Consider the following 288,358-nt stretch of genomic DNA (forward strand, 5'->3'; position numbering starts at 1 on the left):
GCAGAACATCAAGCTCCTTGACGTCATCACAAATAACTGGTTTATTTTTATTTAACTTTCCGTATGCAACATTACCAGTAGCACGGAATCTATTGAGATGTCTCAAAAACGTCCTTTTTGGATGTCTTCTATCAGGATACTTTTGAGCGTAAACTTAAGAAGGTAAGATACAATTTTGCAAACACTCCCCAGTGCAAAGTACCATGTCTACTCTTTCATAGATAACGTGATTATTCATTTTTAGGAACAATTAAATTTGAATATCATACACGGATGTTTATATTTTTGATAATTACCAGACCGTACTGTCATAAAATGACGATGTCATACAATGAGATACATCTTTTGTTTTAAACTCGATTTACAGATTAAGAATTTAAATAATTGTAAATTACGCAAAAACTATTAGACCTAGGTATAGGACATCCATATACCATTCGAAAGAGGTGACCCCGTTTAGTATAACGGTGTATTAATATACATAGTGTTCCATTTAAAATAAGCATCATATGACACATTAAATAATCCAATAATGAAACTGTAAATGTTGAACACCCTGTAAATAATTGTGTAATAATTAATCATGGAATACATTCGACCAATATCCAACTATTTAGATGTAAAAGTATTTTTTTCATAATTTCTTAAATAACTTGAGAATAAGCCTTCTTTTAAAACTTTACATTCTAAGAAAAGTCACCATAACTCAGAACACTCTGTACATAGGTATAGGGAAGTCTTATGAAACTATACCTTATTTTTTGCGGACAATAAAAAAATGCAATAAAATACAGGGTGTTCCATAAGAAAAAATATAACTTTGATACGCTGCCATTTATTGGGACACCCTGTATATTTCAAAATAATTTTAAAATGTAGATTTTATCAACTTACAAACTACTAATTTAAAATTTTTTTCAAATCTTTTACCATTTCGCTGTAATCTTCCGTCCCGTTAGAGGTGACTCACCCTGTATATAGACCAAACGTAGCATCTTCCTGTTTCAGCTCTATAGCTTTTTTGCTTAATACCCTTTTGTTGCGACTTATTATGGCAACATCATTCGCATAGGCTCATATTTAGATGTTGTATTAATACAGCTGTTCATATCCAATTTTCTAACAACAGCTTCTAAAGTTAGATGAAAAAGTGTTTTTGAAAAGGCATCACCTTGCCTAACTCCATTGTCAATATCAAATGCCTCTGTCATATCTCCATCTCTTCTCGTCATAGTTTTGGAACCCTCCAAAGTCATTCTTATAAATTTAACTAACTTATTGGGTATCCCTAACATAGATAGTTGTTTTAACAGCTTTTGTCTATCTACTCCATCAAACACCTGTTTGAAATCGATATATGTATAAGTTGTAAATTGGTATGTTATATTCAACACATTTTTCATGTACATAATATGTATATACCTTTTAACATAATATGTATTTGATCTATAGTTGACCTCTTTGGTCTGAAACTACATTGGTTTTCACCAATCATTTCTTCCGAAAACAATTCCAGGCGGCTATGTATAGTTTCTGATATCTTGTAGACGACATTTAAAACTGTTATGCCCCTATAATTTTCGCAGAGTCTTTTGTCTCTCCCTTTGTACATAGGAAGTAAGAATATTCTATAGGAAGAACCTCCTTTAGAATAATATAAAAAAATGATGGTTCTATGTATCTACCATAGAAACTGAGATTATGCAATTTTTTTCAGCTCGCTTCAATTTAAAATTGCATCCTAAAAAACAGTGCTTGGACAGTTTTCCTCTTCATTTTTCCATGGCAGTATTTTACTCCTCTGTTTATTCATTTACATATAAACTGGATCATAAAATTGAGATCTTCATTTATAATCTGCCTAATTTTTAGCTGTATGTTAATAAACAATGGGAATATGATTTTAAGAAGAAGAAATGTTATCTTGGTTCCTATTGGCCATAGAAGATTCTTAAAAAATATTGTTTTTTCACCAGCTTTTCAGGGAGCCTACTTACAAGCTCATGACGAAAATATGTTGTTATAAATGTTTATAATCTAAAAAGTCATCTGCAAGTCATCAGCAATTTAAAAAAGTTTTATTAAGATCTTAAAATTGAAGCCTCAAGGAATCCATATCAATCGGTGAAATATCTCTAAAGTCACTGTTTGAATGTTACATCATCATCCTTGGTTCTACAACCCATGGTGGGTCTTGGCCTGTTCCAGAATCAGCTTCCATTCCTTCCTATCCCTCGCCTTGTTTTTCCAATTTCGCACTCCTAACACTTGCACCGGTCATCTTCCACCTGGTCCTTAAATCGTGTTCTGGGTTTGCCTCTTTTCCCTCACTCAATCCAGTCTCTGGCTATAAATGTGTTTCGATGGCTCCGCCTCATTCATTCTCTCTAAGTGGCCTAGCCACCGCAGCCTGTTTATTTTGATAGATCTACCAATACTAAGCTCACCATAAAGGTATTAAAGTTCAAAATTATAGCGTCTACGCCAGAGGTCGGCAACGTTTTTAATGTAAAGAGTGAAATACTAAATTAAAAACTCATGGCGGGCGCCAACTATTTTATGACCTAACAAATATATAAATATAAACGTATAAAAAATATACGTTTTGAATTTCTTGTCTAAATTAACAATAGTTTAAGGGCGCATTAAAATTTATTGACGGTCCCAGTGGCGCCCGCGGGCGCCGAGTTGCCGACCTCTGGTCTACGCCATAATCTGTTTTCCTCCACGTCTTTATAGATATGAGTTACGTTCAAAACAGCCTAACCAGTCTTCATCACTTTTTGTTATCGTCCACGTTTCTGACAATAAGTGAGGACGGTCTTGATTAGAGTTCTGTATTTCAATATTTTTGTTCTTTTTCATATCAATATTTTTGTTCTTTTTCATATCAATATTTTTGTTCTGACTATGTTTGATGTTAAAAGTTTCGTTAATCCATGGTATGCTCTATTTGCTAGATATATACCCCTCATAAATATTATTTATATCCTTCAAGATTTTTTCAACTTTTTTTCTTTACTGGACTATGATGTGAGAATACCATGGAGAAACCAACAGATTAGGTAGAACATAACAGTATCACATTGGTATGGATTCCTGGTCATCAATGAATACATGACAACAAAAAAGCTGATGAAGGTGTAAGAAGAGGATAGGCTACAAAATATGGTCCAGAGCTGGTTGTAGCCATTCCACTTTCTGCCACTGAAATAAAGAATGGATCTGAATACAACATAACTTACACTGGGAAAATACACCCAGTCAAGCACACAACAAATTGTATATTAAACAGACATGTGATAATAGGTCTGAAGTACTGCACAATACAAGCAGGAATCAGAATCATAACAGGTTTTCTTATTGGGCACATGCCAGTTAAGCGATACCTGCACACAACAAGGCTGTTTCAGGGAGAGTTACGATGTAGCCTCTCCATATCTCGTCACCACTGTCAGTCATGACTGTGAGACACCAGTTCTCTGAAAACTTTTTTTGGAGACTTTCAAGTGACTTCAAAAACATGGTACCAGGATTACAGAATTCCAGAATGGGTATCATGAATGAACTGAAGATGTGCAATAAAACAATTGTCTGCAGTACACCTGGCTTATAACAGGCAGCTTCGGGAACAAAAATTTTCTGATATCTTTCAATATTCTCAGTATGCTCACTTGTTCCATTGATATTGACGCTACTTTTTGTTTTAGAATCTATACTGATTGTATATTTTACCATCATCAGACTGCGATTTCCGCATGCTATTCAGTTGGGCTGACAATCCCTGGTAATTTGGCTAAAATATATGGTGGATATAACTCATTTTGCTATATTTACTTACAAAACAAAACTTTGATTGTATCATATTTTTTAACATCTCCATTTCTTGCCAATAGTTAAATGAACTGTTTAAAAAAACAGCATAGCATTGCTACTAATTTCAAATTTTTCCAATAGTTTTACATTTAATTTAAGAGATAATAATATGCATTTCATTAAGAAGTAATCTAAAGAAAGAAATTTACACTTGTATTAGAATTGACATTTTTGAAGGTATAGGTACTTCTTTAGGCACGAGGGTGAATTTTTATTTTACTGGGCGCATGCGCACACCGACAGTCGCTACATCTTTTTATGTAGCGCAAATAAGGTGTACGTGAAAAGAATATATTACTGTTTTTAGTAAATATATTTATTATAATTTTTGTGTCTTTGGATTTGTCTTCCTCGGGAATAAGATATTTTATAATAATACTAAGTATATTTCTGTACCTCGCAAGGATACAACACTATGTCCATTTTCGTAACTTTACAGGAGAGCAGTTTTAAACTTTTTTTCAACAAAAAGTGTTATTGCTGCAGCTATTTATTGAGATATTGAAACAATATTTTAATAGAACATTCTATCTATTATAGTTTACATAATACATTTGTTATAATAAAAAAAAATTTTCCTGTGTTTTTTAAACCTTTTGTGGACATGGTGTTGTATTCCTCTAACAAAGTTATTGTACTGTGTCTTAGTATGGGGTATTCAATAACAACTACAATACTATTTGATTTACAAAATTTATTTAACCAAACAATTCACCATAATACATCTATGTATTTAACGAAAATGGTATTTTAGGTACAAACCACTCAGTCGTCCTCAAGTGAGTCTCCTTCTGGATAGTCACTATTGGTACTATCACTAGTGTGCTTTAAGTTTTTATAAAAATCATGGCAAAACGTAGGTACATATGGCAGTAATGCCAATAAATATGCAGATCATTGTACTTTTGTTGTGATATAGGTATTGGAGTTTGTGATACCAGTTGCAAATCTTTTGGCAATGTAAGGTGTCGCCTTGGAAACCTAACAAAATCAATTTCCTGGTTTTCATCATTAAAATTACTTTTCAAAAATAGAGTTCCCATGCTGTTTTGTTTTACTTGCAGTTGAACAGTTTGACAGAAGAACTTGTTGTTTATTGATGTCTCTCTTTCTATTAATAAAAGGAGGATTTTGAGATATTTTGATATGGTACAAAGACCTAAAATTTTTAAAATCTTCTAATTCCATATTATGTACGGTATATTTCATTGATGTTTGTCTGACTAACTGCTGCCAATCCCAGGGTGTTTAAATAGACATGTTGTTAAGTTTTTTTCTCTTTCGCTCTATCAGCGCATGGACAGTGTCCGCCTCCATGTGGGTGTGACCCTTTAGTAGAAACTTCTGGGTGATCATTTTTACTTGTGGATACTTATTGAGTACCCAAAAGAAACACATAATAAGGCTAACATTTTTATTCTGGCCGTAACAATTGTCTGACCATAGTATGATTTCTTCTATTTCACTGCCAGGAATGACGGTATCTGCCTTGCTTTTCAAATCATACCTTAATTTAGATTCATCCAGATGTCTATAATGTTCTTCTTCAACAGATTTTTTTTCATCTGGCGTCAAATTATTTTTTAGTTTTGCTTGAAAAAATTCACATGCGTCTATTTCTGGTGGTTTGAAAGTCAACTTAAATTTTTTGTTGAACACATCATAGTAGAACCATTGTTTAGCTCTTAACATAGGGTTGAAATCATTGTTATTGCAATGCTCTATATACAGTTCATACATTTTCTCTACATTCAGGTGCGTACCCAAATACGTACCGTAAATAACTTTAAACACACCGTAAATGGCAAAAGTACTACCTGTTAGATCACTAATAATCTACTACTTGTCATCATAAAGAAATGCAACCGTGTGCAACACTATGTGTGGCGGTAATTCACATGCGTAGAGGGATAAAACATTAAGTCCACATGGTGTTCTATCCCTCTAAGTAAAAATGGACTTGATCTTGTTTTAAAGGTCGCTATCTCCGTTAGCAAATGGTTTAGACCATAGTGCTCTATTACTCTAAATAAAGTGATAAAAGTTGATTATTAATATGTGAAAATGTCAAAACTGAAAAAAATGGACTTAGTGTTGTATCCTTCCGAGGTACAGATTTAAAGTATTTTTGTACTTCATTTGGTCTATTTGTTAGTAGGTATGAGAAATCTTGTAACCTGTCAAAGCAAAGGGAGTATAGCTCAGTGGTAGTACGTTCAACTGGAGATTGAGAGGTCCCCGGTTCAAATCCGTGTGTTTTCTAATTTTTTTTTTATTTTGTTTTAATAAATTTTTTTAGAAAGTAGTCAAGTAAAAATTAGTTTAATCTTTAAATAAAATACAAATAACCTGTTGAAGGTATATTTATTTCGTTGAAGTCATATAATAGAAGTATAACTTCTTAACGTGTGTACAAAGTACACACACACATTCTTTTTTATTTATTTACTGACACATGTATCTTTACATTTAAAAACTTAAGTGATTGCATGATTCTTTTTGGAACTAGTAAAACTTTACAACCGTTTAAAGAACCACCTACATATCTCACAATCACTAGAATACAGCGACTTAGATTGTCAGGGTTGCCAGATTGGGGTATTTTCCCACAATTTTGGCGTAATTTAGAAAACGTGTGGGGGAATTTTTATAAGCAGAAATGGTTGGGGGATTTTTTGGGTGGATAATTATGGAGGATTTTAAGAGGTCATGGTAAATTAAATTTGCATGAATGTATATTCTATGTTATTCTTTATTAAAATGCTGCAAACATTTAAATTTGGGCGATTTGAGCTTCAATTTGGCGGAATTTCAGTTTCTAAGTGATTTATAAAATCACATCTGGCAACTGTGTAGATTGTCTTGTCATGCAGCGGGAATGGATGATAACAGGCTGACCAGAAGAGCTGTAGATAGTAAATGCAGAGGACCAAAAGGAAGGCCACATATAAGACGGGAGAGTGATGGCAGCAGATGCGTACCGTTATAACTTTGCCGTTTAACGAACATTAAAATTTAGTGGTTGGAGGGCAGGACTTCACATATTTGAGGCAGAAATTGCAGACCTCAAGGCGCAATTTGGTCTGCAGGGCCATTGGAAGAAGAGTTTTTAGAGTTGAATTAATTATTGTCATGCATGTGTTAGCGGCCAAACCCGATTTCAGGACAAACTAGTTTGGCCTAGGCCAAACTAGTTTGTCCTAAGCGCGTTAGGTTAAACTAGTATGGCCTAGGCCAAACTAGTTTGTTCTATCGCGCGTAGGCCAAACTAGTTTATCCTGATATAAATACTTACACTTCAGGCCAAACTAGTTTATCCTGATATAATGAAGACTCACACTTCAGGATAAACTAGTACGGTCTTAGTACTAGTACGGTAGTAAGGACTTTTACATGTGGGGAATTCCCAAATCACTTCCCAACAGGGATGGCAAAAAAAATTGTACATCGATATATTGTATCATATTGATACATGCTATAAATCAATATATTCTTGTATAATTAAATAATATAAAAAATAATAAATAAAAGGATGAGGTTTTCTCCAAAAATTTAAAGAAAAGTTGAAGAAAGACTTCCGTGTAAAAGGTATATTTATTAAAACCCCAATAAAGGGCTACATTAAAAGACAGAACGTTTTCGCTCTAAAGAGAGCATCATCAATGTTCTAAACAAGCTCTACATGCTAAGCCACCAAAAATACATAGGTTAAAACCCTTAAAACGCCGACCAAAAGTCTTACATTGGCTTGTATTATGTTAAACCCTGGCGATGGGTGAAAATGAAAAAATAATGGGTTATAATGCTGTGAGGTATATCTTTTTCATTTTCACCCATCGCCAGGGTTTAACTAATACACGTATTATGTATACAGTATTTACCCTAAATACTTCTACAACTCTTAATAGTGTCTTCTAAACTTACGTTTAAATCAGCAACCAATCTGTAATCAGTTATTTACTTTCGACTAGATTAAATTGGTTTAGACTAGGTAAACTAGTTTATCCTGATATAAAAACATACACTTCAGGATAAACTAGTTTGGCCTGAAGTGTGCGTCTTTATATCAGGATAAACTAGTTTGGCCTGAAGTGTGTATTTATATCAGGATAAACTAGTTTGTCCTAGGCCAAACTAGTTTATCCTAACGCGCTTAGGACAAACTAGAAATCGGGTTTGGCTGGTAACATATATACATTTTGCCGTATTTCCAATAGTATCAGTAATGTAAATACATATCAGATACACAAGCAACTAATGAATGGTTAAATAAGTATTTTTATTAATTAAGAGTGTAAATTATTTATTATTTATTTTTACAGAAATCTGAATTTATTTTAAGAAATAAAGCGGAAACTTATGGAACCAAAGTAAACTCCCTGATTGATGTCTGGAAATCTTTCTGTACTATAACAGAGAAACCTTATGATATCCAACAGGTACTGGAAATTCTAGATTGGGCTAAACTACATACACTAGAAATAGTCCTCACTCCAGTTTGGAAATCACACGAAGGTAATGAATATTTATAATGTTTTTATTATTTATAATTAATAAATAATAGAAACTTGCGTTCATTGAAATCGGCCCTTAAAAATTTGGTCATTTTTTATGTTTAAAATTTCCTAAACCTCTTGTCCGATTTAAGTAATTTTTTTAATATGTTATAGCCTTATTCTAACAATATCGCTGTAATAATATTGTTGCTAAGCAATTAAATTTTCATTGTATACCGGGTGTATGAATCAAACTGTGTTTTTTCTCAAAGTTCGCATTGTAGCATTTATAAAATACTGAAATTAAAACCCAACTATCGTTGGGTTTATGTAATATTGTAGCATTTATAAATATTGTAGCATTTATAAAATACTGAAATTAAAACCCAACTATAGCCTCAGGTTTTCTTAACAGTCTGTTTTTTATTAATTCGCTTATGTTGGATAATAAAAAGTCAGGTACTTTAACAACTACAGTCGGAAAAATGAAAGAATACCCATGAACGATCACATCAATCACATATATTGTCCAAGTAAAAAATACTGTAGAATAGCTTTAAGCCGGTGAAATATGATATTCTTCAAATATAGATGTTAGGTCAAACGTTTAAGAAGCGGCCCTTTGTGAAAGCATCTGTGTTTTTACGGCCAGACCTCCCGCATATCTATTCACAAGTTTCGTGCAAAACATTAGTTTTAGTTCGGTAGCCTAGCAGTGTATTAGTACTGGAGTGTACGTGTGTTAAGTGATACGAGTGTTTTGTTTGCTGTAATTATTTTAAATATTGGTTTAGTATTTCGTTTGGAGAGTGTCAAGTGTTGATTATTGTAATTTAATTAATGTGAATAGTGATGTGGCGCCCGTGGGATAATGTAAATATCGCGTACGATAACGCTGATATTGTAGAAATTGCCAGTGCTAGTGTGAATGTAATTACTAAAAAAAAAGAGATCGTAAAGAAGATTCGAATGCATTTAAATGCAGAAACACAGCAAGTATGTTTGAATGTATACAAAAATCTACGTACGAAATTCGGCTTCGATGAAACACTATTGGCACAAGCCAACTCTGATTTAACAGAAATTCCACTTTCTACTGTATATAAAATAGTTAAAAATGAACCCTATCATCGCAAGAAACGATGTGACTACAAATTTTCAAGACCTTTAAATCCTTCACTTGTAAAACTATTGAAAACCACAATATACGACTGCTACAAAAGCAATGAAATACCTACAATAGAAATAATAAGAAAGAAATTGGAAACAACCGGTCGAAATATGAACTGCTGTGAGAAAACTCTTCAAAATTGGATAAAAAAAATGGGCTTTAAGTTCAAAAAAATAAATAAACGTCAAGCAATTAAGGAAAGCCAAAGAATAGTCAACAGACGTAATATGTACCTAGAAGAAATTACTAAATATAGGCAAGAAAATAGGAGAATTTATTATTTAGATGAAACTTGGTATGATACCCACGATACAGTAAAGAAAGGATGGACAGATGGTTCAAGCATGTGCATACCAGAAATGCCTGCAAATAAAGGCTCGCGACTAATTATTGTACATTGCGGAGGAAGTGAGGGATGGGTTCCGAATGCTTTAAAATTATGTGGGAAGAAAATGGAAGATTGTAACGTTGACTACCACAAGAATATGGAAGCTGACATTTTTGAAGATTGGTTTGAAAACTCGCTGATCCCAAACTAGGAGAAAAACAGCGTAATAGTGCTTGACAACGCTTCCTATCATTCCCGACAACTCACTAAAATACCAAATACATCTTCAAAGAAAGCTGACCTGCAAAATTTTTTAATGGAAAATGATTTGTATTTCGAAGATTTTTACACAAAAAAAAACAACTTATTGAAGTTCTACACACGAAGCAATTTAGAAAATTATACGCTCTAGAGAGTATTGCCAAAAAGCATGGACACACTATATTGAGACTTCCCCCCTACTTTTGTGTTTTCAATCCTATTGAGTTAATTTGGGGACAAATTAAACCAAGTATAAGGCGTTCAAATAAATTTCCTAAATTTGACAAAAAGGTAATTGAGATAATTAAAAAAGAAGTAGCCAATATTACCAAAGTAGACTGGCAGAAAAGAATCGCCAAAGTGATCAAAGTGGAAGAATATTACAAGAAGATTGGGCACTTCCACATTAATGGTGGAAATAAATTTATTATTGAATTGGGCGATGATAATGACGAAGAAAATACGGAAGAAGGAGAAAATGAGTTAAGTGTATCAGTATTTTAATTGTTGTGTTGTGCAATTCATTTTCCAAGCATAAGTGTACTAATGAAAAGAAATGTTATTAAAAAATTGATAAAATTTACAATATAAACACATACAATATTATGTCCTGCTTTAACGGTATTTACCTAAGTATAAATAAATATTTTTAACTACATATTTAATTACCAGAAAACACCAGCTGCCGGCCTAATATTAAAGAAGAACAACCCAAAGAAAGCTACAAATCTTACCTATTACACTACATAGATTGCTTGAACTATAATTCAGATTATTAATAATCTATCTCTGTCGTTTTTTATTTATGAAAAAAAAAACAGCAAATACAAAATATGTGATTGATGTGATCGTTCATGGGTATTCTTTCATTTTTCCGACTGTAGCATGTTCTTCATCAGTACAGAGTGTTTCTAAATAATTGCGACCAACTTTTAATAATTCTGCATGAAAAAATAATGACAGTTTGTTTTATAATCGTATGTCCGCAAATGCTTCGGGGATGTTGAATTTTTTCTTACAAACTGACGATTTATTTATTGCTTTAAAACCGGTTGAGATATGCAAATATCTTTTAAGACGTAGTTATTGCACGTTTTTTGAAATTCAATTAAGAATTTAATATCCACCATTGGCCTGCACCAATTATTTGGTATGAATATTGGGTACTTAATAGATTATGAGAAATCTGAACAAAAACTATTGTAAATGAATAAAATGAATTAAATGTAATCCTTAGTGTCACTGAGGTTCTGCATATTAGTGCGACCGTTTTCATAATCAAGTGTCTAGTCTGTTGAAATCGTTTTAGTAAACTTTCAAAAGTAGTTTATCTTCTTGGTTGTCATCTATCAGGGAATTGTTGATAATAAATTCTTATTGCTAGTAGCACATTTTTGTTATACTCTAATAGCACAAAAACCACATTAATCAGTTCCTTATTAGAAAAATTCATATTAATAATGGTAACAAAGCAACTGGAACTATAAAAATAGTATAATGCCAATTGTTTAAGCAATTTTAGTGTCATAGCCAACTAAGTAGAATATTGTATGTTTTTATTAATATTTTACGCACCAGCAAGCTTAACTACGTAGGCATTTTGATATCTCAACCAATATGGTTAAATAAAGGATTAGTCTAGATTAATGTCTATTTTTCTTTCGAAAAATTATTTTTTATTGAATATTTTCACGGTCACCTAATAATATTTCACGTAATTTTTGTTGCAATTAATGTTTGGCTTAAAGAATCACGAATAACTCACAAATTAAAGCACTTAGGTATAGGGAATGCTTAATAAATAAAAAATTACGATAAAATATTTCATTACAATACTAAAATGCAGGCTGTTCCATTTAAAAATACTTAGATAATTCTTATTCCGAGTTTCGACCAACCTTGTATACTAAAATTAAACATTTCGCATTAATAATAATGTTTAACAATAGTAGACTAAATTAAAATTTGTTTGAGCATAAATGGAAATTTTGATGTTAAATCACTACAATTCTACAGGGTGTAAATATTGGTACGAAATTAACAAAAAAACGTAATTATCTTTTAAACTACCTCGTATAATATTAAAAAACCCTATATTTTAAGAAAGAAAAACATCGAGGAGAATCTAAAAATGTAAAAATATACAGGGCGTTCCATTTAAAAAAATATAAGTTTGTGTCACCCTGTCAATACGGGTGGCCCTGTATATTTTTGGAAATTATTTTTAAATTATGGCCTTATTATGTCCCAACTTTTATGTCAATAATTTTTTTTCGTATCTCTTATGACAAACGAATAATTGGACTTTGTCACACTAATGCCCCACCCTGTATGTAGAGAAATTGAAAATTCTCTACAGGTCGGAGTGCAGAATCCTTGGTGACTATCTATTGCCTGGGCTTTTTACAAATTTATAAAGCATACAGGCCCATAAATAGCGGACGATGGGAGAATCTACAATATACATTATCACCTGCCCGCTTATCTAGATAAAATTCCAACAGAATTCTGCATCCATAGTACTTAAATATGAGTAAAATAAAATAAGGAAAGACAGTTTTAGATTGAATTCGATTCGGGGGGCCACCACCATCGGCTGACCTAGGTTTCTTCTTTTATTAGTTGTTAGAAGCGAACTCTTTTTCATTGTTTAGACATTGAAAAACTGCTTGATTCAATCACTCTTGCAGTATCTTCATGCAAAATTATAGCTAATATTTAAATTACTTTTTCTTTTTAGATGTTTACAAAGAACAGTTATTGTCTTATATTGACCAATCTGAAAAAAATCTATGTAGAAAGAGCGAAGTTCTCGGACAAAGATGTAGACAATTGCTAGATGTAGCCAAAGATCCTTGGGACGATCCTGTGTTAAACAGACTGATGAAGGAAGACATCACAATCGGACCAGCCGGTAATTTATATAATTTATATTTCAACATTATCCTCGACACCTAATGGTAAAAGAGGCAACCGATTATGTATGTATGTATATTTCAACAAAGTACTCAACTCCAAGAAGGTACCACAATAATTTTATTAAAATGTTAAATATTAAAAATATTGGTTGCGTTTCGGCCCAATACGAGTCATCATCAGCAAAATACAGGAAAACTCAAAGAACTGGGTCTAGGACATTTCGCCGTCGCCGTTTCGCCGTCGCCATTTCGCCGTCGCCATTTCGCTGTCGCCGTTTCGCCGTCGCCGTTTCGCCGTCGCCGTTTCGCCGTCGCCGTTTCGCCGTCGAGCCATTTCGCCGTCGCCATTTCGTTGTTAGCATTCGTACTTATAATTTCGGGATGATCATTACTTGTATATAAGTTTTGAATGGTTTCCGAACGATTATATACTATCACTTTTGCATAATGAAGTTTTTTATTTTTAATACAGTAAAAACAATTTGAAATCCCTTTTCTCAATATCAAGATTAGTCCGAAACTTCAATGCCGATGGAGATATTTTAGAATATCTTAGAGGACTTGCCCATAATTATGAAATGTAACTTTTTAAATATTTTTAATACTGTAAATATTTTATTTTTCAGACGAAAACAATGTATAGTTGAATACGAAAATATAACTTGGGTTTACGTGGTTTTACTAGCAACATCAGCATTTTATTTACACTGACATTTAGTATAAAAAAAGTTAGTATGTTGTTATCACGTTCTTGTAAACTTAACCAATGCCGGGATGGCGACGAAGAAACGGCCGACGGCGAACTGGCTCGACGGCGAAACGTCCCAGTCCGCAAAGAACTTACCTACAATACATAATTAAATTAGACATAAAAAACCAACATGTTGGGACAACGCCCACCTTAGTCAAGAAACTTACCCACAGGAAGAAGGAAGAATCGATTAGGCTCGATTGCATGTATGTACACAAACATTTTAAAAATTACTTTTTGTAATATATATATATATATATATATATATATATATATATATATATATATATATATATATATATATGGATTCCGACTTTAGGAAGCCAAAAACGCTATATCGCACCGGTCATACGAAGCCCGACACCTCCTTACGAAGCCCGGATTCGGGCTTCGTAATTCTTTAATGTTATTTCCCCAAAAAACGTACTTTACACCATCTCTCGATATTTTAACCAAGCTCAGAACATGTAAATACGCTTGGGCTTCATATATATTCGGACAAATTTTAGAAATGTACCATAGGTAGCTCTGAAATCATGATTAACAATACGAAGCCCGGGCTTCTTATGCCTGGAATTATTATCAAAACATACACTCGTAGTTCATGGTATCTACCACCAGTTTGCGCTGCGAAAAAAAGTATATACTCTGTAGAAGTTCAGCAGCGTTAGGAAGCCCACATTGAGCTACCGATTATAAGAAGCCCTGAAGTTTGGCAACGTTTTTGCGTATGCCTCAAAGTATTATAAGGTTGTAAACATTTTTAATATTACCTGGCAATGCACATTTTTCGTATTTTTGGGTCGTTCATCGTCATTTATCTTGTGTACTAAGACTCCCGAGAACAGATTATGGTAATTCTTAGCATTACCTGTACACAGTAAGATACCGACAGAAAAAAGATTTAAAAATTGAATCGCAAAAGAATTATTTATTTTAATTGATACAATTAATACAAATTAATAGTTTGTATTACTAATTTACTACTTTAGTTTGTAATAAGCCACAAAATTTGCCACCAAATAGGAAATTAATATGACAAATTAAATTATTGTTTTTTTTTAAAGGTTAATGCCTCGACAACTAATGGCCATTGGCATGGTAGGTATGGTAATTTTTAACAGTTAGGTACCTAGTGTAATGTGTAGTGTGTGTGTTGAGTAAGTGTCTTGTTACTTTGCAAAGTTGACGTCATTGTCTTTGCAAAGAGACGCTAACTGTATCTGAACGTCTGCGGTCCCTCCGGTGAGTACCGATCCCACAAGGGCAGAAACTATTTTCGTTTATTAATTTATAATAAATGAAACATTTCTGACCCTGGTGAGATTCGAACTCACAACCATTAGGATTTTTCGATCCAAAGGTAGGCGCTCTTACCACTCAGCCAAGGACGGGGTTAAAGTTATTATTATTAAATATTACTTTATAAAATTAAAAATAGTCATTCTTACGAATTATGCGTATTATTCTGATTCTGATACGATGAACATTTGTTTGTTGGGTCTGAGCCACACAATTGAGGGTTAGGCCACTGTTTCATTCGTATTTTTAGTATTTGTCAAGGCAACAATACATTATGTAGTGCCATCTTGCCAAATATAGAGCTAGATTGTGTAGACCACTGTTGAACCATATATCCAATTTTTCTGCTTTTATTGATGTATTAATCTAAAAATGCTCAATTTGTGGACTGTGCCACTGTTGCTCTGAGCGCCTCATTTAATACAAATACAAAATATTTAATACAAATGCATATAGATTTTCCCTTCGGAAAAAATCAAACAATATAGATCTTTTTTAATTTCATTAAGGGGATGGGTACGTAGTTTCTGCTGAAATGCTACTCAAATGGAATTCATTTTTTTTTTCGAATTCTGAGAAAACTAATAAGTATTTTTGAAAATTTTAAACTCAGAATAAGAGATTACGTTATTAGCGAGGGCCGAAAGTCCCTGAGAACTTCTATAATGTTTATTTTAATAAGTTACAGGGCTAAAAAAACTAAAAAAAAAATTAGTGTGACTTTTAATTTCAAAATATCTCATTCAAAATAAACTTTTTTTTATTGTAAGAGACTTTCGGCCCTCGGTAATAATTTAGTCTTTCATTTTGCGTTTAAATTTTTCAAAAATATTTATTGTTTTTTTTTCAGGATTTGAAAAAAAAAATGAACACAATGTCCGTGGTAATATTTTCCAAATCTTTGTCAGTAGTAAATAGAATATTGCCAGCATATTGTCAGTCAGACAGTGACAATTTTAAATATTTGACCTGGCATCGGGAATATTTTCAGTTGTTGATTAAATAATATTGATAGTGTGAGTGTGTTTGATAAATAATTGATTTAAGACGTGAACTGTTGTTACAGATGTTCAAAATTGTAAGCGTTTCATAGTAACAATATATTATTAAAAAATCACTTTATCACTTTTCCTCTTTTCTCGATTGATTATTAGCTTTTGTTGTACAGTAGATAAATTATTACTGAATACATAGGTAGTGAAAAAATTATCAGTAGTAATTGCACAAGAGCTCTGAAATTATCGAATTTTTCCCGAGTGACACTTTGACAGTATTAATTTCACGACTCGAAGGGGAGTGAAATTACGTCAAGTGGCACGAGGGAAACAATTCGATAATAATTTCAGAGATGGAGCTGCAATTTGCTGCGATTATTTCATGAATAAAACTGTTTAAAACCAAAATTTTATTGTAATTTATTTATGTAAGTACAAATTAGTACAATTAAACACACAGTTGTTATAAATATTTGACGATTGAAAGTCATCACTTTTATAAGTTTTAAAACAGTAATTTTCATTAATGTCACTGAATGTATTTTTTCCTAGCAATGAAGGGCATCTGAAGTAATATACTTGACGATGGGATATTATTAAAAATGATCAATTTAATTTGTATTTCTGTAGCTTTCTATTGGTCGGAAATATGAAATAATCATATTAATTAACTGAATTAACAATTAAGGTAATTAATTATACTAGTAAAAGTTATCCAAGAACATTCAAAAGCCATCTTTACAGTTAATGATGAAATTGTCAAGTAAAGTTTACATATCCATACCAGTGACAATTTTACTACAAGTAATTTGCCGTGTAAAGACAGAAAGAGTGGGGATAGCCTTAAAATATTTGCGAATTATGTACCGATGGCCATAAGAAATGTTTAATAAACAACATATTAAAAAGTTCTACTCTAGAAGTGGGCACTTAATTTTTTATTAAACAAATGAACTGCGAAATTAGATGTTTCTTTAAATAACCCCGAAAATATAAATTTTAGAAAAAAAACTGACTTTTGACTATTGAAAAATTCAGACTATTGAAAAAAACCTTATAATATAAGATTAAAATTTTTATAAAATTAAATCTGTAGCTTCTATAATTTTTTATTTATAACGCTAAAGTCACCCTTCTCACAAACATTGGCGCACTGTAAACTAGCGAAGTGCACGGCTGAGTTATTTCAGTGTATTTATCTAATTAATGGATCAAATAAAAGTTTACAAATTGGACAAGAAAGAAGGAAATTAAGAGAAGGAACAAGAAAGGATAGATTAATTGGAAAGAAGAACAATTAAGCTATCTTATGGTTATAATAAAAAGAAATAAAATGTATGGGCATAAGTACGGTGTGGGTTGAATTTTGTTTAAACATTATTTAAAATTGTGTAACTAATAAAATTTTTCTTATAAAGCTCTCAAATTTGCACAACTTACCTTTCAAACATCTTACTAAACAATGTTTCATTCAAAAAAATGCCAAAAATTTAATTCAAATGATATGACGCAAAAAATGCAATTTTTGAAAACGTTTACGTAAGTTTTAAGTAAAAACGTAGTTTACAGAATTACCAGCATTTTAAAACGGTATTACTCAAGTTTGAAAATTTTTTTACAATTTTATAGGTGATTTTTTAAAGCATTTGATGTATTTTTTAAAATGTACTCAATAATTTTATTTTAGAAATGAAATAAACTATTCCTTTTTGACAAAAATTAAGAAAGATAACAAAAATGTAATACAAAAACCGAAAATTACCAACTAAAAAATTGTTTATAAAAAGTGATCAAAAATGTTTTCTCTAAAATTTAATAATAAGCTTGAACAATAATACATTTGTAATATTTATACATTACCAGACGTCTTTCATTTGATAAAAAATAAAATAAGATTAAAATGGGAACGACAGTGGGAAAATACTGTAGAAAACTCACAAAATACCTACTTTAAAATACATCCTACCCTACCATCCCCACCTCTATATATTTTCAACTACCCTACTTCAAAATTCTTTTCGGCAAGTGTTTTTCGACTTAAAACAAATCATGGGCGATTTCCATCGCACCTTGCTAAGCTGGGCATTATACAGTCCTCGGCCTGTAGTTGTGATCAGAACTCTTACGGAGATCTAAATCATATATTTTTCGGTTGCAAAAAACATTTTAAAAAATCCAATGATTTAATTCGTACACTTATTGAAATGAAATATTTTCTTCCATTAAATCTCACACACATTTTGTTAGCTGCCAATAAAAACACCTTGAACTTTTAGTAAATTTTATTAAAGAAAATAAAATACAAATTTTAAACGGCATAACCCACATCTCTGTAGTTATACTATAAGAAAATTCCTTTTACAACTTTCTGTGGCAAATGGACTTGATTCCTTGCCATTATCTTTCCACACACACAATAATACATTTTCAACAAAAAAATATTTTTAGCTCTTAAACATTATGTCTGCGTAACTTCGAACCTATTAATAACTTTTTTATTACCAGTTTTACGAAAAAAGTTATTCTTTATAAAATACTCTGCATCGTATATGATCTCAGATGCAACCATCAAATATAAAATTTTAGTAATTTTACATACGAGGTTTTACATACGATTTTACATTTTGACATACGAGGTATGTAAAAAAAATATGAATTTCACTCAAGAGTAAAGTACCTTTAGATTTCACAATATCGAAAATTGCTATTAAAAAAAGTTGTTTGGAATTACAAAATATGTTTCACTGTTCAATTACATTCTTCTAAATGAGATATTGTGAACTATAAAGGTATGGTATGTTTAACAGTAAATGGTCGAGTTCAATTAGTTACCACTATAAACATCCTGGAATAACCGATAATAGTATAAAAGGTCCGGTTTCAGGTAAAATTTAAATATGTTTTCTGGTAAAATTTCTTTGCTTTATTATGGGATTACCCATACCGTCTTCTTCTTCTTCTTCTTCAAGTGCCGTCTCCTAATCGGAGGTTGGATATCATCATCACTATCTTTACTATATCCACCGCTGCTCTAAAGAGTTCTATAGAACTTCATCTAAACCAGTCCCTTAAATTCTTACCGTCTAGTAAGTGTTAATTGTCAAAAGACCAACTCTGTCTACCTCGGTTGCTTATCGCTCCGGGTGGGTCTTAACAATGGGCCAGGTCAGATAAATTTAATAATATTTACGACCGCACTAATTGAACTCTACCATTTACTGTTGAACAAACCATACTGAACTGTTAAGCAAAAGTCATATTTTTTACATACCTCGTATAAAATTGAAAAAGTTTGATATCCGTAATTTGAGAAAACATTGAATTTTTTTTTTCAATTAGAATGATGTAATTATAATAAAACATAGTTTTTAATTCCCAACAACTTTTTATAATACCCATATGTTGATATTCTGGAATATAAAGGTACTTTACTCTTTAACAAAATTCGAATTTTTGACATACCTCCTATAAAATTGATAAAACTTGATATCTGATGATTGGGTTTTAGATTTTAGACTATGCAGAGCAATTTATGAAGAATAAACTTTTTTTCGTAAAATTTGTAATAAAAATGTTTTAAATACGGTTCCTTGCTACGCAGACATAGTGTAGAAGAGCTTCTTTATAAGCATTTTCAAATTGTAATGCCACATTCGGATTCAGCATAATCAAAAACAAAATAGAAACAAAATTCAACGATATTTTTAAAATTATTTTAAATTATATAATTTAACATGATTGTTTGGAATTAAGAACTATATTCTGATATGCAATTTCATCCTTCTAATACAAAAAAAAATTTGAAAATTTTTCTAATCAATATTATTTTTAGTTGTTTATTTCAATTATGATACATATAGCTATTTGTATAACAAGGGAGGAAAGTGCTACTTTTCCTCCCGAGAATGAAGTTTACTGCCCGACGCGTAGCGGAGGGCAGTAATCATTCAAGGGAGGAAAAGGCACTTTACTCCCATGTTATACATATGGTTTTTCCACCTTCCTCAAATAACAAGTCATTTTTTCATTTTTACTTAATTTATTTATGTAACTAACCAACAGAATTTATTCGAACTAAAACTAATAAGTACGTACAATATAACTGTCAATTGTCAAATATAAGTCAAAATAAAAATGTAAACATTGTTAAATCAAAATAACAATTTACAGTTTTTTACCATTCTGTGAAATACAGAGTGTTTTATAAATAAACGTTAAAATGTATACAAACTTACGTAATAGAAAATAGATATTGTACGTCAATAGGGCGTCAATAAGTTATATTTTTATGAATGAAATACCATGATGTCACTTTTACTTTTCCTCCCTAGGGAGGAAAAGTCCAACTTTGCTCCCTACAATCAGGTCCGGAAAAGTATACTTTCGGTAGAGGTAGGTGGAAAACTCTTTTATTATTCATTTTACGACAAACAGTTATTCTTTATAAAATGTTCTACAGGGTCTAAAACCTAAAATACAACCGTCTTATATCAAATTTTGTCAATTTTATACGAGGTATATAAAAAAAATATGAATTTGCTTCAAGAGTACTTAAATAATATACCCTTATTTTTCACAATATTGAAAATTGTGCTTATGTAAAGTTGTTTAGAACTAAAAACCATAATTAACCAGCCAGTGGTGGCTATATGAGATTTTCTCTCACGGTTTCAGAAAATTGCACAGAATTTTTTTTCTGGGAAATTATACGATCTGTAGTTCCTTCTAGTCTCCTAACTATCCTCCCTCGACAATCTAATAGAATCGTCCGCTTAGATAGTGACTCAGTTGACCTAATATCACCCAATTGTTGAGTCAGCGCGCTTCAAGTGAGACATTCTCTCATCAAGCGACCACCCGCGTTACGAACTGTACATAAAAATTAATTTTATTTTGGCACTTAAAACCTGAAATAATGTAAAAAAAAATTGTAATTGTCATCAATCAATTTTTGCAGAGCATTTTTGTTATGCTGTGCTGTAAATAATCAAGATACGGAGATTGATTAATATTGGTTTAATTCCGATTATTTCTTTTTATTTTATTATATTATTATCTATATTATGTTATATTCTTTTTTTCTTATTATTAATTAATAAAAAAAGTTTAAAAGCTGTTTTAAAAACTTATATTTGTGTGCTGTGCCGTAAATTATCAAGATACGGAGATTGATTAATATTGGTTTAATTCCGATTATTTCTTTTTATTTTATTATATTATTATCTATATTATGTTATATTCTTTTTTTCTTATTATTAATTAATAAAAAAAGTTTAAAAGCTGTTTTAAAAACTTTATTTTGTAAAAAAGGTAAAATTTGGATATGTGAGAGAAAATCTCACGCGCGACCACTCGCGTAACAATCTACCTAGCGACCAATGCCGGGTCGCTAGGTTGGGAATCTATCTTTGGTTGGGAAATAAGCCACAATTAAATTGAAAAAATAATTTTATTCGCGTTTCGACGCCCAAATCGGATGTCGTTGTCAAAATATAAAATATTACTAATATTTACTAGGTAATATTTTGTATTTTGAAAAGGACATCCGATTTGGGCGTCGAAACGTTAATAAAATTATTTTTTCAATTTAATTGTGGCTTATTTCCCAATCAAAATAATTATAAAAATGCCACAAGAAAATAGCTTCAGAACAACACTAAAAACCATCTTCCAATATTCCATCCTTCTCATTGAAATATTCTGAACTATAAAGGTACTTTATTCTTGATCGAAATTAATCTTTTTTGACATACCTCGTATAAAATTAATCAAAATTGATATAAGATGGTTGTATTTAAGATCTTTGGCCATGCAGAACTTTTTACAAAGGATATCTTTTTTTCGTATGATTAATAATAAAAGAGTTATCATAATTGAAATAACTGAAAATAATGTTGTATATCCATAATTAAAAAAAATTCAACTTTTTTTTAATTAGAAAGATGAAATGGCATATTAGAATATAGTTCTTAATTCCAAACAACTTTTCATTATAACAATTTTCAATATTTTGAATAATAAAGCTACTTTACTCTTGAGTAAAATTCATATTTTTTGACATAATATCTCGTATATGGCTTAAAAAAATGAACTGATGGTTCTATTTTTAATTTAGGCCATGCAAAACTTTTCACGTTGACGAACAGAACGTCTATAGTCGTCTAATTTCCATTGATGTAATGTGACACTACGTCTATATACGCTGAATTTTTCCCTATTCTACTTTGCAAAATACATATAGTGTCACAACACTTGCTTATACATTTGACGCAGTGTCCGTCAACGTGTTAATTGGACACACTGTACAAAACAATTATTGTTATTCTTTAAACAAATAATAAACAATTAGCGGCAAAATCTGTGAGTAGAACTTTTTACTTTAACATGTATATAAACTAACAAAAAAAGTTTTAGAAAAAGATAATCTTGTTTGAATTGCTCCGAAACAATGCATCTTTTCGTTCTATCTTGACTCTTCTAAAATGCTTCGTATAGATTGCTGAATAGAATTGGGCTTCTTATAACAGGCAATATGACGACTTATATACACATATAAGGATCTCGTAGAACAGTCGTATTATTCAAACGTAAATTAAAACATGGCAACATCGTCGGGCTTCGTATAATGCGTAATCCATATACACTGTGAACGAGTTTATACGAGTGGGCTTCGTAAGACTGTAGGAATAAGACAGTGCTACAATCGACTTACCCCGTAAACCGCGGGCTTCCATTCATCTGCAGGTTGTAGCGGGCTTCCTATCATTTGTGAGCCATATATATATATATATATATATATATATATATATATATATATATATATATATATATATATATATATATATATATATATATATATAGTCCCTGGCCATATTATTATGACCACCTATGAATTTTTACAAAAATCAACTATTCCACTAGGTACGTTTTGTTTAAAATATGATTTCTAAATTTAATTTTGTTATGCAATGTTAATGTTATGCATTAACTATTAACATTTATTAATAAACACCAACAAAATGTATTATATTTAATAATAAACACCAATAAAATATTTAAAAATATCACATATTTTTTCAATATTTTGCTGAGCCCCCTCTAACTTTGATTACCGCTAGTACCCGTCTTGGCATACTTTGAATGCAATTAAATTTTTTTTGCTTCAATTTGTCATTGTGGTTTCAACGATATATTAGTCCTTTAACCTTCCGATGACAAACCTTTTTTTGTTACAAGGATGACCAAGGGGGGAAAAATGACCACAGGTCAAAAATGTCAAAAATGACAATTAACAAAAAAATAAAGTTTTTTTTTCTAATTTTTTTTTGCATGGACTTTATGTCATTCAGCCAGTCACAACATGAGTATTAGTGTCATGTGTAGTGTGTATGTTGAGTAAGTGTCTTGTTACTGTGCAAAGTCGACGTCATTAGCGTAAAACTACTTGTAATTACACATAATAGACGCTATTTTACTGAACATCAACTTCAGAATATATTTTTTTATTCGTAAAACATAGGGAATTTTTTTTATTTCAAAATATGAGGATATCTAGAATGATATTAAAGTTAAATAAAAAAATAATGAGTTAAAAATTGAAAATACTTTTGAATTTATTAAAGAAAAACATACGCTGGGGTCACAATTTCCCCCGCTTGGTCATCCGAAGGTTAATCAAAACAATTTCGTTAGTTACCTTTTCATCGGAAATTTCTCGTTATAAATCTGATTAAGGTCAGAAGTTGAACAAAATATTAAAAAAATATAAATATGTAATATTTTCAAATATTTTATTGCTGTTTATTATTAAATATATTATAGTTAATGAATAACATTAACATTGCATTTAAAAAATTTACAAAATTAAGTTTAAAAATCATATTTTAAACAAAACGTACTTAGTGGAATAGTTGATTTTTGTAAAAATTTATAGGTGGTCATAATAATATGGCCAGGGACTGCAAATTCGGGTTCAAAACGTCTTCCGACGTTGTCCGATGCCTTGTTACCAATATCTTGTATCATTGCAGCTTTCATCTTCTAATCGTCTTACTCCTTGTATCCACGTCGTTCTTGGCCTTCCTCTTGTAGGTATCTATTTCATAACTTTCTTTGGCAGTCTCTCCTCCCCCATTATGTGAACATGTCCGTGCCACGTTAATTGTTTCTTCTCAATGTATTCTACGACCGTTTCCTGTAAATTAATTCTTCGTTTTATTTCCTTACTTCTAACCCGGTCCAATCTCGATGTTCTACTTGCTCTTCTTAGGGCGTCCATCTCAGTAGCTTTTATTTTTCTTTTTTGGTGTTCCTTTATTCTCCCATGTTTCGGATCTGTATACCAATGTGCTCTTAATCATGGTGTTGTATATTCTCATCTTTCTTTATTTCCCTATCTCGGTACTCCACAAAACTCCGTTCAATGTTTTAATTATCGTTCTTGCTTTATTTCTTCTGTTCTTAATATCTGCATCGTACACACCTTCCTTGTTGAAATTAATTCCCAAATACTTATATTTATCACAGCTAGTTATTTCCTGATTATTATCCAATATCATATCAGTTGGGTCCTCACCTCATATTGTGTTTTTTCTACATTCATCTGCAGTCCCCATTTTTCGTATTCTTCAATTTGCGAGTCATATATTCCAAATCTTTATCGTTTGCACATATTATCTGATCGTCTGCAAACTGAAGGGTGTACAGGCAGGTTCGTCGATTTGGATCCCCATTCCACTGCATTTTCTTTTATTGTAAGGGCTTTGGCGACAAATCTTAAACAGACTCGGTGATGTAAACACTCGATAATCCTCCACACCAAACACAATGTAAATCGTTACAAAAAGTGATTTTTAAAATGTTTGTTATGTACAATTTGTTAATTGAGCCTAATCGATTCTTCCTTCTTCCTGTGGGTAAGTTTCTTGACTAAAGTGGGCGTTGTCCCAACCTGTCGGTTTTTTCATGTCTAATTTGATTATGTATTGTAGGTCAGTTCTTTGGTTTTTCTTATATTTTGCTGATGATAGCTCGTGTTGGACCTAAACGCGTTCAATATATTTCATATTTAACATTTTAATAAAATTATTGTGGTACCTTCTTGGAGTTAAGTACTTTGTTACCTCTAGACCACATTTGAGAACAATGGATACTTCCTTTCGTGGTATTTATATTTCTATAATAAATATGATGTCACAATTCATCGTCATAAATTATACATTTTCTTATGATAAAGATAAGACGGTGTGGTATCATATGTATCTATAAGAAAAATAATGAATGGAAAGGGCTTTGTCACAAAGTTTTATCATTCTGTATATTGTCGGCCTAATCTGTAAACTGCGTAACTCCATTTATCCAATTGAGACACAAAAATCTATCTCTAAATATGACCAATGCGAATACTACGTATCTCCCATTTTTAAAGATTGATGGTAAAATGGAAATATTTTATAGCTACACATATCACCAACATTGGTATATTGTTTAATAAGTATTTAATATTAGAAATGAAATGAATGTCGTAGTTTGTTAATGTCAATGTTTAAATCAAAACGAAACCGTAGATTTTCCATTTTATTTAATATTACTTACCACCAACTTTTTGTTGAAAATATCACTTTCTAAACAGTGATAGGTCAGTCATGTGGTATGACAAAATAGGGAGTTACATATTTTTCATATTAAATTTGGCGGCAAGGGAGATGCAGTGTATACGAAGAGGTCGCTATTTACTCATCTGGTAAAATATGCACGTGGGTGGGTCCTTTTTTAAACGATAAGTAGGGACATTTTGAAACAGATGGCAGTAATAACTCATTTTTTAGAGAATAATGGAGTTACGTAGTTTACAGATTAGGACGACGATATGTTATATGTCGATGGCTAAGAGGACAAATATTGTATGTCCATTTTTGTTTAAAATGAGATAGTCCCTGGTCAATGCCAGTCAAAATGGAATCTTTATTGTGCTCAAATAGTGTATGTCCTCTTAGAACGGTTTGCTAGTTACTAAAGTAACATTATTGACATGTCCATTAACAACATCATAAACGTAGAGCACAAATATGTATATCCAATAATACAATACTTTTGCGTTCACAAAATTCAAACCAAACGACTCTTTTATTGTATGTCCAAAGATACAATATTTGTCCACATTATGAATTTCGGCCCTCGGTAATAATGTAATCTTTCATTCTACGTTTAATTTTTTCAAAAATAAAAAAAGGTTGGTCCGAAATTTTGCCCTTACGCCCTTAATAAAAAATTCATTTGTGCTACTAATACTATTTTAAACCTGATTTTATGATATTAATTTTCACAACTGCAGTATGGAAATAATCGGTGCCGCCCAAAATCCCGACAGCCAAAATCCCGACGGCCAAAACACCGACACGCCAGAATCCCGACAGGCCAGAATCCCGACATGCAACAATCCTCGCATAAGTAAAAATTCCGACCACTACATTTTTAGTAACAAAAATTAAAAAACAGATGGCCATAAACAAAAAACAAGAACTAAATGTAATTATATGTTAAAAAGAAACTTATCAAACCTGTCGGGATTCTGGCCTGTCGGGATTTTGGCCTGCCGGTATTCTGGCGTGTTGGGATTTTGGCCGTCGGGATTGTGGCTGTCGGGATTTTGGCTGTCGGGATTTTGGGGTAGACCCGGAAATAATATATTGTATGTCCATGTCCATGTTTTACTTATTGTATGTCCATGTCCATGTTTTACTTATTGTATGTCCATACAGGGGGTTGCTTTTAGCTTGTTAAATGTGATTAACATTTAACCCTAACAGAAATAGAACTGAATAAGATATAAAAGAAAGGTGTAGCGCGAACTTAACTGTAATGTAGTTACTTTTAAAGTATGTACGGTTTGTCACGGATAACGCAAACTTTTAATTGATTTTACAGAAAACATCAATTTTGTACATACAATATTTGTCCTTTTAGCCATCGATGTATGAAATTTTAGTTTTTAATTGCTAATATATTTTTTTAGAAATTGCGTTTTTCTGCAAAGAGAGTGCATATTTAATATCTGTGCGCATAAGTAAATTGTGCGAAAGTAATTGCAACGATTTTGCACTTAGGTTAGTAACATACTTTATGGAATGTCATAAAAAAGAAAGATCTGAAAATTTTACTCTTAATGCTACGGAAAATCAGATATGGTTTTTGTTTGATCTTCAGTTGGCCTTATTGCATCAAGAAAACGAGAACAATAGGGTTGTAACAATGGTAAGTACAATAAACAGTAATTTGTCATCTATCATCATTAGTACTCCAGGGAAATAAGCAAGAAATAGACCATATTCAGGACACTCAAATATCCAGGTAGCTGACTACTTTTTAGTTATTGTAGACCTATAGTAATAAAACCTACCTGTTTTCTGCCTAGAGTGCACGTCCGTTTTTTAATTATTAACAATTTAGTGCAAAAAACGTGATTTCTTCGATTTTTTGCACCCCATTCAAAAGCTAAATAGTTGACATAAAATTACAAAATGTAATTTTGTAGAACATTGAAAAACCTTCAAAATGCCGACTTTTAAAAGTTAAAAAGTTAATTTGTTGCTTCACAAACTGCAAAATAAGTGAAAATCGTTATTTGTTAATAACTTTTACTAAAACTTACTTAGACCTTTAGGGTTTCACCCAAAGTTGGGTATTGGGGTACTTAACAAACCCTCAAAATTTGAGACCGATCCATTATTTTTTGAGACCGATCCGTTTATCAAACGTTGTGCAAAAGACTTTCTAAATATCCCATCCATAAAAGTATTGTACTGTTCATTTGTAAGACCTCACCTAGATTACTGTTCATGTGTTTGGTCTCCACACTATAACACCCATATTCTAGCTATTGAGAGAGTTCAGCACAAGTTCTTAAGATTTGTTGCATTTAAACAAAACCAAAGGCTTGATGAAATTAACTATTCTAATATAGAAAATGTGAAATAAATGGCGACTCGATTCTAGTTTTCTGTTGACCTAGATATCAAAATATCAAAAGGCACCGCTGGGAAAATATTCCAAAAATGCGGTTCAGAGAAACTATATGAAACGAGTCTTTGTACTCTCATACAGAGTATGGCATTAGTAAAAATACAAAAATAGACGGTTTAGTTTTGATTTAAATCTGTCTCCTGCCATCCCCCGATAGCGCTATTTCTAGGTGTACCTTTTGTCAAGGAGGCTATGCAAGAAGACAAATTTAAATCAAAACTTCCGTAGTTCTCGGTATACAATAAAACTATTTATACCGGAGTAAGGTTAGAAAGCCCTCTAACGGGGAATATGTGAAATAAATGGCGACTCGATTCTAGTTTTCTGTTGACCTAGATATCAAAATATCAAAAGGCACCGCTGGGAAAATATTCCAAAAATGCGGTTCAGAGAAACTATATGAAACGAGTCTTTGTACTCTCATACAGAGTATGGCATTAGTAAAAATACAAAAATAGACGGAATGGGACGTTTCGATGCCGCCGGTTCATCGCCGGCCGTTTCGATGCCGCCGGTTCATCGCCAGTCCATTTCATCGCCGTCATATCTCGCATTTCCTAGAATTCCTAATTAATACCAAAAATAACTAATAATTGTAACTGTCGAAAATTCGGAAATATATCAGATAGCCACTAATTGACTGGCGATGAATCGGCCGACATCGGCATCGAACTGGCGGCATCGAAACGGCGGCGATGAAACGTCCTAGACCCAAAATAGACGGTTTAGTTTTGATTTAAATCTGTCTCCTGCCATCCCCCGATAGCGCTATTTCTAGGTCTACCTTTTGTCAAGGAGGCTATGCAAGAAGACAAATTTAAATCAAAACTTCCGTAGTTCTCGGTATACAATAAAACTATTTATACCGGAGTAAGGTTAGAAAGCCCTCTAACGGGGAATATGTGAAATAAATGGCGACTCGATTCTAGTTTTCTGTTGACCTAGATATCAAAATATCAAAAGGCACCGCTGGGAAAATATTCCAAAAATGCGGTTCAGAGAAACTATATGAAACGAGTCTTTGTACTCTCATACAGAGTATGGCATTAGTAAAAATACAAAAATAGACGGTTTAGTTTTGATTTAAATCTGTCTCCTGCCATCCCCCGATAGCGCTATTTCTAGGTCTACCTTTTGTCAAGGAGGCTATGCAAGAAGACAAATTTAAATCAAAACTTCCGTAGTTCTCGGTATACAATAAAACTATTTATACCGGAGTAAGGTTAGAAAGCCCTCTAACGGGGAATATGTGAAATAAATGGCGACTCGATTCTAGTTTTCTGTTGACCTAGATATCAAAATATCAAAAGGCACCGGGGGGAAAATATTCCAAAAATGCGGTTCAGAGAAACTATATGAAACGAGTCTTTGTACTCTCATACAGAGTATGGCATTAGTAAAAATACAAAAATAGACGGTTTAGTTTTGATTTAAATCTGTCTCCTGCCATCCCCCGATAGCGCTATTTCTAGGTCTACCTTTTGTCAAGGAGGCTATGCAAGAAGACAAATTTAAATCAAAACTTCCGTAGTTCTCGGTATACAATAAAACTATTTATACCGGAGTAAGGTTAGAAAGCCCTCTAACGGGGAATATGTGAAATAAATGGCGACTCGATTCTAGTTTTCTGTTGACCTAGATATCAAAATATCAAAAGGCACCGCTGGGAAAATATTCCAAAAATGCGGTTCAGAGAAACTATATGAAACGAGTCTTTGTACTCTCATACAGAGTATGGCATTAGTAAAAATACAAAAATAGACGGTTTAGTTTTGATTTAAATCTGTCTCCTGCCATCCCCCGATAGCGCTATTTCTAGGTCTACCTTTTGTCAAGGAGGCTATGCAAGAAGACAAATTTAAATCAAAACTTCCGTAGTTCTCGGTATACCCCTGCCATCCCCCGATAGCGCTATTTCTAGGTCTACCTTTTGTCAAGGAGGCTATGCAAGAAGACAAATTTAAATCAAAACTTCCGTAGTTCTCGGTATACAATAAAACTATTTATACCGGAGTAAGGTTAGAAAGCCCTCTAACGGGGAAAATGTGAAATAAATGGCGACTCGATTCTAGTTTTCTGTTGACCTAGATATCAAAATATCAAAAGACACCGCTGGGAAAATATTCCAAAAATGCGGTTCAGAGAAACTATATGAAACGAGTCTTTGTACTCTCATACAGAGTATGGCATTAGTAAAAATACAAAAATAGACGGTTTAGTTTTGATTTAAATCTGTCTCCTGCCATCCCCCGATAGCGCTATTTCTAGGTCTACCTTTTGTCAAGGAGGCTATGCAAGAAGACAAATTTAAATCAAAACTTCCGTAGTTCTCGGTATACAATAAAACTATTTATACCGGAGTAAGGTTAGAAAGCCCTCTAACGGGGAATATGTGAAATAAATGGCGAGCCTCCTTGACAAAAGGTAGACCTAGAAATAGCGCTATCGGGGGATGGCAGGAGACAGATTTAAATCAAAACTAAACCGTCTATTTTTGTATTTTTACTAATGCCATACTCTGTATGAGAGTACAAAGACTCGTTTCATATAGTTTCTCTGAACCGCATTTTTGGAATATTTTCCCAGCGGTGCCTTTTGATATTTTGATATCTAGGTCAACAGAAAACTAGAATCGAGTCGCCATTTATTTCACATATTCCCCGTTAGAGGGCTTTCTAACCTTACTCCGGTATAAATAGTTTTATTGTATACCGAGAACTACGGAAGTTTTGATTTAAATTTGTCTTCTTGCATAGCCTCCTTGACAAAAGGTAGACCTAGAAATAGCGCTATCGGGGGATCGCAGGAGACAGATTTAAATCAAAACTAAACCGTCTATTTTTGTATTTTTACTAATGCCATACTCTGTATGAGAGTACAAAGACTCGTTTCATATAGTTTCTCTGAACCGCATTTTTGGAATATTTTCCCAGCGGTGCCTTTTGATATTTTGATATCTAGGTCAACAGAAAACTAGAATCGAGTCGCCATTTATTTCACATATTCCCCGTTAGAGGGCTTTCTAACCTTACTCCGGTATAAATAGTTTTATTGTATACCGAGAACTACGGAAGTTTTGATTTAAATTTGTCTCCTGCCATCCCCCGATAGCGCTATTTCTAGGTCTACCTTTTGTCAAGGAGGCTATGCAAGAAGACAAATTTAAATCAAAACTTCCGTAGTTCTCGGTATACAATAAAACTATTTATACCGGAGTAAGGTTAGAAAGTCCTCTAACGGGGAATATGTGAAATAAATGGCGACTCGATTCTAGTTTTCTCTTGACCTAGATATCAAAATATCAAAAGGCACCGCTGGGAAAATATTCCAAAAATGCGGTTCAGAGAAACTATATGAAACGAGTCTTTGTACTCTCATACAGAGTATGGCATTAGTAAAAATACAAAAATAGACGGTTTAGTTTTGATTTAAATCTGTCTCCTGCCATCCCCCGATAGCGCTATTTCTAGGTCTACCTTTTGTCAAGGAGGCTCGCCATTTATTTCACATATTCCCCGTTAGAGGGCTTTCTAACCTTACTCCGGTATAAATAGTTTTATTGTATACCGAGAACTACGGAAGTTTTGATTTAAATTTGTCTTCTTGCATAGCCTCCTTGACAAAAGGTAGACCTAGAAATAGCGCTATCGGGGGATGGCAGGAGACAGATTTAAATCAAAACTAAACCGTCTATTTTTGTATTTTTACTAATGCCATACTCTGTATGAGAGTACAAAGACTCGTTTCATATAGTTTCTCTGAACCGCATTTTTGGAATATTTTCCTAGCGGTGCCTTTTGATATTTTGATATCTAGGTCAACAGAAAACTAGAATCGAGTCGCCATTTATTTCACATTTTCCCCGTTAGAGGGCTTTCTAACCTTACTCCGGTATAAATAGTTTTATTGTATACCGAGAACTACGGAAGTTTTGATTTAAATTTGTCTTCTTGCATAGCCTCCTTGACAAAAGGTAGACCTAGAAATAGCGCTATCGGGGGATGGCAGGAGACAGATTTAAATCAAAACTAAACCGTCTATTTTTGTATTTTTACTAATGCCATACTCTGTATGAGAGTACAAAGACTCGTTTCATATAGTTTCTCTGAACCGCATTTTTGGAATATTTTCCCAGCGGTGCCTTTTGATATTTTGATATCTAGGTCAACAGAAAACTAGAATCGAGTCGCCATTTATTTCACATATTCCCCGTTAGAGGGCTTTCTAACCTTACTCCGGTATAAATAGTTTTATTGTATACCGAGAACTACGGAAGTTTTGATTTAAATTTGTCTTCTTGCATAGCCTCCTTGACAAAAGGTAGACCTAGAAATAGCGCTATCGGGGGATGGCAGGAGACAGATTTAAATCAAAACTGAACCGTCTATTTTTGTATTTTTTTAATATAGAAAAGCCTCTCAACATAACCTCTCTCCAAATCCGACGCATGCATAAAGATCTCACAATGTTTTATAATATACTACATCCAATAATTTTGGTCCTCAACTATTGGAGAAAATTAGCCTCCATGTTCCCAGTAGACAAACGAAACTAAATCAACCTTTTTACATTAGACCCCATCGCACTAACTACGGACACAACTCCTTCATGTCCAGAACACCTAGATTTGCTAACCAATATTCGGAAGGTTTAGATTGTTATAGTTTTCCAAATGAATTTAAAGCTCAGCTTAAAAATTGTGTGTGATAACTTGATGTCCTTGTATTTTGTACATTTTTTGTTAATGTTTGTTATTTATTTAATGTTCCTAGTCTGTATGATCAAAATTTTTAAATTTACTTTAGGTTAGGTTATAAATTTCCTGTGATTAATGTTTATACTGTATTTTAATTGGGTGATTGCCCGCTGATAAATAAAAATTAACTAATTTAAAAGTTATTTTATTTGCTTATCCCAGAGACCTTTATTTTGCAATAACATAAGACAGAAAATAATGAAGACAAGGCAATTCTGCGTATGTTAAACGAAAGTAAAGATGCGATACTATCAAAATGTATTAAAGAGATAAAAAAATTATCTAGTATAGTCAAAAATTTTAATGCCAAATTTTTGAAATTTTTTAGTTTATAAACATTTAGAATAACTTTAAAAATATTGTCCGTAGAAAAAATCGTTTTACAGTAGAACCCCGATTATCCGGGTGCGGATTATCCGTGCTATGATTTTCTATTACTAAAGTTGCGTTTTTGAGGTTTTATCAAAATAGCGTCATGGTAAATCACTTGACGGAAACTCTATATGACGAAAGACGAGACTCATAATGAAAGATTTATTTTTTTCTGTTATTTTTTATGGTAGGTACATATGTATGTGTATACGTACATATACCTCGTCCAATTTACTTACCGTTGCACGTCATCCGCGCCATAGCCTGTGACACGATACCAACACGAAATATCTAGGCGGTAGGTGTATTCCCCTTTAGAATAATTTTGATTCTAAAAAAGAACACACCCACCGCCTAAATATTTCGTGTTGGTATCGTGTCACAGGCTATGGCGTGGATGACGTGCAACGGTAAGTAAATTGGACGAGGTATATGTATTATACTATTAAATTATACATAAGAAATACATGTTCGGATTATCCGTGCTTTTCAATTATCCGTGCCACCCTTTGGTCCCGAGGAGCACGGATAATTGGGGTTCTACTGTATATAGGGTGAGGCAGATAACTGGCCTATTAGAAATATCTCGAGAACTAAAAGCAACAGAATCATGAAAATTGGAATAAAGGGGTTTTGAGGGATGATCTAATAAATGAAAATATTTTCATCTCTTTGCAACTTCCGGTTATACCGGAAGTAGCTTATAACTTGGTTTTTTTAAATGTGACACCCTGTATATTTTTACATTTTTGGATTCTCCTCAGTATCTGTTTTCTTAAAATATGAGATTTTGTAATATTATATAGGGTATTTTAAAAGATATTTACGTTTTTTTATTAATTTCGTAGCAATATTCACACCCTGTAGAATTGTAATAGTTTGACATTAAAAACTCTGCTTACGTTCAAGTGATTTTTAATATATTCTATTATTGTTAAGAATCATTAGTATAGCTAATTTTTAAATTTTAGTATACAGGGTTGGTCGAAACTCGGAATGAATATTTTCTGAGTTTTCTTAAATAAAACACCCTGTATTTTAGTATTGTAATGAAATGATATTTCATAGTACTTTTTTATTTTATAAGTATTCCCTATACCTAACTGCTTTAATTTGTGAGTTATTGGTGATTCAAGCTTAAATTTAATTGCAACAAAAAATACGTAAAATTTTATTAGGCTGGCCATGAAAATATTCAATCACAAATAATTTTTCAGAAATAAATACATATTAATCCAGACTGATCCTTAAAATTACCATTAATGGTTTAGCTATCAAAATACCTACGTAGTTAAGATTGTTGGTGCGATTAACAATTAAGCACAAATTAAAGCAGTTAGGTATAGGGAATGCTTATGAAATAAAAAAATACCATAAAATATCATTTCATTACAATACTAAAATACAGGGTGTTCCATTTAAAAAAACTCAGAAAATACTCATTCCGAGTTTCGACCAACCCTGTATACTAAAATTAAAAATTTAGCTATGCTAATGATTCTTAACAATAGTAGACTATATTAAAAATCATTTGAACGTAAGTAGAGTTTTAGTTGTCAAAACTACAATTCTACAGGGTGTGAATATTGCTACGAAATTAATAAAAAAACGTAATTATCTTTTAAAATACCATGTATAACATTACAAATCCTCATATTTTAAGAAAGAAGACATCGAAGAGAATCCAAAAATGTAAAAATATACAGGGTGTCCCATTAAAAAACGAAGTTATAAGCAACTTCCGGTATAACCGGAAGTTGCAAAGAGATGAAAATATTTTCATTTAATAGATCATCCTTCAAAACCCCTGTATTCCAATTTTCATGATTCTGTTGCCTTTAGTTCTCGAGATATTTCTAATAGGCCAGTTATCTGCCTCACTCTGTATATTCGACAAGCAGGTAGTTTACACGAATTTTTAAAAATATAGTTCAAATGGTGAATAGACGTGGTAAGTGAAGGGGGAGTTGGAAGCCGACAAATGCACGAGTTCAAAAACTAAAAATGAAACTTAAAACTACTATCATTTTCTATATCTCGGTATCTAGTCAATGGATTTTGATTTTTCTTTTTTAATTTTCATATAATTTTTGTGTACCGGGTGTCCCAATAACAATGGCGCTCGGCCATATCTCAGGAACCGTTTATAGTACAGCTTTGGGAAAAAAAATTTATGACAAAATTTGCCTCGAGAAAAGCCTGGAAATTATTTTCATAATTGTAAGTCCACCGCTAGAGGGCGTAATTAAATATCAAAAATTAAAAAATCGAAATTTTACAAAATTTGCCTAATGAAAGGACACTGGAAATCCGATTATCGTATTCTTCATAAAATTCTGCGCATATTTTATTTCACAAGTATAAGTCTACCTGTGCAAATAAGAGGTGGGGGTGAGTGGGAATATTGTTATGAAAAAATCGCTGTAAGTCCGGTTCTGCTTAATCGATTTTTGCAAGCTTGGTCTTGTTGAAAACAGCTCTTTTTCGTCAATGTAATAGTTATAATTTGGAAACAGCCTATTACGTAATATGCCGGTTAGGAGGCGCTATTCATTTTCTTTTTAGAAATCTAGTTTTCTTTGGAAAATATTAAATACAAGTATGTATGTTTTTTTTCCTGTATTACAAAATTAGACCAAATTAGCAACAGAATACCGAAAACCTCATGTCTATACCTTTTTTCTATCTCGAGATATCTTAAGAAACGTGTAAATTTTAAACATAACTGTTGCTGTCATATAAGTGGAAATATATAGAAGCAAGTAGTGTGCTTTGGAAAAAAACAAAGAAACATTTTCCAGATGTCACCGTATACCGGGTGGTGAATCGGAAAACGGGCCATAGGAAACTCAATGTAGAATTTTAAACTGTTGAATTCCTGCTTCCCTAATTATGTTACATCAAAAGTCATGAGAAGTTATTTGTAGAGGATTGAAATCTGTATTAAAAACAGAAGTTACAATTGTTGTACGATTTAAACACATTCCAAAATTTTGAAAAATATAATGTAATTACCGCAGTAGGTATGTGTGGGCATGTTAGGCCACACGTTACTATTTAACTGACAGTGAGCACACTATTGACTAAAGAAAATATCTTTATTATTAATACTTTCTCCTTAACTGAGGGTATCTGATCAACTTTATTGTGTTTTAAAGAATAAATGATAAAATAAATAAAGAAATTGACAGTTCAAATTGTTAATATAATAAATTCATTGTCACCGAATGCAATCTTATACACATTATTGCAGTGTGTGTGGCGTAACTTTGGCGTATTTCTCTGAAAATTGTATTATATTTTTACAAAATTTTGAATAATTATTGTTTGTAGAACAATATTAACAGTCGTTTTCAATACAGATTTCAATCCTCTACAAATAGTTTCTAATGTCTTTTGATGTAAAATAATTAGGGAAGCAGGAATTCAACAGTTTACAATTTTACATTGAGTTTCCTATGGCCCGTGTTCCAATTCACCACCCGGTATAATAAATCAAAACAAAATATGAAAAATTCTACTACTGGGGTGACGTCTTTGGGGATATTTAATTACATATATTCTAGCCGCAACAGTTACATTTCTTATGCATTCAAAGAATGTGGCTATCATGTCAAATGCTTCTTAGTTTGTACGAATCATCTTGAATTTCACTCTGTATAAATTTTATATAAATTTTAATAGAAACAAACCGCAACAAACCATCAATGAACAAATTTTTATGTTTTACTGATTTGACACATGATGACTTTTTGAAGTTAATACTTCTAATAGTTCTATTTTTTCCATAGCACACTACCTACTTGTTTCCACTTTGACTTCCTTAACTTAGTTTACCGGTGACAATAACAGTTATGTATTTATCTTAGTTGGGAATAGGATAATTGATATTAAAATATAATGAAATAAAAATTAAAGATTTGTGTAGAAAATCTGACGTTTTTATATTTTCTACGATTCATCGAGAGAAAAGCAAATGCGCGGAGGCAACAATTCATAAAAATTTACATATTAACGCTATTTTTTTGGTATTTAAGTATTAAAATTAGTGTACTATTTAAACAAAAATAAAATTAAACTGTTTAAAATATTATTTATTTCGTTAAAATCATAATAGTAGAAGTATAACTTCTTACTCGCGTACAAAGTACACACACTCTTTTTTTGTTATATTTTATAGTGTTATTTGTCTTATTGTTGTTTTGATTCATTATATACGGTGACATTTGGACAATGTTCCTTTGTTTTTTTTTCATAGCACACTACGTGCTTCTATATATTTCCACTTATATGACAGCAACAGTTATTTTTAAAATTTACACGTATCTTAAGATATCTCGAGATAGAAAAAAGGTATCGACATGCGGTTTTCGGTATTCTGTTGCTAATTTAGTCTAATTTTTTAATACAGGGAAAAACATTACATACTTGTATTTAATATTTTCCAAAGAAATCTAGATTTCTAAAAAACAATAAATAGCGCCTTCTAGCCGGCATATTACGTAATAGGCTGTTTCCAAATTATAACTACTACATTGACGAAAAAGAGCTGTTTTCAACAAGACCAAGTTTATAAAAATTGATTAAGCAGAACTGGACTTACAGCGATTTTTTCATAACAAGGTTCCCACTCCCCCCCACCTCTTATTTGCACAGGTAGACTTAAACTTGTGAAATAAAATATGCACAGAATTGTATGAAGAATACGATGATTGGATTTCCAGTGCCCATTCATTAGGCAAATTTTGTAAAATTTCGATTTTTTAATTTTTGATATTCAATTACGCCCTCTAGCGGTGGACTTACAATTACGAAATTAATTTCTAGGATTTTCTCGTGGCAACTTTTGTTATAAAATTTTTTCCCAAAGCTGTAGTATAAACGGTTCCTGAGATGGCCGAGAGCCATTCTTATTGGGACACCCGGTACATTACAAATAATATGCAATTCGTCTAGACATTTATTAATTAATAAACAGTCTAATTTGTTTAAAGAATTTTTGAAAAAATATTTTTTCCCAAAAATCCATGTTTTAATTCATACTGTCATTACTAATCATTGAAAAAGTTAAGGTATACTTTAGTAAATAAATAATCTTCAATAAATAATTATCTAATAAAAATAATTTATTTATTAAAATGTCCCCTAACTTTTTCTATGATCATTAATGATACTATGATTTAAAAAATAGATTTTTGGAAAAAAATTATTTTTTCAATTGTTTAAACAAATAAGACTGTTTATTAATAAAAACAAATTGCATATTTGTAATGTACGTAGAAATTCCATACAAATTAAAAAAAGAAAGATAAAACTCCATTGATCCGAAGATACAGAAAGTTGTATTAGTTAGAAATTTCTTTTTCGGTATTTTTATTTTAACTCGATTTTTATCCACTATACTGGATTTGTAGGTTCCCCTTAGTAACATTCTTTAAAATGGCATCAATGAGATTCCTTAATATTTTAAACAAATTACCTGCGAATTAAAAAAAATCACATGGTTAACTTTGTCCCAAGTGAACTCAGGCTAAATTTTTTTATTTGAAAATTCGTATTAAAATACTAGCTTATCGAATGTATAAAAATATTTTTTCTACATACAATATTTTTAAAGTTATTCTAAATGTTTATAAACTATAAAATTTCAAAAACTTGGCCTTAGGATTTGTGACTATATTAGTTAATTTTTTTATCTTTTTTAATACATTTTGATACTACCACTCTTCTACTTTTATTTGGCATACAGCCCTATATTCATTATTTTCTGTCTTATGTTATTGCAAAATAAAGGTCTCTGAATAACTTTTAAATTAATTAACTGATCAAACAAACCTGAACAAACTTAGGGTGAAACCCTAAAATTCTAAATTAAATTTAATAAAAGTTATTAACAAATATCGATTTTCATTTATTTTGCAATTTGCAAAGTAACAAATTTACATTTAACATTTAAAAATCGGTATTTTGAAGCTTTTTTCAATGTTCTAAAAAATCTAATTTTTTTTTCATTTTTTTTTTCAAAAATCAACTGTTTAGCATTTTAATGGGGTGCAAAAAATCGAAAAAAGCGCTTGTTTTACACTAATTTGTTAATAATTAAAAAAACGAACGCGAACTCTAGGCAGGAAACAGGTAGGTTTTCTTCCTATAGGTCTACAATAACTAAAAAAGTAGTCAGCTACCTGGATCTTTGAGTGTCCCGAGAAAATCCTTATTTCTCTGGACTCTGGACTATACTGCCAAATTTAATAACACACCTTACAATGGTTATATTTGTTTTATTTTTCATTACTTAATATTTTTAGATAAAAGAATTGAGTTTTGAAAGCGGTCTGAGGCTAGTGAACAGATTTACGAAAAAACGAGTAAAAATCTCAAAGGTTTGGAGATACAGTAAGACTATTGCTCATGTGGCTTGTCAAGTGTTACTTACACGAGCTCTAACAGAATGTAATGAGAACGAAACAGAAGAATTAAAAAACTATATCAAATACTTTCTGGAACAGTTAATTATCAGTTCAACGGCTGACGAACTGGAAACAAATTTTGGTAAAAATATAGCCAAATTGGCGATCCTGGTTGTAAAGGCACCCTTACTCTATTGCTTGTCTGAATTCCTTCAAGGCGTAAGTAAAAGTTTTATATTATTATCTATAGAAGAAACCACAGTTAGAATCTGCTTGTGTCAGGTCGTGGTTCTTCCGCGTATGTCATTATTGGTTTGATGACTCTTTTGTAAATTCTGCCTTTCATTTCTTTTCCGATATTTGTATTTTTCCTTTGTTCAGGCAACCTGCGACTCTGTTTGCTCTATTCACTTGATCTTCCATTTCTGTTTCGAGTTTTCCCTAGCTAGATAGTGTGATGCCAAGATATTTAAACTCTATCAATTATTGTTCTATTAACTGACCCTCCAGCTCTTAATCTACATCTTACTAGCTTTGCTGTTATAACCATGCATGTTTGTTCTTTTTTGGGGAAATTAACATGTTAAATTTTCTAGCGGTTATATTAAATTGATGCAGCATACATTGTATATCATCTTATATGATATGTATATGTTACCGGCCAAACCCGATTTCAGGACAAACTAGTTATATCCTGATATAAATACATACACTTCAGGCCAAACTAGTTTGGCCTAGACCAAACTAGGATTTAATAAAGACTCACACTTCAGGATAAACTAGTATGGCCTAGTCTAAACCAATTTAGCCGAGTCGAAAGTAATTTAGCGAACATGTAAGGACTTTTACATGCGGGGAACTCCCAAATCACGCCCGAACAGGGATGGCAAAAAAAAATTATACATCGATATATTGTATCATATTATGATACATGGAATGAAGATATTGATACATGCTATAAATCAATATACATATTCTTATATAATTAAATAATATAAAAAATAATAAATAAAAGGCTGAGGTTTTCTCCAAAAATTAAAAAAATATATAATATATACACTTACGAATAAAATCGAGTAAGAATTAATATTGTTTTCATCAATTTTGAAAAAATGTGAAAATGTTGAATTATCCACGTCCGTCCGTCCATCCGCCTGTCTGTCTGTCCGTGAACTCAACTCGTCCGTCATTATACCAGGTAGAATGACAAATGAGGTGTCGAATGAAAGCTTATAATCCAAGGATGGTACTAAAGGTGTGAGAAATTTTACCTAGGCTGTCTGTCCGTCCGACCGCGAATATAACTCAATATTATTGTTTGTTTGTTACGAATAATTATAATTTTAATAAAAATGATTATTTTTCCAAGAACAAAGTATTTTATTCAATTTATTATTTATATTAAGCCGTACTAGTTCGCTGAATTACTTTCTTCTTCTTAGCGTTTTCCCATTATGAGTTTACCGTTTTCGTCTTCTTTTCTCCCAGTCGCCATCTCTGAGGTCTCTATCTATCATAGCATTTTCTATGTGAGTTTTCGATCTCACAGCAGGTCTTCCTCTCCGTCTTCCTCCCCACGGGTCCCAGTCCAGTAATATTTTCGGCCATCTGTGCTCCGGCATTCTTTGTACATGCCCGTACCATTTCAGGGCTCTACTTTTACTACCACAACTTTTTTGTAATTGAGCATTCTACTTTTATTCTGTTTCATATTTCCTCTGTTCTTATTCTATCCTACCTGGTAATTTGTAGACACCTTCTCATAGACTCCAATTCAACTGTTCGTATTCTATTTCGTATTATTGTTGTCACTGGCCATTCTTCTGCTCTTGTAGGGTAATATTCAGCACTATGACCTGAAAAATCCTTTTTTGTTTTCTTTAGTTAGAGTTTCTTCCATATCACTACATGGAGTGCTCTCGTGGCTTGTTTTCCCCGTACTATTTTCATTTCTATATCTTTCATACAAGTGCCATCTCGGTTTATCATTTACCCTAAATACTTAAAAGTCATACAACTCTTAATAGTTTCTTCTAAACTTACGTTTAAATCAGCAACCAATCTAATCAATTATGTACTTTCGACTAGATTAAATTGGTTTAGACTAGGCTAAACTAATTTATCCTGATATAAAAAATACACTTCAGGATAAACTAGTTTGGCCTGAAGTATGTGTCTTTATATCAGGATAAACTAGACTAGTTTGTCCTGAAGTGTGTGTATTTATAGCAGGATAAACTAGTTTGTCCTGAAATCGAGTTTGGCCGGTAACATATATATATATCCCACCATGTTTCACTCTTCCATTCATTGACATTTTTCATATGTTAGGTCGTCCGACCGACATAGCTCCACAGTATATGGAGGAGCGAAAGAAATCTATGTAAATCGATTTAATTTATCATATTTCACCTTTCTACAACTTTTTAGAGGGACGACTTATTATGGTTTTTTTAACATTTTGTATAATTTAGTTAGAGACATGACCGAGAGCCGCGGCGGCGCCACCGCTCTACGTATATTGACTGCAGTATACGAAATGTTCGTATTTCCGATGGTAGGTCTTCCGCTGAATAATTGTTTATATATTTACATAGCATAGGTATTCCGCAAATCGGGCAACACTGCATGTAATTAAATCTATTTTAGGAATATTCGACTGTTGGTCTCTCGCGTTTATCGCCTAATAATCTTGAAGTAGTTTACTTATGACCATAGTAGTTTCATAAATAAATGCGTGTATAATTTTTCAGTGTTTTTTATTTTTTATTTTTTTGTTCCTGTTTTTTTTGTTTTGTTATTCTTTTTTCCCATTGTTTATACTATGTTTATTTGTGTGTTCATTCTAGTTTTTCAGTGGTTTTGGTAGTAATTTTTTATATATGTTTTATTTTTTTAAATCTTACATTTTATTTAGATGTGTGATTTACAATTCTATAATATAGACTTTATAACTTTAAAATCTACGTGATGTTCTATTTCATCGTTATGCCTACGTCTTCAAGTGGTAATTACTTCTTACAGTAGTTTTGAAATTTTGAATAATTTTGAAAATGTATACCTACCTAAGTAAGCTTGATCGTAGAGCTGAATCGTAAGATTCGTAAAATATGTATAGCCCAGTCGGGATAGCATTTGACCTTGCATTACGAGCTGCCCCAAATTGTATTTTTCTAATCTTAGAGGGGTGAATATTAGTGTAAATTTAAAATCTCGACTGAATTCCGCCGTTGCTTTAGCCGCCATCTTGATTTTAAACGAGATCCGTTTTTGCCCAATATCTTGCCCTATTACCAAAAAGTTAAGCATTTTAAACAAATTGGAGAGTAAGAAACTCATAAATCATAATATAAAATACTTCAATATGGCGTTGACTAAATATATCCATCCTTATTTGTTGCTTAGAAAATTGCAAAGTAAGTCATAAATTTTGAGTTTTTATAAATGTTCATAATTTAAGTCAAACCTTATTACATGGAATGCTGAGATTTCCGGTGCTTAAGTTATACCCTAAATTTCAAAGCAATCGGTAAAATGGTTTAAAAGTTATTTAATTTGTTTATCCCAAATTAATTTTTTTGCCACAATATAAGTCAGAAAATGATAAAGTTACAATAATACTACGGACACTTTATGAAAGAAGAAGATTTATACTATTAATTTTATTAAAAAAAAAATAAAAAAGATACTTTTAAATAAGTATTGCAAAATTATTTTGTAATAACATTTCGAGTTTTTGCTTATAAACAATTTTTTCATATTTAGAAAAATTGAATTGTTTTACAAATTTAGAAAGAGAAAAAATTGTTGTTCTGAAGCTATTTTCTTGTGGCATTTTTATAATCAACTATTTCCAATGGGAAATAAGCCACAATTTTACCAAAAAAAAAATGATTTTATTAACGAAAATACAAAATAATACTAGATTAAACAAAAATGTTGTTGCTAAGCAAAAAAATTCTTCTAATAATTTATTAATCTGACTCATTTATATCGGCAATTCAGACATGTATTATACATTTTAAAGTATAAGACTTTAAAATGATAATGAAAATATTGATGAGTTGCGTTCCTGGGACGACTTTACTAAAATATAGTTTATTCGATTACATGAAATCAACGAAAAAATTGTCCTAGGACAATTAGGGACGAAGTTGCCCCCCCCCCTTCCATTTTTTAATTCACAGCAGCTTTGTTTATCGCATTTAAGAAACAAAATTAGCCGCATTTGAAAAAACATACTTCACAATTTTAATGTACCAAATATAAAAAAAGATTTCCTTTTAAGAAAATCGTCCACAAAGCTTCAAAATTTGGCCCTTAAAATCGGCCGGTCTTGAAATTTGGAAGAGTGATGAGAAGGGGAAAGGAGCTGTTAACTGTATCTCTGGTTTTCGTTTATGGATTTCTACGTTTCTTTTTTAATTTGTATGTACTTTTGGCGTACATTAAGAATATGCATTATTTATTAAATTTGATGGTGTAACTAACAATTAATTTGTTTAAACATTTTTTTTCAATTTTTTAAATAATATTTGATGTACCTTTTATTGTAAAACGTACATATAATTTATGATTAATATATACTAATCCTATTCAATTATGCCTAAAACTAAAATTGGTTTATAATATTGAATTGATAATAAAAAATCTCAAATAAATTAGGTTTTAATTCTTGATGAACATGCTACTAGATAAATGAAAAATGAAATGTAACAAAATTAGAGGTCAAATTAGAGAGAGGACAAAAAGAACAAAGTTATTTGCAGAACATTTTTCAACGTATTGTTTTTTTCTATTGTTTAAATTTTTGTAAATTTAACTATTCTAAATGGGGAAATAAGCCACAATTTAACTAAACAAATGATTTTATTAACGTTTCGACGTCCAAATCAGATGTCGTTGTCAAAATACAAAATATTAATAAATTAAACAAAAATGTTTTGTAAATTTATTAGAGAATAATATTGTATAAGAAAATATAATGTGTTATATAATTATTTTTATTAAATATTATTCACATAATTCACAAAAATCACTTAATTACGACTTGATCTATATTTATTTTATTACTCGTTAAAACCTATTTTGTATGTATGTGTGTGTGTACCATTATTATTGTAGTATTTCAAAATGCAGAAAATAAATTCAAAAAAACATAACTTTTAAAGATTTTGAAATAAATAGTGTTTCCAAATTTTCTAGAATATTGTAACTGTATCTTACAACATTGAAAGTTGTAATTTTAAGACTGTACAAAACAACAAAATTAAGGCATTTCATACATTTTGGTATGACAACAAGACTATTAAAAGAAAATAAATCAACAACAAATGAGGTTTATTTAGGATTACTAGTATTTTTATGAAAAACATATCGATTATCAGTTATTTATTATAAGTGATTGTAAATTCAAGTGTATATGATCCACTCCCATGATTGCCAACAAAGTCATCCTAAAAATACCGTAAAAGAAAATTGTTTACACAATTTACATAGTTAATTAAAGAATCACTTTATTAACAAAAAACGTATTCGTAACGACGCAAAAGAGTACATACAGATTAAAAACGAGACATCAAACTATATAATAGAGAAAGGTAGAGGTTTTGGTTATTGAAGTCAATAACATATTTATATCTCTGTACTAACAGGCACTGGTGCAACCAGTATTTCAAGAGCAGGTAGTTTATTTTAATAAAAAAATCTGGTATAAAGAAGATTCGTTGATCGGATCGGTACTAACTGTCCTTAGCTGAATTTCCAACCCCAATTATTTACGTTTATCTTTTGTTTGGTGGTTCTGTAACTTCAGTTTTTCATTCATCTAATAGCATGTTTTTAGCAAAAAATTAAAACTTAGTTCATTTGAGATTTTTTGATTTTCATAGACCAACACTCTTTTTAGAAACAATTAAATGGGATAATTTGCTTTTTTCATACAATCTATTAAAAACAAATTATTTACTAAGTTTAATCAAGAACTATGTATTATTATATTATTCATAAATATTTATATTTTGTGATTAAAATTACTTCAAATATTATTAAATAAGATTGAAAAAATTGTTTTAAGAAATTTGATGGTGTATAAAACAATTAATTTATTTAAATAATGCATATTCGTAATTTACGCAAAAAGTACATACAAATTAAAAAAGAATCGTCGAAATCCATAAACGAGAACAAGAGATACAGCTGACAGCTCCTTCCCCGTTCTCATCGATCTCCCAAGTTTCAAGGCCGAGCGATTTTAAGGGCCACATTTTGAAGCTTTGTCGATGATTTCCTTGAAAGGAAACCTTTTTTATATTATTGGTACATTTAAAACTTTGAAGTATGTACTTTACAAATGACTAATTTTATTACTTAATTGTTATAAACAAAGCAACTATGAATTAACAAAAAATGAAAAAATTATTTTTCTACGGGTAATGGTTAAAAAGTTATTCTAATTTGTATAATATAAGCAAAAAATCGACATGTTCTTGCAAAATAATTTTGAAATATGTAAAATTATTTTTGGAGTTTTTTTTATTTACTAGTATAAATATTTTTCTTTGATAGACTATCCGAAGTATTACTGTAACTTCATCATTTTCTGACTTATATTGTTGCAAAAAAGCTTAATTAGGGATAAAAAAATTAAATAACTTTTAAACTATTTAACCAATTGCTTTGAAATTCAGAGTAGAATTTAAGGACCAGAAGTCTCAGTACTCCTTGTAATAAGAAGGTTCTAACTTAATTTTTAAATAAGTTATGAAAATTTATAAAAAATCAAAATTTATGACTTATTTTGCAATTTTCTAAGCAACACATAAGGATGGATATATTCAGCGAACGTCATGTTAAAGTTTTTTTATAAGGTTTATGAGTTTCCTACTCTCAAATTCGTTGAAAATGCTTCACTTTTTGGTAATAGTGAAAAGCGAAAATTTACTATAGATAGTTATGTATATCATCAAAATCCGCCGCAGAAAATATTTAGGTTATTATTATAGATATCCATACTATTCAAAATATTTTTTTTTCGGCCTGTAGGGGGTCATGTCACCAGCAGGATATTTTTTCCTTATTTCTCTGAACTATATAGCTATAACAAACATTATACAAAATTACTGAATTTAACGTTTAATTACAGAGTTGATTCAAAATAAGTAAAAAATGAAGGGTTTATTTTATTTGTAATTTGTACTTAAGAATGTCTAAAAAAATAATACTAAATAAACGTGGGAGTGTTTGTTTCTTTCAGAACAAAATTTCAACATGTTCCATATATTAACTTAATCTGTTCGGTGTAACTTTGCTATTATAAGGAAGAGTGGTGACCAAAAAGAAAAGCAAAACCAAAATTAATTTATTTATTCCACCTAAAAAAATAACGGAATCTACCAATACAATAAGGCAATAACAAGCACACAGTAACTATTTACTTGTTTTCATGTACTTATTTTGGACAAAGCCTAATTTTTAGTCAGTTCTTATTGTGAAAAACTACTGGATATTTCGAAAAAAGTTCTATACACTCTTGTTTTTTTGGTGCTTTTTTTCTTTAATTTGAGCTTTAAAATAATAACATACGACTACTTTTTGGTCTTCTGTCTAAGGAGTGAGCACTCTTCTCTTTTTTTCGGATTTTATGTTACTTTCATTAATCAGATTCCTCTTTGTTAGTTTCGTGGTCCGAGAATTCTTGAAATTCTTCCTGTTCCAAAAGTTCATCTATATTATCATCTAATGTTTTTAATTTAATGTTTTCAATCTAAACTTTTCTTAAAAACGTTCAACAACTATTGCGTTTCTTTAAAAACCAACACTAATCTACATCTGTATTATTTTGTCTCGCCGTAGCAAAATTTAAAAAGAACCGTTATATCATGAAATCACGTGTTGTAGACTGATTTCACAGCACTGAATGTGACCGAACATACAGACACTGACAAATAAATAATAATAACACAAATAAAGAGTAACCTATGACAAATACATACCTGCCGCAATAATAAACAGATCTTAGGAGTTATGAATAAAAACCTGATTTTGTTATAGAATCTGTCATTTCATTTAAATGTTAAAAACCACAAAACAAAGCAAAGGTATAGCCTTAAAAATAAAACAAGAAACTCATCATATGAACCTTATGAACAAACAGTAGATTTCGTGACTTCACGGTTCCTTTAAAATTTTGCCACGGCGGCGAGACAAATGTCTAAATCTGGCAACACAGGTTGGTTAACCTATTATATGCATTTTGTAACAAAAATATACTCAGGAAGACCGAAACCTGTTAGAAATGGATAATGTAATTATACACGAGGAAGTTTCAAACATTGCAAATGACAAAAAAAAATGATTTAAATTTTTTCACACTGCATATCATAGAGATCTTTTAAACAATATACTCAAATCAAAAAGTTGATATACTCACTCCTTCTGGGAGACGACTTATAGCTGGTTTCCGAAAGGAGGACTTAAACATACCGGGGTGTATATATATATATATATATATATATATATATATATATATATATATATATATATATATATATATATATATAATATACTAAAGTTTTGAATATTGGGGAAATCTGCAAACCAAAACTCAATGCGTATCAATTGTACGGCCTAACGTTTTCGTGAATGATTATTCACTTCTTCAGGGCTGAAATAAAGAAAATGTTAATTAGCCATATATATTCCATGCAAAATGTTAGTTTTCATTACCAATACGTAGAATTGTAGAATTACGTTGTTAAGTAATAAAAAAGACGATATGTATAAAAACATATCTCTTTTTGTTTGAAGTAAAAAAGAAAACACAACACTTCACCTTGGAAAACTATGGCTATATGGTTACAATCAATGAATTATTTACTCAAGGAATCAATTACACTAGCATATAACTACATTTTATGTTGGAAGTAACTTTACATGTAGATGAGAACAATGAATGTTTAAATATGTCCTTCTTTTTTTGAACTTTCCCGTTCGGTGTTAACTATATTGAGCGCATGCTCATGAATAGACATGTAGGTTCATTTGACCTACGCATAGAAGTACCAAACACCTAATCGGTACGGACAAAAGGTATTATTAAACAAATATATTAAGGTTTATTTATCTAAATATTACAAGAGGATGTACCGCAACATAAGTGTCATGTTACATAATTACATATTCTATTTATTTAAAGGTTTTTTTAAAATTTTTTAAATTATTGTTGATTATTGGCAAACAAAAATTATTTTTTATTCTAAGAACTATTAATATTGACAATTACGTATTATCAGTCAAGTTGGAGTCATGCAAATTCGATCTATGGCTGGTATCTGATCTGAGTAAAAGATGATAAATATCACTCAGATTTTTGAAGTCACCTTTAACATTAATAGAGGAATCATTAAGGAAGATATAGGACATTTCAATAAATTCCCTTTTAAATTTATTGTTCTCTTGATGAAGAACGATGGTCTTTTCAAAGTCCATGGAATGACCTGTGGTATGGACGTGTTTAGCCAATGCACAACGGTCGGGCTGAAGACGTGAATCACTTTTGTGTAAAGTGATCCTAAATTTAAGAAGTTGAGAAGTTTGACCAATGTACGATTTGTTACAAGAAGAACAGGGAACTTTGTAGACAATATTACTAAGCTTACCTATTTCTGTTTTATCCTTAACTTTTGAAAAAAGGTTGTTAATTGTTAAAGCTGATCTGAAAGCCACATTGATTTTAAAATGATTATCATTGTTGTTATTGTTACTTTCTAAATTATTAAATATCCTAGTCAACCCCGGAGTAATATCTTTGATATAAGGTATTGAAAAATATCTATTTAAAGTTGGAGTATTAGAGACCCTGTCATTGCCTAAGCCATCAAGGTCAACATTGTTAGTCGCGGGGGAAGGTGTTAAGTCTTCATTATGGACTGTGTTAAACAAGATCTTATTTATTAGTGTGGTTGGATAAGAATATATTTAATAATTTAGAAAGTAACAATAACAACAATGATAATCATTTTAAAATCAATGTGGCTTTCAGATCAGCTTTAACAATTAACAACCTTTTTTCAAAAGTTAAGGATAAAACAGAAATAGGTAAGCTTAGTAATATTGTCTACAAAGTTCCCTGTTCTTCTTGTAACAAATCGTACATTGGTCAAACTTCTCAACTTCTTAAATTTAGGATCACTTTACACAAAAGTGATTCACGTCTTCAGCCCGACCGTTGTGCATTGGCTAAACACGTCCATACCACAGGTCATTCCATGGACTCTGAAAACACCATCGTTCTTCATCAAGAGAACAATAAATTTAAAAGGGAATTTATTGAAATGTCCTATATCTTCCTTAATGATTCCTCTATTAATGTTAAAGGTGACTTCAAAAATCTGAGTGATATTTATCATCTTTTACTCAGATCAGATACCAGCCATAGATCGAATTTGCATGACTCCAACTTGACTGATAATACGTAATTGTCAATATTAATAGTTCTTAGAATAAAAAATAATTTTTGTTTGCCAATAATCAACAATAATTTAAAAAATTTTTAAAAAAACCTTTAAATAAATAGAATATGTAATTATGTAACATGACACTTATGTTGCGGTACATCCTCTTGTAATATTTAGATAAATAAACCTTAATATATTTGTTTAATAATACCTTTTGTCCGTACCGATTAGGTGTTTGGTACTTCTATGCGTAGGTCAAATGAACCTACATGTCTATTCATGAGCATGCGCTCAATATAGTTAACACCGAACGGGAAAGTTCAAAAAAAGAAGGACATATTTAAACATTCATTGTTCTCATCTACATGTAAAGTTACTTCCAACATAAAATGTAGTTATATGCTAGTGTAATTGGTTCCTTGAGTAAATAATTCATTGATTGTAACCATATAGCCATAGTTTTCCAAGGTGAAGTGTTGTGTTTTCTTTTTTACTTCAAACAAAAAGAGATATGTTTTTATACATATCGTCTTTTTTATTACTTAACAACGTAACTCTACAATTCTACGTATTGGTAATGAAAACTAACATTTTGCATGGAATATATATGGCTAATTAACATTTTCTTTATTTCAGCCCTGAAGAAGTGAATAATCATTCACGAAAACGTTAGGCCGTACAATTGATACGCATTGAGTTTTTGGTTTGCAGATTTCCCCAATATTCAAAACTTTACTATATATATATATATATATATATATATATATATATATATATATATATATATATATATATATATATATATATATATTGTCGGTTAATAACGTCCTGCGGCGTTGTCCGATGCCTAAGAGCCAGTTCCCTCGGTTGTTCCAGTCCTCGTCGGATAATCCTCTTTCGCTCATACTACCAATCCAAGATTTTTTCGGTCTTCCTCTTTTTCGTTTTTCTCTTGGTACCCATCTCATTGTCTTTTTAGGGAGTCTTTCCTCGCTCATCCTTTGAACGTGCCCGTACCAGGTTAATTGTTTTTCATCTATACAGTTAGTAATTGTTTTTATCGCCAACCGTCACTAAAGTCATTCATTACATAAATAACTATTGTTACACCCATGCTCTCTCTTATTATTTCATTTCGGATCCTCTTCAACTTTGATCATCTTTGAGCGTCCATCTCTGTAGCCTCTAGTTTTCTCCTTTACCGTACATCAATGTGCTTTTTATCAACGTATTATAAATTGTTACTTTTCGTAGTTTTCCTATGTCTTTACTCCTCAATATTCCATTTAATGATTTTATTATTCTTCTGGCTTTATTTATTCTGTTTGTAATGTCATCATTTGTTACTTCTTTGTTGAACAGTACTCCTACTAAGTAATTATAACTTCCGCATGTTTTTATTGTTTCATTATTCTTCATAATCAAATCGGTTGCTTCTTCACCAATACATAAATATTGTGTTTTGTACATATTCAAGTGTAGACCCTATTTTTCATACTCCTCCTTTAATTTGCGCGCCATATATTCCAAGTGTTCCTTATCATTTGCACAAATTACTTTGTCGTCTGCGAACTGAAGGGTATATAAGCAAGTATCTTCATCAATTTGTATACCCATTCCGTTGCATTTCCTTTTCCATTCCATCGGTGATTTTGCTACATATATTTTAAATAGTGTTGGGGAAATGCAACAACCCTGGCGTAAACCTTTGTTCACCTCGAATGGTTCTGACAGCTTCTTTCCCATCTTTATGGCAGATGTCATATTCTTGTAAGTATTTTGAACAGCTGTTATAAGTGTGTGATTGATATTGGTGTTTTGAAATACTTCCCATAGTTTACTTATCGGGACATTATCGTAGGCCTTTTGTAAATCTACAAACATTAGATGTATTGGTTGATTTCTTTCTATTTTCTTTTCAATTATTTGTTTTAAACAAAACACATTATCTGTACAGGATCGGCCAGCTAGGAAACCGCACTGTTCTTCCTCTTCATAGTATTGTTTCTTCAAGCACATTTAAGTAGAGCTCACCAGTTCTATAATTAATAAAGGTCCAATAATAATATTCCCAAGAATACCAGTACAAATATTTACTCTCCCTTGATGGATTTTCAACGTTCCAGTAGAGAACATTGTGCTGCCTTTTTGATGTTTTTTGAAAACTTTCAAAACATTTTAAATTAAGAAAAAAAATGTTCCACTTTATGAACACTGGGATCCTCTTTCATAGTGGTATTTTTAAATTTTGACCATAGCTCTGACTCTTTCATAGTGGTATTTTTAAATTTTGACCATAGCTCTGAAGATAGGTTTCTAAGCTGAGAGCGTTTAGCAAAAATTAAATGCTTTAGTACTTTGCTTTTCAATTCATTCATACTATTTGGACCTTCAAATTCACTCACATAATAGAACAAAATATATACCTGTGATATGGCTGAAAGACTTCGGTCGATGGCCTTTTGGTACATTGTATCAATAAAGTATGTCTCTCTCTCTATATACCTGTGGTCATTAGTGGTCTCTATTAATATTTCGTTAATTTTGTGGTAGATTCTTCATTATCGTAAATGTAAGCTATTTAATGCTAAAATAGCATTAAAAATACAGCTTCCTACAAATTTTTAACCTTTACCATTATTAAAGGTTAAAAAACAGTGTATTAACTTCATGTATGTAATTTTTTCATATCTTTTAATTCCTATACTAAAATGTCAAATAATAATATTGGTAGCTTTTTCTCATAAAATTAAGTATCTATCGCACCCTCAGTAATATAATATAGAAGCACAATTCAAAAAAGTCGATTTTTGGGAAATCGCGTTTAATGATTTTGGTTTCCTACATTGCAGCAATTTTTTCAAATATGTTTATTATTTAAGATATAAATGTGCAATTTGGAATATTTTTTATTTGATAAGTGTACAATAAAATGGCAATAACAAAAAGTAATAATACATTTAAATTCCATTAATTACAAGTAATGGAAAAAATACTTTAAAGTTAGTCCCATATAGTACAAAAAACATAACAGAAATAAGGAACTGATAAAGTTTGATCCCTTACATTATTAATATACCTTCACTGTTTACGCAATATAGCGATGTATTATGAATAAGGCCCAATTATTTATTACATTTTGCATGATATAACGGCTCAACTAAAAATTGTTCTATATAATACAAAATTTATTAAAACACAATCTCCCCAGTAATTTCGTCATAGAAAGACACGTTACTGATTGTTACCTTGCAGTAGTAAAAGCAAGAGGTGGGAAGGTGGGATTGAGACTGAGAGAGAGGCACAAATATAGTTACCGAACCATTAATGTCCTTTTTCTCTCTGTCAGTGCTAACCGGTAGAGAATTTCATTTTATGTCCTTATTATTTAAAATCACAGTTAATAAAAATTTTGAGTTGAGCCCTTATATTACTGAAGGTGCGCTATGTATAGCGTTAACAGGCCTTTTAGGCCCATGGCTGGATGGATAATTTCCATCGTTTTCTGTTCTTAGCTGTCAGCTTCCAATCTCTAGTTCCCAAGTCACTGAGTCTTCCATTACTGCATCTCTCCATTTCCTTCTTTTTCTTCCTCTTTTTTTCCCTCAGGTGCTCTCCAACCAATATTCTTGACTTGCCTGCCCTCCTTCATTCATTCTAGATGACCGAGATATTTTAGTCTGCGTTTTCTGACTATTTTTGATATGGCTGGGCTAGCATACAGTTGATACACTTCTTCGTTCGTTAATCTTTTCCATTTTCTTTATCTACTTTTGTGCCAAATATTCTGTTAAGTATCTTTCTTTCTTCCTCTCCTCCTATTTGGGGTTCAAGACCAGTATGATTTTCTTCAGTAGTCACTCCGTCATTTAGCACCTTCTCGAAATATTCTTTCCATCTTGCACATATTTGGTCTTTGTCCACCACCAGGTTTTCTTATTTATCTTTTACTCTCATGGTTCTTCTCTGGTACCCATTTATTTTACATTGTAAATTTTTGTAAACCTTTGTAGAAATTTATATCATTTTTCTTGTAGTTGTCTTACACACAATACGTTTTACTTTATCGTCCATGTACTTTCTTTTCTGTGCCTTTAGAAAATTAAGTACTTTTTATAAAATACTCAACCATGTTGACTGAAATGATAATAATATTTTGTTACAGTTTCAGGTTAAATTGAAAGAAGTGCCTGCGAAAAAATTGAATCCTTGTATAATACAAATGTATATAAGAGCACTGACGACCGACATGAACGAATTAGAAAAATACAAAACAGAAAAAAATGAGGAAATGACTTCAGCAGCAAGTTCTCGTCTAGCCAAAGGTTACTGTAAATTAGGTACTTTCCTTACAGTATATACCCAAGTGGAGCGAGAATGTGTTCTCACTGCCTTCAGTTTGGAACCAACAAAGGAACGTTTGACCCATATTGAAGAGCTAGCGAGAAAAAGCGGATACACAGTGTATAACATAGAACATGATTGGAAATGTAGGTTACATCCTCCAATTTTACCATGTGATGAACTTCTCTATAAATGTTCAAAATGTGGTGAGTGGGCGTGCGCTAAGCAAGAACTAACAGAACCTACAGTACGATTAAATATAAGTTTAGATGAAGCTTTACAAAACTCGATCTTGGGAATATCCGAAGATTTAATCGTGGATTTGGTTGTATGTTTATCTCACCCTAGGTATCAGCTAATGAGCTGGAAACTTCCGTGGCAGGAGCTACACCGCCTTTGTATCATGTACTTGCACGATCCAGAAGCAACAAAGAATTTTGTCACAGAACTGAAATATCTCGACATTGATTATTCCTTGTTTCGAAAAGATATTAAACGTGAACCTGGTTTATTAGAACAAGAAATAGAGGATCGATGTGAGCAGTATTTAGAACAAAATATTTACCGTGAAAGTGACACTGAAAGTGATGGTGAAGCATCAACATCACAAGTTTCTCATCCATTAAGTGTCGGTAGCAGTGGCCCCGAAAATAATTATTTTAAAAACTATGCCAAATCTGATCCTGTCACCCTTCAACAACTTAGAAACTTTAGAGTTAACTGTAAAAAAACACGAGATAAAGAGCCATTGAAAAAAACTGACAAAGATGAACCAGCTGTTTTGCCGGAAGTAGAAGGATCAGTTGAAAAAAGTTATCAGCCAAAAAACGCGATGACCACGTTGTTCAAACTTGGTGGGCAAACGGAGGTCAGGGAATTCCAAGTAAATCAATCTACGGAAACCAATTCGATCAAAACACTCGAATCGGTTCCGAATTACAATGTACCCCAGCTGACGGTAGAAATAGACAATACATTGAATCTAAAACAGTCCACTCATTTACAAATAGAGAGCAAACAAGACAATTTGCCGAGCAAACGAGCAAACGATTTCGAGAGGATACTGCGTGTACATATTCAGCAAGAAAATATTTTTCAAATCCAAGAGCAATCTATGAAGAAACACATAGTAAACAATTCGATCAAAACATTCCAATCGGTTCCGAATCATCCAGCCCAAGTGAAAACAGATTTAGACAATATGAATCTAAAACAGTCTACTCATTCACAAACAGTGAGCAACGCGCAGAGGAAACCTCCACATCAGATGCCACTTGTGGACAAAGAACTGTGTATAAAGATTCAGCAACAAAATTTTTCACAAGAGCAAAGTTCACAGTTAAACAGAAAGAGAAACGAGAAATGTGGTACTCCGATTGTCTTGAAAAAAAAGGAAACAAAAACTTCAGGACATATTCCCACTCCAGAGAAACAATGCGAGGTAGCGGAAAAAAATCAGTCAATAATGGAAAGCTCACAGTCAAAACGAAAGAAAAGCGAGATATCATCAATACATTCCCGTGTTTCTCCAAAGATAGCGACAATACCGGTAGCGAAACGACGAACAGCGGTCAACAATCCAATTCAGAAAATAAATTCTTCGATGACAGTGCAGAAAGAACAATTAACTTGTACGAATCAGGAGCCTTCAACACCACTCCAGAATGTGGATCCCCAGAGGGAAGACTCAGCGAATATACAACAAGAACGATCCCCCATCTCGAATACAAACCCTTCCCAGAATCACTATTCACAGGCCATGGACACACTCCCACAAATGCCAACAACAACAGTTCAATCTTCGGATATCAACGATTCTTATCAACGGGGACGGAGAAAGCAGTGTCTACAGAACAACTGTACGGACCAATTATGGTGTTCAGAACAAACGAAGAACAAAAACCCGACGAACGTTTTATTGCCCAAAAACTCATGGAACTCGCCGAGAGCACAAGATTCTTTCGCCCAACCCACTTCAGACAAGATACCAAATGCCAAAACCAACCTAATAACTCAGGAGACTTGTAAAGAAAATCTAGAAAATTCTCCGGAACCAATGGTGGATGTGAAAGTTGAACAGAAAATGGCAGTACCATCTATAGATCGAGAGCTTTCAGAATGTGTAATGGAAAGTATGTATATAATAATGAGTCGAGTATCCTCTTTTAAAACAAAGTTATTTGTTGAAAAAGTTACTAAAGAGCGGACTCGGCAGATAATGGCGGACTATATCAACGAAATAGTAGCACAAAAAATATTGTTTGAGAAACCTGGTTGGAAACCGACTTCTGCCAATTGTACCAGAAAATCACTTCAGTGGAGATGTGCACAAGAAATTATCCAACAATTGGTTTACAACACTACGATTGTAAGAGTACAACTTTTTAGATTCATAGGTGTAGATAAATTTGTGAGATTAATGAAACAAGAGATTGATAAATATCTAAAAATTCCAAATATACATGAATGGATATTCCCTGTTGATGATAAGCCACGAGAGATTAAGATTAATTTGAATATTAAACACAAAAGACCAAATTATTCTAAAAAATATGATTCGTTATTTGGTCCAGATATTAAAGACTATTGTCATCTGATTTTAACACCTGAAGAGATCAATAGTTTAGATACGACTCCACTACAAAGTGCAAATATTTCGACATCCTTCAAACCTACAGATACAGATAGAGAGAATACATCTCCTTCAAATCCTGAAAAGTTGAGTACAGATACCGAATGCATTCCAAGCAGTAGTTCTTTAAGCCCTGTCCAAGGTAATCAAACAAAGTCTAAGGATCTGGTTAACAATAAGTCTGATGCAATTGAGGAAACACAAGGACTTGCGAACAAGTCATATGTAAAATCAGTGTTATCAAAGATTCCAGGATTGAACGATTATCAAATGGTACAGCCTTCAGACGTTAACAAAATAATTAATGTTGTTCAAATTTCTGGCGGACGATCAGCACAAAGTGTATCAATTCCTAACTCTCAAACAAGTACGCAAATTACTCCTCATATACAGCGGATTGGTCAGCCAAGGATTAGCGATCAGAAGTATGAATCTACAGTAACAACCAACACGTCTTCATCTACAACAAAATCGTCTCCCCTTATCAACATTTTGTCACAACAAATAATTCGTCCTGCAAACACCCCCAGTAACACTGGTCGTCGGCAACCGCCAGTGATTAATATTCTGTCTCAGCAGATAATACGACCCTCCGATACAGTGACAACCAAAACAGGGAATAACACAAATAGTTCAACGAATGAGGCTATTGAGGTAAGGTTATTTTTCATTTTGCATGCTATTAACATTGCTACTAACTGGTTGATGGTATGAGCTGAATAGAGAATTTTAATTTTTGTCACTGGTGTGTACAGGGTAGTCAGTTTTTACATTTCAGGCAACAATATGCCATTTTAGATTAATATAACCGTAAATACACTCCCTGGCCACATTATTATGACCATCTATGAATTTTTATAAAAATCAACTATTCCACTATGTACATTTTGTTTAAATATCATTTTTAAATTTAATTTTGTTGTGTACTGTTAATGTTCTACATTAACTAGAAAATAATAATAATAAACATCAATAAAATATTTGAAACTACATAATATTACATATTTATATATTTTTAATATATTTTGTTAAATTCCTGACGTTAAAGACAGAAAAAGAAAATATTTGAGAGCTTTAAAACGAGAAATTTGCCAGTGAAAAGGTCACCAAAAAACTTGTTTTGATTGAAGAATAATGGGTGCGTTCGGACGACCACAGCGGCTGGACAGCTGAGCTAGCGGTAGCGTTTAGACAACACCGCTGGAAGTCAGCCGCTGAGAGATTTACTAAGCTTTCCCTATCAGCGCTAGATACAACCACTCAGCTGATTTTAGCAGACAGTCAGCCGCTGTGGTCGTCCGAACGCAACCAATGTATCATTGGAACCACAGTAACAAATTGAAACAAAGTGAATATAACTGCATTCAAAGTATACCAAGACGGTACTAGTAGTAATCAAAGTTAAAGGAGGTTCAACAAAATATTTAAAAAACATAAATATCGATGGTGAAAGTTCCCAACCTCCTATGTCAATTTTTGGATATTTTGTTTTGTTACCCTAAAATTAAAGAGAAATATGTATTTTTACTGTTACAAGCTCCTATGTCATTGTTTCATATATCGCTGGTACCTATGATTAATGTTATTCATAATACATTTCCAGTGAAAAAAATAACTCTTTGATAAGTGTTGGCGATACAATTGTTTTTTATATGCGTGTCTGCGAAGATTATAACTCACAAAATATTTATAACGAAAAGATTTAGTTCCTAATAGATGCCGACGAAAACAATTATTTCCCTTTCTGTTTCTGTTTCTGCCGACGAAAACAATTACTTCTGAGAACTTTTTAGTAATTATAATTTTCGTGGACCCACAAACAGAAGTGATGTTTTTTGCTGATTCTCCTCCAAAAAATTATTTTTTTCGCTAACACTTTATTAGGGATTATAATGTTCACAATCATATAATCGAAAATAATATTTTTCGCGGCGTTCATTGAAAGTTCTACTCTTAACGACATTTTTCGGAGTTATACTTTTCGTAGGCGGCGGCGATATGGCCATCTATAAGCTAATTAATGAAATAATAATGACATAGGAGCTTGTAAACAGTGAAAATACATATTTTCTTTAATTTAGGGTAACAAAACAAAATAGCCAAAAATTGACATCGGAAGTTGGGAACTTTCACCATCGATAGGTGATATTTTCAAATGTTTTATCGCTGTTTATTAATAAATATCACATATACACAGAGAGGATCTAAATTATGGAATAAATTCATTTTCTCTAAAATGGACGACTTTGGAGAAAAATCCTGAAACAGGTCGATTTTTATTTTTAAATTGCAATTGTTTAGCATATATTTCATACTAGTGACGTCATCCATATGAGCGTGATGACGTAATCAATGATTTTTTAAATGGGAATAGGGGTCGTGTGGCACCTCATTTGAAAGGGTGTTCAATTCTCTATTCAGTAATATAAACGATATCATTACTTATACAGGGTGACCAAAAAAATAAGTTTTGAATTAAATTAATTGACGCAAAAAGAAGAGTGTATGTAATTTATTTAACTCAAAATACATTGTACGGCTGTCAGTAAATAGAAAAAATCTTTATTTCACAAATAAACATTTCTTTTCGCTTAATTTAAATCACAAACAGCCTCCCACCTACCTCTTGGCAGTTTGAACATTTAATTTAAGCGAAAAACACTGTTTATTTGCTAAATAAACATTTTTTTTTCTATTTTCTGACGGCGATAGAATGTATTGCATACATTCTTCTTTTTTCGTCAATTAATTTAATTCAAAAATTATTATTTTGGCCACCCTGTATAAATAATGATATTAATGTTTATATTACTGTATAGACAATTGAACACACTTTTCCCCTATTCGTCACTATGACGTCACTAGTATGAAATATATGCCAAACACTTGTAATTTAAAAATAAAAATCGACCTGTTTCAGGATTTTTCTCCAGTCGTCCATTTTAGAGAAAATTAATTTATTTCATAATTAAGATCCTCTCTGTAATAACACATGTGAAAATATCCCATATTTATATATTTTTTAATATTTTGTCGAGTCCCCTTTAACTTTGATTACCGCTAGTAATCGTCTTGGCATACTTTGAATGCAGTTAAATTCACTTTGCTTTAATTTGTCATTGTGGTTCCAACGATATATTAGTTCTTCAAATAAAACAATTTTGTTTGTGACCTTTTCACTGGAAATTTCTCGTTTTAAAAGCTCCCAAATATTTACGTCAGGGAAATAAGGCAAAAATTACCATGTTCGGGACGCTTGAACAGCCAGGTTGCAAATGGGTTTTTCGGGTACTATACAGTAGAACCTCGATTATCCGTGTGCGGATTATCCGGGCTGCGGATTATCCGTGCTATGATTTTCTATTAATTAAATTGCATTTTTGAGGTTTTAGGGAGCGTTCAAGTATTACGTAACGCGATTTTTGAAGATTTTTGACCCCTCCTCCCCCTTATGTAACGCACTGTAATGGGCGTTTAACTATTACGTAACGCAATTTTTGAAGATTCCCCCCCCCACCTGTGTTACGTAATACTTGAACGGCCTCTTATCAAAACAGCGTCACTGTAAATCACTCGACGGAAGCTCTATTCGCGGAGAGGGAGACTCATAATGAAAGATTTATTTTTTCTGTTGTCTTTTTATGGTAGGGCTATATGTATGGATATACGTACATATGTATTACAATAATAAATACATGTTCGGATTATCCGTTCTTTTCAATTATCCGTGCCAACGTCCGGTCCCGAGGAGCACGGATAATCGGGGTTCTACTGTATACCTAAATCACATTCAAATAACAAATTCCCAACTATAAACAAACGCACGTGTTACTATTCGCCGTCTCATTCGTCAAGAGGCTGTTAAATGTAATTTATTGCCCTAAACGAGGCGGATTCTCGTTTTACAGGTCCAGACTGGTCAGTCTGCAAATTCAAATTGTAGGTAGCGTGTTGGTTTTTAAGATACACTTCAGGACGACCCTGTTTAGCTTCCATGCGCGTTTGTTTACAGTTGAGAATCTGTAAAATGAATGGACTATAATACACTATAAATACAAAAATGTCCGTCACAGTTTGAACGAGAATTTTAGTTATTAACAAATAAGGGTCAAAAATGGCAGTTATTTCGTTTAAATCGCTACAGGTAAAAATAGGGTAATTAAATATCTTGTTTATAGTACATATTTTTTTCTTAGTAGATGAGCCAAGGTTTAAAATGGCAGTTTTTGAATTTTGGTCCGATCATTTGTTCCATTGGAAATTGCAAAATAAGACTAAAATTCGAAAATAAAAAATTTGTTTTAACTTTTGCGAAAATGCCCTTAAGACTTTCATATTGCATGAAAAGTTGAGTCAGACAGTCCATATAATGCACAAAAATTTTTAAGACGATTCGTCAATTAGTTTAAATTTTATTCAATTTGTTTATACCAAAGAGCTTTTTTTTTCACAATGTTATTGTTCAGAAAATAATAACGATATAGCAATTCTGTGGAAACCACATAAAAGAAGAATAGTCATATTTTCAACGTATTTAAAAAAATAATTAAAACGTAATTTTTATCACTCCGGAAACATTTTACTAAAGTAGTCATTTTTGGCTTGTAAACAATTTGAATAACTTTGTTAATATTGACTGCAGGCTAAAACTACATTGGGATTTAAAAAGCTGGTACTTTTACACGAATTTTCAAAAAAAAACTTTTTGCTTAGGTTAATTACGGTGAAAGTTAGCCACTTTTTTATTTAATTGACGGCTACTTTGTTTATAACAATTAAGTAACCTAACTAGCGCCATTTTGAAGATTAAGGTATATACACTAGGGTGCAAAAAAATCGATCCACTGAAAGTTTGGTCATTTTTGATGTCTCGAATTTCCTAAACCTGTTGTCCGATTTAAGTGATTGTTTAATATGTTATAGCCTTATTCATTAACAATATCGCTGTAATAATATTGTTGCTAGACAGGTAAACTGTCATTGTATACCGAGTGTACGAATCAAACTGTGTTTTTTTTTCTCAAAGTACGCATCACCCTGTGGACTATTCTAGCGTTTATAAAATACTTAAATTAAAACCCAACGATAGCCTCAGGTTTTCTTAACATTTTGTCTTTCGATTCATTCGCTTATGTTGGATAATAAAAAAGTTACGTACTTTAACAACTGGCCATGTCCGTCATCAGTACAGGGTGTTTCGAAATAAGTGCGGCAAACTTTAAGGGGAAAATAATGACCTTTATAATCATACGTCCGCAAACGCTTCGTTTCCGAGATACGGGATATTAATTTTTTTACAAACTGACGATTTATTAATTTCTTTAAAACCAGTTGAGATATGCAAATCAAATTTGGTGGATTTTAAGACGTAGTTATTACACATTTTTTGACATACAATTAAGAATTTAATATTCACCGTTAGCGGCCAAAGGGGTATTATGACCGATCATATTACCCGTATGCACGCCAATGCTGAATATAAATTTCTTAATTGTATGTAAAAAAATGTGCAATAACTACGTCCTAAAACCCACCAAAATTTGATTTGCATATCTTAATTGGTTTTAAACCAATAAATAAATCGTCAGTTTGCAAAAAAAACACCCCGTATCTCAGAAACGAAGCGTTTGCGGACATATGATTATAAAGCAAACTGTCGTTATTTTCTCGTGGAAAATTACCCCTTAAAGTTTGTCGCACTTATTTAGAAACACCTTGTACTGATGAAGAACATGGCTAGTTGTTAAAGTACCTAACTTTTTTATTATCCAACATAAGCGAATAATTCTAAAAACAGAATGTTAAGAAAACCTGAGGCTATAGTTGGTTTTTAATTTCAGTATTTTATAAACGCTTCAATAGTCCACAGGGTGATGCGAACTTTGACAAAAAATACAGTTTGATTCGTACACCCGGTATACAATGACAGTTTACCTGTCTAGCAACAATATTATTACAGCGAAATTGTTTATGAATAAGGCTATAACATGGTAAAAAAATCACTTAAATCGGACAACAGGTTTAGGAAATTCGAGACATCAAAAATGACCAAATTTTCAGTGGATCGATTTTTTTGCACCCGAGTGTAGTTTATGTATAAAAGTTTTAACTAAATTTTAAACTTCAACAGAGTGGTTAATAATGCTTTAAAAATGACGTCCTAACGAAATCGATTCGTGGTCGGTGGAGGGTAATTATTAAAATCCGTGCACTCAAAAAATGAAACTGATTCTTCAAACATTTGCTGCGATTCATATCTCCGGAGCTTGTTGATGGATTTTGATCATAATTTTTTTAATTTGTATGTACTCGTAGTCTTATAGAGTATGTTATGTACACATATCCCCACCTTACATTACAAAATGTTAGGGGGAACCCCCCTTATCACTCGGGGATATGAAAAATAGATTACGACCGATTCTACGACCTACCGAATATACATATATAATTTCATAAAAATCGGTCAAGCGGTCTCGGAGGAGTATGGCAACTAACACTGTGACAGGAGAATTTTATAAATCTAAATACACTTGAGAGCAAAATAATCGACTCACTTGCTGAATAATTTTACACGTGGAATTTCCTAAACCTGTTGTCCGATTTGAGTGATTTTTTTAGTATGTTATAGCCTTATTATTTAAGAAAATCGATGTAATATTGTTTTTGCTATACATACAGGTAAAGGTAATTTTATACCGGGTGTAACAATCATACTGTGTTTTTTTCTTAAAGTTCGGAACACCCTGTGGAGTATTCTAGCATATAAAAAATATTAAAATTAAAATTAAATTGTAGGCTTAGGCTTTATTAACATTTTCTTTTTTGACTTATTTGGTTATGTTGGATAATAAAAAAGTGGTACATTTAAGAAAAAAAAAAAAACACCCTATGATTGTTACACCCGGTATAAAATGACCTTTACCTGTCTAGCAATAATATTACATCGATTTTCTTAAATAATAAGGCTGTAACATACTAAAAAATCACTCGAATCGGACAACAGGTTTAGTAAATTCGAGAATTCTAACGTGTACAATTCAGCAAGTGAGTCAATTATTTTGCTCTCAAGTGTATATAGATGGCTATTAACAAATAGAGTTTGGTTATAGAAGAGTGAAAATTAAGGGTTGTATGTATTTTTTTAATTTTACATCATATAAAATTAAGGTAGACAATTTTGTCCAAGCAAAATTAAAAAAAAATGGCAGGGGGGCAACCCTGCCTAAAACCTATTCTCAGTCCTGTAGGATATATGTACGTGTAAAATTTCATAAAAATCGTCCAAGCCGTTTCGGAGTAGTATGGCAACTAACACTGTTACAGGAGAATTTTATGTATATAGAAGTAACTGTGAATTAAATCATAAAAAGTGGCTAACTTTGACCGTAATTAACCTAGGCGAAAAGGTTTTTTTCGAAAATTCGTGTAAAAATACCAGCTTTCGAAATCCCAAAGTAGACTTATTCTACAGCCATTATTAACAAACCTATTCAAATTTGTTTATAAGCCAAAAATGATTCTACTTTAGTAAAATGTTTTCAGAGTGGCAAAAATGACTTTTTAATGATTTTTTTCAATACTTTGAAATATAACTATCCTTTTTTCATATGGTTTCCGCAGAATGTCTATATCCTTATTAGTTCTGAACAACAACATTGCGAAAAAAACCTCTTTGGCATAAACGAATTGAACAAAATTTAAACTAATTGACGAATCGTCTTAAAATTTTTTGTGCGTTATATATGGACTGTTTGACCCAACTTTTCTTGCAATGTGAAAGTTTTAAGGTCATTTGCGCAAAGGTTATAGCACATTGTTTATTTTCGAGATTTTAGTCTTATTTTGCAATTTCCACAGCAACAAATTCAAAAACTGTCATTTTAAACCTTGGCTCATCTACTAAAAGACAAATATTATAAGTAAGATTTTTAATTACCCTATTTTTACCTGCAGCGATTTAAACGAAGAAACTGCCATTTTTGACTCTTATTTGTTAATAACTAAAATTCTCGTCCGAACTGTGACGGGCATTTTTGTATTTATAATGTATTAAGTATACAGTACTCAAAAAACTCATTTGCAACCTGGCTGCTCAAGTGTTCCGACAAAAACCTTATTTCTCTGGACTAATTTTCTATGTGATTAAGGTCAGGAATTCAACGAAATATTAAAAAATATATAAAAGCGTAATATTTTCAAATATTTTATTGCTTTTTATTATTAAATATATTGTAGTTAATGTATAACATTAACATTACGTAACAAAATTAAATTTAAAAATAATTTAAAAAAGATGTACTTAGGGGGAAGTTGATTTTTATAAAAATTCATAGGTGGTCATAATAATATGGCCAGGGACTGTAAGTGAATTTAGTTTTACAAAGTAAAGGGTGATTTATTTAGAGGTACCTTTTTCAAAAGGAAAAAAATAATGAAAAAAATGAATTGTATTTGAAAATCTTTATTATCATACAAAAGAACCATTCTCTGGGAATATCCATAAACTACGTCGTAAAAATTTTGGAGTTTTTAATACCCTCCCCCTTCCGTCGTAAAACGTCATTTACAGTCCCCCCTCATGCTGTCGTTGCAATTGCAACTCGTGCCTCCTCCCCCTTTAGTGATTTTTTAAAAATTCCATGTTATTTCTGGATTTTTGAAAGTTAACTCTCAGACTTTATTTACAATGTTTTATTGTTTGTTATTCTGTACAAAAGTGCTAGTAATATTATTTAAGGCTGTGTAAGTAAGTTAAGAATGACATTTTTCGCTAAAATTGCAAATAAAAGTTTTTCCTCTTGGGCACCCCATCCGTGGACACACTGTATAACTTTTTAATTATAACTATTTGATTACTATAACTCTTGAGTTATTATTAGTTAGTGCTGAGTTAATTTTTCCCACTGCAGTATTAAAAACTGTAAGTTGGAACCATATGGAAAACTTTTTTGTTTTTAATTTTACGAAAAAAAATTATATGGTCTAAAACCTAAGATTCAACCATCAGATATAAAATTTTATGAATATTAGACGAGGTATGTCAAAAAATATGAATTTCACTCAAGAGTAAAGTAGCTTTATTTTTCACAATATTGAAAATTGTTATGAAAAGTTTTTTGGAATTAAGAACTACATTATAATATGCAATTTCATCTTTCTAATTGAAAAAAATTAATTATTTTTGAATTTATACTGCTTTAGACACGAGGCTAAAATTTTCATTTTTACTGGGCGCATGCGCACACTGACAGTATGGTGTGAAACGTTATGAGGGATCTGATTGGGTGTTAAAATCATCTGTCAATAATTGTTCAATATGGAGGTTTTGGATAAACAAAAGGTTGCGTATATTAGTTTTTATTGTTGTGAGGACAGAGACAAAAAGCAAGTTTATAATTATTGTATTAGTGACTTTTTAAATAGTTTTTAAAAGCAACAGGTACGTACCTTATTTTAAATGTTTCAGTATTGTAATAAAAAATTACAAATTAGGTAAATACACCTATTTGGAAAATGTACCTACCTAGCTAGTAAGCAATCCTTTGATTTACATAATTTGATTACCAACAAAAATCTCCATCTAATATATTGCTTTTTTAGTCTATATTTTGTCGTATTTTAATTCCAAAAGAATCAAACTTATTTGACTAAACTAGCAGAATAAGCAACAAACTGTCAAAAATTTTTTAAACCGTTTAGTTGCTAGGTATACCTTCCCACGTCATTCACAATGTCTCGCTGGTTAAATTCTGCGTGGGGTGAGTTCAAAATAATCTAAACGTGATAGACGCAGGTTCAATTCCCAATGGAAAATTTTATTTTTTTTATACATTTTATGATTATAAGTATATTTATTATATTTTTTTTTCAGAAAATACGTATTTAGTTAAAATTTTCTCAACAATTGTTCAGAAATAATTTTTTTGGTTTCATTTTTCAATGTGTTTGCGTGTGTTTTATTCTTTTATTTTTTTAATTTTTCGTATTGTTTTAATAAAAATTTTTGGAAAGTAGTAAGTATTAAAATTAGTTTAATACTTCGTTTAATACTAGAAGTATAACTTCTTACGTGCGTACAAAGTACACACACATTCATTTTTTAAATTATTGATAACCAACATTATTTTCGGTTACCTATTTCAATTATGACACTTTTATTATTAATTTTGCGGAAAAAGTCATTCTTCATAAAAAGTTCGACATGGTCTAAAACCTTAAAAACAACCATCCTATATTAAATTTGATCAATTTTATACGAGATATATAAAAAAAATGAATTTCAATAAAGAATGAAGTACCTTTATACTTCAGAATATTTCAATAAGAAGGATGTAATTACATATTGGAACATGGTTTTTAGTTCTAAACAACTTTACATAATCACAATTCTCAATATGGTAAAAAATAACTATTTTATTTAAATACTCTTAAGCGAATTCATATTTTTGACATACCTCGTATAAAATTGATAACATTTTATATAAGGTGGTTGTATTTTAGGTTTTAGACCATGCAGAACATTTTATAAAGAATAACTCTTTTTCCTAAAATTAATAAAAAATATGAAAAAAAAAAATTTTAAGAAACGCTTTTCTTTAGTTACGAGTAAAATTAAACATAAAAAAATCAACTAAAAAGCAAAAAATAAAAAAAATTGAAAAAATCTAACACATCAGTCAAAGAAAAGCGTGGCGCGTGTTCATCGAATAAACCGTTTTCGCCCCACGCTTTTCTTTAACGAATGTGTTAGATTTTTTCAATTTTTTTTTATTTTTTGCTTTTTAGTTGATTTTTTTATATTTTTAATTTTAGTCACTCGTAACTAAAGAAAAGCGTTTCTTAAAACATTTTTTTTCATATTTTTTTATTTTTTACTTTTTAGTCTTACACTTTTCAAACATTAAAATATATCGTCATGTTTATTAAAATAATGTATAAAACATATGATGTACTAACATGAAAAGTAGTCGGAATTGGCAAAAAATTTGAAACTTTATTGTTTATTAATGAAGCATAACGTAAACAATTAACGTAAAAAGTGAAAGTATGTATTGTTCATATCATTAGCTACATAATCCGTAAAAGTTTCAAGTTTTTACATTGTAAAAAACAAGAGAATTTAAGCGTTTTCCATTAAAATCGTTTTCTTTTTATTTAAACAATTAATAAACATGAAAATTTTTTTTTATTGACTATTCGTGTATTGTTCCCGCGAATTCATGTCTGCAAATTTTCATTCATTTGCATTGAAGAAAAGGCAGTCAAATTAACGTCTAAAAATTTGACGCAAACTATTGAACTAAATAAAAGCGTTTAATAATAATAAAAGAGATATCATAATTGAAATAACTGAAAATAATGTTGGTTATCCATAATTAAAGAAAAAATTTCAATTTTTTTTTTAATTAGAAGGATGAATTTGCATATTAGAGTATAGTTTATAATTACAAAGAACTTTTCATAATAACAATTTTCAATATTGTGAAAAATAAAGCTACTTTACTCTTGAGTGAAATTCATATTTTTTGACATACTTATCTTAGGTTTTACACCATGCAGAGCTTTTTATGAAGAATAACTTTTTTTCGTAAAGTTAATAATAAAAAAGTTTTCCATGTGGTTCCAATTTACAGGGACATACTGCATATAAATATGTAAAATAACACTTTATTATGCCATTTTATTTAGTAGTGACAAAATCGTAAACACCAAAATTTTCCAACACAATTTATAAAAACAATAGTTTTAGTCATGTTTCAAGTCGTGTTTTAGTCGTGATAAAATAAGAAAAAATATTCAGTTTTTGTAGGTTTTATTCACAAGAATTAGTTTTGATTTCTTGAAAATTTGTCTAAACTTATTAAATAATATACAATTTTTCAGTTTAGTTTTATATTGATATGCAATGGGTGATTTTGTACTGCGTAATATGACTTTGAGACTAGTTTTAACACGTTGACTGCCAACAAGGGGATACCTCGCAGGTTGTTTAGCTGCCCAGGACGCTAACTATGAGTTATCTCGTAGCTTCTTTACAGATCAATTTTGTAGCTTATTTTGTGTAAAAAAAAACGGTCGTACTGCAGCGAGTTGGCTTATTGATCTCTCGTGTATCGAGTTCCTCTCGGTACACTAGCCTAGAGTCCACCTTAGGGCTTATGAGAGTTCCCATGGCTGCTTGGCTATAGGTGTAACCCTGCAGTCTAGGTCTAGTGTTTCCTCAGTCCTATCCCTCTCGTAGACAAATGTCCAATTGGAAAGGTACTTTTGGTCTATCTGTAGTACCTATTTAGAAGTACTAGGTAAGAAATCATTCATTCGATATACTTAATTTCATCTATTATGTTCTGATCCAATATGAATACTGAATGGAAAGATCAACAGAAAAAGAGGAATTGTTAAGAAGAAATATTCATGGTTCCGAAACCTTCGTCAATGGACTTATCAGCAAATCAATTATTACATGCCGCGCAAGATCAAGAACGATACAGGCCAATTGTGATGGAAGCCACCTTGCTCAGGATTCTCGCACTCTATAATATCCCATTCTCTCCTCCCCCTAATTACTATGTGTAAAGGAGGGAGGTCCAGTAGAGATGTTGAAAAAATATCTATTCGTTCAAAGTACTCGTTACTTACTAATACCGAAAGTAACGATTACTATATAGAGAGGCAAATCGTTATTTTGATTACTCTGATTACTTCGTACCAATCGTATCAGAGCGAGTAACGACTATTGTATCTGCTTTGATTACTTTGATTACTTCGTTCCAATCGTATCAGAGCGAGTAACGACTATTGTATCTACTTTTATTACTCCTTTACTTCGAACCAATCGTATCAGAGCGAGTAACGACTATTGTATCTACTTTGATTACTTTGATTACTCTGGTTACTTCGTTACTTCGTACCAATCGTATCAGAGCGAGTAATGGTAGAGGAGCCCAAGAGGGGATTTTTGCAGTTACTCGAGCGCGTCAGATTATCATATAGGGAGAAACCTGTACCCTGCAGATGTACCTCTACCATATATTGGCTCTTAACACAGGAAAGTTCATTAAGGGGGACTTGAAAAAAAATCTATTCTTAAAAATACTCGAGGTTCGGATACAATTAGCGTCTCTTTGCAAAGACAATGACAACAAGACACTTACTCAAAACACACACTACACATGACACTAAGTACCTCATGTTGTGATTGGCTGAATGACATAAAGTCCATGCCATTAAAAAAAAATATTCGAAATTGTCAGATTAAGATAAGGTAAGTTAAGTACATGCAAAAGAGTGTGTATATTTCAAAAATCTGACGATTTGAGCGGGGCGTAAGGAAATGGGTGAGTCAAAAAGTTTCACAAAAAAGCGAATATTTCGCGAAATGAACGTCAGATCGAAAAACTAAAAAATACGTTTTCAATATTTTTCAAAAATCTATCGAATGGTTCTAAACAGGACCCTCAGAGCCCTAAGAGAGGGGGAGGTAAACTTTTAAATACAAACCCAGCGATATTTGGCAAAATGAACATCTGATCGAAAAACTGCAAAATACACTTTCAAAATGTTTTTGAAAAATCTAGCGAATGGTACCCAACACGACCCCTCACGGAGGTGGGGTGGAGGTTACTTTAAAATCTTAAATGAGACCCCCAAATTTTTATTGCCGATTTGGATTCTTTGCGTAAAAATAAGCAACTTTTATTAATCAGAAAAAACGGTTGTTGGAAATGGAAAATTAATTTAAAAAATGGAAAGTCACCACTAAATTTTACTTAACTTTTTGGTTTTAGGACCTAATAATCACAACCCAATAGGTTCCCATAACGCTCGAGTGACTGCAAATTTAGCATATTTTGCTCCCCTACCATAGTGACTATTGTATCTACTTTGGTTACTTCGTACCAATCGTATCAGAGCGAGTAACGACTATTGTATCTACTTTGATTACTTCGTACCAGAGCGAGTAACAACTATTGTATCTACAACCAGTACACTGATTACTTTCAACCAATCGTATCCCAGCAAGTAAAAACAGATCGGTGAAGTCGTTGTTATATCGGAATACCTATACAAAATACCTACCTACTGGGAAATACAATTCTCAATATGATTACCGGTACTCAAATACAAAAGTAATCGTAGTAATCAAATCATTTTTATCCCTTAAACAGATCGGTAAAGGTCGTTGTTATATCGAAATACCTATACAAAATGATACCTACTGAGAAATACGATTCTCGATATGATTTACCGGTACTTACTCAAATACAAAAATATCAAAAGTAATCATAGTAATCAAGTCATTTTTATCCCTTAAACCAGCGTTTCCCAACCGGTGGGTCGCGACCCACTAGTCGGTCGCGGGCGGATTTCAGATGGTCGCGCCGTGGCTCTTACAGTAGCTGAGTAGCGTACAGTGACCGTGTTCTTTATATTCATGGGTCGCGAATATGAGAAAACATCAGGTGGGTAGAAGTTATATCGGAATACCCATACAAAATACCTACCTACTGAGAAATACGATTCTCGATATGATTACCGGTACACAAATACAAAAGCAACAAAAGTAATCACCGTATTCAAATCATTTTTATCCGTGAAATTTAATAAAAAATTTTCTTCTTGGTAAAAGGTATATTAGTTTAAAAAGCCCTAAAGGGCTACAAACATATGAACAAAACGTTTTCGCTCTGTAACAAGAGCATCATCAGTGTTACAAGAACATGGTGAGCCAACCAAAAAATACAAAGGTCAAAGCCTTTCAAAAAACAGACAAAAGTCTTATATAAAAGATAACATCGCAAAATCCAAAGGATGGATAAAATTCCTAAGGATAAGGCCCTATGGCAACATATGACTCCCACACGTTGTAAGTGGGTCAAAAGGTAACTAGGTCATTCTGTTATGAGAGGTGACAGGCAACCCTGTCACCATTTTTATCCCTTAAACAGATCGGTGAAGGTCGTTGTTATATCGGAATACCTACCTACTGAGAAATATTATTCTCGATATGATTAACGGTACACAAATACAAAAGTAATCAAAATAACGAATACTGTAAATGATTACTTTATACAAAAGTAACGATTTGTAACGAATACTCGAAAGTAGCTATAATCAGCATCACTGAGGTCCAGTAGGGCATCTGTACCTCCGATTGGTGTACCTCTAACAGCTCTTTTAATCCTGAGGCAAGCAAGACTTTGCACCTCGCTTAATTTAAGGATGGCACTTTTCTGCTGCACATTTGGTCACCATTACACTGATGCATATGTAATTGTCAGGTTTTCCACAATGTTTTATATCCAATATAACATGTCTAGATTTACATCAGAAAGAAAATTCGAGAGGTAAAAGAGAGGTGGCTCTCCGACAGATGCAAAGAAATAGAAGACCTGGATAAAAAGTATGACAGCTTTAATTTACACAAAAAAATCAAAGAAATGACAGGTTCTAGAAAAAGCACAAGAACGAATACCCTTAAAAATGATAAAGGGGATATTATTACTGACGTGAAGGAGAGATTGTGTCAATGGACCAATTACATCCAACAACTCTTTAATGATGAAAGAGGAGAACTGTCATTAGAAATCACAGAGGATACCGGACCACCAATATTAAGAGACGAAGTCATCTATGCCATTAAAAACACGAAAGAGGGTAAAGCTACTGGACCAGATGATGTGCCCATCGAATTATTAAAACTTATTGATGAAGATGGTATTGATGTAATGGTTGAACTCTTTAATCTAATATATCAGACTGCCACAATCCCCAGACAATGTGGAACAACCTGCTCGGATCACAGAAGAATATCTTTAATGAGTCACACACTTAAAACATTTTTGAAAATAATACACAGTAGAATTGTTAAAACTCGAATATGAAATCAGTGACACACAATTTGGCTTTAGAAATTGTATGAGCACACGCTATGCTTTGTTCGGCTTGAATGTGCTGGCCCAGAGATGCATGGACATGAATCAGGATATGTACTTATGTTTTGTAGACTTTGAAAAGGCATTTGATAAAGTTCAACATAAAAAGCTTGTAGATATATTAAAAAGCAAAAATATTGACAGTCGTGACATGAAAATTATATCTAATATATATTGGAATCAAACTGCCAAGGTAAGAGTTGACAACCAGGGCACCCAAGATATCAAAATACAGAGAGGAGTCCGTCAGGGTTGCGTGCTGTCTCCACTACTTTTCTATGTCTACAGTGAAGCGGTATTTCAAGAAGCGCTCTCAGATTCAATAGAAGGTATATCTATCAATGGAGAAGTTTTGAACAACTTACGTTTTGTAGACGATACAGTAGTAATAACAGATAACAACAATGATTTACAGAACGTAATGCAACGCCTTAATGAACGCTGTCATGAGTACGGACTGAAGATGAATTTAAAGAAAACTAAGTGCATGATCATAACTAAATCAGCACACATAAACATCCAATTAACTATAGAAGATACTGTGATTGAGACTGTGGATAACTTCAAATACTTAGGAACATCAGATGATGTGCCCATCGAATTATTAAAACTTATTGATGAAGATGGTATTGATGTAATGGTTGAACTCTTAATCTAATATATCAGACTGCCACAATCCCCAGACAATGTGGAACAACCTGCTCGGATCACAGAAGAATATCTTTAATGAGTCACACACTTAAAACATTTTTGAAAATAATACACAGTAGAATTGTTAAAACTCGAATATGAAATCAGTGACACACAATTTGGCTTTAGAAATTGTATGAGCACACGCTATGCTTTGTTCGGCTTGAATGTGCTGGCCCAGAGATGCATGGACATGAATCAGGATATGTACTTATGTTTTGTAGACTTTGAAAAGGCATTTGATAAAGTTCAACATAAAAAGCTTGTAGATATATTAAAAAGCAAAAATATTGACAGTCGTGACATGAAAATTATATCTAATATATATTGGAATCAAACTGCCAAGGTAAGAGTTGACAACCAGGGCACCCAAGATATCAAAATACAGAGAGGAGTCCGTCAGGGTTGCGTGCTGTCTCCACTACTTTTCTATGTCTACAGTGAAGCGGTATTTCAAGAAGCGCTCTCAGATTCAATAGAAGGTATATCTATCAATGGAGAAGTTTTGAACAACTTACGTTTTGTAGACGATACAGTAGTAATAACAGATAACAACAATGATTTACAGAACGTAATGCAACGCCTTAATGAACGCTGTCATGAGTACGGACTGAAGATGAATTTAAAGAAAACTAAATGCATGATCATAACTAAATCAGCACACATAAACATCCAATTAACTATAGAAGATACTGTGATTGAGACTGTGGATAACTTCAAATACTTAGGAACATGGATAACATCAAATGTAGACCAAACCAAAGAAATTAAGACACGTATTGAAATAACACGTGCATCCTTCATTAAACTTAAAAAGTTTCTTTGTTGTCGGGATATAAGGTTAGAACTACGCCTAAGGATGCTTCGATGTTACGTGTTCTACTCTTCTTTATGGCTTGGAACCGTGGACGTTGAAACAAGTCCATTTGAATAAGTTGGCCGCCTTTGAATTTTGGTGTTTTCAAAGAACATCGAACGTGGAAGTTACTAGAAGGATAAGAAATCAACCGGAAATAATACTAACTATCAAAAGACGAAAACTTGAGTACTTGGGACATGTGATGAGAGGGCAAAAATACTCATTATTACAACTTATTATGCAAGGCAAAATCCGAGGAAAGCGAAATGTGGGAAGACGAAGAACATCCTGGCTTAAGAACTTACGGGAATGGTTCGAATGCAGTAGTGCAGAGCTATTTAGAGCGGCAGTCAACAGGGTCCGCATTGCCATGATGATATCCAACCTTCGATAGAAGATGGAACTTAAAGAAGAAGAAGAATATGTAATTGTCAGGTTTTCCACAATGTTTTATATCCAATATAACATGTCTAGATTTAAACCCAAAATTTTTCCATGAGTTGTCTGGTTAACATTAACTTGGTCATCGCTCTTTCGGTTATTCGTTCTATCAGATGATTCCAAGCAAGCCTTGAGTCTAATATTAGGCCAAGATACTTTACTTCACTCACCAGATTTAGATATCCGACTCGTTCTAGTGAAGCAACATGTCAGAATAGGTCAAAGCATCTCGTGGACGCTGTATAGCGTCAAATAGAAGTAAAAACTTCTTTTGTATAATGGTGTCTATTTTATTAAAAATTTTTGAAAAACGATTCAATGGATTATAAAATTCCAGAACGTTTTCGATCTTACCAGATCATCAGTGAAAAAAAAATACGTTAATGATACTCCTATACAATTTTTTTTGTGTTTAATATTCTTTTCACTTCTTCAGCTAAATCTTATTTTGGATTGAGAAAAATGAAAAATCTAAGGAAATTATTTTATTTGCTCTAGTTTTTATGATATACAATCGGTATGACACGTTATCTTTAACACTGATAAATAAAATAAATATTTTGTTTATGTACCTTAGTACTTCACTAAGGTCCATTTGGATGGCCTATGATGAGTGTTATGTTTCATGGTTTACTATTTTTTTTTTTCGATTATTGAAAGGTCCTGATAGTTATCATATCTTTTGTTGCCTATAAAATACCGAATAACTCCTTTGACACCGTTCTAAGCTTATTTGCCTTTCAAAAGTTGTGTAATATGTTGGATGCTTCATAAGTTGACGAATGTATGACCATACCATCTTTAACTTTAGCTTCACTTATATAGCTTTTAAACGAAGTTTAAGGTAGTCTATGAGTAGTCTACACAATGGATTATGGTCCAAATTTAGACATTTCATCAAATCATTCATTTCTTTACAAACAAGCTTCGCCTTCTCGGGTGATAAGTGAATATCTCGAATGAGGTTGCTCCGTTCTATTTGACCCAGTCTGTGCGGTTCATCCTCTTTTTCCTCAAAATCAAGGTCATAGGAGGTGGAGGATTTGTTTGATTCTTCTTCTACATCTTATGCAACGTTATCTTAAAATGGAATGTGAAGTTTTCGGATATTGAACTACTGCCCTTCTGCTCTTCTCTGATGCCACTGGTTTAATGATTGGACTCGAGCAGAAGTAACAATCATCAGTATGGATTTTAGTACTGGATCACCCCTGGGTGTGAATTTTGAATTTGCACAAAAATAATAAGGTTAACTAATGCTTACACAGTGACACTAAAATAAAATTATGGTCGAACATACCTCGGATAGTTTTAACATTAACAGATACCTACAACAAAGTGCTCCTTAGATATATTCAATGAGGCAGCCTATTCTTGCATATTCCACTGCGACCTTTTTAGATCTATAGCTGTCCTCTAACCGTAGATTACATTCTCTAGTCTGGCCCCTTTTTTAAAGGTCACATATTCCATGTAATGCGAAGAACCACACATTTGCGAAGCTGTCGAACTGACACAAAAGGGGCCGTGCTGTTTCTTCCTCCTTGTTGACAGACTCTGCATAGGTCATCATCTGCCAATCCCATCAGCTGCCTATTTAGCTTACCTACTATGGCTTCGACTGTTCTGTCTTTGCTTTTTAGGTCTAGTTTTGGCGAATGTTCTATAATGAACTGTTTGCCTGTTTTTGTCCTGGTGAATTCCACCATCATTCCAAAAATTTTGTGAGCTATCCACTGTCTTGTAGCCAATTTTGTTACTGCCTTTGCAACGCCGCAGAAGAAGGGTTCTGGTCCAATCAATGGCATTGATGTGCCATGTTTGGCCGTTTCATCCGCTTTTTCATTGTCTTTATAACCTCCTGTACCAGTACTCAGGCTACTGAGATCTTGCTACGGTCTTCTAGTTTATTTAGGGCACTCATACCATCCCATATCAGCTTAGAATTGAGCTCTACCGAATTGAGTGCCTTAAGCGTCTAAAATTGTTGAGCTGAACTATATACTAAATAGAGTCCACCCTGATATTAGGCAATATTCATTGTGTTTGGAAAAATGCTGAAACAGATGCAGTTTTAATTCCAAAGTTGCCATCTTTTAACGATATAGACATCTATCATCTGACATCTGTCAACACCCTGTCTTCCAGTATCATTTGAAATAGGGAATAGATTATTTGAAATTGACATTAGCAAAACAGGCATTACATTTAGTTTTTAAGAGGTGTATCACTTTAAAAAAAACTGATACTTTTTGACAATAGAGTTAATATGGAAAAATCATGGATGCCTAGATTCTCTAGCAAAATACCTGTCTACTGATGTGTGACACATGGTCTATTCCCTATTTAAAATTAAGGGTTTTTGGTACTGGAACGGGATGGATGACAAATGAAGGGTACAGTTGAAAAACAAGGAATGTCACATTTTATTAATATTGAGATAAACACCAATATAGGTTTAATTGTTGTGGCATTTAAAAACTATTTTGGAGATTCTTAGCAGAATTCCAGCCACTCTTATTCTATAATCTTAAGAGAATATTAATCTATCTTAACTTATTAATTTAATAATGCACCAAAAACTGCTGACATTCCTTGATTTTGTTCGATAGTGTATGGATACAAATTTTTAGAAAATTTATATAGATTTACTTTTCTGATTAATGTCCTGAATCAATAGGCTGGTCGATAGTCCTCAGTTTTTGCTACCAAATGGCGAGAAAAGCCAAAATTCATGAAAAAGTGACATTCCTTGTTTTTCCCCTGTACTCTTCAAATATCTATATCGTTAAAAGATGACACATTTGGAATAAAAATATTCAGAATCTGCTGTATTCTTACATATAAATAAATAAGTTCGGCTAATGGATTAAGTCCACAGTCAAAAAAACCAAGTACACACACACACACACACACACACACACACACACACACACACACACACACACACACACACACACACACACACACACACACACACACACACACACACACACACACACACACACACACACACACACACACACACACACACACACACACACACACACACACACACACACACACACACACACACACACACACACACACACACACACACACACACACACACACACACACACACACACACACACACACACACACACACACACACACACACACACACACACACACACACACACACACACACACACACACACACACACACACACACACACACACACACACACACACACACACACACACACACACACACACACACACACACACACACACACACACACACACACACACACACACACACACACACACACACACACACACACACACACACACACACACACACACACACACACACACACACACACACACACACACACACACACACACACACACACACACACACACACACACACACACACACACACACACACACACACACACACACACACACACACACACACACACACACACACACACACACACACACACACACACACACACACACACACACACACACACACACACACACACACACACACACACACACACACACACACACACACACACACACACACACACACACACACACACACACACACACACACACACACACACACACACACACACACACACACACACACACACACACACACACACACACACACACACACACACACACACACACACACACACACACACACACACACACACACACACACACACACACACACACACACACACACACACACACACACACACACACACACACACACACACACACACACACACACACACACACACACACACACACACACACACACACACACACACACACACACACACACACACACACACACACACACACACACACACACACACACACACACACACACACACACACACACACACACACACACACACACACACACACACACACACACACACACACACACACACACACACACACACACACACACACACACACACACACACACACACACACACACACACACACACACACACACACACACACACACACACACACACACACACACACACACACACACACACACACACACACACACACACACACACACACACACACACACACACACACACACACACACACACACACACACACACACACACACACACACACACACACACACACACACACACACACACACACACACACACACACACACACACACACACACACACACACACACACACACACACACACACACACACACACACACACACACACACACACACACACACACACACACACACACACACACACACACACACACACACACACACACACACACACACACACACACACACACACACACACACACACACACACACACACACACACACACACACACACACACACACACACACACACACACACACACACACACACACACACACACACACACACACACACACACACACACACACACACACACACACACACACACCACACACACACACACACACACCACACACACACACACACACACACACTTACACATGAATAAAGTATGGGTAAATGTAACCGGTGTTCACATGGCAATGGTGGTGGTTAAATATGTGTTGTCCCTAGTGGTCAAGATACTTCTATGCAGAATCTGCTTTATTGTACACATAAATGTAAGGGGTTTATGTTCATATGGAAATGGTGGTAGTTAGAGATGTATTTTCTCTAGTTGTCAACCTATTTAAGTAAATATTCAGACTCTGCTTTATTCTTACAAAGAATTAAAGTATGAGGTTTAGTTTCATAAGGCAATGGTAGTGGTTACATATTCGTACATATCTGGTACTTGGGCTTAGCTTATCTTAGTATTAATAACAGTTTCTATAATTTATATTTTCGTCTCCTGTTTTGTACTGTTACTTCCGGTGTAAATATATTTCTAAACTAATATCATTTTGTATTCAAATGTACTGTACTTATTTTATTTTCATTTTGATCTACAAGGTATATAAATAACACTATACTTTGTTTCACGTTAAGTATATAACGTTACGCTTATGGAGATCAGTGTTGCCAAACCTCTCGGGCACGGATGGCTACTCGACTGCCGATATACGATTCATTCTAATCAGTACGGCGTGGCATCGGCGTGCTTCTATCGCTCGTAAGAAATACATGGGGCTATCTCCGCAATGTTCTGTTCTTAACGTGAAACGCTCTATAGACAATAAACAATGTGATCTTAATAGGTTACACAAATTTTATTTTGAAGTATTTAATCCTAAGACCATGGGTGTTCTTCAAACTTTTTTTAATTTTTTTATTTTATTTATTTTTTTATTATTTATTTTTATTTATTGAATAGGATTACTGAAAAAATGACAAATAAATGAATGAGCAAAGAAAAGTAATTTAAACGTGCGTAAATATATTTCAGTCCTAGCTAAGACAAAGCCATCTTCAGAGCTATTCTACAATAAAATAACGTAATATACCTAAGGCACATCAAAGAAACATGAAACGTGAAACATTAAACATGAAACAAATAAATTTAAAAAAAGTAACCGTTTCATGTGATATGCTAATCGATGAAACAAAAATAAAATTTGTATAGTCGGCAATGGATAGTGACGTGGTCGTTGCTGTCGGCGGCGCTCTTTAATTGCTTTTTAATATCAAAGAAACGTGAAACATGAAACAAATAAATTGTGAAGAACGAAACCGTTTCATGTTATACAGGGTGTTTCATTAATAATTGTCCATATCGTAAATGGAGAAACCTTAGCACAAAATACGAAGATTTAACCTAAAACACTTAAATCAAATGTGGTTCCTTACCGAGTTACAGGGTGTTTTATCTAAAAATTTAAAAATTATTGTTGCTTAGCATTTTAAAACTATTCGACGTATCCTTTTCATACTTGGCAGGAAGTTTAGGTACTATACAAACTACGAAATTATGTTCAAACAAACGTTTATGGCTATTACCAGAGGCGTAGGACGGGGGAAAGTGAATGGTTAACCCTTTCCAAATTCTACGCCACTGGCGAAATTGCTATTTTAGTTCAATTTTTGGATTCTCCAATACTTTCTAAGAAAATAATATACTCTTCATTCGTAACGATGAAGTCATTAGTTTTCGAGATATTTGAAGTTAAAAATGAAACGACACGGTTATTTTGATTAGTGTATTGTGTCGCTTCATTTTTAATTTTGTCATTTTAATTTTTAATTTTTTAAACTAATCATTTTGTCGTTACGAATAAAGAGTATATTACTTACATAAAAAGTATTGCAAAATCAAAAAATTACACTAAAATAGCAATTTCGTCAGTGTAGTAGAATTTGGGAAGGGTCAACCAGTCACTATCCCCTGTCGTACGCCTCTGGTAGTAGCTAGAAACGTTAATTTATCTTAATTTAGTAGGGTGTACAGTACCTACACTGTCTGCCAAGTATGATAAGGATACGCCAAATAGCTTTAAAGTACTGGGTATTACAAATAATTTTTAAATTTTAATCATATGAATCATATCATAAATTAATCAAAATAACTGTGCCGTTTCATATTTAACTTCAAATATCTCGAAAACTAATGACTTTATCGTCACCAATGAAGAGTATATTATTTACGTAGAAAGTATTGTAGAATCTAAAAATGGTACTCAAATAGTAATTCCTCCAGTGGCGTAGAATTTGAGAAAGGTCAACCATTCATCATCCCCTGTCGTACGCCTCTGGTAGTAGCTAGAAACGTTTGTTTATCATAATTTGGTAGGGTGTCTAGTAATCGCACTTTCTCCCAAGTATGAAAAGGATACGTCGAATAGTTTTAAAATGCTGAGCAAAAATAATTTTTAAATTTTTAGATAAAACACCCTGTAACTCAGTAAGGAACAATATTTTATTTAAGTGTTTTAGGTTAAATCTTCGTATTTTGTGCTAAGGTTTCTCCACTTACTATATGGACAATTATTAATGAAACACCCTGTATAGTCTAGGAAACGGAGGTTGAACTTCGCAAACTCGACACAAGTCCGGTTTTATTTTCTTCTAGTATATCAAGGGGTGCTTTTAATGAGACTAACTTTTTCTTAAAAGATTTCGCCCCGGAACACCCATTTTCATAGTAAAGGGGGTAGTTTGTGGTTTTTGCGAAACGTAGCCCTTCCTGTACGTTATTGCAAAAAATTCCCTAATAGAAATATGAAGAGGACTATATTTCCTACAATTTATTCCGCGACAGCATATATCTATCACACACCGTTTAGCGTAGGTGGCGCCCCAAAGTTGATAAGTTTTTAAAAAAGATGTTTTAAAAAAATAATTATTTTTCCCTAACCGTAATGGGAATCAAGGAGCAACCCAGCGGCAATTAATCACAAATAAATGTCTGATTTTTTGGTATAGGTTTCATTTAAGGGCAATTGTCCATTTTTTAATTACAGGGTGTTAAATTTTAAAAAGCCCCTTTTTATATATTATACCATCTGAACCGCTTATACTAGCGTAAAAAAACTTTCAGCGATTACCCATGTACAAGTATTTTTACAAATTTGTATAATTCACCCCATATTTTCCCCAAAGCCCAAAAAAAGGAAAATGAATAAAGAAAATATGCAAAAATTGATTCCGGCCCACCACTGTGGCTTCAGGCTGCAAAGAAAGTAAAATATGTATAGGTCATAATATGTAGCAGACAGTGTGTTCTTTTATTTGTCATAACTGTTATTAATAAAATGAATAGGTGACGAAAAAAAATCAAAAACTGGAGCCCGCCAAAACATTTCTAAGGTTTGTGGCGCCACTGTGCCGTAACGGTTGCTTATACGAAAAAAATGCATAGGACCTTATTTGTAGAGCAAATAGTTGTCTTTAATTCTATATAAGCGTTGTTTCAAAAAAATATATAGGTAATGAGAAAATCGTAAAAACATGCTCGCCAAACTTATTTTCAGGGATAGGGGTAGTTTTCCGCAGGGATGTTGCAATAACCATAATATATATATATATATATATATATATATATATATATATATATATATATATATATATATATATATATATATATATATATATATATATATATAAACTAGAAATGATCACAGCTGATTAGTAATTATCAATTTACAAATTATTGGGTTAACAGCTGAAATGGAAGACTCAGTGTACTCTTTTCTACGATTCCAATATTTCGTTAACAGTCGTTAACATCATCAGGGACGCTGAAATAATATTAAAGGTATAATAGTGAAACTGGGTATTAAAAAATAACTCACCAGTTTGAGATTTTAGTCAACGATGTTATAAATGTGTAAAAAAGCGGCATTAACAAAAAGAATTGCAGTGAATGTTATTAAAAATTAAAAATATAACAATAAAAAAGATAAAAAATGGAACTATAATATAAATAACTATGCTAAAAACCACTAATTATTAAAATCTTTTAAATTCGTCGCACAGAAAGGTATTAGAGACAATTATGTCAATATACTGTCAATTATGACAGAAATAGGTAGTATATTATTTATATTTAGATTCTAGTTCATAATATACTACCTATTTCTGTCATAATTGACAGTATATTGACATAATTGTCTCTAATACCTTTCTGTGCGACGAATTTAAAAGATTTTAATAATTAGTGGTTTTTAGCATAGTTATTTATATTATAGTTCCATTTTTTATCTTTTTTATTGTTATATTTTTAATTTTTAATAACATTCACTGCAATTCTTTTTGTTAATGCCGCTTTTTTACACATTTATAACATCGTTGACTAAAATCTCAAACTGGTGAGTTATTTTTTAATACCCAGTTTCACTATTATACCTTTAATATTATTTCAGCGTCCCTGATGATGTTAACGACTGTTAACGATATATATATATATATATATATATATGTATTTATAAAAAACCCTACTGATGGAGTAGGATTTTTCCCTATCCCCTTTAAAGAAATGAAAATGGGTGTTCCGGGGCAAATCTTTTTAAAAAAGTTAGTCTCATAATAAGCACCCCTTGATATACCAGAAAAAAAAAATAAAATCGGACTTGTGTCGAGTTTGCGAAGTTTAACCTCTGTTTTCTACATTAATATACTAATCAAAGAAACATAAATAATGGAATGTGATGATGACGAGGTCGTTGCTGTTCTGGAAACTCTCAATATTTGGTTGCAAACGAATTAAATAATCATCTTGCTAAATTTCAGTCATTTTATAGAATGAGTATTCAAACATTTACATTGTTTTATTGTGGGTCCTTGTTAAAAAAACGATATTTTCTTGTTATTGTCTATGCGAGTACCACTCCAGGTTATAATTAGACAACTCTTCGTTCTGCTCCACCACAGAAACCAATACAATATGAAATTCTTGGTCGGCATTCATTTTACGCACGTAATTAATTATTCAAAACAATGAAACTGATATCGAAAAATAGAACACGTCCTATTTCATGAAACACGTTTCAAGAAGATATAATGTTTCATGGGCATGAATCACACTCGTTTCATAGATATGCGGACGTCTATTTGTTTAGCAGTGTTTTATTTCCATGAAACGTGTTTCACGTTTAATGTTTCTTTGGTGTGCGCCTTCGGAAGATAAAAATGTTTCACACGCATGAATCACACTCGTTTCATTGTTATGCGGACTTCTATTTGTTTAGCATTGTTTTATTTTCATGAAACGTGTTTCACGTTTTATGTTTCGTGTTTTACGTTTCATGTTTCTTTGATGTGCGGCCTGCCTAAGTAACTAATTAAAATGTTGCAATGTACAATTTACATATAAAAATTTCAACTTAGAATGAAGTAAACACTTCTGTTGTATGTAGGTATGTATATGAATTTATTAAAAATTCTTTAAAATGTATCCACAAGGTAGTGGAAAATTACAATACACAAAACGTTTTCGGTCAAAACTGACCATCAGTGTGAACTGACCATCTATAGGGGGTTTACACTTTTTAAATATATGTATAAAAATTTGTTCAATAAAATTGGAATCCCTCTTTAGTAATGCTATTTTTTAGAATTTAACTTAATTTAAACATTGTAACATTTAAATTAGATACATACTTATAATAATTACGATATTTTATTGTAGCATAGCTCTGAAGATATCTTTGTAAGCCGAAAGCGCTGTTATAAATTAAATATTTTTACACACTTTTAAAATACGTTTCTTTTCGCATTCATTCATTAATTTTTTTTGTTATAGTTTTTATTTTTTTACGGTTATTTTTTTATTGTTATTACTTCACTGTAAAAATGAATATACAGGGTGATCTATAACTATTGGAACGTAGACTAGGATTAGGATATTTGGACCAAAATATGACTACTAAACCACGCAAAAATAAACAAACAATATTAAAATGTTGCCGTCGAAAAAAATATAGTGTGTTAAAATTGTTTTTTTTTTTCGTTTTCTACTGTTTATTTCTGTTTCTGCTATATTAAAATCGAGAACATCGAGTACATTACTTTTTGGATTGAAGTTCCTCATCACTATCATTCTACAAGTGAAAAATGCGGCAGAAGATTTGTGTATATGCACAAGAACATTTTCCAGACTATTCATCTACACTCCTGGCCAAAAAAATCGGGACACCTTAAAAATGGCTCATTTTTGATTTCTTGAATCTCCTAAACCTGTTGTCCGATTTTAGTAATTTTTTTAATATGCTATAGCCTTATTCTCTGGGAATATCGATGTAGTAATATTGTTGCCGAACAGGTAAATGTCATTGTATACCGGGTGTAACAATAATACTGTGTTTTTTTCCTGAAAGTTCCCAACACCCTGTGGAATATTCTAGCATTTAAAAAATATTGAAATTAAAACTCAATTCTCGCCTTAGCCTTTCTTAACATTCTGCTTTTTGACTCATTCACTTATGTTGGACAATGAAAAAGTTAGGTACTTTGACAACTAGCCATGTTCTTCATCAATACAGGGTGTTTCTAAATAACTGCGACAAACTTTAAGGGTTAATTCTGCATGAAAAAATAATGACAGTTTGCTTTATAAACATATGTCCGCAAATGCTTCGTTTCCGAGATACGGGATGTTGAATTTTTTCTTACAAACTGACGATTTATTTATTGCTCCAAAAACCGGTTCAGATTTGCAAATGAAATTTGGTAGGTTTTAAGAGGTAGTTATTTCACATTTTTTGACATACAACTAAAAATTTTAAATTCGCCATTGGCGTGCATACAGATAATATGACTGGGTAATATGACCCGTATGTACGCCAATGGTGAATATAAAATACATAATTGTATGTCAAAAAATGCGCAATAACTGCCTCTTAAAACCCACCAAATTTTATTTGCATATCTCAACCGGTTTTAGAGCAATAAATAAATCGTCAGTGTGTAAGAAAAATTAAACATCCTGTATCTCGGAAATGGAGCATTTGCAGACATATGTTTATAAATCAGACGGTCATTATTTTTTTCATGCAGTTTTTGTCTTACTCCTTAAAGTTTGTCTCACTTATTTAGAAACACCCTGTATTGATGAAGAACATGGCTAGTTGTCAAAGTACCTAACTTTTTCATTATCCAACGTAAGTGAATGAGTCAAAAAGCAGAATGTTAAGAACTAAGGCTACAATTGAGTTTTAATTTCAATATTTTTTAAATGCCAGAATATTCCACAGGGTGTTACGAACTTTCAGGAAAAAACACAGTACTATTGTTACACCCGGTATAAAACGACATTTACCTGTTTAGCCACACCATTACTATATCCATATTCTTAGAGAATGAGGCTATAACATATTAAAAAAATCACTAAAATCGGACAACAGGTTTAGGAGATTCGAGACATCAAAAATGACCCATTTTTAAGGTGTCCCAATTTTTTTGGCCAAGAGTGTATCTGTTCACTTCCCCTGCTTTTATTTTTCGTTTCGGTCAGAACTACTTAGCATCTTAGCCTATCCTTCTGTTTAGTACGTAGTCACTTGTCACTTAGTCCAGGTGCCAAAATTCATAAACCTTTTCGTTTGTTATGTCTATCCGGTTTCACTTTCACAGCAATATTTTATTAAGCCATATTTGGTCCACAACAACCAAACTATGAACAGAGACAGAAAAGAAATATGCAAGTAATATGTCTACTTAATTCAAAATAGGAACCAAAAACAAAAAATAATGAGGAAGAAAGTGAAAAGGAGAAAGAAGACGAAGAAGAAATAAAGTATCCCACCAAGGAAGAAGTGGCAAAAAAATGATAAAGCGCCAGAAGACTATATTATATACGAAAATACCAAAATGGGTTTAGACCAGGAAGATAAACGAACAATTCTGTACATACTTTAGAGCAAACTCAAGAAAACCTTGGTAATATAGCAGAGAAATTCATGTAGCACTATCTACTTTACAGCTTTCGACACGATATGATAATACGGGTCTTCGACCCAAGATAATGAAAACGATAGAGGAAGTATAGATGTCAAAAAAAGAGTAACCTGACAGAAACAACACTAGAAGAAACAAATGTTATGGTGAAGTTTCAACGAGAAACAACAGAAAAGTTTAACAGAGACCCAAAATAAAGCAGTGGGACCTTATTTCCCCAACCCTAATCTGCTTCTTGGAGATACTAAGGAAAACAAATATTAACAGGAAAAATATATTTACACGACATACATACATAAAGACTAACGAAAGTTTGCTAATGTTAATATTATAAGTATTCACGTACCAACCAAAGAGAGACAATGATGAAAAAAACATGTTCTATGAGGTACTGGACCGAGAAGTGCTCAGAACATGATGTAGTAGGAGACTTCAACATCAAAGTCGGAAGAGAGAATATATTTTTTCCACCATGGGTAAAGAGAGCCTACATGCAGTCTCAAATGACAACGTACTGTAAACTTTGCTATGTTATCACATATGCGTTGGAACGGTTCTAAACAAACAAGAAGAAAAATAGAAAATTTGAAAATAATGAGAAAAATCCTATGACCTGACATTACCCCATACGGAGAAAGACAATTAAAAAGAAATGAAGAAATAGAGTTAGGAAACCAAACTATACTGAGAATAATTGAATCATATGACGTTGCAGGGTTCAAAAGCCGCAGTTAGAGTAGATGGGGAACTGTATCTTGTTTGACATCAACATGGGGATGAGACAGAGAGACGCACTTTCAACCATGCTGTTCAACCTAGTTCTTGAAGCAGTCATCAGAAAAACCAATGTAACCGGCCATATAAAAACCAAAACAGTACAAATTACTGCATATCCAGACGATGTCGCCATTATTAGTAGAAGCAAGACATGACTAATGGAAACGTTCAAGGAAATTGATCCTGAAGCACAAAAAAGAGGGCTTAAAAGAAACGAAACAAAAACTAAGTACATGACCATCAAAAAAAAAAAACACCTGAAAATGAAAATAATACAACAATAGACAACTATACTATTGAGCGTGTGGATGCCTTCACATATCTGGGCACAGAAGTCAATCAGAAGAATTCCGTAAGTAGCGAAATTAATGCACGTATTTCCAGTGCAAATTCTACATACTATGCTAATAAAAGATTGATGACGTCGAAATTATGAGACAAAAGAACCAAAATGACTGTCTACAGAACTTTGATTAGACCCATAGTAACCTATGGTTGTGAAACCTGGGTAATGACGAAAAGGGATGAAGCCCCACTCAGGACATTCGAGAGAAAGATACTGAGAAAAGTACGGTATCCGCCAAAATTAAGAGGGCTGTGAAATTCCGCACACAAGTTAAGTTGCATGTATCATATTTGGTATATTTGTCATTAGTTGTCAACTTGACATTACGTTACGGTTAAAATCTTTGTCATTATGGTTCTATCTACCGAAGAAAATGTTTTTTTAGTAGAACATTATTTTCGCTCATACGGAGTTACATACATAAGAAACGTATGATTTTCTGACGAAAGTCACATTCACCTCGATGGTTACATCAATCAACAAAAAAATCGATTCCTTGGATTTGAACGTCCTGATGCCATTATATCCACAGTGCTCGAGTAACCATTTGGGTTGAAGGTGTCTTCTGAATTCCATATTTCGCACAAAAAATCCGCCAGAAACTGTTGGAGAACTACGGCAAAGAATAATAACTTATTTTCAAGATTTGCAACAACCACTTTTCATGTTTAATGATCTTCAGAAACGTTATGAAGCTTGTTTGCAACACTATGGTGCACATTTTGAACATATGTATTATGAAAATTAATTCATAAATATATTTTTTTATGACGAAGCAAGTTTTCAATCCTAATAGTAAATTAATAATATTGAAAAATATTAAAAATCACTAAAAGATTTTTAAATTGAAAACTTATTGGTACATTTTCATGGTAACACCTCCAAGACTTCTATAATTTGCAAGTCATATGGATGCTGCAGTGAAGACGAAAGGGAAGGAATTCTACACCTTGCAATTCACATCCCCCGTCTGCAGCCGGCAAAGTTCCAACTGAAAAATGAAAAAAAATATTTTTTTATATTCGGTACTGTTGTTTTGGCGGATACTGTATATGGCCCGGTGCAAGAGGAAGACGGCACATGGAGAATCAGGAGAAACGACGAGGTTAATGAACTGAATGAAGGGTATGACATTGTAAGATTTGTGAAAAGTCAAAGACTGTCATGGCTGGGAAATGTTCAGCGACAAGAAGACACGAAAACGACAAAGAAGATGTTACAGTGGAAGCCGGTAGGAAGGCGGAAAAAAGGGAGGCCCGGGACGAGATGGTTGGATGACGTGGAAGACGATCTGAAAACCATGAATATAAGACAGTGGAGGAGAAGCGCCCAAGAGAGATCTGAATGGAAGGACATAGCCAGACAGGCAAAGACCCATCCAGGGTTATGATGCCAAAAGAAGAAGAAGAATTGAATCATAACGCTTGGAATGATTAGAGCACACCATCTGAAGACCGGCATACAAGATGATCAAAAAAGTTACGAGATGGACCCCAATTTAATGAAGAAATCAAGGGATACCGATAGCAAGATTCTGGGAGACATGGAAACCACTTAAAAATCATATAGATGATGATAAATAAATGCAGAATAGGAGGGAATGCAGGTAGTTAACGAAATCAAAATAACATGATTTCTAGTGTGTGTTCCAATAGTTATAACTCGCTCTGTGTAATGAATAAAAGAAAGTTACATTTTTTGTGTTCTTGGGTTAATATTATTTGGTTAGCTTGAAAGATAATATATGTTTTGTAAAGCTCACGATTAAATATGATTTTTGAACGTGTGTTACCTACTAATAATGCTTGTTGCGAATGTTGCTATACTAATGTTTTCGCATCCAATTTTTTCCTTTTGCCCTATAATCATTAAAATTGAACTGATGGTCTATCATGATTACATACGAAGGTTTGTATTCATTTAGTAGATATATTGATACATTCTACATTATCCCTTACCAGCCTCTCTTCTGGACGAATATTGATCCCACGGATCCAATTTCTAGAATGACATGAGTAGTAAGTAGACTCTTAAAAGATGCTGATACAGAATTGGAAAGGTATACGTTATCTATCCTGATCCATAAGAATGGTCCCGGAAAGTCTCAACGATGGACTAAACCATACTCAAGACTTTCGGACCAATTAGCCTAACATCGTTTCTTTTGAAAACGATGGAAAGGCTATGCGAGAGGTGAATAAGGGATAAAGTTCTGGTTAAAAACCCACTTCACCCAAATTAACATGTATATACTTCGGGAACATCTACCGATTCTGCACTGCATCAAGTAGGGGGAAGAATTTAAAATATCGCTGGATAATGAAGAATCCAACCTTGGTATATTCATAGATATTGAGGGAGCGTTTTATAAAACCGCCTTCCCAACAATTACCCAACGTAGCATACTGAATGTATGCTCTCCCATACGCAAACCGTGAAAAAATGAGAAAATGGACAAGGATGTAACACTAAGGAACCTTGAAGAGTGAGCATCAAAGAAGTACTTGGGAAGGACCAGTAAAAACCTATGCTTGACAGTTGGTTTTTTAGTTGGTAATTGTCAACTAAACAAACATCACCACACACTGGGGCTAGTCTATAATGCAGGAATCTATAATGCAAGTGTGAACTAGAAGACGAAACTGTCGAGCATGTCCTATGTAGAAGATATCCCCTGGTGACTTGTCCACCTTCCTGGAAATGGCAGGGTGGACAATGAGCTAAGGACGACAGTTCCCTGGGAGGATGCACAATTAGTCAATTGTGGCTTAAATGCCGTGACACTGGGCTCGCCCTCCCTGCTCTACAGATACAGATGCGTTTCTTGGCCAAAAATGCCATTCTCTTCGATTTATTGGCCTGCTTTTGACTTGACCCTATCTGAGTCCAATTTTTTCCTGTTCTCCCCTTGCAGTTCTTTTCCAGATGTTGGAAAATAACTGGTTGGTATTTAGAAGATGTACTACTGTTATAATGATTTTATTTCCCTTGGTTATCGTAACTCTGTTTCGATTTAAATTCCATATACATATGTATATGTATATCTTCTTGTTGAATAAGTTCATTGAACTATGTAGATAAGTAAGTTCAAACCAGGATGCAAACAACATAGCAAAAACAGGTAAAAACCTTAATAAGTACAGTCATATATTTGAATATCTTATCCCACGCTTTTCAATCCTTCAGGATACTCTAACCTATAACCCTGAGAGCAATCCACTAACTTAGCGTTTCTAAAACATCGTGTGGCAAAATTTTCAGATTCCAATATTTTTTAGGTTCACAAACATTCTCATCCCTGGGTCAGTCTAATGAAACAGCCGTGGTTGATAAGTTTTTTAAAGTATAGTCTAGTATTTTAATGTTAATCGATTTAACGAGGTGTTCAAGACGTTATGACATATATTTAGGATAGTTCGACAGTATAACTTCTGTCAATAAAAATAGGCAGTGTATATACGAATTTCATTACTTTTATTTGAATTAATGATTTTATTTAATATATTATTCTTTTCTGTAAATGATCGTATTGACTATTTTGAAATGTTATGATTTTGTATATTATAGACTTCTGAAATAAACCGTAAACTTGTTTTTTTTTAATAATACACAATTTCAAAATAAAAAGTTTTAGAGTAACTACATGATTCATTTATCATACAATACGTTTAGTTTTCGGTTAGATATAGGCCACTGAAGGAAGTGCTAAAATCGGCAACATTGTTTATTTCACTATCGTTTTAGACGAATGACGGAGGAGAACGGAGCGACGGAGTTAGAATCGGCAAGAAACAGGTGCATTAGCATGGGAAGTGGGGACCATTGCCATTTATCGGGCGTATATCTAATTTAAAACTAAACTGCTGTATGAGAGTCATGCATATATGAGAATATATTGTAGTATATTATTGCCCAGAAAGTAAAGAACGATTGCGTGTTTCTGCGACTTCCTGCACGTCAGTTGCATCAGTTTGAGCAAAGTCATATTATTGTGTATATACTTGCCACGACCTTAGAACAGAACAAGAACCCACCATTGAAGAGAATTCAGGTCCTGAAATCTTACCAGAAAAAGTAACAGCAGCCATCAGACAAATGAAGGATGGAAAGGCACCGGGGCTTGATAAAATTCCTGCAGAACTGCTGAAGCTATTAGATGCAGAACAAATAAAAATAATAATTGAAATATTCAAAGACATATACAAGGTAGGAAAAATACCAGCAGGGTTGCTCAGATCTGAGTTTGTACCGTTGCCCAAAAAAACAGGAGCAAAAGTTTGTGAAGACTATAGGACCATAAGCCTAATGAGCCAGCTGCTCCAGCAATTTTTAAAAGTCATCTACAATAGAATTTACCGAAAATGAGAAGAATAAATTGCGCCTAATCAGTTTGGATTTGTGAACGCCGTTGGTACGAGGGAGACTTTATTTAGCGTGCAGGTGTTGTTTCAGAAATGTAGAGATGTCAGCTGTGATCTTTTTGCATGCCTGATTGACTACAAGAAGGTTTTCGATAGAGTCAGGCATGCACAAATGATGGAAGTGCTGAAGAGGACAGAAATTGACCGAAGAGACCTGAAAATAATAGCTAACCTGTATTGATATAGACTCTGAATAGATGAAGAATATATAGATCAGGTCAAAATCTTAAGGGGAGTAAGACAGGGATGCATAATTTCACCGCTGATATTCAATCTGTACTCAAAACACATTTTTGAAGAGGCTCTTAAAGATATTGATGAAGACATCTCAATAAATGGAGTCGAGCTCAGTAATCTGCGGTATGAAGATGATACAATAGTGTTTTCCAATACCATAGAAGGGCTACAAAACTTAATGAACAAAATAACGGAAACAAGTAGAACATATGGACTAGATATAAACACCAGCAAAACCAAGCTAATGATCATCAGCAAGCAAAACATAACTGGAGCAAATCTGTATGTCAACCAAATGAGAATTGAACGTGTCTCACAATACAACTACATACTTGGGAACTATAAATCAATGAGTCGTGGGACAATACTCAAGAGATCAGATGTCGCATCGGAAAAACAAAAAATGCATTCTTGACTATGAGCTCTGTGTTCAAGAGCCATAAAACACCCGCACACTAAAAACAAAAATAAGGCTCTTTAAATGTTACGTGTACTCAGTGCTTCTATACGGAGTAGAATCGTGGACTTTTAAGGCAGAAACTCTATCGAAACTGTAGACTTTTGAGCTATGGTTGTACAGAAGGATCCTGAAGATACCATGGACAGACAAACTCACCAATGAAGAAGTACTACGGAGGATGAACACAACCGCAGATTTAGACAACATCGTGAAGGGCCGTAACTGCAGGGACATACAATGAGAAATCAAGGCAGATACGAGCTACTCTAATGCATTTTACAAGGTAAAATTGAAGGAGAAAAGGCTTCAGGACGAAGAAAAATATCCAAGCTTGCTAACCTGAGAGCATGGTATAGAAAGACCTCAGCACAACTGTTCCGTATAGCAACCAACAAAGTCATCATAGCCAGAATGATCGCCAACGTTCGAAACGGACAGGCACCCTAAGAGGATATTACTGTGTAATCACGCGCCTTTGTTGTATAACATTTTGAAATGGCGACGGCCCATTGAAAATCCTGCCAAATTTGAAGTATGCAATGTGATTCAGTTTTTGAATGCGTAAAATATTAAACCCCTCGACAACAGTGGCGGATCTATGGAGGAATAGAGGAAATTTCCCCCCGAATAAGGTCAAAAATTAAAGAAACGAAAGTTGTTGAAACAAAATTATATTGTCTGACATGACACTTAAACCATAGACATACAAATAAAACCCAATAAACCCGCTAGTAAGGAAAATTAAATTAAGAGAACTTAATGCATATAAGTTATTATAATATATCTTTTATGTAGTTTGTGCGAATGTAATGTTAAGATTGTCATCTCGAAACTGAAGGAACTCTTGGAAGGAAAGAAGTTTGGAAACGTTGAGCTCAAAGGTTAAGTGGTATCTTGGCTCAGAAGTTAGGCGGTATAGAAGATTATAACACCGGCATTGAAAAATAGCCTAAGGTAGTGTGACTTTGAAGGTTTTTTGTTGATTGGTTTTTAATTTTTATGTCCAAACGTTCTTTACTTTCTGGAGGGCTGATGTATTTAGTTATCAAACACGTGTGAATAAATATATTCTTTTTTCCCATTAAGCAATTATAGGGTAATAATAACTTAATTACCGAATAACAAACAAACCGTACTGACTAACATCTTAATGTTTATTACCATTTTTAATGGGAATAAGCCACAATTTTACTTTAAAATAAGTTTAATTTGACGTTTTTATTTTTTAATAAATAGAAAAAATATTTTTGTTATTTTATTTTATTTTATTTTGTTTTGTTAAAAAATCTATAAATTGAATTTTATCTGACTTATTAATATGTACTAACAATTCAAAAATATATAATACATTTTAAAGTAGATGACTTTAAAATGCCATTGCCAATATTTATGAGTTGCCTTCCTGGAACGACTTTATTGGCATTGACGTCCACAACATATTCATAGATTTCAAACAGGCCTATGACTCAATAGGCACAAGTTATATCAAACATTGCATAGCTTTAACATTCGATTACTAAAAGCTACAATCAATTCGTCAACAGCAACTGTCAGAATTCAAAATGAATTCACTGAGAAATTTTGAATAGACCAAAGGATTAAAGCAAGGAGACAGGTTGGCACGGACACTATTCAACCTGTCTCTCGAATATGTGCTAAGGCAGTTGAATCAGAATTGTCCCGCAGATAGAAAGAGGCGGCAGAAATATATATTCACAATTAAAAACAGGGACTACGACAGGGATGCAGCTTATCGCCAACACTGTTTAAAATCTATATAAATGAGGTCTTGAATAAGTGGCGGAAATCATGTTCTGGAATGGGATACAGCTAAACGACGACTCAACACTATACACAATGCATTTTGCTGACGATCAGGTGCTGATTGCCCAGGATAAAGATGATCTAATATTTATAACAATCCGGCTGTTTCGAGAATACAAAAAATGGTGCCTATACGTTAATATAGAGAAAATTAAATATATGTGTATAGGAGGACAGAAAAATGAGTTTAAACTGGAGGATGATTGAGCCAAGCTCTGATTATGTATACCTTGGAACGAGATTCCAACAAAGTGGAAGGACAGAACTCGAAATAGACGAAAGAATTATGAAAGGAAATAAAGTAATATGAGCTTTGAACTCACTACTTTGGTCAAAAACCACATCAAAAGAAAAGAAAACACAGCTATATAAATAGCATCTTTAAAAGAGTATGGTTGTGAAACCTGGCGACTGAATAAGCAAACAGAACAGAAGTTGCTCGCTCTGGAAATGGACTTCTGGCGAAGATCGGCCTGCATCTCCAGAGTCTCACTTATAACGAATGAACGAGTACGAGATATTATGAAAAGGAAAACAAACATAATAGAAGAAGTCCAACAAAAACAACTTTGTTGGTATGGCCATGTACAAAGACTGGAGGAACATCGACTCCCAAAGCTGATAATCGAATGGCAACCCCCCGGAGAGAAGGAAAAGGGGCAGACCGAAAACTACCTGGATAAGTGGAATCGAGAAAGCAATGTCTGAGAGAGATTTACGACCAGGAGATTGGACAGATCGACGCGGCTGGAAAATGGGAAAAACAAGGGCAGAAGATACGGGACTAGAAATAAATATTCAGAAGACAAAAAAGCTAACGCAGGCAAGAGCTAGAGAAAACAGACGCACAGTTGAATTAGAAGACGATATTGAAACAGTAGGAAGTTTCACATATATCTGTGAGTTGCATTACGCACCAGAAATTCAAAGAAGAATAGTAGGAGACAACGAAGCTTATTTTTCACTCGTCTATATGTTTCGCGCTCCAAAAACACTAACTCGAAAATCAGGGTCTAAACAAATTATCAGACCAATATGTAGATGGACGCGAGACATGGGTGATGACAGAAAATACAAAAAGAAAGCTGGAAATATTTGATAGAAAAATAGTTCTAATATATTTGGTTCTATTAACGAAATCAGAGTATGGAAATCCATGCATGAATTCTAACAGTTCAAAGATAAACGGATCTCAAAATTCGGTATACTTCAATGAGTTGCCGATTTAGTGAGAATGAAGGCCGAAAGTTTGCCGAAAAGAGCTCTAGATACGAAAATTGAGGGCACAAGACCAAAAAGGAAGGCAACTGAAAAGGTGGGAGGATAAAAGGCAACCACATGCAATCATGACTTAAATTTCTCCTGTTAGTGATCCCATAATAGTCCCGATCCCTTCCTGATCCCAAATTATGAGAAAAAAACCACCAAAAGACCTCATGATACTACCCGACACAGTAAGTACTTGGTCTTAAATTTAGTTTACTCTCAATATTTACATCAAACTTTGATTTGATGTCAAAACATAAAATGATGTATCCTCGATACGTTGTTAACTTAGTATTATGTTCATATGGGATTGGACCACAATTATTGGGATAATGAAAATTCGAGTTCCACTGCAGAAATCGTTTTCAAAAAGGAATGAAAAAATTCTGGAAATATTTTAACCAGATTTTTTTAGGTTATGTGTATTTTTTCAAACATGAAAATTTGGTGTGGATATATTGGATCTTAGCAACGAGTGGTTGAAAAAATTGTGTGAAAATGATGTTAGTACGCTAGGGGTATCTAATTCTGATTGTTTTTGTGTGTTTTTTGTCTAAATTCGTTTGTGTAATGTGTATCATAGATGTAATTGCAGAAAATTAATTTTCTTAATTTTTGTCGATGGTTGTGTTGTGTGCTGTATATGTATTGGGTATGAGATTTTCGATTATCCGTTCTTCATTCGGCTTCATTCCAATTCTTTATTGGTTCTTCTTCTCCATTGACCTTCTATTTTCACACCTCCATATATTGTTCTTTGCATTTTCCTCTCCCTCTTTCTAAAAAGTCTGTTTCTGATTTTTCAGCACCCATGTTTTCGAAATTCTGTCTAAATCCTGACCCACTCCTTTGTGCTGTGTAATTTGGGTTGCCTATATGAACTTGAATCGGCGAAAAGGCATATAAATAATAAAGTTTTGCCTTTAAAAATTCACATTGTAACGCATGCATGAATTAAATATGTATTTAAAAATGAAACTGAAAAGTTATTACTATGAAGATTGATATGTACCTATACTGTGGCTATATGCTTGATAAAACAATGATTAGATGTAAAAAAATCACAAATTTTATTAAATTTGGGAAAGGTGATTTTTGTATTAATCATCCACTCTTTTTGCACATTTCATATTTTTAACTTGGTATCAGAGCTGATGGGCAGTACAGTAGAACCCCGATTATCCGTGTGCGGATTATCCGTGCTATGATTTTTTATTACTTAAATTGCATTTTTGAGGTTTTATCAAAATAGCGTCACTGTAAATCACTCGACGGAAACTCTATACGCGGAAAGGGAGACTCATAATGAAAGATTATTTTTTGTGTTGTCTTTTTATGGTAAGGCTATATGTATGGATATACGTACATATGTATTACAATAAGAAATAAATATTCGGATTATCCGTGCTTTTCAATTATCCGTGCCAACGTCCGGTTCCAAGGAGCACGGATAATCGGGGTTCTACTGTATTTCAAAATTTAAATACTTTGTAAGTATTTAAAACTTTGGACATTAGAGTAAGTATTTAACTGATACTCTATAATTATAAATAAATACTTGGTATTTAAATGCTCTAAAGTCTAAAGTATTTAAATACCTCGAAATAAGTATATAAATTTTGAAATACGGCTCATTAGCTCCGATACCAAGTTAAAAATATGAAATGTACAAAAAGGGTGAATGAAAAAATTTACCCAAGAACTTGGGTACATTTTTAGTATTTAAATACTTATTATTTAAATACGTTTCAACATTGGTATTTGTATTTATGATACTTTCCCAAATTTACTAAAAGTTGTGACTTTTTATATCTACTTAATTGTTTTATTTAAGTCAAGCATAGCCATAGTTGTAGATACCTACAGATCACTTTTTAATAGTACATAATAACTTTTCAGTCTCATTTTTAAAAGACATCTATTACAAAAAAGGTACTGCATATTTGATTCATTCACACATAGCAATGTGAATTTTTAAAGTGGTTAATCATATAGGCAATCCAAATTATACGGCACAAAGTAGTGGGTCAGGATTTAGAATCAAGTATGTTTCGACCATAACATAACGATAATAATCGTCTCCACACCTTAGGCAACCGACGATGCCCACGTTGGTAGTACGGGTTGCCATACGTAGTACCGTATCACAGTACCATGGTAGTACCATCAAAGCATAATAGACGTTAATAGAAGGGTACTGCCCTGTATCGTTTCAGCATAGGATTTTCTGTCCCTACTGAGTAGGTGCATGTGGCTTGACAAGTAGTGTTATAAATTTTATTTAATTACACTTGTCTTTTTATACACTCCTTCACCACTCCCTCCATCTCCTTCTGTCCAATGCTAGTTTTTTCCATCTCTCAATGTTACTTTTCTTCAGATCTTCGTACACACTGTCCTTTCATCTTTTCCTTGGCCTGCTTTTCCTTCTCTTTTGTATTGGTCTTCGTGAGAGTACCATTTTTGGCATTCTTTTACTTCCCATTCTCTCGATGTGCCCCAAATATCGTATTCTCTATGCTTGATCGTCGTCGCGATCGTTGGCTCTTTATATAGTTCTTACAATTCTTTATTGGTTCTTCTTCTCCACTGACTTTCTATTTTCACACCTCCATATATGTATTGACTCTGACTCTGCATTTCTCTCTCCCATCTTTCTAAAAGGTCTGTTTATGACTTTTTCAGCACACATGTTTTGACCATACAAGAACCGACACGGATGGCGATTATTTTGTTGTTAGCATGTACTTAATTTTAGTATCGAGTTGGCAAGAACACACACGAGTACACTGAGAAAAGTCTCGCACATTTCTGGCGTGTATCAATAAAATTTTAGTTGCACTGAGAAAAAGGTTGCATGCAGGGCCGGCTTTTGTTGACATTCTTAATATGGTGGAATTATTTTTGATTTACAAAAGGTTGAAAATACAACACAAAGTAATGGTGAGAATTATATTGATTCAAACCATGGATAAAATACCTTTTTTATCCTGATTTTAGCTTTGAAAGACCAATAATAAAATATATTATAGTGGCGTGACATTCACTAATTATTCTTTTTGGCTTATATTGATACAACGATACAAAATATAATTTGTTGTTTTCACCAATTTTGAAAAAGTGTGAACAAGTTGGTGAGAATTTGAACGACTTGCTGTGACCTAATAGGCTGTCTGTCCGTCCGACCGCGAATATAACTCCTTCAGTCAGTCCTGGTCATACCAGGTAGAATGACAAATGAGGTGTCAAATGAAAGCTTATAATCCATGGATGGTACTCAAGGTGAGAAATTTGACCTAGACTGTCTGTCCGTCCGACCGCAAATGTAACTCCTCCGTCACTAGGGCTTCCAATCCCTCAGCCTGAGTTCAACGGTATTTGCGGGACTAAGAATTTTCAATCCCGCGGGATCTCGGTATTTGCGGGATCCCGCATATTGAAAATAGTCATATTAATATAAGGCAAATAAAACAATAAATTAATCAACTAACTCCACATTTATTTAAGTATTACTATTAGTATGAGATCAAAACTGTTCTTTCTTCACAAAAAACAGTAAATAATACAGGAAAAACAAAAAATCTATCTTCAAAAAATACACCAACAAAATTTAAAAAACAACCAAAAAACCATTTTCAACTGAAAATTAATATAGTTTACTAATTCGATGATGGAACCTCTACATTGTTTCTCACGTGTTTCTTACTTGATCAGCCTCTTCGTCATCATTGCTCTCAGATGAATTTAAAGGGCTGAATCCATTCCCGTTACAAAATCATTAATTTCTTTCCGAAGTAAACTTTTCGGTGGGAGATGAACAGTTTCATCGTCACACGACACTTGGTACCTACGAGGCTTTTGGAGATAAATCAGTAGTGCAGTCACATTTCTACGTCGTTGTAAAATACGGCGCAAACACAGTTTTTTTATCATTTTGAGCGTAACTACAGCAGTAATGTACGCTTTTTTCAGTCCCGCAAATCCCGCACCTGTAATCCCGCATCCCGCGGGATTGGAAAATGACGCGGGATCCCGCAATACCGAGATCTCGGTATTGCGGGATTGGAAGCCCTATCCGTCACTATACCAGGTAGAATCACAAATGTGGTGTTGAATGAAAGCTCATAATCCAAGGATGGTACTAAAGGTGAGAAATTTGACTTAGGACTTCCTGTTTTAGAAATGCGACCGGAAGTACTATTTTATAGTCACCGCAATAGCACAAGTGATATATTATTCGACGCGCATTCGCAAGACGAGAACAAATATATACTTCTGGTTTCATGACTGTCTGTCCGTCCGACCGCGAATACAACTCCTCAGTTACTAATACATATAGAATGACAAATGAGGTGTCGAATGAAAGCTTATAACCCATGGATGGTATTAAAGATGAGAAATTTGACATCGGACTTCGGTTTTAGAGTTACAACCGTAGGTACTGTTTTAAAGTCACTCAAAATATGATATGAATGTAAATCAAGATGACTCAAAATTAGTAAAATCGTATATCAATCGACGCAAAGTTACACGAAGAGTTCCAATATCGACTTCCAGTAGTTCTACTTTTGATTACTTTGGGTGAAAACCTAGGACCAATTACTTGTTTGTCGAGGTATTTCCTAATTCATTATAACGTGTGATCCAAAATTATTGTCACCATAGGTGGCTCTGAACGACAGAGATAGCTATACAGTGCATGTCTATTCTTAATTCAGATATACTTTCCATTTTACGTCAACTTTGCAGTGTACGTCAACTTAACAAGAAAAGTTAGGTTATGTAGAGATGGTGGTGGATATATAAAATATACAGCATCTTGTTTGATTTTATTTATTATTGTTACTAATAATTTTGTTAATTCTTTTTATTTTTGATTAAAGTTCTGTGTAAAGGTTTTGACTGAATTTTTATGTTTTATAATGTTAATCAAAATTAATTGATAAAGCAATGATATAAATTCAGATTAAAACAAGACATACGTAATTTTTTGCACGGCTAGCTTTGATCCCAATAATTGTGGATCGCTCGTTATTTCGTAAAAAATCGAAAAATAACAGCCGTTGTAACCGTCACGGAATCCAATTCTTTTTGTGTGACAAATGTTCGTGATCAACAACAAGAAACTGTATGTTAAAATCGAATGTCAATATTTTCAATTTTTATTGTCTTGGAAACCAGCCAAAAGTAGCTACATTCTTTAAAGTCGAATATCGGGGTAAATAAATAAAAAACCAATAAGTATTGTACTATTTTATTTCTATAAATATAAAGATGTAATAACTGAAAAAATATATATAGTATGTATACAATAAAAACTAATAAGCAATCGAGAAAAGGGAAAAAGTGATTTTTTAATTAATATATTGTTACTATGGAACGCTTAGATTAATTTTGAACATATTCAACAACAAAATACTTGGATCTCAGAATATATTTATGTATGCCCTGAAATACAAATATAACGTAATAAATGAAGGATACAGTAAGATCAAATTTGGAGTTTAAAATACTGAACATTTAAGTACAACCTAGGTACCTAGTTGGTAACTCTGCAGTATAGAGATACCTATGCCTTGCATTATTTTTAATTTACTCTCACTCTCTTGTGATAATAATGATAACTTTCTTGGGTAATAGTTTTGATGAAAGGTACGGTAAATTTAAAGTGGGATTAGAAAAAAATTATTCTGTGTGTCTTTGTACTCACTCTCATATGATTCCAACACAACTCGTGTCGCTATACTGCAGTATTATTACCATTATGTATACATAACAAACTTCTCTATCGATAAAGAATAAGGTATAACAAAATTGCTACATACCTTTCCTGATTTTTTGGGATTGAAAATAGGCTTAAACCATCCCCTGTTCTTGTCTGGCAGCCACAAAATATACAAGAAAACCCTCGTCGTTTCGCAGCCATTCCAACAGTAAATAAACCACTTAACCAAACTTAACTATGTACACACGAATAAATACTACACTAATTAACTAATACACTATACACAAATAAAATAAAAGCTTAACTTAAAACCTAGAAAATAAGTCTATACAAAATATTACGAGCTACAAACTGATAAAACAACAAAATACTAACGCCAAGCCAAACAAACAAACAAACAAACAACAAACGTCGATCCTGTACAAGACAAATGTCACTAAAATTATTTGCTATTTAGGCAAATTGAGAAATGGCCGATCTGGCACATGCGCATAAAAATTTAGTTAATAGATAATCCGTTTGTGTCGGTTCTTGTGGGAGATATATTATATTCTTTGACCATACCATAACAACAATAATAATCGTCTCCACACCTTAGGCAACCAACGATGCCCGCGTTAGTAGTACGGGTTGCCATAGGTAGTACCGTATATACATATTATTTATTTACATATATATACATATCGATACATTTTTGGCAAAGTAACGTAAGTGACATTTTTGAAAATCATGTTTTTCCATTAAACTAACACTATTATTGTTCAGAAGGCACTGCCAAAGTGTAGTAAGTCTATACATACAGGGTGTTTCATTAATAATTGTCCATATAGTAACTGGAGAAACCTTAGCACAAAATACGAAGATTTAACCTAAAATACTTAAATAAAATGTGGTTCCTTACTGAGTTACAGGGTGTTTTATCTAAAAATTTAAAAACTATTTTTGCTCAGAATTTTAAAACTATTCGACGTATCGTTTTCATACTTGGCACAAAGTGAGACTACTATACACCCTACTAAATTATGATAAACAAACGTATCTAGCTACTATCAGAGGCGTACGACAGGGGGTATGGTGAATGGTTGATCCTTCTCAAATTCTACGCCACTGGTGGAATTACTATTTTAGTGCCATTTTTAGATTTTTCAATACTTTCTACGTAAATAATATACTCCTCATTGGTAACGATAAAGTCATTACTTTTCGAGATATTTGAAGTTAAATATGAAACGGCACAGTTATTTTGATTAATTTATGATGTGATTCATATGATTAAAATTTAAAAATTATTTGTACCCAGTACTTTTAAACTATTTGGCGTATATTTGGCTGGTTGACCCTTCCCAAATTCTACGCCACTGACGAAATTGCTATTTTGGTATAATTTTTTGATTTTTCAATACTTTTTATGTAAATAATATACTCTTCATTCGTAACGATAAAATGATTAGTTTTCGAGATATTTGAAATTAAAAATGAAGCGACACAATACATTAATCAAAATAACCGTGTCGTTTCATTTTTAACTTCAAAGATCTCGAAAACTAATGACTTCATCGTTACGAATGAAGAGCATATTATTTTCTTAGAAAGTATTGGAGAATCCAAAAATTGAACTAAAATAGCAATTCCGCCAGTGGCGTAGAATTTGTAAAGGGTCAACCATTCACTTTCCCCCGTCGTACGCCTCTGGTAATAGACAGAAACGTTTGTTTAACATAATTTAGTAGTTTGTACAGTACCTATACTTCCTGCTAAGTATGAAAAGGATATGTCGAATAGTTTTAAAATGCTGAGCAAAAATAATTTTTAATTTTTTAGATAAAACACCCTGTAACTCAGTAATGAACCACATTTTATTTAAGTGTTTCTTCAGTTACTATATGGACAATTATTAATGAAACACCCTGTATATTATGTTTAAAGTAATTTTAGGCTTACTACACTTTGGCAGTACCTTCTAAACAATAATAGTGTTAGTTTAATGGAAAAACATGATTTTCGCCAAAAATGTCACTTACGTTACTTTGCCAAAAATGTATCATTATGTATATATACATATTATTTATCTATGGGTAGTACCATATATGGTACTACCATTATAACAGTTAGGAAAGAATGGTACAGGAAGGACAAGTCTGTTTTGGTTGGCGGGCGGTATTTTAGTTCCCACCTACCCGCCGGTCCTAGGACCGATGGGGGCGTCCCCTTCCACCACCCCTCGTCCAATGGGAGACAGACAACTCCATATGTGCGAAAGGATATTTAGTTAGGTAAAAAGGGAATTATACTGTAGTAAGTAGGTATTACGTAAAAGTGTAAAATTACTATAAAACTATTACTGTATAAGTAATAAAACCGTCATTATCTATCTTCATCTTTTAAGAGGAATCTAAAATATGCATTCCACAACCCGTCAATATGTCTAGGTACAGTGGCGGCTCGTGGCTTTAGGGACAGGGTCGGCAAGGTTTTGTCCCCTCAGATAGGTATGCCATATAATTAAAAGGCTTCAATTTCATAGGAGATTTTTAGTTTTTGTTTTTTTTTTTATTTTTTTTGTTTTTTTTTTTGTTTTTTCCTATACATTTAGAAACTAAACCTGTTTATAAATTAACTCTAGTCCATGTTGTTTCGAAGTAGCAAAATGGGTTTATAACATTGTAAAATGTATTATTGTTTTGGAGAGATTTTAAAAGTTTTTTATATTGACATTTGAGACAAGTTTGACATTCTCTCTTGTTTCATGGTGTTTCGACAATAGGTTTTGACTCTTTTGAGACAAGAGAAATCCCGTTCATTTGAGGCAGAATTTGCCCACATTTGAGCACAATAATTTATTAATTTCGGGAACAGTTTGTTGTACCTACCTAATGAATTACAGTACTTATATAAAATTATACATATTTTGTAACTTATCCCACCTTCCGAAAATATTTGTATCAGCATATAAACCTGTTATCCATTTTCTTATTTTACTTATTTGATTAAAAAATGATGGATAATTTTTAATGAACTTGTCTAATAGATATTTTGAAAATTCTTTGGCGTAACTTTTAAATTTTGAATCGGCAAAGAGCTCAGTGACTTATAACAGTGAGTAAATCATAGTTTTGCCTGGTGCAATAGTTTTAACTTTTGCCTGGAGACCATAAAATTCACTGGACATCAAGGCAGCGCCGTCATAAATTTGCCTTACCAATTTATTTTTGATATCAAAAAATTTTAATCTGTCCTTTAAAACACCAAAAATATATTCTGTTTATGGCTTCTACTTATGTCTGAAAACCTAAAAACCTCTCATAAATATTAGAGGTAACGCGTATCGAAGAATAATTATTGATACTTGTGAATGACATGTTTCAGTAGTTTCGTCTACTTCTACCGAAAAGGATCAAAATGTAACTACTAATTGATTCTTTCATTCTGTGTTGTTTTAGGTACGCCGCTATATGTCTTAGTGTCAGAAAGTAAATTAGAAAATTCCAGATCGTATTTGTTAAACAATTTTATTTGTTCTCTATAATTAACTTGATTTAACTAATGCTCCGATTCATCCTGTCCCCTAAATGTTAATTCCTAACAACTTAAAAAATTACAATATCAATAATTAAACGACATAAAACTACTTACCTATTTCATAATTTTATCCTATGCGCGCTAGCAAGGTACGTGCCTTTCTGCCGTTTGCAGATCACCGCTCGGCAGATTGGTATCTGCCACTTAAATAAATACTTACTTGCCATTCAAATAAATACGGGGAATGTATAATTGGTTGCCTATCGGCTAATATTCCATAGCTTCTTATTACATATAAGCAAATCGTCAATATGGGGGCGGCTTGCCGAGCCGGGCTTTATAATAAGAATCGGAATTCACACAATCGCAATCGGGTGCATGGCTATAGGATCCATATCTCACAGATATTTTTTTATTTCACAGAAACGAATATCATCAACTCTGATTAAATTAAATATTTAAAAAAGTCTATAATGTGTCCATAAACGTGTGGGTCGGCACTGCCGACCCTGACCAGCCGCCTGTCTAGATACAAATCACAACGAATTCTGATTCCTAGTACTAAAAATGTGAGTAAAATTAAGAAAATGAAAGTTAATATTTCATTCTGTTTCAGACAACCATGTATGTAGTTATCTCCGAAACAGAATGAAATCGTAATTGTCTTTCATTTTCTTTTCAGTTTCATTGGAATCTTTCTGTGAAAAAACACACCACTCGCTTCGTTCCACTTCATCCATCCCGCCATAACTCTACTGCATGCATCTCCATCTATTTCTCCATTACTCTGTAATACCTTTCCTAGATACTTAAATCCATTATTTTCACCATCCAGAGTATTATTTTATTCGTGGTGGTAACTTCATTTTTAAACGAACATACCAAATACTTTGTTGTTGACCTACTAAGTTATAATCCTATTTTTTTCTACTGTTATACAGGGTGTCCCCGAAAATATAGTGCGTTCTTTAAAGGTATAGGCAGAAGGCATCATGTAGAGCAAAACAGTCTTGTAACATATTTTTCTATATTTAACCGTTTGGCCAAAAAATCAAAATACATTTTGATATGCAAACTATATCTGGCAACTACGTGCAATACAAAAATCTAAATATAGACAGTAACAATTCAAAAATAGTAGGTTTCTTTGTATGTTTACAGTTGTAGCTGGTAGTAAAGTAATAATAAATCACGTAGAAACAGATATATCCGATTTCCGCACGCGCTTTTAGTATTTACATTATACCCTGTCTTCGTCCTCAACAAACAAGAATTTGTTTTGTTTGATTTTCAAACATGGGGTGGTATGGTTTGAAATCAACATTTTAAGCACATTTTTGTGATTTTTCTAAAACTATGGTACGTTTATTTTATTTTTCAATTAAATAAGCTTATAAAGTACAATTATTAAAATAAAAAAAAATTTCAAGGAAAAATATTGAAAAATAAGCCAACGGTGGCAAATTCTTTGTAACAAAAGGATGATAATAAAAAATTTTTAGGTGCATTAATTATATTTAAGAATTAAAATCTTAAGTAACCATAGTTACTTAAGTAAAAGTTATAATTTATGTAAAACTTAGAGCCCTAATCACTAACGCAACACCTCATTAATTCAGATATGTAATAGCAAATGCCACATTATTAAAGCAAGAAATAATTATTTTGCAGGTAGGAACCTACATTTCTGGTGTCAACAACCTTAAAATCACACCTCAAATAGTAGTAGTCTAAGAGCTAGTGAACCCTCCGATTAACGGTCGTCCTGTAAGGCTAGAAATTTTTCTAGTGATAATTCATAGCACACCAAGGCTAAAAACCATGACCTGGCAGACCTCAGTGGTGCACGTGTATCTACCAGGTGAATCGAAAAGTGCAAATTTAGGGGGTAAAATAAACTTTCTCCTGTAAGGAGAAGGGTTAAATTTAAGTATGTGTTTGAGTAAGTCATTCAGAAGAAATGTGTACAATGACAGGCGATTCTGAAGAGCATAAGACCCTGCCAGGCGAGGGGAAAGATTAGGGGTTTTTCCTAAAATTAGTTTTTTTGCATCGAACAAATTTTTTTTAGGTTTTTTGAATCATTTCAAACAGAAAACGTCTTTAGTGATTTTTCTCTTAAGTTAATAGTTTTTGTTATATGAGCGATTGAAAATTTCGAAAATTGCGAAATCGGCTATTTTAACCCTAAATCGGACATTTATCTAAAAATTTCAATGTTGCCAAGATACGTAGATATTCTTTAAACATTGATTGATGAAATCCCGAAGAGTTTTTTGCAATAAAATATCAAAACCCCTTTGTTTTTTTAATTGCTAATCAAGCAGGTGCGACACTGTAGTATAAGTGAGGACGTTTGAGTTTGCATAAATTCATTATCTCGAGAATGGGCAAATTTCAAGAGAAATCCTCAGACAGGTCGATTTTTATTTGTAAATTAGGACGTTTTGGCATATATATAATACTAGTGACGTCATCCATCTGAGCGTGATGACGTAATCGATGATTTTTTAAATGAGAGTAGGGGTTGTGTGATAGCTCATTTGAAAGGTTATTGAATTTTCTATTCACCAATATAAACATTAACATAATTAATTATACAGGGTGTACAAAAAATTTTTTTTTATTAAATTAACTTTGATTAAATTTGACAAATGGAAGAAAAATTTATTTTGTACACCCTGTATAAATAATTATGTTAATGTTTATATTACTGAATAGAGAATTAAATAAGCTTTCAAATGAGCTACCACACAACACCTACTCTTATTTAAAAAAAATCATCGATTACGTCATCACGCCCAGATGGATGACGTCACTAGTATTATATATATGCCAAAAAGTCCTAATTCAAAAATAAAAATCGACCTGTCTGAGGATTTCTCTTGAAATTTGCCCATTCTCAAGATAATGAATTTATGCAAACTCAAACGTCCTCACTTGATACTACAGTGTCGCACACGCTTGATTAGCAATTAAAAAAACAAAGGGGTTTTCGATATTTTATTGCAAAAAACTCTTAGGGATTTCATCAATAAATGTTTAAATATCTACGTACCTTGGCAACCTTGAAATTTTTAGATAAATGTCCGATTTAGGGTTAAAAATGGCCGATTTCTCAATTTTCAAAATTTTCAATCGCTCATATAACAAAAACTATTAACTAAAGAGAAAAATCACTAAAGACGTTTTCTGTTTGAAATGATCCAAAAAACCTAAAAAAAAATTGTTCGATGCAAAAAGAATAATTTTAGGAAAAACCCCTAATCTTTCCCCTCACCTGGCAAGGTCTTATGCTCTTCAGAATCGCCTGTCATTGTACACATTTCTTCTAAATGACTTACTCAAACACATACTTAAATTTAAACCTTACAGGGGAAAATTTATTTTACCCCCTAAATTTGCACTTTTCGATTCACCTGGTAGATACACGTGCACCGCTGAGGCCTGCCAGGTCATGGTTTTTAGCCTTGGTGTGCTATGAATTATCACTAGAAAAATGTTTAGCCTTACAGGACGACCGTTAGTCGGAGGGTTCACTAGCTCTTAGACTATAAATAAACAAGGGGTTCGATTATGTTAAATTTCCAAAGTCAAAAACTAGTTCTTGTACGACGATGCCAGATTATTTAATTGTATGAAAATAAAAGTTCACTTACCTATATGGAGAACAATGTAATTTTTTTTGGAAACTTAACTTTAGAATAAAATGTTGTAGGCTTTTTTTGTTCTACATTGTGTATTATATCTATACCCCAAAGGAACGCACTATTTTGGGGGACACCCTGTATAATCTGAGGCTTACTGGAGTTTGACATGTAGCAAGGTTTCAACCTTGCTACATTAACAATTTCGCAGTCCCAGTCCCAGTAAAGAGCTGAGCTCATTAACGCGGGTCGCCCCCAAAATTTCAACTGTCATCAACACGCCTAATTTCACGAGCAACTTTGATACATCGTTAATTCAATTTCTATAATATTCTATATATTTATTTTTCTTAATATTATATATGCGAGTTGCTGTGAACCCACATAACAATTTCATGTTCTTAGTAGATTCATAGAACATACTTTTCAGAAAAAGTTTATACTGAGAATATGCGTAATTACCATTACGAATGTGCAGAGCAGATGCTGAGTATATACTACATTACAGTACTTAAACGTTCTATGTTCACAGTTCAAGTTGATTCTGTTAGAGTTGACTTTTCCTAGTTCGAGCCAACTCCAACTGAAACGAGCAGTAAAAGTTGATTTGAAAAATTTAAATCAACTTTTACTAGTTGAAGTTGACTCTTCCTAACTCTTGTTAGTAAAAGTAGATTATACAATTTATCAGTGGCGGCTCGTGACCTCAGTATGCGGGTAGGCTACACATATACTTCGGGTAGGCGACAAAAAATATCCTACAGTTTGTAATACATTTTGAGCCGTCTTGCAATACTAAATGTAATCTATGAGCGCAACAATGTGTAAAAATTGCTTTTGGAGCATCTACTTTAATTTTTGATTGTAATCCGTTTAAAGAGCCAGCCATTACACTTGCACCATCGTAAAATTGAGCAATTAATTTATTTTTGTAATCATATGGCTCAAGCACGTTTGAAATTAAACTATATAGAGCGTCTGCAGATCTATTATCGCTAACATCAAAAAACCCTAAAAATCTTTCTGTTACCTGACCAACTTTGTTAACAAAACGGATTGTTAAAGTACACTGTGATTTTTCGGTTATATCAGTAGTATCGTCAGCTAGTATAGAAAAAAATTGACTTTCATTAATTTCTGTTGAAATTTCATTTTTTACGTAATCGGGAAGACAATCTATTAAATCATTTTGTATTGTTTTTGACAAACCCGTGAACACCCCTTCTATTTTTTAACATGATCCTGGATTTCCTGATCGCGTTTAACTACTAAATTAAAAATTTCTTTAAAATTACCCATGTTTGAAGAATTATGGCTCTCATCACGACCGCGAAATGTAAGTTCTTGTTTTGCTAAAAGAATTGTAACATCAATTTCTTCAACTTCTTCAGTCTTTTTCAACTTCTTCATTATATATCTTATTAGATAGAGAAATATGTCCAGCGAAAGCACTGTCAGTAGTTTGTTTATTTTTTTCTAACCGTTTTAAATCTAAGCAATTGTTTAAATGTTCTTTCGAAGATTCATGTTTTTTTTACACTAGCTGATAAATTTTTCAAATCTGAATATCCCTGACTCACCCAAACATTTTGCTTCAAATTTGAGAGCAACAGACAAGGCCAACAGAAAAGTGAATTTTTAAAATAACTTCCGCTTAGCCATTTATGATTTTCATACCATATTGTTTTAAACGATCTCGAAAATGGTTGATTGTCTTATCTGTGGATAAAATTGTTAAATTTTGTAAAGGCCGGCCCATTGAAATAATTACTAATCTTTCTTGATTTTGGCGCCTTGAAAAAGGCGTCTCGATCAAACTGCATATTACATCGTTTAAAATATTCATATTCGATGACTAAAGTTTTTCCACCAATAAAACTAACACACCTACGTTTCAACAACGTCAAATATTACTTATTTTATTTATGTATCAAATAATAATTTACTATTCGAATAAATTGATAAGTTAACAATTAACCTCGCTTTAAATTTTTAATTATCTATATAATCTAATAACACATTATTCAGTTTTCATAAACAAATTTAAATTGTCCTACCTAGTTTTATTCAATACTTAACCTACTAATAACAGCCAAAATCAAAAAACAATTATTTTAAAACAGTTTCACAAGACACAAGAGAAGCAACTGATAAAATTTTGTAGGTCCGGCTATAAAACTCTGTGCCTATCCGCCCGTTCAAAATCGTAGAATACGGTCGCTACGAGCAGACCTGCAGCAGGCCTGCTCGCGTAAACAGAGAGAGATCGCACGTCAATTCGGTGTTGGCGTCGTTCTATTTCAGGCTACGTTCCCGAGTGCCTGACCAAGGAGAATATAGAATCTATACAGTACTACTGATACTACAAGGAGCGTACAATAATTATAACTACGGAGAAAATTTTTTGAATATTTTTAAAAATAATTTGGATAATTTTTGCTATTTTATTGTAGATATTGTGTCAAAATTTGTAAATTACAATTTTGAAATAAGTAATTTATATTAATAATTTATATTATTGTACTACATTTGAAGAGGGTAGGCGGCGCCTACCTTGCCTACCCCGACGGGCCGCCCCTGCAATTTATACGATTATTCTATAATCTCACGTGCATTTTTGATGAGTGTGCGTCTCTTTGTTTTGACCGTTTCAACTACTTATTAGTCCACGCTGTAACGTCGCGTCGCCCCCGTTAGGGAAATTATTCTGATTCGATTTTTTTGCACAAACTTACTCAAACAAATACATCCTTATAACAAATACACAGTGTCAGGCGGTACCGCGGTCGAAAAATTGTTTAACCAATTTTTGTCAACCAAATTCTCAAAAATAATTCTTATCTACTCTACCTCATATTATGTGTAAGTTTTTATTGTGTGAAAATTGTAAATATAGATAGCAGTACATGAAGGGTTTAAAGTGTGCCTGAAGTAATAATGTATTTTAAATGGGATTTACTTTTTCGCACTGTTTTTTAGCACACTTTCATATAATCAAATATCCTTAACTTTCGCCTTGTCATGGTGCTGACATGTGAGCAATAAATTACAAAAAAAATTTGACAGTTTTGTGGTTTGACAAAAGTTTGAATTTTTAAATGTCAAAGTTCTAAAAAAATGTAAAATAGGAATGTATTCCAGTGACGAAGAGTTGCAGTTTTTTTATTTGTTTTTTGGTAGATAAAATATTGTATGAAACTGTGCGTGAAGTACTTTTTGCGCACTTAGGCGATGTATAGCACTCGGCTCGCTCGTGCTCTAAACATCGCGTGCGTGCGCAAAAAGCTTACTTCACGAACTGTTTTATAAATAACTAAGTATTTTACTCCGGACAAATTTTTTTAGATTATTTTGGTCAAAAGGTATCTTGTGATTTTTCTCTAAAATTGATAGTTTTCGAGTTATACGCGATTTAAAATTTGAAAAACGCGAAATAAGGATTAATAACTCGATTAAAAACTATTTTTATGAAAGTCAGAAAGTCTCACCCAATCAAAGTTTAAAGCTCCCCCCCCCCTACAAGATCCTGAAGAAATTTTTGTCATTGTTTTATTACTAAGCTGTTATTTTTAATTATCAACAATGAGCGCTAAAAGCGTATTGAGGCGGCCGTCAATGTGAGTGCGAGTAAGATCCTCCACTCCGACCGTCCAATGGTGCATCTCAGTCGCACTCACATTGACAGCCGCCTGCCTCAATACGCTCCTAGCGCTCACTGTTAATAATTAAAAATAACAGCTGAGTAATACAATAATGACAAATATTTCTTCAGTACCTTGTAGGGGGGTCGTCAAAATTTGATTTGGTGGCTTTCTGACTTTCATAATAATAATTTTTAACTGAGTTATTAAGCCTTGAAAATGGTCATTTTCGCATTTTTCAAATTTTAAATCGCGTTTAACTCGAGAACAATAAATTTTACATAAAAATCACAAAATACCTCTTTTGCTCCGAATGACCCAAATTAGTGATGTAAAAAAAAATGTCCGAAGTGATTTTTTTTGTGAATTTGTTTAAAAAAAATTGTTAAAACAATTTTTCGATTACGGTACCACCTGACACCCTGTGGAGTCGTTATAAGGACCTCTTTTTGAGTAAGTTTGTGCAAACAAATCGAACTGGAATAATTTACCTAACGGGGCGACGATATAGCCTGGACTATAAATATCACGATTTGAACATAATAACATTTAATTTCTAGAATCGGTTGTTTGTGTGAATCAACTTTTACTAAATGGCATTGGGAAGAGTATACTTTAACTAGTTGGAGTCTACTTTTACTAGTAAATGTTGAATAAAAATCTTCATTTTATATTCATAATCAACTTTTACTAAAACCAGCCGTTTGAGCCGACTCGAACTAGGAAAAGTCAACTCCAACTGGATAATCAACTTGAACTGTAACATATACTTAGAATGTACTACCGCACTTCTTTTCAGTATATACCAAGAATATACTTTTTAGAATATTCCAAGCAAGTGCTATAAACCTTCTATTTATATACTTAGAATATACAGCCGCACATATTTTTAGTATGTGGGAAGAATATACTTTTAAAAATATTCCAAGCAAGTGCTATATTGCTCAGAAGTATGTGTTCAGCATCACCAAATCTCATCCTAGGTTTAACCAACTATCGTATTTACATATTCAAATTGCATACGAGAATGTAATTAGTACATTTTACAATATTATTTAGAAAGTAAGTAGGTACATATAAATTTTAGTTATTTGTATAAATATTATATAGGTAAGTATATATTATATTTAGGTATTATGTGCATATCAAAATAAACATGCGGAATATATAAATATCATACCTAGATATAAATAATATTATATAATATTTAGTGAAACTAAACTATAACTAAAATTTATATACACACACCGGCAAAATTAGCCGAACACCTTAAAAATGGTACATGTTTGATGTCTCGTATTTTCTAAACCAGTGGTCCGATTTGAGTGATTCTTTGAGTATGTTATAGCCTTATTATTTAAGAATATCTTTGTGATAATATTGTTGCTAGACAGGTAAATATCATTTTATACCGGGTGTACCAATCATACAGTGTTTTTTCTTAAAGTTTGGAATACCCTGTGGAATATTCTAGCATATGTAAAATATTAAAAATAAAACTCGATTGTAGAGTTAGGCTTTCTTAACATTTTACTTTCATTCATTTAATTAGGTGGGATAATAAAAAAGTTATGTGCGTTAACAACTATCCATGTTTTTCATCGATAAATTCTCATAGTAGGGGATTAAAGTATGCTAAATTTGCAGTTACTCGAGCGTTATGGGGGCCTATTGGATTGTGAAGAGTATGTGCTAAAACCAGAAAAAGGTTAAGTTAAGTTGTCCATATAGTGGGAGACTTTTCATTTTTTAATTTAATTTTCCATTTGAAACAATCGTTTTTTTCCGATCATAGCGCGATCTATCCATAATTCGAAAAATTGTGTCGAATAAAAGGTGCTGATTTTTACGTAAAGAATCCAAATCTGCAATAAAAATTGGGGCTCCTATTCAAGATTTTAAATTAAATCCCTCCTCCCCACCTTCGTGGGGGCTCGTGTTTGGTGCCATTCGATAGATTTTTCAAAAATATTGAATACGTGTATTTTGCAGTTTTTCGATCTGATGTTAATTTTTCGACGATGTTGTATATAAAATTTGTAAAAAAACATGCAAAAATAAATATTGATTGTTACATACTTGATTCAAATGCATGTGCATTCAAACTAAGCAGATCATGATGGTAGGGGAGCCCAACCGGGGATTTTTGCAGTTACTCGAGCGCGTCAGATTATCACATGGGGAGAAACCTTGTACCCTGTAAATGTACCTAAATACCATAAATACCATACCTAAATACCATATTGGTTCTTAACACCGGGGAATTCATTAAGGGGGGGCCGAAAAAAAATCCATTCTTAGAAAAGCTCGAAATCGTTAGATTAAGATAAGGTAAGTTAAGTACATGCAAAATAGTGTATATTTCAAAAATCTGACGATTTGAGCGGGGTTTAAGAAAATGGGTGAGTCACAAAGTTTCACAAAAAAAGCGAATATTTCGCGAAATAAACGTCAGATTGAAAAACTAAAAAATACGTGTTCAATATTTTTCAAAAATCTATCGAATAATATTAACACTTCACCCCACGGAGAGAGGTGGGGGGTAAATTAAAAATTTTAAATACGCGATATTTCGCGAAATGAACATCAGATTGTAAAACTGCAAAATACACGTATTCAGTATTTTTCAAAAATCTATCGAATGGCACCAAACACGACTCCCCACGGAGGTGGGGTGGGGGTTATTTTAAAATCTTAAATAGGAGCCCCCAATTTTTATTGCAGATTTGGATTCTTGACCTAAAAATAAGCAACTTTTATTCGCAACATTTTTCCAATTATGGATAGATGGCGCTATAATCGGAAAAAACGATTGGTGGAAATGGAAAATTAAATTAAAAAATGGAGAATCCCACACTTTATGGAAAACTTATCTTAACTTTTTTTGGTTTTAGCACCCACTCTTCACAATCCAATAGGTCCCCATAACGCTCGAGTAACTGCAAATTTAGCAGACTTTCCTCCCCTACTATAAGGATTTATTGATGAAAAACATGGCTAGTTGTTAAAGCCCATAACTTTTTTATTTTCCAACATAAGCAAAAATCAAAAAAGAAAATGTTAAGAAAGCCTAAGGCTATAATTGAGTTTTAATTTCAATATTTTACATATGCTAGAATATTCCACAGGGTGTTCCGAACTTTAAGAAAAAAACACAGTATGATTGTTACACCCGGTATAAAATGACATTTACCTGTCTAGCAACAATATTATTACACCGATATTCTTAAATAATAAGGCTATAACATACTAAAAGAATCACTCAAATCGGACAACAGGTTTAGGAAATTCGAGACATCAAACATGTCCCATTTCTAAGGTGTTCGGCTAATTTTGCCGGTGTGTGTATTTTGTACTTACCTACTATTTAAGTAATATTGAGTTGCCAAAACGAATTTAATATTTCCAAGCACCACAAACAAAATAAACATATTATGTATGTTCCTAGTCCTAGTTCCTAGTATACTTTGTCGTTCGTCTTCCTCCTAACACAGCATCAAGCATATAGTCCGTTCGCTAAACTCAGACTCAACTGGCTAGTGATTTAAGCTAGTTATTTTGCCAATTTGATAAAATTGCCAAAAAAATAATTACTAAATAGTTAATAATTTCTAAATATTTAGTAATTTTGCAAATTTTGTCAAAATTGGCAAAAAACAAAAAAGTTACCTACTAAAATCTTTAGCCATTTGCGTCTGAGTTTAGCGAACCGACTTATAGATTAGATACAAATACAAATGCCTGTGCACTGTGCCGTGTGCCTGTTTATAGTGTTTGTGTTTGCGTTTTCATTTTCATAAAACATTTGTTTATTCCTATGCAGGTAGACTGAGAAGGGTCATTTCCGTTATTCCGTTTGCATTATTCCGATCTTTTACGATCTGGTAATGGTGTATTCTTTTATAAACAGTAATTGAATGTATTTAATAAACTCCAACGATGTAAAAATAATTATGGCAAAATCAAAATGGTAAATTCATTTCAATTATGAAAACGAAATTTTTTTTCTTTAATACAAATTAATTTTTAAACTTTTTTACCATACCTACAATTAAAACAATTTTAAGAAATTAATTCGTCCGGGATACCTACATACATAAATTTTATTAATTTTTCTAAAAATAATAAGTTGATAATCTATAAGGCTAACTCTTCCTATACATACATATTCTTTTTAAGATATTTTAAAAGTACATACGTACAAGTATGCGTTAAGCACATACAGTGCCGGCAAAAAAAATCTTTACATTGCCAAATAAATCACCAAATTTGAAGACAATTTGCATGCGTTCTGTCTGCGCTTGGAGGGGAGGGTAGGGGAGGGGGATAGCGTATTTGCGACGGCAATTATCTGTAGCTTACGGACCACTTGGCTTATTTAGGATATTCTGCGCGTTTTGCACTGTAAACAGTTGGCTTTGTGCGGGTAGTCAGTGTTAAACTTCTTCTCATTTACCGTGTAAAGTTTGAGATTGTCAAATTCTAAATTGAACTGACAAATATGGGTCGAAAGAAACTCACAAAAGACGAGAAGGTTTGTGCTTTAACATTACTGGAGAAAGGAATCTCTGTAATTACTGTAGCACCTGATATTGGTGCTTCAAGAGGGGCTATTTATCAACTGAAACGTTCGGCTGCAAGGTTTCAGTTGATAAATAGCCCCTCTTGAAGCACCAATATCACGTGCTACGGTAATTACAGAGTCTCCTTTCTCCAGTAATGTTAAAACACGAACCTTCTCCTCTTTTGTGAGTTTCTTTCGACCCATATTTGTCAGTTCAATTTAGAATTTGACGATCTCAAACTTTACACGATAAATGAGAAGAAGTTTAACACTGACTACCCTCACAAAGCCAACTGTTTACAGTGCAAACGCTCAGAATACCCCAAATTAGCCAAGGGGTCCGTAAAATACAGATAATTGCCGTCGCAAGTACGCTATCCCCCTCTCCTACCCTCCCCTCCAAGCGTACACAGAACGCATGCAAATTGTCTTCAAATTTGGTGATTTATTTGGGCAATGTAAAGATTTTTTTTGCCGGCACTGTACATACTTTTAAAGTATATTCGATGAAGGTATATTCCAAGAATATACTTTTACGAATATTCTGAGATACTAAGTATACGAATGTGCTCAGTATATTCGGCACGAGAATATTCTTTGAAGTATATGCAAAGAACATGAAATTTAGAATGTTTTTATGGTACATGCTATGCTTGTACTACGCATGTACTAAAAAGAATATACTCTGTCGAATGTTGGTAGTATATGCTTTGAACATGATGCGAACATCATTGTTATGTGGGAATATGATAGGGTCGTATCCAACTTGGGGCATATGCTTTTTGGATATATCAAAGTTGCGCGTGAAGTTAGGCCTGTTGCTGTTGATGAGAGTTGATCTTTTGGACCGCGCCCCTTTAACGCAACCCCCAAAGAACCACTGGTCTAACCTATAAAAATTCCAGTTCAGAATTTTGACATCAACGAGATTATTCAATTGGAATAATAGAAAAACTGAAAATATGCCCGGTATACCCACATTTTATGCAAATTTAAAGATCTCTGTTTGAAATCAATTGGTAGCTATTAGATTCTTGCATGTTTACTAGTTTTCGAAATCGATCTTCTTCAACCACTAACAAATATAGGTACATTTCATACATAAGTGCAGGTACAGACGAACCACTCTGCAGCGCTACTCTGTGGCGCCACAAAGTGGCTTAGACTGGCCATTTTGTAGCGCCAATGATTTTGTAATGGACGCCACTTGCAGCGACTGCTGCAAGCCGATCCTTGTTGCTAGTGGCGTCCATTACAAAATTATTGGCGCTACAAAATCGCTTGTCTAAGCCACTTTGTAGCGCCACAGAGTAGCACTGCAGACTGGTTCGTCTGTTTTTGCGCTGTTGTTATATAATTTTACTAATAATAGGTACTAATAATATACTAATATTTTGACTGCACAATTACTATATTATACAATATACTATACTTAGGTCCCATTTAAAATTATCGGTCACAGTGGCGCTGTAACGTGATATGTCACTATTACGTCACTTGTTTTAACTAGTTTAGAAACCTACGTCCGTTTATTTCCTCCCTCCAAATTTCACTCTTAAGTATAACCAGTGGCGATTCTAGACCAAAAAAACTGGGGGGGGGGGCAAGGGAACACAACCGGTGAATAAACAAGATGACGTGCCTTTTTAACGAAGATTATAGTATAAAAGTCATGTAAAAACTGGGCAGCTGCCCGGGCTAGAACCGCCACTGAGTAGAAACGTTCAAAATATACAAGGGGGACTGGACTTTTGATTAGCAGTGTACAGTTTATGTTTATGTTTTTAAAAGATTCTTTGTTATATTCACAATTTATCATATAAGTTAAATTCAACACATTCAATAATAATCCGCCAAAAACACAAGTCGCGGAAAAATCAACTCATTAAGTATATTGCCCCAAAATTACGAATTACATAAATATTGCAGACATCTGACACACGGCTATCATGTTAGCATATCAGTATATATCGGTTTTATAGCGTTCTACGCGTTTCCGTTCCTAATCGCAACTCCTTTCTATTGTGGCAGTCTTCCTCTCTTAAATTTCTTTCCGACATCGCCTTGGAGATGCCCTTTATTCATATAGTTGATGGTTTTCCTATTTTTCGTTTTTCTGTGGGGGTCCATTCTAACACTTTTTTGGAGATTCTCCTTTCCACCATTCGTCTTAGGTGACCGTACCATACTAGCTGTTGTCTAATGTCGTCTCTTACATGTTCTAGTCTAGATTTTCTTGCTGACCTTCTCGAAAAATCCATCTCGTATCTTTGTACTTGTTGGGTAATTGCCAGACTTCAGCTCCATAGGTTAACACTGGTTTTAATATTGTGTTCGTTTTGTATTTTCTGTTCTTATATTTTTTTCCCACAGTACCGAATTCAGGGTCCTATCACCTGTTTTTCTTTTACTATCCTTTCTTTAATATTTTCTTCGTATCGTTCTGTACTAGTTAGTTTTATTCCCAGATATATGTATCCATCGCAGCTTGTAATTGTCTCCTGTTCCAGGTTCAGGTTCTCCGTTTCTTCCCTTCCTACTCATAGATATGTTGTTTTTTGGTATTTACCTCCAGATCCCATTTCCTATACTCCTCTATTAGTTTACATGCCATATATTCAAGATTTTCCTTGTCCTGTGTACTTACAATTTGGTCATCTGCATAGTGCAGCGTGTCAGTGGCGGCTCGTGATTTTTTCAATAGGGGAGGATTTTCAACAGGAGAATTTCAATATACCTAACTGTAAATTATCTAGACAAATTTGCACTAGCAAAAAAAATCCGCCAAAAAAATATAATTTAAGGCCCCATTTTTCTGACCATTTTTTATTTACATTTTATAATATCATCATAATTATTTCATAATATCAAATCATTTTAACAATAGTTAATATAATTGTAAAAGTGTATTACCAAAGTTTGTGTCGTTTATTTGTTAACAATTCTATCTCTGTAAGTAGATATGCATATCAAAATAAATACAGATTTGAAGATTTGCAGTCCATACAGGTTGAAGGTTTACATTGTTTAAGATACTCAACTGAATTTTTTTAATTCTAAAAGCGGCTTACTCTGCGAATGCAAAAACACGGTAAATTACCGATATTTTGCTTTGCATTACAGATATCGGAAAAAGTTATTTAAACAAGTTGTTCCAAATATTATTCTAATCCCACATACCAAATTTCATCACAAAATTCGCACTTTCAGTTTTTCATTATTTGTAGTCAGGATCCTAAAATCCGCAGAGGAGGCTGCTGGCCGAAAAATCTCACTTTCCCGATCTCCGGGCAGCGTGTGCGTTAAGTGATGTGCAGCTCTAGGAGACCGGGTCTCCCTAAACCAACCTTAAACGCTGCTGGGCTACGCAGAGCATTAGCAAGTGAGATTTTCCGGCCAGCAGCCTCCTCTGCGATTTTAGGATCCCGACTACAAGTAATGAAAAAACTAAAAGTGCGAATTTTGTGCTGAAATTTGGTATGTGGGATTAGAATATTATTTGGACAACTTGTTCAAATAATTTTTTGCGATTTCTCTAACGCGAAGCAAAATAGCAAAGTAAACAAAACAGTGCGTAGCGTGTAAAACAAAATTATGGGGAGGCTAAGCCTCCCTTGCCTCCTTTGACCAGCCGCCACTGCAGCGTGTAGAGTATCGTATCTCGTATCGGTAGTCCCATTCCATTGCACTTCTTCTTCCATTGTCTTAGGGAATCATCAATATACTGAATAATATTGGCGATATATTATACCATCCTTGCCCTAACCTTTTAGTGGCCAGGAAACCTTTTGCTATTTTATTTCCGCTTTTAATTTTGGATGTCGAGTTTCCATATACATATACCTAGTTCTTTCGAGTGCCTGTATAATAGATATTGGTCTTTTTTAGTACTTCCCATAGTCATAGTCTATTAATGGGGACGGTATGAGCATATCAGTGACAGTCAAATTATACTTAAAAAATGCATGTGGTATTTGTGCAGATTGACTTACAAGCTTTCACTAACTTTTAATAACTAACTTGAATAATGTCTAAAATTAATTAAGGGCTTTAACAAATCAATTGGATATTAAAATTAATGTTATATCGTTTTATATTACAGTACATGGAGGTCGATGAAGACTACCTGTGAACGTGTGAACAATTCTCTGTTTAGTCAGATAGTCAGTTAGTTTGTTTTTTTTAGTCATATAGTCATTGTTTTTTATATCGTTTTTATATTGTTTTAATAATTTAAGGTCGAACATGTAAACTATAATATTTAATATAATATTTTTTATAGGCGAAGATAGATGCTGGTAGTGAACCAACAATTTTGAATAGTGCAATAAAGACTACCAACTCACTGGTAAAGAATCCAAACACTGTAGCTTCTGGGCAAGGGGGTACAATCCTGCAGTTTATCTGTAAATCGTCTTTACCTAAATTTCAACAAGCGTTTGGCAAAACGGTTTATCAAAATAATACTGAATCGGCAGAGTCTCCAACAACTGTAGTAGAATCTTCAAATACAAATAACACCGCTGAGACTAAAAAAGCAACTGTTACTACAAAAACTGTCCCTGTAAATGTACAACCTATTCAAGGGAGTGTTATATACAGTCGACAAGTACCTGTTGGTCAAACTATCAGTTTAATACCTCCTGGAACTACAACTCGCCAAGTGTTCAGAATTGCTACTTCAAGTCATGAACAGTTAAGTCTAGTTAAAGATAGCGTTATACATACCAAAATGAGTGCACTATTGGCAGCCGCTTTGCAAGGAAGACCTAAAAATGCTGATGGGGAAATTCAAGTAAATTGCGAGGAAATAAAAAGTGTCACGGGAAGACCAACCCTAGTGCAAGGTGCTAGAATTGTAAAACCGGTACAACTGCAATTACCTGCCAATGTAGTAAAAGCAAATCCACAACCAAATTTAAGTTCAACAACGTTAGAACAGTTGAGAGAATTCGATATGGTCTACAAACAGATCAAGGAAAGAAGTAATCCTAGTACCTCTGAAACCAGTACAAATTCCGGAGAAAATCAAGAAATTACACCACAGAGAATAAGTGTTACGTACGTTAATCAGTTACAGAAATACACACAATTATCCCCTGTTGTTGTAGTGACGACTTACAATAACTTACAACCCGTTGCATCGCCTGCTTTAAGTGTAACTTCCCAAGGAAGTTCAAGTCCTTGTGTAACGCCTGCTTCTACTCCTACAATGCCAAAAATCATTACTAAAAGTTCAAAGGGAAAAACGTTAAAAACCTCTCCCACTACTACTACCGCAACAAAGTCTTCACCAATTCCTAAACCTCAGCAAAAGCCACAAGAAGACGAACATACTACCCAAAGAATTTTTGATATATTAGCTGAATACGCAGAACAGTTGCGAAATTCTCCTGATCTAAACAATAAACCAGCACCAAGAAGAAGATCTAACCCACCTACAAATCCTAGCCAGAATTCTAAACGGAAAAAGAGTTCTGGTGTTAAAAAATCAGGACAGTCGACCACTACTATAGACCTCGATGCCGATGACTTAACCATTGGTAGTGAGGACAGTTCAGGAGGAGTAGTCCAGTTGTCGGTAACAGATGACGAGCAGTCACAAGCCTCAGCATCTGTTGCAACAGAGTCTACTGATAATGCAAGTCCACCTAGTTCTAGACCTGTGATTATAGCGGAAAGCGGGCCTTGCAATAACCAATCCCGAAACCTCATAATTGCCGATTCTAGTGTTGGAGAAGCTCTCAAAATGCCAAACACTGCAGTGATAGTCCCTGGCAGCTATATAATGCCCGTTTCCATGGTGAAAGGTAAGTTGTCAAGGAAGTACCAGCACTATCGTGTTTGTAATTGTAGCATGTTTTTGCGTTTAATGTCGTTTTTTTGTTTCCTTAGCATGTTTGACCTTATTATTAGTTTTGAGATTTTTTTGTTCGATCAACTTGTTGATCTGTAAGTCAACAATTGTTGATCTAAAGATACTTGTTGTACTTAAATAGTTCCTATATATGTATTCGTTTATTGGCATTATTTTAATTATTGGGCTTACTGCTTATTTCAAAAAATATAATGGCATCCATCACATCCATTTTTTATTCACAGATCACAGATCACGTTTATTTAAATATCACGTTTTAAACATATTATTATCACAACTTGAACATAGATGCTCATAGATCGCCGATTCTAAAAACAAGGTTTGTAACCCGCTGGATAATATTTTTTTGCACAGTTCATATACATATTTGGTTTCTCCGAGAAATTAACGCACCACCTTAAAAATTGGCAATTTTTGATGTCTCAAATTTCCTAAATCTGTTGTCCGATTTAAATGATTTTTTTAATATGTTATAGCCTTATTCTTTAACAATATCGCTGTAATAATATTGTTGCGAGACAGGTGAATTGTCATTGTATACCGGGAGTACCAATCAAACTGTGATTTTTTCTCAAAGTTCGCGTCACCCTGTGGAATATTGTAGCATTTATAAAATACTGAAGCTAAAACCCAACCTCATGTTTTCTTAATATTCCATTTTTTTAATAATTCGCTTATGTTGGATAATAAAAAGTTAGGTACTTTAACAACTAGCCTTGTTTTTCGTCAATACAGGGTGTTTTTAAATAAGTATGGCAAACTTTAAGGAGAAATTCTGCCAGAAAAAATAATGACAGTGTGCTTTATAAACGTATGTACGCAAATGCTTCTTGAGATAGGGAGCATTGAAATTTTTCTTACAGACTGACAATTTATTTATTGCTGTAAAATTGGTTAAGATATGCAAATGAAATTTGGTGGGTTTTAAGAGGTAGTTATTGTGCCGTTTTTATATACAATGGTGAACATAAAATTTTTAATTGTATCTCAAAAAATGCACAACTACCTCTTAAAACCCCACCAAATTTCATTTTCATATCTCAACCGGTTTTAGAGCAATAAATAAATCGTGAGTTTGTAAGAATAATTTCAACACCCCCTATCTCACGAGGAATTTGCGGGCATACGTTTATAAAGCACACTGTCATTATTTTTTCACACAGAATTACCCCTAAAGTTTGCAATACTTATTTAAAAACACCCTGTATTAACGAAACACAAGGCTAGTTGCTTAAGTGCCTAATTTTTTATTATCCAACATAAGCGAATTAAAAAAATGGAATATTAAGAAAACAGAGGGTATAGTTGGGTTTTAGCTTCAGTATTTTATAAATGCTGGAATATTCCACAGGCTGACGCGAACTTTGACAAAAAAGTCACAGTTTGATTGGTACACCCGGTATACAATGACAATTTACCTGTCTAGCAACAATATTATTACAGCGATATTGTTAAAGAATAAGGCTACAACATATTAAAAAAATCACTTAAATCGGACAAGTTTAGGAAATTTGAGAAATCAAAAATGACCTATTTTTAAGGTGGTGCTTTAATTTCTGGGAGAAGTGTATTACCAAAATGTGTATATGAACTGTGCAAAACAATATTATTCAGCGGGTTACTAACCTTGTTTTTAGAATCAGCGATCTATGAGCATCTATGTTCAAGTTGGAATAAGAAGAGAATTGGATAAGTGTAGTTATATGTGTCTGATGTAGGTTTGTAAATAAATACATATATTTTTTTTGCTTGGTTTGTAGCTAGATATCTTTTATCACTCCTTGTTGTGGATCAGGCATATTGGATGCATTTTCCAGCCTTGTGGCAATTTCTTATTTTTCCTAATTGGTTTTATTAAGTTGTATAGTCGTTTGAGTAGTAGCTGTCCACCTTCGTTGAATATTTCTGCTTTGATTCCGTTTTCTCATGAACTCTTGTTAATCTTCAGCGGCTTTATTATTTCCTCTGCTAAGTTTCGTATGTCTACTCAGTCCAAAATAGCATTTGTTTGCTAGGATTATCCTTCGCTTGATTTCTTCCGTCATGACGTTCTCCTTGGTGATCAGGGAGCCTAAGTTTGTGAATTTGTCCACCACTTCAAAGCCATGTCGCTTGCTAATATTATTTCAGATCGTTGTTTTTTTAATTTTCAAGTATCCTAGTGGGAATTTTCCCATCTTTTCCTTGGTTTTTTCCATTACCTTATCCCTCATCTAGCACTACTGAGAGGAGTAGTGGGCTCAGCACGTATACTTGTTTAACACCTTGGCTGTGAATTCCTACGATTCAATATAAACTTCTATTGTGTTACCATTCACTCTTCTTTCTCGTAATGTTTTTCACCTATCCTTTCTCAGAATCCTGTCAGACGCTTTACATAGAAACTGTAGATTCGCACATATAAGTTGATTTATATTTTTGTCGTTTTGCTTATTTTTGTTGATTTCATTTTAAAAATAGAACACAATACATCACATTATCGTGGCATAAGTTTTCGTTTTTTTTAATCTTAATAATGTTTGTTATTAAAAATATTACGGGATAAAAGGTATATTACATACTTTTTGAAGCCAGTAAGAAAGCAATACGCCATACATAAGCAGTAAGCCATACATGAAGCAAATAAGAAAATAAGTAAAGTGGGCACGTTACTTGCCACAACTTACTAGCCTTTTGTAAACGATTACTAGAGTCAAATTTTAAGGCAAGGAAAGTATCCAAAAAAATTTGGCTCAAGTAAACGTTTATAAAAGGCTAGTCACTTGTGGCAAGTAACCTGCCCACTTTACTTCCTTTCTTACTGGCTACATGTATATATAAATTAATAATGCCAAAAAAATTAGATTAGTGTTAAAAAAGGTAAATATTTTGTGGGTTACAAACCTAGAATCAGTGATATATGAGCATCTATGTTGGCCATTACCTACACGATATGTGTAAATTATTATTCTGTGCCACTAGGCACAGTTGGTGATAATGTGGTCACACTGATGTGTGGATCATTGTTGTGTTCCGGTCCGGTTTTTAATCGCATTTAATTGGTATTTTGCTTTTGGTTTAGCAGTTTCACAAAGTAATCTGCCCACCTCTCTAGTTTGTTGTAAGTTTTTCTTTGATTCTTTCAACCTCCATTCTGAATACGAATTGAAGTTGGCCATCACATTCACGATCTCTGTAAATCAATATTCTGTGCCACCAGGCACAGGTCATGTGCCACCAGGCACAGGCCATGGTCACACTACCTGAAAGGTACGCTCATTTATCTTACCAGTATAATGTATCATTGTATATTTAACAAAATATTTACCTAGTTATAAAAAAGTATTCGTTTATATCTTTAAGTTTTTCTATTTGTTTTTTGCTAATAAAAGTTTTCATTTATTTTGCTGTGTTTTGCTTTTGGCTTTTCTTTTTTAACCTAGATCCTTTATTTGTATACCTAGCTTTTCACCTGTAGCTATAATTTAATTAAAATTATAATTATTAGTGCCAGTACATGCTAGTGTGATAGTGTATAACGAACATTCTTTCGAAAGCATTTTTATTAGATAAAACGAAGAATAAGTGTGAATAGAATTCTACATTACACAATTTTATTTAAATATCGACGATGGAATAATTCTTGTGGTGCTTTCTCCTTTAATGGAGGTTAGCAACTACACTGGCAAATCGGTATCTGTCCAATGCTGCTCTAAACAAGAATGTTGAATCAAGACCGGTCCAGTCTCTGATATTTCTTGAAGTCATGAAATGTAATAGAAATAAAATACATTGGAATTATATCGTCAAGCTACGGAGACCTGGACAAAGAACTGTCCAGCACTGTCTAGCAGCTTTAAAATTAACAGTGGACTCGAACAGGGTGATGCGTGATCTCCACTACTTTTTAACCCTGTATTAGAGAAAGCGATGAGATCGGCCGAAATAAAAACAGAATTGCTATCAGTTCCAAGGTTCCAAGCTGTTACTAGCATATGTAGATGACATTCCTCTCGTTGGAGACTCCATCCTATCCATAAAAGACATTTTCAACGAGATGGAAGGAGCAGTGAAGTAGGCCTAAAGATTAGTGAAGAGAAGACGAAATATATGTGTATAAATAGAACGACACGAAGAGACAGGATATGACAAAATGTGACTGTCAACACCTTTAATTTCGAAAGAGTACAACGTTTTAAGTATCTGAGAGCCGTAATCACAGCTGATAACGATGTTACTGAAGAAATAAAAGACAGAATCCAATCTACAAATCGCTGTCTATTCGCACTGGATAAGCTTATAAAATCAAAAAATCTTACAAGAAGTTTCATCATCGTCAGACCCTTACTAACATATCGATGCGAAACGTGAACCAAAGCAAACGAAGAAAAGCCCTGACGTTTTGAACGAAAAATACTTAAAAAATTTTTCTTACCTCACCACGACATCACCACAAACCAGTATTGGATCAGAACCAATACCGAATTAAAAGCACTCTACAATGACGCCGATATTGTCCCACAAATTAAATCACAGCGACTAAGATGGACAGACCACGTGCTCAGACTTCATAACGAAAAACTTATAGATATTCCTACAGGCAAAAGACCACTCGGAGATCCCAGATGCGATGGAGAGATAACATCCAAGTAATCTCCGGAAAATGAACATTCCATTTGGCCCTAGGTTGATGGAAGACCGAACAAATTGGAAAAAAGTTGTACAGTCAGCCAAGATCCACCCAGGGTTGTAGCGCTACGTGATGATGATGAAAGAATTAAACAAAGAGACTTTAGAAAATGGAAGTCAGAGTAGATGGGCAACTTACAGAACCTATAGACATAGGTAGTGGAATAAGACAGGGAGACTCATTAAGTCCTATGCTCTTAAATTTAATCATGGATGAAACCATCAAAAGCGTCAACAAAGGAAGAGGACACATAATGAGAAACAAATAAATAAAAAACTCTGTTACGCAGACGATGCAATATTGATAGCCCAAGATGAAGCTAGTCTCCAAATAGTAGTCCACATATTTAACATAAGAGCAAAGGAATTTAATATGACAATTTCATCTCAGAAAACCTAAAACAATAGTAATCAGTAAAGAAGCAATCAGATGTAAAATAGAAATTGGTCGCATCAGTATTGAACAAGTAATAGAGATAAAATACCTTGGAATTATATTGTCAAGCTACGGAGACCTGGACAAAGAAGTGAGAAATCAAGTAGGTACAAAAAGTAAATAAACTGGCAGAATATCTTAATAACACTATATGGCCAAACTTTCATATTAACACTGAGATGAAGTCAAGAATTTATAAAGCCAGTGTAAGACCAATAATGAGATATGGAAAAGAGACAATACATACCCGATATACAGCCACAACTACTGGAAACGGCAGAGATGAAAGTACTGAGAATTACATAAAGTACGCTGAGAGATCGAAAGAGGAGTGAAGTAATGTGCAGAGTGAATGTAACATACAAGGGAGTGACAAGCTTCCATAGAGGTATCAATCCGCCAATGAACAAGCAGAATTGCTTATAAAGAGGAAGAATAACAAGAAGAAAATTTGTTATGTTTCAAACTTCGAAATGCACTTTGGAAAATGCATTTTCTTTGTTCAGTAATGCAATTTTCATTTCGAATTACCACTTTAGTTCACAAAATTTCGTAACGCTCTTACGAATCGAATGCAACAAATTTCATTGAGATCCATCCAACAGCAAAAATTGGTAAGTTTTGGGTTTTTTACAGCTATATTGCCCCGCCTAGTAGTGTATATACTGGAGTAGATACTACTTTACCTGTGAATATCGATATTAGACATTGATAGCACTGATTGTATTTTATCACGTTTGTAACAAAAAATCGTAGTTAATATTGGAAAGATATTCTTGTATGTATATAGATATTTCGTATTGTATCTTCTTCGCTTTTTGCCATTTGATTGGTCCAATTTTGAACATAGGGTTCCCCCAGATTCCTCCATTCGCTTCTGTTTAGTGCTTTCTGTTTCCAGTGCGTTCCTCCTATCTTTTTAATGTCGTCTCCCCATCTCATCTGGGGTCGTCCTCTTGCTCGATTTCCTGTCCAGGGGTTGTATCGTGGTATTCCACCTATTGTGAGTTTGTCTTGCGTTATGACCTGCAAAGCTCCATTTTAGCCTGGCTATATGTTGCCTTGTGTCTTTGACTTTTGTTTTATTTCTTATTCAGTTGTTTTAATTTTTGTGTGTTAATTTTACTCCTAAAATTGCTCTCTCCATGGCTCTTTGTGTCTTCATTATTTTATCCATGTTTGATTTGGTCAATGTCCATGTTTGGCATGCGTAGATGAGATGCCTATGTGAGAATTGGGAGTATGCACTGGTCAAACACTCTCGTTTTGAAGTATTGTTGTATTTTATTATTCTTTAAGGCCCATTTTAATTTCCCAAATCCTGCCCAGGCTAATCTGACCCTTCTTTATACCTGCGCTGTTTGGTTTTCCTTATTTATTTTTATTATCTGTCCCAAATATATATCTAATTATTAACCGCTTCTATTGTGGTTCTGTTTAATATTACGTTTCTATTATCTTGTGTGTTTGCCATTGTTTTTGTTTTGGTAAAATTCATTTTTAGACCTATTTGTTCTGATTCATTTGCTAGTTCGGTTAGCATGGTTTGTAGTTCTTCAAAACTTGATGCTATTACTATATCGTCTACATATTTTAGGTGGTTTAGTTTCTTTCCATTTTATGTTTAATCCCATGTTTGTCCACTCCATTGTTTTGAAAACATCTTCCAGTGCTAATGTAAATAGTTTAGGAGAAATAACATCTCCCTGTCGCACTTCTCTGTTAATTGGTATAGGTTTTATGGTTTCTTCTATATATATATATATATATTTTATGTATTAGCATTCTGTATCTGGAATCTATTCTACAGTTCTAAAGCTATAAACAACTGTAGAATAGATTCGTATTGTATACTAGTCTAATAATACCGATTTTATTTGTAAAGGTGGACAACAAATAGCAGTAGTATCAGGAAGCAGTAAAATTTTGGCTACTGTGCCAGCAAGATCGGGCCAAAACATGCTTCTATTTCAAAGTTTTACAAACCAGACAAGAAAAACAGCAATACCCGCAGTAAAGTATTCAACGATCCAACCGATTTCTGGTATTACCTCTCAGACTTTAGCTGGTGTAAGCCAGCAACCCATGATATTACCTTCCAACTCAGTTGCTACAGCCGTGTCGTTTGGACAACCCTTAACCTTAAAGAAAATCGGGGATGATCGGGAGGGTAATGAATTGCTTCTGACCATATCCCAACGAAAGGAAGATATTAAGGAAAGAAGTGAAATTCCCCAACCTGATAGTAGCACAAGTGTTTCAAGTGATAGTGTTGATATTAAGCTAGAAGACTCTGCGTCTCAGTCAGATAGTTCTAATGAAAAAATATTTCATACGTATCAGAAAACGGTGATAAATTCGGTTGAGACTTCAGTTATAGCAACGACTTCTAGTACAGTCAAGAATGAAGGAAGCGTTTCAAATCCTAGTGGGAATGCCACTCCAGCGACCAGCATTAAGTGTAAGTATTATTTGATTTATTGTTAAACTAAAATTGAAAAATATTAACATAGTACATAAGGTAGGTATATACTCGTAAACGAAAGATTCGATAAACTTATGTTTCTAAAAGGTTATTTTAAAGTTCTAAGTCATTTGAAAGAATATAATATTAAGTATTAACATAGACCTTTAGTCTGATGCTATTGGTGTTCCACGCTAACAGCTAAGAAAACTCTTCCAAGTCTGCTTAAATGGTGCCGAATTACCAAAAGAATGGAAACTATCATCATGTCAACAATCCACAAAAAGGAGAGCAAGGATAAGTGTTAAAATTACAGAGGAATTGCGGTAAACATCACAATAAGTAGGATGTATGGGAAACTTATTAAGAACAAAATAGATAATGACTATAGAGATTACCAAGCAGCAGCGGAGCAAACTGGCTTTAGAGCTGGGCGGTCCATAGTAGACTACCTCTACTTTATTAGGCAAGTTATTGAAAAAAAAAACAGCCGTCAATAAAGAAGTTCACTTGGTGTGCGTAGGCTTACAAAAAACATATGACAATGTGCCCCTCAGCAAACTATGGTCAACCCTACAGCAAACCAACATTAAACATAGTCTTAGCAAAGCAGTCCAAAGTCTGTATAATGGAACGACTGCAAAAATTAAAACTGGATCAAGGATGTCTGAGGGATTTAAGGTCACGAAAGTATTGAAGCAGGGTTACTGTATTTCGCCTACCCTTTTCAAAATTTACCTGGAACAAGCACTCAAGCTGTGCAAAAGAAAATGTAATGGCATGGGAATCCCTCTCTGTGACGAGATAACACTATATACTTTATGTTTCGCTGATGAACAAATTCTGATTACTCAGGATCATGACGGTTTGAGTTACATGACACGGAAGCTAATAGAAGAATACAAATGGCCATATGTATTGGAGGGACAAAGCAGTCCATTACATTAAACGACGGGGTAGAAATTAAACACTGCGATGAATACAAGTACCTGGGCATGAAGATAACACAAGATAGAACACTCGATGCTGCTATAAACGACTGAAACATACAGGGCAGAAAAGTCATATCCGTGATGAACGGCATTCTGTGGGACCAAACAATATCTAAAGCGAACAAACAGCTCATATACAATACCATACTTAAAAGTGTAATTACATAATAATATGGCAGTGAAGTTTGGCCACTGAAAAAAGAGAAAATGTTACTAGTAACAGAAATGGACTTCTGGAGAAGAGCAGCAGGCAAATCAAGAAGAGATCGGATACCAAATGAGAGAATACGAGAGATGATGGGAGTCACAAATATAATAATTGATGACATAAAAACAAAACACCTAATATGGTACGGCCATGTACAGAGAATGCCAGATGACAGGATCCCTAACCAGATTTTGGCGTGGACACCACATGGGAAAAGGAAAAGAGGACGGCCGAGAAGAAGCTGGAAGGAAGGAAATTGAAAAATAACTAGTGGAAAAAGATATCCCTCCAGGTCTATGGTTAAACAGAGAAAAATGGCGGTTAGGAGTCGGAAGGCGTCGGAGAACGCTGTAAACCGATAGTAGTAGTATATGTATATCTCCAACTTCTTCTTTTACAGATGCCTATCTTGTAGTGATGTTAGTGACCACATTGACTCATCTTATTCTATCTCTCCAACACATTGATTTAAATACAGATCGCTTACTTCTTATGATATTTTAAAATGAGGTTGTTGATGTTTGAATTTGTGACATTCAATGCTATTGTGACATTATTTTAGTCCGCTCACAAACTGGCCTATTTCCTGCCGAAAATTTTAGTCATTACGGGAGAAAAGAGTCCTTTACCACGGCATTCGAGACGACCGCTGCCGAAGTATACAGGGTGTTTGGTAAAGAATGGGCCATAGCTTAACCTCAGGTTTCTGAGGTTAAAATAGGCCGATTTAAGCTAACTTACCTTAGTACAAAGTTTATAATAACCGAGATACAGGGTGTCAAAGTTAAACTTTTTTTTTATTTATTATTGAATATTTCCTGACAGGTATGAGATAACATGAAATTTGGTATGTGGGGGTTTTTTGGCTCGAGAAAACTAAATTCCCTACCAAAAATTATGTATTGCCCAGAGGGCGCTACATACGCCTTTCAGCACTCATTTATTACGTTCAATTTGTTTTATCCCTCACTCTGTATAATTTTAACATTAAAATTGGTATACTTATTTCATCTCCCTAAACTCAACCGTTTTCGAGATAAACGCATTTTAAATCTGCGATACACCATCATTTTTAGCATAATATCATTGTAGTTACACCCGAAAAATAACTTAAAACCATAATAATAATTGTGCCAGTTCTCAAATTTATGTCATTGCATCGCAAATTCCATTTGAAGAAATTTGCGATACATTTTTGGATAATTTTATGGTTTTAAGTTATTTTTCGGGTGTAACTACAATGATATTATGCTAAAAATGATGGTGTATCGCAGATTTAAAATGCGTTTATCTCGAAAACGGTTGAGTTTAGGGAGATGAAAGAAGTATACCTTTTTTAAGTAAAACTAATAGGAGAATAAAAATTTTAATGTTAAAATTATACAGAGTGAGGGATAAAAATTGAACGTAATAAATGAGTGCTGAAAGGCGTATGTGGCGCCCTCTGGGCAATACATAATTTTTGGTAGGGAATTTAGTTTTCTCGAGCCAAGAAACCCCCACATACCAAATTTCATGTTGTTATCTCATACCTGTCAGGAAATATTCAATAATAAATAAAAAAAAAGTTTAACTTTGACACCCTGTATCTCGGTTATTATAAACTTTGTGCTAAGGTAAGTTAGCTTAAATCGGCCTATTTTAACCTCAGGAACCTGAGGTTAAGCTATGGCCCATTCTTTACCAAACACCCTGTATAAGAAGAGAGATTCCGTCTGGCAGGCCAGTCATTGATCGACGCGTAATATTGTTACGTTGTAATCGAGTGTATTTGAAATGTATTAGTTATCGGAATTATTATGTTTAGTTAGTAAAATCATAAATTTGAGTTTGTAAATAAATTAGATGTGTTAGTTGGAGTTATTTGTAACTATTAAATAAATAAGTGATGTAAATAAAATAATATAAGTAAGTCTCCCTTTATTTAAATAAACTTAGTGCCTAAACATATAAATAATAAAATAGTAAAAGACAGATTTATAACAAATGGTGCAGAAGTGGGGATACTTGAAATAAATAAAATTAATTCGCGTAAATACAGTGTGGAATCTTTAAAAATAAATAAATATAAATCGTAATAAATAAAGTGTGTGACAATGTCTTCACAACATAAGCAGAAAATCACTGATCTGCTCGTTAAGGAGCTCCGCAACCAGTTAGAAGAGAGAGATATGGACACTACTGGGAAAAAGGCTGAGCTAGTCGAACGTCTAAAGAACGCTCTGCAAGAAGAGGTTCAAGATCCAGAAACCTACGTGTTTGAGGACAAGCATGCTGCTTTGATTTCGTCAATTTCTGGAGAGATTTCTTAAGTTTCTGGCGAGATTTCGAAAGTTTCCTCGGATGTTTCAAAAGTTTCCTCGGATGTTTCGAAAGTTTCGACAGACATTACATCGTAGAGAACAAAGTTTCTAGTGAAATCTCCCAAGTTTCCTCGGATGTTTTGAAAGTTTCGACAGACATTACATCGTTAGAGAAAAGGGTTTCTAGTGAAATCTCCCAAGTTTCCTTGGATGTTTTGAAAGTTTCGACAGACATTGCATCGTTAGAGACGAAAGTTTCGGGTGATATTTCATCCCTTGAAAGCAAGATGACTAACGAGATGTCTAAAGTCACTTCGGATTTTGACGACAAGATATCGCCCATAAAATCTACTTTTGAAGAAAAGATCAAGGAAATAGAAAAGAAAATGGAGGAAACGGAAAAGTAGACAAAGGGATGGAACCCATCTTAAAAGACATTAAAGATTTTGAAACCAAATACAAATTGGAGCCACGGTCGATAGTTGAAGGGAGTGTGGTCATGCTCGTGTTAAGGTGCCAAATTTCGACGGAAAGTCATCATGGAACAACTACATGAAACAGTTCGAATCGGCGGCCAGAGCGAACGGATGGTCCGAAAAAGAAAAGGCTGTAAACCTCACTATTGCTCTTCGAGGCGACGCTTTGGATGTCCTCCAGACCATAGCCGTAGAGGAGACAGATGACTTCGAGCAGCTTAAAAAGAGACTGAATATGCGATACGGGCACGAACATTTAGAGCATGTCTATCAGTCGCAGTTTAAAAATCGAAGACAAAAGAAAGATGAAGCTCTTCAAGAATACGAGGTCGATATTGCCAGGTTAGTACGGTATGCATATCCAACAGCTCCCGAAGACATGATGGAAAAGTTGGCTGTTCAAACATTCATTGATGGCCTTCGTGATCATGAAATGCGCCCTCGAATACGAATCAGCTACCCAGGCCTCTGGCGGTTACAGTAAAGTTAGGACTGTGAAAGAGGAAGAGGATGAAGACAAACTGGACCAGATTGTCAACATGATAAAGGGCATTTCATACAAGAAAACGAAGACCATAAGGTGCTGGAATTGTGGTGAAATGGGACACGTAAGGAGTTCATGTAAGTACCCTAGGTACAATAACAGTCAAGAGACACACCAGCAGGAAAACTAGAACGGGTCGGCCTTAGGGGGGCAGCTTTGACTCGCAACTTTTCCAAAGACCCTCTCATACTAATAGCTTCTTTAAAATGTCGTGAAGATAGTGTATATGTAGATGGAGAAATAAATGGTAAAAAGTATACATTGTTGGTGGATACTGGAGCGACCAGGACCATTATACGACCGTCAGTTATAAACAGCCGTAAGAAACTCTTACCAACGAGGTTGCGACTGCGGACTGCTACAGGTGAAAATGCCAACACCCACGAAGAAATCCAGATACAATTAGGGATTGGAGCAGAAAAGTTCGTCCATACTGTCATAGTTGCAGACATCGAAGAAGATGTTATATTAGGAATGGACGTAATGAATTTGGATGGATTTCAATTGGATTTTAAGAACAGGGTAATCAAAGTTGGCAACGAGGAGGTATTTCTTTATCCACATGATGACAGCATTGTGCTAGCAGCCATTAAAGAAGATACAGTTGTGCCTGCGAGGAGTGAAACGATCATCGTAGCGCGGCTACAGGGAATTGTAGAAGAAGGAACACCTGTTATGATGGAGCCATGGAACCACGACGAGGAGGTTGGCCAAGGAATCATAATTGGAAAGGAATTGGTTACTTCTGCTAAAGAAATTCCCGTGAGATTGATTAATGTCAATGACTACCCGGTGACCATCAGGAAGGAGACAAAAGTAGGAACTTGTGTACCCGTGACGTCCATAATCCGTCAGACGACAACATCAGATAATTCCAACGACAAGTTCGACCAAATGGTTGCAGGCCAGTCTCTAAACCAAGTGGAAAAAAGGAAATTAAGGGAATTTCTTCGGCAATATCGTGACATATTCATACCGAAAGGAGGAAAGGCAGGAAGAACGACAGTCGTCAAACATAAAATTGACACTGGTACCGCTAGGCCAATTCGTCAAACAGCTCGACGATTACCACAGGCGAAGAGAGAGGAAGCTGAAAGGATTGTTCAAGAAATGAAGAAAGACGGGCTGATAGAACCTTCTACGAGCCCATGGGTCTCTCCGGTGGTCCTGGTCAAGAAGAAAGATGGAACTACGAGGTTTTGTATGGACTACCGTTTGTTGAATAATGTTACCAAGAAAGATAGTTATCCTCTGCCTCGGATCGACGACACGTTGGACACATTGGCTGGAAGTAAATTGTTTTCTACGTTGGACTTGAAGTCTGGATATTGGCAGGTAGAAATGGATCCAGTGGACAAGGAGAAGACGGCCTTCACTACAGGATCTGGATTATGGGAATTCAACGTTATGCCGTTTGGACTCTGTAATGCTCCTGCGACATTTGAGAGGCTTATGGAAAATGTGTTGAGAGGGTTACCTTGGTTATCTTGGTTATCGTGCCTGGTATATTTAGACGACATAATCGTTTTGGGGGAGACGTTTGAAGACCACCTGAAGAATTTAGAAGACGTTTTTAATCGACTTAAAGCTGCCCAGTTAATGTTAAATCCCCAGCTATTTCAAAGTAAAGTCAATTATTGAGGTCATATAGTCAGCAAAGAAGGAGTGGCCGTGGACAAAGGAAAAATCGATTCCATTAAGGAATGGCCTGAACCAACTGATAAACATTAAGTAAGAAGTTTTCTGGGACTATGTGCTTACTACCGGAGGTTCATTAAGAAGTTTGCAGATATCGCTAAGCCATTAACGCGACTTACCGAGGAAGCAAGGGATTATTGCTGGGATGGAGACTGCCAAACGGCCTTTGAAACTTTGAAGAGGCATTTAATTACAGCGCCAATATTAGGGTATCCACTGCCAGAAGGAGAGTTCATCTTAGATACGGATGCAAGTAATGTGGGAATTGGAGGAGTGCTGTCTCAGATTCAAGGAGGACAGGAACGAGTTCTGGAATATTTTATTTAAGTGCTTTCAAAACCTGAACGAAGTTACTGCGTCACGAGAAGAGAACTTCTAGCAGTATAAAATCAGTGGAGCACTTCTATCAGTACCTCTATGGAAGGAAGTTTCTAATCCGAACCGACCATGCCGCCCTTAAATGGTTAATGCAGTTTAAGAATCCAGAGGGTCAGATAGCTAGATGGATTGAACGACTTCAGGAAAACAATTTCCAGATCGAGCATCGGGCCGGAGTTAGCCACAGGAACGCTGATTCCCTATCTAGAAGGCCGTGCCCAGCAGAATGTTCCCATTGCAACAAAACAGAGTCAAAGGAAGCAGCAGTACTAAGAACAACAGTGGTCAACGACGAGTGGACGCCTACCAAGATCAAGGAAGAACAAGAAAAAGATCCAGTTTTACAGAAGATTCGAAAATGGAAAGAAGAAAATCGTCGACCATATTGGCAAGAAATATCAAGCCTAGGCTCAGTAGTTAAAACGTATTGGGCCCAGTGGCACTCATTTATCTTGGAATACAGTTTGCTTAAACGAGTAATGGAAAATGATGATGGTTCAGCGAGGATAACGCAGTTGGTGATTCCAAAGAGCAGAGTAGCCGAAGTACTTCGTCAGTTACACGACAGTCCATCAGGAGGGCATTTTGGTGTAAAGAAAACCCTTAAGAGAATTCGAGAACGATTTTATTGGATGAATAGTTCCGACGATGTGATGGACTGGTGTAAGAAATGTACTACCTGTGCTACAAGTAACGGACCCCACCGGAAAAGAAAGGCTCCTATGAGACAGTACAATGTATGTGGGAAGTCCGTTTGAAAGAATTGCTTTGGATATTGCCGGAACATTTGCAGAAAGTGACAAATACATGTTGGTGGTAATGGATTACTTCACAAAGTGGGTTGAGATCTACGCAATTCCGGACCAGAAGGCGGCCACTATTGCAGATGTGCTAATCAAAGATTTGGAGTGCCCCTGGAGATCCATAGTGATCAAGGAAGGAACTTTGAGAGCGATCTATTTCAGGGAATCTGTGATAAACTAGGCATGAAGAAGACAAGAACCACGGCCTATCACCCGCAATCGGATGGAATGGTGGAGCGGATGAATAGGACAGTCGGCAAGTATTTGACAAAGATGGTGTCCAATCATCAAAGAGATTGGGACCAGTACCTTCCGTTCTTCGCAATGGCCTATAGATCTGCTGTTAATGAATCAACGGGCCAAACACCAGCAAAAGTTCTATTTGGACGAGAGATGCGTCTACCCTGTGATCTAGAGTTTGGATGTCGACCCGGAGATGATGTTGCTGGTGAGGATTATGTGAATGAATTGCGAAGACGAATGGACGATATACATGAGTTGGTCCGTTCTAATCTTCAGATCGCTAGCGACTGAATGAAGAAACGATACGATACCCAAGCCGAGAGGGGATGCTTCAAGGAGAACTACAAAGTCTGGCTTTATAATCCAAAGAAGCGAACAGGTTGTTCTCCCAAGTTACAGTAGTTCTGGGAAGGTCCATACCTCATTGTCAAGAAAATTAATGACGTTATCTACCGAATAAGCAAGATTCCTAGGGGAAAGCCGATGATAGTCCACCATAACCGGTTGGCGCCATACGAGGGAGACCACGACGTAGATGAAGAAGTGGAAGTAAACCAAGTTCGAGAAATACCTGACCACACGTTTGAGGAGTTCATGGGGGCCTATGGAGGTACCGGTAAAGCGAGACATGGTGTTACCACTGAAGAAAAGCGAGATCTACTCGCACATCCCGATGACTATTCACTCGCCCATACCATCCCGGCCAGTATCAAAGACGCACGAGGGTTGGCATCTGCCTTTCAAAGGAAGTTTGGTCGAGTTGCAGAACTTCAATGCCAACTGCCAGCTCCTGGCAAAGCATTGAAACTCCAAGATGCATCACGTTACCTATTCTATCTGGTAACAAAAGACACTGTTCATGACCAACCTACCTACCAAGATGTATGGGATGCATTAATTCAATTGAGAGAGCACGTGTTGGAGTCCGACGTGCAAAAGTTAGCCATGCCAAAGTTAGAATGCAGCCAATTAGACTGGAGAGATATCCGAAATATGGTAGAAGAAATTTTCCAAGACACCGAGGTCTAGGTGCTAGTCTGTTGCAATCCGCATAGTTACTGGTGCGGAGCGAAGACCGTCCCCTGTCACTTTTATACAACTGGGAGTTGTAAAAGAGGATCCAGTTGCAGATACCAGCATCCAGTTCCAGTCCCGACAAGGTTCCAGGAGGAATTATCTTTTAAGGAGGGGACAATGTGACATTATTTTAGTCCGCTTACAAACTGGCCTATTTCCTGCCGAAAATTCTAGTCATTGCGGGAGAATACGAGTCCTTTACCACGGCATTCGAGACGACCGCTGCCGAAGTATATAAGAAGAGAGATTCCGTCTGGCAGGCCAGTCATTGATCGACGCGTAATATTGTTACGTTGTAATCGAGTGTAATTTGAAATGTATTAGTTATCGGAATTATTATGTTTAGTTAGTAAAATCATAAATTTGAGTTTGTAAATAAATTAGATGTGTTAGTTGGAGTTATTTGTAACTATTAAATAAATAAGTGATGTAAATAAAATAATATAAGTAAGTCTCCCTTTATTTAAATTAAACTTAGTGCCTAAAAATATAAATAATAAAATAGTAAAAGACAGATTTATAACACTATGTTTTACTATTAAGGTTTTATTGCAGTGCTCGCATATTGGCACGATAAGTCTTTTCCCATTGGGGCGCTGAGATTCAGTGGCGTACTGAGCATGGTTCCGAGGAACCAGGGCGCGGGTCCCGCAGGGGCCCGCTATGCGCGATTTTGCTTCTTTTGTTTCTAATTTGTTTGGGACATGTTGAACTACACAAGTACACACTACGAAATTGCTTAATAAATTTTAATTTTTGTGTAGGCATTTATAAATAAAAACAAAAAACATCTATTCATCAAAAAATTTGAAAACCTTTATTAAGAAATACAGAGAACGCAATTGTAAGGTTCCTTCGTGTAACCTGCTATAAACAAAGCCCTTGTCTCAACAGTTGTTTAGAATATCTGCCGGAGCCTGCCTAAATACGTGCTAACACAAACACTTTTGAATTTTTTATATTAGCACGATCTATGAGTAAGAGTTGTAAACTGCAAAGTTACAGTAATACGGGAACAGATATTTATTGCAGATTTTATACGCTGGGTCATAAAAATAATCCTAAGACGTTTGATGTTCCTTTTGTTCTTATTTATAGCACCCTCATAACACTGCATAAATATAGACAATTATAGTGGTCAATTAGGCCATTAGGTGGACAATTATAAGGATAATAACGGTAGAATAACATTAATTTACTGCTTTAATAATCCATTCACTCTCGGTAAAATATTGCAAAACCTTCAAACTAACAAAATTTAAAGAATTTTGGCATACATATAGCTAATATGTCAAAGAAAAAAAGTGATATTGTGCGGATGTGTGCTTTTGCTCAGGGGTGACTTTCGCCCCTTCCCAGGGTGAAAAAATATACGTTTAAAATAAGTCCTGAATTGGATCAACTAACTGAGGATTGTAATAATTCTAAGCAACTTTTTTTCTATAGATACTACTGTTTTTTCACTAAGTCGTTACTTTTCGAGTTATTTGCGAGTGAAAATGTAAGTAAGTTACGATCAAAGTAATGTTGGTCCCTTTTTTTTGTTAGTAACAAACTCTGCGACTCTGCTCCTACTGGGTCTACAGTGGACTTTTGGTGTTATTTCCGAAAACCGTCTAGAAACGTAGTTTTTTGTTAAATAATGAAAATATTCACTCGCAAATAACTCAAAAAGTATTGACTTAGTGAAAACAGTCTATGGAACTAAAGTTGCTTAGAATTAGTTAGTTTATCCAATTCCGAACTTATCTTGAACGTATGACAAAATCACACATCGGCACAATATCCCTTTTTTTCTTTGACATTTTAGCTATGTTTATGCCAAATTTCATGTCAATCCAAACGGTTCTTTAAAATTTGGAGCAAAAACCGTGAGTTAAATGAACTATAAAATTAGCTTGAGTTTTTATAAAGAATGTATGATACATTTTATGATATATGACGATCTATATTCAATGTTTATTAAAAACTTTTGATAGGCATACAATGTGTGGTTTTATTGGGCAGGCGGGCCCGCATTCCAACTGGAACCAGGGCCAGCTGATCTATCAGTACGCCACTGGCTGAGATCTCACAAAATACATTAGTTCTAGAAAGTCCTAACCTTTTTTAGGCATCCATATAAAATTTTAGCGCGTTGAGGGATTTAGTATATTTTTGACAGCTGTATAAAGTTAACGTGTTTGTAAAAATGACGTATATGATAGAACTGACTGGCGCAATAGACTTGGGAAGGTCGAGGCTCTTTTATAGGTGTAGCTCTATTGATGATGATGAAGCACTAGACGGCCAATTTTCAGGAAAAACATGTTTTTCATTTCAAAGAAGGTTACTTATCAGACCATCTAGTATGAGTACCTGAGTCTAGAAAAGCGTAATCGTAATCGGTTAACTACAGACTTCAGTCTGCCTCTTATTTTCTGGGAATACCTACATGAGAAAGAATCCATATGACTTCCACCATTTTCTTGACAAATGTAAAGTTCTAATTTGATTATTGGTTTAACTGGGTGTTTAAGATATACTCGTTGAATTGAAGTAATCTATTAAGAAAACCAGAAAGGATCACCGCTTAGGACAGCATGGATCCAACTCTATATTTTTGCTGGATATATTATGTTGACGGGAAGTCAAAATGTTTGTTGATGGTTCTCTCCAGGATTTCTTCTCTGTACTCGAAAATTCATCTGATTTGTTTCTGGGCGTGTAGAAGAGTACGCAGGTGGGTGTTCCCTAGTTTACGACATAGGGCTGCTACGAGATTGATTCTTCTTGTTACCCTATCAAAGATATTTTTAATATCAGTGTTCCAGTTAAGTGTCTTTGTACATTATGTGTCCAAATAGAACACCAACAGTCAAAAGATAAGCTTTTCTCCATGGAGCACTACTTGGTTCGCATCCCCTAAGTGTCGCGTTGAGCTAGGGTGTCGGAAAATATATTTACCTTATGTGTAGCATTTCTTGCATCATTTGACAATCTTTTCAAGTTAAGATTGTGCTTTATCAAATACAGATCAATCTCTCACGGTGAGCTAGATGGTACCTGCAGAGAATAATGGAGTATCGTCATGGTATGGATGGATGGATGAATCTGTTAGTTGGTGGAGTGGAAGGTTGTGGAGTGAAAGGTGTGGAGCGTTTGTCTGCAACTTTGACACGGACTATTTGATTGAACAGATAGGAATTAATGATTTTTAGAAACGGAGTCGGCAGCCCAATTTGGTGCAGTTTTTTTGATCAGGCCTGAGTATCTGGTTGAATGCCTTCTGGACAACCAGAAAACTACCGGTTGCGAATTTATGATGTTCGTATCATCATCATTATCTTGGTGCTACAACCCTTAGAGGGCCTCGACCTTCTCAAGCTTTCTACGCCATTCTGTTCTGTCCCTTACTTGCATTTTCCAGTTGCCGACTCCGATCATCTCGGCATCTTGTGTTACCCCGTCCATCCACCTCAGCTTTTGTTTACCCCGTCTTCTCATTCCCACGAGTTGCGCTGTTAGAATCTTTTTTATCATGTTCGATTCAGGGGCCCGGGCTACATATTCTGCCCACTGCAGACGGTTTCGCTTAATTATAGTGATAATATCTTTTCCACCAAACGTATGCTTGTAGATATTGTGCAGTTTAAAGTTATATCTACGCCTCCATATTCCGTTCTCACAGACCGCTCCCAATATCTTGCGTAGCACCATTCTTTCAAAAATCGATAGAGCGGATTCATCTGTTTTAGTTAGCTTCCATGCCTCTGATCCATATGTGAGAACGGGACTATCAATGTTCTATACAGCCTTATACGAGTTTTTTGAGACAGACTTAGTTTGTTAGCTAAGTACTTTGATAGACCATGATAACACATGTTTGCAATTATTATTTGCCTTTTTATTTCCCCTGATGTGTTATTATTGGGGTTAATTGATGTTCCTAGATATATAAACTCTTTGACCACTTCGAAGTTTTGGTGATTGATGATTAGATCTGCGTCAACATTTCCAGCTTTTGTGTTTGTATGATGTTCGTAGAAGGCTTGGAATATGAAGGTTGCTGCATCAATCAATGCTTAATTTTCAAATATCAGTTAATTTTGATGCAGTAAACAATTTTTGTCAAGCAAATAATAGGCTACCTAACTTTCTTTTCTACTCCATTCCCATCAAGTAGATTTTCTTTCCTTTGAAGCATTTTATGTATTTACAGCCGAAGCAAGAACCGTAGAACGAATGCAATCAGTATTAGTAACAGCATGCTCTGCAAATGGGCCGATGCTGTCACATAACACTCCAAGGTATAGAAAAGTTTCGGAGGCTGCAAGGCCACATACTTCCGAACTACCTGTTACCAAGGGAGATTTCCTTCACAATGGCCAAAAGGTAAGTTTCATTTGACATACATTAGAACGTGACAAGACAACTCGTAACGCCATGGTTCGTAAATATACATATTCGTAACGTTGAAATGGACTTATTCTAAAAATAAAATAGTTCCGTATTCTGAGTGAAAAATAAGATTGTTTTGCCTTCGCATTGCAACTGAATAAAAATGGAATTTTATTTTATTTTTATATTGGTCGTTACTTCTTTGAGTAACTAGGTCCATTTTCTGTTGGAATTCACCAGCTGAACAGACGGGGTCGTGAATTGTAAGTTTTTTGAATTCCCTCTTGACTTCCTCGCTTCAGCATCCATCTGGCTTGCAAATTTTAGAAGCCATGGAGGTGTTACCAAGGAAATGGACCAATAAGTTTTCAATTTAAAAATCTTTTAGTAATATTTTCATATTTTTAAATATTATTAATATTGTTATGAGGATTGAAAACTACTTCATCTTTCAATTGCCAGATGACGCTAGTCACCTAGTCCATTCACGTCAGTTGCGGTGTGGGGAATAGACTCTCGGTGTTGGTCACTTAGTTAGAGTATGGAGTAGCAGGCCTACGTTCTCTCCGATGAGACTCCAACAAGAGTCGAAAATCGTCGATTCAGAGTGCTGGACTGCGTTCCGTATTCTGAGTGAAAAATAAGATTGTTTTGTTTCGCATTGCAACTGAATAAAAATGAAATTTTTATTTTATTTTTATATTGGTCGTTACTTCTTTGAGTAACTAGGCCCATTTTCTGTTGGAATTTACCAGCTGAACAGACGGGGTCGTGAATTGTAAGTTTTTTGAATTCCCTCTTGTCTTCTTCGCTTCAGCATCCATCTGGATTGCAAATTTTAGAAGCCATGGAGGTGTTACCAAGGAAATGGACCAATAAGTTTTCAATTTAACAATATTTTAGTAATATTTTCATATTTTTAAATATCATTAATATTGCTATTAGGATTGAAAACTACTTCATCTTTGGACTTATTCTGTTTATTTTTGTTAACGCGAAAACTAACTTTTATTACAGATACAATAATTGAAATTACATTTCTCAATTTAACGAATCAGCGTCAGGATAAATATTTTAGACACATTTCATTTTTCGGGGAGAAATAAATTTTTAAAATTATGTCTTAAAATAAAAATCTAGTAGGTAATGTAAATAGACTAGGAGCCGGTATAGAAGAAAATTGCTAATCATTTTAGGCACGATAAGAGTCTATAACTTAAATAGTAGAACCCAAAAAAAAAACGTATAACCACTGTGCCGTCACTTGTTAGTGGCACATGCGTCGACAGTGGCGCATCAAACTTTCCACTTATGGACGGGATAAATAAATTAACCTCCCTCATTATCATAATTATCCCTCACTCCCAGAATTACTTTTTTAAATTTTTTAATTTCTATATGATTAAAAAATAAGATTCAGCGTAATTTTCACCCGCCACCCCACCCAATTTCACATTTTACTCTCTTTCAACTTGTCTTGAGTAAAATTTCTTTAATCTTTCCTATCGGCCTCACTTGGCCAATTCTTACTTTTTCCGACCCCGAATGGCTATTAGGTTTCCGAGGGCAGACGGGTCACTATTCACTATTTTCTACTTCTATCAATACTTCTCACCGAATCATTGCCGCTAGAAGCAATCCCCCACTTACTGACCAACGGCTTCGGGCGGATGGGATGAGTTGGTGAGTGGTAGGGCACTGAGACCGAGAAATCGGTCTCAAAGGCGGAGGAACCAGGAAATGGTCAACGGCATCAGGATGTAGAAGGCCAGGCCAGGAGAAGGCCAGGAAAAGTCTTATTTAGACCTATATCTCAAAAATGTGTTTTTGGGGGTTTGAAAGTGTTTATCTCATTTTTGAATGTTCTAACTAAAGGACTCAGTTACTTTAATTTACATATAACCTATATATAAAACATTGATTTAATGTATTTTGAATTCTATAAACTAGGAAAGATCCCCACAAAACCCCTCCCCTAAAAAAGGGATTGTTGCATTTTTGATGGTGGCGACCCTTACAAAAAAATCTGAAAAAATTTAAAATATAGTGATTGATAAAATACTCAAAATAGAAAAAAATTAGACCTCCAGCCATCTTCAAATAAAAGTTATACGCTTTTTTCCAAAAAAAAATAAATTTTTTTTGAGGTTATGTTCATTCAACCTACGGATCTATTAAAAATACACATGTTTTATAAAAGCCTCAACTATGCCTGTGATTTTTTTTTTAAATTTTAAAATTGATTGCATCTAAAAAAAGTAAAAACGAAAAATAAAGTTTTTGATGGTGGGTGAAGGGGGAACGGGGTGGTGTGTTAAAATTACGCTGTCTTATTATTTAATCACAAACTTAACAAAATGAAAAAAATGAATTCTGGGATAGCTTTTAATTTGTTTATCCCGTCCATAAGTGGAAAGTTTGATGCGCCACTAGAGATGCATCAAGTCAAACTAGTTTGATTTTATTCAACAAACTTGACTTGACTTGAAAACCAAACTTTTTTTGTAAAAAAGTTTGACTTGACTTGATTTCAATATCTTTAGGTTTGACTTGAAATCAAACTTCTTCAAACAGTTTGAAGTTTGAATATCATATTGCACAACGTGTTTATTTTCAATTCTAATTGAGAGCGTACCGATTTTTGTTTTGACTTACTTGGATAGGTCTGAATCTGCTACTCCGCAAATTAGTTTGTAGTTCATATTATTAAGAAGTATATGCTGGGCTTGTTTATTACGTTCGTTTTGAAGTGTGTGATTTGTGAAATAATATCTGAACCTGAATATTTTTCGGCTCAGAATAAGTACCAGATCAAATTGAGTCTGATTGTGAAGGTATTCCCATTGCAAAAATTAAGAGATAAAAATCTGCATACTTGTATTATGTAATAATAAAGAACAGCGTTATAAAATAACAAAGAGTGAACTAATTCTTTAGGACGACATTGCAAAGTCGCAAAAAATTCATTAAACCTACTCTATCAAAAATATAATATTTTGTTGTTCCTTCATGAATTTTTGTTAAAGGGGCCGTTCAAGTATTACGAACCGCAATTTTTGAAGCTCTTACAACCTCTTTATCCCATCTGTATCTTTTCATCTTTTGTTGTGAATAAAAGTCCAGCTATTTATTGCAAACACGTGATACTGTGCTGGATCTGGTTAATACAAATTTTAAGATTTGTTCACTTGAATACTATTGTCCTATTGTAACATGAGCGGAGCGTGATGGGGCAATATAATACAATCCAGGGGTTCTATGTACAATATAAACGAAAGTTGAAAAGTTGGGGTTACGTAACGCGCTGTTCGAATATATACCCCCCCTCGTATAACGCGCCGTAACGTTTTACATGGCCCCCCTCTCCCCAACTTGCGGTACGTAATACTTGAAACTTCCAAAGTAGATTAAATTACACTTGGTATGATAAAAAAACTGTCCAACGAATTCTTTGTTTTATCTAGTAACACTCAAATATAAAAAAGTTTTATCGATAAAACGAAACTTGCCAGCAAACAATTCTAAACATACAGGAATCATTTTCAAAAAAATTATTCTATTTTGATTATATTCGCTTCTTGTATCAAGATACTTTTATGTGGCACTCGTTGTATTATTAATTTTCTTATCTTAATTGGCAACTAACATGTCAATCTCGACAAAAAAGTATAGATATCTACTAAATAAATTATTTTTCAAACTCTTTCAGACTAGTTTGACAAACAGTTTGAATTTTCAAACCTATACGATTGACCAGTTTGACTTGACTTGAATTATTTGTCAGAAAGATTGACTTGAGTTTGACTTGAAATTAAGTCAAACTCAAGTCAAGTTCAAACATTCAAGTCAAACTTGTGCAACTCTATGCGCCACTGTCGACGCATGTCCCACTAAGTGACGGCACAGTGTTCATACGTTTTCTTTTAGGTTCTACTATTTAAGTTATAGGCTCTTATCGTGCCTAAAATGATTAGCAAATTTCACCTGTTCTTAGTCTATTATTTGATGGACTTTACTAAAATTGTATTCCATACTTATTATAGTAAACATTAGTATGAAACTGTTTTTATTTGTTTCATTATTTTTCACACTAGAGTTTTACTACTTTGTGATAATTCAAGATAAAGATAATTTTTTCGAGATATTTTTTTTTAATTCTTTAGTTGTCATATTAACAAGAATAAATGTAAAACTATGTGTAAAATATATTTAAATAGACGTGGTCTTAAAAAAGTACGATTACTTTTAGTATAGGAATCTACGCAAAATGCATTTTTGTATAAATTCGGTAATACTAAATTTGCTAAAAAAATTTAAATGTTGGCATTACGAAATGTCGCTGTTACGAATTGTCCGTTACCATTTGTCTGGTTACGACATAGGTTTAAAACCTGGACCGTACAACATAATTCCGGTAAAAGCATCAATTACAATGCTCAGAGTAATAGACTAGATAGCTCTTACTTGTTATTCGAAAGCTATAGTCGAATATGTCCCATCATTAAACAAAACTCTTATTTAAGATAAAGGCTCTTCTTAACATCTTTCAATGGAGTTTATGATAGTTCAGTCAGACTCTACCTATATATTCAGTCTCTATTATTCATGTTGTATACTGTTTAGAAGAGTCTTTCCAGCTATGTCACGTTTCTTCATTTCTGCTGTTTCACGCAATATCTTGGTTTTTATTGTTTCTGATGTAGCTTCTGTGGTATATGTTATTATAGACGTGGTATATTAGAGTTACTAAACTTAAGGATTCAAATATATTACATGCGGAGCAATTTTTAGAAGATTGAAAGATAGGAAACAATACAATGATAAAACTAAAAGATAATGGCCACCCTTACTCTGTTATATGGATTGGAGAGCTAGATAGAGACTGAGACAACTCTAAAAATAAAAGCTAGCGAAATTTCATATCTAAACCCTAGAAATAATGATCAGAGGACATTTATAGATAGAGAAAGAAGGGAAAACATTATTGACACTTGTGCAAGTTCTAAGACATCAATAACTAAGTACCAAAAGGAAAAAAAAAAATAATGGAATGAATATATTAACAGAATCGTAAAAAGAATAATGATGAGAATCGCTGAAGATAAGTTTCGTGTACGTAGAGAGATGAGCTACGCAAGGAAGGAACAGGTTCTGAAGATGAAAGAGGCAACACAAGAAGGAAGAGGAAGAAAAGGAGAAAATTTGTTAAAAATAGAAAATAGGATACAAAAGTAACAGTTTGAGAAAAAAGATAAAATAGATTTCTCAAATAAAATGTCTGTACATTTCACAATATTATGTACCTATGTGCGATGATTAGTCTTACACTTTATCTTCTGCTTTTTCAAAATTTTTCAACGTGTCACAATTTTTTCTATAACTTGTTTTTGGTAATCTATGTAATTGTGAATTTTATCTTGCCCTCGACTAAATAGTTCTTATAGTGTAGATATAATGTTAGTAATCTAAGACATTTTTGGACCTTTCTAGTGCTTCATTAAATTTTCTTTTGCAGCCAACTGGTGACCAAAAAAATATACGAACGAATACTACATACTACGTAAATAAAACAAAAAAGATTTTAGTGGAGTCTCAAAAAATGGACAGTGAAATGCAAAAGAAAGCGGCAATGGAGCGAGAGTTGAGACTTCAAAAATCTCTTTCCGAAGAATGTGAAGACTTAGGAGTGGACGAGCCAAGTGCTAGTGATTTGTTTCCAGAGGCTGATTTGTTATTTGATTCCAATCATTCTCCTTCGTATGATCAGGCTCCTCACGATGTAGTTAAGCGAGTAGGGGATGTAAAAGAAGAAGTAAAAGAATCATTAAATTTATTTAGTGATGATGAAACATCTAGTTCGCTTAGAACAGACTTATTTGAGTACGTAGAGTACGATGAGCCTGTGGGAACATCTTTAGAGTATCAGGAGAGAGAATTGAACGGAAATATCGCTGAGTCAGGTTCCTCTGGTTGTGAAGACAACACTTTACTACCAAAATGTGCTGCTATGTCTGAAGTTACCCTGAACTCACCCATATCCCCAGAAATATACCAGGAAGTCAACACGCATAATAAGTACAAGTTCAAATATAGCAATAGAAAAAAGGGAGAGAGAATGAAACAGAGTGAGTTTGCAGGAGAAGTTGTTACCAGTTCTGAAGATACGATAGTTTGTACTCAATTGAACAAGGTTCACTGCGTTGAGGAGAGCTGTAAAATATTACACATAGGCAAAACGGAACTTTTGAAAGAAGGTGAGAAATGTGAACTACATTGCGACGAAGATGTAGACTCACCGAGTGGCCGAGGGGCGAGAAGAAGTGTACGAAAACTCTGCTCGTGTTGTAATGGTTCGCAAGATGGTACGTTAGCGAAAAAACGGCCGCATACTTCCAGACCACACACACCGGCAGCACCGCACAAAAAATCTTTTCTTGCCAAGAAAAGATAGTGGACTTGTATATTTTAGCAATTGTTTTATTGGGTGTCACTAGTCATTAGTCATTAGTATTTAAGTACGAGGTTCATTCGTAAAGTAAGATTCCCTGCGCCGCTGAGAAAGAATGCGACGTAGTGGGAGAAATATGGCAACACTGCCTTACACATCAAGTCTCCCTCTCTTTCACCCCATCAAATTCGCCTCACTGCATTTCTCAGTTTCGGCCTAGAAGCCTTTGAAGATGGACTTCACGGTCACCATTACCACCAATGTGAAATTCTTGCTGTGAGACGTTTTTTAAATGTAAAAATAGACAGGAATACATAAATACATCACCAAAGCACTACAATTTAAATGGGCAAGAGGTAGGATTATATGACGAATTCGTTGAGAGGATGATAACATTACTGAAATATAAAAAAACATGTGGTCCAGAAGGGAATCCCAGTGGAACTCATAAAAAATTGAACTGCAAAAGTGATCAAATTAATAACCTTAATTTTAAACAACTACACAAATGGAAAAAAACATACTAGAAAATTGGAAAATGGATGGATAACCCCAATACACAAAAAGGGTAACATGGAAGACTGCAAGAACTATCGCTGTATTACTGCAACCAGCACCTTTAACAGATTATACAGGGTTAGTCACCACTAACGGGACGGAAGATTACATCGAAATGGTAAAATATTTGCAAAAAATTTTAAATGAATATGTAGGTTGTAAGTTGATAAAAGCTATATTTTAAAATTATTTTGAAATATACAGGGTGTCCCAAGAAATGGCGACGTATCAAAGTTATATTTTTTCTTATGGAACACCCTGTATTTTATTGCATTTTTAATTGTTCGCAAAAAATAAGGTATAGTTTTATAAGGCTTCCCTATACCTATGTACAGAGTGTTCTGAGTTATGTTGACTTTTCTTAATATTTAAAGTTTTAAAAGAAGGTTTATTCTCAAGTTATTTAAGAAACTATAAAAAAATTATTTTACATTTAAATAGCTGGATACTGGCTGAATGTATTCCATTATTGATTATTACGCATTTATTTACAGAGTGTTCAAAATTTACAGTCTCATTATTGGATTGTTCAATATGTCATATTATCCTTATTTTAAATGGAACACCATGTATATTAATAAATAATTATACTAAATAGATTTACCTCTTTCGAATGGTGTATAGATGTCCTATACCTAGGGCTCATAGGTTTTGTCTAATTTGCAATTATTTAAATTCGTAATCTGTAAATCGATTTTAAAACAAAAGATGTAGGTAGTTATTAATGTCATTGTATGACATTGTCATTTTATGACAGTACGGTCTTGTAATTATCAAAAATATAAACATCCGTGTATAATACTCAAATTTAATTGTTCCTAAAAATGAACAATCACGCTATCTACGAAAGCCACCCAGGTCACCAGGATTGACAAAGATGGATTTTTTAAATGGGGTTACTTGCTGCTACTCCAGATGATGTGAAATTAATAATTTCAAACGCTTTTGCATCTATAACACCACCTATGAAAAATAATGTAAGCAAATCATTTGAAGATAACATCGCTTGTTGTATTGCACAAGAAAGCAAACATTTTTAACATGTATTACACAACTGATAATTTTTTACTTGTAGTAAGTTGTGGTTCTTTTTGTATTATTTAATTATTTTCAATAATGTTTCGTTATGTATTTAATTATTTTCAAAAACGAAAAAAATTATTTTACAAATCAGCAACTAAAAGTATACATTTTTATTTACAACTACACTCGTTTATACCAACTATGCCAAGATGATGGGTTTAAAAATCGAGAGTGACTCTAAAATAAATATTTTTAAAATTTATTTACCGTTTAAAAAAATTGTAAATTACGCAAAAACTATGACTCCTAGTTATAGAACATCCATATACCATTCGAAAGAGGAACCTGTGTTTAGTATAATAATTTATTAATATTCGGTGTTCTATTTAAAATCAGCATCACATGACACATTGAATAATCCAATAATGAAACTAAATTTTGAACACCCTGAAAATAAATGTGTAATAATCAATCATGGAATACATTCAACCTATATCCAACTATTTAGATGTAAAACTAATTTGTTTATAATTTCTTAAATAACTTTAGAATAAGCCATTTTTTAAAAGTCTATATTTTAAGAAAAGTCAATATAACTCAGAACACTCTGTACATAGGTATAGGGAAGCCTTATGAAACTATACCTTATTTTTTGAGGACAATTAAAAATGCAATAAAATATAGGGTGTTCCATAAAAAAAATATAACTTTGATACGCCGCCATTTATTGGGATACCCTGTATATTTCAAAATAATTTTAAAATGTAGCTTTGATCAACTTACAAACTATTAATTAAAATTGTTTTTCAAATCTTTTACCATTTCGCTGTAATCTTCCGTCCCGTTAGTGGTGACTCACCCTGTATATGGAAAAACTTTAAAAATTCTAAATAAAAAATGAATATGCACCTTTAGAGATAGAACAACAAGCAAGATTCCTAGCAGGAAGATCTTGCATCGACCACATCTTCACGCTCAACCAACTCAACGAAGAAAGTAGCCAGAGACAGAGAAATCCATCTACTATTCGTCGATCTAACTAAGGCATATGATACCGTACCACTGTATAAATTATGACAAGTCCTGGAAAATCCCCTATTAATATAACTTTAATCAAAGGAGTGCAAAAATTCTATAATAACATTCAAGCAAACATAAAAATCAACAATAGATTATCCGATAGCTTCATGGTGAAAAAGGAACTACGACAGGAATGCAGCTTAACGCCTACACTGTTTAAAATCTAAATAAATGAGGTCTTGAATAAATGGCGGAAATCATGTTCTGGCATGGGGATGCAGCTTAATGATGAATCAACACTATACACACTACATTTTGCTGACGATCAGGTGGTGATTGACCAGGATAAAGATGATCTAATATTTATGAAAAACCGGCTGTTTCGAGAATTTAAAAAATGGGCCTATACGTCACTGTACAAAAACCAAATATATGGGTATAGGAGGAGGAGACAAAAAAATGAGTTACAATTGGAGGATGATATGATTATTGAGCCAAGCTCTGATTATGTATACCTTGGAACGAGAATCCAACAAAGTGGAAGGACAGAATTCGAAATAGAGGAAAGGATTATGAAAGGAAAGAAAGTAATAGAAACTTTGAACTCACTACTTTGGTCAAAAACCTTACCAAAAGAAAAGAAAACACAGCTATATAATAGCATCGTTAAAAGCATGGTACTGTATGGATCTAAAACCTGGCAACTCAATAAGAAAACAGAACAAAAGTTGCACGCACTAGAAATGGACTTCTGTCGAAGATCGGCCTGCGTCTCTAGAGTCTCACACATAACGAATGGACGTGTACGAGATATTATAAATAGGAAAACAAACATAATAGAAGAAACCCAAGATAACAAGTTTGTTGGTATGGAGAATGGAGGAATATCGACTCCCAAAGTTAATAACGGAATGGCAACCCTCGGAAAGAAGGAAAAGGGACAGACCGAAAACTACCAGGATAAGTGGAATCCAGAAAGCAATATCTGAGAGAGATCTACGACCAGGAGATTGGACAGATCGACGCGGTCCATTTCACCTATTGACATTCATCGTTAGTTAATCAATGTTTATGCGTAAAAGTGAGTATTTGCTCAACATGTTATCAACGAATGGAAATTCACGATCAAGATCGGAAAGGAAAGCCTTCAGATTCATTGTGAATATCCGTTCGGCCTTCACTGAACTCTCTACACCATTTGGCGAACATGTTGAACATATAAGCAAGCACTTTTATCCATAACCTTCGATTAACTGACGATGAGTGTCAATAGGTGAAATTCATTTTGCATTTAAAAAATGTATCACAGCATGAATTTCCCATTGGCGGTAACAACGACCGTGGCCTCCATCTTCGAAGGCTACTAGGGCGACACTGAGCAATGCAGCGAGGCGAAAGTGGTGGGGCGAGAGAGAGGTTAAGTTGATTTGTACGACAGTGTTGCCAGATTTCTTCCAGCATATCGCATTTTTCTCAGCGGCGTAGGCAATCTTATTTTACAAATGAACCTAGTACTGATCATTGTATTGACGACTGGTGTGTCTGAGAGTCGAATTACTTGTATAGTAATTGCTACGTTTGCAATCTTTTAGTACCTCTTATTGTAAATTTTCCTCGTATATGTAATATATTTACATTATATGTGCAGTTTGTCGTTGTATATACTAATTTAATAGATAAATTATCACATAGGCGGACGTGGTCCGCTCAATAATATTGCTCTACATTGAAAGGCAATATAAGTTTCACATCTTTTGTGTGATACTTGAAACGTTTAGTTTATGTTAACAATATCCATCCTAATCAATTCTTTTTACGAAACTTTAAACAAATTGTTTCATTAGTATGTGCAAATAGGTTAACACGATAATCCCTGGTTAAAAATAAGATTTCTGTTAAAGACCTTCTCACATAGCTACAAGACGTTTAATTTGATATTACAAAACGCCTTTGCTGTTGTATTATCTCATGTTTTAATTTATTTCCTAGAATGTTTACGTGTACTTAATATGACACATTCAACATGATTAAATACGAGTTTCTTATTATTACAAAATATTAACCGTCAATACAAAATACGACTTTATTTTTAATCTCCACTTTTGTGGTGCAATCCTGAACATTTTTTGAATTCTATAGTCAGAGAACGAAATAGTTGTCAGTGATTCATTTCGAAGTTCGTGGATTATTACGGAATTTAAGGAAAAAGAGGATTAATTTCAGTGGCGTGTAAAATTGTACCATAATTTTACATGTATAATTCTATAATTGTGTAACTATAAGTACTATTATTTTAGTAAGCAATAAGTAATTTTTCATGCAACAATTTCTAGCCAACTATTTCGGTCTTTGAATATAGTTGTATACAAATTGGCAACTTATTAGAAAGCAAAAAATACGAATAACACATTCGAATATGTAGATATTTAATTATCTAAATAGTTATTTATTTTATTGATTTATTTATTTATTTTATTTATTTATTTATTTATTTATTTATTTATTGGTCGATTTATACAAAGAGTGATAGTTGAGTTTGGAGACTTACATTGTTATTAATATTATTGATAGGTACCTTAGATATTTTACTTTACGTTTTATGTGCCTTTCCTTCTCCACATTCCGGTATCCTGCGCAAAGAAATTCTGGTGACATCATGATGTTTAATTGATTGCGATTCATTCAATTCTGATTTATACTTTGTGAGTTGCTTCTGGAAGACAGTCCTGTGATTTTTTAATTTTAGGCCACCGTGAAGGAAATCTACCTCTTGATCTTCTGTTTTTGACTCTACCTTCGACGATTGGTCTTTCCATGATATCTTTCCTTCTAGCGATATGACCCAAGTACTTCAGATCATTTCTGTTTATTGCTGTAATGAGTCTGGTATTAATATTTAGCTTTTAAAGCACATATTCATTCGTAGGATGTGGTGTCCATGGAATTCATATCTTCCTGTATACCCGCATCATCTTCCTGTATACCTGTATTTCCTTCGATCAGGCCTGGCACACAGGTTTGATCGAAAAACTCCACCGATTTGGACTGCCTATAACTTCCATCAAACTCATTCATTTCTACCTCTCAAATCAGACCATACGCGTCAAAGTCGCAAACCAATTCTCCACACCATTCACTCCACAAACCGGAGTGCCACAAGGGTCAATATTAGCTCAAATTTTATACACATTATACAATAGTGACATCCCCCACCCCATTAATCGAACCGAGTCCATCCTACTATATGCCGACGATACTGCTTTGCTAACTGCAGGGACTGTATACGGTAGATACGCTGACACATCCTTCTGTCTTCGAAAGGTCCCAAACACAATTAAATAAAATTGTAACTTGGTGCAATAAATGGAGAGTCACTCTCAATCCAACCAAAGCCCAAATGATTGCCTTCAGATATCCTAATAGCTCTTGTAACCCTCCAGGATGAGGCTGTCGATTTCCGTTCGTCAGCGGTCTATTTGCTAACACACAACACACCTTAAACAATGTAAGGAATAGAGCTATACTGCTTGGAGCGCTATATGGAAGGTTTGGAGGCACATCAAGCAAGACTCTCCTACACACCTACAAAACATACATAAGTCCCATTATCGAAGCCTTTTACCTTCGATCGAGCAGAAATTTGTCATATTGATAGCTAACCTCAATAGAGAAGGCACTTAGAAGGAGAGAGTATTTTCCATGGCTATTTAATTGTATGTAATGTCGTTTTGCGTTAACTTACACTCATTTCTGAGTGTGAGCTCGATTTCTTGTCTCGTATAAATAATATATGCGGGCATCTTCATGAACTGTGTTATTTCAACCCTTAAAATCTCCAGATATTCAGCCAGCGTGCCGGGTGCTAAATAATCTGCCCCTCTTAGCTTAAGGGCACTTTCTAGACATTCTAGAGCTATTATTATATCTCAAATTTTCTAGTGTGGCATGATCACGAGCATCACAAGCGAGTCTGCACTTTTTGAAACTGTTGTTGCCTTTTGTTGCATTTTGTTTCACCAAACCGATAAAGTGTAAGTAGCTCTTTCATAGAACCCTTGTTACTTTAGTACTGACACTTAAAATTTTAACGATAGAAATTGTATTTTTTGCTTACAGTAATGACAAGAAACACTGTTCTCCTGTTAATAATTTTTTAATTAAGAATATAAATATTCTACAGAATATAATCAATAAATAGTTATAGTAGACTCGGGATTCGGCTAGATAATTTAAATCGAAAATAACAAAATCCTGTTTGGCAACATTGTCTGAAGAGTACAATGTATCCAATTCGGTGATTAGCAGACTGAACATAATTCTTTATTAGTAAATCCTCGTTTATACAAACAATTATTATGTTCGTAAAAATTATTATAAGCTTATAATTCCGGAACTTTATACACTTCTCCAATAAATTAACGCAGCACCTTAAAAATTAGTCATTTTTTATGTTTCTAATTTCCTAAACCTGTTGTCCGATTTAAGTGATTTTTTAAATATTTTATAGCCTTATTCTTTAACAATATCACTGTAATAATATTGTTGCTAGACAGGCAAATTGTCATTTTATACCGGGTGTACCAATCAAACTGTGATTTTTTCTCAAAATTCACCAGACCCTGTGGAATATTCTAGCATTTATAAAATACTGAAATAAAACCCAAGTATAGCCTCAGGTTTCATTAACATTCTGTTTTTTGATTCGTTTGCTTATGTTGTATAATAAAAAAGTTAACTTTAACAACAAGCCACGTTCTTCATCAATACAGGGTGTTTCTAAATAAGTGCGGCAAACTATAACGGGTAATTCTACATGAAAAAATAATGACAGTTTGCTCTATAAACATACGTGCGCAAATGCTTCGTTTCCGAGATACGGTATGTTGAAATTTTTCTTACAAACTGACGATTTATTTATTGCTCTAAACCGGTTGAGATATGCAAATGAAATTTGGTGGGTTTAAGAGATAGTTATTTTGCATTTTTTGACATACAGTTAAGAATTTTATGTTCACCATTGGAGCACATAAGGGTCATATTACCCGTCAATCGTGAATATTAAATTCCTAGTTGTATATCAAAAAATGCGCAATGACTACCTCTTAAAACCCACCAAATTTAATTTGCATATCTTAACTGGGTTTAGAGCAATAAATACATTGTAAGTTTGTAAGAAAAATTTCAACATCTATCTCGAAAACGAAGCATTTACGGACATACGTCTATCAAGCAAACTCATTATTTTTTCATGCAGAATTACCCCTTAAAGTTTGCCATGCTTATTTAAAAACACCCTGCATTGGCGAAAAACAAGGCTAGTTGTTAAAGTATTCTTCTGTTAAAGAATAAGGCTATAACATATTAAAAAAATCACTTAAATCGGACAACAGGTTTAGGAAATTCGAGACATCAAAATGACCCATTTTTAAGGTGGTGCGTTAATTTCTTGGAGTAGTGTATTTCCATCGATCGCTCTTATCGGTAATATGACTCAGGGAGTAAAAGCCTAAATAACGTCTGCAATTCTGACCGAATTCCGATTGTACTGTACTATAAAAGGAAAGAATATCAACAACTTTTACATTATTAATAGAACACTTTGTAGATTTGTAAGAAAAGACATTCTTTATAAACGCTTTACTTAAAACTTCTTATTTTTGACAAATGGCTTTACAGTTAAGGTAATTATGCATAATACCATAACAACGCCGCTTTAGCAATATATTAACACATATTTGGACATTATTTATAATTTTTTTCATATTTTTTAACAAAATAATTTTTTCAAAATTATTTTAATTATTTTTTTTTTATAATATTTTACTATTTTTTTCTTCTTCAAAAAGGTGTCTTGTATATATTCCATATCACCTGTATCTTCTCTTTTTTCTTAAATGTGGTGAATAAGCTTGCCACTTTTTACACTGAATATGTATGTTACTCATTGTATTTATATGTGCCAAAGAATCATCATAACATTCACATCTCTTCATTGCTGAACATTGAATTTCCCAATTGGTCTATCAAATGGGAATCCGAATCATTCTCTATCCTGCTCTAATTTGATTCAGCCATCTACAGTTTACCTAAAATTATTACACTATCGTCTCAATCATTGTCCATGATTTCTTTTATCTTGTTCCATCACCAATTCTGCAATATTACCTACAGAATTTCATTGCTGAAGTCTTTGTTGATTTAAAGGTTTTAAAAATGTGTCACATGATAATCCCATCTCTTTCGAACGTTCTTCTTCTTCTCCACATGTGGCTATTCGTGACGAATGTTGACGATCATCATGATAATCTTTATTTTATCTGCAGCAGCGAGGAAAAGCTGCACAGATGTTGTGTTGAACCAGGTTGTTCCGTCTCCTTATAGTTTAGTTAATTTTAGTTTTTTCGATTTTATTTTACGATGTAAATTCATATCAGACCATTCTTAAAGTTTGGGTAAATTATTTTCCAGAAATCTCTTAAAAGATTAAAATACATTCATTCTTACCTATATTTCTGGGTAACATTTGTCATTTGTATCATAATCCTCTTTAGAAAGTAGGTATTTGGAAAGTTAGGCGAGTCAAGCGGTTATTGTCCCCTTCTGAGGAGGACAGTGATGAACCGTTTTGAAATTACGTTTTTTCCAAAGTGAAATTGTGTAGGACAGATATAGACATTTTTGTTTTCCCCACCACTAGGGATTTCTGGTCGAAAGTCGTTTTATAATTTTAGTAGTATTCAGTAGCGAGCGAAAATTAGATCTGTAAACACGTATAGTAATCAATAAAGAGTTCTATCGAAAAGTGTCATCGTATATTATTTTAATTTGCTAAAGTAATATTTTATAGCAACGTATACTCACGGTAAACTATCGTGGGTCAAACACAGGTTATTAGGTTCTTTAACCAGGATGTTCTTCTTCCTGGACCTAGCTTTCCAAATATTTTTCCTTGCAGAATAAAGGCATATCTGGATTTATTTTGCCTACTGTGTCCGAAGTATTGTGACTTTCGAGATTTGATGGTGGTGAGTACCTCTTGGTTATTCTTCATTCTTCTGAGGACCTCATCATTTGTGGCTCGGTCAGTCCACAGGATTTTAAGTATTCTCCAATCTACCACATCTCACATGCTTTTAATTTTCTGCATATATCTTCCTTCAAGGTCCACACAATAAAAAAGGACAAAGAAGACGTAGCATCGAAGCATTCTTCCTTTATGCCAAGAAGGGGGTTGTGGCTCTTGCAGAAGGCTCTCATCCGGTTGAAGATGGATGCGAACTCTTATCTCTTGGTTGTTGTCCATTAGGCCGGGCCGAAAAAATTTCTTTTACTTTTTTTCTACACGGCTAGTTGCCAAAAGTTGGAACTAGTATTTATATAATTCTATACCAAATTTGGGCCGGTGTAAAAAATATTTAACCAGTCCCTTAAAATTTTTTTTGGGTCGAATTTTTTTTTAATGCTTGTACAAGGCTAGTTGCTAAAAATTGGAACTACTATTTATATAATCCTATACCAAATTTGGACCGGTTTAAAAAGTAATTAACCGGGCCCCCGGCACTTAAAACAATTTTATTTTGTTAAAAAAATGCTTGGGGCTATTTAAAAAGCCTTTGTTGTCATATTTTATTATTAAGCGAAAGAAAGATAATACAGTCGACAGGAAAAATACTTTTAAGCTTTTAGTAGCCTTTCAGACTAAGACACTGGTGTCTGACACCGGTGTCCGCCACCGGTGTCCGCCACCGGTGTCCGCCACCGCGTAGCAAAACAATGCTTTAAATGAACGACTACAGACGAGCCATTTTAAGTGTCTGGCTGATTTTAGTGGCTCATGCTTTGCTGCAATCGAAAACCGGTTCGGGACACCGTTGTCAGACACCAGTGTCTTAGTCTGAAAGGGTATTTCAATGCCGTTTTAGAAGATCTAAACTAAATTTTCAAAAATAATACAACGCTGGTCATTGACAAAAATAAAATTAGGAGAGGAGTTAAGGAAAACAGACAGCAACTCCAACATGAGAATAAAAATTTAAACAAGTCAATTGAAGGGCTGTACTTTGATGAAAGGAAAGATCAATCCATGGTCTCCGGAAACGCCAGACGAATTATGAAAACTGAAGACCATATATAGGTAGTTTATATTTTGGGTACTTAGCCAGTCTCGCGTCATAGATATTGTCGAAGGAATATTAGACTACTTACAAAGACATAATATAGATCTAAGCAAATTAAGTAGGATGTGATGGTACAAATGTCAATACGGGCTGGAAGGTGGAATCATTCGAATTATAGAAAGGCGAGTACATAAACCATTACAGTGGAGTGTATGCTCGTTGCATGCAACTGAACTTCCCTTGCGATATTTGCTGCAAAAACTGGATGACCACACAAAAGGTCCCTGTTCTTATTCTAATTCGATTGATCCCTTCTTCCTAATTGCGAAAAAATGCCTGTTATTAAATTTAAACCCATAGAAGCTGGCATGACTCTTGTAAATGAAAATGATCTAAGTTCAGATCAACAGTATTTGTTCAAACTATATAATTATATAGTTTTTTCCAATTATTGTAATGATAATAATTGGAGATGGCATAATATTTTCTCAAAGTTTGGCAGAGAGAAGTCCAGGGAAGATGGCACCAACACGCTGGTTCACGACAGCTAATCATTCTTAAGCCGGGCCCATACTATGTAACAAAACATGTTAAATAACAAAGTTTCAAAGCTTGTTACAGAATTTTAAATAAAAATGTTTTAAAACACCGTGTTGTATAACATTTTTCTGGTTATATAGCATGTTTTATGTTATCCAACAGTTGTCGGTAAACATCAAAGAAAGTTATAAAACATTGTTGTAAAACCGCATCGCCACTGATCTACATTTTAAAAACAATGTTATTGAAACATTTATCTCTTCTCTGGCTGGCATAGTTCACGAGCAGCAACCATTGGAGTTATATCGCCTTGTTCGTTCTTGAGTGATTATGCGCATTTTGTTGTTTTGTTTTTTGTTATAGAGTCTGGATGCTTTGCTATATTATAACAAAGTTACATAACAAAGTTGTACAACAAATTTGTTGTATAACTTTGTTATTAACATGTTTTGTTATGTAATCTGGACCCGGCTTTAGAGTTTATGTAGCTACAACCGTTCCTTGTGAAATCTTAAAGATTTTAGCTGAGTTTGTATTACAAGTACCTATATTCTCGTATGAGGTTTGAGATAAAAACAGCGAAGATTGGAATATGGTGCCAGGCATCTATGGAAATTAATGCAAACCTAGAGAGATTTTCCGAATAATGTCTCATCAATTATTAATAAAGTTATTCAAGACAAAGAAATTTGATGATTTGCTCATCCGGAAATCATTCAAAATGTTAACAGATTCACGTTAACGTATTAGAGAGGTTGCTGTCCGAAGAATTTTAAAATGTAGGAAGGCTGGTATAAAAATTGCGTTTTCATATTATCCCAAATCCCTAAATCAATTTCGATGGAGAAGATTACATACATCTCATAGTGGGCGGGTGTAAGTCGCCGCTCCGTGCAGCTACCTCATCGTGGTGAGTTCTGGGTTAAATGAATATACAAAATATTGTTAAATATGTGCATAATAGTTCAATGTAAAAACCTTTCGTGCCGATTATTGATTCAAGCAAAGAGCAGCACAGTTCACAGCGCAAAAATAGTAAATAAATATGCATTATTTACCCCTCTTTTATATTTTTATTCCTGGGGGCAGGTTAAATTTTTTTAGATCATGATAAAAATTTTTTAACGAGATAATAGAATCGATATTAATATTTTGGACAATAGTCCGCTCCAAACGTAAAGCAAAAAAAATTTTTTTAGGCCCTGGGGGGCCCGGTTAAAAATAATTTAATTCGGCCTATGTTTGGTACACAGTATTGGGACTACCATACATAACTTTTTTTTACTAGCCCGTTTAAAATATTTCAAAAATTTTTTTTTGCCAAAAAACAATAAATCCTGTATAAAAGGTATATTTAAAAAACCCTCAAAAGGGCCACATCAAATTCACATAACTAGTTTTCGACTCGTTTACCAGTCATCATCAGTGCTTACGTGCAATGTACATGCTAACCTCCAAGATAGTATTATACAAAAATATGTGGGTCAAAGCCCAGTAAAAGTAGTCCGTCAAGGAAACATAGGTATAAAATGCTACCTTAAGCCTGGATGTTTAAAATATTATCTAATTTGCCCTAGGTAACATCTGAGATCTGGATATGACTTGTTCACTTCCAACATGTGAACAAGTCATATCCAGATATCAGATGTTACCTAGGGCAAATTAGATAATATTTTAAACATCCAGGCTTAAGGTAGCATTTTATACCTATGTTTCCTTGACGGACTACTTTTACTGGGCTTTGACCCACATGTTTTTGTATAATACTATCTTGGAGGTTAGCATGTACATTGCACGTAAGCACTGATGATGACTGGTAAACCAGTCGAAAACTAGTTATGAGAATTTGATGTGGCCCTTTTGAGGGTTTTTTTAATATACCTTTTATACAGGATTTATTGTTTTTTGTATCACATGGTATACAGCCAACTACAGGAAAACTTTTTCCTTGTGGATTTTTTTGTCCTTTTTCGGCCCGGCTTATTTATTGTCCATTCTCCATTTATTATGGTGTCGAATTATTTGTAGTGCGTCACTCTTTCTACAGGGGTTTGGTTGACGTGGAGTTGACCTTTTGTTATCTTTCTAACGTTACCGTATATTAATTCTACTTCTTTTTGCAAGATTAGAGAGATTTTAGACCCTCTACTTTTTGACGTACGTTCAACGTAAAACGTTATACTTGTCATGCGCACTGAGTGATAAATAAGGGATAACGTGTTTGCTTAAAATAGTTTTTAAAACCCTTCAGAAAATACGCACACAGGTTGACATTTGGCACACGTAACCTACAAAACGGCAGTTGTGTGCTATAACTTATTTTATTGAATTATTTGTCATAATGGAAGAAAATGTATTAAGACGTTCACCAAAGACAATTTACTACTTTAGGAACACAAAACATCCATCCTAAGTTTAGCAAGACAATTCAATCAAGTGTCAGATTTCTGAAGAAATGGTGTAATTTAGAATTATTCTACCAGGGTTGCCAAGCAGATTATATTCAATTATATAATATGTTTATTACCTGATAGTTTTTAAGAAAAACAAATTTTTATTACAATTTTATACATCGTTACTATATTTTTTATTCTAGTTGTCTTTGGTTCAGCTCATATGACCTTTTTTTTTCGTTTTTTATGATTTAGATATATGACATTTGGCAATCTTACAAATACGTAATTCCTTAGTAACGTAAACCTTATTTCTACCTACATAAGGGGATACCTTATCCGTTAATAAAGTGATACGTTATTTTTCAGTTAATGCGCATGAGCAGTTGACCGTATAATGTTTAACGTAACTGAAATAAGGGGCTTAAAATCTCTCTTTTCTTTTGGAATTGTGGGAATCTTTCAAAGCTTTTAAGTTTTTGTTAAAACTATTTTAAGCTGCGGGAGTTTTCTCTGGGGATATAGGTATTCCAATCAACTCAAAGCTTATATAAGTACTATTTAAATGTAAATTGAAATGATCATTTGCCATAACTAGAAACGTTTTCAGCATATGTTCTGATTTGTGATCTTCATATCTTCAGATTCCAGTTTATATTCTCAATATTCTGTATGTTTCTTTCAAAAGTTGTATTATATTATAGATTGGTCCATTTTTATTCGTTTATACATCAAACAGTTTTTGTCTTATATTTTCACTTATTTTTCCAAGGTGTATGTTTTTTGGTTCTTAATAGAAGTAGTGATTTTTTAATTTTTATATTGAAAAACTACATATCATAAATATAAAGAACAAACATTTTCCATAATTTGATAGTTTATGTTATAATATAATTTTGAAGAAATGGTACACTGCAGATGTGTAGGTGGTTTAATATGGAAAAAGTTGTTATCAAACAGGCTTCGCATAATTTTTATCTTAAATTTAAGGCATATGAACAAAATAAAAACCCGTGATTGGTTTGATGGACCAGTTGAAACATACAGATATTTCAACTTAAATTTTGGAATTCAACTGTAGAACAGTATAATAGCCTATGGAAATGAGCAAAAAAACAGTGGTTTTTGACAATTACTATTACAATTACTCTAGTTACCTACTGTTACAATTTACAATTATTAAATTCTTATTAGATATCTTTCCAAAAATGATTTTACTTTTAATAATTTATTTATAATTAATTAATTTTATAACTAATTAATTTAATAATTTAACCTTTAATTTTATTTCAATAGGAGGGTTTAGTAGTGGATATTATGTGATAAAAACTTCCATTTATTTCCATTCATTTACTAATTGCTATTCAACAACTCAATTTGTTTATCCCAACTGTGCAAAAATTAACAATTTTTTGTAATCCTATAAGACAGAACAAAATAAAGTTAGGATTATTCGAGGATTAAATGAAAGAAGAGTTATTCTGTCAAACGGAATCGTGAAAATAACGTACATTTAATTTTGAATAATTTTTAAAGTTAATTGTGCTTTTATAGTCGATTCGCTAATCTGAGACACAACTGTCTACACTACAATCACAATAAAAATGCACTATATAGAAATAAACAAGCCAAGACACGTTGAATGTTCGAGGAGCACTCCCAAATCATAATTTTTAAGTGCTCCTCGTGCTTGTTTATTTCTAGTGCATCTTTATTGTGATTGTAGTGTAGACAGTTGTGTCTCCGATTAGCGAATCGACTATAATTTAATATTTTAAAGCTAATAAATAAATGAAATATATTTTTTTATATTTATTTATTGAAAAAGTTGACTTTTTATGCGAATTTAAAAAATGTTAGCCTAAATCACTTTGGAATGAAGTTACTTTTTTAGTTTGGCACAACTTTGTTTATAAACATGAAGGAACAGCAAATTATTTAATAATCTAAAATATCAAATTTACATTAAATTGCAAAATATACTTTTGTAAGGCTAGCCTACGACTATCTGAACATAAAACAAATAAATTTTGTATACAGCGAGGAGTAGGGGAGAGTTGGACAAAACCGGGTACCACTCCAAAAACCGTCTGTATCTTTTGCTACGTGAGATTAGCAAATGTTTGTTGCAGATTGAAATATTCTCAAATGACTTAAGTTTGATATGCCAATGCCAGTTTTTAAGAATATTCTTAGATTTTAAATTTTTTTTATTTTTATGAAAATATTGCAAAATACCCGGTTTTGTCCAACCGGTATGATAAAACCGGGTAGTAACTTAATTACCATGTAAAAATACTAATGGGCAGAAAATAAAATATTTATTAAAAGTATGTGAACAAAAATTGAAAATATATGAACAGAAGTCACAAATAAAAACTTCATTTACATCATCATAGGCACTACAGGCGTCATAAGCCCATTTAGTGCAAGACACACATTTTATCCAGCCTTCCTTCGCATTATAATTTGAAAATAGTTAATTGTAATATAGACACGCATCGTCATTATTATCTTCTTCCTCCAAACTCTCCAAAATTTTGTTTTTGGTGCAGCCCTTTTTACCACGTTTTTTCTTTTTTTTGTCCAGTTCATTTAGTTTTAATTTTTTTACGACTGGAGATTTTTCTTAATTTTTCCTACTAGCTTTCTTACTAGCTTCTTCAATAGAAGAAGCCAGAAGCCACACGTTGTAGTTAACTAAAAGCAAAAAAACCACTGCAGAAACTGGAAGTAACAAGAGGTCTGATAAAATCGGGTACCCGGTTTTGTCGATTTTCGGACTACCCGGTTTTGTCAAACTCGTAAACCAGACATTAAATGTTATTTAAATTTTTAAATTATTACATAATATTCCAAATTTTTGGCCAAATTAAAGGTAATATACTAGGTTACATGTATTAAATTTTGAAATGGCCATTAGTTATTCATTAGAGGAGAAAACAGCTATCAACTTACCTTAAAAATCGAGTTTCCTGCATCAAATAACAGGTGAGGTCTTACTGCTCCGGCACAGATTACTCAAATGAGGTAGAAATGAATACACACGACTGTTGGTGGTAAAGGGACACTAATTTTAACATTTTCTAATAGATAGCAGCAGACAGTTAGAAGAACTAAGGGGTACCCGGTTTTATCAACCTACCCGGTTTTGTCCAACTCTCCCCTACGTCAACATAAATGGAAAGAAGTTCCAGTCATTGGAGATTGGCAAATGATATCGTCTTTATAGCGGATCGCATGGATGATGCAGTAATGATATTAGAAATACATACATTGTTGAATGTTTTAATTCTAGCATTTAAATTCAAAAGCTGGACTTTTCAGCCCTTCCCTCGAACCGATCAAATGAGCTAATTTTGTTCCTATGCCTCAGATAAAAATTACGTGGCTTCCTCTCAATATTGCGGTTATGACGTCAGTTGTTACATGTTGAATTGTCATAATATTCCATATTATCTGCCATTGAATGTCCAAATATGTACCAAATGATATAGGTATATATATACCATTTTATTTGAAGCAGAGATGTTGACTTTTTTAAAAAGCAGCATATAAAAGATAAAGTAAGATAAAACCAAATAGTGCAATAACATAATGTAGTATTTTTCGAAAATTTTAGTGGTTGGTAAGACTGAATCTATCTACAGTGCTTCCTTTTTTACCCATTTTGTATTCGGGTTGTTATATGGTAGTGGTGGTAAAAGAAATAGTTTTCAAAATGAGTAAATGTACTTTTACTTTAGGGGGTTTTAAATGTGGTTTATTTAAAAAAATGGTTGCGTAGTTATATTTCTTACTATTGTTACTATTCACTACTTTTTTTATTAAAATAAACTGATTATTAGCTAAATATATTATTATTATTAGATAATAATATATATTTTATTTATTTTAATAATTTTTATTATTAAATATCTTGTATCCAAAATACTGTAAATTTTAGATATTTTCATTTAACAAGTCGAATATTTTTTGTGATAAAATAATCAAGTCATATTTTACCAGATGTTTATCACAGTTTATAGGACGAAAATTGGTAGACCATATATTAGAAAGTTGTGATGTTGAGCATACTTCATTTTTCCAGTACTATTCTTTGATATTGTTTGATACTCCTGTTTCATACTGGTAGAATTTTAGAAAGCTTTGAGATTGTAGACTGAATCGAAGGAAAGTAAAAAAAAGTATGAAATAAAAAAACAAGCAGGATTCCGAACTGGAAGACCATATCTCGATTATATTACTATAACACAACTAACTTAAAAAGTATCAAGGAACCAAGAAGTCCATCTCTTATTTGTTGACCTATCAAAAGCATACGGTACAGTAAAAGTAAAAAAACTATGGCAACTCCTGGACAATTCTCCAATAAATAATAAATACAGTTTGTACAACTGTACAAACAAACCATCTCAAAAATTAAAGTAAGAAATACTGTATCGAAAGATAGTAAAGGATTGCGACAGTGATGTTATCTTTCTCCGGTGCTGCTTAAAGTATACTTAAACTAAGCTTCGAGAAGGTGGACAAGATCCTGCTTTAAAATTGGCCTACAATTGAATGAGGAAAATACTTTGGACACCTTTTTTTTTGCTGATAATCAAGTGGTTATAACCTAGGATAAAGATGACCTGGAATTTAAGGCTAAAAGGTTATTTAAAGGATATGAAGAGTTGAGTCTATAAGTGAATCGGTCAAAAATACAATACCTGTCCATTGGGAACACAACAGGAAACCTGATCATAGATGAGAATGCTTTAATTAGTGCTTGTGGGGAGTACACATATTTAAGCACAACCATTAACAATAGTGGCAGGACTGGAAAAGAAATAGAAGAAAGGATAGCAAGAGGGAAAATGGTTATAGGATATCTAAATTCAATAATCTAGTCCAAAGGTATATTATACAATATTGTATACAAAAGATATATTGTATGTACAATCTTTAAAAGTATCGTACAATATGGATACGAAGCATCTGGTATATGGGTACGTACTGTATGGATGCCAGCTAAACAAATCCCTAGAGCGTGGCTTACTGTTCTTAGAAATGGACTTCTGCCGAAAATTTACAGAAAATCAAGACTGGAAAAAAGAGCCAACCACCAAATATGACAAACATGAGAGCCCCAACAACAATTATTAAAGAAACTCACAAACAACATATTTGGTATGGCCATGTCCAAAGAATGGATAACAGACGACTTCCTAAGTAACTTGGGTATCAGTTGAAGGAAGGAAAAGAGGAAGACTAAGCACAGCAATCTTCAAAAAGATACCTTAATATATCTGATGTTTGAAAACTAGTATGACCGTGCGATAACATGTTGGTACATGTTATCGCAATTAGAGGCTGACAAAGAGGTTGTTTCCTCCTAAGGCAAGGAGGAAATAGCAAGTAAGGTGTAAGGTATTCTGTAATTATTCGATCCTGTAATGATTTGCACCGAGAAAAATGGTTTTAGATGAATATAAGCTGCAGAAAGCTTTTTGGGAAGATTTAAAGTAAAGATTTTATCATGTTTGAGATATTTAATAGTGAAAATTAAACAAAGATCGAAAAATATAACAAAAAAAGACAGAATGAAGCATTTTTTTTATTAGATTAATTGAACAGTAGGTACGATCCAAAGAAGTACTCATCTGCTCGGAATGAGACACTGAATGAAACATTTTTTTTATTAGATTAGATGAACAGTAGGTACGATCCGAAGATGTACTCATCTGCTCATTGAAATAGTGTCTTTTTTATTAGGAAAAATGGTAGTGAATTGTCGTAGTTAGTAAATCATCTTCAAAAGAAATGCTAATATTTTAGTATGGTTTTCGATGATGGTTAAATTGTTGAATGAAGAATTTTTCATCTTGCCTTTTGTTAAATATACCCTAACTATATTTACTCATAAAAAATACCACTTTAATATATGATGGATATTTGTATTGCCATGAAAGACTAGGTTTATTCCTGATGACCTAAGAATTGATTTTGATGGATTTGTAGATGTTATTTATTATTTATTATTTAATTTAATTTATTAATGAATTAATTTATTTATTTATATATTTTCCATATTTATAATAGCTTATGAAATGTCATTTTCTAGTCAAATTTAAGTAATGTATTAGTGACTTTTGAATTACATAACATTTTATACTATTTGAATATAGCTTATACATTTAGTTGATGATATAAAAATATTGTAATTATAAAAAACTTTATAAAATTCTGTTTTATTGCTGAAGTAATCCTAGTAAAACTTTTCGTAATAAATTCAAACAGAACTGTTCTAGAAATTCTTACTTCCCCGATCATGACTATCTTTAAAAGTTATCTATCTTTAAAATTTAATATCCTAACAGAAATTAATAATAATAATATGAATTGTCCAGAGTAAAAACTTCAAAATTCACTCATAGGTGCCTATAGATACGTGAAATATCGAAAGGATTCAGCTGTGGGGGACCCTATGCTACTATGTGCGATCCGTGGTATCGAGCTCTAGGGGATCTGGTATGCTAGAGTCTTTCTTAAGGTTCTGTGCCTTTCTGCGCAGGTGTCTACTGTATATTATCCTGCCAGGTTTAGATGTTAGATAGTCAATATTAAGATATTCCGTTTTTGGCAGCATTGCGAAGCAATTCATAATTGTAGATTCTTGCCCATTGGTGAATATTACTCAGCCATGACACCTTTTTTCGTCCTAGACTTCTCTTACCATCTAGTTGTTAAAAAGAGTATCGTTCTCCTCGTAACATGTGCAGGCTTCTTACGTTTTACCTAATCAAAAAGTTGCCTATCCTGTCCGCGCTTCAATAGTTCAAATGAAATTTAATAAAAAATTTTCCTCCCTAAAGGCTTTTTAAACTAATATACCTTTTACCAAGAGGAAAATTTTTTATTAAATTTCACTTGTAATTAATGGTATACAGCCAACTACAGGAAGTTTTTCCTTGTGGATTCTTAATAGTTCCTCATTTCTGACTATATCCTTCCATGATATTTTAAGCTTCGGTACAGGCCCCACATTTCAAAAACTTCAAATTTTTTAATGGATCTGGCCTTCAATGTCTATGCTTCCATTCCGTATACGAGGCCAAACATAACACTTTAGCATCTTGTATCTTAGGTTGAAATCCAAATTAGTAAGAAAACGAAGTTTCAAAAAAGCCTTTCTGACTTGTTCTATTCTGCTTTTTATTTCAATCTGAGTGCTAAATGCTAAACCTCAGCTTCAGCGTTTAGCTTCAATGCTAAACTCTCGTTTAGCAGACAACCCAAATATTTAGAGTGCCTGACTTGTCCCATTTCTTCTCCAGCTACGTATATCTTTACGTTTGGGTAATTGTTTCTACCTATAAATCATTGTTTTTGTCTTCTTGATATTTATTTTCAAACCTCTTCACTGGCAAGAGTGTTAAATCATTTAAAAAGACATTTAAGGTCTTCGATATTATCTGCTACTATCGCTGTGTCATCGGCGTACCTGGTGTTGCTAACAAATATGCCGTTTACTTTAATTCCCTGATTAGAATCTGCCGTTGCTTCTGCGAAGGATTTTTCTACGTATAAGTCAATCAAAAATCTTCCATTTTGTTGAAATTTTGAAGACGTACTGTTGATGTCTGGTTCCGATACAGATTGGCAATACAATTCTGTTACAGTTGTTATATTAGACAACCTACCTATTGTTTATTTCTTTTATGTATGCTTCTCTTGTATCGTTGGTTTGAGTCTTGAGTTTTTCTTTTGGTTGTAGCCTGTCTTAGTTTAATATTTGCAACCAAGGGATTATAGTCGGATCTTATGTCTGTTACAGGTAATGAACAAACCTTAGTAATAGCATTCCTGTACCTTATATTAATTATAATGCCTAGATATCTGTCTAAAGGCAACCATGTGTAAAGTCTCCTTGGTGGTAACTTATACAAAGTATTCCTTATGAAGATATTTTTGTCTTGGCAGTACTGTATTCATCTATCCCATCGGTAGTTTCTCTGACCAAGACTATATATTCCAACTACGTTATCTACGGCTTATTCTTCAACTATCGCTTTAAAATCTCATATTATAATGTCAATTTCGTGATTCTTAGTCACGTTTAAGGCTTCGTCTAGCTGTTGATGAAATCGCCCTATTTCTTCTTCTGCCTGATCTTCTGTAAGGGCGTAGTTATTATTTATATTAACTTTTTCAAGCAACAAGACCCTTTCGAGACCTAAAGTATCCCCCAATATTTCTTATGCAGGATTTATACTCAGCCATTGCCACTGCTAATGCCGCTGTCGGAAATATTGCCCGAAATACGATATCGACGCGAGTGAGGTGTTCACATCAGTTCCTCGCCAATATCGTCACAACTCATTACCGAACGACTCCCAAGAATGGAATGTGACGACAGCATCGTCTTGCTCCCTTACTCACTTGCCGCTTTGCCGGCGGCAAGTGTGAGAGAGAGAGAGTAGTTGAATGTGAATACCCACTCGCGCTCGCGCTGTCAGTCCTTTGACTTCCATCTCTAAAACCGACTTTTGAGGGAGCGCCGTGCAATGGAAGTAGCATGAGGGGCAGCATCGCGAGTGAGCTATTTACACATTCACGCTGCCCACTTCCCTGCCCAATTCCCTGTCCAACAGGACTGAGTATAAATGCGGTATTACGGATCTAAACATTGCGATCATTTCCGCTTTTTGATGGTCTTATAGACATGTTGACTAGTTTCAGCTGCTTGATATTCTTCGAGCGGTTCTTCGGAATGACACCAGTAGTATCGTCTGGGTACTTTCTATTCTCCATTGTGTCCTCAGTTCTTTTTAAAGATCTCAATACTTGTCGATCTTCTCGACATATTCAACACGAACATTGTCGATTTCCTTATTTGCATCTCAAGATCTCAATAGTTGGTGACCTTCTAGTTATATTTAATATTGTTGTTGTTGGGCATAGCCACATCAATAAGTACAGAGGTATAAATTTGTTAAATACTACCCTAAAGCTTACAACTAAAATTTTACAAAAAAAATCAGCTCATAAACTTAACAGAGAGCAACAAAGTTTCCGTACGAGAAGGTAATATTCGTCATAAAAGGGAATAGAGAAAATGCATTAGAATACAATAAACCCGCATTCCTATGTTTGATCGAATTACGGAAGGCCTTTAACAAAGTAAGCCTTAAAGATGCAAAACATCTTCTATGTAATAAAGACATCCCGCTAGATATTATAAAACCAATTGAAAACGTCTATCAAAGCATAAGATGGAAGTTGGAGTTGATGGACAACTTACTGAACCTATAGATACAGGTAATGAGATACAGGATCAAAATTTTTACCTCGAAGTTGAAAATGACTTCCTAAATTTTCATTATTATTATCTAATTATAAATAAGTTAATAGCAGAGTCAGTATTTTCTCCTTTGAGAATGTTCCAAATCACGTTGTTGCATCAAACACGGTTTGAAGTGTACTGATTACTGCTTTGATGATACTTTCTATATGAAATTTATTTAGAATTAAATGATGAAAATTTGAGAAGCAATTTTCAACTTCGGGATGAAGATTTTGATGAAGTAATAGAATATTCTTTCAGTCCACAGGGCAAGAAAGCACGCATAGACAAAAAATAATTATCCAAAAATGGAAAAAGAAAACAGAGATACTTTCTATATTAAATAAATAATAATTTTTAATTCACTTCTTTAAATTAAATCTAATAACATAGAATTATATTGGTGTGAAGTTTATTTTTAGTAATGTATCAATTGGAGTTACATTGGATTAAAAAAAGAAGAAAATTACTTTTTCTATTTTTTTTTATTTAACTCCAATATTAATTTACAGCAAAAATTATCAAAAAACTAACGTTAATATTAAATAGGTAGTCTTTATTTCATCAAGGAAATATAAAAACAGATGACATATTGTTCTAGCACAAATTCTTCTGCACAAAAAAGGAGAAAAAACTGATCTGGAAAATTACCGACCAATCAGTCTGTAAAACAATCTTTATAAACTTTTCACGAGAGTAATCACCACAAGATTAGACAAGAAATTAGACCTATATCAAAGTAGAGAACAAGCTGGATTCAGAGCAAACTTTGGAACCAACTGTCACCTCCAAACAATAAAACAACTCATCAAAAAATTTATAGAATATAACAAGCCCTTAGTTTTAACATTCGTAGATTTCCACAAAGCATTCGATTCTGTAGAACTCGACAGTGTTATAGAAGTACTAAACGAGACCGCATTGATAGCCAATATTCGAGGCTAATATGTAATATATAAAAATGCGACAAGCTCGATACAACCAGTGGCGGCTGCTGGTCAGAGGAGGCAAGGGAGGCTTAGCCTCCCCATACATTTTTTACACATGGTACACTGTTTTGTTTACTTTGCTATTTTGCTTCACATTAGAGATATCGGAAAAAGTTATTTGAACAAGTTATTCCAAATAATATTCTAACCCCACATACCAAATTTCATCACAAAATTCGCACTTTTAGTTTTTTTTATTATTTGTAGTCAGGATCCTAAAATCGCAGGCTGCTGGCCGGAAAATCTCACTTACTAATGCTCCGCACAGCCCAGCAGCGTTTAAGGATGGTTTAAGGAGACCCGGTCTCCTCGAAGTTTACTGCTCTTAAGGCGCCGTAAATTATCGCCCGTGTGGCCTTAGGCTACGGCTCCACGGGCGAGAAATTGACGCTAGAAGTAGCCGTAAAACGAACTTAAGGTTCCACGGAACGGAATAGGAATAGCCGAACTGAACCGACTACGCACAAGTCCTGTAGTCGGTACAGTTCGGCTATTCCTATTCCGTTCCGCGGAACCTTAAGTTAATTTTACGGCTACTGCTAGCGTCAATTTCTCGCCCGTGGAGCCGTTCGCTTATTAGAGCTGCATTATCGCTTAACGCGCACGCTGCCCGGAGATTGGGCAAGGACGGCTAATCGACCAGCAGCCTCCTCTGCGATTTTAGGATCCTGACTACAGATAATGAAAAAACAAAAAGTGCGAATTTTGTGATGAAATTTGGTATGTGGGATTAAAATAATTGAACAATATCCCTTCGTTGGCTCAGTGTAGGTGGTCTTTAAGTTGTGATGGAAACACCAAATAATAGTAGCAGAGTTTATTGATGAGACTTACACTATGGATGTTGACCCGGGGTACTTTGAGTAGAGACTTAAATGATGAGCGTTGAAGACAATCACTCGCGTTAATGAATTAATAATAATTGAATTTCTAGACAAGAGATCTTAGTTTTATATAAGTTTAAATTGGGTCAATGTAAACACGGGCCCCGCGTGATTTTGTGTATCTAATTAAGGTAAATTGTTTATCTTATGTCAGCAACTTTTGGCTGATGTCCAAATTATATTATTGATAATTGACCAAATGTGTATGTAATTTAATTAATTACGTGTGTGTGTTTAATAACAAATAAATGCATTCGATCTACTGGGTGATAAAATGATACTGTCCAATTTCGGATATGAATACTGAATATTTGATATTGGACATACTGCGGAATCGGGCAAAAACTGGCCCAAGTGTCAATACTCAAAGTTTACATATAAGTATTACATAAAATAGTCAAATTCAAACATGTTAATAAATAAATAGTTTAAGAATAATCAACAATCTTCCAACCGTACTCTAGCTATCAATGTCCGACTCTATCTCTAGATTAAAGTTAGGGCAATTGGAGGAAATTGTGGAGAGTGGGAGGTCGGCCTTTGAAGTCGACGGTACATTGTTATGCCGATTACTACTTAATACAGGTACTTCCTGTTCGTTAGTCTGAGTATGTGGATTCCCTGAACGACATAGTCGTACAATAGGACGGTATTTCCATAACGTGAGTATCCCAATTATTACTATTATAGTAATGGTCCCGGTGGCTACAAAATAATGCCAATTAGATTCTGGAATCGATTGCTACTGCGTATGCGTCATTTCTTGTTCTAGACTTTCCTCCTCAAGTAACGCGTGACGTAGCTCTCCTCCTGGTATGTCCAGGTAGGTGTTTAGAGGCATGTTAAACCTGCGGGGTGTCCTCGCCACCAATTGGGCCACGGGAGTGATTGGCGCCTTCAGGTAGCTTGTTACCGCTCTCTCCATCCCACTGCTAGTGGGGAGTAATGTAATATTTTTCGTTTGGGCGATACATTTGGGTGAAAGTTTCAGGAATGTGACTCGTTCCAGTACTCTTTCGCTCCGATTTCCATCGCAAATAATGGATATGTGTATCGTGACTGGCGTGATAACGAGCCAGAGGTTGGGGGTACCCATCTTACTCCATTGAGCTGTCTGTATTGTCCTGGCTACCACTGGACAAGTGCTATTCTTAGATCGCTCATAAATTTCTTCAAGTATGCAGTTTGGTTGGGTATCCATGTTCCTTATAGCCGTTGGTGACCACGCTATCTGCGTCTTTGTCAACAGTAAACATCTTTCCCTATCTTCTGCGGTCAATTCGAAGTAGTGCAGTGTGTTATAATCTACGACCAGTAGATTCCTTGGGGCGACAAATGAGCGCAACACCGACCCCTCAACGTTAAGTGGTATGGCCGTGACTTTCAGCATGCTGTACTTAATTTTCCCTGTCACTATGAAATAGCCGATGACTGTTATATATCTGTCGTCATGACTGACTTCTGTTTCTATAATGGGCTGTCGTCGTATTTCGACCCCTTGTGGCAGTATCTGCCCTGATTTCTCTATCAATTTGGTTATCTCACCCGGTTTCACTATATCAATGAAGTGTCCGTGGTTATAGTGAAGGTTTAATATTCCCTCGTAAAATTGAGTATATTCGTTTATGAATTCCATAACTTGCAACGCTATCGTTTGTATTCGCAACGTGCTATATTCGGTTTCTAGTCTCTGTGCTTTGTCTTCTACTTCGTTAAGTCTTTTAGATATTTCTTGTAGGCCTGTGATTAGTGCTTTGTTAAACTTGTTCATTTGCTCGTTTATCCTGTTCTCTGTGTGATTGATTGATGTTATTGTTTCTAACATTATCTTCGCTTGATGCTGTGATCCCTTTATTAGCTCCTTTTGGTTATTGTCTAATGCTTCAATGTTACTGTAGGCTTCGTCATTGACTCCAAATACTGAGGTTAATATTGTTCCTAATATTCCTCTTCTTTCCCTTGCTTTTATTTCTACTGTCAACCCCTCGCTTACTGATTCCGCCTTTCTTTGTCCTTCCTCTAACTTCCCTATTATATCCTTACAATTCACGATTTTTATATCCTGACACAGTTCTCGTACTCCTTGTATCATATTTCCTATTAGTTGGTGCTCTGTTCGAATTCTTCCCTTTTCTAGTAACACCTTTATTCGAAATGTTCCCCGGTCTATAACGACCTCTCCAAGATCTTCTGTGAAAAATCCTGGTTCCGGATTATATATTTTATACGGTTCTGCCTTTATGGGTTTTAACATCGTTAAAGACATTAAAGCTACTAGTATTTTCTTCCATCTTAGTGCTGCTGCCTTCTTCGGCTTTTCCTGTTTCTCTTCTTCCAGTCGTATTAGTTTATGTATGGGTCTTTTTGTCAGTTTCCCGTTCGCCTTTCTCACTGTTACGACTCTGGTTAGTCCCTCCGCTCCAGGGTGTGTTTCTGTTACCCTCGCTAATGGCCATCTGCCTGGAGGTGTATCTTCTTCTTTTATTATAACTATTTCTTCTTCTTTTATGTTAGAGTGCGCCTTATGCCATCTATTTCTCTGTTGTAATTGGTGCAGGTATTCCTGTTTCCAAATTTTCCAGAAGTCTCTTTTTATTTTCTCCAATAATCTCCACCTCGTCGGCATCTTCAAATAAGTCGTAAGCTCTTCTTCCCGATTTGGTGATATAATTTCTCTCCCTATAAGGAAGTGAGCTGGTGTCAGGGCTATTTTCCCTTCAGGGTCTTCTGATGACCCACATAATGGTCTCGAGTTCATACATGCTTCTATTTGTGTCAGCACCGTACTCAATTCTTCATATGTTAGAACTGTTTCCCCGATGATTCTTTTCAAGTGATATTTCATTATCCGCACTGCGCTCTCCCATAGTCCTCCGAAATGTGGTGCATATGCAGGTATGACATGTCATTGGGTACCTAGTGCCAGTAATCCTTGTTTTAACTCGTCATCTATTTTTTGATTTTCTTTTTTCAACAAATTTGCTGTTCATACGAATGTGGTTCCGTTATCGCTGTATACGTTGTTGCACTGTCCTCTGCGTGCCGTAAATCTCTTGAACGCCGCGATGAATGCATCCGTAGACATATCGCTTACTACTTCGAGGTGTACTGCCTTCGTTGACAGACACACAAATACTGAGATGTAGCCCTTATAGCTCCTCTGTCCTCTGCCTCTCGTGATACTTATTTTTATTGGCCCGGCATAATCTATCCCTGTGTTAGTAAAGGGATGACTCGGGTTCACTCTGTCTTTCGGTAGATCTCCCATTAATTGTTGTGCTGCTTGGCTTTTATACCTCCTGCACCTTAAGCATTTTGCTAGATGATCTTTCACGGTTCTTCTGCCGTTGATTATCCAGTATTTCCTTTTTATATACTGTAGTGTTTGTTGTAATCCGCTATGTAGATTTTTTGCGTGACTATCTGCTATAAGTAACTTTGTTAATGCACTATCCTTTGGCAAAATTATCGGATGTTTTTCTCCGTACTTTAGATTCGTGTGTCTCAGTCTTCCGGTGACTCTTAGAATTCCTTGTCTATCCAGGAATGGTACCAATGACGCTAATTTATTTTTCTTGTCTAACTGCTGTTTCTTCTCCAGCTTCTTTATTTCTTGTTTGAAGTAGGCGTGCTGTGTGTGCTTTATCACCTTTAATAGCGTTTCCTCTAATTCTTGGACTGTCAGCTGACTTTGTCCACTGTCCTTCTTTTTTCTGCATTTGTCTGCAAATCTCCTACAGTATGCAATTACTCTTCTCATTCTTTCTAAATTTGAGAATCTCTCGCATATGTCCTCCTTTATCGTTGTCGTGTGCACCGTTATTTTCGTTTTGACTTCCTCCTCATTTGTCTCTGGTGTTTCTTCTGATTCCTGCGTTAAAGTTTTGTTACTAGTCAGCCAAGTTGGTCCCTTCCACCATAGCTCTGTTTCTAATAATTCTGATGCGGTACTTCCACGTGAGAGGATGTCCGCTGGGTTTTCCTTCGTATCTACCTTATGCCAATTTTTCGGTCCTATAACGCCTCTTATTTCCTCTACTCTGTTGGCGACGAACATTTTCCACCTTTTTGATGATCCCCTTATCCAAGCCAGGGTTATCATTGAGTCTGACCATGCATATACCTCAATGTTTTCCCTATTCAATGCTTGTAGGGTTTTCTTCATTAAATTTGCTAATAGCACCGCGGCACACAACTCGAGCCTCGGTAATGTCGTTTTTCCTTTCAATGGTGCGACTTTCGATTTTGCTATCATTAGATTCCATATCCTTTCATAGATGCATCTGCAAATCCATGTAGTTCTACTCTGTTTGTCTTGCTTAAGTTGTTCCACCTGGGCAATGTTATTTTCTCCAGATTTACTAATTGCGCCTGGTATGTATTCCACCTGCTTTGTTGGTTGCTAGTTAATTCTTTATCCCAACTGGTTTTTTGCTCCCATAATTCCTGTATGAACATTTTCGCCTGAATTACTACAGGTGCTATCCACCCTAGTGGGTCGTATAGTTTTGCTACTTCTGACAGTACGTGTCTTTTCGTTATTTTCTTTGCTGTCGTTATCCCTATTTTGAATGTGATTATATCTTCTTTAGGGGACCAGTGTATTCCTAACGTTTTCCGTACTTCTTCTTGTTTGAATGCCTTGGAGTCTACGTTCCTCATTTCCTCCGGTACGTTCTCCATTATTTTTTCTTCGTTGCTCAACCATTTTCTGAGAATGAAACCTCCTTTTCTGAACAGTTGTATTAATTCCTTTTGGGCTATTTCTGCTTCCTGCACTGTCTCCGCTCCTCCTAGTATATCGTCTACATACATGTTTTCTTTTACAATTTTCGATGCCAACGGGAACCTCGCTCCTTCGTCTTCTTGTAATTGCTGTATTGTTCTCAACGCTAAAAATGGTGCTGCGGCCGTGCCGTATGTCACCGTCGTTAAGTTATATTCTTGTATTGGGTCCTTTGTGTCCTTTCTCCACAAAATTTTTTGATATTTTTGGTCTTCTTCTGCCATTCTGATTTGTCTAAACATTTTTTCCAAATCCGCTGAGTATGCTATCTTATTGGATCTCCATCGTAATAGTATATTTGTCAAATCTTGTTGTAATTTCGGCCCTGTGTGCATAATATCATTCAGGCTTACTGCCGATGAGCTTTTACTTGATGCATCAAACACGGCTCTTATTTTCGTTGTAGTACTGTCCTCTTTTCTCACTGGATGATGAGGTAGGTAGTACCCATCTCCCTGGTTTTCTGCTATTACCATATGACCTTGGTTTTCATAATCTTCCATGAATTGTCTGTAATTCGCTTCTAACTGTTTGTCTTTTGCAAACTTCCTTTCTAGTTGCATCAATCTGGCGAATGCCTGCTGCTTAGATTCTCCTAGCTTTGTTACGTCTTCCTTAAACGGAATTCTCACTTCGTATCTCCCGTCTTCATCTCTTTTTACTGTCTGTCGATACATTTCTTCACATTCTTGTTCTTCTACTGATAAACTTGTTTCCTGATTTACTTCTTCTAATTCCCAGAATTTCTTTATTTGTATGTCCATCTCTTGTCTGGATATCATACAGCATACTTCTGCTTTTGTGGTCTCCTTCTCTCGTGCTATCCCCAAAACTATCCATCCTAGTTTGGTGTTTTGACTCAGGAGTCCATTACTTATTCTGTGCATCCCTTCTGTCAATATGTAACTGTATTCTTTTACTCCTAGTAGTAAGTCTATTTTCCCTACCTTGTAATATCTTGGATCTGCCAGTATTGCATTTTTCTCGTTATAGTCCGGTAGAATTATATCCTGTTCCGGTAAATTCCTTGTTATCTTCGGTAATACTAGTGCTTCTATTTCCATCTCGAAGTCACTTTCGTAATGAGTTTCGATTAAAAGTTTCATACTCCAATTGGCTGTTTTTTCTCCTGAGGAGCCTATCCCGGATATGGTCGCCTGTATGGGCTTCCTTGTTGTTCCTAGCGTCGTCGCAGCTTGTTCCGTTATAAATGCGCATTGTGACCCTTGGTCGATTAATGCTCTCATTATGTGTGAATCTCCTTTCGCATCTCTTATGCGTACAACAGCTGTCGCTAGTAATGCTTCACCTTCCTTATGGCTTGCACAGTTTACTGAATTCTGTCCTCTTTGGTGGTCGTTGATATTCCTATGCCCATTGGTATCTTGTGTATTTTCTCGCCTTCCGTTATTTTGTTCTCTGGCGTTGTATGGATTATTATTTACTCCTCTGTACCTATTAGCTTGATACTCGTTTCTTCTATTATTCGAATCTCTTCCATTTCTTTCTTGTGTTTGTTCTCCTTTCGTTTCATTGGAGTTTCTTTTGTTGCCTGTGGTTCCTTTCTCATAATGCAACATATGGTGATGGTCTCCGCCACAGTGTCTGCACCTATATTGTACATAACATTGTTTTTCTTTTTTATGTGCTAGGCAGTTTGCACACAATCCTTTTTCTTTTATCATCCTGTTTCGGTCCCTTACATTGAGTTCCTGAAATTCTCTGCAGTTCGGTACTCCGTGATCTCCGTTGCATATCACGCAACGTGTTCTTGGTTTCCTCCCAGATCCTCCTTGCTTCTCTTGTCTTTTTTCTGACTCCAGCAGTTCCAGTGTCTGGAATCTTCGCTGTAAGAATGTTTGTGTCGATTTGTACGTCGGTATCTCTCTACTGTCTCCAACGTGGTTTTCGTACAGCCTCCTGGTTTCATTGTCCCATTTCGTTATGATAATTCGGGCTACCAATGGGCTCCACGCTTCCGTGTCTGTTCCTAACCCTCCTATGGCTTCCAGACTTTCGTGGAAGGTGTCATGTAGTGATTTCAATGCTCTAGCAGAAGATTCCTTTACTTCCTGTGCTAGTAGCATCCTGTCTATCAATTTAAACAATATCATCCTTGGATTCTCATATCTATCTTTTAGCATGTTCCAGGCCACTTCGTAGTTGGCCTCGGATATGTTTAAGTGTTGTATCATTCTGTTGGCTTCCCCTCTTAGTTGAGTTTTTAGGTACTGCATTTGTTCTGCGTTTGATAACTGGTCGTTTTCATGTATTACTTTTGTAAACAGAACGTGGAAAGTTCTCCACGTTCATACCTGCCTTCATACACAGGGATTTTTACCTGCGGTAATGTCACACCGTCCCTCCTCTGTGTGCTTTCTGGCCGTTGCATTCCTGGCCTTATTTTCTTCAAGGTTTCCCTGACTCTCTTCTTTAGTTGATTTATTCTCTCTACTTCTCCATTATCTATAGCGTCTAGTTCCTCATTTACTGCTGCTTCAATTATTAGTGTATTCACCTTTTCCATGTATTCTCTTAACTCTGACTGCAGCTCTTCATCCTCCTGCAAATCTTGTTCATTTTCTGGCCGTAATAATTCCTCGATTCTTTGCTTCCTTATCTGTATCTCCTTTACTTTCGGTGCTTTTCCTCTTTTCAGCACCCTTCCATATTCTTCCAACAGGGTTTTCCCCTCAATATATGTCTTAAATACCTGATCATGGTATTTTGTTTCAAAATATTTTTCTTTCGTTATACCTCCTTCTAGCAGCTTTTCGTGGTTATTCAGGAATTTTGCCCAATATTCTTCTAATTTTTCCTGCCTATCCCGGATGTATTGTTGAGTCCTCCGAGATTGAGAATCCTTTTTAGTATTTGAAACTAGTTTCGCTAATTCTGCTCCTATCTCCGCTTGCTTAACGTATACACTTTCCATGGTTATTTTTATAAAATTTTAAATTCAGCGGTAAATATATTAAACAATATGAACTGTATTTTATTTATTAAGCAATGTACTTAAATATGCCTATAATGTCTGGCTAATTGGCTAGTCCAAGGCCATCAAATTCACACAAAAAAAAATATCTGCTTATTAACAATTATATTTATTTACTATACCTGTACTATCACGCTCTCTCGTAAGCCAGAATGTATATAAATAAAATGTAATTGTATGCCCTTGTCAAGTTTGCAATTTTTCAACGTTACCGTAGGTCGCTTGCCTGACTAAGTGATTTCTGTTTGTAAATAAACTGAATAGTATTACGATTTCACTAACGCTAAAATTGAAATTCTTTGGTTGGATAATTTAATGAACCTTTGTATTTATAAAAGATCTGTAAATGATATATGTAATATTAATACTGGAATCTTATTCAAATTTGGCAATTAGATATCTATGTGATTAATTTTTACAGAAATAGGTAAAATATTTTCATTTTCTAAAATAGTGAAAATTTAACTGAAATTATTATATAGAGTGGACTTTTATCGTTCTATAAGTTACGTAGTATTTTAATTTTTTCGAAATAAAGTATTTAATTGAAATTAAAGCAAGCTATATGTTTATGAACGTTTCTTTTTTTTTCAAATTATTTTTCAAATATATTTTTGTCTCTGTATTATTTATATGGTATACCTTCTAAAGTACATTATTTTACTATTGATAGAGTGGAGATTGTTGTTCTAGATTGTTGAATTATAATAAAAATACAAACTTGTTAAATTGTACGATTGTAACAGTTGGAAGATTTTGTAATTATTCAAAAACTTACGGTTTTTTTTGTTTTCTTAGACGTCTAGGGTCCCTCGCTTCTGGTAGGCTCTGCAATCGGCTCTCGGCTATGGTACTGCTCTTAGCTCTGCAATCGGCTCTCGGCTTTGGTACTGCTCTTAGCTCTGCAATCGGCTCTCGGCTTTGGTACTGCTCTTAGCTCTGCAATTGGCTCTCGGCTATGGTACTGCTCTTAGCTCTGCAATCGGCTCTCGGCTTTGGTACTGCTCTTAGCTCTGCAATCGGCTCTCGGCTTTGGTACTGCTCTTAGCTCTGCAATCGGCTCTCGGCTATGGTACTGCTCTTAGCTCTGCAATCGGCTCTCGGCTTTGGTACTGCTCTTAGCTCTGCAATCGGCTCTCGGCTTTGGTACTGCTCTTAGCTCTGCAATCGGCTCTCGGCTATGGTACTGCTCTTAGCTCTGCAATCGGCTCTCGGCTTTGGTACTGCTCTTAGCTCTGCAATCGGCTCTCGGCTTTGGTACTGCTCTTAGCTCTGCAATCGGCTCTCGGCTATGGTACTGCTCTTAGCTCTGCAATCGGCTCTCGGCTTTGGTACTGCTCTTTGCTCTGCAATCGGCTCTCGGCTTTGGTACTGCTCTTAGCTCTGCAATCGGCTCTCGGCTTTGGTACTGCTCTTAGCTCTGCAATCGGCTCTCGTTCTCCCGGGTCTAGTGGTCTCTCTCTGAGGGTGTTGCTGGTGTGGACTGTATAGGCTTTCTCAAACTTCCTTGAAGTATTCTTTTTCTCGATAGGACCATGAACACTATCCCTTCGTTGGCTCAGTGTAGATGGTCTTTAAGTTGTGATGGAAACACCAAATAATAGTAGCAGAGTTTATTGATGAGACTTACACTATGGATGTTGACCCGGGGTACTTTGAGTAGAGACTTAAATGATGAGCGTTGAAGACAATCACACGCGTTAATGAATTAATAATAATTGAATTTCTAGACAAGAGATCTTAGTTTTATATAAGTTTAAATTGGGTCAATGTAAACACGGGCCCCGCGTGATTTTGTGTATCTAATTAAGGTAAATTGTTTATCTTATGTCAGCAACTTTTGGCTGATGTTCAAATTATATTATTGATAATTGACCAAATGTGTATGTAATTTAATTAATTACGTGTGTGTGTTTAATAACAAATAAATGCATTCGATCTACTGGGTGATAAAATGATACTGTCCAATTTCGGATATGAATACTGAATATTTGATATTGGACAATAATATTTGGAACAACTTGTTCAAATAACTTTTTCCGATATCTGTAATGCAAAGCAAAATATCGGTAATTTACCGTGTTTTTGGATTCGCAGTGGGCCGCTTGTAGAATTAAAAAAATTCAGTTGAGTATCTTAAAAAATGTGAACCTTCAACCTGTATGGACTGCAAAACTTCAAATCTGTATTTATTTTGATATGCATATCTACTTACAGAGATAGAATTGTTAACAAATAAACGACACAAACTTTGGTAATACACTTTTACAATTAGACTAACTATTTTTAAAATGATATGATATTATGAAATTGTGAATTATGATGATATTATAATATGTAAATAAAAAATGGTAAAAAAAAATGGGGCCTTAAGTTAGATTTTTTTATCGGATATTTTTTGCTAGTGCTAGTCTAGATATTTTACAGTTAGGTATAGCCTCCCCTATTGTAAAAATCACGAGCCGCCACTGGATACAACTACACGCTAACAGCAACCAAATAAAAATCCAAAGAAAAATCCGACAAGGTGATACGTTGTCACCTAAACTTTTCATATCAGCTCTAGAAAAGGCGATCAAAACCCTCGAATGGGGTGACAAAGGAGTAAATGTGGAAGGAGAGATGCTACACCACATAAGCTACGCAGACGATATAGTCCTGATTGCACACGATTTGGGACAAATAAGGAAAATGTTGAAAGAACTTAGTACAGCCTGTCATAAAATAGGCTTAAAATGAATATAACAAAAACAAAATATATGACGAACTTAGTCCCAAGTAAACACCTTAAAATACAAAATGAACAAATAGAACTGGTAGACAATATATATATATATATATATATATATATATATATATATATATATATATATATATATATATATATATATTCCAAATAACTCAAAAAGTAAATATTTTATCGAAAAAAATATTTTTAGCAAAAGTGTAGCCTATAAAAAGACAAAAAAAATTGGTGTACCAGTAAAGTCTACAAATTGAGTGGAAACATAGCTGTAGCTCATCAAAAATACGTTCTTATTCGTCTAATTCCAAATCGAATAATTCAACGCGAAATCACCGAAGAAAGAAGCGTTTTTCGGGAAAACCTTATTAACATTTTTAAAGTATCGAAAAAAAAATTATTTGTTTTTTATAAAAGTTTACAGCATCAAAAATAAACGAGTTACACTGAAAAAAAAGTATACATATAGAAGAAGACAAGAAGTCTTTGCTGATAGTAAATAGAAAGAAATTTAGGATATTGGTTATGCAGCAAATGAAAAGTGTACTCTTTCAAGTTTCTTTAATCCAAGCTTTCGGTTATGATTATAACCATCATCAGGGTACTACAATGATATTTATCTATGTAAGAGAATATGAAAACATGACATGTATAAATAAATAGTACTTACAAACTTATTGAGGATATTTCAAATGTGCTGTCATTGAGGAGAAATGAGATGCAACTTGATCAATGGTCATGCCGATGCCTCGAATCCAACAAGATTTAATTTAATAAACGGGGTGGTTTGTATTTATATCACCATTGCAGGAACGGCCAATGAGCAAAGGTTAAGTTGTTATGAAGTATCACCCGGTGACGGGTTTGGCATGACATTTGAAATATCAACAAAACTTTTTAAAAAAGAAGAGTAAAAGAACATTAAGGGTCAATGGTAAATATAAAATAATATTAAATTTATAAATAATAGTAACAGACACTTTCATAAAACGATTATAAAATTAAATTAAGGCTAAGAATTTTAAAAAATTGATATACACAACATATAGAATTAAAATTTGTTAAAATTACGGTTAAATTGAGTAACAACAATATTGATTAAAATTGAATTTAAAATTATTTGTACAAATTATAATGTTAATGACAGTTCAGAGTCTCTAGAATGGGAGTTAGGAGATGACTCACGATTATCTAAATAGAGTAAGTAGGAAAACATTTCATTGAGGTGGCCTATATCAGTACGATGATTCTTCGAATTTGGATTTTTGTTTATGCGGACCATTTCCAAAAAAGCCTCTTAGTCGCATGTGACTCACGGTCCAATACCTTCACGTTGTTATAATCAATTCGGTGGTCATTATTGAAAGAATGTTCGCCCAGTGCACTTCTATCCGGGTACAATCTACAGTCCGACCTATGTGACGTTATTCTGTCTTTTAGTCTTCTTGATGTTTGTCCGATGTATATTTGATTGCAATTTAAACAAGGAAGGCTGTTGACCGTATCAGTTTTAGAAAGCACTGGTGTCTTTTCTTTGACGTTCGAGAAAACCCTATTGACTGTGAGGGCAGTCCTAAACGTAAGTTTGATGTTTTCAAACGGCTTAAACAGTCGAGTCAACTTCGGTGCAATCTCACTGGTATATGGCAGCGTCATGTAAGCCACGTTAGTATTGGGAATGTCGATGGTTTGTGAGTTGTCTCAGAATGTTGATGCAGATAACTCACAAACCATCGACATTCCCAATACTAACGTGGCTTACATGACGCTGCCATATACCAGTGAGATTGAACCGAAGTTGACTCGACTGCTTAAGCCGTTTGAAAACATCAAACTTGCGTTTAGGACTGCCCTCACAGTCAATGGGGTTTTCTCGAACGTCAAAGAAAAGACACCAGTGATTTCTAAAACTGATACGGTCTACAGCCTTCCTTGTTTAAATTGCAATCAAATATACATCGGACAAACATCAAGAAGACTAAAAGACAGAATAACGTCACATAGGTCGGACTGTAGATTGTACCCGGATAGAAGTGCACTGGGCGAACATTCTTTCAATAATTACCACCGAATTGATTATAGCAACGTGAAGGTATTGGACTGTGAGTCACATGCGACTAAGAGGCTTTTTTTGGAAATGGTCCACATAAACAAAAATCCAAATTCGATGAATCATCGTACTAATATAGGCCACCTCAATGAAATGTTTTCCTACTTACTCTATTTAGATAATCGTGAGTCATCTCCTAACTCCCATTCTAGAGACTCTGAACTGTCATTAACATTATAATTTGTACAAATAATTTTAAATTCAATTTTAATCAATATTGTTGTTACTCAATTTAACCGTAATTTTAACAAATTTTAATTCTATATGTTGTGTATGTCAATTATTTAAAATTCTTAGCCTTAATTTAATTTTATAATCGTTTTATGAAAGTGTCTGTTACTATTATTTATAAATTTAATATTATTTTATATTTACCATTGACCCTTAATGTTCTTTTACTCTTCTTTTTTAAAAAGTTTTGTTGATATTTCAAATGTCATGCCAAACCCGTCACCGGGTGATACTTCATAACAACTTAACCTTTGCTCATTAGTCGTTCCTGCAATGGTGATATAAATACAAACCATCCCGTTTATTAAATTAAATCTTGTTGGATTCGAGGCATCGGCATGACCATTGATCAAGTTGCATCTCATTTCTCCTCAATGACATCACATTTGAAATATCCTCAATAAGTTTGTAAGTACTATTTATTTATACATGTTTTCATATTCTCTTACATAGAAAAAATATCATTGTAGCACCCTGATGATGGTTATAATCATAACCGAAAGCTTGGATTAAAGAAACTTGAAAGAGTACACTTTTCATTTGCTGCATAACCCAATATCCTAAATTTCTTTCCATATATATACATATATATATCTGGGTCACGAAGGACAATCAAACAACCTAAGTATCCAGAAGAATAATACAAGGATGGACAGCATACGGAGCTCTTAGTAACGTTTTTAAGGGTGACATTCCAGCTAATATGAAGAAAAAAGTTTTCGACCAATGCGTGCTACGGGTGATGACCTATGGTGCAGAAGCATTATCGCTCACAAAGAAAAACGCACAATAACTAAGAGTAGCGTAGAGAAGAATGGAGCGATCAATGATAGGGGCCACTCTGCGAGACAGGATTAGAAACGAAGATCTACGAGCTAAGACCAAAGTCATAGACGTCATTGAAAGAAGCTGTAACTTAAAATGGAAATGGGCTGGACACGTTGCCAGAATGAAGGACGGAAGATGGACTCGCAAACTAGTTGAATGGAGACCAAGAGCCGATAAACGTAGCAGAGGAAGACCACCAACACGATGGCAAGATGACTTACGAAAGATAAGAAAGACCTAGATACAGAAAGTACCAGATAGAACACTTTGGAGGCAAACAGGGGAGGCCTATGTCCAGCAGTGGATCAAGAGAGGCTGATGATAATGATGATGATATTGTTCTAGAGTGAAATCAGAGCCGCTAAATCTGTTTGTATTTACAGCGTTAGAAGGTAGGGGAAGTCGGGGCAAAGTGAACCAGTTAAGATTTGTCAAATAATATAACTTATACGAAAATAATAATTACGACTATTTTTTGTTCATACGATAGCAGAACCATTTGGTTACATATTCCAATATCTAAAAACTAAAAAACAGTTTTATATAATATGCTGTAAACATACTTCCCAAAAGTCGCAAAAAGTTCACTTTGTTTTTGGGGCAAAGTAAAACATATCAGATCAATTAAATATTTAATCAGGAAATACAATTAAACAAACTTAGAACATAAAAGATTCTATATAAACTTGATTTTTCCATATCTGAGTCTTTTAGAGCGAATCTTTCCCATGATTTGAGATGCAGTTATTACCGAGATATCATCTACCTCTGGAAAGACGAAGATGTTCCAGTTTACTCTGTACTGTCTCATAAATTTTACTTCATACCCGCTTTTAATGGATCTTTAACTTGGGCAACAAATTATTTTTTTATTTTATCATTAGCTAGTGGAACTAATATAAAATCTTCGGCAAACACATTTTTAGTTGGAACTGCAGTAAGCTGGTTTGTTTGCAAAATTTCAAAATCTTCATCACTGAAGGTTTCCGTGTCACTGGAATATTCGCACAAGTGGGCGTCATCATGATCTTTGGAGTCAGAAGATTCTGGAACAGCAATTTTTCGTTTTACTGCAACTTTTTTCCTTTTTTGCCTTCTGTTGTTCTTTTTCTGCCTTCAGGTCAGCAAGGTAAGGGGAAGATGTTATTACTGTTGTAGATCCTTTTTTTCTTTCCTTTTTCAGAGCAGTTTTAGGAGCTACTTTAGGGACAGGCATTATATCTCTTGGGGATATCGCTTGGATAAAATTGGCTGAGCTTGTGGTATGGAGCTCGTTAGCTACCGAAACATTTTGCAGTTGATAATGTGACGAGCTGGAGGGTTTATGGATAGGCGATACATCTTTGATGGCACCAAGTTGTCTAAAATGTTTGAATTTTTGACAGCGCCTTGAACTTCATTAGATGTTGAACTAGTTTGTTTTATTTGTAAATTATGTCCATAAAATTTATTAGTGGATAGTGGCGGTAGATTTTCATTTGTTCTGCTTTTCTTACTAACCGTACTGAAACTTCCAGCCCAAACATGATCATTTTTGGGTGCATTACACCATCAGCAACATCTGCAGTATCACGAGTGATATTTTCTACACCGCCATTGTCATTATTTTGAGTTAAAAGATGACGGTCAGTAACCTCTGCAGCCGCAAATGCCATATCTGGGAAAATGTTGTTATCATAAGGACAAATTCCCGTTTTTTTTAAAACCGGATAAAGCATTTTCAAGTGTTGCAGCTCTCATATATGCTTGACCAAAAATATTTCGCTCACATCATGTATCGTCACGACTTTACCAGGATTATTTCTAAGCCAATTCTGAACACCCTGGCAATAAGATGAACTCAACCAGGCACGTAACCAGAAAATGATCTTGAGGGGGGTCCAAACACAACTCAATATTTTTGTTAGATTAGATGGTAAGGTATTGAAAAAAATAATCAGAATCAATTTTAGATCCATATGCAAAATTTGAATCAACTAATTTAATATTTTAAAAACTGCAATAACAAGTGTTTGCTACTTTACTAAGATATAACATCTGTACGACGACAATCTCACCCTAGTAAAATAGGTTGTTTGTAATACCTAATTTCACCATGGTATCTTTAATATCATTTTAGTGTCCCTGATGATGGGACATATCTATATTACTAACGAAATAAAGGATTCCGTAGAAAATAGTACACCTGGTCTTCTATTCAGCTGTCTACCCAATAATTTTTGGTTATCTGATATATCATCATCATCCAGCCTGCTGCATTCAAAGTTGAACATAGGCCTCCCCTAATTTCTTCCAGTTTTGTCGATCTTGGGCTTCCTACAACCCATTCCCCAGCAACCCTTTTGACGTCGTCTGTCCATCGTGTAGGTGGTCTACCTCTACTTCTTCTGTCTGTTCGTGGTCTCCACACTGAAATTCTTTGGGTTCACCACCGTTCTTTATTCTGGCTACATGGCCCGCCTAATTCCACTTCAGCTATGCTATTCGCTCTGTAACATCTGTAATGATGATTTGATATCTATATATCTGGCTTTCGACGGTCCAATGAATGGAACAAAGAGCCAATAAACTGAGTCTTTCATTTCTGGATAAAGTTTTTACTGGCTTCATTGTTGAGAATGAAGGTTCGACACTAGCTGTTGTGACAGATATAGTATATGACTTAACACCCCATGTGGGGTTTCGTCCTTTTCTCTTTCTAAATCCATTTTACGGGGTGGATCAGTCCCCATGATCATTGTATTTGTTCACTAATATGTTTCTATTTCTTCCAGTCTATTGCCTTCTCTTTTCATTTTGTAATTCCGGCTCTCTTAGGTACTCATCTACTTCAGTTAACCCTTTCGATCTGGATCGACCACATCTCCGTTTTCTTCCTGGTTGCCATAATATGATAGCTTTTGATACTGATTCTGGTACTTGTCTCCATATATGACCCAGCCATTTGGTTCTTTGTACTTTTATTTTCTTTACTATATCTTCTCCATTTAATGCTTCTAAAATGTCTTTATTCATTCTCCTTCTAACCTGCTATACTCTTGTTCTTCTATTCTGACCTGATCCAGTATTGTCCTTATTATCTTTCGTTCATTTATCGTTTTGTGACGGGTATAGTTGCCAAAATTGTAAGGAATTTGTAAATGTTTGGAAAAAATCTTTATTACAATGTTCCATTAGGTAAAGAACTTCGGTATTTGGTTCCAAAGATGATATTGTATTACAGTTGCACCATAACATATACAGTAGGAAAAATGAAAGAATACCCATGAACGAACATATAAAACACGCTGTACTTTCCTGTCACCGTGTCACACAAAAAATTGGCCAGCGCAAGTACATGTAATAATTATTGTTACATGTACTTGCACTGGACAATTTTCTTTGTGACACGGTGACAGGAAAATACAGCGTGTTTAATGTGTTCGTTCATGGGTATTCTTTCATTTTTCCGACTGTATTCAGCTTTTATTGCTGCACAAGGGAAGTGTCGTGGGAGTAATAGGCAGCCAAAGTTTCTAGCAATTTGGCCTATTCTGTAGAGGCAAATGCAGGTTAAAGAATTTGAAATTCTGACAGAATACTTTCGTTTTTACTAAATCTGATTTTTAAATTGGATATAAGTTGATCCGTACACTAAATAAAAACAGAAATAATCCTAGTAAAAAATAATAATAATTACGTTCACTTTTTCAAAAATATTAATAATAACTTTTGGGAGGGGTCCGGACCCCATGGACCCCTTCCTTGGCTACGTGCCTGAAGTCAACGGAAACATAAACGCAACATCAAGAGGCTTCAAACGATGAGACGTGTGTGCACTGGCGAAGCGTCCATGTAACCATTGTTACCATTGGTAACAGTTAAAATTTGTAAATAAATATTTTATGACTACTATGAAATAATTCCATTTATATTTTTTAAAAATAGAAATATTTGTTAATAGTATCTACCTAATTCAGTAAAATAGCCAACTAGACGCACGAAAATATCAGCGAGTTTATGTAAATTCGGTTGCACGTTATTATAATACGCCCTTACCACAGTATAAAGAGGTTCCAATATTTATTATACTGTGCCCTTACCGTGAGCCGCGCCGTTTACCACTTCTGTGAGTGGCAACGATAGTAGGATCTTGACTGGATCGTCTCTGAAAATTTTGCGGGGACGATGGCTCTGAAACCGCGTATTGGTGTTACCAAATTTTAATTTGGTGACGCTAGGTAGGGCCGGTGTCTATCGGGACAGAAAATACCGACCGTAAGAATATCAGACTTAATAAATGCAATTTTAATTATTATTATAATTATAGGTAAAAATTATAATTCCATTTATGAAGTCTGTTATTCTTAGGGCCGGTATTTTCTCGATTAAACTCCGGTTAGTTAACCGTACCGGCCCTTTGGATTTGGATTCGATTATTGCATAATATGCATTATTAATTATTAGTTTATAACTTGTAACTGTACTTGCTTATTATACAGATAATATATCTATACCTTTTTATACTATATAAATCATATTAATCGATTTTAATTACTTGTCGAAATATATTAATTAACAACAACATTATTATATGACATATAATAATCTCGATTATACAGTACATTGTAGTGTATAATCAATAAAATAAAAATTATTTAATATTTTAGGCTAAAAATGACAAATGAATGTACTGATTAGTATACTAATTATACAATTTGGATTTTTTAATAAAGTATAAAGGTGATATAATACATATTTTACCTAAAAACAACAAATATGTTTTTAGTTTGTAGATACTTTATATAATTTCTTAAATTTTTAATTTTTTAATTTTATTTCATCTATTTTTATAATAGACCTGGATCGCGCTTACCAAAAAAAAGTTGATTAATAGCAAGCTGAAAATTCACGGTGTCTGGTCGAACAAACTTTGATGTATGGGAACACTGTATATATAAAAATATTTATAAAATACATTATACATATAGATAATATATAATATATCTGGTATATATTTAATATCTGGTTTTGGTAACACTTTAGAAAAAGTCACGCGTCGCCACTGGTGGGGAAATTGTAATAATGTGAACGTTACTTTTTCTTGCCATTAAAATCAAATCTAAATTTTTAACATGTGTTGAATGACCGTCACAAATAAGTAACACTGGGTCCTCTTCTGTTGGCTTAGCATATTTTATAAAATGTGTGAACCATGTTAGTGCAAAAATATCACTTTGCATCCAACCTGAAGGATGAGGAACTACTATACTTTCAGGTGGTAGACTCCTTGAGAAGTTGGGATTATTGTTTACACGAGGGAACATCAGCAGAGGTGGTATATATTGACCTGCTGCATTAAAATAAATTTCTGCAGTGATGAGTGTACCTCGCTCTGCAGATGAGAGGCTACCGGCCTGTTTTTTTCCTTTAAGAGATAACACTTTGGATTGTCTATTTGGAACTGTACTAATTCCGGTTTCGTCACAGTTATAAATTCTACTGGGAGAAAATTTGTAAGTGTCCATAAGATGTTTTAAAAGATCAAAAAACTTTTTGACATTTACTTTATTAAATGCAGATGCTCGGGCTGCAGATGTTGCCTCCGGTGTTCGAAGAGATAAGTTATGGTGTCTTTGCATAAATTTGGAAACCCAGTCTCTTCCTCCTAGTTGGTTTTCTTGAGAAAAAGTGTGCGGAATATTATTTCTTTCAGCATATTGATAGGCAAGGTGCCTAAAATTCTGAATCGTTAAACCAAACAAATGTCGTTCCATGTCAAGTACATGCTCATTTAATTCGTTTTCCTGTTCTGGCGTAAATACTGTTCTAAATTTACCCAGCCCTTTCTTTGCTGCCAAGTCAGATGTTCTATCTAGTCTCAGTTTTCGGAATAACGTTGTTGGTGGCACATTAAACTGTGTAGCAGCTGCTTTATATTTTAATGTTCCCTCCCGAACAGCATCAATAGCATTTTTCATCGATTCCTCTGACCAAGACTGTTGATTTCTTTTACGAACATACGTTCTAACCATTTTACCTTAAATAGAAAATTCTCAACAATAAAAGTGTACTCACTCCAGCAAACAACTAATTTAAAATAATGTATAGTAGATTTTTTATCCGGTTTAATTTTAGGCGATACAAGAATTAATAAATTAATCTCGGATAATTATTAAACCGAGATTTACAAATCCCGACTAAATATACTTTCTAACCTTCAACCTTCAATAAACACATTTTACAAATCTACCTACTACAAGACAATAGTGGGGGCAAAGTGAACCTAGGATCACTTTGCCCCTTGTGAAAAACTTCACTTTACCCCACACTGGTACTTTTTTGACATTTGATGTTAATGTGAAACTGGTATTACATATCATCTTCGTTTTCTTGCAAAACTATCTCTAATTAGATGCCTAATACTAGATTAACAACGTTTGAATGTAATAATAACTAGTTGAGTTATACATTAGATTACACACTTACCATATTAGAATTTTACCACGATAAAATAAAAATTTCATCCACAACTTAGCAGCTTTCGTCAAACGTGTTCTCGTCGTAAGCACATTGTTACGAACTTAAATATATTAAATTTACGTTTGAAACTGTATTACTGGAGCGAATAATTTAAAATTTAAAAAGATAGTTCACTTTGCCCCAACGGTTCACTTTTCCCCAAATTCCCCTACCTACACGTGTGGTAAGTTTTTCTAAAAAAAAAGTATACAACGTAGGAAAAATATTTAGTTGTCATTTGTTATAAATAAATTAATTTATTAGAACAAAAAGCATATTTGGGATTTGGGATTTGGGATTTGGTAATATGTACCTGCGTTAGTTAGGTGTCAATTTACTTCAATCTAGTTTTTTGGTATTTTTCACTCTCAATACCTATTATAATATTTATAAATATCTTGACGACATGAAAATTGCTATCGAGAAAGAGATCCAAAAGAAAAATGTAATAATAAAATAAAAATTTTATTTTTAATTCAGTTGCAATGCAAAGGCAAAACAATCTTACTTTTCAATTAGAATACGGAGCGCAGTCCAGTCCTCTGAATCGCGATTTTCGGCTCTTATTGGAGCCTCATCGGAGAGAACGTAGGCTTGTTATCCATACTCCAATTGATCAGCACCGAGAGCTTTTCCCACCCATCGCAACTGAAGTGAAAATATTAGGTGACTAGCGCCTTTTAATTGCCAGATGACGCTAGTCACCTAATATTTTCACTTCAGTTGCGATGGGTGGGAAAAGCTCTCGGTGCTGATCAATTGGAGTATGGAGAACAAGCCTACGTTCTCTCCGATGAGGCTCCAATAAGAGCTGAAAATCGCGATTCAGAGGACTGGACTGCGCTCCGTATTCTAATTGAAAAGTAAGATTGTTTTGCCTTCGCATTGCAACTGAATTAAAAATAAAATTTTTATTTTATTTTTATATTGGTCTTTACTCCTTCGAGTAACTAGGTCCATTTTCTGTTGGAATTTACCAGCTGAACAGACGGGGTCGTGAGTTGTAAGTTTTTTGAATTCCCTCTTGTCTTCTTCGCTTCAGCATCCATTTGGCTTGCAAATTTTAAAAGCCTTGGAGGTGTTACCAAAGAAATGGACCAATAAGTTTTCGATTTAAAAATCTTTTAGTAATATTTTAATATTTTTTAAATATTACTAATAATGCTATTAGGATCGAAAACTTAATCTTTTAAAAATGTAATGGTTCAAAGATTACCATCCTATTGTTTACAACTTCATCGTTATAAATATCTTGACGGCATGAAAATTTTTATCGAGAAAGAGACCCAAAAGAAAAATGTAATGGTTCAAAGATTACCATCCTATTGTTTATAACTTCATCACAAATGCCAGCCAACTTTGACCGGTTGTGTCCCAGGAAGTCAAAACATTGTTTATAACTTTAAAACATTCCCGAGGATGCCTAAATCATCCGATTTCAATTAAATAAGTATGATAGACATGTGCAGTGTTTTTTATAGATATGTAAAAACATGAGCAAATTTCTATATGGCCTTGTTTTTGTTGTAAGATTGCAGATTTTAAAAGTTTTCGTTGTGTGTGTGTATCAGAGTGGTAGTTGGCTTCGGACATAATCCATTAGCCACAGATTTTTTATTTTAATTAATTTCTTAATTAATTAAGATTAAATACGAATTTGAGATTGTTTCAGGAAATCAATTAGTACATCAAGAACCTCTTTATCAGAAGTGCATAATAACGTGCTAATACTAGTAGGAAACTGTACATTACGTAAAATGAGAGAGTTTACTAAAACTGAAGTATTATTTTTATATTTAGTGCAAGAAAAAAATACGTGATTTAGGTCTCCATAAGAAGAATTCTCACAGTCACAAAATGAAGTTCTATTGATACCTAATCTATATAAATGAGCCGGAAAGCATCCATGATTAAATCTTAATCTGGTTATGGTAAAGGCATATGCCCTACTGATACTATACGAAGATATATGTGGAATAGTTCTTGGAAGGGTCGGGTGAACATCGGCATAATGATTGGTCGAAGTTGTTACAAAAGTAGTCCAAATGTTTTCCCAGTTTGTACGTACTTCTTTCTTTAACACACAAATTAAATCATGAATAGTAAAAACATTCTCTATCTGTTCAAAGCCACAAGCCTGTTTAACAGCCATGTCCACAGTTTCATTTCCTTGGATACCAGTATGACTCTTAACCCATATCAAATTTATCTTTACATTTTTTAAGTATAACTGGTATAATAAACTTCTAATGCCTATGACTATTGGATTGTTATAATATTTTAATGCATGGTGTTTTAAAGATTGTAATACGGATTTAGAATCCGACATGATTACTGCACTATTAACTTGTTCACTGATGCACCATTTTAAAGCATACTCTATTGCTTTCGCTTCAGCTGTGAAGATTGAACAATAATTCGGTATTCGTCTTTGATACAAATAGTCAAAGCTCGGAACAAACACTGCATACGCAGTACCCGCTCCGCACCTCGACCCATCTGTGTAAATATGTGTTGATTTTTGGTAATGTGAAAGTATGGATTTTAGGAGAGTATGATTATAAATATTAAGATCACTATATTTTGGATATAAGACTGTAAACTTGGTTGCAGTGACCTTAAAATGCTGGTCAAAAAGTGGAAATTTTGGCATATTTATGATATCATTATTTAATTTATATGTTTCGACAAATGCTGCTGCCAGCAAGGGAGATTTTTTCTTAGACCAGTAAGGACTGATTAAATCTGAATTACTTAACTTGGAAATAGAGTGGTTTAAAAATGTATTATATGCTTTATATTTTATAATTAATTTATTAGCTAAGAATTGCCTTCGTAAAAATAAAGGAGGCTCTTGTGCTTCAGCAAGAATTGCACTGCATGGAGATGATGCCATTGCACCAAGGCAAATTCTAATTGCTTTATATTGTACTTTATCTACTATTTTTAGATTAGAGCTAGATGCTGAGCCATAAAACACACTTCCATAGTCCATTATCGATCTAATATAACTTTTATAAAAAATGAGTGGACTTTAGGGTCAGCACCCCATTTAATTTTAGTTACATATTTCAGCATATTAATACCTTTATCACATCTATTTTTTAAATAATGTATGTGTTTGGTCCATAGCAATTTTGTGTCTAGTACTATACCTAAATACTTGTAGTAGTTTACAATAGGGTAGTTAGTATTATTTACAGAGAGGGTTTGGTTAGTAGTACTTAATCTATGTCGTGTAAACCACATTACTGCAGATTTTTCTGGAGATATAGTTAGCCCCATATCTTGCAGCCAATTTATAGTCTGAGACATTGCATTTTTAATATTACTGAAACATTGTTGGTACGAACTATGGACAGTGTATATACAAATATCATCTGCATACTGTATTACTTTAATTTCATCATCTAAGATGCTATGCAGTTCTGCTGTATAGATATTAAATAAAATTGGTGAGAGCACAGACCCTTGTGGAAGCCCATCATAAATAACTCTAGGTCCATGTAATACATTTTTATGGTCTCTGATATATATTTTTCTGTTTTTAAATATTTCTATTATACTAACAGCACTATTTCTGTCCACACCTATGGAAATTAATTTACTATGAAGCAAATCCAAGACTACAGAGTCATATGCACCTTTGATATCTAAAAAGAAACAAGCAACATAATCATTCCTTGTAAAAGCATTTTGAACGTCAGTTACTAATTGCACTACTGCATCTATTGTACCACGTCCTCTCCTATATCCATATTGTGAGAGTGGTAACAAGGAATAGTATTCTGTATACCACTCAATCCTTGTTTTAACCATTCTTTCTAGAGTTTTTGTAAAACTAGAAAGTAGGGAAATTGGACAATAAGAAGTGACTAAATTTGGATCTTTTGAGGGCTTGAGCTGTACACAGACTACTATTTCCTTCAGCTGTTTAACAAAGTCGCATTTCAACCACCAATTATTATATAAGTCTAAAAGTATTATTTTAGCATTATTTGGTAAATTATTGATCATACTATATGTAAAGCTATCTAGTCCCGGAGCTGTATTTTTTGAACTTTTTATTGCAATATCTAATTCATCGTGAGTAAATGGACCACTAATTACATTACTTTTTTTGGGACAATAATATTTAGGTATTGCTTTTCGATCAGCTGAAGCGGGAGCATAGAAATTTAACAAGTTTTCAATCAAATCGAAGGAAAGAACAGTCTTTTTAAATTCAACTGAACTATTTTTTATAGCCTTCATATATGTCCAAATATCAGAGGCACTAGAATGCTTATTTAATTTACTTAAAAACTCTTTCCAATTCTTCCGCTTTTTGTGATTAAAAAGTAATTTAGCCTTAGCTTCAACGTTTTTATATTTTAAATAATTATCAGAATTTGAAAGAGTTTTATATTTAATTAAAGCATTTTTTCTCAAGCGGACTATTTTTGAACACTCATCATCCCATCAAACTGGTTGTATTTTAGATGGAGTGAATGATTTTCTGATAGGCATCGAAAGATTAGCACTGTCAACAATAGCTGAAGACACGATAGAAAATATTTGACTACTATTTCTGTTGTTCAAGTTATCAGCCGAGATTCTAAGTTTCTCTTGGATTATGTATGAAAATTATGCCCAATCCGATTTTTTATCATTCCATTTAGTTGAAGGGTTAATGGTAAAAACATTTGCACCACACTCGTATTGTATTATAATTGGTAGATGATCTGAACCTAAAGGTGAGTTAATTACTCTCCAATTTAATTTATCTACAATATCTGTAGATGTAATTGTAAGGTCAACAGCTGAGGGATTTTCATTTGGTTTGCTTATTCTAGTTGAAGTACCATCATTAATTACAACTAAATTTGCTGAATCTATGGCTTCAGTTAATATTTTTCCTTGAGAGGAATCTAGAACAGATCCCCAAAGGGTATGATGACAGTTGAAGTCCCCAGCAAAGATGGTTCGACCCTTATCAAATTGATTAAAAAGACAGTCCCAATCTTTTTGGAGAACTTTTTTATCTGGGGATTTATAGATTGAAAGTAGAGTCAAATTTAAATCTGTTAATTTGATTGCGCATACTTCAATATGGTCACTAAAATTTGCTTTTATATTCTGTTCTATATAGGAAAGCTCATGTTTAAAAAATATTGCAATACCACCATAACCATCTGATCTAATTTTTTTAACAATATTATATCCCTTAAGATTAAAAATTGTATTTGAATTCAACCATGTCTCTGATATAATGAGAATATCTGAGGGATATTCTCTTAAAAATTGAAGAATATTTGGTTTTTTATTATTTAAGGAACCTGCGTTCCACTGTAAGATGCGCAATTTAGTATTCTGACTGTTCGCCATCACTAACTTCTATCTGAGATTCTTTTATAGTATTGACATTACTGTCATTAGGTTCTGTTATAAGGGTAGAAACAAATTTTTCTATTTCGTCTTCGCTGACTGTATGTTGATTTTTTATAGAAGTATTAAGAAAATGTGTTATTTTAAAAATAGTTTTTTCTTTAAAAAGCATAAACTCATCCCTATAGTGATTGGGAATAATAGACTTTGAAACTGGATTAGAAACATTCCTTTTGGGTGTTGACGCTTCTGGAGGAGAAAAAGGAATTTTCCGTTTTTTTGTGTTAGATGTTGAATGAGATTTATTAATAGACGAAAGTTTTGGTTTTTTTTATTGCATTAAATTGATGGTCTGAAGAAGAAGGTAGCTCAGGAAAATTATTAACTTGGTATAACAGATCAAATCTGTTATTCGTGACTACTTTTGCATAGCTGGGGTTATCTACTATTTTTTCTGCATCCTTAAATGTGATATTATTTGTAGCCATTGTTTTTTAAATTTTTTGTTGCTTTAAATAAGCTGGACAATCTTTAGATATAGTTGAATGTTGACTGCTTTTATAAAAAGTGCAAAAAATATCTTTAGTACAGGTTTCCGTAGCATGTTCATCTGTACATCTCTGACAACGAATTTTCCCGCGACATTGAAACTTTGTGTGTCCAAAAATTAAACAGTTGAGGCACTGCACCACAGGATATACATACGGCTCAACTACAAAATTACACATATTTATCTTTACATTTTGTGGAAGAGTATTACATACAAAAGTTAAAATTATTATCTGCCTATCAACATATTCCACTGTACCATCACTATTAACTTTTCTCCGTTTCATTCTCTTAACATCAGTTACTTCTTTCACCGAAACGATGCTTTCTAATATCATCGTCTCAGAGAAAAATGTGTCGATTTGTCTCACGATTCCCTTTCTGTGTGTGAAAAACTTTGGTATGTATGCTATAAGATTATTTTTAAGTACAATTTCATGATTTACTAATGAGTTTGCAATACTAGATGTTTTGAAAATTACTTTCACTCTATTCTTGCCAATATTTTGTATATCTAAGATGTCCCTTTTAAATTCTGGAACTTGTTGGAGATGGTGTCCTACTCTAATAGGGAACAACTTTCCCAAGCTCTTATCCTTATGCTCCAAGTAAACGATATATGGACCATTATCAAAAATCTTATATTTGTTGTTAAAGTCATAAGTATAATTATTATTAACAGAATTATCATTAATACTACTATAATTATTATTAACAGAATTATCATTAATACTACTAGAGCTATCATTTACCTGGGGCGACCCGGGAGACGGGCCGCCCGTATCAATATCCATTGATAAATTTTACACTAAACAAATTAGACACTATAATTAACTTTTTAATAAGTACTTAGGTTTTTCTGTGAATGCTTATCGGAACGTCCACGTTACAATCGACTAACCACTGCGAGCGATCACTCAAGACTGAAAAGTTTTCGTTATACCCCAATTACTTTAGATATTTTCCTGGAGATGCAAAAGTTGATATTTTTCTCAAAATGTGATCGAACTATTCCAGTTTGCATCTTTGTAATATACTGGCCAGTTGTGTGTTTGGTATAGCTGTCTAAGAATCCACATCTTAAAGGCTTCTAAACCTGACTTACGGTCCAAGGCCTGACTTAAAGTCAATACTAAAATCGTGGCTGCAAAGCACTTTTCAAGTTTTACATAAGGTTCCTCGTGTCTGTTCTATTCGACTTTAATTTCTACGGTTGGATCCCAGCTCTCATTGATATTACTGCCAAGATACACGAGTTTCTCTACTTTGTCCAGTAATGCATCTCGTACTCTAATAACACCATTCTGTATGTAATTTTGTTTGCTAAGCGGAGTTTGCATATTGATTACCGATCTAGCTTATTTTCTTCATTACATTTTGAACTTCTTCACTGCAATTAACCAGCACTAAGGTATCGTATCGTCTGCATATCTAACGTTATTCTCGGTTTCCGAAATTCACTGTAATCCCTTCTTTTATCTTAATTAAGGCTTCCTCTTAAATATTTTCGTTGAATATAAGTTGAAGAGTAGATGTGAGAGTGTACAGAATAAGCTAACTAAAAACGGGACACACGCAGTTAATACAGTGCCAAAAGACGTTTCAAGGTCAATTTCGCAGATGCGTTTTGATTTATATCTTTGCATATAACATCTTGATTATAAGTAAAAAAACAAAACAATTACTTAAGACAGTCATCATCATTCAGCCTGTACTTGTCCACTGCTGAACGTAGGCCTCCCGTAGTTAACCCCACAAATTCCTGTCCTGAGCCGCTTGCATCCAATTTGGGCATATCCGCTTCAAGTCATCTGTCCATCTTGTTGGTAATCGTCCTCTACATAGAAAGACGTCCTGTCTGGGGGTCCATTCCAGAATACTTTTCGTCCATCTGCCATCCTTTGTTCGCACAACATGTCATGCAAAGTTCTGCCCAGACTTAAGACATAACGTTGAATAAAAATGCGATTGATATTTCACTTTTTTCGATTAAACACTGAGCCTCTTTAACTAAAGAAATTATTAAAATAAATAAGATATTACAAATTACTCTTAATTGAATATAAAAAAGATCAAACTAGAATTATTTCAGTACCTATTGTATGAGTGTTGAGATAGCTTCACTGAAAAAAAAGGATATCATGAGAATATTATAATTTTTATGCTATTTGTTATAAATATATTTTTACGTGATAATTTTTAAATTTTAGTACTTCTGGGAAAATTATAGAATATTTTATTGGAATACTATAGTATTGCCAAATGCATTTGTTGGACTCTATTAAATATTGTAGTAAAAAAGAAAGAAATACAACGTGGAATGAAGTAAACACTTTTGTTGTTTTATTAAAATTCTTAAAATTTATCCACAAGGGAGTGGAAAATGTACAAAACGTTTTCGGTCAAACTGACCATCATCAGTGTAAACGTCACGTGTACAAGTAATTGTAACTAGCCACTTCAATAGGTGTAAAAACCTCTAGATTACGTCTTAAGATTTTAAAGATCACATGTGGATGTACTTCATCCTTGCTCGAAAATTGCACAAGGTAATTGTGTTAAAGTGAGAGGTTAACTACCAACTCACTTGAACAAAAGTACCTTGTGCAATTTTCGAGCATGGATGAAGTACATCCACATGTGATCTTTAAAATCTTAAGACGTCGACTTAATGTCGAATACTTTTTAATATAATGTAACAGTAATGTAATTTAGAGGTTTTTACAGCTATTGAAGTGGCTAGTTACAATTAATTGTACACTGGACGTTTACACTGATGATGGTCAGTTTGACCAAAAACGTTTTGTACGTTTTCCACTCCCACGTGGATAAATTTTAAGAATTTTAATAAATTCATATACCTATATACAACAGAAGTGTTTACTTCATTCCACGTTGTTTTATCGAAGCTATACATCCAACTACAGGGTTTATCCTTTTTAAAGTTTTAAGAAAGGAATAAATTCATAGTTATGAAAGTCTGGGTTTTCGAAAAATGAAATCATTGTTTTTTGATGCTAGTTTCAACCAGATCTCCCATTGGTTTAGTAATGTGAGTATTTATACAGTAAATCTATATTGTCATCGGTGTTTATAAGCCGCGTTAAGAAATTCTCTATTCCTGACATTTCACCTGCAAGTCCTGTGGCAGACATTATTAAAGAAGAGAGTGAACATGATCTCTCATTATTCCTTTGAAACACTGATGGTCTTTCTGATGTATATGCGCTACATGTAGCCATTGTGTGTAATTTCAACATTATTTTGTTACTAATTTATTGTATTGCAAATCATGAGAAAACCTGGAAAAACTTATGATACTATCCCGATAAAGTAAGTACTTAAAGTTTAATTACTATCTCTCTCATTGGCGATATAAACATTACATTGGACCAACTTGATGGCATAAGCTTATTTTGATATACGGAATGCTGGAATAAATGTTACTCCTTCTGTTAACTTATCTGTTTTTAGAATAAACGATGAAGATGCTCAAGCACTATAAAAAATAGGTGAAGCACGTCATGTCTCTGTAGAAGTATGGACAACAGTAGGAGAGATAGGAACACGTTGGCTAACCCATTTGTTTTTTCTTCTTCTTTAAGTGCCATATCCGCGGCGGAGGTCGGCAATCATCATAGCTATTCGTATTTTAGAGATGGCTGCTCTGAAAAGTTCATTTGATGTACATCCGTACCACTCTCTCAGGTTGCGCAGCCACGATATTCTGCGTCTCCCTATGCTTCTCTTTCCTTGAATCTTTCCCTGCATAATCAATTGGAGCAAGCTGTATCTCTCTCCACGTGTAATATGTCCGAGATATTCCAATTTTCTTGTTTTGATGGTATTTAGGATTTCCATTTCTTTATTCATCCTTCTCAGAACCTCTTTGTTTGTAACGTGTTCTGTCCACGATATTTTCAGAATTCTTCTGTACACCCACAGCTCGAATGATTCTAGTTTTTTCATTGATGCAGCATTCAAGGTCCAAGCTTCCATTCCATAAAACAGAGTCGAGAAAACGTAGCACCTAGCCAACCTAACTCTTAGCTCCAACTTCAAATCTCTTGTGCAGAGCACTTTCCTCATTTTGTTAAAATTTGCTCTAGCCTTTTCTATCCTGATTTTGATTTCCTGTAAATAATCTCCTGTGGAGTTGATCATTGTTCCAAGGTATGCATATTGATCGACTCGTTCGATATTGGATCCGTTTATGACGAGATTTTCGTTATTTCTTTGAGTTTTCGATATTCTCATAAACTTTGTCTTCTTGACATTCATTGTTAGCCCGTATTCTTCTCCAAACTCTGCTATTCTGGTCACCAGCCTCTGAAGATCCCCAATATTTTCAGCTAAGATGACAGTGTCATCCGCATATCTAATGTTGTTAATGGGAACTCCATTTACCTTTATTCCAGCTGTTTCACCCTCAAGAGCTTTTTTCAAGATCTCTTCCGAGTAGGCATTAAAAAGAACCGGCGACAACACGCATCCCTGTCTCACTCCACGTCTGATTTCAATTTCCTCTGACAGCTGATCGTTAACACGTACTTTTGCTCGTTGCTTATAGTATAAATTCGATATAATCCTGAGGTCATTGTAGTCCACCTTCTTTGATTCCAGGACATGCATTAATTGTTCATGTCGTACTTTGTCGAATGCTTTATTATAGTCAATAAAACAAGCATATATATCTTGATTGACGTCCAGGCACCTTTGTATAAGTATGTTAAGTGAAAAAAGAGCTTCACGAGTTCCCAGGCCTTTGCGAAACCCAAATTGCGTATCATTAATGTCTATGTCTAGTTTATGATATATTCGGTTATGGATGACTTTCAGTAGCAACTTTAGCACATGGGACATCAAACTAATGGTGCGGTAGTCGCCGCATTCTCTTGCGTTTTTCTTTTTAGGGAGGCAAATAAAGATCGACGTCAACCATTCTTTGGGTAATGTGCCTGAGCTATAAATGTTGTTCAAGAGTACCACTAAAACATCAATATGCTGCTCATCTATAATTTTTAAAAGGTCGATAGGAAGCACGTCAGGTCCTGGGCTTTTTCTGTTCTTCATTATTTTTAACGCATGTATTATTTCTTCCGTTGTAATATATGGACCTATTTCTCCTGAAGTAAGTTCTATGTGTTCCAGGTACCCTCTTTCATCATCGAACAGTTCAGCGATGTATTCTGCCCAACGTTGTACTTTCTCATCGGTCTCTGTTATAGCGACCCCGTGTCTATCCAGAAGTGCACCAGTTAGATTTTGCTTTCTTAGTCCAGCCATTTCTTTGACTTTCTTATGTAGGTTAAATAGATCGTATCTTTTTTGGAGATCCTCGATCTCTTTGCATTTCTCTTCAAAGTGTTTTTCTTTTGCCTGCTTTATCATCTTCCTTATCTCGTGGTTAATCTCCCTGTATTTATTGTCATTTTTGTTCTTATATTGTCTCCGTTGTTCCATCATATTCAGTATCTCGTCATTCATCCATTCCTCTTTTCTCCTTGTGGAAGTCTTTAGTATATCTTTACAAGGTTCTAGTATGCAATGTTTTAGTTGCTCCCAGTGCTCGTCAATGTCATTGGTGTCTATGTTCAGATCTCTACAGTTCTTATACAGTTCGTGTTGAAGACATTCTTTTACGTTGGGTTCTTTAAGCTTGCTTATGTCTATTGTAGCTGTTCTCTGATTTCTTTTAATATTTTTAAGTGTGAGTGTAATTTTGGCGATAAGTGGGTTGTGGTCTGAGGCCACGTCTGCTCCGGGATATGCTTGTACGGCTTTAACAGCATTACGGTATCTTTCGTTTATCATAATGTAGTCTATCTGGTTCCTAACTACTTTCTCCGATGAATCTGCGGGCGATCGCCATGTATACAGTCGTCTGTTGGGTAGTTTGAAAACTGTGTTTGTGATAATGAAGTTCTGCTCTTGGCAAAATTGTAGTAGACGATCACCTCTCTCATTGCGATTTGCCAGACCATATTTTCCTACACATTTTCCGCTTTGCCCCTTTCCAATTTTTGCATTGAAATCACCTAGGACTATCGTGATTTCTCTGCTTTTTGTTTTTTTAGTGCTTCTTCGATATGCTGGTAAAATAATTCTAGTTCTTCTTCATTGGCATTCGTCGTAGGAGCATATACTTGTATCAGGTTCAACGTGGCGTGAGATGTCTCTAATTGTAGTAACATTACTCTTTCTGAGATGGGGACAAACCCTTTCACTGCTCTATTAAATATTTTATTAACAATTATTGCCACGCCGTGTCTATGTAGGTTGTCATCGCTACCTGAATAATATATTGTAGCTTCTGCTGTTGAGAAGCAGCCTGAGTTAGGCCACCTGGCTTCACTGATACCCAGTATATCAATATTCAACCTGTTCATCTCTTGAATTGTATTGTGCATCTTACCAGGCTGAAACATGCTCTGAACATTCCAGGTTCCAATTTTAGTATTGGACAGTCTTATTCTCTAGTCTCCGCTTTTGTGACAAGGAATTCGCTGATTAACGACCTGAGAGGCCTTGTCTTTTCCTCCCCTGCCGGATCTTGGCTTCCGAGGGCCATAATCAGTATCACTGTTGTTGGTTTCTACCACCATGATGATTGTACTAGGGATATCCATAGAGATCTTTAATGTAGTGGTTTCCCCTTGCCTTCTACATCCTTATGCCGTTGACCATTAATTGGTTCTTCCGCCTTCGGGGCCGATTTCTCAACCTCAGGGCAAAAGGGTGCCCTACCACTTTCTAACTCATCCGCCCAAAGCCGTTGGCCAGTAAGTGGGGGATTTCTTATTCTGGCAATCATTCGGTGAGTATTTTGATTCCATATTACCCCTAAAATCGAGGGTTGCCACTTCCGCCATCTACACCGTACCGAAGCTCCGCTTCTCCGCCGTAGCTGCCGTTGTGGACTTCATCCGTAACCCTGGACAAGGGACCCTAAACAGGTACTAGTTTCCCGGGTCAGGAAACCCCCGGAATCTGCGGACGGCAGGAATTGATTCATTTTCCCTGATAGGACTATCTTCAAGAATTTAAAGAGTTCCTACCCGCTACCCGTCTTTGTTTTTTAGAATTATGGAAGTGGGACAAATGTCACATAAATGGAGAAGCCCTATCTTAGATCTAGGTAAAAACAGAGATGTTCAACAATGCACAAATTGCAGGGACATAACATTAAGTACTTAGTTGTTACACCATGAAAATATGAAAGAGAGTAATTGATAAGTGGATACATGAGGAAAAATAACTAACCGAAAATTATTTTGGATTTACCCAAGGCAGTTCAAAAAAAGATGTAATTTTCATTATAAGGCAGCTGATGAAAATTATAAGAATAGAGAAACAAATTCTCTGTTTATTGATCTTGACAAAACGTTCTTTGGTGGACTCAATAAAAAATGAGTTCTCGGTGAGTATATATGATGACTTTCTTCAGATCTTTTATTTCTCTTTTATTATTTTTGTTCTTTTCTGTCCTTGAGCTCCTGGCCCATAATTTTCATGTCTTATCCTGTTCATACAGCTCTTTCTTTAACAGCTGTTTTACTATTTTCATCATTGTTTACAATAACCTTTGATTTTCTTTATGCCTCTTTAATTTATATTAAATGGAATATCTTTTGACTTATCCGTCTCCTCTATCGTGTTATTATCCGAATCCTTTTCTTGTAGCGTGAATAACCACCGCCCATATCGAACCTTTAGAGGCTCAGCACACTTTATTACCTAATTTAAAGTCAAATTGAAGTTAAATATATTTAATTTAAATTTAACCCAAAGTTACTTTGGAACTTCTTCAAACCACGTAAGTCCACCTCTATGTTTTTTACAATAATTTTGTTATCTGTTGTTTACTTGTTTTTTCCTTATATTCACTGATTTCGTCTGCATAACATGGTTAATATCTATATTATTCATCCTTTACCCGTATGTCTATAAGTATGTTGAATGATATACACAACGGCGGATCCAGCAACCTTGCAAGGTGGGGGCAATGAAATACAGATTTTCTCGTGACTGGCGTACGCAGGATTTTTTTTCGGGATGGGCTGTTATTTTTTTATTGTTCATGTACTATGTCCTTTCAGAACGTTGGTTACCAACATAGGTATCGTAATTTTATTTATTGCCACCCTAAATCAACCATAAAGTTCTTCTTCGTCCTGGAATGCGTTTGCCTGCTATTTTCACTTGAATAATATCGCATATAGCAACCTATATTTGGGACCTCTCATTAAACGTCAGAAATAATCCAGCTATCTCTTCTTGATGCTTTTTATAATCGCAGTAGTCTTGCTGAGACATTCTAGTATTGTGGAATTTCGAATCTTCTCTATCCAAAAAACTCTTAAAATTCTTCTATTGCACCACACTTCGAGAGCCTCAAGGCCATTTAGATTCAGATCGATTTTGTTCACAGTCCAAGATTCGACACCATACAGTAAGACCGAGAACACGTAGCAGCGAAGTAGTCGGATCCTTAATGCCAATTTTAGGTCTCTGTTACATATTACTTTGGACATCCTTCTAAAAGCGGCTCTTATTTGAGGGGTTTTATTAAATGATCAAATTACCATAACATAGCACCAGCAATTACTATTTTTATCTGGTTTCTGGCAATGAAGTGAATAGATGGCAATAAACAGATTTATTGTGGGACTTTTTCATTTATTATGTCCCAAAGACTTTTAATAATTTTCGATTTCAAGGAATTCTGCCATATTTATGTTTCAGTTATTCAGTTATCAACAGGACACTATTTATGTTCAATCGTAATCTCTTTCTTAAAAACAGTGTCAGTAGACACCAGGCGAGGTCTCAAGGAGGGGGCAATTGACTCCATTGACCCCCCTTGGATCCGCGCCTGGATATACATTACCTACTTATTTGGGTAGGTACCTAATGTAATTATTCTCTTTGAGTAGAGATGGAGAATCACTCAGTTGCATTTTTTACAATATAATATTTTTTTTAAAGTGTAAGAAATAATAGTACCTATTTGCATACTTATTTATAAAAATGAAAATTTATAATGCCTCTTATTTTCATAATTTCAGAAAGAATATTTTTTTAATTTTAGTTGTTATTAGCATATGGGGTCTCTTCTAGTCCTATATAAAATTTGACTACTATGAGTCATGCTCATTATCAAGCTTATTATAGGATTTATACCCGGAGAATACGCAAGTTATTTCATTCTGTGAATTTCTTGTTCTTCTTCTAAAACATTATTAACTAGCCGAGAACAGTGAGGCCTAACGTTATCGTATATCAGAAGAAACTCTTCAATTTGTTGAGAAAATGGCATAATAATGGGCTGAATAACCACGTTTTTGTCATCAGCATTCTCTTTGCCAATATCCTATGCGGGGTTGGCTTCCTTAATTACGTTTCTTCATAAGTTTCTACCTTGGGTCATACCAACATCAATCCCCTTTACTGACATGTCCTGCCTAAGCGTTTCTCCCCAGGTCTTCTTTGGTCTTCCTCTTCTGTTTCCTCCAGGATACGTCTCTGTATCTTTATCAAATACTAAAATTTTTATCTTTGTATTATTGTCATCTCAATCTCAAACTGCAATCGAAGCAGTTAGATGTGGTGGTAGGATCTATAATTTTTCCATAATTATCCTCTGGTTAAGCATTACCAACGTATTTTAAATTTCTAGATGTTTTCTCTAAGAGTATGGAATTCGTACCTGAAATTTTGGTTTCTGCGCCCATCTTGTGAGGACTGGTAACTCATAGTGAGTTCTCAATGTTGTTATTCTTTTTCTTACGATGCCAATCCGTTCCGGATGTTGGTGATCAGCAAGGCTATCCTAACTTTGCTTGAAGCTATTCGAAATAGTCCGGTTGTAGGCATATTAAACCACTTTCTCAGGTTTTGAAGCCAATATATTCTTCTTCTCCCTGGTCCATCCTTTCCAAACACCTTGCCGTGAAGAATGAGTTGCAACAAGCCATCTTCTTCTTCTTTTGCCCTTTAATTCATCCAATTTTGAACATAGGCTTCCCCTAGTTTCCTCCATTTGCTTCTGTTTAGTGCTTTCTGTTTCCAGTGCGTTCCTCCTATCTTTTTAATGCCGTCGCCCCATCTCATCTGGGGTCGTCCTCTTGCTCTCGTTCCTGTCCATGGCCTCCATTGCTGTATCGTGGTATTCCACCTATTGTCCGTTTGTCTAGCGTTATGACCTGCGAAGCTCCATTTTAGCCTGGCTATATGTTGTCCTGCGTCTTTGACTTTTGTTTTATTTCTTACCCAGTTGTTTTGCTTTTTGTCTGTTAATTTTATTCTCAACATTGCTCTCTCCGTAGCTCTTTGTGTCTTCATTATTTTATCCATGTTTGCTTTGGTCAAGGTCCATGTTTGGCATGCGTATGTGAGAATTACGTTTCTATTATCTTGTGTGTTTGTCATTGTTTTTGTTTTGGCAAAATTCATTTTTAGACCTATTTGTTCGGATTCATTTGCTAGTTCGGTTAGCATGGTTTGTAGTTCTTCAAAACTTGATGCTATTACTACTACATAGTCTGCATATCTTAGGTGGTTTAGTTTCTTTCCATTTATGTTTATTCCCATGTTTGTCCATTCCATTGTTCTGAAAACATCTTCCAGTGCTAATGTAAATAGTTTAGGAGAAATAACATCTCCCTGTCGCACTCCTTTGTTAATTGGTGTGTGTGTGTGTGTGTGTGTGTGTGTGTGTGTGTGTGTGTGTGTGTGTGTGTGTGTGTGTGTGTGTGTGTGTGTGTGTGTGTGTGTGTGTGTGTGTGTGTGTGTGTGTGTGTGTGTGTGTGTGTGTGTGTGTGTGTGTGTGTGTGTGTGTGTGTGTGTGTGTGTGTGTGTGTGTGTGTGTGTGTGTGTGTGTGTGTGTGTGTGTGTGTGTGTGTGTGTGTGTGTGTGTGTGTGTGTGTGTGTGTGTGTGTGTGTGTGTGTGTGTGTGTGTGTGTGTGTGTGTGTGTGTGTGTGTGTGTGTGTGTGTGTGTGTGTGTGTGTGTGTGTGTGTGTGTGTGTGTGTGTGTGTGTGTGTGTGTGTGTGTGTGTGTGTGTGTGTGTGTGTGTGTGTGTGTGTGTGTGTGTGTGTGTGTGTGTGTGTGTGTGTGTGTGTGTGTGTGTGTGTGTGTGTGTGTGTGTGTGTGTGTGTGTGTGTGTGTGTGTGTGTGTGTGTGTGTGTGTGTGTGTGTGTGTGTGTGTGTGTGTGTGTGTGTGTGTGTGTGTGTGTGTGTGTGTGTGTGTGTGTGTGTGTGTGTGTGTGTGTGTGTGTGTGTGTGTGTGTGTGTGTGTGTGTGTGTGTGTGTGTGTGTGTGTGTGTGTGTGTGTGTGTGTGTGTGTGTGTGTGTGTGTGTGTGTGTGTGTGTGTGTGTGTGTGTGTGTGTGTGTGTGTGTGTGTGTGTGTGTGTGTGTGTGTGTGTGTGTGTGTGTGTGTGTGTGTGTGTGTGTGTGTGTGTGTGTGTGTGTGTGTGTGTGTGTGTGTGTGTGTGTGTGTGTGTGTGTGTGTGTGTGTGTGTGTGTGTGTGTGTGTGTGTGTGTGTGTGTGTGTGTGTGTGTGTGTGTGTGTGTGTGTGTGTGTGTGTGTGTGTGTGTGTGTGTGTGTGTGTGTGTGTGTGTGTGTGTGTGTGTGTGTGTGTGTGTGTGTGTGTGTGTGTGTGTGTGTGTGTGTGTGTGTGTGTGTGTGTGTGTGTGTGTGTGTGTGTGTGTGTGTGTGTGTGTGTGTGTGTGTGTGTGTGTGTGTGTGTGTGTGTGTGTGTGTGTGTGTGTGTGTGTGTGTGTGTGTGTGTGTGTGTGTGTGTGTGTGTGTGTGTGTGTGTGTGTGTGTGTGTGTGTGTGTGTGTGTGTGTGTGTGTGTGTGTGTGTGTGTGTGTGTGTGTGTGTGTGTGTGTGTGTGTGTGTGTGTGTGTGTGTGTGTGTGTGTGTGTGTGTGTGTGTGTGTGTGTGTGTGTGTGTGTGTGTGTGTGTGTGTGTGTGTGTGTGTGTGTGTGTGTGTGTGTGTGTGTGTGTGTGTGTGTGTGTGTGTGTGTGTGTGTGTGTGTGTGTGTGTGTGTGTGTGTGTGTGTGTGTGTGTGTGTGTGTGTGTGTGTGTGTGTGTGTGTGTGTGTGTGTGTGTGTGTGTGTGTGTGTGTGTGTGTGTGTGTGTGTGTGTGTGTGTGTGTGTGTGTGTGTGTGTGTGTGTGTGTGTGTGTGTGTGTGTGTGTGTGTGTGTGTGTGTGTGTGTGTGTGTGTGTGTGTGTGTGTGTGTGTGTGTGTGTGTGTGTGTGTGTGTGTGTGTGTGTGTGTGTGTGTGTGTGTGTGTGTGTGTGTGTGTGTGTGTGTGTGTGTGTGTGTGTGTGTGTGTGTGTGTGTGTGTGTGTGTGTGTGTGTGTGTGTGTGTGTGTGTGTGTGTGTGTGTGTGTGTGTGTGTGTGTGTGTGTGTGTGTGTGTGTGTGTGTGTGTGTGTGTGTCCACAATTAAAGATTATATTATTTAAATCTGCAGTAGAGTAGTTATCACATGAACAGAGAGAGTTGATACGCATTCCTATTTTAGCTAAATGTGCAGGAAAATTGCCATGGTTTAATCTTAAGCGACTTAATGATGTGGAATAAAATCGAGTAACGTGATAATCAAATATATGTGGGATATTTTGCGGAAGTTGTGGGTATATGTAAGTGTTTAAAAATATATAAGTGGGTTTTGTGGTTTCTTCCAATTGTACTGTCATTGTTGCTTTCTTATATTAGCATTCTGTATCTACAAGCCATATCTCTGTTCATTTCTCATCACATGAGAATGTTGTTAGCCCAAATATGAATGAAGTGCCACCACCAGATAATTTTTTTTAGAAATTCCACTATCATGAAAGTTTGTACAATATGTCTGTAACTTGGGTGTTGTTACTTCACTTAGTCCTCTAGCAGCAGTCTGCCTGCTTCAAGCACGTCACAACGTCAAAGTTAAACAGTATAATGGGGATATGTAAGTTAACTCCATTTAGAATGGAGACCTAGACAAGAAGCTTATCGTAAAAGAGGACGTCCTCCAACAAGGTGATCGGACGACATCAAACGCATCCAGCAGAACTGGATTCAGTGTGCTCAAGATCGGATGCAATGGAATTATCTACGGGAGGCTTATGTTCAGCAGTGGATTCCAAAAGACTTAGGATGGTTATATAAGTTAACAAGGGTTAAAGCTTTATTCCAGAGCACTGTATAAATGATGTGCTCCAATGTGGTTCTAGGTTTCGATATCGAAGATATACTCGCAAATAGGTTTGATTCATATAGGTACTAGAATTCATTTATTTTAAAGTTTTTCTGTATTTGGACAATGAATTTCGATTTGAAAGTCAAAACCTTAATTAAGGAACTGCTAGACCAAAGCTAAAAACCAAAACTAAAAACTAGACCCAAACTAAAAACCAGATTGAAAGAAAAAAATTTATTGTTCTTTTATTATTTTACAAATTCTAATTTTTTCAACTAGACAGCTCAAAAAAAAAGCTGCGATATCAAACGAAAACTTGTGAAATCCTTTTTCTTCAAGTGGCCTTTATCGAACCATTGTTTTGTCCTATATTAGACGAATAACACAATAAGACAATGTCAACATCATACAATTTAAATTAATCAATAATATTGTATAGATCTAGATAAACTTTTTTTAACACTGAAAAATATAAAATTGTGCCAACATTATTCGTAGACCACTAGTCGTTTAGTCATGTGAGTTACAGAAAAAATAAATAAAATACAAAATGATAAGGTATCCACATAATTCAAATTTTGTATATACTATTAATATAAAGCTGTGTGCAATATTTTCACGAACAAAAAATGACGATTATGTATTATAATGCAATGAACCTTCCCAATAAATAATATGAATAATTGTTAATAATTAAATTTCATGTTGGGAAATAGAGCTGATAAACAACGAGTAATGTACAGTTCTAACTGAGATACCTAAACTGTTTTTAGTTGAATAGTTAACTAATACTTTTCGATTTTATACTTATTTAACCGATGATATTACCTATATACAGGGTGGGCCAATTAAAACAGTCCACCTCGACATTTGGCAGTACTTATGAGATTTTAAAGAAATCAGGAAATAGGTCGATTTTTGTTCTAAGGGGGACACATTTTTACGATACATACATACAGTGTGGAAGGCACTTATGGAATAAAATTATTTCTGTCCTTGTATCAAAAAATTATAAAAAACGTTGAAACCCGTCGATTTTTAAATAAAAATGTGCACTTTTTAAACATAAATTTAAATATACAGGGTAATCTTTGCAAGTCTAGCAGAGTCCATATGCTTTATTTTTAATGGAACACCCTGTATATTCTTATAATTTTAAAAGCTGCTTAACAACTTGATTTCAACGAACTATATCATGTAGGGTGTATTATGAATAATACAGGGTGAAATTTTGAAATTAACAAGTATGGAAACCACTGATGGAATAAAAATTTTTGGGTCCTTATTTTAAAAAATTATAAAAAATACTGGAACACGTCAACTTTTAAATTCAAATGGGCGCTTTACAAACATAAATTTAAATATACAGGGTGATTCACGCAAGTACAGCTTAGTCCATGATCTTTAGTTTTAATGGATCACCCTGTACATTTTTATATTTTTAGAATCTGCTTAACAACCTCATATAAAAAAGTGTATTATGTAGGGTCTATTATGAATAATACAAGGTAAAATTTTGAAATTATTTATAAATTTTGTCAAGATATTAAATACAAAACCCAATAGATTTAATAGACTAAGAGCCGCTATAGGTGAAAATTCTTAATCATTTTAGGCACGACGGGACCCTATAACTTAAATAGTAGAACCTAAAAGAAAACGTTTGAACACTGTGCCGTCACTTTTCAGTGGCACATGCATCTACAGTGGCGCATCAAACTTTCCACTTATGGACGGGATACATAAATTAAAAAATACCCTCCCTAATTACCAGAATTTAATTTTTTTCATTTTTTAAGTTTTATGTGATTAAGACATAAGATTCATCGTAATTTTAACCCACCACCCCCTTCTCCCTGCCCCCACCATCAAAAACTTTATTTTTCGATTTTATTTTTTTTTGGTGGGATTCAATCAATTTTAAAATTTCAAAAAATTTACACGCATAGTTAAGGGTTTTATAAAACACGTCTATTTTTTATAGACCTGTAGGTTGAGTGTACATAACCTCAAAAAAATTTAAAAAAATTTTTTTTGAAAAAAAGTATATAACTTTTTTTTGGGGATAGCTGCAGATCTAATTTTTTCTTAGTTTTGTGTATTTTATCAAATACTATATTTCTAATTTTTTTCAGATTTTTCTGTAACGTTGGTCACCTTCAAAAATCCAAAAAACTGTTTTTAAGGGGGTTTTGGGGGGTTTGAACGTGTTTTTCTGATTTTTAAATATTCTAAAGAACTCAGTTACTTCAAGTTACATATAACCTATAAAAGCAAAATTGATTTGATATATTATGAAGTCTATAAAATAGGGAAAATCCCCCAAAACGCCCCAAAAAACAGTTTTTCGGATTTTTGAAGGTGGGGAGACTTACGGAAAAATCTGAAAAAAATTTAAAATATAGTGTTTGATAAAACACACAAGATTAAGAAAAAATTAGACCGGCAGCTATTCCTCAAAAAAAGTTATACGCTTTTTTGAAAATTGAAAAAAATTCTTTTAATTTTTTGAGGTTATGTACACTCTACCTATGGGTCTATAAAAAATAGGCATGTTTTATAAAAGCCTCAACTATGCGTGTGAATTTTTTGAAATTTTAAAGTTGATTGCATCCCACCAAAAAAAAAAAAATAAAAACGAAAAATAAAGTTTTTGATGGTGGGGGCAGGGGGAAGGGGTTGGTGGGTTAAAATCACGATGAATCCTATGTGTTAATCACATAGAACTTAAAAAAATAAAAAAATTTAATACTGTTAGTAAGTTCTGTTAACTTTTAATTTACTTATCCCGTCCATAAGTGGAAAGTTTGATGCGCCACTGTCGACGCGTGTGCCACTGAAAAGTGACGGCACAGTGTTCAAACGTTTTCTTTTAGGTTCTACTATTTAAGTTATAGGGTCCCATCGTGCCTAAAATGATTAAGAAATTTCACCTATAGCGGCTCTTAGTCTATAATACTTAGTTTAGAAAATTGATGCCTTTATTTAGCTAATTTAAAATACATACCATTATTTAAAGAATGATAAATTATTAATTTTAAAATTTATTGTAGGTAGGTATTTAATATCTTGCCGAAAATTACACATAATTTTAAAATTTCACCTTGTATTATTCATAATAGGCCCTACATAATAGTTATATGTACACTTTTTTCATATGAGGTTGTTTAGCAGATTCTAAAAATATAGAAATATATAGGGTGATCCATTAAAACTAAAGATTATGGACTATGCTGTAATTGCGTGAATCACTCTGTATATTTCAATTTATGTTTGTAAAGCGCCCATTAGAATTTAAAAGTTGACATGTCCCAGTATTTTTTATAATTTTTTAAAATAAAGACACAAACAATTTTATTCCATAAGTGGTTTCCATACTCTTTAATTTGAAAATTTCACCCTGTATTATTCATAATATACTCTACATGATATAGTTTGTTGAAATTACGTTGTTAAGTAGCTTTTAAAAATGTAAGAATATACAGGGTGTTCGATTAAAAATAAAGCTAATGGACTCTGTTAGACTTGCAAGGATCACCCTGTACATTTAAATTTATGTTTAAAAAGTGCACATTTTTATTTTAAAATCGACGGGTTTCAGCATTTTCGATAATTTTTTGAAACAAGGGCAGAAATAATTTTATTTCATAAGTGCCTTCCACCCTGCCCTTCCACTTTCCCAACCCCTTGTTTTTAAATAGGGAATATACCATGTGCGGCACATGCTTAAAAAGACATTTACATGGAGTATTCAGACGTAACGATTGTCCACGATTTTTGTTGCGATATTTGCACCGTCTCTTAGCAAAAAATCTTAATTAATTAATTCTTAAAATTTGCTAATATGTCATTTTTCGGTCATATCAAAAGTGAATTAAAACAAATACTGTAAAAGTAATAAATTAATTGTAATGTATCGAAAATTAAATAAATTAGAAGTTATGATACATTAAACAACTTACTTAAATGAATATCGAATTAATTAATTAGTTCTGCAGGCCCTAGAGATAGCAGACTACCCTGCTATAATCCCAAAGCCGCGTTAGCGGTATAAAACGGGAGACTATTATTATTAATTAAATAGATGTTCAACATGGTGTCCATGACAAAAAAAATGACATATTAGCAAACCATAGACGTTATGTTTCATTTGTAAGAGGTGTTGTACTTTAAATGAATTAAGAATTTTTTTGCAAAGACGGTGTAAATATAAAAAAAATCGTAGACAATCGTTATGTCTGAATACTCCATGTAAATGCCTTTCTAATGATGTGCCGCACATAGTATATGCCCTATTTAAAAACAAAGGGGTGGAGAAGTGGAAGGGATCGGGTTGACAAATGACAGATGTATGTATTGTAAAAATGTGTCACCCTTAGAACAAAAATCGACCTGTTTCCTCATTTCCTTAAAATCTAATAAATAATGCCAAATATCGAGGTAGACTGTTTTCATTGACCCACCTTGTATATTATTCTTATTTTAAGAGTACACTGTTTTCTGTTTCTTCAAAAATCAATTTCTTAACATTTATTTTGAGACATATATGTAGAATAATACAGCTAGTGTCATGTCTAAGAACAGTACAGGTAGTGTTATTCGTTCAGCATGCGTGCATCTGTATGTGTTGCAGCATGCAGTTTTTTAAAGGTGTAAGATGATATCCTTCTTCACACATGCTTGTGTTTATCTGCAGTCCGTTATCTAGTCATATTATCAATAAAGACCTCACTAATGCGTCTCCATTAATTGCTCTCGTGGGTTTCTCCTTTCAACATTGGATCTATAGTTTGCTCAATGTTATTACCCCATCTCATTTAACAGTCGACATTTTGATCTTTTTGCAATATGTTCTTCTTCTTCTCGTAGCCTCGTAGCCTGACGAGTGTCTTGGCTGACTTCACAACCTGCTTCCATCTCGAACGGTTGTTCATGGTAGTTAAATCAGTCCCATTGTTCTTAAAGCTGATTATATCTGATTTCTCCATCGCCTTCGTGAACGCCCTAAGGGCCTTCTTCCTGTCGGGGTTTCCTCCCGGATTAACTTGGTAAGGCATTTATTAGGGAGTCTATGGAAATGGCCAGCCATCTTCTTCTTCTAAAGGTGCCTATCTTCTGGAGATATTGGCGACCTCATTGACCCATCTTATTCTATTTACGGCATGGCAGCTCGAAATAGATCAGTTGCCGTTAGACCAGTTCACTTTCTAAGATTGGCCAGCCAGGATATATGTCTACGTCCAGGGCCTCTCCTGCCCTCAATCTTGCCTTGTAGAATCAACTATAGCAGTCGGTATTTTTCATTACGTATAATGTGGCCGAAGTAAGCCAATTTTCTGTTCTTTACGGTGTTAATTATTTCTTTATCTTTTCTTAGCCTGTGGAGAATAGTTATATTAGTTGTGTGGTGTATATATGAGACCCTCAACATACGTCGGTAGCACCACATTTCAAACGCCTCTAACCGTTTTATGGCATCTTCTGTCAGACTACAGCTTTCAACTCCGTAGAGGAGGACACTGTAACATCTAAGAATTCTTATACGTATATTGATACTTAAAGACAAGTTGCACATAATTTTCCTAAGACTGTTAAAAGAGCTTCTGGCTTTTTCAATACGAGTTCTTATTTCGCAGCTATGATCCCAAGTATCCTTAATGTTGCAGCCGAGATAGCATATTTTCTGTACTCTCTCTAGGGGTGTATTGTTTACGGTAATTTGGGCGTTTATGTTGGTGTTTTTACTAATGATCATTATTTTTGTCTTCTTACAGTTTAGTTTTAGGCCGCATTTATTACATGCTTCTACAACATTGTCCATGATCCTTTGGAGCCCCTGCGCACTATCTGCCAGCAATACTGTATCGTCTGCATATCTAATATTATTTATAAGTTGTCCATTTTCTGCAATACCTGCTTCTGATTCGTCCAAGGCCTCTCTAAAGATGTTTTCAGAGTATATGTTAAATAATGCTGGTGACAGTATGCAACCCTGTCTAACTCCTTTTTCGACTGTGAACATTTCGGACAGTTTATTTTCGAATCGAACTGTTGCTTTTTGTTGGAGATATAAGTTTGATACGAGTCTTATATCCTTACCATCGAGTCCTGATGTTTTTAGGATATCGATTAGTTTTCCAGGTGGGACTTTATCAAATGTCTTCTCGAAATCTATGAAACATGCATACACATCGCAGTTGACATCCCTGGCTCTCTGTATTAGAACTTGCAAGCTGAAAAGTGCTTCCCTCGTTCCGAGCCCTGCTCTGAATCCAAATTGAACTTCACTCAGCTGTTCTTCTAATTTGGTGTATATGCGCGAGTGAATGATAGTAAGGAGTACTTTAAGTACATGGCTCATCAAACTAATTAATCTGTGTTCTTCACATTTTCTAGCGTTAGCTTTTTTGGGAAGTGGAATGAATATCGATAGTAGCCAGTCTTTTGGTAAGTAACCAATCTCGTATATGTTGTTGAATAACTTCGTAAGAGCTGTAATTTGGTGTGCCTCTAATAGCTTTAAAATTTCACCATGGACCTCGTCAGGTCCTGGTGATTTCCCATCTTGAATATGCTTAATGGCCATAGTTATTTCTTCGTTTGTTTTTTCTGGGCCGTAGGGATTGTCTATTTCATACGGACTTCGTGCAGCATCTTCGAATAATTCTTGCATATATTCTTTCCAACTTCTTAATTTATAAGACTAAGTTTTCACTCTAATGGCATATAACATATCCCACCAGAATGAAAACAATGGGAACCTTCTCTGGTTACACCTCCGAGGCTTCTACAATTTGCAAGCCATACGGATGCTGAGACTAAGGAAGATGAGGGAATTCTACAATTTACAATTCACGTCACATCTGCTCAGCGCCGTAAAGTTCCAACGAGACTGGTTCCCTTCATACTCCACACAGAGTAAATGTAAATAAAAAATGAATAACCATTTTCAATTTCGTTGCAAAACGAAAATACAGCCGAACCATATTCCAGTCCAATCAGAGAGTGCCGCAAGCACCTCTACCGGTTTCGAAACTCATTAGTCTCTCATCAGGAGGCACATATGCTGCTCTCCCTGATCCAACCAAAACAAACCCCAGCGTGCAGTCCCGAATTGCAACGAACGAAATGGCATAGATGCCCTAGCGGCAACTGCTAGCAAAAGACTAAGTTTTCACTCTAATGGCATATAACATATCCCACCAGAATGAAAACAATGGGAACCTTCTCTGGTTACACCTCCGAGGCTTCTACAATTTGCAAGCCATACGGATGCTGAGACTAAGGAAGAAGAGTGAAAACTTAGTCTTTTGCTAGCAGTTGCCGCTAGGGCATCTATGCCATTTCGTTCGTTGCAATTCGGGACTGCACGCTGGGGTTTGTTTTGGTTGGATCAGGGAGAGCAGCATATGTGCCTCCTGATGAGAGACTAATGAGTTTCGAAACCGGTAGAGGTGCTTGCGGCACTCTCTGATTGGACTGGAATATGGTTCGGCTGTATTTTCGTTTTGCAACGAAATTGAAAATGGTTATTCATTTTTTTTTTTTTTTTTTATTTTTTATTTACATTTACTCTGTGTGGAGTATGAAGGGAACCAGTCTCGTTGGAACTTTACCGCGCTGAGCAGATGTGACGTGAATTGTAAATTGTAGAATTCCCTCATCTTCCTTAGTCTCAGCATCCGTATGGCTTGCAAATTGTAGAAGCCTCGGAGGTGTAACCAGAGAAGGTTCCCATTGTTTTCATTCTGGTGGGATATGTTATATGCCATTAGAGTGAAAACTTAGTCTTTTGCTAGCAGTTGCCGCTAGGGCATCTATGCCATTTCGTTCGTTGCAATTCGGGACTGCACGCTGGGGTTTGTTTTGGTTGGATCAGGGAGAGCAGCATATGTGCCTCCTGATGAGAGACTAATGAGTTTCGAAACCGGTAGAGGTGCTTGCGGCACTCTCTGATTGGACTGGAATATGGTTCGGCTGTATTTTCGTTTTGCAACGAAATTGAAAATGGTTATTCATTTTTTATTTACATTTACTCTGTGTGGAGTATGAAGGGAACCAGTCTCGTTGGAACTTTACCGCGCTGAGCAGATGTGACGTGAATTGTAAATTGTAGAATTCCCTCATCTTCCTTAGTCTCAGCATCCGTATGGCTTGCAAATTGTAGAAGCCTCGGAGGTGTAACCAGAGAAGGTTCCCATTGTTTTCATTCTGGTGGGATATGTTATATGCCATTAGAGTGAAAACTTAGTCTTTTGCTAGCAGTTGCCGCTAGGGCATCTATGCCATTTCGTTCGTTGCAATTCGGGACTGCACGCTGGGGTTTGTTTTGGTTGGATCAGGGAGAGCAACATATGTGCCTCCTGATGAGAGACTAATGAGTTTCGAAACCGGTAGAGGTGCTTGCGGCACTCTCTGATTGGACTGGAATATGGTTCGGCTGTATTTTCGTTTTGCAACGAAATTGAAAATGGTTATTCATTTTTTATTTACATTTACTCTGTGTGGAGTATGAAGGGAACCAGTCTCGTTGGAACTTTACCGCGCTGAGCAGATGTGACGTGAATTGTAAATTGTAGAATTCCCTCATCTTCCTTAGTCTCAGCATCCGTATGGCTTGCAAATTGTAGAAGCCTCGGAGGTGTAACCAGAGAAGGTTCCCATTGTTTTCATTCTGGTGGGATATGTTATATGCCATTAGAGTGAAAACTTAGTCTTTTGCTAGCAGTTGCCGCTAGGGCATCTATGCCATTTCGTTCGTTGCAATTCGGGACTGCACGCTGGGGTTTGTTTTGGTTGGATCAGGGAGAGCAGCATATGTGCCTCCTGATGAGAGACTAATGAGTTTCGAAACCGGTAGAGGTGCTTGCGGCACTCTCTGATTGGACTGGAATATGGTTCGGCTGTATTTTCGTTTTGCAACGAAATTGAAAATGGTTATTCATTTTTTTTTCTTAATTTATCTTCAATTGTAGTCAAAATCTGACCTTCGACGTCTACGACTATGCCTGTATTGCGTTGTTTTCTGATGTTCTGTACTTCTTTAATCTATTTGTGCATATGGAAATCGTCATGTTTGCGTTGTAGTGTTTCAATTTCCTTATATTTCTCCATCAGCCATGCTTATTGTGCCCCTTTTATTTCCCTTAGTATACTCTTATGCAACTTTTTGTATTCATTGTCATTTCTACCTTTTAATTTCCTTCGCTCTTCCATCATCTGCAATATTTTATCTGTCATACATTCTTGCTTCTTTTCTCTTTTTGATTTAAGATATTCATGCGAAAGTGTGTTAATAGATGTCTTCATTTCGTTCCATTGTTCTTTTATGCCACTAGGAGTGTCTTCAACTATTTTCGCAAAATTCTTATTAATCTCTGTTTTTACTTTTTCCTGGATGTTATTTTCTTTCAGTAGTTTTATATCTATTTTGGGTCTCATTTTCTTATGAATTATTTTTAGTCGTATGTTGATATTTGCAACCAATAGATTATGATCTGAGAAGACATCGGCGCCTGGATATGTTTTTGTTGAGGTGACAGAATTTCTAAACGTTTTGTTTATGTTGATAAAATCAATTTGGTTTCTTATAATTTTCCCTGGGGTATCACCGGGTGCTTTCCATGTATAAAGCCTTCTTGGATGTAATTTAAAAAATGTGTTCATTACAACCATATCCGTCTCTTGGCAGAATTGTATCAGCCTTTCTCCTCTTTCGTTTCTTGTGCCAAGACCATATGACCCCACAACATTCTCGACTGTTCCTTGTCCTATTTTGGCGTTGAAATTGCCAATGATGATAGTTTGCTAATGTTTTTTTGTCAGCTTTAGAGAGTTTTCTAGAATCTGGTAGAAATGTTCTATTTCCTCTTCAGTTAATTCGGATGTCGGTGCGTAGACCTGAATGATATTTATATTAGAGGGACTTGAATTAATCTTCAATACCATAACTCTGTCTGATATGGGCGTAAATCCTATTACTGCTTTGGCTATTTCCCCTTTTACTATCATCGCTACGCCATTTCTGTTTCTTGTTGTGTCATCTCCCGAATAATAGACATGGTGTTCACTTATAATTTTTATGCCAGAATTTGGCCATCGAACTTCACTGCATCCTAAAATATCTATGTTTAGGCGAGTCATTTCTTGAATAATATTTGCTGCCTTGCCTGCTTGGTACATGCTTCGAATGTTCCACGTACCGATCTTTTTCACTTTTGGGACATTACTGGCTGACCGGGGGATTCTTAGCACCCTCTCCCCACTTAAGGGTTGCCCGGGACTGAGGGCCGTTTGTTTTGGGGTTTCAGCCATTGTGGTGTCCTGGGAATATCCTTACGGATCTTTAATGTGGTAGTCATCCCGTGGCTTTTCACATCTCAATGCCGTTGGCTAATTTAGCTCATTCGCCTTCGGAGTCAATTTCCCAGCTCCAGGGCAATGAAGTGCCCTACCAAGTGTCGGTTCTTCCACCCGTAGCTGTTGACCAACAAATGGGGGATTACTTATACCGGTAATCGTTCGGTTAGTAGAGGGTGTACTAGAAGCAAATATAGTGACCCGTCTGCCTTCGGAAACCTAATCGTCATTCGGGGCCGGAAGAAACAAGAGTTAGCCAAGAGAGGCTGATAGAAAAGATTGAAAGACATTTCACTCAAGGCAAGTTGAAAGAGAATAAAATGGAAAGGCCCTTATGATCCGCTAGGTACGTTTCATAAGCGTATGAGTATTAATACACTTTGTGTTCCCGCTCATACTTCGGGGTGTTGACTACAGACTGTATGTGTTGACTCCAGCATGCCATAGCATGGAGGATGGGGTACACGACATTTTTACAATGTAAATACTCCAACTCCACGGCCTGACCTAGCCATATTAGACGTTGGGATTTAATCACTTGTACTACGTCGCTAGCCCTATACATATGTTTGACCTTTTCCAGTGGTCACCAACGTCCAATTACATCTTGATATTTTTTGTTACTTTATCTCCATTTAAATTTTATATCATGTTCGAAGATGCCTGTTGTTTTGTGATCCTTTTTCCAGATCTACTATCATTGTATTTAATTCTCTTGTAGTTGTTACTGTCAGTAGTATACCATCAACTAACTTATGATGAAAAAGCTAGTTATATATAAATATGCAGCAAAAACGACACAAGAGGCTGGTTCTACTTCTGCAAAAGGTGTAGCATCTAAGTTCAAATTTACAAATGAGTTCAATATTCTCATCACTGTCTTCAATGTAAAATTCTTTTGGATTGTACCTATGATAGATATCTTTTAGTCCACTAATATAGTAAATATGTAGAGTACTTAGATAAGAGTAACAAACAGGTTTTTCATTGCCATATTCATTAAATGCATTAGCTGTTTTATTATGAAAAAAAAAATCAGCCAACCATATGGAAAGATCAATGTACTGGTTCACAAATCGTACAAAATACCACTTTATAACCAGTTATTCCTAAATCCACTTCTATTATATTCTTAATGACTAAATATCAATCTAGGACTAAGTGGTGGATGGTTTGTTCGGCAGATCTGCACTTATCACACGGATTATGGTCTCTTGACTCTTGACTCTCATTAATTGAGCGTATCGTTGCTGATTCCTGGACCAGTTCTAATTACGTTTAGGTTGTACATTGGTTGCCATTGTCTGTGAGGAAAACTAAATCCCTTTTTAATCTTTTAGTAGGATTTTCAACTAGGTTGAAATTTCTCACTTCTTTATTGTTCCACTTGGCGTTCTAATACTGCTCAACTGTAAAGTTTGTCATTTAACTTGCGGTTGTTTAGCCACAGTATTCTGCGTTTGATTAAACCAATGATATGGCGCTGGTTCTTAGAACTTCTGCTGATGCCCCCATCGGTATCTGTAGAGTAGGGAGGTTGAGTCAAGTCCCACAGCACTTAGGCCAGAATTGATCCATTGTGCATCCTCTCAGGGGGTTGTCGTCCTTAGTTCATTATCCATCCTGCCATTTCCAGATAGGCGGACAAATCACCAGGGGATACCTCCCGTATGTCGCATACTCTCGTATTGACGATAACTGAGGACATTCACATAGGACATGCTCGACAGTTTCGTCATCTCGTTCACACCTCCTGCATAGAGATGTGTCTACTAGCCCCAGTGTGTGGAGGTGTTTTCTTAGTTGACAATGGCCAGTTAGAAAAACCACTGTCAAACGTAGGTTTCTCTTGGTCATTCTCAAGTACTTTTCTGATGCTGACTTCCCAAGGTTCCTTAATATTACCTTGGCAAATCTACATCCTGGCCATTCTTCCCATCTTTTCACGGTTTGCGTGTGAGAGTAACGTTTGGCAATTTCCGCGATTGTTGTAGTTGACCAGCCAAAATGATCACCAGGTCCTAATAGTCTTAGGCCTGCTGTTTTCCTAGCTAGCTGGTCAACAATCCGGTTGCAATGCTGATGCCCCCATGATGAGTTGGAAAGTTTTTGTATGATATTGTTCCTTGTTCTGACTTTGGATGAGCGTTTCTGCATGTGCGGTTCTACAGTTATTTCTAGATATTTATCAGAATAATGATAATCACTTTTTTTTTAAATACATCTTGGACGGATATCTGTTCGCTTCTTTTAGAAATTGAATATAGCTTGTTAACCATTTGATCAAATTGCTGGTAATTGCTGTGAAGTTGCACAAGATATTTAAAAATATAGGTACATATAATTTGGGCATCTTCTACTTTTCGAAAGGATAAACTCTTACAATGGTCAAATATATTCGGTAATAAATAGGCCTATAGACAAAAATATCATCCGTGGTTTATGAACAAACTCAGGGGTATACGTAGGTTTGGCTGATAACAGATCTTTCATGAGTGAATGAGTAAATCTTTCATAAGAGCATATCGATTTTAAATACCATTGTTTTGGTTTGATAAAAAACTCAAGTGATATGCTATAACCATTTGTTTTTTGTATATTATGTTATGTATAATCAAAGCTCTTAAACTAACCAACCACCATTACTACGTTGGTTTTGAAAATTGGACTGCTCCTTAAAGTCCAAGCATAGTATTCCTGAGTAATTTCTCCACAGTTTGTTTAAGTTTGTAAGTTTAATTAAAGTGTTTCATATATAATAACATAGTGATAAATTATAACACAACACTTTTATCCATTAGTTTCGTGCAATTTTGTTATTCCGTATTATTTCAAATCCGATATTTTTTTTATTTTATTTGTAAAAGTAATCTATGTATACTCATTCTACTGTATGCAAATTGGGAATTATATTTATATAAGATAAAACTTTGTATGTTTTTTTATTACAGTATTTTTTCCAATAAATGTTCTTACAAAAATACTCTTTATTTTATTACCTAGTTTTTCCTCATTGCGTATATCTCGAAAAACCAGAATCATACTAATTCATAAACAGGGAAAACAGCCAAATGAACCAAGCTCCTATCGACTAATCAGTTTACTACTAGTCTTGTAAAAAATAATGGAAAAGTTACTGATGAAGAGACTGATGGAAACTATCGCAGCAAAATCTTAATCCCAGACCATCAATTTGGGTTTCGTCAGGAACACTGGATAGTAGAACAAGTGCATCGTGTTGTTTACACAATTAACAAAGCATTCGAAGAAGTTACTGTGAATCAGTTTTCTTGGATGTGAGCAAAGCATTTGACATGAGGGAACAAACGAGAAAACTGGAATATCTAGACCACATAATGAGAGGGGAAAAGTGCTCCCTGCTAAGGCTCATAATCCAAGGTAACATCTCAGGAAAGAGAAATGTGGGGCGTAGGAGGATTTCCTGGTTGCGAAATTTAAGGGAGTGGTACGGGTGCAATTCAATACAATTGTTCAGAGCTGCAGCCAACAAAGCTAAGATTGCTGTGATGGTAGCCAGCCTCCGATAGGAGACGGTACTGCAGGAAGAAGAAGGCATGTATGACGGACTCCCCTACAAATTAAAAAAGCAGCCACCAACAAATAAATTTAATTTTAAAATCCTACTTAGAAGAACGATACTTCAAAGTCAGATATGAAAATGAAGTAAATAAACTAAGCATCATCAAATCAGGAGTCCCTTCAAGGGAGTGCCCAGTCTTATACCTACTCTTCACGGAATGGGACGTTTCGATGCCGCCGGTTCATCACCGGCCGTTTCGATGCCGCCGGTTCATCGCCAGTCCATTTCATCGCCGTCATATCTCGCATTTCCTAGAATTCCTAATTAATACTAAAAATAACTAATAATTGTAACTGTCGAAAATTCGGAAATATATCAGATAGCGATTAATTGACTGGCGATGAATCGGCCGGCATCGGCATCGAACTGGCGGCATCGAAACGGCGGCGATGAAACGTCCTAGACCCTACTCTTCATGGCTGATCTGCCATGTACTGATGACACAGTCAGTAGTCACCTCTACACTCAATGAAAAAGGTACGTAATATCAATAAAAATGTTAATTCAGACAACAAACGCAATACTTAAAATTTGACCCGTGTTGAGCTGCCCCCCCCCCCACTTGCAAAAATTAAAAAACAAATAGCCCTGATTTATGAGCTATTTATGAGCTTTCATATTCCTCAAACTAAAAATTTTGAGCTCGTACCACTGAGCAGGAATTTAATACTTTAGTGGGGGGGGGGCTGAGTGGGCAGCCCCCCACTACTTTAAAATAGGAATATTGAATCGGTTTTTGCGGCAGAATTACAAGCTATTTATGAGCTCTTGAAATTATATAGTTTCGATTTTTGAGCTCATCCCCTTCACCCCCAAACAACCCTTTAATTGATTTTACTTAAGAGAAAAATGCTGAGAAAACTTAAAATATATCGTATTGCGGATATAATTCCTATAGCTTATATACTCTAAGAATAAACTATTAAATCACGTGCATTTCGATTATTGAGCTACAACCCCTTCGCAAGAAAACCACCCTATCTTCCCGGCTTAAGAGAAAGTTGTACTTAAAATGCATTAAATTAATTATTTGGCGACTACATATCATTTAATAATTTATAAGCTCCCAAATTACGCGCACTTAGATCAGTAAAATGCAATTGATTTTGTATAGTGCAGTCACTGAAAGTAAAAATCAACGATTACCTTCAATTTCGGTGAACCTTCATCGATTTTCACGAAAATTGGTCAGTGGTTAAAGGATACCTCAAGAAACAAAGGTGACATGGTACCACCTTGCGCCTTTACCCTGAGGGTGGATACCGCCCCTTCTCGGGGGTGAAAATTATTTTATAAAAAATAACTGCACAAATCTATAAAAGAATAAATTATTGTCAAAATTTATTATATAAAGTTATTAAAATAAGTCAATACTTTTTAAGTTATTAAAGATCAAAGATTTTAATTATTCGTGAAAAAATGCATGTTTCGAAGCGGTTTTTCGTAAATCACTGAAAAACTGTAAGTTTTTACAAAAAAGTTAATAGTAGTTTAATTCGTATAGCTTATATTCTCAGAATAAACTCTTAAATCACGCGCCTTTCGATTATTGAGCTTCAACCCCTTCGCAAGAAAACCATCCCATATTCCCGGCTTAAGAGAGAGTTGTACTTAATAGTTATTTATGATGTAAGTGTTAAAAGTACACGTTTAAGGCACGCATGTGAAAGGTTGCAGAATGAGCGAAAGCGAGTTCTGCAATTCACATGAGTGCCTTAAAAATGTACTTTTTAACAGGCATATCATACAATATTTTTTCTACAAACGTAATTACAGGACAATATCTACAAAAACTGTTACTTGAACTTGACTGATATTCCAATTTTACATTTTTTTGACATTACATCAAAATTTCATATACGGTCAATACGAACTGCAGTGCCTTATAATTTTTTTAAAGCACTAGTGCCTTAAAGTAGCATTTTTAACGCTCGTATGGAGTGCTAATAATTGCATTTTTAACACTGTTGTAGAAAAAATAATTTAAATTAATTATTTGGCGACTACATATCGTTTAATAATTTATGAGTACGTATTTTTTATGGGAAATAAGCCACAATTTTACTAAAAAATGAATTTATTAACGTTAATAAATTTATTAATATTTATAATTTATTAACCGATTTGGGCTTCGAAACGTTAATAAATTCATTTTTTAGTAAAATTGTGGCTTATTTCCCATAAAAAATACGTAATTATAAAAATGCCACAAGGAAATAGCTTCAGAACAACAATAATTTATGAGGTCGCAAAATATACGCATCTCAATTATTGAATTGCCATTTTCTTTCTATAGTGTAGTCACTGAAGTCACTTTCTATAGTGTAATCAACTATGACCTTCGATTTCGGTAAATCTCCATTCATTTTCACGAAAATTGGTGAGCGGATAGAGGATACTTCAAGAAACAAAATTAACAATAACAACTTAGCCGGGGGTATATGTCACCCCTTCTCAGGGGTGAAAATTACTTTGTTAAAAATAACCCCACAAATCAAGAGAGGGACAAATTCTAAGCAAAATTTGTTATATAATGTTATTAAAATAAATCAATACTTTTTGAGTTATTAAAGATCAAGTATTTTAATTTTTGTGAAAGAAAATGCTTTAAAGCGATTTTTCATAAATAACTTAAAAACTGTAAGTTTTTACAAAAAAGTTTTCATCACTAAAATTGAAGCTAATAAAAATTATAATAAATTGCTTACTTGAAAAACCCTTTAATGTAAATTTAAAGTAAGTTATAGGTAATTAAATGTATAGTTTTTTCTGCGACTATTCAAATCTAAGGATTCAAGCTTAAATAACGGGAAAGAAATACATTTTATAACATTTACTAAATACTTGTCAAAGTACTTAGAAATACCTATCAAATAAGCTCCAGAAAAAGTTAATAACATCAAAATTTATACTCTAAAAATTTTTACAAAAAAAATGAATTTTTTATAATCACTCTGTTAATTTTTATGATATCAGGCACATCCAACTAAATATTTGAAAGGTAATTTCAAGAGCTATAAAACTGTATTACATTTAGGTCCGATACTTTATGTTTCGATTAACAGCCGGTTAGTTCACCGGGGTTTAATCGTGACCATTTTAGGGTCTCTTGCGTTGTAATAAATGCAATTATAAGTATTATTATTATTCTTATTTATAATCATATTTTTCCCAGCCCGAAGTAGTGGATGTGTGAATTGTTCGTAAGGGGATTTTTCCGCATTCTCTATTTCATTTGTTTGCTTGTTTCTGTTGTTTATTTAATTTATTTATTTTAATTATTATTAATTTATTTATTTATTTAATGTTGTTCTGAAGCTATTTCCTTGTGGCATTTTTATGATTAATTATTTATATGGGAAATAAGCCACAATTAAAATGAAAAAAATAATTTTATTAACGTTTCGACGCCCAAATCGGGTGCCGTTGTCAAAATACAAAATATTACTAAAATAAATAAAAGTGTTGTTGCTAAGCAAAAAAATTCTTCTAATAATTTATTTAATCTCACTCATTTATATTGGCAATTCAGACATATATTATACATTTTAAAGTAAAAGACTTTAAAATGATATTGCCAATATTTATGAGTTGCGTTCCTGAGACGACTTACTGAAAGATAGTTCATTCGATTACATGAAATTAACCCCAACTCAAGAATATCCGTCATAAAAAATTATAGCATGTGATATGTCTTTAAAAAGACAACCAAATGCAACGACAGTAAAATTCTCGAGTTAGAGATTTCATAGTAAATCACAAGGGAAAACCAGGAAAAACCCTGTGATACTATCCCGACATCGTAAGTATTTGGTCTTACATTAATTTATTCTCAAAAAATAATACCAAATTCTGACTTGTAACATGTTTAAATTATAAATAATATTAATAATACTAGATATATAAGTAATACTAAAATATAAAATATGTACTAGCTCGATATTATTGACTTACTAATCTTGGTATTTTCTTTCTATTGACTTCCTCTTTCAGTATGGGTAACCACATCCTACTGCATTCTACCGAGGAATTTGCGACACAATTGGTTTCATTTAGCATAATTAGAGCAGCTTCTTTGATTTTTCTCTTTTTGCTATCTGATTCTTTCAGGACTATACTTGAATCTCTCCACTGAACTCTATGTTCATTATCCCATGCGTGTTGACATATTTGAGATCTCTCAAATTCTCTATTTTTAATATAAGATTGATGTTCACTTATTCTAACGTCTAATGGTCTTGATGTCTCACCTAAATAAAATTGTTCGCATTCACAAGGTATTTTATAAATGCAATTCTTTGTTCTTTCTTGATCATTGTTAGGTTTAGTTTTAGATAGAATAGATCTCAATGTGTTTGTTGTTTTGAATGTTGTTGAAATGTTGAATTTATTTCCTATTGTTTTAAGTTTCTCGGATAGTCCTTTTATATATGGTATTGATATTTTCCTCGTATTATTTCTGGTGAATGTTGTAGGATCCCGTTCTAAGTTGTTCTGTTCCATTCGATCCAATCTTGACAATTCCTTATTTATAAACGATAAAGGATAATCATTTTTTAATTTTTGATAAAAATTAAAATATTTGATCTTTAATAACTCAAAAAGTATTGATTTATTTTAATAACATTATATAACAAATTTTGCTTAAAATTTGTTCCTCCCTCGATTTGTGGGGTTATTTTTAATAAAGTAATTTTCACCCCCGAGAAGGATTGACATATACCCCAAGCTAAAACCGCAAGTTGTTATTGTCAATTCGTGAAAATGAATGGAGATTTACCGAAATCTAAGGTCATAGTTGATTTTTACCTTCAGTGACTGCACCATGGAAAGAAAATGGCAATTCAATAATTGAGATGCGTATATTTTCCGAGCTCATACATTATTAAACGATATATAGTCGCCAAATAATTAATTTAAATTATTTTAAGTACAACTCTCTCTTAAGCCGGGAATATGGGATGGTTTTCTTGCGAAGGGGTTGTAGCTCTATAATCGAAAGGCGCGTGATTTAAGAGTTTATTCTTAGAATATAAGCTATACGAATTAAACTACTATTAACTTTTTTGTAAAAATTTACAGTTTTTCAGTGATTTACGAAAAACCGCTTCAAAACATGCATTTTTTTCACGAATAATTAAAATCTTTGATCTTTAATAACTTAAAAAGTATTGACTTATTTTAATAACTTTATATAATAAATTTTGATTTTAATTTGTTCTTTTTTGATTTGTGCAGTTATTTTTTATAAAATAATTTTCACCCCCGAGAAGGGGCGGTATCCACCCTTAGGGAAAAGGAGCAAGGTGGTACCATTTCACCTTTGTTTCTTGAGGTATCTTCTAACCACTGACCAATTTTCGTGAAAATCGATGAAGGTTCACCGAAATTGAAGGTAATCGTTGATTTTTACCTTCAGTGACTGCACTATACAAAATAAATTGCAATTTACTGATTTAAATGCGCGTAATTTGGGAGCTTATAAATTATTAAATGATGTGTAGTCGCCAAATCATTAATTTAATGCATTTTAAGTACAACTTTCTCTTAAGCCGGGAAGATAGGGTGGTTTTCTTGCAAAGGGGTTGTAGCTCAATAATCGAAATGCACGTGATTTAATAGTTTATTCTTAGAGTATATAAGCTATAGGAAGTATATCCGCATTACGATATATTTTAAGTTTTCTCAGCATTTTTCTCTTAAGTTAAATCAATTAAAGGGTTGCTTGGGGGTGACGGGGATGAGCTCAAAAATCGAAACTACTATCTGACAAACGAGTCCTGGCGGCTGACCTTGCCCGAAAATACACAGCGATAAATGCACAATACGACAAGGTCACGCGCCACGTCTCGCTTGTTCGATAGTATATAATTTCAAGAGCTCATAAACAGCTCGTAATTCTGCCGCAAAAACCGATTCAATATTCCTATTTTTAAGTATTAAATTCCTGCTCAGTGGAACGAGCTCAAAATTTTTAGTTTGCGGAATATGAAAGCTCATAAATAGCTCATAAATCAGGGCTATTTGTTTTTTAATTTTTGCAAGTGGGGGGGGGGGGGGCAGCTCAACACGGGTTAAAATTTGTCCAATTCTTGGTTTTATTGGAACAACAAAGCGATGTTCATCAATTCATTATTTTCGTTAGTTGAGCCAATGTATTACGTTTATCGAATGGATGAACATTCATTACGTATACCATATCACTTTATTGGTATTACGAACTCTGTTCACTGAGTCAACGAACACTATTTATTGATATTAAGAACTCTGTTCACTGAGTCAACGAACAATATTTATTGAAACAACAACGTCGTTAATTGACCGACGAAGACTATTCGTTGTGTCAATAACAGTGTTATTTCTCCTAACGTATTTCGTTTCTTTCTACAATTATTTCCGTTTATTGTTACAATTAAGTAGAATACGATGAAGTAGAATACGATGAAGACGATGAAATAACAGTACAGGAAGTCGAGAATGCAATACGAACTCTAAAAAATCGAAAGTCATGCGGACCACAAGGAATACCGAACGAATTACTAAAACACAGCCCACAAGTATTACGAGAACTACTTGCGTATGTTTTCACCTTATTCTATAAAGGTCATGATTTACCACATGAGTGGACAAAAGCACATATTAACAATATATACAAAAAAGGAGATAGAAAAAATTGTTCAAACTACAGGGGCCTTAGTGTCATAAACTCACTCTCAAGACTCTATGGAAAAATAATAAAAAATAAAATTGAAAAAGAGATGACAGATGTAGAAGAACAAAATGGCTATCGTGCAGGCAGATCCTGTATGGACAGCATATTTTCTACAAAGCAAGTTATTGAGAAAAGATTAGCCCACAACCTTTCCACCCATATAGTTTTTATTGATCTGACAAAGGCATACGATAGTGTACCACTTTCAATGCTCTGGATAGCAATGGAAAAACAAGGAATAAGCAAAAAAAATATACAAGCAGTACAACAGCTTTACAAAAATATGACGGTAAACATTAAAACTGGAAACAAATTAACGAGAGAAATTCCTATTAGTAAGGGCCTAAAGCAAGGCTGCTGCATAGCACCTACACTCTTTAAAATATATATAAATGAGGCACTCTCACTGTGGAGAAGAAAGTGCTGCAATATGGGCATCCTAATCGATGACGATAGATTGTACACAATACACTTCGCTGACGACCAAGCCATTCTAGCTGAAGACGAGAGTGATATAGACTATATGCTCAGAAAACTGGAAGAGGAGTACACTAAGTGGGGCCTTACAATTAATATACAAAAAACCGAGTACTTAGTTGTAGGAGAAACACCAGAACGTCTACAAATTGAAATGGGAACTATAAATCCAACAGAAGTCTTCAAATACTTAGGAGTCTAAATATCTTCAAAAGCAGGGAGTAACGACGAAATACATTCCAGGATTGGCCAAGCAAGATCAGCCACGAGACAGCTACACGGACTATTGTGGAGTAATAAAATAACAAAAGAAAATAAAAGAAGAATGTATAAAACAATAATAGAAAGTATTGGGTTGTACGGCGCTGAACTCTGGGAAATCAACCAAAGAAACAAGTCAAAAATCAAGGCGATGGAAATGAACTATTGGAGACGATGTTGCCGACTCACTAGACTTGATAGGGTGAGAAACGAAGATATTAGGAGACAAATGGAAATCGATCTAGATATAATAGACACAATCGAAGCCAAAAGACTTAACTGGTATGGACACCTTCAGAGAATGCCTGAAAATAGATGGCCGAAAAAAATAGAAAAATGGACTCCACCCACAAGAAGAAAACGAGGTAGACCAAGACGATCCTGGAGAGAAGATGTCGAAGATGCAATGACCGCCAGAGACTTAAAAACTGAAGATTGCTTCGACAGAAATCGCTGGAAATTAGGATGCGAGAAGCGGCGACAGCTGTAGAAGACTCGCTTATTATATATTATATATGTTACAATTCATTCCGTTCATTCTCACAATAAATACGGTTTTTCTTACAAGCAATTCTATTTATTCTTACAATCAGTTTCGTTCATTCCTGCTATGAACGTATTTTATATTAATAATTACTGAATGCATTAGCCCACTGTATGATATTAATTGATTAATAATAATTTTTTAAATCCCCCTTTTTTGTCCTTAACCTAATGGACTTTACACTGTGTGATTTCTCATATGATTTCACTTATACAGTGCACTGGAATAAGTGTTACACTCCCCCCACCACCTTATTAACTTATTTATTTTTAGCACATAAGCAAAACGCTTGGACAAGTCGATTTTTAAAATAATCAAAGTATATTATAACATCAATGTTTCGAACTTTACACGATCCCTCTTCAAGTGACAGGCGTAACTTTGATTTTTTTAAACGGGAAAGTACGTCATGGTGACAGCTCATTTAAAAGCGTTTGAAATAGTGATTCCAAAAATGTATAACACTTTAATCCTTTTTGAGAGCGCAGGTGCAAAATTTCGATCGAATTATTTTTAAACGCATTCATTTTTTTTGGAATCCTGAGAAAACTAATAAGTATTTTTGAAAAATTTAAACGCAGAATAAAATATTACATTATTACCGAGGGCAAAAAGTCCCTTAGAATAAACAAAAAGTTTCTTTTGAATGGTATATTTGAAATTAAAATTCATACTAAATTTTCTCTTTTTCACCCCTGCGACTTATTAAAATAATCATTATAGAAGTTCTCAGGGACTTCAGACCCTCGATAATACTGTAATATTTTATTCTGCGTTTAAACTTTCAAAAATACTAATTAGTTTTCTCACGATAAGAGACACACGAAAACTTCCTTCTACTACGGACTACACTTGGAAACGAAATAAATTATTATTCGGCACTTCGGTAGAGGTAACAGCATTGTTTAACAAAGAATTCTTTCTTAAACAATGGTAACACAGAGAAGCTAGGGTTATCACGATAAGGAAAAGCCGTTATATTTCTAATGGTCAAGCAAAACATTTATTGTCTCAACAACTACGATTATTGTCACAATGAACTTTTTCATACGAAAGTTGCCTCACACATGGACTAATATGGAAAGGAAAACTAATAATACCTGATTGTTTTTGGTTACTGTATACTTTTCTGTAAGTTTTCCTGATACAATAAATAAAATATAAATTCATTGTGTATTGTTTTGATGTTATTATCAGTATATTTTGAAAACGGCAGTATTGTAAATTGTTACTGAGATAATTTTAAAAATTAGGAATTTATATTTTAAATGCTAATGAAGTTTTTAGACACATTCAATTTTGTAGAAAGGAAACTGAGGAATTTAAAATAAATAATCATAGTACAAAATGCTAATTACCATGTTATCTTTTCTACATTAGTTTCAATGCAAGGTGTTTGTTGCAAACTTATTAAATCTGAAAATTATTTTAATTAAATGCACATCTGCAAAGTACTCCTGCTTAACATAAATATAGTAGAGAGGAAATGAATATAAAAACATGTACATGACAATTTTATATTACAGCTTACTTAATTTCAAAATTAATGATTAGTAAGTATAACAATAAGGGGGAAAACTCTTTACAACATTAAATTATCAGAGAGAAAAATGACATTTTTTTATGTACAACCTGTCTGAAGTTTGGAGTGAGTTTAGTGCAACTGAGTCTCATTAGGGAGTTGAGATATTCATCTGTTAAGCAGTGGCGACGCGTGACGTTTTCTGAAGTGGTACCAAAACCAGATACAAAAAATCTTATTTAAAAAAATGAAGATATGGCTAAATGTATATATACACTCACCGGCACAAAATTCCGCCACTCAAAATTTTTGATTAAGTTTGACAATCTATAACTTTATTATTTGTACTTCGATTTTCAAGATTCTTGCACGAGTTTGTAGGTACATGTATTGATGTAAATTGCTATTATTTCGGTAACAAAAAATTTTTGCTTAGATGGCATTATACGGGGGTGAATGTAAGCGTTGTTTTTTCTCCTAATTTTAAAAAATTCTGTGGAAAAATTGGAGGGCTGATTTTGTTTCATACTACTTTTGTATTATCCTGGAGGTGTCACTAAGGTCTTGTTTTTTTAATTATCTGAATATCTCTTTTCTTGTAAGAGCTGTAATTAAAAACACTGCTTTGAAGATTTATTTAATTAAAAATATCAAACGCACTAAAATTAACAAAGTTCAACAATCACTGAAAATTTAACAAAACAATTCAAAAGCGGTTATGTCCACCTCTTGCAGCAACGCCTGCTCGCAATCTGTTTAGCATCTAATAAAGATGTGTTTTCCTTGCCTGGGGAATAGCCCGATATTCCTCTACCAGGGCCATAACTGTACCAACTTTTCTGGAGGCCTAGGATGACGGTAAATACCTTTCTTTTTCATCCCATAAATGCTCAATATGATTGAGATCTGGGCTGCATGCGGGCCATTCTAATCTTATCAATCCAACCTCAATTGTATGAGTCAATAAGTGTTTTTATTTACAGAAAATGGTACAGCTCTTACAAGAAAAAAGATATTCGGATAATTCAAAAAACAAAATGTTGGTGATGCCTCCGGGAAAATATGACAGGACTATTAAACAAAATCAGCTATTCCATTTTTCCACAGAATTTTTTAAAATTAGGAGAAAATACAACGCTTCCTTTCACCCCTGTATAATCACATGTAAGCAAAATTTTTTGTTACCGGAATAATACCAAACAATATGAATACATGTACCTACAAACTGGTGCAAGAAACTTGAAAATCGGAGCACAGATAATAAAGTTATAAATTGTCAAACTTAATCAAAAACTTTAGGTGGCGGAATTTTGTGCCGGTGAGTGTAGCTTCAATAATATCATTTTGTATATCACTTAAAACTCTCGAAAAAACAGATGTTTCTAGATGTTGACAAAATTTTTGATCTTTTTTGGCAATTAATGTTAACAATTCCCTGTAATTGCCTCGATTGTCAGAGTCGTCGCCCTCAAAATGACCACGAAACGCTAGTTCTTGTTTGGCCCAAAAACATACAGTATCTATTATAAGTGTGCTAAGGATATACCTATCTATTTTTTTAACAAACTCATTATGTTTAGCAATATTTGCTTTAAAATCTTGGTTAAGAGAACTTTTGATTTTTGTTTTGCCAAAATGAATCAAATTGGGTATAGGTAACGGAGAAATTTCATGTCTCGTTTTTAAAAATCTAACACTATTTAAATCGTGAACCAGGTCCACCCATTTTCCTGTAGAAACCAGAAGACATGGCCAACAATACAGTATATTTTCTTGTAACCATAATATAACCAAGGATTTTCACTGTACCAACTAAATTTAAAATATCGAACTACTTTTGTTGATTACTTTTTTAAATTGTTTAAAATAGGTTTTTCATTTTTAATAATTTCATTTTTTTCTTCAAAATTATACAAGGAGAATTAATTTTCAAGTAGTTGATCGATTAAGAAGCGACACTATCCCATGGTTAACAGCACGCACACTTTTTATAGGTACTGTCACCAATTTTAAATCTGGTAACAGCGCTACTAGTACACAGCGCGCTTATGCCGTCGCTTCTTCAAAATTTTCAGTCACTAGCCGGTCCCGAGCGCCAGCGTGGGTATATAACCATTGTAACCAGAAATGAGTCTGGTAACAGAGTATAATAAAGTGCAACTGAGTCACATAAACTCGCCAATATTTTCGTGTCTACGAGTAGTTGGCTATTTACTGAGTTAGGTACTATTACCATATAATATAATAATATATTTCTATTGGTAAAAATATTGGTAAATAGAATTATTCATCGTCAAAATATTTATTTGCAAGATTTTTAACTGTTACCAATGGTAACAGTGGTTACATGGACGCTTCGCCAGTGCTGTTAAGTGAGAACTCTACCGATTTTTAATAAAGTTCATTCTTGATAAAGCGGCTTCGCACACATAAATTGAGCCAAACATAGTACACAATTTCATGGCCAAACATTTTCAAAATTGCCAAACACTACGTATATTCTGAATTTATTGACGGTCCGCACAAAACTAGCTCATGGTCCGGATGCAGACCGCGGTCCGCTAATTGGTGACCCCTGTTCTAGAATAAGATGAATTCTTCCGTAATAATCTTTCTTATTCTGGAACATTGTAATAGTGTATAAATAGGGGTTTTTGGAATTAGTAAGTCAGTTATCGACATGTAATAATTATTCTATCCGCATCGAGTTGTTCGCCGTGTATTTTGAAATGTATTAGTAATCGGAATTATTATGTTTTAGTCAAATAATAAATTTGAGTTTGTAAATAAATTAGATGTGTTAATTTGAGTTACTTGTAACTATTAAGTAAATTAAATAAGTGATGTAAATAAAATAATATAAGTAAGTCTTCCTTTATTTAAATTAAACTTAGTGACTAAAAATATAAATAATAAAATAGCAAAGACAGTTTTATAACACTATACCGGCTCCTTGTCAGAAAAACCCAATTATCATTACGGAACAAATTACAATACCGTTCTCAAACCAGTGTGAACACTATGAAATCTGATGGAATCTAGTTATGGGGAACAGTATCTAAATAGAAGATTGCTATCATCGAGAGATTACAGTCGAAAGCCCTGCGCAATAGATACTCTCTGGTTCGTAACAAACCGAGACATTTATAATGATTTAGAGATGCCAACGGTAACTGCAGTGCAGTGACCAAACAGCTTAGCACAAACTACCTAAGACCAAACCACAACCAAACACACTGGCAATAAATCTGCTTGAGAACAGTGAAGAAACCCGAAGGCTGAAAATAAGAACACCTTTGGATCTACCTTCTAACAGCAATTGTACATATGACATTAATTTTAAATTTTGATAGCTTTAATCTTTTAATTTCAATGTAATAATGTAAAGTTATAAATTTTTATTCTTTTTAACATAAATGCAAGAATGTAACAGTTCATAAAGAGAGTGGATCATTGGACAAACTCTCTTTCACGACATTGTATCAGTCAACATGTAATGCTTATTGTTATTATATGATGTAACAGATTGCAAAATAAACATTAAATAAATACTTAAAAAAAAAACTGAAAGATATCGAAGACCTGACCTGGATATAGAAATGGAATACAGAATATCTTATAGAAAATAAAACTTTACAAAAACTAGGTAGAAACCAAAAAAAAAATAGAATGTGTGTGTACTTTGTACGCACGTAAGAAGTTATACTTCTATTATATAATTTCAACGAAATAAATATACTTAACAGTTACAATACCAAAAAATTAACAATAATTACCAAAAATTAACCAAAACTTAACAATACCAAAAATAAAAAAAATGAATATGAATCGTCCGGGATTTGAACCCGCGATCTCTCGATCTCTGGTCCAATGTTCTACCAACCGAGCTATCAAGCCCCGTGCTATTGACGTGTCGGATATTATTACACATCACGGTGATAAAATAGATCAAAGTGAAGTATAAAAATAGATATTTTATTATCTTACGCCCGAGGAAGACAAATTCAAAGATACAAAAATTATAATAAATAATACATTTACTAAGAACACTAATATATTCTTTTAATGACTTATTTGCGCTGATACATACATAATTTGAAAGATTAGCAACGAACTGCATACTGCCTGTCTGCGCATGTGCCAGGGAATTATAAAATTTCACCCTCGATCGTAAAGAAGTATAACTTCAAAAAATCACTATAAAGGCATCGACGGAAATCTATTAACAAACATGCAAAATATAATAAGTAAGCAGCAGGTTCAGCTCAGATTTTCTCGTGTCTTCTTCATTTAAACCTTTTTCATTCAAGTCCTCTTCCACACAGTCCTTTCATCTTCTTCTCAGTTTTTCTCTACTTCTTCTTCCCTTAACTTCTAATAGCTGTACCCTCCATCCCACATAACTATCATTTCTGATTGTCTGTGACTAAACTGTTGCAGTCTTTGTTCTTGAATTTTTTTAAGATTGTAGTCAAACCGGTTATTTCTCTAATACGACGTTTCTGATCTTGTCCCTTCTAATTTTAGCCAACATCCACCGTAACATCTTCATTTTAGTTACCTCCATCTTTTTTTTTCCGAATCTTCTTTATATACTAGGTTGTTCAATAAGTTCTGCGGTTCGATAAGAAAAATACAATTTTATGACTTGAAATACACTTTATTATTCAGTATAATCTCCCTAAACATCGATACACTTGTTTCAAGGAGATATAAATAAATTAATTCCATCCCAGAAGGAAGAATCAGGAAGGGATGCAAAATACGCTGCCACAGCTCTTATATACTCACCATTTGATGAAAAACGCTTTCCACGCATAAATTTTTTTAGGTATTGAAACAAATGGAAGTCGCTAGGAACCAAATCTGATTAATACTGTGGATACTCTCACAATTCGAACTATAATTCATGGATTTTAGCCATTGGTAAAATACTCATATAACACGGTGCATTGTCCTGATGAAAAAGGATTTTTTCTTTTGCAAACGATTTGCCTTTTTCACGATTTTTTTCCTTCAGCTGGTCTAAATGGTTACAACATTATCCAGAATTTATTGTTTATTAGTGTTGCAAGTAATCCACAAAAAAAGATTCCTCTTACATCCCTAAAACTAAGGCTAAAATCTTCTTGGTCGATTTCTGGACACAAACTCGTTTTAAATTATACACCCTCATTAGGTTCATAGGGTAGTCAGAACCGCAAGAGATGCACTCGAGAGCAAGAAATATTGTATAGCAGCCTTCCTTGATGTCTCTCAAGCCTTCGATAAGGTATGGCATAAAGGTCTAATATCAAAACTTAAAAGACAACTGCCTCGTCCAATCTGCATGCTCCTACAATCATACCTCACCGGCAGATCGTACCAGATAAAACTAGGGGAGGCCCTCATTACTCTACATCCCATACACTCTGGCGTACCCCTAGGAAGTGTCCTTGGACCCAAACTTTACCTCCTGTTTACAGAAGATATACCAACTTCAGATCGTACAACAATTGAAACATATACTGATGACACTGTTCTAATGGCCTGCCACGAAAATCCGACCTTAGCTTCCCAGATGCTACGAAGTCACTTAAATAGACTTGAAATATGGTTTAAACTGTGGAGAGTCAAAGTTAATAGCTCCAAGTCAACACACATTACGTTTACACTAAGGAAGGGGATCAATCCAGCTGTAACCTTTAACAACACGCCGCTGCCAATAAAAAGTGAAGTCAAATACTTGGACAGTCGCCTAACATGGAAAAGCCTATTTGGAATAAACGACTGCAACTGGGACTGGTATACAGAAAGATGTACTGGTTCATGAATCAAAAATCACGCCTAAGTCTAGACAATCAACTGCTAATCTACAACGTGACCCGTCAAAATAGCCCGGTCAAAACAGCCCCGTCAAAAAAGCCCCGTCAAAATAGCCCGCAAACAAAATAGCCCCGACAAAATAGATCGCACACAAAATAGCCCCGACTAAAATAGCCCTGGATAAAACAGCCTCTTAGAAAACACCTCCAATAAAAAGTTTTACCTTTTAACGGAGTACCATTTATTTTAAACTAGCTGACCTGGTGAACTTCGTTGCACCTTAGATAGTGTGTCATAATTAGATAATCTGTCATAATTTTGATTCTAGATCAGTTGCTTGAACGCAATTGCTAAAAATCAATTACTCAAAATCAACCGCTCGAAAATGAATTGCTAGACATGAAAATTGATCGAAATGCAATTTGCTCGAATAAAAAAGAAAATTATATGTCCAAATATTTTTTCACAATAATGCAAAATTTGTAGGTATGGTCGAATGAAATTCGACAGTAAGGCATTCCAGAAGCCGTTACAGATAAAATGTTTTAACAACTCATTAATCATTCAGAATTAGTCGACGGTTTTTGAAACAGTTGTTACGTTGGGATGTCCACGAGTTACTTTACGCAAAAATCCCTAGGTTCGAAATTAAATTATAGAAAATAACTTTCGATTACAGAAAATTACCCCTATTAAAAATACGCAAGTGTAGCTTAAAACAAAGTTTTTATTTGGATGTAATGGGATGAATGTTACAAACTCGACTGACTTAAAAACATAATATCCAATATCTACACATTCCTTAAAACTGCAATACATTCTTATCATAGGTTTCAATCTCAAGTGGGCTAGTAAGCCCATCATCCCTTCACCTTAAAACAACGAAAAACAAACCATATGGCTCGCCGTATGTATAAAGCAGAAATATCTTTTAAACACGGACACTGCCATATACTGACTCGACATTCTCCCACCTTGGGGAATTTGACAAAATTTCTCAAAAAATACAGAGAGTCACGAAAAATTACAACAAAATATCAAATAAAGTGAAAAGTAAAATATCAAAAAACAAACAGGGTCATGAAAAAATTAAGTCAAGAAAATGTCACTTGAATCTTACAGGAGTTTTAACTACCCGGCCACTTCGCGTACATCTTTCATTTAAATCGAGTGCTCTGCTTTTTGTCACTCCCGCACTTATTTCACTTGATTCTTCCTCAGCCTGGAGCTGACAACCGTTCTCTTGAGGCACTGTCTCTGGAGCCGCATCCCGTAGGGTAATACCCTGGATATTCTCGCCAGCAGTAACTGCCTCCACGACTTCCACTGGGTAAAGCCTTTGCAACGGTCTCAGAAGTTGTCCTTGTGCCGTCGCAAGACGAACTAACCGCACCTGATTATCTCTACCGGGTAAAAGTTCAATAACTTTTCCTAAAGGCCACTGAAGACGCTTGATGTTGTCGTTGCCTACTAAAACGACATCCCCGATAGACACTTTAGACACTTTCGTCTTCTTCGTTCCCACTTTGAGTTGAGCCAGATATTCAGCACGAAATCTTTTTCGCAAATTATTTTTCAACTCTTGCAAACGGCGTATTTTGCGTGTGAGAGAATTCTGCTCTAGCAAATCACAATCCGGCAACTTGTACCTGACATGCTCACGTAAAAACATACCTGGCGTCAACGCGGCTAACTCAGTAGGATCACCCGAAATATACGTCAACGGCCGCGAGATGACTACACTCTCACAATCAAACAACAATGTCAATAAGTCTTCAGAATTGAGAGACGCTCGACCCAAAACTTTTCGCAAAAGTCCTTTCACAATACCTATTAATCGCTCCCAAAATCCACCCCACCATGCAGCTGTAGGGGGGTTGAAACGCCACTTAATACGTTGTGTTGAACTATATTCCGCGATCATGTTCCAGTCCAATTGCTTAAGCGCGTTCTCAAGTCCCGTAAAATTCGTTCCATTGTCACTATAAACCGTTCTCGGGCGTCCACGCCTTGCAACAAAGCGACGGAAAGCTTGAATAAATGCATTTGTTGACAAGGAGGTAACGAGTTCCAGATGAACTGCGCGATAAACGGCACAAGTGAACAAACAAATCCATGCCTTCTCGCCCGATTTCAAGTAAAGAGGCCCAGCTAAGTCCACCCCGGAAATCTCAAACACTGCAGCATCTCGAACTCTATCGGCCGGCAATGAAGGCGTTTGTACTTCGAACGATTTCCCATCTTGTCTCTTGCACACACCACGTTCTTTTAAAATGGACCGCACAATCCGTCTACCCCCTAAAGTCCAATATTTTTCGCGGAGCAAACTAAGCTCCTAAGTCCCTGTGTACCAACGTGACAAGAGTTTTTGTGAAAGCTCAAAATCAACTTGCGCACTATAAAATGTTCACCCGGAAGTAAGATAGGCAGACGAAAATCTTCCGTGTCAACTCTCTCGGTAACGCGAGTTTTTAAACGTATAAGTCCAAATTCATCGACAAACGTGTTTAGCGAGGAAATTCGTTTCGTATCTGAACCGAACGCTTCGTTCTGCACTAACTTCAACACAAACATTTCGGCTTTGTCGATTTCCTCCGCGACTAATTCTCCTGTAAGTTTTCCATTCGAATTTCTCGTATTGTAACAAAATCGTAGCGTCCAAGCCATCATTCTTAACAGTTTTGTGTACTGAGAAAAGTAACGCAGGTGCCAATCGTCGGATGTCGTATTCAGTAGTGACGAAATGGCTTTTTTCTTTTTCTCAGTGCCGACTTCTTCTTCATCAACCCCTACTTTTTGTTGGGGCCAATAATTTTCGTTTCTGTAAAACCATTCCGGGCCTTCCCACCATCGAGATTCGAGCAATTGCCGAACACCACAGCCTCTTGATGGAAGATCGGGAGGGTTGGGAAAACCAGGCACATATTTCCAACACACAGCATTCCGAAGAACTCTCAAAAACACTACAGCTGCATAAGCTTTCTTACTTGCATCTGAAAAGGTGTGCAAACTCCAATGGTCAGCTTCAATGGGCCCAGCCTGGATCCAACGTGGAATCTCAATACTCGACAGTTCAGGAAGATGAGTAACCCATTGACAAAATTCCTCAACCATGTCATTCTCGACTGGTGCATCCCATCCCAGGCGCTTTTCCCAAAGTTTCTGCAGCAACAGTTTAGGGAACAGAGATACCGGACAGGTAAAACCAATAGGGTCAAATATACTCTGAGCTACAGAAAGCATCAGTCTCTTAGTTATGGGTTCTTTTCCGACCACTCCCTGAAAAATTCCACCATTGATTTTTAGGGTGTTCCTTGAGGGGTCCCAGAGAAGACCAAGAACAGGGACAACTGTTTTTGTACTACCAGAAGACTCCTACCTCTTAAATCCATCCTAGCTTCCTCCATGATGGCAGTTGCTTCTGATACGAACTTTCTCAACTCATTCTCATCGGTAACACTAGTCACACAATTATCTACATAGAACCCAATCATAAGCCTTTCAATTGTATTTTTAGAGCACGGCATATCATTACAACATTTCTCCAGCGCCTTTATTAAATGAAATTCTATAGTAGCACCCAGAAGAAATGGACTACAGTTGACTCCAAAAACAACTCTCCAATGTCGAAATACAAATTCCTTTCCTTCATTGTTTACCCATAGGAACCTCAAAAAATCTCTGTCCTTCGAATGTACAGAAATTTGAAGAAAAGCTTTTCAAATATCCGACACCACACCTATTTTTTGTTGTCTGAACCGTAATAGCACAGAAGGAATAAGTTCAATAAGATTAGGCCCTACCTCTAAACACTGGTTCAAAGAAGGACGACCCTGTTCATGAGATGATGCGTCAAAGACTGGCCTAATTTTCGTGGTTTCGCTAGTATTTTTAATAACGGGCCTGTGAGGCAAATAGTGCACACAATTATTCTCTTCGGGATTATTTACTATTTCGATCACACCCTCGTTCAACCATTCATTGAATATTAAATTATACGATTCAAACAAATTGGACTTTTTCAACTTATTTAAAGTAGTATCTAACCTTCTTCTAGCGACAACTAAATTATCTGAAATTAAAGGATGCTTGTTCAACCAAGGTAACATAACCTCATACCTACCTTCGTTGTCACATCGGATAGTCTCATAGAAAAAATTCTTAGCCTCCTAGGCCGCCACCTCTCGTGTCAATTTTTCTACAGGATCGGTTATCCCAATAATATCAAGCTCCCAGAGTTTCGCCACAGAAGAACTATCAACAAACAACGCAATCGACATCATAGATGTGCTGAAATTAGAAGCAACTGCCGGCACCTTGCCCATAAGAGTCCAACCTAACAAAGTTTCAACTGATACAAGACCACACTGTAACTGATATTTCCTCCCTGTATACAATTTGCCTACAACATCAGCTCCCAACAAAATCTCAATTGGTGCTATATGTCCGACATCGCTGAGCGAAATATTCATGTCACTAAGTTCCTCAACCCAAGGGCCGTGATAAACAGGAGAGACATCTGCACAAATTTTTGGTTGATCTAAGGCATCAAATGAACAAGAGTAAGCTCCTTCACTCGCAGTTACCTTGTATAATTTATGTCGTTGTTCAGAAGTACTTTTATCGCTAAATAACGTATGTACGATATTTTCCGTTCCTTTAGCAGAAAAACCCATTTCTTGTGCGGTACGCTGTAAAATATATGTTCTCTGCGATCCAGTGTCAATAAGTACCCTTACTTGTTTAGTACCATGTGCACTTCTTATGTTTACTCGCAGAGTTTGTAAAAAAACCTGTGTATTATTCAAATTCGCAAGCGTCTGATCCTCAGTCCTATTTTCTTCCGAGCGGCTAATACTTGAGGTCGATGTATCAATTTTGTTAACAGGTAAATCAGGACACATCAAAACAACATGGGATTTACAACACAAACTACAATTCAAACGTGCTCTACATTTCTTCGAAGAATGTCGCACCTTCAAACATCGAAAACAGGCTTTCTTTTCTGACAATGTTCGTCGTTCTGTTCCATAGACAATTTTTGTGCTTTAAAACAATTGATACTGTCATGATGTCCTTCGCAAAAAATACACCTGTCAACCTCATAATTTATCAACCCAGCAGCGGTCGCTGATGGCTGATCAGTTCCTTGCTTTGGTAATTTTATATTCTTCTTTTCAACCAGGTTATTGGATTTATATTTATTTTCAGTCGATAAACCAAAACCTTCCGTTGCTAAATTAATTTTTTGTTCATTTTGAACTTCATTTTGTAGAAAACTCATTAGCCCACTTAATCTTGTCTCTAAAGTTGAAACTTCTGCAGATTCTTCGACATTGTGCATGGATACGGAACCAGAAGGCCTTAAAAACTGTAAAGATCTATACCATAGTCTGATCATATCCTCCGGTAAACATGACTCAATAAGGGGATACAATATTGCCGCATATTTGTCAGCAGTTATGCCTAAGGTCTCAAGTAAACGAAGTTGACTCTCTATCATATCATATAGTGCAGAAACATTACAAGAACTACTAGAAACTCGACTCAAAATTAACTTTAAGAGCTCCCTAATATATACTTCAATTTGGAGATCCTCTCTGCCAAACCTAGACTTCAAACTCTTTATAGTTTTTGAGTAATTATCGGCTACTGCAGGAAAACTCTCCACTAAACGTCTGGCCTTACTACCGTCTACAGTGGCTTGTCTCAAATAAGCTATTTTGTCGTTTAAATCAATCGATGGATCATCATGCACTACTTTGAACTGCGACCAAAATGGAAGCAAATTTATCAAGTCCCCAGAATATTTCTTGAATTCGATTGGGGGTAATTTAAAACTGCGCTTACCTTTTATTGATGACTCTGAACTTACTAAGCTGGGTCTGTCTTCACATTTGAAATTAAGTTCATAGTAGCGTGTACTGTATCTATCCTTTGCCTCCATCTCACTGATTAATTCTGCTTCGGAAGCCTTTTCGACCATAGCTTCAAATACCGCACTTTCCACGACACAAAGCTCATTGTACTTAACTTGTAAAAGTTCCCACTGTACACTAATTTGCTGCCAGGGTCAAGTGTCCATCGTTTCAGATGACAAATTGTCCAAAACATTAGCAGCTGTCGTAAAAGCAGTACGAAGCACTGTTCGGCGTTTTGTTTCTAATTCCAATGCCATATTTTCTCGCTTAAAAAGGTAATAACTTCGGCCGAGCCTCACGACAAACGAATTTATTCGCCGGAAAAAAGTTTACACTAAAATAAGCGGAAACAACTAACTTTTAAGCACACCCGTATATAAGTCCTTATCGCGGTCGCCAAATGTTACGTTGGGATGTCCACGAGTTACTTCACGCAAAGATCCCTATAGGTTCGAAATTAAATTATAGAAAATATCTTTCGATTACAGAAAATTACCCCTATTAAAAATACGCAAGTGTAGCTTAAAACAAAGTTTTTATTTGGATGTTATCCGAAGAATGTTACAAACTCGACTGACTTAAAAACATAATATCCAATATCTACACATTCCTTAAAACTGCAATACATTCTTATCATAGGTTTCAATCTCAAGTGGGCTAGCAAGCCCATCATCCCTTCACCTTAAAACAACGAAAAAAAAACCATATGGCTCGCCGTATGTATAAAGCAGAAATATCTTTTAAACACGGACACTGCCATATACTGACTCGACAACAGTGTTTGGTTGAAAAATCTCATTTTTGCTAGCAAAAATATATTAATTTGTCTGGATTAAATTACAGTTCTGTTTATCTTAAAAGGGATATGTTACTATCAACATTACAGTGTTGCCAAACTGGATTTTGTTATTTTGAGTGTAAATTTTCCCAGCGATCTCCGAGGGTACAATACATATAAAAGATACATAATATGACAAATTATATGATATTCCACGTATACAGTACGTAAATCGTTCAGCTGAACATAGGGAACATAAAATATATAGATTTAGATACATAAATACATACATTGTATTATATTGAGATAATTGAGGCAACTGAGCTTTCTCGATGACAATATGGTTGTTAGCATCAAGGGGCATTAACCTCAAAATTGACAAATCATTTTGACTGACACAAATAAACGTCAAAATATGAGAATGTAGTAGGTAGCTAAATATTTTTGGCGTAAGAGAATGGAAAAACTGCTTAGTTTTTAAAGTAAAATAAATTTTATTATTTTAATTCATACCTTAACCTTTAACTACACGCGCTGGCGTATTTTTGTACACCACATATAAGAATTCTATTACAAATGTATTCAAAAATTTAATTTTTGTCTTTGTTTATTTATCTAACCTATCACTGGAATGTGCTTTACACTGGATTTGGATTCGTTATAATCGGCGTTCTAGGAAGATCGTAATTTACAGTTTATTATTTGTTGTTTCCGGTGGTGGATAACATACGCTACAATTATAGTAATACAATTAGTAATATAAGTACCTATTTCAAATGTTTTTTAGTCATTATGGCACAAAATATATTTTTCTTTATAAACAATACTTTTTCTAAGGTAAAAAATATCATTTCAAAAAAAATTTTATTAGCAATTTTATTTATCATGGAATCAGATTCCAGTTATACATCCCAATTTGCTTACTGAGAAGGAACTCCAAGTATTCGCTGACGCCGAGTAAGGTTTATAACAAACAAATAAGTGTAATTAAAAAAAAATAAACAAATCCGCTGTTTTTAAGTGTATTTTCTTGTGGCGTATAAAGTACGCCACGCGTGTAGTTATGTTATATTTTGATGCGCGGGTAGTTAAAGGTTAAAATTCTAAATATTAATTAATTATGACAATAACAAAAAATATTATCAATAATTTAATACATGCAATAGTGTACATGATATTTTTCGTTAGTTCATCTAATAAACATAAATAAACTGGATGGTTTGCCCAGGCGAAAGCAAGATTTTTTGAAAATTGCGTAAAATTAAAAAATTCATATTTTATTCAATTTGAGTCCAAAAGTTAATCTTTTGCACTTTTCTTTTATGAAATTTCCCGTTCGTTCTTCTTCTGTGCTCAGAAATTTGCTACGGCTTACGGATCGCTATTTCGTAAACGGACTGAGCTAGAGAAGAAAAAATAGCAGCGTTTTGTTGGGAATTCAAATCGGTCAATTCGTTTCGGAGGAGTATGGCAACAAGTATGTAACACATTTACATGGCTATTAAAAAATAACGGTTGAAGATAAAAAAGTGAAAATTTAGGATTGTATGTATCTTTTGCTTCTACATCATACAAAATTAAGAAAAAACGGTTTGTCAAAAAATTTAAAAAATATATCAGGGGGGCCAAGCCCCCTTATGACGTACGGGCATGAAATCAGAGTTATGCCTATTTCCAGTCTGGTAGAATACACATGTAAAATTTCATAAAAATCTGTTGAGCCGTTCTCGAGTTAAAAATGGTGTAACTAACTAACATAACTCGACTTTCTTTTATATGTAAAATATTTAAATGGCTATTAAAAAATAACGGTTGAAGATAAAAAGTGAACATTTAAGATTGTATGTATCTTTTGCTTCTTCATCATACAAAATTAAGAAAAAACGGTTTGTCAAAAAATTAAAAATATATATCAGGGGGGGGGGGCAAGCCCCCTTGTGACGTAAGGGCATGAAATCAGAGTTATGCCTATTCCCAGTCCGGTAGAATACACGTGTAAAATTTCATAAAAATCTGTTGAGCCGTTCTCGAGTTATAAATGGTGTAACTAACATAACTCGACTTTCTTTTATATATATATATATATATATATATATATATAGATTACTATTCTAATTGGGAAATAAGCCACAACTTACTTAAAAAAATTATTTTATTAACGTTTCGACTTCCACTTCGGACGTCGTTGTTAAAATACAAAATTTTAATAAATTAAACAAAAATGTTGTTGCTCTGTAACAAAATTCGTCTAATAATTTAATTTAATCTGACTCATTCATATCGGCCATTCAGACGTACAGTATGGTGTAAATGGAAGGAATGAATTCGTTATTTCGTAAACCCGCGACGTTAAGGAAACGTCCTGAAATAGATCGATTTTTATTTTTAAATTACGATATTCTGTTATATATGTCATACTAGTGACGTCATCCATCTGGGCGTGATGACGTAATCGATGATTTTTTTAAATGAGAATAGGGGTCGTGTGCTAGCTCATTTGAAAGGTTATTTAATTCTCTATTTAGTAATATAAACAATTACATAATTATTTATACAAGGTGTCCAAAAACTGTTTTTTAATGTAAATTATTTGACAAAAAAAGAAGAATGTATGTAATTTATTTAATTTAAAATGCATTTTATTGTTGCCCTAAAACAGAAAAAAATGTTCATATCACAAATAAACATTGATTTTCGCTTAAATTAAATGTTCAAACTTCCAAGAGGTAGAGAAGACAGGACTCAAGTTCTCTGAAAAGACCATTTTTATTTAATGTGGTTAAGATTTAGTTAAGATGTGACTAGAGGATAATTATCATTTTTGAAAAAATGTATTTTTAAGGGATTATTTCATGAGGAATTTTGAAGGGAGCTTTTTTGTCGGGGCTATTTTGTCGGCGGGCTATTATTCCGCGGCTATTTTGTCTGCAGGCTATTTTGTCGGAGCTATTTTGTGTGCGGGATATTATGTCGGGGCTATTTTGTCGGAGCTTTTTCGACGGGGTACCGATATACAAATGTGTACTGAAACCCGTCTGGACGTGTGACATCCAAATCTGGGGAACTGCCAGTGAAACAAACCTACTCAAGATACAGCGCTTTCAATTAAAAGTTCTATGGCAACTGTGCCAAGCTCCTTTCCAGCAGTTTTTTAAAGCTATTTCCAGCAATAATATACATAGGGATCTTCAAGTCCAAACAGTCAAAGAAGAAAATATTTCTCTGTGCTCAAAGTACCACAGTAGACTACAGGTTCACCCAAACATATTGGTCACCAATCTCCTGACACCTCTACAGAACAGAAGACTAGAAAGACCAGACACTCTTGACGTCAACACTAGAAAATAAGATAAAGGCAGTTTTTGTTTTCATTTGATTCAAAGTTGGACCACCATCTCCATATAGCTATTTCAGCATCTATGCATCCTCAGTGGAGCTATGCAGTCACAACTATAAAGCAAAATCAAAAAACCCTGCCTATTTAAGGGAAAACATCGCGATGCAATGAATTCACCGTTTGAGACTCAAAACAGCGACATGTCTCATAATACGAGGAAGACGAAAAGCCCCAGATGCAAAGGTTACTACTTTTATACAATTAGAATAATTAAAATAAAAATAGCAAACAATAATTTAAATCCAAGACTTTTCGTTAAGAAACTGCTTTCTGGCTGCATCCCGTATCTCCGGCTTTTCCAATATATAAGCACAAGAGACGACGAATATAGAAGAAAGCAAATAAAGGACACTTAGGCCACGTATTTATTATCTTCTTTTCGTCTAGGAAAAGGACCGAAAGACAGTTTCAGGTACTAGAAACTAATTAATCATTCCAATTACTATTGTACTATTCAAATTAATTCAATTAATTATTAATAACTGTAATAATTCAATTATTATTGTACTCTTTTAGTTATTCACCACTGGATGAATACTGACTGTGTCACTTTCTTAACACTCATATGTATTGTTTATTATTTTGTATAAAATAGATCGCAATAAAATGGATGCCAAAAAAACCCCTTGAAGACTTATGTTCTGCAGCAAAATAAAATTTATATTCATTTACAAATACAACTCCCTGCTACTAATCAATTTTCTCTAAGCACACCCTTTACTGTCCTAAAAGCTGAAATGCTTTTAGGGCACTTAAGTGCTGGCTTTTGGTGTTTCGAGAAATACTTGGAAATAACCTGTCTCTAGTAAATATAAACCTGTAGCAGAGTTTGTGTTTGATAGGTTACACACTTTTGGGAAACAACACGATCATTTATCTTGTGGTAGCAGATAAACATTGCTTCTGAGAGGGCATAACAAGAAACTGTCAACTACTATTAGTATCCGATACATGAAAAACTTTATTTAAAATAATGTGTATATGTAAATAGTTTGTACCTATATACAGGGTGTCCCAGACTAATTTATCCAGGCTATATCTCTTTAACGAACACAGATTTTTTAAATGGAACAAAAACTGATCTATTCCGTTTGTAATATACTTTAATATGGCGTAGAAAAAATCATCCGCTAAATATTTTATCCCTTAGTTACAACCCCTAACTTTAATTTTTTTAATAGCACCCTGTACATTTTTTTTATAGTTTTGAATGTGATCTTCTTTCGTCTATTCAACATATTTTTTAAAAATAAAATCGGTTCGTAAGTAATCAAGAAAATATCAGTTTATTTTTGTTAATTTATGTGTCCCAGACTAAATTATCCAGGCTATATTTCTTAAACCAATAGAGATTTTCGAATGTTACAAAAACTGATATATTCCATTTGCAATACACTTTAATATGGCGTAGAAAAAAATCATCCCCTAAATATTCATACCTTAGTTACAACCCCTAACTTTATGTATCTAAGAGATAAATATTTAGGAGATGATTTTTTCTAAGCCATATTAAAGTGTATTACAAATGGAATAGATCAGTTTTTGTCCCATTCGAAAATCTCTATTCGTTTAAAAAATATAACCTGGATAAATTAGTCTGGGACACAAAATTAACAAAAATAAACTGATATTTTCTTGATTACTTACGAACAGATTTTATTTTAAAAAAATCTATTGAATAGACGATCGAAGACCACATCCAAAACTATAAATAAAATGTACAGGGTGCTATTAAAAAAATTAAAGTTAGGGTTGTAACTAAGGGATGAATATTTAGGGGATGATTTTATCTACGCCATATTAAAGTGTATTACAAATGGAATATATCAGTTTTTGTCCTATTTGAAAATCTCTATTCGTTTAAAAGATATAGCCTGGATAAATAAGTCTGGGACACCCTGTATACTGGGTGGTGAATCGTCAAACATCATAGGAAACTAAATGGGAAATTCTAAATTGTTGGATTCCTGTTTCCCTAATTATTTTATTTTACATGAAAAGTCATGAGAAACCCTTTGGAGAGGACAAAAATCTGTATTAAAAACTAGGACTAAAATTATTGTTCAACGAATTAAACAAATTCCAAAATTTTGCAAAAATAGGTACAATACATTTGCCAGAGTATTATTAGTCCAATCGTTAGATATTTGATCTGAAAATATGACCTGAGAATGTTAATTTTGGGACCCCAAAACGATGCAAAAAATTTTGCCACTCCTACCCCCGAGCTTACCCTTAAAACCTCCCATAATAATCCTCAAAAATAATAGCTATATAGAAAATGACTTCATGTGCGACAAAATGCAAAAATTGCATATAATTAGAATATACAGGGTGAGTCATGAGGAACTGTACGTACTCCTACCTCGTATAGAGGCTCCTATGGGGAATAACAAATGACCATTAAAACGTGTCTGCTTCCATTGTTTAATAATATACAGGGAGAGTTTCGTATTTTGACAGACATTTGTATTCGTCATAATTTGTGAACGGTCAGATCGATGCGTCTCTTATTTTGGTCAATCGTTACACTATTATCACCTAATCAACTGATTTATTCAAACTTGAAAAAAATCAGGTCTGGCTTCAAAAAAATTAGTTCGTTTGGGTCTTAGAAAAAATTTCACCCCGTATACGCTTTTTGAAAACTCTAATGTGAATTTTACAAATTAGACAAATAGGCAATTAAAATGGCATATTTATTTTTTCCCCACACGATTCCTTAATTTTTTATAAAAAAATAATTAACAATTATTTAATTTATGTTACCACCCAATCAACTGACTTAGTCAAACTAGAAAAGAAAATGACCCGGATTTAAAAAATTAGTTCGTTTTGGTCTTCAAAAAAATTTCACCCTGTATGCGCTTTTTGAAAACTCTAATATGAATTTTACAAATTAGACAAATAGGCAATTAAAATGGCATGTTTATTTTTTCCCCACACCATTACTTAATTTTTTATTAAAAAATCAAATTTGCCAAAATCGGAATTTTAACCTAAAAATGAAAAAAAAAAAAAAAAAGAAATCACGGTTTAACTCGCTACAACTCTGTTCCATTTTAATATTTTTTTTCTGAAATTTTTACAGCACATATCTCTTACCATTGTGAAGACTATGAAAATTGTTGTAGACTTTCAGTCTTCTTCTCGTAAAAGTTATGAATTTTTAAAAATAAAAGGTGATGCGAATTCACGAGAAGAAGACTGAAAGTCTACAACAATTTTCATAGTCTTCACAAGGGTAAGAGATAGGTGCTGTAAAAATTTCAGAAAAAAATATTAAAATGGAACAGTGTTGTAGCGAGTTAAACCGTGATTTGATTTTTAAAGCAAATTTGATTTTTTTATAAAAAATTAAGTAATCGTGTGGGGAAAAATAAATATACCATTTTAATTGCCTATTTGTCTAATTTGTAAAATTCATATTAGAATTTTTAAAAAGCTTATACAGGGTGAAATTTTTTCTAAGACCCAAACGAACTAATTTTTTAAAGCCGGACCTGATTTTTTCTGGTTTCAATAAATCAGTTGATTAGGTGGCAATAGTGTAACGATTGACCAAAATAAGAGACACATCGATCTAACCGTTCAAAAATTATGACGAATATAAATTTCTGTCAAAATGCGAAACTCGCCCTGTATATTATTAAACAAGGGGAGCAGACACTTTTTAATGGTCATTTGTTATTCCCCATGGCCTCTATACGAGGTAGGAGTATGTACAGTTCCTCATGACTCACCCTGTATAGATAAGTAAAAAATGAATAACCATTTTCAATTTCATTGCAACAAGTAACTACAGCCGCATTATATTCTAGTTCAAACAGAGAGTGCAGCAAGCACCTCTACCGGTTTAGAAACTTATTAGTCTCTCATTAGGAGGCACATATGTTGCTTTCAATGTTTGCAACTTCTAGCAAAATACTAAGTTTTCAATCTAATAGCACATAGAACAATACTACAAATATTACTCTACATCCCACCAGATTGAAAACAATGGGAACCTTCTCTGGTTACACCTCCGAGGCTTCTAAAATTTGCAAGCCATAACGGATGCTGAGACTAAAGAAGATGAGGGAATTTTACAATTTATAATTCACATCCCATCTGCTTAGCGCGGTAAAGTTCCAACGAAAATGGTTCCCTTCGTACTCCAATCAGAGTAAACATGTAAATCAAAAATAAATAACCATTTTATTATTTTCATGTTACCTTTTCCTCTTTTAAAATTTTTTTTAGACTATACTTAACAATAGGGTATTGCACACCTAAATTCATTAGCTTAAATTCAGTCTCAGTTTTTTCAGATCAGAATTTTTAAGTTTATAATTTCATTATACCATTCTGTTTCCTTTTTCATTTTTCCACCTCCATATCAGGCAACCCACAATACTCAGCTATTTTAATTTAATTTCATATTAGTTCTTTTACATCATTATTAATTTTGGTTAACATCTCTGTCATTTAAGATTATAAACTTGCACTAAAGTTACATCAAACTTGGTTCAGTTTGTTCACTCCCCTACCGTATACCACATCAAACTCATATTTCGCTATCTCAGATACTCAGTCATTCTAGATTCTCCATTACATATTGACACTAACACACAAGTTAACCTATATTAGTTAGCTCTCATTCCATTATTCACCCACACATTAACCACTTCTGCTGGAAGCCTTCATGGTATTTTTCCTTGAATTATTTTATTCCATCGTAAACAACATAAAGTGTAATTAGATTTTGCTGTCACATATTTTATTTCCCTTTTCGTTACCAATTCATTACCTATTTTATTAATTCCATTGTTTACAATTATTTCTTTAATATTGTCATTTACTCCTGATCTGTATTCTTTTAGTTACTTTAACTTTAATTTTTCCACAATCTCCTTTCCAATTTTAACAGACAGAATCAGCATTACAACAGTATACAGCTAAATTTAAACATTCCTCATCATGTTAGGCAACCAACAGTACATATATCTATAACATTTAAAATTAAAATCTGCTTTATTTACCATCCAATCTCTCCACTTCAGGTCATTTATTGTTTACTATATAGTATATATCTCATTCTATTATACTAAATTAAACTTTCACCTTTTCATTTTACAATCGATGACGTCACGCTTCTAACCATGAAATATACCAATCTTATTTCCAACAAACCAAAATTTTTTTCTGGATTAGAGAGTTGCTAATTTAGACTTTACAATAGATTCTCAAAATATTTTTAAAACAGTTTTAATTACATTTTTAATCAGTTATTAACAACCTTTACATTTTAATTAAAATCCAAAAATTAAAACTACACTTTTTGAAGTTCGTAACCAAAAATTGACTTTACCTTGTCTTGTCATGTCACTCTTTGTCATTCCATTTCCTTTTATATCAGTTGGTCTGTGCTAATCTAAATGGCAAGTACCTAGTTTTTTCGAGCAAGGAAGTATGTTGCTCTTTAGGCACATACATAATTTAATCTTTTAACATCGACTAGTAGTCACAATATTTTATTAAAATTTATAATGTAAGCCATATATTATGAAGTTACCACCTTCATTGGTGTGCTAGTTACAACTACTTTGCGGAATGTAAGTATTCTCCACATATTTTTCTTATCAACAGTCACAATTTTAACATTTTTGCCTTAATCTAACGTGGAAATACTTCATTCCAGGTACTGAAGATGTTCTGATTAGAACGAAAACGTTTTGCAATCCATGTGGATGACTTTTAGATAGTTTTTAAATAAACGATTTTATACCAAAATACAATTTGAAGTTTTTACTTCTGTATAAGTTTTTTAAACTATGGTATACAGCCAACTATTGGGATTTTCGCATTGATTTTATTTTCAATTTCGTTGCAACACGAAACTACAGCCCATTATATTCTAGTTCAAGTATAACTGCACGCCGGAGTTTGTCCTGGTTGGGTCAGAGAGAGCAGCATATGTGCCTCCTCATGAGAGACTAATAAGTTTCGAAACCGGTAGAGGTGCTTGCTGCACTCTCTGATTGAACTAGAATATAATGCGGCTGTAGTTTCGTATTGCAACGAAATTGAAAATGGTTATTCATTTTTGATTTACATGTTTACTCTGATTGGAGTACGAAGGGAACCATTCTCGTTGGAACTTTACCGCGCTGAGTAGATAGGACGTGAATTATAAATTGTAAAATTCCTTCATCTTCTTTAGTCCCAGCATCCGTTATGGCTGGCAAATTTTAGAAGCCTCGGAGGTGTAACTAGAGAAGCTTCCCATTGTTTTCAATCTGGTGGGATGTAGAGTACTATTTTTAGTATTGTTTTATGTGCTATTAGATTGAAAACTTAAGTCTTTTTATATAGAAAGGGTTTATAAATACTAATACAAATACTTGGCAATCTAGATTTCAGAAAATAATAATTAAACGATAGAAATAAGGGCCAGAGTAGAAATAGCAAGAAATGCGTTTGTAATTATGAAAACAATCCTCTGCAATAAAGATCTTAGATTATAATAAATTATTCAAATGCGTTTGTAAAAATAAAAATGAAGAGAGAGTACGAGCTCTGAGATGTTACGTGTTTTCGATACTGCAATATGGACTTGAAAGCTGAACATTGAAGCAAGAACACATAAACAAGCTACAGTCATTTGAAATGTGGTGTTACAGAAGGATGGATACAGAAGAATACGAACACGGAAGTATTGTGAGAAATTGGAAAAGAATACGATATAATAAACACAATCAAAATAAGAAAGTTACAATATCTAAGACCAAGACCCGTTATGAGGAGACAGCGATTTGAAATTCGAAGACTAACAACAGTGCCGGCGCTAGGGTATAAGGTGCCCGCCTGCAAAACTAACACAGTCGCCCCCCACCCACACACACATACACACAGATACTCGTACAACAGCAGCCTCTGGCCTCGGGGACAGTATGTCTGTTCTAATGGAGTAGTGAGACCCACTGGAGCTCACATAATGTGAACTCCACATTCTTGCCGAAGTCGATCGAGGTTCAACAAGTACGAGAGTGTAGACGTCCACCTTGTGCAACTTTGCCTCGCTTCGTTCTACTTCCGTTTTCTGTCGGTCTGGCGTGTCCGAGTCAAAGGGATCTTTGTCGGTATCGCACCGCTTGAATGTGTTTCTCGCGAAGTAGAACGAGTGTGTAAAGAGGTATTTCGGATTTCGGTCAACTTTGGCGAAGTAACTTCGCCGAGAGTGTGGAGCCCGCTTAACAACTTGCAAGAAATTTGAAGAAAATAAACAAAGCATTGACATTAAGAGCAAAGTTAATTGGTTGAAATATGATATATCTGACCAATAAATTATATTACTACATGGTAATGTGAGCTCCACACTCTCGCCAAAGTCGATCGAGGTTCAACAAGTACGAGAGTGTAGACGGCCACCTTGTGCAACTTTGCCTCACTTCGCTCTACTTCCTTTCTCTGTCGGTCTGGAGCGTCCGAGTCAAAGGAATCTTTGTCGGTATCGCGCGAAGTAGAACGAGTGTGTAGAGAGGTACTTCGGATTTCGGTCAACTTTGGCGAAGTAACTTCGCCGAGAGTGTGGAGCCCGCTTAAGAATTCTATGAGGCATTGCATATTTTTGTATATTTTATAATTGTGTGATATGCAAAACTAACAAACACAGATTAGGGTATTAAGACGAATTTAAACCACATTTAAAAAATTACATTTTTCTATTTTAGTACTTTGCATAATACCAACAGAAAAATCTCATTCTGGCGCCCCCCAAACAGGGGCGCCCTCCTGCAGTGCATCCCTTGCAGGCCCGTTATCGCCGGCCCTGACTAACAACACAGGCAAAAATAAGAGGAAGGTCTTATACTTTATTACATAATCTATTTTTGAATTTGTTTGATCGATATTTCTTTAGATCATAAGTGAATGTGTTCAAATGAAGTGAAATGAAATGAAGTCTTTAAAATATAAGTGTAAGTTTTAGTTTTAATAAAATAAAACTATTGGGACCAAATCTTCTGGCAACACCTTCGTGGTTTATAAAATTTGCAAATCAACAAATTGCCGGAGCAAAGAAAGCTTAGGGAGATCTAAGTAGTTGCATCTCACTGCCCGCCTGTCCAGCCGGTAAAATTCCAACGAAGATTAGTCCTCCATACTCAGAATAGGAGTAAAACTAATATAAATAAACAATTATTTGGTTGTAAAACGAAACAAGAGCCGTCTTATTTTAGTTAGTTCAGAGAGCGCCAAAAGCACCCTGGCCGGTTTCAATCTTTATTAGGATATCGTCAGAGAGTGCATATTTGTTTCTCTCTGAACAACCAAAATTCGGGTGGCCAGCATCGTTGGAATCTTGATGGACAGTAGGAAAGTGAGATGCAACTTTTTAGATTATCCTCGGCCTGCTTTGCTCCGGCAATTCATTGGTATGCAAATTTTAAAAACCACGACGGTGTTAGCAGAACAAAGTCATCACGTATATTATAAACCAGCGGCTCCAACCACTACCAGAAAATATTATTGGAGAGTATCAGACGGGCTTCCGACGGGGAAGATCGACACTGGATCAAATATTTACAGTCAAACAGATCTTGAGCAAATCATGGGAACACGATATTGATGTTTACAACGTATTTGTAGACTTCAAACAGGCATACGATTCAGTCAAAAGGAACAAACTATACTATATATTGGCTGAATTAGCAATAGGTACCAGAAAAGTTAATAAGACTCATTTAAAGCCACAATGGATGAAACTAAGGCATGTGTACGAATACAAAACCACCGGACAGACTTTTTTTTCAAAATTTTGCATGGACTAAAGCAGGGAGATGGGCTGGCCCCAACATTGTTTAACCTGCCCTGGAGTATGCGGTTAGGCAAATGCAAACTGGACGAGGAAACCTACTGACCAACCGAACGGTTCAACTGGCCGCTTATGCCGATGATATTAATATTATGACTAGAACATAACAGGAGCACAGGAAACATACGCAGGATTAAAAACAAACAAAAATGCTACGTCTGGAAATTAACACAGAAAAAACAAAAATAATGACTTGACGAGAAGAAATGTAGTCCCGCAAAACATTATACATGAAGATGACATTGAAACGGTTGGAAAGTTTACATACCTGGGAGTAGAAATATATGCCGACGGATCAGAAGATGGAGAAATACGGAAGAGAAAAACGCAGGCAAACAGAGCTTATTTTGACCTCTCCCATATATTTCGGTCTAAAAGTCACCGAAATACAAAGATGAGAATATATAAAACCTTAATTCGACCAATAACATGCTATGGCAGTGAAGCCTGGATCCTAAAAGAAACATCCAAAAACAAACTCGACACATTTGAAAGGATTACTGAGGCGAATACTAGGACCAGGGCCGCGTTTAGGTCAATTGACGCCCTAGGCAATTCTCTAGTAGCCGCCCTTCAAACATGTACCATTTTTGCCAAAAAAAATTGCAGAAATTTTTATTTAAATAAGAATACACTAAAAATGGATTTAAACTACGATCGTTGACTGATAAATATAGGGGTATTTATCAGTATTTATCAATCAACGCTACGATGTTTATATGCCTATAACAGAAAAAATTTTCATTTCAGTTCGATCATATCAGAGACTTCTTTTCAAAAAAATTTTTTTCTTGACAAAATCGACAAATTGTTGACACATTCTTGATGGGAAATTATTTTTAATTCTTGATATTTTCGAAAATGACCTTTCAGCGGACACATTGGCAACTGGGATGCACAAATAAATGTGCAAAGCAATGTCAAAATTAGGAAAAATATTTTTCAGTCCACTTAGTGCAGTCACTGAAGGTTTTCACCTCCGATTTCGTTGAAAGTTCATTGCTTTTGATGAAAATTGGTGAATAGTTAGAGAATACCTCAAGGAACAAAGGTGACATGATGCCAACTTGCGCTTTTACCGTGGTGGTGGATGCCACCCTGTCTCGGGGGTGAATTTTTTTTAAAATAATACCATAAATCGATAGAGAGACAAATTCTAAGCAAAATTTGTTATATAAAGTTATTAATATAAATCAATACTTTTTGAGTTATTAAAGATCAAAGATTTTATTTTTTCGTAAAGAATGCATGTTTTAAAGCTGTTTTTCACGTATAACTTAAAAATTATAAGCTTTTACAAAAAAAGTTATTATTACCAAAATTGAAGATAATAAAAAGCTGAATACACTCCTCAATTAAAGAACTAAACTGATGCTAATTCAAAGTGAGTTATGGGTAATTTAAAGTATATTTTTTCGACGAGTACTCAAATCTAAGTACCTATTGAAGCTTAAATAACGGGAAAACGATGCATTTTATAAAATATACCTGTTAAGCACTTGTCAAAGTACTTCGGTGTACCTATCAAATGAGCTCCAGTAGAAGTTAATAGCATCACAATTAAGCAATTTATGATGAAAATAAATGAACTCTTTAGAAGTTTTTAGGAAAAAGTGAAAAATAAAACATACGCCATTTCCACAAAAATTAAAATTTATAGTAATCATTAGAAGAATTTCTTTATATTAGCATAAGTAATGATTTCAACAATTTTGACCGGTTAAGAATGTATATTTTTGAAAAAGAGATATAATTTATAAAAATAAGAATTTCTAAAATGATCGTAATTTTCGTTTTCTTTTGATAATAACTCCAAAAATACTTAATAATATGTAAAAAGTTATATATGTATAACCAAATTTTAGTTTCTTCTGTATCAAATATTTTACCTTTTTACTATTCTGTAGGGTAAAAAATAACCGAGATAGAAACGTTTAAAGCTTAAATTTTGCTGCAAGAGTCATGTAACCGGAGCCATTTAACCTTTTATTTTTAAAAAAGTAAGGGATTTAAAAGATTAAATTCAACGTGGTTTAATAGCCATTAAAATTAACTTTCAAATGGTTTTCAGGCAAACCTGATATCGTAAAAATTAACGGAGTTATTAAAAAAAAAAACAATAACTTTTTTGGAAAAATTTTTAAAAGATAAATTTTGAAAAATATTTGGTGCTAAGATTTTAATGCTATCATCTTGTTCGGGGCTCAAATGTTTAATAAGGTTATGTTATAAAATGTATCATTTTCCCTTTATTTAAGCTTCAATACTTAGATTTGTGGACTCACAGAAAAAAATATATGTAATGTTACGTTAATTTATACGTTTATAACGATCATTTCCACTTTCCGCCTCCACTAGTTTCATCTCTTTTTGCTTCGTAATGTATTATGTTTTCCATCTTTTGCGCTATTTGGCCGGTTATTAGCGCACTCATCAATATACATTCAATTACCTATAACTCACTTTTAGTTAACATTAAAAGGTTTTTCCAGTAAGGAGTTTATTTCATTTTTTATTAGCTTCAATTTTGGTAATAACTTTTTTTGTAAAATATTGCTTAGAATTTGTCCCTCTATCGAATTCTGGGGATATTTTTAATAAAATAATTTTCACCATGAGAAGGGGTGGCATCCACCCCCAGGGTAAAAGCGCAAGTTGGCACCATGTCACCTTTGTTCCTTGCGATATCCTCTAACCACTCGCCAATTTTCATGCAAATTGATGGAGGTTCAACGAAATCGGAGGTAATAGCTCATATCCACCTTCAATGACTGCATTAACTCTTCTTTAAATATTAAGATACGTATGGCAATTGGTGATTTTATTGTGGTATCCAAATAACGCTTTAGGTGAATGCATTCATGTATGGATGATGTATCTTGATCGTCTTTATTTTGTATCAGATTTTCAGCTTCTTTAATAATTTCTTCATTGCTTAATTTTGACGTTGATAAATAAGTCGATAAGATTTCAGACGTCTATTCAGGTCTCTTATCAGAATGTCGATTATAATATAGAATGTGTGGATTTTCATCTCATCACTAGCTGAAAAGTTTAGTTCATCATCGACACCCTCGTCAAATTGAATTTTTCTTTTTCTCTTTCTTATTTTTTGATGTTTTCTTTGGTCACAATTTTTTGGCTTCCTTGCGGTAAAGTATGACATGTTGAATGACAGAACCAGATCCATAATTTTTATATACAAAATATTTTTTGTACAGTATTTTTGCCGCCCTCTCATAATGTGCCGCCCTAGGCAACTGCCTATATTGCCTAATGGATAAAGCAGCCCTGACTAGGACCTGTGAGGGAAAACGGAATCTTCAGAAGTCGTTACAACAACGAGCTTTATCAACTTTATAAGGAAACACCCCTGTTAGACTTCATTAGAATACAAATATTGCAATGGGCCGGACATGTGATAAGAATGGGAGAGTATAGGCTACCAAAAAGAGCACTGAATGCTAGAATGCAGGGAAAGACACCAATTGGAAAGCCAAGAAAGCGCTTGGAAGACACAGTAAACAGCGACGCACAAGCCCTTTTAGGAGTAGTCCGTGTATGGAGAAGAGCAGCCACAGACAAGCAAGGGTGGAGTCAAAAAATAAAGGAAGCCAAGGCTCAATTTGGTCTGTAGTGCCGTAGAAGAAGAAGAAGAAGAAGAAGTTACCAGAAGATTGGTCCCAATAATTTTATTTTTGATAATAGTTTGAATTTTATTAAAAGTAAAACTTACACTTGTCTTTAGCAGATGTCGCTACGACATCGACATCATCAGGTTATTTCGTTGAGAATCGATGCTGGACGCCCGAAGTTTGGTTGTTAAGAGAGAAACAAATATGCACTCTCTGAGGATATCCTAATAAAGAGGGTCAGGGTGCATTTGGCGCTCTCTGAACTAACTAAAATAAGACGGCTCTTGTTTCGTTTTACAACCAAATCATTGTTTATTTATGTATATTAGTTTTACTCCTATTCTGAGTATCGGGTACTAATCTTCGTTGGAATTTTACCAGCTGGACAGGTGGGAAGTGAAATGCAACTATTTAGATCACCCTCGGTCTTCTTTGCTCCGGCAATTAGTTGGTTTGCATATTTTAGAAACCACGAAGGCGATCATCATCATCACGTAGCGCTACAACCCTAGGTGGGTCCTGGCCTGGCTGACTTTTTCAATTTGTCGGTCTTCCATCAACCTAGGGTCAAATGGAATGTTCCGAGTGGTCTTTTGCCTGTAGGAATCTCCTTCCATACCAGTCTTACAAGTCTCTCGTTATGAAGTCTGTGTACGTGGCCTGCCATCTTAGTCGCTGTGATTTAATTTCTTGAACAATATCAGTGTCATTGTAGAATGCTTTTAATTCGATATTACATCGATTTATTTCATGAAACGTATTTTTCCAGTTTGTTATTTGTCTCAACTTTTGTTTTTCGTCATTTGGAGATCCTACGTTTGCTGCTAAATCCCCTTGCTTACATTTTAATGATGGCACCTAACTTATAATTGTATCAATTTAGTTAATAGAAGATATCGGAAATAATCTATAAAACAAACGTGGAAATTTATGTCAAGGCACGAAAACGCTAATATCTCTACTAATTGAAAGCATTCCGTTGAAAATTTCGCAAACAAAGATAATTGGATACTGATTTTGCAATCATTAACGAAATTATTTTCCTTTTTAAATTCAAATTGAAGTTTTGGCCCCAAGCAAACAAATCCGACGACAAATTAGGTTTCTCTGTAGGACACGTATTTGCTAAATAATATTTTCGAAGAGAAGAATGCGTCATCACGAATCTTAAACACCTTTTATTTATTGGCACATTTTTTTATTAATTTCTGCAATATCTTATTCTTATAGTCCAGGTAATCTTGTTCGTATTTGACCTTATACATAGATCAGACACAACACGCAATGGCTTAACAATGAAGAAACAAGAAAAAGATACCAGGAGGCATCAAACTGCCAAAAGGCAGATGGGTGGCAGCTTGAACATTGGATTTAAGGAGAAAGCAATGTTTTTGGAAATTTTTTTGGATACCCTGTATAAATAATTATTTTAATGTTTATATTACTAAATATAGAATTGAATAACCTTTCAAATGAGCTAGCACACGACCCCTATTCTCATTAAAAAAATTATTCATTACCTCATCATGCCCAGATGGATGACTTTACTAGTGTGATATATATACCAAAAAAGAATGTGTGTACTTTGTACGCACGTAAGAAGTTATACTTCTATTATATGATTTCTTAAAAATAAATATACTTTAAACAGTTTGTTTTAATTTTTTTTAAACACCAAACTAATTTTGTGCTTACCGCTTTCAAAAAATAAAAAAAAGTATAGGATTGCACTGGATTCGAACTTAAGACCTCTCGATCTCTGGCCGAATGCTATACCAAATACGTTACGAGGACTGTGTCTGTATCGGTTCGGACGTATCTAATGACAATTCACGGTAACAAACAGACAAGGTGAATAAATATACAATAAAATATTTTAATAATACTCATCTTACTCCTGAGGAAGACAAATCCAAAGACACAAAAATTATAATAAATATATTTACTAAAAACACTAATATCTTTTCACACCTTTTCTTGCACTGATATATTTATAAATAACTAGAAAGGTTTAGCAAGTAAACGCCATACTGTCTGTGTGCGCATGCGCGCAGTATTATGAAATTTTACTCTCAATCACGCCTAAACAAGTATAACTTCAAAAATTATAATTTAAAAATAAAAATTCGGGATTTATTTCCAAAATCGTTTATTCACGAAATAATGAATTTTTTTCGTTTGGCTTTTACATACTGTATAATATAATTTATAATTATTTTCAGTGCTTACAAAATATGCTGTAATCAACTTACCAATTTTAGTAAATTATTAAATTACATACCTGAAACAAAAATGAATGATTAGATAGTAGATAGGGGTTAATATAAAATATTGATAGAATCTTATTTTAAATATTTTGAGTTTAACAGCCTCATTGAGGCAAAAACCGAAGTAAAACAGGCATTGAGCCTATTTATAAAGTAGGAAGAAGAAGAAGAAGAAGAAGAAGAAGAAAAAGAAAAAGAAAAAGAAGAAGAAGAAGAAGAAGAAGAAGAAGAAAAAGAAGAAGAAGAATAAGAAGAAGAAGAAGAAGAAGAAGAAGAAGAAGAAGAAGAAGAAGAAGAAGAAGAAGAAGAAGAAGAAGAAGAAGAGTTTAACAGGCATTATAACAATGACGATATAGGGCTTTTCATTCACAGTCATTTGTTTCGAGCTTCTGTCATGTGTCACATAATGTTAATATATCTACGTCATACGTTATTGGTATATACCAATGATAGAAACCAAAGACGTATGACGTAGATATAATAATATTATGTGACACATGACAGAAGCTCGAAACAAATGACAATCGATGAAAAGCCCTATTGGAATGTTAACCCATAAATGCCACGTCATTTAGCGTGGTGACCGGTGACTGTGCTACCACCGATCCGCAGAAATAAAGGAGTACATGTCTCCTTAAATTACGTGTTTGTTCGATGGCTGTATATTATCTAATACAATCACTTCTGAGTACCCTCTGAAATTCATATCGAACTTCAAAGGACTGAGAATTTCAAATATTTGGCGTCAAGATTAACTGATTTGGATTACAATCAATTTGAGATAACGGACCGCGTCAAAGTCAGTAACAAATTATTATCATTATGTTATGTATTTTATCACCTCATGTTCACTGAGCTGTAAAATAAAAAAGGAAGTATTCAGAACGTTTTGGACCTATCAGTCCATCTTCAGTGAACTTATTGTACTTGCTAAATAGTCCCAGAACCAAACAGTGGTTGGATATGAAAGTGACATTATAAAATTGAAATGACTTAAACCCGATGAAACTAGATAACTATCCGAAGACAAAATATGGCCCTACTCGAATAGTATTAACAAGTACGTATTGGTCTACTTTCGTCTGTCTATATCGATACATTTTTGGCAAAGTAAAGTAAGTGACATTTTTGGCGAACATCATGTTTTTCCATTAAACTAACACAATTATTGTTTAGAAGGTACTGCCAAAGTGTAGTAAGGCTATACATATCTGATGTTTAAAGTAATTTTAGGCTTACTACACTTTGGCAGTACCTTCCAAACAATAATTGCGTTAGTTTAATGGAAAAACATTATGTTCGCCAAAAATGTCACTTACGTTACTTTGCCAAAAATGTATCGATATGTCTTATTTAACTAGATGGTATACAGCAAACTCCCACGAATTATCCCGTTTTAAAAAAGAAAATCTACCGCACCCCATTCGATTACTGAAGTGTGCAATAGTGCAGTAGTACCATCTTCGGACGGATGCCTCCTCATCAGATATCCAGGTTGTCACTCCACCTCTTCCTTGGCCTTCCTATATTCCTTCAATCGTTTGGTGATCTGTATAGTACTATCTTTACCAGTCTTCCTTCTCGCATTCTGCTGATATGGCTATACCATTATTTTTTTTAGTATACAGTCATTTATGTTCTCTATATTACAGCTTTGCCTGAGGTCTGTTGCTACGTTATCTGTCCCATAATGATTTTCCTGTGATATCTCGGGACTATTTTCATTTCAAAAAAATCCACGAGGAAAAAATTTCCTGCAGTTGGCTGTATACCATTTATTACAAAAAACCATGAAATCCTTTATAAAAGGTATATTTGTTAAAATTCCTATACAGGGCTACATCATAGAACAAACAGAACTAGTTTTCAATCGGTTGACCGATCATCATCAGTGTTTTCTTGAATCTAACATGCTAACCACCAAAGTAAAAAATATTTGGGTAAAAACCCTTTATAATTAATCCGTCATAGGAACATATAAAATGATGTGAATTTAAACATGGATGTTTAAGATATCCAATGTTTCACGCTCGAGGTACCATTGAGCTCAATTTGACTTGTTCACATCATGGCTGTATGGAAGCAAGACTCGAGCGTGAAATACTGGATATCTTAAACATCCATGTTTAAATTTACATCATTTTTATATGTTCCTATGACGGATTAATTATAAAGGGTTTTTACCCAAATATTTTTTACTTTGGTGGTTAGCATGTTAGATTCAAGAAAACACTGATGATGATCGGTCAACCGATTGAAAACTAGTTCTGTTTGTTCTGTGATGTAGCCCTGTATAGGAATTTTAACAAATATACCTTTTATAAAGGATTTCATGTTTTTTTTTTATTTTCATTTCACACGTTTCCATCAATATTTTGGTCCTTGTAGCGTCAGGTCTTGTTTCCGCGGTGTAAGTCATAATTAATCGGTGAGTTCGAAAACCGTACAAGTCCAAAATTTAACATTTTAAAGTAAAATAGCCATTTTGTTTAAAATCTGTCCCTTCCTCGATTGGCCCTAAAAACCGTACTACAAACTTAGTCGTTAACGTAGCACAGCTGATTGTAGTCGTGCGTGAGGAGAAAAACCGTACATGTCCGGGACTTGTACTGGTTTTCACCCCAGCAACAAAATAGTGGTCCATATAATATGTCATTATTTTCCAATAAGAGACTATTTGTTCTTGCCTTGTGACCGGGATTTTGGTTGTGCAAAATGGGATTTCAGAAAACATGATCGAAGTTATACTCCATAAGAATACAAGGACTTCCAGAACAAGGCAACCATTTGCTGTGAAGCAAATCCGATACAGTGATATTACTGATTTTAAGAACTGATGACCTGATTACTATAAAAAAAAAATGTAGCTCTCGAGGTACTAGTTCCAACAAAGAAACATTTGATGTGTCAAACTATAGGGAGTTCCTGTATGACAGTTCAAAGTCGGGATATGTTAAAACATGGGAGTATATAGATGGTTTACACTCCCATATTTTTAAATTGTCAAAGAACATAAGAAAAGTCCACCTTTGCCCACTAGTAAGGCGTACAAAGAACCCGTTCCAATTAATGAAAAAAAATCCTGGACATCAAGAAGGTAATGACTTATACCCAAGGTGAAGCATTGGAATTCTATTACCACATCACATCATGAAAAACCACAAATTCTGAAAATAATGATTAAGTGATTGAGATAACAGTTTTGATATTATGTATTGAATAAATGTTAAATAAATCAAGAAATGTTTACCTAATTTTTCGTATATAGGGTTGAGTTCAAAAACCATAAAAGTCCATCCTCCATTTATTTTGATCTGTCATTGGTAGTTCATTTTATTTTCTGAACAACTACCATTAAAAACACATTGCAAAGTAAGAGACCTAAAACTTTTCTATGCATGCCGATTGATATGTTGAGTAGTTTCAGTGTTAAAAGGTTTTTATTGATTTTCTCCCCGGAACGCAGATTTTGGACATGTATGGTTTTCGAACTCACCGATTCAATTGGCCTAACTACTATCCTATAAATCTTGGCCATTGTTTCTGTCCGTATATTTGTTTATTTGTTGGGCAACTTCCGCTTCTGTATCTCCATTACTGTGTATTAATACTCCCAGGTAGCTCATTCTTCTTTCTTGCTGGATTATTTTCCTGTCCACTTCCAGCTTGCACTTTATTGGATCTTTAGAGATTACCATAAGTACTGTTTTTTTTATTAGGTGATATTATCATGTTCAACTTTCTTGCTGTTTTACTAAAAAGATATAAAAGTCTCTGAATGCCATCTTCACTCTCTGCAATAAGTCATGCTTCATTTGCATAGCATACTATAGAGATAATTTCTTCACTCATTCTGTACAGTTTACTCAGGTTTTTAACTTATGAATAATTTCATCCATGATGAGGATAAACAGCAGCGGGCTCAACGAGTCTCCTTGGCGTATGCCTCTTTCCACTGGTATCGGCTGTGTAGTTTGTTATTAATTCTGGCCTGTATATTATTTCTGCTGTATACGGTTTCGATAATCTTGATAATGATGGTGTAGCTATACTTTCATGAACATACCTTCAATTTCAGAAGTTTTCACTTCTGTCGGCGCTCTCCCGTGTGCCAGTTTTTTGCTTAGGTTTTTTTCTTTTAAATAGTTTCTTTATTATATTCATTCGTTTAGCTGTCTTTGTTTCTGTTGGAATATACAACATTAAAAGTCGATATTGTTCTGTGGTTGTATTTGTGTATTGACAGTTTAGACAGTTCTCAAGTTATGTCAATGTAATGACAAAAAAAAATTAAGAAAATAAAATGTCGGTTAAGTTCAAGTAAAATGTTTCCTATTGTCCTGCAATTGAGTGAATTATAATTTTTGATGGTCAGTTCCAGTGGTGTCATGACAAAATTAGCAGTGCGGGAACGCACTGCTAATTTTTGTTTACAAAACCTAAATTCCCTATTATTTTTTTTTCTTTTCTTAACCAGTGCGGGAACGGCGTTCCCACGCGTTCCCACACCATGACACCACTGGTCAGTTCACCTAACTTAATTTATAACAGTTTCATTTACAAAATATTAAATATATCTATTATTTTTTCTACTTCGCTAATTTCATTATTTATCCAACTTTAAAAACATAAGATATTAAAATGAAGTGATAAAAACGCTGTGACAGCACGTATTGACTTTAATGTTGCTGAACGTGTACGTGGGGTACACATAAAGCTTTTTGGGCACGAAAGACGTCACAGTCTGTAGATGTTCTTTCAAGTGACGAGAATAGACATCCGAGAAAACTTTTAATCTTATATTTATTGGTTATCTGGTGCGTGAAAATTGTTCTGGAGGAAAAAGATACATCGAAGAAACGTCAGTGCCAATTAAGGCAAAAAGATATTAGAGGCGGGAGTTCATAATTGGCCCAGAAATATTTGGAAGTTTTTTAACACGCTATATTGGGATACAAAGTAAAGAAACTCCAATTACGATATAAAAAGTTAAAAATAAACTAATGAAAAAAAAAGACGGTTGGGAATTTGACACCGTGACATTTATAGACGTTTGTTACAACGATGAATATTTTTATTTTCTAACCCTTTCAGTCCCAGAGATATTTAGAAGTCAGTCCCAGAGGTACTTAGAAGTACCAGTACCCGGAACCATCCTTATATCCCAGCTTTTTTTCCTGGAAGCCGTCTGTTGTGAACCGGTCGTACTGCAGCCACTTGGCTTATTGTACATCTTCCATTCCTTCATGAAGCACATTCCAGAATATTGGAACCCTGTACCAGTTTATACAGGTCTAGTGGGTGGGTGTCATATATATTTTGAGTCACTTCGATGTCTCCGAAAAGTGTCCTGCCACCTTCAATCCAATGCCTCGCAGTAATGCAAGATATGGTTGGCTATTTCAGGTTTCTCTGTTATAGAGTCTGCAGCTCCAGTCTCCATTGTATGCAGGTGACCCTTAACTTGCGCATGCCCAGTGAGGAAAGCTGTTATGACTCTAAACTGATTTCTGCTTGTTTTCAACAGTAATTTAGCCCTACTAGCACATGTCCGTCCGATATACATCTTGCCATGTGTTTGACCGGGTATATCCTTCCAGTGTAAGTTGTGTTGGCTTCGGATCTAGGCTTTTTTACATTCGCGGACGGTGCTTTTTGGCGCTCCCACGGCCGGCTATGGACCCAGGTATTTTGTAGCCGATGCTCTCTTGGCAAGTGCATCAGCTCTTTCGTTGTCGTATATGCTCGGATGACCTGGAACCCATATCAGTATAACACTGTTATGTTGCACCAGTCTATCAAGTTCTTGTCGACATTCCCACACTAGCCTAGAGTTCACCTTATGGCTTATAAGAGCTGCAATGGCCGCTTGGCTATCTGTGTATATGATAACCCGCTGCATTTCGAAGGTTAAATGCAAGTTAAATTGTTTCCTCTTGCACACAGCAAAATTGCAAAAATCTCTGCCTGAAATACAGAGGTAAATACTCCCAGTGGAATAGAAATGTTGGAATTTCCACCACTACAGAATATTCCTGCGCCCTCACCTTCTGCAGTTTTAGACCCGTCCGTATACAAGGTGTAACCCTGCAGTCTGGGTCGAGAGTTTCCTCAGTCCCATTCCTCTCGTGGGCAAATGTTCACTTTAAAAGGTACTTCAGGCTTGTAATCTGGATGTCATATGGTCAGAAATCATCATCCATTCGGCATCATTAGTTTCATTTATTATTCTACTATGTCCTGATTTAACTGGTACGTTACTCAAGTTTCCTCGCAGTTTATAATATCCCATTCTCGCCTCACCTCTTATTATTACATGTAAAAAAGGGAGATCCAGTAGTACCTCCATAGTTGCCGTAGGTGTGCCCCTCATAGCCCTCGTGATCCCGAGACAAGCAAGTCTTTGCACCTTGCTTAATTTGATAACGATGGCACTTTTTTGCTGTACTTTTGGCCATCATACCACTGATTCATATGTAATTGTGGGTTTGTGGTTCATGTCTCCATGCCGTATAATAATATGGACCAAACAGCACTTAACCATTCTGTAACGGAGATTGAAGGAAATATTGCAGTTACAAAGTAGCGGTTTAAATTTAATAAAGCTTGTCTTGCTTGTTCAGTACGTCATTTCATTTCTTATTGAGGATCCCATTGGTCATTCACCATCATTCCCAAGTATTTGAATGTTATCACTTTTTTTTTGTTTTTTTTTGGGAGGTGAGAATCTTCTAAAGACCGTCTGGGAAGGTGTCCCAGGTGTGTTGGATTCAATCCGCCACGCTTCACCGTGCCGGATCGCCTACCAACTAAACTCACCTCCTCTTTCTCCAGCCGACGGGTCTTGGACCACTCTTAGCGAGTATATACGCTGACCCGTCGACCTTACTCTTAACTCCCCCTGGCACTTTTCGCGTGCGTTCCGCAGACTAAGTGACCCCCTAGCTGCCCCACCCCACACACACCTCGCAAAAGACCGGCCAGTGAAGACGACCGTCCCGTGCAACCCATGTGTGGGTGAGGCAACCGGGGTGCCCCCCATCCAGCATGAAACTAGCAAGAAGATACCAGTCGGCAATTACGAGTAACTCCAAGCATTCATGTTTTCGTTCACTCACACTCACTCTCACACCCATACCTTATAAATTATTACGTAAATAGACTTCCCTATGAGAAATAATGAAAAACGATTATAAAAATTTTTTGTATGGATAAAATTATGGTACGATATTAAATATATAAAATTAAAAGGTAAAATCGGTAAAATATTTGTATAAATAAAATTAAATAAACAAATTAATAAAATAAAGTAAAATAACATGATAAAGCAGTCAGCGTAGGTTGGATGAAAAAAGGTCCTCCCACCCTGGCTGCCCTCTACCACACAAACACGTTAAAAAAAAAATAATAAGGGTCATCCCGCTTGCAGTCGCCTCTCTTTTTCCTCTTTATGCTTCACTGTTTTGGTAACAAAGGCAATGACCAGGTCGAAGTCACTCTTGCTACTGATAGCTTTATCCATAAGCTCGTGAGGCTCGCCTAGAGGAGACCCCAGACCCAGCTGCAGCTCGGTACGGCCCGCAGGGTATGCCGGGCATACGAATACATGTTGCGCGTCATCCACCACTCCACACTCGGGGCATAGATCGTCCGCGGTCTTCTTTATACGATAGGTATATGATCTGAACGATCCAGGTCCCGTCAAGAACTGTGTAAAGTAGTAATTGACGCGCCTGTGCCTGCACTCGTACCATCTTACTACATCCGGAATCAGAGATCTCGTCCAGGCTGCCTTTTCGACCTCGGCTGCCCATTCCCTCTGCCACATCTCTAAACTTCTGTTTCGTTCTTGAGGTGAACCAATTGCCCCGTTACCTCTCTGATACATTCGGACTCTTTCTCTGGCCAGAATGTGCACCGGCACAGAACCAGCCACAACCTGTAAAGCAATAGTTGATACGGTTCTGTACGCGCTGCACACCCTGATCAGAGGTTTTCTCTGTACTCTAAGAAGCATGTCTTTATATTTCTTCTTCTCCAGGGCCTCGTGCCATACTGGGGCCCCGTACAGTGCGATGGATAAAACTGATTGCAACATCACCGCTCTTTTATGAGATCCAGCACCCCCTATATTTGGCATTAACTTAACGTGGAGGTCCTTTCTTCCGCTTTCCGACATGCCTCTTGCACGTGTGGTCCGAATGTCCGTTTGTCATCAAAAGTAATTTCTAGATATTTAACTGTCTTCTGGTCTTTCTATCTCTCGGTCCCCTCAAGATTATCGCTTCTGTTTTCTCTACTGCTAGCTTTAGGTCATTTCTTTCTATCCATTCCGCGGTTGTCTTGATTGATTTGTTTACTCTCTCTCTTATACCCCAATTCATGTCGTCTTCTACTAGTAGAGCCAGGTCGTCCGCGTATGCAATTGCTCTTACTCCTCTCATCTTATTTACTTCTAGTACCCCGTTGTATAGTATGTTCCATAGTGTGGGTCCCAGGGCCGACCCTTGGGGTACTCCCGCGGTCATTTCCATCTTCTTTTTTTTATATGCATACGGTTCTCTCGGACAGATAGTCCTTTATTATGTTGGACACATAATCTGGAGCCCCAAATTCGACTCTGTCTACTATGAGGCTCCAGTTTGCTGAATTAAAAGCGTTTTTTATGTCCAACAGAACAAGGACCACCCACCTTTTTTGCTTGCTCTAGCTGCGTCTCTTATCCAGGTCGCGGCATCGACGGTCGATCGACCTTTTCGAAATCCGTATTGTTGTTGTGATAATACTCCCTCATTTTCCAACATTCCTTCCAGCCTCTTCTTGATATGTCCCTCGTAGAACTTACCAAGGCAGTCCAGGAGGCATATTGGCCGATAAGAGGACGCTGAATCAGGGGGTTTCCCAGGCTTTAGGAGCAGAACAAGGTTCGCTTCTTTTAAGTCCCTGGGAAACTCTTGCTTCTGCAGTAGGTCGTTGCATAATCTTCTGATCAAACCTGGTTTCTCCGTTGCTATTATCTTAATTGCCTCTGGTGGCAGCCCGTCGGGGCCGGGAGCTTTCCCCGTCTTCATCTCCTGACCAGCGGTTTTCATTGCCTCTTCCGTGGACTCCTCCACCATCGTTGGAAAGATTTTTGTAAAAGTTTGAATGTCCTTAGTGGGGAAGAGGAGTTCGGCCGATTTCATCCGCTGGTCCTCGTCCAGTTTATATGGGGCCATTATCCTTAATGACTTCATGGTAATTTTGTAGGCCTCCCCCCCTATATCCTCATCCAATGCTTCCATCAGGGTCTGCCACTTTTCCTTTTCTTCTTGTTTTATTTTTTTATTCAGTGTTTCCTTTAGTTCTTTGTAGATTTCTTTGAGCTCGAGGTTGCCCTGGCTTCTCGTGTAATTCCTTCGAGCTCTGAGGCATCTTTACCGTAGACCTTCTATCTCATCCGTCCACCAGTAGGGGGATTTTTTGTTATTCTTTTTCTTCACGGTGGCCAACTTTGCTGCATTTTCTAATGCTCTTCTCAGTTGGCCAAGGTCAGAAATCTCTTCCTCATTGATCTTTCTGACCTCCGATAGGTATGTGGTTTTGCTAAAATAGATTTCGGTGTTTCCTATCGGCCGTCTTACTTTCCCTTTCACCTTAACCTCGTACTGGATGTAGCGGTGGTAGGTAAATAACTGGTCGTCGAGGACATCCCATCCCTGTATTCTTTTGGATAGCCGTTCAGTTGCGATAGTTACATCAATATGTGTCTCTGGCTGGCCCCTCTTACGAAAGTTGGTTTATTATTATTTAAGACTTGGAGGCCAGCCTGGGCTATCCATTCGTTCCAAAGTTCCCCCTTTTTGTCATTTATGGGGGAACCCCATAACCTTGATTTAGCATTGATATACCCGGTGACCAAGATTTCTTTTTCGCTTGTGGCGGCGCTCATTATCTCATCTACAATAGTCTTGTATCTTAACATAGGGATGTTCGGTGATATGTAGCATGCCAGGAGGCTGAAATCCCTCAGTTTGTTGAGTATGTGATTTCCGCCCCTGACAATGCCCCGCACCCCTAGATCCCTATTTCTCATGAGCACCGCCACAATTTTTCCTTTATCTTGTACCCATCCACCGTCCGATGTTATTTTTTTGTTTGGTTCGGGGACGATGAGCAGGTCAGTTTCCAGCTTGCAGGCTTTTAAGTGGACAAGATCGTGCGCTCTACGTGCTCTGCCCACGTTCACCTGCAATATCCGTATACCAGGTTGATCCTTGAGGTCTGTTTTGGTTCAGTTCCCTAGAGTCGTCCCTGCATCGGATTCGCCTTTTTTTGAAAAATTTAAATAATTAAAAACTAGAATAAATAAATAAATAAATAAGTATAGATAAAATGAATAAATAAAATAAATAGGTAAAATGTGTATAAATAAAATAGTTAGGTAAATAGAAATAGTTAAAATAGTAACATAAAGTTAAAATAGGTAATATAAATAATAAAAGAGATCTATAAAATAATAAATTACTAATTTTAAAATTTGTATAAATAAAATACAACCTAGGTGGGCTGTATATGGGCCAACCCTCGTTTTCCAGGAAGTCTATTTCGTTTTTTTTATTCGATTCTTGGGGGTTCTTTCTCATCCCCCCTTCCGTACACTAGGGCTCGATAGGCTGGACAGGCCATCCTGTCCATTCTATGCCCTTCCTCTTTGCAAACTGAACAATATGCTTTATTGTTACAGTTTGCGGCAGTGTGTCCTGTTTTCAGGCAGTTATAACAGCAGGCGGCCCTGCTCTCCTCTTTACACTCGTAGGTACTGTGGCCAAACTTTAGACACTTAAAGCATCTCACCGGGGCATACCTCTCCATTACCGGACATCTTGTCCATCCGATCTTAATTGTGCCGTACCTCCTCAGTTCTTCTGCTTTGGAGGGTCGTACGGCTATTGTGGCCACCTGCTCCCCGTGTTTATTCGTCCTCAGTACTTTTATGTCAATTTCTCCTTCCGGGATGCCCGTATAGCTTTTGATCCCTTCTCTCAGACTTTTCTCACTCACTCTTGGGTCTAAATTCGCTATAGTGAAGAAATTTTCCTTTCTCCTTATTGTTGTATTTATTCCTTGCATTTTGTTGTTAAGTTCTTCCCTCAGTTTTTGTGCTGCTCCTCTCCCGTTTAGCTTTACTAGGAGATCCCCCCATTTGTTCTTTTTAACCTGTCTACTTGGATCCCCATCTTTCCTATGTCTATCTTATTCTTCATCTCACTTAGTACCTCGTTGTATTTTTTTCCTTTGTCCTTTTTATAAGGAGAGCTTCCTCTTGTTCCACTTTCCTCTCTGCACCGAATTCCTTGCCTCTTACTAAAATCTCCCAGGATATAGTTTCTCCATGTCCTACATATTCGAGGGCTTTCCTTATAGTCTCTTTATTCAGGTCGTTTGCGACTACGACCCTCATTACCTCTGGGATTTCGTTTGGTTCCTTCCTTATTTCCTTTATCGCCTTTACTGCCAGATCGTATGCGTCTCCCCCCTGTTCTTTTTCTAATCTGGCAACGAAAGTATACCATGTTGTTTTTTTATTTGCTTTTCTTCTGGTGTTCTCCAGGTAATTTATTTCTCCCTCTTCTATTTCTTCTAGCATCTCCGCTAGGTCCTTCCCTACGTCTTTAATTGTGTTTTCTACGCCTTTATCTTTCGCGTCCTTTTTTGTAAAAACTAGACAGTTCTTTTTTTCTACTGTTTCCAGTAGACCCGCTTGTTCCCATTTGGTCTTTTCATATAGTTTCTCTTCCCATTTAGTGTTGCATATGCTCATAAAGTTTTTTTCCCTCTCCCCATATTTAAGGCCCTTTTGATTTTTTCTTGTTCTTGTTTCTGCCTCTCTTGCTCCACTTTTAATTTACAGTGGTCACATTTTAATTCGTTTGGTGTTTTTTCGGTTGTACTATCCTCCTCCTTTTTGTTGTTGGTGGATTTTATAATCCCTATCAATTCAATTTTCTTTGAATGATATTTTGTAGCAACTGGCAACAACGTCTATACTGACTTGTGGGGATTCCCCATTTATGACTAACAATCAGCGAGAATGACTTCTATTACATACATCGGCAATTATTTTACTACTCTATACGTTATTCAGTGTGTGGAACAAAGAAAACACTTAATTGTTTGAATATGAGTGAGACACAATTCACTGATATTGTGGACAATCACTCGAGTCTTGTGAAAATGAGTTAAGACGAAAGTGTTTTCTTCGTTAGATAGAGTTAGAGTTATTATAGAAATTCGTGAGCGTTTTCAACAGCTACAGAATTTAACGGATAAGTTTGCTTATCTAACGCCGGCTATATTATTATATCCAGACAACATTGAATGTTATCTAGACTACGCATCTGACGAAATTGAAGAGCAGGATTTCACACTGGAAAGACTTCGACTGCGGACATTCGTTGCTGCTACAGGCAACGAAAATAAATTGATTAATGCAGACTCAGTTGAATTATTGAATGTATTGTTAAATCCAAGCTGGAAGATATTCTGCCCAATATTTTAATAATGTTCCGAATATTTTTCACAGTTGCTATAAGCAATGCCAGCTGTGAGGGAAGTTTTTCAAAATTGATATTGATTAAAAATTATATAAGATCGACAATGTATACTCTAATGCTGGCCACTCACTTACGGATATCGAAGAAGCCGAGCTACTGACAGGCGATTAATTGAAGCCAAAATCACCACATATACGCAGTTTTCGTAAAGGCGTTGGCACGTTCGATCACAAAACTGCATGTGTGTGGCGTCTCAACTTCAGTTCATTAACTTAACTACTCAAATAACGGCCTTCAGTCCTGGCCTGCATGCCATGGCCTCTTCGATATCCGTAAGTGAGTGGCCAGCATTAGACTAACTAATTTGGCTATTTTGTCTATTGAGCTGAGCAAGAGGCGTGTGATGCGATAGACGTTGACGGTGCAATGAAAGACTTTGCTCTTAAAAAAAGTAGACGTAGGTATGAATTTTTAATTGAAGACGGACGTTTTGTTTTTAATTCTAACAGTGCTCATATTACTTTTCAATAAAAATAAAAACATAACATTGAAATATCGTTCTAGTTCTAATTAAAAATTGATTTTATTTAATGTTGTCGATCGTCAAGGTGTACCTAATCTTAAGTGATAGGTACCTAAGTTATATCAATGTATCTAATTGGTTAAAGTAAAGGAATTTTTGTATTAATAAACGTAGTTGTAAAACAATAAATTTTTAAATATAAAATCTAACCTATATAATGTAAAATACTGATGACTGTTCTCGCCGAAAAGTTCTCTATAATTAATGTATGTAATGTACAGTAGGTATACATTAAATTAAAATAAATAAATAAGAGGGCGGCAAAATTGTTCTCTGCCCCGGGCGGCCGACACACACGCTACGCCACTGGGCTGTCCTATACCTAGGTCTCATAGTTTTTGCGTAATTTACACTAATTTAAATTCCTAATCTGTAAATCAATTTTAAAACAAAGGATGTATCTTATTGTATGACATTGTCATTTTATGACAGTACGGTCTGGTAATTATCAAAAATATAAACATCCGTGTATGATATTCAAATTTAATTGTTCCCAAAAATGAATAATCACGTTATTTACGAAAGAGTAGACATGTTACTTTGCATTGGGGGGTGCTCCAAAATTGTATCTTCCCTTCTAAAGTTTACTCTCAAAAGTATCCTGATAGAACACATCCAAAAAGTACGGTTTTGAGACATTTCTCAATAGATTCCGTGCTACTGGTAATATTGCATACGGAAAGTTAAATAAAAATAAACCAGTTATTTGTGATGAAGTCAAGGAATTTGATGTCCTGCTTTCTCTTACGGAAAACTCAAATACTAGTAAAGAAAAAATTTCAGGTGAACTGGAAATCAGTCAAAACGAGTGTTAGAGTACTTGAGAGAAGATACTATTATCCGTATAAAACTCAACTACACCAGTATTAGATCGAATAGAATTATGATAAATATTGAACTTATCGTTTATGGACTTTAGAATTTGTAGAAGATCCTGATTTCTTTAAATGTATTGTATACAGACCAATCTACCTATTTTTCATAATAATGGTCTAGTAAATATAGATAATTTTTATTTCATTATGACACAGTAAACAAACATTTATTTCCTATTGTTGAGCGCCAACACCGATGGAGTGTTAATGTTTGGGGCGGTATTCTGGGCGAGTACGTTATCGACTCGTATTTTTTTGACGAAAATCTGAATGGAACAACTTTTTAAATTTCTTAAAACAAGATTTTTGGATCCTTCTTGAAAACCTTCCACTTAGCGTCCTAACAAACATGTGGCTCCAATTGGACGGAGCTCCTGCTCTTTTTGACGTGATGTTAAGAACTACATTCAGAGAAAATTTAAAAATAAATGGATAGGTAGAGGCGGTCCATATATTTGGCCACCTAGTTCACCAGGATTGACAAAGATGGATTTTTTATGGGGTTTTAAATGGGGTTATATTAAAAATATTGTATATCTATGCTACATTTCCTACTACTCCAGATGATATGAAATTAAGAATTTCGAACGCTTTTTGCGTCTATAACAACAGCTATTTTAAATAATGTAAGCAAATCATTTGAAGATATAATCGTTTGTTGTATTGCACAAGAAGGTAAACATTTTGAACATCTATTACATAACTGATAATAATTTTTACTTATAATAAGTTGTGGTTCATTTTGTATTATTTATGTATTAGTTTTAATAAAATTCTTTGTCTCGTTATGTATTTAATTATTTTCAATGAAAAAAATTATTTTACATATCAGCAACTAAAAATAAAGTAATTTATTTACAACTACACTCGTTTCTAACAACTATGCCAAGATGATGGGTTTAAAAATCGAGAGTGACTATAAATATTATTTTTAAAATCAATTTACCGTTTAAGAAAATTGTAAATTACGCAAAAACTATGACTCCTAGTTATAGAATATCCCTATACCATTCGAAAAAGGAACCTGTGTTTAGTATAATAATTTATTAATATACATGGTGTTCTATTTAACAGAAGCATCATATGACACATTAAACAATCCAATAATGAAACTGTAAATTTTGAACACCCTGTAAATAAATGTAATAATCAATCATTGAATACATTAATTATAAGATAATTACCAGACCGTACTGCCATAAAATGACAATGTCATACAATGCCATTAATTAACTACATATTTTGTTTTAAAGTCGATTTACAGATTAAGAATTTTAATAATTGTAAATTACGCAAAAACTATGAGACCTAGCTATAGGACATCCATATACCATTCGAAAGAGGTAAATTTGTTTAGTATAGTGATTTATTAATATACATGGTGTTCCATTTAAAATAAGCATCATATGACACATTGAATAATCCAATAATGAAACTGTAAATATTGAACACCCTGTAAATAATTGTGTAATAATTAATCATGGAATACATTCAGCCATGTATAGGTATAGGTATAGGTATAGGGAAGCCTTATGAAACTATACCTTATTTTCTGCGGACAATTAAAAAATGCAATAAAATACAGGGTGTTCCATAAGAAAAAATATAACTTTGATATGCCGCCATTTATTGGGACACCTTTACAATTATTTCGATCAGAAATTGTAAAGTGAAGTGAAGTGTCGCCGTATCGCTTTACCAGAGCTCCAACCGAGCTACACGAGGCCAGAGCAGCCCACGGCACCACCGCAGATCATCAGGTATTTGTAACAAACTGTTTAATTATTTTTCTTCGAACTTTTGAAAACGCGAAGGACTTAATATGTTCATTCACTTCTTACCAATTTAGTTTTATCTTTTAACTTTTTTTTATATAAATAAACAATGAATATGTTTTAAACTTATATGTCTTTTTATTTTGCCCAATGTATCTCTGATCCTTATTGTAATAAAACATACAGACTACCTCAGACAGCAATGGTAAGTACCGATTTCTATTCAATGGAATGTCATTGCAAGTAGTTTTTTTTGTAATTTTCGTATAGACATAATATATTTTAATTTGTTGATGGCGCCCAATAATTACTATTTTTTCTCTTTATATTAAATTTTATTTCAAGGACTCACTCCCTTAATTCTCTGAGATTGTTAGCTTACCGGGGTAATATGAAAAGTTATGTAGCACGAAATTTATCAAGCCTATGACCTAACAATAATGCCTAAGTATATTTTTATGTTTATTAAATTTGTCGTGCTTCAAAATTAATGGACTACAAACAATAGTGGAAAGCTGCTCACTGTATGGCTCAGAGACGTGGGTGACAAATAAAAGAATGGAAAACAGAATAGATCCAATGGAAGATATTTTGGAGAAAAAGCTTCAGATTAACACTAATGGACAAAGAAAGAAATTAACGAATTGGACATACTCTGGTATGGACATATGCGAAGAATGGATAAGACAACAATGCCACTAAGAACCTGGAAATGGAAACCAAATAGAAAAAGAACATGCGGATGCCCTAGATTACAGTGGAACGGACACTGTAAAACAGCAATGGAATAATGAGATCTTACCGAAGAATATAGGACAAGAAGAAATTGCGATTGAGATGTGGTAAACGGTAAACAAGAATATGTTGTGTAAAGGCACGGATAATTAAGTAAGTGGTGACTGGTAGTTCTGTTCTCAAAGCACAATTATTATTCTTCTTCTTCATGTGCCGTGCTCGATTATAGCGTGTTGGCTATCAAATTGGCTATAGTAATTTTGTTAAAGGCAGTTCGGAAAAGGGGATGCAGAGAATCTGTTAAACTATTTTCTCAGGTTTTTAAGCCACGACGTTCTTGTTCGACCTGGTCCCTTCTTCCGTCTACCTTGCCTTGTATTATTAAATGGAGTATATTATATCTCTCTAGGTGTGGCATAACATGACCAAAATATCCAAGTTTTAGATTTCTAACTATTCTGACGGCTCAGTGACTTTTCCCATCCGATGCAAAACAACTTCGTTACGAACTTTATCCACCCAACTTATTCACAGGATTCTCCGGTACATCCAGATTTCAAAGGCTTCCAGTTTCTTGAGAAGTGTATCCGTTAAAGTCCAACCTTCGACACCGTACAAAAGTGTTGAAAACACATAACATCTTACTAATCTAATTTTCAGATTCAAAGTAATGTTGTTTCCACATAAAAGTTTCTTTATCTTAAATAATGCAGCTCTGACCTTCTCTATACGTATTCTAGTTTCTTTGCTCATGTCCCAGGTTAGGTGATACTGTTAGTTCTCTCCAGTTGTTCACCATAAGCTGTTCCTACTTCCATTTGTATTGGCGTATTACTGACAACCATCACCTTGGTTTTTGCGATGTTTGTCTTGAGTCTATATTCATCACACGTTGTGGTAATCCTATTAATCAGATGTTGAAGTTCTTCGTAATTGCTTGCAATTAACACCGTGTCATCTGAGTATCTCATATTATTAATATTGGAGCCATTCATTTTTAATTCCACATTGAACATTATCCACTGCTTTATTGAAAACAAACTCAGAATAGATGTTAAATATTAGTGGGGAAAAATGCAGCCCTGCCTTCGTATTTGAAGTTCTTCAGAAGTGTCTCGGCCAATCCTGATGTTTGCACGTTGATGCCAGTAAAGATTTTTAATAATGCGTAGGTCTTTATCATCAAGACCCATCTGCTGAAGAATGGCAATCATTTCAGTATGTTTTTACGCGATCAAAGGCCTTCTCAAAGTCAATGAAACACATATAAACCGGATGCCTGACATCTATGCATCTCTGTACCATAACCTGAATACTAATTAGTGCTTCTCTGGTTCAAAGGTTATTGCGGAATCCAAACTGTGTAACACCAGGTTGTTCTTCTATTTTTTGGTACATCCTACAGTGCAAAATTTTGTAGAAATATCTTTAAAACAGGACTCATCAAGCAAAAACACAATTATTAAATTATAACAACTCCAAATTAATAATTTGCTGTTATTTTCTATTTGCTATTATGTAGTTATTTTTTCCTGGTTTACAATCTCTATAAATGTATCAATTCATAGCATATATGGCACCAAAAAGTTTATTAAATAATCTTAGTTGAATGGTTAATGGCATTTGCTTAGTGCAAATTCGTCTGATCTTTAACTAAATAAATTACATAATAGCATCAAATTGAGCACTTATCTGGTTAACGCCGAATAGAATGGCTCATGTTGACATTTCTTTTAAGACCTATACAATAAAAACGATCAAAGTACAGGTCAGGTTAAATAATGTTTGTTAAAATAATGTTAAGAAAAGAAGATGTCCATTTGAATTGTCTGACATGCTTAATTGGCTGTCAAGTTGCGAGCAAAATATCGGCTCACCTAATGAATTGTAGTTTATGCTTAGTAATTTCATCTTGTTTTCTTTGAATTAAAACAATTACTGCAAAAAAATGTCCATTATTATGAGCTTCCAAAAAATAATGGACCGTGACAGTGTGACGGCAAAACGTCAAAAATGATTCCAAACAAGATGTGTCAATTGATTATACACGTGGTTTGTGTAATCATTTGTAATTTTATTTTGTTTTAAACATCATCTGCGTTTGATTAATTGGAATAATGGCAAAAAATAGTTAATTAAATTTAATGAAACTTTGAACTGTTTGAAAGATATTTTATATAATATTTAGTACCTACAGTATATTAAATGATAATCATTGTTTTTGAACATCATTCTCTTTCGGAAACTTAAGAGATAAGCAAGTTCTCCTTTATGAGCAGTGGTTACAATCGGGTACCCAACACATTACCATTTTGTAAAAATTAAATAACATACAACAATATATTCCATTTATAAAAACCACGTGTGCCTGACAGCTGTTTGCTTTGTTTGGAAACCTTTTTCAGAGTAGCCAACATTGATTTGACGTCACCACTATCACGGCCCATTGTTTTATGCAAACTGGCAACTGCAACCGGTGTTGTAAAATTTGCCTAATTCTGTATGACATAGAGAATGCAGCAAACATTGTAACGGGCATATTCTACGCAATCTAGAGCTCTATGAATTTGCCGGTTGTCATCTCAGTCGCTTTTCAAATGTTGACGTTTGTATACATTTCGAAGTGCAGCAAGTGAATATTTTACAAATGGATACTTCACCAGTGAACGTGGCGCAAGTAATTGCATAATTACGAGAGGCATATAGTCAGAGAACTGTCGCCCATCGCACAGTGTTCAAAATTGAAGGAAACGT

At 34.3% G+C, this 288,358-nt stretch overlaps 1 protein-coding gene across 1 annotated transcript; it reads left to right on the plus strand.

The window, feature by feature from the left end:
• Positions 1 to 6,754: 6,754 nt before the first annotated feature.
• On the plus strand, positions 6,755 to 150,826 carry LOC114334981 (uncharacterized). The gene is made up of 10 exons (XM_028285116.2): positions 6,755 to 6,858; positions 8,198 to 8,391; positions 12,873 to 13,046; positions 27,113 to 27,351; positions 39,556 to 39,876; positions 54,280 to 57,744; positions 122,095 to 123,622; positions 130,680 to 131,255; positions 144,182 to 144,354; positions 149,876 to 150,826. The coding sequence occupies exons 1-10, from the start codon at positions 6,755 to 6,757 to the stop codon at positions 150,809 to 150,811; spliced, it is 7,710 nt and encodes a 2,569-aa protein (XP_028140917.2). The 3' UTR covers positions 150,812 to 150,826.
• The last annotated feature ends 137,532 nt before the right edge of the window (positions 150,827 to 288,358 follow it).

The sequence above is a fragment of the Diabrotica virgifera genome, chromosome 10 (genome assembly GCF_917563875.1).
Source record: "Diabrotica virgifera virgifera chromosome 10, PGI_DIABVI_V3a".
Classification (NCBI taxonomy): Eukaryota; Metazoa; Arthropoda; class Insecta; order Coleoptera; family Chrysomelidae; genus Diabrotica; species Diabrotica virgifera.

Bases quoted from the DNA above. Each gene is read 5' to 3' on its own strand.
- LOC114334981 (XM_028285116.2), top strand. From the start codon at position 6,755: ATGGATGATAACAGGCTGACCAGAAGAGCTGTAGATAGTAAATGCAGA. The intron at 13,047-27,112 runs GTAATTTATATA...ATATTTTTTTAG, and splicing joins CATCACAATCGGACCAGCCG to AAATTGCGTTTTTCTGCAAA. The intron at 39,877-54,279 runs GTAAGTAAAAGT...ATTTTGTTACAG, and splicing joins TGTCTGAATTCCTTCAAGGC to TTTCAGGTTAAATTGAAAGA.